General features: G+C 35.6%; 1 protein-coding gene across 1 annotated transcript; it reads right to left on the bottom strand.

The window, feature by feature from the left end:
• Positions 1 to 117,464: 117,464 nt before the first annotated feature.
• LOC150108903 (CDP-diacylglycerol--inositol 3-phosphatidyltransferase-like) lies at positions 117,465 to 262,074 on the bottom strand. The gene is made up of 6 exons (XM_090404204.1): positions 261,857 to 262,074; positions 222,115 to 222,249; positions 204,297 to 204,450; positions 191,792 to 191,873; positions 155,863 to 155,944; positions 117,465 to 117,628 (listed from the first exon to the last, which is right to left on the bottom strand). The coding sequence occupies exons 1-6, from the start codon at positions 261,894 to 261,896 to the stop codon at positions 117,465 to 117,467; spliced, it is 657 nt and encodes a 218-aa protein (XP_090260330.1). The 5' UTR covers positions 261,897 to 262,074.
• Between the last annotated feature and the right edge of the window lie 26,284 nt (positions 262,075 to 288,358).

Here is a 288,358-nt window from a genome sequence, read left to right as displayed (position 1 = left end):
AAGTTCAAAAAGGTTCAAAGTGTCGCCCAGGGCGGACTGCCCCCTCCTCTAGCTACGCTCTTTTGACTGCAATCATCTCTTTTAAACAAATTTTCTGCTGATAAGTGACTGGTACGTTCTTATTTTACTTCTCTGTACATAATAGAAAAACTAGATTTTGGCATTAGCGAAACGATTTTTCAGATACTCCACTACTAAGAAATAAGTCATTGTGAAGAGAAATTATTTCTTGAGAATCAGAGAACTATTTTCTAAGGGCATGTACCACAAGCTATATATTACAACTGACTGACTTTTTCCCTTGAAAATATTTACAGGGTGTTCGGGATAAATTTGACATATTTATAATTAATTATATTTTTCCGTAAGTTACATGTATTAACACACACTTCTCTTCATTTAAAAGTTTGGACCCTTCTTCATTCATATACAAGATGTCAGAAAGGATGGATAGCTGGAACCCACCTGAATCATGGAAGAGAATAACTTGTATCATGATGATTCGTGCCCGCCATCAAAATAAGGATATTACGACTGCTGCCCAATGCTCCCTGAATACAGTAAAAACAATCAGGCATGAACTGAGAGACTTGCAATGGTGACTACGAGGATGTAGCAAGAAGAAAGATCCCTAGCAGACGATCTGATTGCGTTCGTACAGCAGAATTCCTCGCAAATCTGCAGGAACAGGTGTTGAAGAACCCTGGCATTGGAATTCGGGCTTTGTTCGTGGAGTTGCTAACTGTAGTCAAGCCCTGGATAACAAGGGTAGCCAATGGTAGGCCGTATGTATGGCAGCAGGATTCGGCCCCTTGCCACACCTCTGGGAAAAGTCAAAAATGGTTGTCTGAAAATTTCTACGACTTCACCAGTCCAAATGTTTGGCCTCCAAACTCCCCAGACCTTAACCCCATGGATTATTTTGTATGGGGCGCAGTTGAAAAAGACACCAATCGCACTTCCAGTAATACAAAAGCCCAGTTAATGGATAAAATTAAAACAGTTTTTGCGGCCTTTCCCAGGGAGACTGTAGCATCAGCTTGTTCGAGGTTCCGAAGCAGAATTGAAGCTGTGATCGATGCTAATGGTGGTTATTTTGAGTAAATCTTGTTGATAGTATTGTAATTAACTCTGCCTGTAATGTTTTTTTGTCAATTCATTAAATTTAATAGATACAAAGAAGATTTTCTTTTTCCTTACGAAACTGTCAAATTTATCCCGAACACCCTGTATTTAATCTTGGATATGTAAATTTTGAAACAATGTAAATTTAATGAAGGCTGAATAAAGGCAGTTGAAATAGCTTAACTAGGAAACTGTGTGAGACTTGAATAGCGAATAAGTCCCACTCGTCTTGTTCTTTGCGCTATTTCATTTGTCTGTTTAATCTTCCACTTCCTTCATAGTATAATTAAATCTACCTTATCTGAAATTGATTTTGTTGCATATGGCTAGTTTCAGTATGTAGCGCGTAGTAATGAAGAGTAATAGACTTAAATCCTTAAAGAGATGTAAGAGGAACAGGCCACTAGGCCTCTCGAGAAAGGAAGATGATGATTACAAGTAAACGGTTCTTTTAAAGGTTGTGGTTCTTTTAAAGCTCGTTGCAACAGTCTCTCTCTCGAAATTCTGGATATCATAAATGGCTATGCAATATACACTAATAACGGATTTCCATGAGGCCAAGATGATTCGTCAGGGCGAACTTTTTTACATAAGAAATTACATCTTAAACAGACATATCCGTAACAAGACTCAAATGACTATTTTATAAGTCAGACGATGCATTTTGGTCAAAGTCCTAGATTCACTTGGTTAATATGATAGGAACATTTTTAAATAAAAGTGCTTGATTAGTGAGGTGTTATCCATTGTATGAAGGTAGTAGAGTTTTTTCTCCCGTCCCAGAATGTAATTTTCATATGCGTATATGTATGCAAATCGGCCATAGAACAGACTTAATTTACAAACATCCTAAACCCGCCTTAGGATATGAAGATATCCTAAGAGAAATGGCAAAGCTGATTGCATTAAATACCAGTAATTTAATAAATTTAGTAAAATAGTAAATTAATATAAATTACATTAAATACCCTAGATGGGGAATTCAGCTCTTCTACCTGAAGAAAATTGCAAATCCTCACAAATAAGTCGGCATTTTATCTTAAAGTTGTGCAGCCACAACACAATATGCATCACGTTTTATCGCTGTGGATCATGAGAAACTTCGACTCCGATGTTTTTTAATGTCTGATCAAATAGAACTGGCTGATTCAATTAGAACTGAAAGTTCTTTGCTTCATTTCCTCGAATCAGATTTTTGAAGATTCAGAATTTAAGTTCTGAGCTACTTATGGAAATAACTTATCGAAAAAGAACTCCTTTTAATATTTTCTCGACATTTTACTTTGATGGATTCACTCAAATGCCTTGAAGTAACTCACACCACTTGAGACTAATTGTAATACTCAATCTACGAAAGCTTCTGTGTTGTTCATAGTACTAAAGAATTCACTCTCCATCACCAAAGTTCTCTTTGAACTATGGAGGGTGAATTTCATACATCGTGTACGAAAACGCTCATTTTCGTACACGATGTCTGAACGACGAACCGTTCTGAAATAGACTTACAAAATATTTGGAGGCTTTAATCGCCTCGACAGTAAACACTTTCCCTTTGCCCCTTTTGAATATTGATTCTTATTTTGTCTGTGAACTTGCATGCACTAGTGAAGGAAACGCACCCGCCCCCTCCCACGCCACTTGATTGGCGCGTTAGCGAGTATAAACAGCATTTTCGTGCGCATGGTGTCATTCGTGTTTCCTAGTTGGATTTAAACCCTTGTAAAAATCAAATCGTTTTAAAATCTATGAAATCTGTGGGATCTTATTTATACAGTAATCCCTCGATTAATGCGCCCCCGATTAGTGCGTCATTTTTTTTTCAATACCCAAATTCGATTAGTGCGCCTATATACATTTAAAAACAAATGTTACAAATTTTAAAAATTTTCTATCTATACATTTTTATGGCTAACTATTTTAAAAAATCACTCATCAGAATGAAATAATTTAGTTACCGATTTAAAATTTCACAAAGATATTTTTAATGGCATACTACACTATTTCCATGTACACTATGCTCCAAATTTTTACCGCCAAAATTTATGTCGTCTGCTATAGTACGCATACAGATTCGAGACCCTTCGACACTTCTGCGCATGTCACAAAAAGGAGAATCCATTCCGATAATAGGTTAATCAATCCGCCTTCTGGGATGAGTTGTTTATTATTATACGTCGGAAAATTAACTTCTCTTTTATGATCATTGTAATTTTTAAAGTGGTAACTATTTTGCTTGTATAACAGTTGGAAAATTTTATCTATAAAGCACGTGATTTCGCGTGTTGGCGATCAATTCATACGTCCTTCATTTCTTTCTCCGCTTCAATGATAACGTCCAAGAGTTAATTAAATCTCATTCTGAAGAATTGAGTGATTCCGACCTGTTAAATTTAGATGCACAGCGGGAAGATCCCGAAGAATATGAAGAAAATTTAACCACTGATAATCAGCTCAAAGAGATTTCACAGAAGCAATTTGAAAATATTTTTCGTACAATCGAAGTTTTTAAGCAGTAATGCTGAGAGGCTGACCCTGATGAAGAGAGAAGCAGTAAAATTTGCAGAAGAGTAGAAGAGGCAGTAGGGCCATGCCGTCGGTTGTATGAAAAAAAAAAAAGAAACAAAATGCCCGCCAAACTACGTTAGCTCAGTTCTTTTGTTAAGAAGTAGAATAATAAAATTTATATTCTGAATATGTTTTATTGTCTTTCAGCTTCATTGTTTTCCTTTAACTAGGCCCTGAGACATACCTTAATTCTTTTATAAAAAAATTAAGGTTCAGAAAAGAAATTTGAGGAACGAATTATACTTTTTCCCATATATTCGATTAGTGCGTTTTCGATTAATGTGCCTGTTTTAAAGAACGCATTAGGCGCACTAATCGAGGGATTGCTGTATTTTACATTCTACTTAATTAAAAAATGCTGATCTGAACCCACTAAATTTGATTTCATGACCCAGTAATGGGTCGCTGCCCGCAGTTTGAATAATGCTGATCTAGAGAGTTTTTGATTCTCCCCGTACATTTTTCGCGAAATCTTCTGAGCGCTTCCTTTGCATCTCTGTAATGCGGGGACCATGCATGAGCTGTATGGCCCCCGCAGGTTAATTAAGAATGCGAATGAATGATTCAGATATTCTGAATCATTCATTCGCATTCTTAAAATAATCATTTACATGCTAAGTTAATAATATAACCACGAAAAAGGCATGGGGAAAAAAGATAAGAATAATCAAAACGTAGAAAGCTTTGATTTGAAACCTACTGAACTAAAATTCAATTGCAAATGCGCATCTTCATCCCCCCCCCCACCACCACACAAACACAAGTAGGCATTATCCTACCCCTATCCACACAAAATATAATTTCCAGCTTTCTTACCAGCAACGTATGTGGAATCGACGTATATGGACGTGATATATATATATATATATATATATCTATATCATCAACTAAATATCAACGTGATATATATATATATATATATATATATATATCAACTAAATATATATATATATATATATATTTAGAAAATTAATATATATTACGTCCATATACGTCGACTGTGTTCACGGCCCCTGGGAGCGGGAAATCCTGCTTGCGGGATGAAAAACCCCAGATAAACTGGTGGAAAAAATCCTGCTGTCCACTCCCAAGACCGGCTAACTTGGCTATGACTGAGGAAGATCCACGTCGTCGACGGGAATCGAACCTAGGACACTCCTTCCCCAGGCATATGGTTGCAAAGCCACTAGGCTAACCGCGCTGACCATGAGGAATATAACATCCTTTAAGTATATACACGGAAAGAATTATGTACGGGCTTCATATTCTTTAGGATGTGAAACCGTACTCCGCATATAATTCTGTCCGTGTCTTATTAGTGGTTCAAGTTGAGTGATAAAGAAACATGAATAGCTGTTGTGCCAGCGTGATTAAAGGCTTCAGCTTTCCATGCAAAAGCTTTTTCAGAGGTGAAACGGATTGCTAAGGGTGGGGGGGGGGAATCTATTTTTGAAGAATATAATTTATCTTTTGTGTGTGTCAGACACATGCGATAACTTTTGTATATTTTGCTTGATGTTTGTCTGTATGCACTCATTGGTATACAATATAAGGTAATGTCAAAAATGCGGACCATCTGTTTCCTCAACAGTTTCTGAACTAACTTCAGCTATTACTCATTCTTCTCCTCACCCTTTTTGTTTTGGTTGTTGTTCGTTTGAGAGACAGCATTTCTTTATTGCTTATCGATGGCTCATAGTGATCCATCAAATTTGTTTACAGTAGTTTCATCATTACATCCTTTCGTGTGGATGTTTAGATGTCCTTTGAGATTTGCAGTACACAATCCGATATCCTTTAACTATAAATACATTAGTAGTAATGTAAACGTCTGCGGCTACAACTACTCTTGAATTAATAAAGATCGATTTTTGTGAATTTGGCATATGTTTCCAGGTGTTGGAGGGGTGGGGGTTCATTCTGTATATTTGTATCCCTTTGCCGATAATCTTTGAAAAGAAAATTTTTTTTTTTTCCTTACATAAGAATATACTATCCCTTTTATGTAGCCTTGGCCTATGTCTCTGGATGATAAGGGCCCTATTCTGGGTATGTCCTTGCCTTCTGGTGAATAATCTTCAGAAAAATAACGAACTCTTTTATGGAATGGGTGCATAGCTTGTTTCTAATGCAAAACACTTATACCTTCTCGACCTTTTCTTGATTTTAGGAAATGTCACGACTTTTGCTAATACTTAAATTTATAAGCGTAATTCTGTTCCCATTGACGCTAACAGATACATATAACTTAGAAAAATATGTAATTTGCTTCATTTATACGTTTTCCATGATTTCATGGTTTGTTTTGTTAGTGATACCGAAAATAATGGCGCGTCTTAGAATCGAAGAAGTATGGTAATGAAAATGAAACACAAATACGCCCTGGTTAATATAGCCTTAATCCTCTTAATTAAACTTTAATTTCTTAAACTTCGCAGATTTATATCTGCGTATACCGCAGTATATCCGCGGTTGCATTTCTGTCTCATTGTTGCTGAAAAAGTATTTCCTCAGCCGGACCAGGCCTTTTTATTGACTCTGCATTTATGTATATAATACACAGTCAATAAATGTTTCTAGAACGTCGTTCTGATTATTACGATATAACGCTATCTTCTCTGAAAAGGAAGATTTAGTTCCAATGTTCTGAATACTGCTAACTCTCCTAGTTTCAAAGCAATCGTGGTTATATTATCAAACCTTGAGATTAACTACGTTAACTGCATGAGTTTCGTATCCAGTTCCACACTTGGTGCTCTATAATTTTCTTGAAATTATTAATTGGACCGAATGCATTTTAATGAATAACGTTATTCAATGCAAAATATAAAATAAATAAAACCTATCTACTTAGTCACCAGATTTGGAATAGTGACTTGAAGAACTAAATGCCGTATAGCATCGGCATGCATGCAAAGCAAACCTAAGAGCACATCTAGCAAAATGAAGGAATGCGCACACACACACACGCTAACCACCATCTAGTTGACTAAGTGGATAGTGTGTGTGTGTGTGTGGATATATGTGTAATATATACTATATACACCACACACTAATTACTCGGCCTGGTTGTCCGAGTGGTTAGCGTGTCCGCTGTCTAGCCAATAACCTGTGGGTTCGAATCCTCCATTGACATAGATGTTTGTTATTCTCATTTATAGTCATACAGACAAATGGATACTCTCCCTAGATTGATTGGGTCACCATGGGAGAAGTAGATCCATCCCGTCCGCAGATGAGAGAGGCCTTCACACATCAGTAGAGATTTATACTCGTAGATTGAATATCATCACACACCCAGTATATGAACGATGTTGGCTTTCCTTACAATGCATATACATCATATATAGAAAAGTGTATGTAAAAATATATGCATACTGTATGTAAAAAAAAAAAAAAAAAAAAAAAAAAAAAAAAACTGACTTCATATCATTTGTTCTATCTTCTTGGCTATCTTTTTATTATGTCCTCTACTAGACCCTAGTAACGCTAGTTGCATCAACAGACCCCTGCAATTTATAAATCTCCACTCTTAGCTAATTTCAACGAATTACAGCTCCCATTGATTCTCTATTATTACAATGGTTATGAGGAAATGGACACTTTGGACATCTTGGATTTGACAATTTGACATCCATTAAAATCCTGGCTGGGCAAAGTTGTAATCTAATATTGATTTGACCAGAGACTGTATAAGTTTATAAATTCCTGTTTTCCTACAAGTGAAACTTGTAATAAAACCAACATTTTGCTGATCTTTACTAGTTGTGTTACCAGTATGATTCTTGAACTTAAACTCTCTGTTTAAGTTCAAGAATGTTTAACTCATATTACACCCACGGTACTGAGGTACGATGGGTTGTGACAACCTTTCATTGTTAGTATTCACTTAAAAACATTAAAATACTAAAATATTTCCATCTAAAATGTGTTTTTGGGACCGGTTTGTTTGGGCGAAAAAACCTAGTTTCTTGATGAAAAACCCTCTACTTCCGTATGAGACCGGCTGATTCACCTTTAGCCGAAAGAGACCAGATAAAAGTTCCTCACGTCATAGACGGGAATCGAACCCAGGTTTTTCCAACCGAAGGGTTTCGACTATACCGACTGAGCTACGGCGGCTCCTATGAATACTATAATATTTGTCAATCGAAAATCAGAAATGAATGCCATTGTGCAAAACTGGATAGGACTTCAATCATCGAGAGATCATTTTGGATGAGGAGGGTAAGTAGAAAAAAACAACCCCGACTTCTTTTTTTCTCAAATTTCTTTGAGAAAAAGATGATTTCCACCATAGCACTCAGTGAATGGCTGAAAACAAAAATGCAATTACAAAGGGACAGAAGAAAGACTATTATGATGGGAGTTTGCTGAGGCTTCTATCAGACCCTGTCGAATGCCCCAGAAAGGAGGTAAAGATAGACTTCATGGGTTTCTATGCACTTTGCATGGTATGTTGAGAAAATAAAACTATTGTTATCTAGCATATATGTCTATCTATTCTAATATTTCTTTAAAATGTATGCTGTCTGGTCATCAAACATTTATTTCTGTTGAAATGGGATATTAATCAATCAAAACAAAGCCTTTCTGCTGCTAAATAAAAGGTATGGAAAAGAAAATCTTTCAATATATATATATCTACTCTATAATATAAAATGATAAGCTTTTTTTTGTAACGTTTTTGTGTCACGTTTTTTTTTTTAAGTTATTTGAAACTTTTTGAAACTCAGGGACTACCCTGAGTGTTGAGTCTTCAGAATTCAAGGAGAACTGGCCTACCGTTCGCAACTCAGAAGGTTGGGCGCCGCAGGCGCCAGGGGGGGGGGGGGGTGGTACCCCCCCCCCCCTTCGAGTTTTCAAAATTCGAATCATCAGAATTAAGGAGAACCGGCCTACCAGTCCGAAACTCGAGGGGTTGGGCGCCGTAGGCGGAACCCCCTTTCGAGTCTTCAAAATTCGAGTCATCAGAATTCAAGGAGAACCGTCCTACCAGTCCGGAACTCGGGGGGGGGGGGGGGGGGACCGCCCTTTCGCGTCTTCAAAATTCGAGTCATCAGAATTCAAGGAGAACCAGCCTACCAGTCCGGAACTCGAGGGGTTGGGCGCCGTAGGCGGAACCCCCTTTCGAGTCTTCAAAATTCGAGTCATCAGAATTCAAGGAGAACCGTCCTACCAGTCCGGAACTCGGGGGGGGGGGGGGACCGCCCTTTCGCGTCTTCAAAATTCGAGTCATCAGAATTCAAGGAGAACCAGCCTACCAGTCCGGAACTCGGGGGGATTGGACGCCGTAGTCTTCAGGGGGAGGAGCCCCCCCCCTAGTATATATATATATATAAACTTTTCGTTTGATGAAAAATGAATATATTATATTCGTCTTTCATGAATTCATGTTTTGTCAACTTGGTTCCTAATTTAGTAGCTCATTGGTAAGATGCACTCTATTTCCAAATGTCTGCGTTAAGCCATCTTACGTCGCAAACATTGTTTTAAAAAAAAATAGCACGAAGAGGCAATATTTTAAAGGCCTTGACTCCTTGAGGATAATATATAAAGACGTGATTGACAATAATAATAGCCTGATTCAAATATATATTAATTTAGAATTCTTATTATACTCTACAGCTTGCAACTGAAAAGATGTATGCATACACGAGGTTTGATTCAAGAAGACTACACTAAAACATTAAAATCCCGGGTCCCTTCATCTTTCCTTAGTAATTTTAATTGCAAAAAAGAGTAATAAGAAAACAACAAAATTAGTGGTAAATTTTGATATTATTTATTTGATGAAAAACGTCATTAATTGCTTTGTTTTCACTGTAAGCTTTGAGGTTTCTTCACTTGTCGCAAACTTCTGTGTATTGAGAAAGAAAGAGTACAAGGTAATCTCTTCCAAAAAAGCAGCAGCTTTTTTTTAATCCATTTCCAAAGGCAAAATGATAATTCTGATTTTTATTTATTTTTTATTTTTTTTCAAACTACTTATTTCTCCTTCAAGATTTTGATATTCTCTCCTCCTAAAGAACACTCCTCATCGGGGTTGGACCAGTGTTCTATATAATAAAAACGTAGAAAATCGAGGGGTGATGGCACGGAGTACGAACGGTGCATGCACCTGAAACGGAACGAAATGTAGCAAAGCGGAGTCGAGCGCTAACCCGCTCGTCCCTATCTTGCTGCGTGGGGGTGACTGTATGGAGGTTATCGTGAATATATATACTCATTTTTTGATTTTATAAAATGAGATCAAAGCTTTCCCTTTCGACTGGAAGTGTGGTAGCCACTTAATTAAATATCCGAAACCGACCGGTCTTTTTAAATGCAATTCTTAGTTATCTTACGCGAAACTTCGAAAATAAATAAATACAACTGTGTTATATAGAAGAGATATAACCTTCAAACATCAACTACTTAGTCACGTTTTTGAACTGTTACATCTATTTTATCTATTTTCCCTGCGGACAAACCTTGATGTTTGGTGATTTGCTTGCATAGTTCATCCTTGCATTTTGATTGAGGAGAGCCGAACTGTCTGCAATAAACTTTTGCACATAAATACTGTTTATTCAAGTATAATTTTAATAAGGAGAGATTTAAACAATTGCGCCAGGAAAACAGTTAATATTCATCCCATGGTGTTAACTTAGGTTGTAAATTAGGTTATTGAAAACGCAGCGTTTTAAATTGGATAGCGTCACCCTTCTCCAAGCAGTGAGCTGAGATCGAATCTGTTGTATGGATTTGTGAGTCGTGCTTCAATTGTAGTTAACAGGGGAATTTCATATCGCTTAATATTGAGGTCGAGGGTGTAGCAGTTTGTGACTGGGGGTCTTAAAATCCGGAAATAACATTACGTAATTAATGAACGAGCCAAAAACATTACTCATGCGTTAAATCCTTGTGCTTTCTATAACTGTACGGAAAAAAAACAAATCCACCTTACAAAAATTTCCTTATTTCCTTTACAAAAATTTCCTTATTTGTTTTAATTGTGAATTATGACTGCTTAGTTTATATCATGATAATGATACAAACTAAGCAGTCAACTACGCTTCTAAAACAAATGATGTTAATTTTTGCTTTAAGTTAAAATTAAAACAGTTAATGCTAGTAAACTCTTTATAAAATAATAATGTTGATATATTATTAACGATAGGTAGAGTCGATCTGGGTTGAAGTGCTATTAATACTACAAGAGTTCAACAAACGTATCGTAAAAAAAAGTTCAGTCAACTGCCAGCAAATACCGTACACCTGAACCGGTTCAGGTCACATTCGGGAACGACTTTCCTTTACTTTGTAATTCACTCTATTCGTCCCTCCCCGTTCGACTGAGGAAATGCCCTCGAGAGTGGGCATTTCCCCAGTTCAAAACGAGAGTGGGTAGTGCATTGACGCTGGATAAGATTTACTATTCATGGAATGCATAGAATTGCACATGTCTAGCACTACAAAACAGCAATTTAGAATTTGGCGTTGCTCTAAGTTTTAAAATAATGGCTATCATAGTTCAATTTAGGCTTACTTCGCCGATAATTTATAAATTTCCTTCCCTAGAGATGTTTTTCTGTAAATTGTAAAATTGGATGAGAATATTATTCTCATTCACTATTTGAATGAAATGGAGTAATTATATGTTGCATTTGTCACAATTAGCACAAAAGAACTACAACAAATCCTTTTTTTAAAGCTACAGCCTTCGCTTTCTGTTGTTTTTTTCGCTTACATTTGAAAGTTGTGCTTTTCCAATAGTGCTAAGCATCTTCATATTTCATCGAAACAAGCGGCCGCGATGGCGTGAAGTGGTTCAAATATGTGATGAAGTAATCGAATAAGAAATTGGAGAACGCATCACTAACGATATGTTTCTGACTACAGAATATCCCCCATCCCATCCCCTACAATACACACGTATTCAGAAACGAAACATCTGTAAAAAAGGTTAAATTAAGGTTTAGTGTTAGTTTAAGCTAACACTTGGAGGTGTCACGAATAATAATAATAAAGCTCTTGATATTTCGTTACGTACAAACAATATTCCGATTACGCGAACCGTTACTTCTATGTTATGATGAACGCGTGGAATATTATACTCTATAACTTGCTTCAGACTTTCTGTCAAAAATTGTGGCGAGAGGGTTTGCTTGGTGGAAAAAATTACACCTTACTATGACTACTTTTTATCTCTTCGCGACTTATTTAAAATACCCTGTCTACGAGAACTCATAAGAAATTCCCTTTCTGCTGAAAGAAAATCGCTGCAATCATGCAGCATGTCAAGTTTGTCCTATAAAGTTAAAATCCGTAAAATGAGTGCAGTCGCAAGAACGTCGGGATATTTGCCCGACGGGAAAATGTCTCGACAGCAACAAGGCTTTGCCGCGACAATTGTAAGGACTTTTCAACTGAGGCTAAGTTAGCTGCGCTCATATGATGTGAGAGTAGCTCACAGGCCAGGGTTTTCATCCCATATAACAGACAGATTAATCGGAAAAATACACGCAGTTAGCCGTTGTCATATATTGGCCTAAGTTGCATTGATCGTAATTCAAAACATCCCAAACCATCAAGTTCATTTCGATCGCGAATGCTGTGCGACAGATTCACAGAAATAGTTAACATAGATGGATGGTAATCGGATCATTTAGGGAACCTGAGATGCGACTTGAGAAAGCTGGTTATGTCGTCTCAATGTCAGTTCCTTTATAAAATAAATAAATAAATAAAGGAGTGTGGAGGTGTGTGTGTTCGTAGGCAAGAGCAACTATATTCAGTGTTGTTTGGCAATGAATTTTGATGATATTGAAGCTTACGAGCTTTATTTAACAGCATGGAATGCATATCGTCGATTGGCATGGACAAAAAGTAATGAAAATTTATTAAAGCTTCGAAGGACTGGGATACAGAATGACCAACATTCTCCTAGAAATTAGTAGTATTGCAACGTTGACATTGAAGTGGTTATTACAACCAGTTATAAGTGACGACGTGTTACTGGAAGGCGCCATATGTTATTAATTTCTGTCTAAAAAGATTTTTACATACGCCCGTGGTCGATGACTTGTGATGGAAAAGGGAAATTTGATTATGCTTGAGTTACGCTGGTTACATATGAGTAAAGAAACGGCTTATTTCTGTCTTCGTTTGACTCATTTTCTCTTTTATTTAGTGTGGATTTACTATTAAAGACTGCTATCTTTATTTCTAAGGGGACGATTTCCTTTTCATACTATCATTAGAACTTAAGCAAAACAGTTGTCTTCTACCAACAGATTGGCTGAGATACAGAGAAGCGTCTATATTACGGTCACTTAAATTGTAGCCATGCTTGAGTAACCGTAAATATAAACAATATATGGTTATATAACTAATTATAATTGAGGAAAATATTCCAGACAGGGGATAATCCCAATTATAAATCGAGGGAAGTGTCTGAAAAAAAAATATTGCAGGTACAGTATGCATTTTCCGTACATATTCCATTTATTTGTAAGAAATATTTCTTAGTTAATTAACTTAATTGTTGTAACTCCTGAATAGTGTGAATTTTGAAGCGCTGTTTTCTGGATTTTTACTCCCTTGTTATCGGAACCATTACAAATTATATATTCCCCTAAAACACTAAACAAATTGCAATATTTCCCACAGCGAACCATAAACAGTTTGCTATTTTAATATTTTGAAAGTTTATTTTTCACTTGGTTGGAGTATAATAAATTTAGTTTAATCCTTTATCCAAGTGTGAGCAAACAAAGTTTGCGCCTGAAAGTATCTTCAGGACTGGGGTAAGGTGGTTGCTCACACGTGGATAAAGGATTAAACTAAATTTATTATACTCTAACCAAGTGAAAAATAGACTTTCAACATCTTTCTCTAAATCCAGAGTAATTTATTAAAAAAGGGTGGCACACCATTTGGAAGCATTAGTAGAGATGACCTGCTAATGCTTCTGTATCTCCACTTGAGCCTGGCTCCCACTGAAGAGACCTCAATAAAGGTCGAAACTAGTCTGGGTTGTGGCCCTTCCCTTAATGCATAACATTAGACATATCCGCAAGGAGATGTGTTTTGCATTATGGGAGATACCGAGATAGGAGTGTTGGTAGCTTGCTCCACCTTTGCAAGGAGTGCCCTGGTGTTGTACCACCTTACTCCAGTCCTGAAGATACTTTCAGGCGCAAACTTTGTTTGCTCACACTTGGATAAAGGATTAAACTAAATTTATTATATATTTTAATATTTAGCGACACAAAATAAGATATTATTTAACAATAAAAGTATTCACTATCATTTAATTATCATAATAGGATTGCAGCAATTTATTTATTTTAATATCTTCACTTTATTATACCTTGTTGCTTTCTGTACAACGTTAAATCGATAGTACTTGGACTCAAAATACTGACTTGGTCTGGATGGCCGTTGCGAAATCCCTAAATAATCAAGCAAACTTGACTAGCAAAAATCACTTCATTTCATTTCAAAATGTATGTGTATGCAGTTTTTTGTTCAGCTTATCCAACCCTATTATGGACAGTGAAATTGGAAGACATTGAGACAGTTGTATCTGCATTTCTCTCCAAATGTGTTCTTTATATTCCTCCATCCAAAATATTTTGGATCTTGGACAAAAGTTTAGAAACCGCCGGTTTAACTCTTCATCCAATAATTTACTGCTCATAAAAAAAAATCAAAGCCATCCTGATGACGCAATTCTACATTTTCATTCTGAGCGGTACTTGAGCCATAATTACTTTACCTTTCCTGAAACAGCATGCTGGGCTCAATCGTAAGATTTTCAGGTTATTTATTGGTTCTTTTGATATTATCATGCACTTTGTTTTCTTCAGGTTAATAATCAATCCCATGTCTAAGCTTCTGTTGTCAATTTCTGTGACTAAGTTTTGCAGATCAAGATTCAGCAATACGAATGACCTCGTGATGACCGTGTCATCTGCATACCTGAAGTTGATGAATTCCTACCCCCCGACTTTTACACCTTTCAATTCTGCAATATCTTTAAAAACTTGTTCACTATATATATATATACAGTAAGGGTGATAAGACACATCCTTGATTTCAAAGCTGTCAGAATATGCATTTTTGTTTCTTATTGAGGTCATATGATTCTAGTAGATATTTGTAATTATACGTACATCTTTTCCTTTTAACCCATTATTCTGTAGGAGACGTATTAATTTCTTGTGATCTATTGAATCAAATGCTTTGGTGTAATCAATAAAACAAAGATGTATGCATTTCTGGTTATCGAGGCTTTATTCGCATAATGTTTTTAAATGTTGTGAAGGATCATTCCTTGGTTTCTATTTGGTTAGCGGCTGTAGAACAACGTTGATGCAAATCTATTCGTAGTGAATCGCATACAAATTTATTTGATTTCACAATGAACCTGCTCACACTGCTCATGAAACCCAACAGACGATGCTCAACTTGGGCTTTCAATGTCTGCCTCAGCCACCCTGTTCCCCACCCTGGCACGACATATTTCCTACTCCCATATTTAAAGAAACACTTGAAAGGAACAAAATTTACCACAGATGATGAAGTCATATCTTCAGCTGATGACTGGTTTGTGCAACAAGGGAAAGAGTTTCTTTCTCAGAGGATTGCAAATGACGCAGCAGCGTTGTAAACAAGTGTATAGCATCTCGTGGGGAATATTAGAATAATGTGTAAGTTACATGGTTCTAGCTCAATTCCTTAATGGTAATTATCACACCTTTTCAGCATACATTCATAAAGTTGATATTGAACATTTCCTTATTGCGAAACACACTCATGTTTAGGTTCGTTTTTTTTTTTTTTTTTTTTGCAAAATGCGTCCTTTGTCCATACGCACTTAAGATATCCTTGAATCCCAGTTGGATAGAGTTCATTCGAATTTAATATTTAGAATCTATATAAAAATCAATTTGTCAGGCCATTCCCTTTGTTGCAATAGAATTATTTGTAGGGACACAATGGAACAAACATGTATAATTGATATATTGAATTGAATAAAATTTGGGATTTAATGATGCAAAGATAGGTAGGGTAACCAGGAACGCTGCTGATATGCAGTACTTGCAGAATGATTTGAATAGGCTGGAATTGTGGGGATGGGAAAACGGGTGTCAGTTCAATGTCAGTAAATATAGTCATTCACTTCGGTGATTAGATATCCAATGTCGTATTATATTGGTGGGATTACGTTAGAAGAAACTGATGAGGCAAGGGATCTTGGAGTGTTAATAGATAGGAAGTTGGAGTTCAGGGGTCATGTGGCAAAGATTACAAATTCAACTCAAAAGATAATTGCAATGCTGAAACGAACGTTCACATGTTAAGATAAGGATGTTATTTTGCCTCTTTACAAGGCCTTGATAAGACCTCACTTGGACTATTGTTCGCAGGTCTGGTCTCCTGGTTTCCATTGTGATTCTGATATATTGAAGAGAGTACAAAGGAGGGTATTAAAAATGATATCAGGATTGTGGAAATACTGATTATGAAGACAGATTGAGAATTTGTAGACTGCAGACACTACTAGCAAACAGGAGAAAGAGGGGAGATATGATTGAGACTTACAAACTTCTGAAAGGGTCATACAGGATTTCAATTGATGAAATTTTTCAATTTATGGAGGGTGAGGAAAGGACGAGAGGGGCATCCTTGGAAGCTGAGAATGAAGGCCGCTAAGTAGGGGGGTTAGGACTAGATTTTTCTCTCAGAGGGTGGTGCGTGATTGGAATGGATTGCCATTGGATGTTGTGAGTGCAAGCAGTGTGAATGAATTCAAGAATAAGTATGATAGCTGTTGTGTGTAGTATGTGGCCTCCCTCAATGAGTCTATGACTCCCTGGAGGTCTCTCTTAATAATAATAAAATATGCACAAGATTTCTGTTTGGTTTAATTTTGCATTCGAACTATTGCAATCGTAAAAATTTTAAAACAAATGAGATGCCTAAAATATACCAAACCATGAATCAAAAATTTCTCGAAGTTAATTCCTTTAATGTCTTTTGCACACTCTTCTGATTTTCGTAAAATCAACATGACTAGATAGAGGGTTTTAATTAAGGTAGCTTTATTACAGCTTCACGATAGTTCTCATATACAAACAACTGAAATATCGACAATCGAAAATTCCACTTTGAATGGTCAAACTATTGGTTTGATGCTTTTATCGGTAATGCTCATCCAGTTTAATGCGTCGAGTTCAAGACAGAAGTTTCCGTTATTAAATTAGTCCTGGATGTTTAATGCTGCTTGATAAGATTCTTTCTTTTCCCCTCTTGTCGTATAACTCCATTTTATTTAAACGTTTTTTATTCTTTTCCAATAATTGACCATTTTTATTAGCAGAACGATTGAAATAATAATTCAGTAATATGTGTGTGTGTGTCATATTGTCATTTTTTGTCATAGAAAAAAAATGACATTGTAAAAGTTAAAGCAAGTTTTATTAAATTCTGATTCCTTTTTGGCTTATGTACGCGAAAGTTAATTTTGTTTTGCCTATTTTTTCCACCAAAATGCACTGATTTGATTCAAAAATTTAAATTCTAAATTTTATTCACTTCCATCTTGCCAGAGCACTTTATTGTAACATAAAATTTCGAAACGGTTTGTTGTTTGTGTAGATAATCCGATTGAAACAAAAACCAGAAATGGTTCAGCAAATTCTTGTAAGAATTCCAGATACCAAATTTAAGTAAAATCCATTCATCCAGAGTCATCGATGGTTGCTTACGCCTCCATACTTCCCTGCATCTGCATTTTACCAACTGCATTTAAAATGATAGATATTCAGGCTTATTAAAAGTTACTCGTTCTAGACGAGGACTGAGTTTAATATCACACTAACCAATCCACGCGAAAAGACTTGTTTACCTCCGCTGTTCAACTTTATGCTCTCGTTTAAGTAGTTGACGTCTAGGTCATGCAAGTTAATATATTAGCTCAATAACCTGTTGTTTTTGGCATGCATCGCAGACGAGAATAGCCAGAATTCATTTGTATGTAGCGACATCATCTGATTACTCATTACATAAAAATAGGGATGAATAAAATTATCACTTGTTTCAGTACTACCCAGTGTGTGTGTATTTCTCGTGCAGGCTTGAGCAATGGATAATTTCTTAGAGTAATGAGAAAAAATTTTGGAAGTCTCCCAAAATCTTTTTTATAAACTAAAGAAGCCCTCTGTGAAAGTTTATTCTAATTGAATTGAATTTCACATCCTATCATTATTATTATTCTCGTGATGAGTCCGGAGACTCATCACGGGAGACCCACATCAACCATCATGCACACACAAATCCTATCATAACCCACCCACCGTCACGGAACTCACAACCAACTCTAGAAATCCACTCCATCCACTCGCCACCTTTCACTCAAAAAATCCGGTCTGCACACCCCTACTAACCACACAACCTCCACTGATGGCCCAGCTCTATTTGTCATATATTGAAAATTTTCACTTGCATCAAACCCCACAAAACCCGTTTAATATCCCAAAAGGCTCTATCATGTCCCCTTCGCCCATTAGCCAAAACCCCACAACCCATCCCCGCAGGAAGCATCCCACATACCCGTCACCACCCCGGTCTCGTCTCCGAATCCTCTCTATCACCCTCCGGTCCCCAAGAAATCCAGGCGATCAAACCTGCGCGCAGCAGTCAAGATGCGGCCAAATCACAGCCAGCGCGCCCCAAACAACCAAGCAACCCTACCAACTTCTGCAATACTTCCTCCGAACCCCAACTTCCCGTCCACCACTATCCCCCCCAAGTCCCTAGCCTCATCAACCTCCTATAAACCAATGTCATTGATATTCAAATTAAAGAGTAGTTGCACTAGTACCGAAACCTGAGGTACTCCACTAGTCACTATTATTCTCCTAGACCACGCTCCATCTTATACTAGTTTCTGTTGTCTGTCCTTCAGCCAACCCCTATCCATGCTGCTAGCTTCATATCCATTCCCATCCTCTCCAGTCTTTGTAATAGAGTTTTCAAGTTACAGTGGTTATCCAATTTATTTAGTGTCCCGAAGAGATGTACTGAATTTATTTAGAAGTATAACGTCCGTATTATAAATAAAGCCAAGTTGAATATTTCCGATTTTGATAAGGTAAATTTTTGATTATAAATGCGCGAACAGTTTGAAAATTAATAACTCCTGGTAAAATCCTTTTAAAGTTCGTAAAAAATTTAACATTGAAACAGAAATCAGAAATAATGGTCTTAACGTCTAATTCCGCACATACATCATTTACAATAGCTATTAACGCCATACTTGTAGGTTTTAACATACTTTTTTTTTAACATGTGACATACTTGTAGGTTTTAATCAATTTCAACTTGGAAAAGGAACGTTCACCGCTCGCTACACTAACAGGTAAGGTTAATAGTATTCTTAAAGCAATTGAAAAGTTAGGGAAAGATAAATTATTGGACACAATAAAATTAAGAATATCGAAAGGGTTTTGAATATTTAAATTATCCTTTCGAAAAATATCCCGGAAAGCACATAACTCGTCATATAGTTCTATTGCATTTACGTCTTTATTGTCGCCATCCATCAAGAGAATCTCTAGATCGTCAGAATTTTTTCTAAATCTTCGTTATTAATTTGTAGTAATCTATACAATAAATTGAAATTATATGTTTTTAGTTGTTCAAAACGTTCTATTAACGAACACATTGCAACATCTATAAGTGTATAAAACACATTCACTCTAAATTTATCTTCTAGCGATTGTGGCGTTTCGTCATGAAGCTCGTAGTCAAATTGTTGTCTTCTTTTGTCGTCGAACTTCCGTACCAGTTTTAAATTCTTGTTCTCCATCCACCTCTTCACTCAGTTCTTTTGCAGTTTTTAGAACTTCTTTAAAATTTGTATCTGATTGATACTCTTGTAAGAATATTTTTAAGTTTTCGATAGATTCTAAAGCAAGTGTAATGTTCATATTTTTGTCTTGAAGCATTTTACTCGTAGGGTTTATTCTATTAAGTAAATCATGCCAAGTTATAAGAGAGCAAATAAATTTGTAGTCCTTATTTTAGCACATAATGATTGTGCTTCATGCTGAGTTTTTTTATTAAAATTTTCATTATTTAAAATTTCAAAAAGTGCATCGTAAATTTCTCCTAACTGATATCGTAGAGGACGGATTGCATTAATTTTACTTTCCCATCGCGTTTCTGATGGCTGTTTCAATGTTAAATTTTTTACGAACTTTAAAAGGATTGCCCAACGTTTGTAAGAGAATGAAAAGAAATTATATATTTCTTGAATAATTGCAAAGAAACTAATTGTATCTACATTCACTTTGGCTGCATCGTTAATGATTAAATTTAGAGTATGAGAAGCGCATGGCACGTAAAAAGCTCAAGGATTTTTGTTCAAAAGCAAATTTCGGAGCCCGTATTTTTTTCCTTTCATATTTGCCCCATTGTCATACCCTTGATCACGCATGTCTTTAATGGGAATGTTCTATTTTTTCAGTTGTTCCATTATTGTTGCACATAAACCACGTCCTGTGGAATCTGATATATCTGTAAAACCTAAAAAGTTTTCCCTGATCTTGACAATTCCATTGTCATAGGAAAAAAAGCGAATAATAATGGTCATTTGTTCTGTTTTACTTGCATCAGGCGTGCAGTCTAAAATTATGGAATATTATTTATATTTTCGAATTGATAATAAAATTGTATCCCTGATTGCATTACTTAAAGTTTCCAATATTTCATTTTGACTGTCTTTACTCAAATAGTGCACTCTATTGTTTCCCTCTAGGGCCCTTTCAACATGATTTTCCATAACGGGATCAAACTTCGCAAACAGTTCGACTAATTTTAAAAAACTGCCGTTATTCCTTTCATATAATTTATCAGATGATCCGCGAAAAGCTAAATTTTGGCTACCAAGGAATTTTATAATTTCAATCATGCGTTCTAAAACACTCGTCCAATGTTTCTTTTCCATTTCATACATGCTTTGAGTCTGGCAATCAATAGTAGTTTTGTTTTTTAAATTTTTATCAAGTTCCTTCCATTTTAAGAAATTTTTCATGTGAGTTAAACTAGTCTCATGTCTATGCAAAGTTATTATTATTATTATTATTATTATTATTATTACGGGCAACTCCAGGGAGTCATTAGACTCATCGAGGGAGGCCCCAAATCATTTTCATCACAACTATTCGACATTCATACAGTATCTATCATACCTCGCCTTAAACTCATTCACTGTCACAGCATCCACCACAGACTCAGGGAGCGCATTCCACTCATTCACTACTCTAAAAGTAAAGAACCCAGCTCTAACACCTTTACTAACCACACTTTTGCCCAGTTTCCATGGATGTCCCCTAGTCCTCCCACAACCAGCCCTGTTCTCAAAAATATCTTCTGAATTAATTTTATAGAAACCCTTCAGTAATTTGAATGTCTCAATCATATCTCCCCTCCTCCGCCTATCAACCAATTTTTGCAACCCACAAATCCTCAACCTGTTCTCATACGGTTCATTCCACAGACCTGCTATCATCTTGGTCACTCGCCTCTGGATCCTCTCCACCTCCTCCCCATCAAGAAGAAACCTAGGTGACCAAATCTGAGCACAGTAGTCGAGATGAGGTCTTATCAAGGCTCGATACAGAGGAACAATAACCTGCTTGTCTCTGCTTGTCAACGTATTCTTCAGCAACCAAGTGATTTGATGAGCTGATTTGGCCACTTTTGCAATGTGTCCCCTAAATTTCAATTCCTTATCCACCAACACTCCTAAATCTCGTGCCTCATCAATTTCCTGGAGCACGGTTCCACCAATGCAGTAAACTGCCTCCCATCTTTTCACCCCAAAATGCATAACCTTACATTTTGCCACATTAAATTGACATCCATTCTCCCTAGCCCAGACCTCCAATCTATCCAAATCATCCTGCAAAATTTTGACGTCATCTGCATTCACTATTGCCCTACCCAACTTCGCATCATCCGCAAACAAATGAACTGTTCCTCTCAGATCCTTTCCTATATCATTTATGAACAAATTAAACAGCAGTGGTCCAAGAACAGATCCTTGTGGTACACCACTAGTCACAGGCCGTCTAGTGGACTCTACTCCTGAGTAAACCACTCTCTGATATCTCTCCATCAACCACCCTCCTATCCATCTCACCAACCCTATGTCCATTCCCATATGCTGCAATTTACTGATTAGAATTCCATGTGGTATCTGTCAAAGGCCTTAGCAAGGTCCAGCAGAATCACTGTAAACCCATTACCCTTATCCAGTTCAGCCGTCACTGTGTTATAATACGTGAGCAAGTTACTGAGGCATGACCTACCCTTCACAAAACCATGCTGTCCCCGATACAGTATGCCATTTTCTTCTATCCAATCTTGTATTTTCCTCTTGACTATTTTCTCTAAGACCTTGATAATGATTCCTGTTATGCTGATTGGCCGGTAATTTTCAACAGCAGCCTTGGAACCACCTTTGTGCAGTGGAACTATTTTCCCCTCTTTCCACCCCCTTGGGACTGACCCAGTCCTGAGGCTCAAATTAAACATAATGGTCAAGGGCACTGACAATTCTTTGGCCGCTTCACGTACGACACGAGCTGGTATACCATCCAATCCCACAGATGTATTGACATTGAGGTTCTGTAATAGACTAGTTACCTCTACCTCATTCATCACAATTCCAGTATAAGCTGTTGGTTCCTCCATTTCCGCAAAGCCACCACCTGGATGATATACTCTTGCAAAGTGCTCGCTCAGTAATTCCACAACATCGACTGATTCAGTTACCTCCCTACCCTCAGCATTTTTTAAGATCATTCTACCATGAGCATTTTTCCTTTTACTTGCAACATATTGAAAAAACTGTTTGGGATTCTCTTTAGCCTGCATGGCCAATTTCCTTTCGTAATCTGCTTTTGCTTTTCTTACCACCCTTGTTACCATCCTGGCCTGAGCTTTATACTGTTCATGCACCTGATGGTCACCCTTCTCCTTAAATTCCCTCCACAATTGTTTCTTTTTTTGCAGCTCAAGCTTAATAGTGTTATTCATCCATTTAACCCCTACCTGTTTTATTATTCGGACTCTTGGTATACAGTCAACCATTGCCTCCTGCAAACAGTTCTTAACCACCTCCCATGCACCATCAACATCCAGCCCTTGCAGTTTTACATGCCATGGCATTGAGCCAAGCACACACCTAAGCTTGTCATACTTACCAGCCCGGTAATTCCACATATACCCTGTCTTAATTGTAAATTCGACTCCTTTAGCCACCTCCCAAGTCATGACCTTATGGTCACTCTCACCAATTGGTGGCAACATGGTCATGTTCGTTACAGCTACATTCTCAGTTGCAATTACTAGGTCCAGCACTCTCTGCCCCCTGGTATTTTCCAATACATGTTGCCGTAGATAGTTGTCCCTTAATAACTGCATAAAATCCAATTCCTTCCTCCCATGTGCCCTCTCCTCTTTCCAGTCAATGTTACCATAATTGAAATCACCCATAATAATTACCCTCCTTCCATTCATTTCTTCTATTTGCTTATGCATACTATTCCCACCATCCACTCCATCACCCGGTCTATAGCAGCACCCAATTGTATATTTTGTTCTGCTAGATTGTATCTCACACCAAACAGCCTCAAATGTGCTTTTTTCCCCATCCTGCAGTTCAACTTCTATACTCCTTGGCTGAAGCTCATCAGCTATCATCAATAACACTCCTCCCCCCTTTTTATTCACCCTGTCACTCTTGAACACGCTATACCCATCGCATTCAATCCCACTAGCTTTATCATCTTCTGTCAGCCATGTTTCACCAATACCGACAACCTGTGGCCTGGAAGTGCCAACCATGGCCAAAAACTCTTCCTTCTTGTTCCTAATACTCCTGGCATTAGTGTACATGAATCGCAGAAGCCCATTTGTCCCATCCCTACTTTGATTCCTTATACTAATTATCCCATTCTGATTTGTTGTCCGTCGTACTCGCCCGGGCGTAATATACTCATTCATACACTTAACTTCCCCCCCTAAAGTCTGCATATCTACTCCCCCCCCTCTTAATAAATCTAGTTTCCCTGAGTCTGTACATCCACTTCCACATCATTCATCAACACTCTTTCAAGTCTCCGTACACCAACTCCATTCAAATGTAACCCATCCATCTTATATAAGTCCTTTCGCCCATCGAACTCATTCCACACATCCACAAATTCCACACCACTCTCCATGCATAACCCACGCATAAAGTCATTGGCAATTATGGCCCTCCTTCTAAACACTTCGCTGTCATACCGCGGTAAGATACTCACCATCCTAACTCTCTCACTCTTCTCTTTTGCTACCTCAAACAACTCCCTCACATCCTCTATCATTTCCATTTTGTCCTCTTTCAAATCATTCGTTCCTGCCACTATTATCATCTCTTTCACCCTCTGTTTTTGCAGTCGAATAGATTCGCTGACGTCCTTTATGTTCGCACCCGGCTGGTACGACTTCGTTAAACTCTCAATTATTACGCCTCTTAATAGCGAATCCCCATAAGTTGTACTTACATTTCTCCAATCGTTATACCCTTCTACAAGACTACTTGATTCAGTAGGTGCGAAATGTTTGCAACAAAAGCAAAAAACAGAATTTAAAGTTTCGGAATAAATGAGCCATGTTCTTGGCACAAGCTCCCTGTTTTCCATTTTTCTATTATAATACGTATCGCCAAATTTACGACCATGTGTATCTCTGGGATATATTATATTTTTCTTTTAAACAGGCCCCATTTCAATTAAAACAACTCGTAATTTTTCATCAATATTTCCCCATTCACCTGGATCTTCTAAATTTACAGAGACTAACATTGTGTTAGTTTCGTAGATAACTACTACTAAATCTTCTCCTAACTGTTTTTCACTTAAATCCTGCGTCTTGTTATCTTGTTCAATAGTTGTAATAGTAACTTCCATTCAAACTGGATGATGTGCACGGTTCGTCAACTCTGATTTCTGATGTATCGAGTTGGTTACAATCTACACCAGAATATTTTAATATTTTAACAAATTTATTAATAGCCCCAGTTTGTTTCTTAATATCTGCTTCTTTTGCAGCATGACGCTTACGATTTTGTGCACCAGATAACTTTTTTTAATTTTTGATTCTATTTCTATTTTATATCCACAAGAAATTATTACACAACATGACACAGAGACGAAACAATAGTCCGCACTGCGCTACTGTCAGTAGCCTATTGAGTACTGTTATAAATCTACTGTTGCTATCCTGTCATTACTGCGACATTGTAAAATTTCATTATTATTTTAACTTTGTATACTTGTAATTTCTATTAATTACTTGTGATGTCTTATACTTTATTCTCCGTTATTCTAATGTAGCTGTGCGCGCTTTCTCCCTCTCAGAATCTCTCTTGTTTATATTATTACGTGCTATGTTTACAAGAAAGTCAAATAACATTTATTTACATTACTATGAAATGTACACGAATTTAAACATTAGGGAGATTGCTTTCTCTATCCTTCTATAAAAACTCTTTAGCAAACTTTAGAACCTTTTTTCTTCAACTTAAAAATACTTTCTTTAACACAAAACGTTATCTACTCTCCGTTTACAAATTTTACTTATTAAACTCGAAGCTTACTCGAAAAGAGGTTACCTAAATCTCTCTGTTAAGTTATCTTTACAAATTTGATCAACTTCTAACATGCCAATTGATTCTCTTAAGGACACTTCTTAACCTTATTAAACATTAAACATATATCTTAAAAGTCTTTCTAATACAACTATAAGTGGAATTATATAAAAGTTTTGAACTTACAAAAGCTCTGTATCTCACAATTAGTCAAAAGTCTTTCACTGAAAGTTCTATGGCAATTCTTTCATCTCAGATCTTCATCTGGAATTTTGGCTTCGGCTATATCAATTGGGAATGTAGCGGAACTCGTACAGTTCCGGAAAAATGCTATTCTCCCACGGCGAAAAGAAAAACTTACGAGCGAAGGTACTTCGGGAAATTTGCCTTGCCTTTTCTCCTCTACTTGGGCTCGCCAAAAATGCCTGGACGACTGCCGTCTCAAGTAGCTTGAATTGCCGCCTCTAAGAAACTGAAAATACCGCCTCCAAGAAAAATGAAACTGTTATCAACTGTCAATCAGGATCCCTCTGGACTAGAAACGTTTCTCTTCTATGGCGTTTGGGACTTCTCCCTTCGGCAATTTGAAAGCCCAAGGCTGTGGCCTAGAAGTCGTTTCTCTCTAGCGACGTCTCGAACCGAGAAGCTCCTTTCTGGAAGCGGAAAACTCCTCTCTCAACCAATGTCTGGATCTGGGATGCTCTCTGACGATGTCTGGAACCGAGCAGCTCTGTTTCTCTTCGGCAACGTCTGGGACCGGGCAGCTTTGGCAATGTCTGGAACTGAGCTGCCTCCTCTTTGACAGCGTCTGGAACCGGGCAGCCTCTCCTGTCTCTCTGTGGACATCTCTGGAACCGCCCCCCCCTCTACTTCTGCAGCAATCTCTGGATCCGTGCAGCCCCTTCTGTTTGCTTCAGTCCCTTTTTATTATACCTCCTCTGAGACTTTGCATGAAGTTTGGCAACCCCCAAAGAATCAGTATGATTCTTTCATCTTAAGTTTCAAGTTCGGCACGCCTTTTGTTCTCCTCCGCTTTCTTTTAATTGTAAGTTGCGGGCCATCGCAAAGTTGTTTGAACCTTTCTGATTGACTTAGCAGATGTTTACACTTAGAGCCTGCAAGCCTTTCTCATACAAACAAATTTTAATAACAATCTTTCTAATGCTGCCATGTAGATCTATTACATGCAGCTTCGGCGATATAAACATTGCCTTTGTTTTTAACACTCTAACATATTCTTATTAAAGCAGTATATACAGTTAACTTCCAGAGTGTTATTTACAATAACATCTAAAACAAACTATACAGAGACAAACAAAGTTTATTTTTACAATATTCACATAGGACTTAACCTAAGTAAACAGTCGAATGTAATGTGCTTTGGAATATTTAAGCTACAATCGAGTTTTTACAGCACCGTATGACTGGTTACTTAGCAACAAATATTTTGTACGAAAATTCGTTTCTGCCCATAAAAACCTTTCACCGTTTCACTTTAGATTCTGGAGGCAAACATTTAGCCTGCTCTCGCTGCAAAATTGTAAACAGCTGGCAATATACAATTTTTTAAAATTTTTATTCGGCGTATCCGGCCTTATTTATTTTAATATTGATCATTCTAAGAATTTTTTTGTTTTTATGATAAAAATTTTGTTTCTTAAAAATGAACTTATGACCCGAGCCCCGGCGCCCCCTCCACCCGCATGCCCGCTTCCGCTGCCCCTGAGAATAAGCAAACATGGTGAAGAGTTAATCGAATAAATTTATAATAGTAGAAATTAGCCAAAACACTAAACCTGTAGTATACAAGGCAATGTTTACAAGCTGATTTTAATTTATGGATAGGTTAGGAATAGGATAGGTTATGGAGCGTTAGGTTAGGAATAAAACAGCTTATCAACGACTAGAGACCACAGATAAGATTAGAGACTACACGTTATTAGATTAGCTCTGCTACACATTCAGGAATGTGTGAGCAGAGTTAATATAGTGTAATTAACTCTGCTCACACCACTTAAACAGAATAGGAGATGAAAGGTTATTCAATAGATGTTTGATCAGGAAAAAAAAAAGACCCAGAAGAAGACCAAGATTTCTGAATGCAATTAGAAGTGTCTTAGAAGACTGGAATTTAAGATCTGACAGATAATATATTAAATTGTAGGAAAACTGTCGATAAGAAGCTAGCAATGATGTGAACTATATTATGTAGTAAATACCTCATGTAATATCTTGTACATCCCTTGAAAGTACACAGAAATAATTGACAATGATGAGGAAATTTAACAATTTTGCAGGATCAGTATTATCAAGTTAATATTGCACTTTTTTACGCCACCTTCTGGGTATTTTTAAGTGTGTCTCGCAAAATTTGAAACTAATTAGGGATTCTACGAATTTTAGTAAAATTTGGTATTTGGAATCCTTAAAAAATTTCTTGAGTCATCTCAATTTTCGTGCCAATCAGAAAAAATAAATATTGCAGTAACTCCACTCTGGCTTGATGGCATTTTTTAAAAAAAACTGGAATTTACGATGTACACAAGATTCCCACGTTGTTGAAAGTCAATCGATTTTATTGGCCAAGCGATTCGAACTAATCTTTATAATTCTGCACAGGCTAGGTGAAGTTTCAATAAAATGTGATATTTAGGATCTCTCTTAAAATTTGTAGAGACATTTCAAATCGGAAATGAACAGACAAATTTTATAGCGAAAAATGGGGCGAAACAAAATATGTCTAGAGCACATAAACCAAAAACTTGTTTTCATAAATTACGCTCCCCAACGTTAGGCAAAACCTACTACAAGTTGATGGCAAAAACTATGGAAATATTGATAATCTAAAAGTCATATGAACAATTTAAAAAAATCCTAACTGTATTCATTTCTGATCATAAGCGTATTGCAGTAATTTTTTTCGTTCTTGAACCAGTCTTAGTTTTAAAAAGGGAAGATTTTTTTCAGTAATTGGATCATTTTTATTGGAAAAAATTATTTGAATGGTGTGATTTCATTAAACTTGGTATTTACGGTAACTGTTCTTTTATAAAAACTGATATCAGGGGTATCATAGTGTCGCTATACAAGAATGCTATTACGTAACACTTCTTTTTTATCATTGCAATCCTTTCCTTATATGTTGAACTGGTACACAAAATGAGACTATTTGTAAGTAAAAAGCGACAAGGTTATTCTGAGCTGACGCGATATTTCGGTTGAATTAATGATACATTACTGTGATACAAAAAAACCTTCAAGCTAGTGGGCACATAATCACGACAGTCTTTGAATATATTGATTTAAAAAGAGAAAAAAAAAAAGAAAATATTTTTCGCTTTTGAAAAGTTCCCACCCCTCAAAAAAAAAAGAATTCTGTAAAAGTATTGTCAGTAATAATAGCTTCAAGAAATGTTTTCAGAAAAGTTCGCTCAATTTCGTCATCACGGTAATAAAACGATACACATCTCTGCATGTTACAAAAGTGAAGGTTAGACGTATAAAAGAAAAGAAATATATCATTTATGCAATATGGGTTATTTGGATATGGGTATATACATCATCTGGAAAGCAGTGTGTTACTGTTCTCAGATTTTGAAATACGGTTCTAAAAAAAGCAACATTAACTTTGCATGTAAGGTTATCTCCTTACATGCAAAGTTAAAAGCTACGCCTATAACGAAAGGTTCGTAATCTCTACTGTCTATGATGGAAGTATTTTATTACTTATATATCTACTGAGGGATGGCGAGTAGCATACTTAACGCTCCAGAATATTATCAACTTATGGGGACATAGACTTCTTGAAGTGTCAAAAACAATGATGCTGATAACACCTCATTCGGAAGAGGTACCTTTGGATAGAAATCTCTGAATGAACAGACTAATGAAGTGCACTCAAGTCGCTTTCATGCTCCTAGAATCATTCTAGAACGAATGGAGCGGGTGGCCATGTTCAAATAGACAGTTGTGCCGTTCAAACGTCACTTTCCCGATATCAGAGGATCTAACCGTATGCAATCTTGCCAGTGCACGATGGATTTTGATTTATAGTTCCAAAATGGTAGGAATGAGGATAGTAGAACGAATCAGTAGAATCGGCGTGGCAAGACTGCAGTTTGCAGACCAGTAGCACCCTTTTTTCATTTCTCTGTTGTCCGTAACGCATGCATAGCGACTTCTCAAGGCTGTTGTAACATTTGTTCTTCGCTTGGACCTGGCTGGCTCAAAATTCTATAGGACTCGAGGAAACTTTAGAACTAAGCTTGTGAACCAAAACATTATCACCATCCAGCCTGTTATATCGGGATATCACCAGCCAACAGGCTGGTGATATCCCGATATATGGATTGTTCTCATGAACATCACTGAGTCCCGTATTCTCATTGAACACGCTTTGCTAATTCTCACCTGAGAATTGCTTAGGACCAGAGTATTGTCCTAAAGGGCGCCAGTGTGGCTCGATGGACTTTGGATTCCTCCAGCAAAACAGCGCCCCATATTGCATTGAAATTGTGCAAGCATGGTTCGAAAAGCTTATCCATGCATTTCATATGCTCTCCTGGCCGCCTGATTCTCCTGATTTGAACCCATCGAACACTTGTGGGATCATGTGGAAAGCATTATCAATTGGCGGACACCAGCGCCTCTCTGTCGCTGATCTATGCCTAGTTGATCCAGAATACCTCTTGAACAACTGTGGTCTAGTGGAGTCACTGCCAAGACCGATGCAAGTGTTCTTCTCAATCCAAAGCGGCCCAACACACTATTAAGTAGATAGTGCTTTTCAGATGAAGATAAATTATGCGGAGATAAAGATTTTGGAATCTCGGAATTTTCTTCTGAAACAGATACACCGGTCGGAGACACGCTCAATTAACAGACGTACTGGGCTCAACCAGCTCAGTGTCTGGTCTCACACTCCTGTGTTAATTTCGATTACAAGGATGAAAGTACTTGAAGTTGCCTGCTGTTACTGCGACCTCATCGGCAAAAGTATATCGACGCCTTGTGCATTCCTGTATAGCTCTTGCAGATCACTATCATATTATACTGAAATTTGATCAATGTAGATTCACTAGATTGTGATACAATCGTCTGTTGGCCTCTTACATCAAGAAGCTCTTTAAGGTAATGAGGGTAATGCGAGTGCCACTGACTAGTTTTCTCGTTTTTGAACCATAAATTCAAGACAGTATTGCGTTAATATCCTAGCGTGGCAGGAATTTCTGTGATATTTGCGTCGGCACTTCTGGAGCGAACTATCATACCGGCATCCAACTCGTTTTGCACTGTTGATCTAATTATTTCACTGAATTCTGCGCATTCACATACATCATCTCTTGATAACTATCAGTCTGCTTTATATAGCCAGGTTGACAGGTAAAACAGTCTCTGAAGAAGCAGAGGATTTCGTGGCGATATCATATGATCACACAGTGTAAATGTTTTATAGTGTACAGATAAAGTCAAGTTTGAATAGAACATACTCGTAGTTGCTGCATAAAAACCGTTCGTCAGAATCTGCAAGACTTTAAATCTCTCAATTGTTAGTGTCAGTGTTAAAAGTTTGGCCTCTTAGTGGCATGAGTTGCGAATTTAGTAAAACCTCTAGAAAATTGATTTCTTTCAAATATCTAGAAAATGAAGTTTTTGGTTTGAATGTGTGACATATCGAAAGAATAATTAAATATCATACTTCACCCTATGATGTATTAATTTAGTAATTTCCTTTAAATGTTATTTCAGTGGACAAGTCCTACCGAATTATACTTAATCATGTAAAGGAAATATATATCCCAAGCATTATTGCTTGCAAAAAATAACTGCCTCATGACTCTCTACAGAGTAAACATTTCTGCCAATAGTCATTAATATTTATGTTCGCTTTTGGCACTTTTGCATAATATGAAAACACACACAAATTATTTTATATCATGAATACATAGCATGGTTAACTTCCAAGAACAGTAAATAATAATATAGAACATAGTGGCTTAATTTAGATAAGCAGTATATGGCTAATTTTGCTGCTCTTTTGATAAACAAATTCGTTTATTTGCTTAGTGTTTAAGCTGTTTTTCCCATCCCATAAAAACTGCCTTTCTAACTCTACTGTTAGTAAGTGGTTGATCCTTTTTGCCATATTCTATAACATTGCGATGCTAGAATCCATAGTGTATTAATACCGCTAGCAAATGCCTTCCTCTGGCTTTGAAATACAACACTGTACAAATCATTCGAGTATTTGTTCAACTCTGCATAGAGCTGCAAAATGGCACGCACTTGCTATCATTTTCTGGTACTTTTAATTTAAGTACTCATCTCAGCATGAATACGATACGTTTTGCATCTATTATAATGAGTCAACCATAATTTGATTATTTCAACTGCGCTTCTTCAGGATCCGAGGTAAATTCTTGATCCTACTGTATTTTCAAATTAACTTCTATTTAAACGCACGGTATGTTCTTGTTATGTTAAAACGAAATCCCGTTGCTGCGAAAAGTCACGTCTTCATTTGCTGACGGCATTCACAATGTTATTCACAGTAATAAAAACGATATTCTTTATTTGGTAGTTTTTTTATTAATAGGACGCACATCCAACTTTTTTTTTTTGCGTTAGCATCGGTATGTGAAAAAATGTTCATTAATTATCACCATCATAAATTATTAATTGGATAGTTGTTGTTCAGGGAATTCTAATTTCATTTCGATAACAAACATATAATAAATTGAATGCAGATTATGAAAAATTGAGAGGACTTTTAACCTTAAAATTGATGAATTCTCCTACCTCTCCACAAGAAAAAAAAATGCACTGTACGAGTAACAAGCTGTCAGAAGTAAACTCTGACAGCTTCCTCATAAGGTGGTTGAGTTAATTTGATGCATTGAATTAAAACGAGTTTTAAAGACGTTTGGTAATCAGTGAAATCGAGTTCCAGTTCACAGAAAATATCGAGAATGAAGATGCATTGCAAAAAATAAATAAACATTTAAAAAAGATAAAATTCAAAAACGATACGAATATTTACATGCTGATTTAAAAAAAAAATGGTAGCTATTCAGATTTCTTGTATAAACTTTTTCACCAGACGCGAAGAACCTTTTACCATGGCTTATCAGCTAAAGGTGAGTTATTCCAGTCTCATATGGCGGTGGAAGAGTTTTCATCCCGCAAAACATCCAAGCCAGCCAGAAGAACCCATGCAGGAAGATATAACACACTGGCCTCATAGCCTTAATTGTTTCGACTGTAAATTCCAAATAAGAACGTTTTTTCTCCATTCTGTTATTTCAAGTGTTTCCCGGATTCGGTCAGAGGCTTTTAATTTTTTTAATTTCCTTATGTCACTAAAGTTTAATTTAAAAAATTTGAACATTTAGTGTAAGTAAATTTATTTAAAAATTAAGCATAGAAGTAATAGACCTTCTATTATCGAGTCGATATAACTCAAAGCTGGCTTCGATGTGTTTTGAAATTACAAGAATTGCATCTTCAGAGGACATCGTAAAATCAGTGTACTGTATTCACTTTAGTTTAATCCTCATTTTGGTTTCATCCCGCGAAAATAGACAAACCGGCCTAAGAATACACGCAGTTAATTAAAAGATATAATACACGGACCTCCTAGCCTGAATTGCTTCGGCCGTACATCCAAAAAATACCTAATCTTATTTTGGAAGCGTTTGTTTAATCCTGATTTTTCTCTTTATATTATTATTCTAGATATTTTACATTTGTGCTTTCCAATTTGTCGACTGAGGTGCCCTTCATAACTTTTTATATATTATGATGCTATGTAACCACTCGGCCAGACTGGCTGGCGGAGTGGTTAGCGTATTCACTCTCTAGACAAAAGGCTGCGGGTTCGAATCCCGCCGTAGGCATGGATTCGAATTGTCTTTGGAAATACCAGTGGTGGTCGGCGATAGATGGCGTTGGTGTAGTTGCGGTCAGTTGGCGGAGACAGGAGTTATAGAGAAGGTGCCCTCCCTCGATGAGTCTTTGGATTCCCTGGAGGTGTCTAATAATAATAATGTGGTCTATTGCAGAATTATGTTCCCTAGTTTCTTAAAACTGTCGTCTTATTTGTTTCAAATATTAAACGTTAAGAGCTCTTTCTGATATTTGCCTCGATATAAACATGAGTAGCAGTGTTTGAATGCTGTAATGAATGCACGTGACTTACTTAAAATTTGTTTGGATAATTAGCTGTAAGACTTTGCCAATATCAGCTGCACATGTTTTATAGCTGGGAAGATTTTTTTGACACAGAGGTTTGCATCACACCACGCAGCTTCCTAATAGGAGTACCAGAAATCAGTAAATTTCTAACTTCTGAATAGTTCGACACCAGTCTTGATATCAGCCAGTTTCTGTTGTTACGTATCACGTTACTTTAATCACAGCGAAACTCTTGCCTTCAATATAACGGTGAGCTTATATTTTTGCAGTCTTCTTCTCTTCTTCTTCAACCTTCTGGTTCTGTCCACTGCTGGACGAAGGTCTCCCCCATGATTTTCCAGATCACTCGATTTTCTGCTTCTCCCATCCATCTCACTCCTGCAATTTGTTCCGGTTCATCTCACCACCTTCTTCTCGGTCTTCCTATTTGTCTTGCTCCATCCATTAGTCTCCACTCCGTTGTTTTTCTAGTCCATCTCCTGTCACTGCATCTGGCAATATGGCCAGCCCATCTCCACTTAGCCTGTTTAATGTATTTTACAATATCCATGACACCTGTTTGAAATCTTATCCAGATATTTGTCTTCCTATCTCTTAATGTTATTTTTAGCATACTTCTTTCCATGCGATGTTGTGTTGTTCTCAGCTTTTTCTTTAGGACTTCTGTTAAAGTCCATGTTTCTTCTCCATATGTTAGGACAGGAAGTATGCAGTGATTTTTGATATTTTTGCAGTGATTCATTCTAAAATAATTCGAATTCACAAGGCTTTTGCTGATTTCTAACCAGGTCTTACTTTACTTTACCATAATTATGCAATTCACAAAAACTAAGTGAACTAAAAAGGGAGCTGTAAAATTTCTTTGTGATCGGGAACGGTGAACTCCCCCCCCCCCCATACTCTTTCTGGTGGGCGAAAGTACCTGCTGTGTATACTGGAGATTTTGCGTAGTTTGTATTGTCTTTCGTGTTTGTTATTTATATAGAAACATTGGTGATTAAGGCGATATGATATTGGCATTTTCTTTTTCTGCGCACACATTTTTTTTCGTAGCCTAATTTTTATGATTTTGTTGGCTTGTGCTAATCCTAATCATTTTAAGTTCTAGTGAACTCTAACATATTTACCAGTTTTCTCTAACCGTTGAACTTTCCTTATGAAAATCATCAGTTTCAATTTTTGCCGCCCACTTCGTGATGGTTGTTTTCAGTTCTTTCATCGCTGTTTTTTGTTCTTCGTATCCAGCAGTATATTTGACACTACAGCTTAAAAGCTTTGTAATCGACAGTGAATTTCAAAAACACTTGCACTTTCGTAATTCAAAAATTCGTCTTCTATAATTTTTACAAACTTGTAAAAGACTCGTCCATTGTGTACAGTGTATGAGAAATGCAAATTTCGATCGTATATCACGGTATGTTAAATTATAGGGAAGGAATGAATGAACAAAACTTTTCAAGGCTATTCACACTAATTAGCGCTCTGCACGCCCAAGCATTATTTTCCAGACACCCTTTGTAAATTTCTTACTAAATTCTGTATTATAGCAGATGATAAAGCATCAAATAAATATTGGGTTCGAATCCCACTATGGGCGAATGTTCATGGCCCACAAAAAAAAAAAAAATGTTCATGGTAAAGCAAATTGAGTCTTAATGTCATCCAGAAGTGTTCATATCCTCCTGTTGAATGTCGGTGTGATTTTCTAAACGTGATGCTGAAGGTCTCAGCGAAGGAATGTATGTATTTGAATGAAATAGGATTCCCTGCTCTTAATAACCAAGAGTCATGGAATATAATCTTAACCTGATTATATTCCATCGTTAAAAATTCCGGAATTAATTTTGTGGTATCTTGATATGTCCCCCCCCCCCATCTCAACTGCTAAGAGAGAGACATATTGCTTTATATTTTGTTGTTAGTTTCATTGTATCTTCCCCCCCCCCTCATTAATAATTAATATCATTGTTAACAAGTATCTTCTTGTCCTGTAACCGATTATTTAAAACTTGAGGGAGTTTCTGCTATTTAAATCTGCGTTTTGGCTGATATTCGGCATAAGTTTCATTGGCCTTGTGATTAAAGTAACGTGATATGTAACAAGCTACTTCATGTGAAGTGCAGTGTGTTTTCTCTTGGAACACAGTTGTAGTTTCCTTTCCCCCCCCCCCCATTCTAGATTGGCAGATCTGTGCCTGGAGAGCAAAAAAAAAAAAAAAAAAAGTTATGTCCCAGGTAAATTTTACAAACTACTGTTTTCGCATAGTTCTCTGAATACATGTATAGTTTCTATAAAATAGCACTTTGCCGTACGAACAGTCTAAATATACCATGGGTTTATGTCATGGATAAAAATATACACAGCAAAAAAGTCACTTCACTACAGCATATAAAAAAAGAACCGTATTAGAGACGCATACTTAGTTATTCCGGAAATGTTATGAGCTGAGTTACCATGAAGCTTATCTCTGAGAAAATAAAAACTTCAAGATGCCATCCACAATATTTGTTACTGCTGTGTCTTAATGTTTTTTTTTTTTTTCAAAACAATATTTACATTCAAAATATCGTCCTTTTGTGAAGACCCAGTATATGTGAGATTGCATTGTCCTTTCTCATTACTTCCTTTTCAGTGGATTAGAAATCTGAAGTGAATTGTCTTCTTTGTACAGATATCTGCGCACTATTCCTGTACATCATAAAACAAAGATGCTAATGATTTTAAGCACTTGAAGATTTGAAATGTTATAATGAGGAGAATAAGTTGTTCATCATTGCTCCTGAAGTCGACACTCATCGAGGTTCTGCCAATAGCTCATTTGGCAGAGTAACTATACTAGAGCTTACATCCATAGGTGAGTGGTTCAACAAGCAAACAAAAAATTCAACATAAAATCAGCAGACTTGTTCATATAAAGATTCTTCTCATGACGATGATTTGAACTGAACTGAAATCTTTTCTTATGAAAAAACACAATCTCCTGTCCTTCTCCAACTACGCATTGTATATGTGTTTTTGTAATAATATAATACATTTGTACCGTAAACTTTCCGTCTTATCCGACCATCGCCTAACTATGACTATATATAATTTTCCTGCGTGAGGGGAGCGGTCAAAATAAATTACCGTAATAACATTAAATAAAATTATAAAAACACGATTCTAGTTTAACATTGGTGTCTTGTATGATAATAAGTGATATTTGAGTATCAGTGTAAGACTGCATAACAGATAAGGGATAAATATGATTGAGAGGAATTGACTTGCGAACTGATTCTTCATCCTAAATAGAGCTTGCAGTTATTATATATATATATATATATATATATATATATATATATATATAGCGCGCAAAACAAAGGATTCCCCCCCCCCCACACACACACCTTTTGGCAATCCATACACACAATGCATGACGTATCGCCTTCAGTTGTTTGCAGTATTAAAAATATCCCAACCCAAAGAGTATGCAAATAACTATGATTATAATGATTCATTAAAGTGGGTGTCGTTGACATAGTAAATCGGCATGAACGAATGTGTATTGATAAAATAACCAACTGACTTAATCCCGTAATGCTACAAAATACACTTTCACGATAAACACAAAGATTTGTTTCCACCGAATTAATGTTACGAATGCCATTTTATAATGAAAGCGAAATGAGTCTGCTATAGAAGTAGCCTCACTTCTGTAAATGTTCTTTAACAATGCACGAATTAGTAGTTACATAAGTGCATTGGCAGGTTTAGCTTAACTTAAATAAACACTGACTTACCTTATGCGTTCCCCAGAATCCCATATTCGTTTTTCCCCGGGAGTAGCACACTCCTTGGCACTGTATACAAGACTGCGCGGCTGAGAAATGTGAACAGGTAAAAGTCCAAGATACCTTCATGGTCTCTGAGCCAGATATAGGTCAGGGTGTAGGTCTTTTCCCGCCAGTGGATGGCGTTTAGTGGGTCAACGGGAAAGATGAACTACTGCAACAGCTGAGTGTTTTTTTCCACATGCACGCACTCCGCAACAATCAAAAAAAAACTTTCTGCCTGAGGTAAAAAGCTAGGTCATCGACTGAAACCAGTTTTGATCTCTCTCTCTCTCTTTGTGTCCGCTGAGAAGGTTTACGGAAGCAACGAAACTTATATGAGAGTTGGGATCTCATTTCCTTTGTTAGCGGCTGGGAATTCTTTTCGCTCTCGGTTGCTTTATATTCTTCATTTTATGCATTACTAGAGATGAGGACATTAATTTTCTTCTGCAGATGAATTTGACATAAAGTTAGAAATTATTTTCATCGTGCATCGCTTGTAATGGCACTTAAATTTAATATCTGATATATTTGCATTATTACATTTAGTAACTAATAATCTTTCCTTTTTGGCATCTTCAAGAATAACGTACAATTTACTTTCAAATCAAGTGTTCCCTGCATGCAACTTATTTGTGTGCTCCTGCGCAGGTAAGTTTTCAGAAGAGAAATTCAATGTAAATATAATAATTAGTAGATTTGTTGCGTATTTATTCCATTAGACGTTTTCGTTCTTCAGTTTAGAGAAATAAAATTTCAACGGGAAATTTTTTTCGCTGTCTAAATAACTCCTTGTGAATTCCACCCACCGGCATTATGTTGTCAGCAAAAAGAGAATTCGTTTTTATCTTAAGATTAGAATATTTGTGCAAATCGCTATCACTTTACTTAGTTCTTTTTTGAATTTTTCTTCTATAGGACTACCGGTAGCGCACAGTTACGCAATGGATTGTATTCTTTCTCCTATTTTGGAAGATATACATCCACTAGTTCAATATGTGAATACAGTAAGGAGAAGGGCGATGCAAATCTCTCTATCATGACTTATGCCCTTGGAGAAAAGTCCTAAGAATGTAAATCTATTCGTTATTCAGAAAGGACAGCATGTTTAGTCAACCAATAAACAGAAGGTGAGCTAATATTTGCAATACCTAAAAATGCCTTAGCATCGTACATGCTAATCAGTAAGAGTATGAAGACCAATGTGTATTTAATTTTTATTAACACAGATCATCCCTAAACACATGTCCTTTCATAATACTGTAAATGTATTTTAATGAAAAGGCTAGCACTGCTTAAGTGAAATTGTTTAGCCACCAATCTCTGTGATACAAAGCAAAGACTGAATGTAATAACTTCTGCGGTAAAGCAAGATAACAAAAACAAATCCGTCAAGTAAATTAACTGGAGATGACATGTTGCAGTACAAAAAAAATGAAATTTTTTTTTCTTATATTTTTTTGCCATGCCGGTCCTTGTTGGAGATTAAACTTTTCAAAAGTTAATATCTGATATACAACTTTTACAACAAGGAAAAGACCATCGAACCCGTTCGTCCCATTTTGTTAGCACAAGTGTACATAGTCCACTTTTCCTCCCAAGCTCTAATCTGACAACAATCAGAAATAAAAATGAGTAACTGAAAAGGCCAATGCAAAGAAAGTTGTTGCGGTTAACTAAATTAAACAACGAAAATTGCTCGTCTAGTTGTTATATAATAGAAAATCGATATCTCTGTTATATATTAGAGAGAGAGAGGGGGGGGAGCAGTGCTGGATTTACGTATAAGCTAAAAAAGCTACAGCTTAGGGCCTCAAATAAAAAAACAAAAAGACCAGCTGATGTAATTTAAAACAGTAGGGGGCCTCGGAGTTTTGTATAGCTTAGGGCCTCAGCAAGTCCAAATCTGGCCCTTGGGGGGGGGAGGAATTCCCACCATCCTGCTTTATTGAGAGCACTTCCGTAACAGTTCTAGGACGTCGTGACATTTGCCATTCAACCGGTGAGACTTGAATTCAAATCCCATGTGAGACGCGAACAATCTCTAAGGTCTCTCTCAGGTGATAGTGAGTTAGTTACTTCATGAGAACTAGGAAGGGTTTTTCTCATTCCTCAAGAGGCGAGACAAATACACACATTTAACAGATATAATACACTGACCTCATACTTCAGCCATAATTCAAACCAAACCTGCTTTATTGGAGGCCTAAAGTGACTTGAAAATATTCCATGTTTAGTCTCTAGAGAAGAGTTTGCGGATTACCTAACTTGTGGATGGTACTAATAGACTGTAGGTTTGCACTTTTCGTGAGCAAAATTAATATAAATAAGATTATCTGAAATAGTCACAAGATTTTTATCTCCCACTTAGTCATGGAAGGGAAAAAAAGAGAATTGGTGAAAAATGGACAGTGAATGAGCTAACTGATCTGGAACACGTCACTCTTCCCCCACCCATCAAAAGGGAAGACCATTGTAGTCTGCACATACTAGTGAGTGTACTTCGATTGGTTGGTGGTTTTAGATTACAAATGCCGGCTGAGTAGTCAACATATCCGCTTTTCAACCAACAGGCTGCGGGTTCGAATAACTGTGTGTGCATGAATGCGATTGTCTTTAAGTGGTAGATAAATTTCATCGTCCGGGTGTGAGATCGCCGCTCGCCTGTTGGAGGTATGAAGCGGCTTGAAAAAAGTTCCGTGTTTGTATCTAGAAAAGGGTTTTCCGACTATGTAAAAAATACAAAAAAAATAATAATAAAATTAGAAAAATATCCTTACTTCACTCACGGTATTAATATACTATAAGCTTACAACCTGTGATTAGAAGTCACTTAAAACATCAGCTAAACCTATGACGCAAGTGTATTATCTGTAGTAAATTGCATGTTTGCATGAGGGAAATTCCAGGAGGATAAACCACCTCGTTTCTGTATGAGGCCAACTCACTGTTTTTTTTTATTTTATTTTTAATTATATTCCTTTCGCACTACGAACGGAAATCGAACCCAAATTTAAAAAAAAAAAATGTCATCGCTACTTACGCAGTGGTGCTGACGTTGAGTCCATTAATGCAATGGAGAAACTACCAGAGCGGTATGTCGGAACAAAGGGTCGAGGAGATATACTAACTCTCGAAGGTTTGGCATTTAAATTTATAAATAGTTTCACTCGTACAGTAGAAACTATTCAATGTACAGTCTTTGTTCCAAGTAGCTCTATTCCCTCATCCACTTGTAGCGTTTCTACAGCCTACCATCCCTGAAAATACATCTTGAACTCCGATTGAAGATTGTCATTCAGTACCTCTCATTCCCATTGACTCTTCTGTGTCGTTACAACTTTTTTTTTTTTTTTTTTTTTTTTTTTTTGCTCTTTCAACTCGGCTTTCATTTATGAGGGGAGGAAGGAATCCGTCGATGTTAAATGGGCACATAGAGAGAGAGAGTAGGTGATCATCAAACCATCTGTTTTCTGCAAGCGACTGGTGTGCAGGGGTGCATTTCCGTAGTGAAAAAACTACTTGCTGTAATCGCTTCCATAGGAGAGATGTTCGACCACCCAAATCTAGAACATTCTTCTATCCCTGCGGTTTCCAAACTTTGTCGCGGCGTCGTTCGTATCTTAGGAATATTTTCATGGCGTCCTCATTCTTTTCAGTAAATAATTGTTACACATAAAGAAAACACTTAATTACCCTTATCTAAAATATATTCATGATACTCATTCCTAACTGTATTATTTATGATATGTAAAGAAGATGAATGTATAAATATTGATATCACGTATTTCGAATAACTAAGTGATGAAAACAGACAAGGTAGTATTATTATAATATTAGATATAATACACTGCCCTTCTAGCGTTAGTTCCTTTGACAACTCAACCTAACGTTTGCTAACTGAGTGCATTCAAAAATGTGTTTCATCCTCCTCTTTTTAAACCATGGTGTTCTTAAGTCACACAACAGTTGGGAGGTAACGTACATAACCAAAATTGTAATTGTCAGTAAATTTACGTTGAAAATAACAGATGCCACATTTTATTAATGCTTGGAACTTGAATATTGCTCATCTCGTATGTGTGCCTTAAAATTTATGAAATAATTATTTCTTCATATCTAACAACTGCGTCTGAAGTAATGTTTATAACTCGTATTAAGCGCAATTTATTGCGCTTAATACAGGTGGCCCATAAGTCACGAAGGGGTTTAAAATGTGAATAACTAATAGGAAAAAAATCTCCAGGTTCTGTATTTCATTATAAAAAAAAAAAATTGATAAATAAAGTTATGAAATGTTTAAACCCCTTCGTGGTTAATGGGCTACCTTGTATGTAAAATTTTCAGTTTGAAATTAAAATTTGAGATTCCTGCTGATATATTCTATGTCACAGGGAAATTTTAACTTAGATTTTTATTTAAGTGACGCTCTTAAATAAATATAATAAGTTCTCAATATACTTAGTACTGTGCAGTATAGCGTGACGGAAATCAATCTTTATTTGAGAAGAGAACACGAGGACATCCATGGAAGTTAAGTTTGTCAGTCAAGAAAGGGGTAAAAGCTATGTTTTTCTCCCAGAGAGTAATGAGTGAGTGGAATAGTTTGCTTTTAGGGGTATCTAGTGTGAATGAATTTAAGGGAAGGTATGCCAGCTGGTTTGGGTGATTTGTAGCCTTCCTCGATGAGTCCTTCACTCCCTGGAGGTCTTAGATAGTAATAATAATAATAATTATTATTATTTACATATGCACAGATTCAACCCTCCTTAAAGGGGTACCCTACAGTTTGAATTAAACATCGATTTATTCAAACGGATAACGTTCACCCTTATCTACATGTATGAATTTTTTTTCTTGCGTTTGTAATTAAAAAAAAAAAAAATGAAAAACTGGGACAACATAAAACATCTTAGTTTATACGAGAAATATGCAGTAAAAATATTCTTCATAATGCCGTTACAGTAAGCCATTATCGGATGATGGGTTATATTACAATACGAGCTCCCTCCCCCCTCCTGTAAATAAGATGAAATTGATTTCTCATCTAGGAATACCCATAAACTTATCTAGCTATCCCAGTTTTTTGTTTTCAGTTGAACCATTTTAAAGGGAATACAGTTTGTGAGAAAACACTGCCAAAATCACATATTGCAATAACTCTGCTCTGGCTAGATGAAAGAATTCAATAAAGTTTGGGATATAAAATATCTACACTCGAGTTGTTCATGTGGCTTAAATCTGGCAAGATAGTCCTGATATTAAAAATTGCACACTGGCTGGATGGAAATTAATGAAATTCAGTATTTAGAATCTCCATTAAAAGTTGTCGAGTTATTTCAATTTTGATTCCAGTGGGATTATTTATAGCGGCAAAATTAAGCAAAAAAATTATATCTAAAAGAGAGTATAGGTCGAAATTGAATGCGTTATAACGTTTGACATATTCTTCGCATTTTTAAGCTACCACTATTTGATCGAAAGCAAATAACCTCGTATTTCGGTTAAGAAATCCAAGCATGCTTGGAAGGTTGTGGGCCTTAAAAGCCTGTTAAAGCCATTGGGATAGATAGATCGACTATTTGATCGAGCTCTTTGAAGGTACATTTTCCTCAGAGAAATCAAAAATTAGTGTAAGTACTGGCAAGCGAATATTCAACCTTATGTATCCAAGCGTTATAAGAATGTTCGATGTCCTCATTGCTTAATTTGGCATAATGTCAAGATGACTTTTTATGAACTTATGAAGATGACATTTTATTGTTAAAGTCATCTTCATAATTTTTTTTGTCTACTTTTATTAGCAAAACGATGCGAAATTATAATTATGTCTTGATTTCAGAGAAGTGATTTTCATCATTATTCCGGTCAAGTAGTTAAGAGTGATCAATGAAAAAAAAATCTGTTGTCATTTCATTTTTATTCCAAAACAATTCGAAGTCTTTTTAGGCTTGGGTGGCCGAGCGGATGGCCTTCCCACTTTTCAGCCATCATACTGGGTACAAATCCCATTGGTGTAGAGATATTTTGGAATGCCTTTATCTCGTAGACGATTTTCCTTGACGGGTGTTAAACCCCTAATTACTAAACTTATCATGTTGGATCTCTAAAACATAGTTCCGGGATTATATAACCCATAGTCCTCTATGTAGTTCATTACCACCAACGGTTCCAGGTTCATCTGTTATGATAAATGGTGTCATCGATTGTATAATTATGTAATTACGAAACGCATCTTATTATTTGCGACAATTTCCTTACTTGTTATGAATTTCAAATATCAAAACAGCGTGCGAACTCAGCGGAACTACATTCAAATAACTGACTGTAAAAGCTTATAAATAATAAGCATCTGTTAATTCAAAGTTTCTGGGAGGTGAGATATCAATTTTGGTTCTTGTGGCTAACGCCGGAGTAAACTGTAACTGCGAAATTAACTATGCCCGTCTATCAGAGCCATTGAATTAAATATATGAAGAAGGAAACAGTCAGAGAAATGTTTATGTATTACAAATGCTGTCATCGTTATGACAGCATTTGTATTAATAATAAGTTGGAAATACTGTTCACAAGTGTTTGTACATCTGTAAACATTTGTAATCTAGGGTTTACGTATCTGTCCTTTTAGTACTTTTGAAAGGAATTCAATGCTGCAGTACTTCTGTGGCACTGCGGCACGAATAGTTAGCCAATTGTTGTACTCGTACTTCATAGTTTGTTTCTAGCTGTGAATGAGTCCTTCATTACGAAATAGTTGTTTCAAGTTTATGAATAAACAAGTGCATGTTTACTGTGCTTACAATGAATACTTTACCATATTTTGATTTGGAGTATCTTTCAGAATGCATTACTACGCAAAAAAACTATTCTATAGATTCTGGCATCAGCGAGTTCAGGTACTTGGTTTTGATTATGCTTTAGCCAAATCATAGCTCTGTGTTTTAATTACAACTATTAGGATGCGCATAATTTTGTTAAATATGTCTTTCGGTCTCGTGATGGCATCGCTTTATGATTCGGATGGGTTCCGCCTAACTATGTACTTGTAATCTGCGCATGTTCGGCTATAGCCGGTAATATCTCTAAATTTACTCTACAGAAATTTCTGTTTGTCCGTAGGGAACTTTGTAATCACATCAAAGGTACTGTTGAGGCCTCGTTTGTCTGTACAAAAGATCGTTATTTGGGTAGAGATGTGAAGGTGGGATGATTTTTGAAATGTCTTAAGCATTTTTGCTAATTTAGTTATAATGGAGTTTCAAACTTTGTAGTAAAAGAGCTAAGCTCATGCTGTTAGGTTACTCATAAAACGTTTTTTCTTTAGTTTTGAATTTGAAATACATTTAAAAATACCCATTCCGCTAGACACCAGAGTGCTCTTAGCATGCTAAAATGTTTTTATTCATTTTTTACAATGGTTATGTAAGTTTATACGCGCACTCAACACTCCCGCTGATCACAGCGTGCTTCTCATATTCTTGAGAAGCACAAACTGATCGGCACGATTGAATTGCGATGGTGTTTACATCATCGTAGTATTGATGTTTACCGACTCTGAACTCCTGGTTAATCGTTTTCAGAAAGGACTGATGATATTTCTTAGTTTTGTTTTGATTTTTAACCCGGCTCTGGATTTTCCTGTGTTGGCTAATAATATTGCATGTAACTGAGTATGGGTGAAGCAATAATTTTCCACTCTCGAATGGGTAGGCTCCTGTTACAGCATTCTCTGAATAACCACTTTCAAAGTCCAAGTTCTAACCGTGCCATTTTCGGTAAAATACAGATGCACAATCAACTCTGAGGAGTAGAGATATCTATTTGTCATATACAACAGTTTCTGAAACAGAGGATATCGAAACTGATTTCAGCATGATATCAGTGATATACACGGATAGGGCCCATGATATTGGGTCTTTTTCTTAAGGTTGAACACCTTTTTGTTGAATGATCAACACTCTGACGATACGATTTCTCGCTGTCATGTTAGCGAATTTTTTGTTAGTTTTTTTTTTTCAATACTTCAAAGTATATCGGTAGATTAAAAAAAAAAAAGTTAATTTGAAGTACACATCCCTGTTAGGAAAATCGCATTCCAACGTACGTTAGTAGAAAATCTGCATTTGCTGAAAATCTAAATTTTTCTCTTTCTTCTGTTATGAAAGTTTTCTAAACTTCCGAACGGCAAACTGTTTTCCTTATTTTTAGGAGTCTGAAACCTTGGCACGTCATCAATCACTGATGTGTCGCCCTGTGAAGGATGGCTAGACTTTTATTTTTATGTACAGCGCAACTTTGGAGCCAATTCAACACAACTGCATTACATTAAGTCATTACGAGAGTAATAACCAATTACAGTCTTTTACACTTCTCTGAAACGAGATGTGACCTTCCCAGTACAAACAGTGTGGACATTCAAGATCCTGTTGTTGTGGTGAGCTAAACCATCGTGTAATGTTTAACATGCCTCATTTTTTGTATGTTGTTAGTGGAGTTGCCAAAAACTGGTACCGAGGTGATGTTAATCAGGCGCATTTTAAGGTATTCTCTTGAACTGCTCTCCTTGAAATGGTGATAATTCCGAACAACCCAGCCCACTCTCTCCTTGAAGAAATTGTTTTTAGGGGATTGAGATTATTTAGTTTCTGTTTAAGAAGTGATAGCAGCTGAGTAACATAGGGATAAACTTCAATATTGTACTAGCTCAATCCCAGTATTAGTTCAAATATAATAAACGAGTTCGGTGATCATTTGTCTCTATTTGAGAGTACTTTAGAATGAACTATGGTGTCATCCACTTGAAAGTATAAACTACACCTTTTGGATTTTATAGCGACATCGGCCATTCATTTTTCTCGCTTGACTTTTCTGACTTTTTGGTTTTAAAAATAAATTTTGGCACAAACAGTGCCAAAATTTATCATTTTTAAAACTACTTTTCTCGTCACACTGATAAATTCGTACTCCTATCCGTACTAAGTAAAATATTTTGCCTTGTCAAGGACTGGGTGCGGAGAGTGGACTCCACTACATCCTCCGTGTGTCTAAAATGAAAGGGATCTAACCTGTTTGTCCCCTACAGAGGTTAACGAGTTTTTTTGTTGTGTGCTGCTAACAAACAAATTGTAAGCCGTCTTATTTTTCATCTTGAAACCTTAAGAATATTTAAAGGACCCTAAAAGGAAACCGGAATATGGAAATCCGTCAAACATGTAGTTCAGATAATTATGGTGATTAGCGACCACAGAGAAGACATTTTAAAAATAATAAATAGATAAAATGCTATTGAATATAGTCATTTCTTTGGAAATTCGGCTGTTTGTTTAGCATTTCAAATTGCCAATTTGTCAAAATTAAAATTAAAAAATATATTCAAAAATTTTTACCGTAAAAAAACAAACTATTTTTAAATTAGTCTTCACTTACATTGCATTTTGTAAAACAAAATCATTCTATATTTTATATTCACTATTAAAAATAGTGAATATAAATATATATTTTGTTAGCAGCTTGTTTTGTCTTTTAATTCTTACTCTTATTGATAGGCAAGTTAAATAGAAGGAAAAGTCAGCTAAGACAGTATTATAGTAAAAGTCATCTTCGTAGCACAGTCGGTAAAGGCGATGCGTTTTGCCTGGAAAGATGCAGATTAGAATCCTGTTTAGGACACGAAGAACCCTTGTAGTGTTTTAGACAGGTCTCACACGAAGAGAAGTATGGTTTCCCTCCCACACACACACACACACACACACACACTCCTTTTTTCATACACAGAACAGACAAAATAGCTTGAGAATACACACAGGTGACAGCCATAACAGATTATGCAGATCCGATTGACCATCGGATCAAAGCATTTATTAGGTTTATATGAAACTTAATTACTTGTGATAATCTACTGAGCCTAACACATCGGGCGAAGGTGAGATAGTTACACGTTTTAGATATGCTAAAAGTGATATGGTTTCTCGGTCCATAACTGTTTTAGGGCTAGTAGCAGTGCTCTGGTCAGTATCTTAAGTACTGACCCGAATACCTACCTAGCTATCGCCCGAGGCGCTAGATTTTGTATTGGGAGAGCTCTCAATACGTTATGACGTCATTACTTAAAGGTATCACCAATTGACATGGATCATTAATAAGATGAAGAAAAAAAAATCATCGCTGATGATTGAAGTTGTTGCAGAGGGAGAAATAAAGGAATCTTGAGTGATGGCAAAGCCCGAATTATCGCCTAGGTCAGAGGTTCGTATACTTTCTCGGTGCCCTGTAAAGCTTTTCACAATTCCCGATTTTTATTGCCACCTTGTAGGATGCTAACAAAGCATTGCATGGCATTGATGCTTGTTTAAAAAATGTTGCTTTAAAAAAAAAAATTAAAAATGTACCTAGGTCAGTGGTTCCCAAACACAGTTAACTGTGTTTGCGAATCACTGGGTCACGGTTTGGTCGAAAGTCCGTTCTAGTACAACGGCCTATTAACAGTACAGTTCCTCTCTCTCTCTCTCTCTCTCTCACACACACACCTATCCTGTCCTTTAAAACTATCTCATAAGAATTTAAGTTGATTTCAGACTGCTTCCCATATTGAAGTGACCTTCCCTCTTCTTCATTTGATGACCAAAGCTGCTCCGGCATTACCCAACGACTTCTTTACACGAAATAGTTTTGGGAGGATATTCTTTCTGTTCTGCTTCTTACTGTTGCACTTCTGTTACACACTTAAGATTAGGTCATCCTATAATTAACGTTTATTTCTCGAGTCACCACACCTATTTGTGCACATCATATGAATATGTTTATATAAAGTCTAGAAACGTTCATTCTATGGGTAGGTTACGAGTTGACCTACCCGTAGTGATGCGGGCAGCAGGGTGTGAATTATTTAAAGAGCCAAAAGGTATTATTAAAATTTGAAATGCTGAAAAAAAAGTTAGCCAATTATGAAGCTTCACCAAAATATGAACTACACATACATACAGAAAAAGAAGTTATTATAGATAAACAAGAATCCTTATTAATGAAACAACCAGACAAATCCGTCAATATTAGACCAGTAAATATCTTGGATATCAGCTAGAGCTCTGCAAGTTACTCCTCCAAATTTTCAGAGGAGTAACTTTCTGGGAGGCGATAACTTTAATCTCTCCCTATATATTAATCGCGCATAAACAATGCATCATTGATATCCTTGTTGTCTTAACTTTATTAAGTAACAATTTAATATCACACACTTCCTAGCGTACCTATTTTATTTTATTTCTTGTGTTAGGTTAATGAAGTATAAAGAAGATAGATCAAACACCTGTCCAATCCATCTTATTCAATATTTCAGTTGAGGATTCCGGTTTCCAGTTAAAGAATGTCAATTAATTGGAGCAACGATAATGAGCTGTAAATCAGGAAATGGTGATTTGTAATAGGATGAAAATTATCGACGTGTTAGCAAAAGGTATGCTATCTTTCAATCTTTTATGGGTTAATTTAATTATAAGAGCGAAATTTCAATGTTAGTTTAATCCGTTTAGAAGGGTAAGCCACAGAAGACATAAAGATCGGAATACAGACTGCACATTAACTTTTTTGACTGGTATATAATGGTCCTTTTCCTCTCTGAGTACTTATTATCTTCGATACACTGTTCACCATCCCATTCTTTTTCACCCTCACTTTTGTTTCCTTTGGCAGCATTATTTATGTCTCATTCGTTATGATGTTTAAGATACTAGAATTCTGGAACAAATATTTTAACTGAAATATCATTCCCACATTTATGATATCATAAACGTGAGAATCTATGACATTACGCTAAAATGTTTGGTACTGTTTTCGCAATAAATAAAGTTTCTCCAATGTTCACCAATTCGCGAAACTAGACACAGAGTACATGATACTCGTGCTTGCATCATTCACGCTATGTGAATGACGCAAGCACGAATCTGACAACATCCAGTAACAATGTGTTATATTTAAGAAATAAAATGAATTTTAAGAAATTTAACATTTCTTAAATTTGTATAAGGCAGTTCTACTTCCTTATACATCGCGAATCTAGGTTAGATTTTAAAGGAGGTCGTTAAAAACATAAGTTTTAATTGTTGATGTAACGCATCATTTTTATTACTAGAAGTTATAAAAATACGTTTAAAAATAATTAAAAAATAGCAATGCTAGAAGCAGTGCTACTTTTTTTTTTAAGCGAAGCTGTTCATAAACAGCCGCTAGATCTCCGGATCATTCTGATAAGGAAATGCTTTTAGAGGTAAGCTAAACTGCCATAACAGATGTTATCGCGAAGTTTGAAATGAATTCCAGGTTTTGAATATGTAGATTCACAGCTGTAACATCGTGGGCATCATCATTAGTGTTGCGTAAGAAGAGGATATAAAAGTAATGAGTTTTCTATGACATCATTTTCTTAAATGTAAGTTGTACTAAGTAAATCCTGATGTTTCACTCAAGATAAATCTTAGTTGCACGCAGCTGGCGCTGTCCCTTATGGGACGTGACATATCCTATGTCAACGTGTAGAAATGGAATGTCTGATGCGTTTTTTCTGACAATGTAAACGAAGACTCACTAGAACTGGTGGACCGCATTTCTTGTCTTGCAGATGTCTGTGAATCGCATTCGTAATTTGCTACGAAAATGTTGGAATGGGGAGGGGGTGCAAAAATAACACCGAAATTCTGTGGATGCTAAGAAATCATGCATATCGATGAGAATGTGTAATTTTATATATTTTTGTAGAGCATAAAAATTGGAGAAATTTAAAAATGCCTATTCTGATTTATTAATTACATTTTTTTCTCCTCTGTTTCATTGAATGTTATTGCAATATTTGGCTTTGTTATTATTTTCAATATTTTCCCTTTTTGTTTATAAATTGCTTTAATTTGATACTGATGCAAAAACATCAGTATCAAATTAAAGCAATTTAATTTGTCAGTATGTGGGATACGAATTACAGCAGAATAATAAACAAGGAATGTGCGTGTAAATGAACTGAAAACAGTGTTAATCATTCATAGTATGAGATACCTCGGCTTACATTTTATGTGGCCCTAATCAAGAAAAAAGTACGATGCCCTATTTTTTTTTCAAAAAAACTTATCTACTACTGTATACATACTATTAAAGCAATCTGCTGTGAAACTGTTTGAAGTGGTATAAAACTGTCTAAAGTATAACAAAAAATTATGTATTAATACATTTTTTCTAGATTTGACATTTGCAATTTCATTAATCATATCGTCAAATAATAATTTACTATACTACGAAAGGAAAAAAAGGGGGAAGTGTAATTGTAGCGCATGTTATTGTTCTACATTGTACTTTTTTTTTTTTTTTTGGCTAGATGGGTGAAGCGCAAGAATGCTTTTCACATTCCCCGTTATCTTTAGAAGAAAATATATGGATGAGGTGTTATTGAGCTATAAGCTCTGATCACGGCAGGAAGATAACAGCAATAACCGAGCATCAGTTAAAACTTCATTAGCTACAGCATTGCCATCTATTACCTTCCCTGGGTACCCATTTTAGCCTCCTCGTACGACTTACATGGGCTACAGTGGGGCTATTCTTATCCCGGTCACCACACGGGGACATTGTACTTTTTTTGGCGTAGCTCACATAAGTGACTGGACATGCGTAAATGACAGGCACTAGTAGGTGATGGCATAATAAACGGGTGGATTAGCTAGTGCAGTCAGGGCCTCTTATCCATTGGGCTAAATGGGCTATATAGCCCAGGGGCGCCATTGATCCAAGGGCGCTTAAGAACCCCGTATGTTGAATTTTAATTCAACAATATTATAAATATTGTTGAATTAAATAAAAATATGCAATGTCGATATATTTCAAAATAAAATTTTTTGCAATGAAAGTTAATTAATTAATTATATATATTATTTAATTATTGCTCAATCCAATGTGATTAAGACGCCAAATTGTTTTAGCCCAGGGCGCTCAACTTGTTAAAACGGCCACGTTTTGTCTTGATGTGTGTATGGGAGAAATAAATTATATGAATTTGTAAGAAATGTGTATAAAAATATAAATACATAAATAAATAAAGGAAAAACATACACACTCCACCATCGTAACACTGACGTGTAAGATTATATTTTGGGGTCTCTCGGTCTTATCTAATGCTCAAAATTTATGAAGTTTAAAAATTATGAAATTAAAAAATAACTAAAAAATTATCAAGTGCAAAAAATAAAATTTCAGGTCCTTAAATCATGACATGCACAAAAATTGACCAGAGAAGTCGCAGTTATAATTATACCAGTGAGAATAATTAGTATTGCTAGTACCCATGAAAAATGGCCTTATGGTATAATAATAAGGCCCGTTAAGCTATGACTGAGATAAGCTGAAACATATTTGTGTGTTAGGCCAGATTATTGCAGATCGAGCTTCCAGTAAACAGTAATAGTGTTATAAAAATCATAGTTTTCTTTCTTGTTCTAGACAACTCTAATAAAATTTCAAAGCAGGAATGTTTAAAGAACATCCATCATCCCATAGCAGGATTTGAATACAGGAAAACCGCGTTTAACGCGAATTCGATATGAGCGATAATCAGTTAGCGCGATCGAATGAAATGATACTATTTCCCGCTTTAAGCGAGTGATTAAACAGGATGCACAAAGAGGTTTCTCTGTGCATCCTGTTTGATAGGAAAAACGGAAGATTTTGAACTCTATTATTTTAATGGCTAATATAGCGTACTTTCGTTTAGGAGTGCCCCTTTTTTTAAATGTCATTGGCTCTTTAACCAAAAACTTAGGGCGTTACTGAAGTGTTATAAAACTAATATACGAAGAATGAGAGAGGAGGAAAAATTTGGACATACCTTTTTTGGGTGTTGTTTTCTGTCTCCTTATCCTGGCAATGTGCCTTAATCTGTTAAAGGAAGGGTTTTTTTTGGGGGGGGGGGAGTTGGGAAAAAGTAATGTGGAGGAATTATTTGAAAAAACCCGGGTTTTTTATATGTATAATATTATTATTAAGGTTTGGTAGAGAACTTTTGGGAGGGGGAGTGAAAGAAGGATCTGAAGATAGAAATTATTTTTTTTTGGGGGGGGGGGGAAGAGGAAGGATTTAAGGCAGTGTTTCCCAACGTTTTTTTGGATCATGCCCCACCTCAAAGATTTTGATGCCCCCCCCCAGCATAATAGTCAGCCAAGTTCTGAAAAAATATAATATAAATATGTACTTTAAATAAAAAAGGAACATAGGTAAAACTATTTTTAATTTGACTTTCTTCAATGAATATAAGTTTTATATTACACTTTGTATATTATAAAACATAAATCGAACCTAACTCGGGAAAATAAAATCCAAGTTAATGCGATCCTTGAGCTTGAGTTTTTGCTGCAAAGAGTTTTTATTTGAGGTAATAATTTAATCATTTTCAATCTCAAATCCCCATGGTTTGTGATTTCCAGATGATTTTTTTTTTCAGTAGCAAGTCATTTACAGCACTAAAACCACATTCAATTAAATATGACGACTGGAAGGGCAACAGTATTTTTTTTTTGCAAAACTAGGTGAATTTCGGTATTTCGTTTCTGTCTCGTCAGAAAGCCATGCCATTGTTCCTTTTATGTTGAATAAAGTTCCAATAGACTCATCATTTTGCTTTTCTGAGAGTTCTTGATACTGTATTTATGTTGACTGCTGTACTAGTAATGTCAGCTTTTTTTCTCGGAAAGTCAGGGTTGCAACATCGACAATTTATCGCCGAATGGTGTGTTTTTTGAGTATATCGGGGATGAGATGACGAATGCAACATCATTTTCTAATTGCTCCCCAAAATATTCAAATTGCCCACGTTGGGAAAGACTAGTTTAAGGGAAAAAGTCAGGGATGGGAGTTTGCTACTGTTGCGGTTTGATCAAATTTGAAATCGACGAGACGCGTTCCAAATTCAGTCTTTCATTTTTTGATTAATATGCTTTTAATTTTCATTGACAAGTATACATCACTGATTTTCTGTTATCAAATGCTACTCAGATTTACTGATACAATACACTGTTTATTCTCTTATGACCTTGCGGCGCTCATCGAACTCAGTGCCTCCGAAACACGATGCTGTCTTGTTTATAAATCCTCCCACCAGTGACCCCCCCCCCCTCGAACCTACTGTAATACTCAGATAACGTACATCACCGCGATTAACACACTTAACTGTAGCCTTTACACGTGCATCGCTTTCATTATCTTCAACCTTCATAAGCTTGACTTACTATCCATTCAGGCGTGGTCCCTTAAATAACCTTTACTGTACAAATCCAAATTTATTGCGCTGTTCCCGCATTTCGGACTTAAACTTTAGGCTGTTTCCACATTTAGGATGGCGCACTAAAACATTCTTAAATCATTGTTTCTATTCGGTCAATTCGCGACTTCCCTTCTCTTTACTAAACTCACTGCACTCAGTCATACAGATGATCTATTTCTGCCTTATAGTTTTTCTGTTGGATACTTCCATGTGAAAACTCTAATTCAGTTGGCAGTCATAATCTCCAGTTTTCTCAGACTATTAATAACAATAATGTATCATAAAATATCATGAAATACTCACTTCTCATCTTCTATGGGAAACATTTTTAGCCATGTTTGTTTACTTAAGAAAAATAAAAGTCACTGATTTTTGTATGGAAGTGGCAGGGCTTTTCATCCCGCAAAGCAGCCAATCCGGCCATTAGAACAGACAATGCACTGTCTCATAATCCGAGTTGCTTCGGCCCCAAATCCAAATAAACCAAACTATTAATATTTGAATGCCCAGGGCAGCATGACATCTTATCAGGAACATGTCATCTTCCTTGGATGCGGTTGGTGAAGCTTTTTTTATATTATTTTATTATGTATTTATCCAAAAAATCCAGAAAATTCTCGTAATTAGATAAATCGACTCAGGAAAGGCGACGCCACTACGAAGTAGAAGGCGGTACCAAGAAATATTTGGCTGTAAACAAATTGCAAGAAATAGTTCATTGCAATTTATTTTGTGAAATTAAACTGCGCCATTTGATTTTAAAAATGAATTTCAAGATTTCATTAGCGTGCTAAATGCTTCTTATATTTTGAGTTATCTTATGCATAGCATACTTCCAATTAAATTCGAGTGGTAGCAGAGCTATATGATTTCTTTGAGGGTTTACATCAAGTTCCCAAATCCCACATGCATTCAATAGAACAGTAGCTGTTTATTAAGTAGAGCGTAATGAAGGCGGCATCTGTAATTTTGTCTCTAGCAGAGATCGAAGTTTTCCCATTTGCAGAGAAGCAAACAGTAAATAGGACACAATGAGTTTATAAACTGTATTTGACTATTATAATCGTGTAGAAAAATTATAACGACAGAGACGGTTCCTTAGAATGATCGCGATGATGATCATCAATAAATATCATCTATGGTATACTGTGTGGTTTTTATTATGATATTATTGATCCTGCTCCATTTATCCCTAAAACAGGGGGGGGGGGGGGAACTATACTGCTTGAACCTACTTTTTGAAAGTGAGAAAACACACAAACAGAAAGTTCATTGCACGTCACTCCCGATGAAAGCAGCGGAGTTTTCTCTCTGTGAAGAAGAAAGTATCGTTCGTTGACTAGCTTAACAAGGTTAGTGACTGATCTAACAATGCAGCATGCCATAACATTGCATGCGAATAAACAATTCTTAACGAAGCCATGATAAAAATAAGTGCGCTTAAAATCAGAAGGATCAAGGGTCATTGCCTTATAGAACGTTCTACGAAACACCCTCAGATATTTTCAGTGTTAGTTTATTTTCCCTGTTTTGATGAATAGAAACTCCACTCCTTGTATGAATATGTTGCATACAAGGCGTTGTAGTGCCACTCTTCAGAATAATGAGAAAATACATTCCTCTTCTATTTTTAACCAAATAGGAGTACGTACAGATGATGTATAGGGAAAACCGCGCTATTTTATTGATATGAGAGACGCGTATTAAAGGATTTACTTGATATAAGACGAGATTTTATTTATTTTTTTTTATCTTGTTAATCCGTGCCATTGCTGTTTTTGCGACTTGTTTTCTTTTCCACTTACGTCTCTTAGCTTATCTGAATTACTTCCAATAGTAAATGAAATGCTTCTTAAACTGACCAAGGTGGCATCATGAGAGTTTTCACCTAGATACAGAAAGTAGCAAATTTTAGCAGGTTTCGGTGTGTGTGTGAGTGAAACCCCAGATTTCTTTCAACATTTCGTGCCACAATGCTGTTTGCGGTAAACTGGTGGCTAGATTTGACCCAACATTTAAAAGCAGTCAAGGAGTGCATTAGTAGACTGAGCTGTCCGTAGCTTATTTGTCATTTGTGTATTTTCTATCAAGGCAAATGAAACCCGAAGGTTTCAATGTTGAGGTCGTGCAGCATTCATCTTCTCATATAATCGCGCTATATGCTGCTAGATGAAATTTTAGTGATGTGTGGTATTTGGGATCTTCATAAAATTTTCTTTAGCCACCTTGGCCTGATTGGATATCGTTCTTGCTTTTTAACTAAGTTCGAATCCCATTATGGCATGGATATTTGTAAAAATTATGGGGTGGTAGATTTGCACTACCCTCATTATTGGAGACCTGAAGTAGACATCCCGTGTTTGAACTCCATAGTAGGGTTCTCGAGTCATCTAATCTTTCGCCCACTCACTGTGCTGATGTATTATAGGTTTCCAATCTGTCCTTGGTAGGATTAACATAAAAATTATCAATTTTGTTTTAAATCGGGTCATTGCAGCACCAAATTTAGAAATATACGAAATGATGTGAAATTACAGTAATAGTCTAATGATATGGAAATTTGAGACAGTAAGGTGAGTGTATGTTTGTTAACTGCATATGTCCGTCGTTCAATTTCCGTTTACCATATTAAAACTGTGCACTTTCCGTCTACATCCGAACTGTCCTTCGGCTATTGAGAATTTTCCTCCCGTCCTTGACAGGAGTTGAATATAGGTTCTTCCAACTGTGCTACAGAGTTGTCAGCTTCTATAGACATTATTTCTTACACGGCTTTAATTAATGTATAAAGTAGCACACGTAGCATTGTTTTATAAAAAATAAATTTAAAAAAAATTAAGAAAGTTATAACTTTCTCTAAACATTTTCTGGTATTATGTCAGATAACACAAATTCAGTACAGGGATGAAATTCGTCACAATGACATCCAGCAGTGAGAAATGTCTTGTTACGGAGCTAAAGCAGCTTGGATCAGGTTTGGTCTCTAAAGAAGAATTTCGGATCTAACCCTTACTCCCATACACAGTACTGAATGTACGATATCTATACTTCATTGGATGGGATTCACCTAAAGAAAAAATAGTCCTGAGCATTGCTTTCACAAACCTTTAAATGCACGACTCGCTATTTTTTACTTTTCAGTTCCTTTTTTTAGGACCTAGCCCATGTCTCTTGTAATGCAATCATAATGAATTGATTGCATTAGACTGTGACATCATGATTTGCACATGAAATGTCCATATTGTTATTCTTCCACTCATAATTTGCATTTGCGCGTAGGTTCACTATGATACATGCCATAGTTTATAACTTAGAATCTCCGCTTTTTGATCTTCTTTGATTGAAAATCTCTTTATCAGGCAGTTAAATTATTTTGCCGTGTCTAATGCCAACAGCCATTCTGAACTTGTTAATTTCTTTTCTGTTAATGTTCATTGTCTTTAATCCAATTTTCCTAATATTGAAGTCATCTTTCTTGGAGATTTTAATATTCAAACACAAACTCGTTTCTTTATCCATCTACACAAATCAAGCAGGTGGAGCTGCTGAGTTGCTGTCGCTAATGATTCTACACAAATGGTTCAAGTATCTGGTAATATTCTTTCCTTTTTTTTTTCCCCCCTCTTGAATTGTTCCAGTTTCAGTATTATTTTTATATTTTATTTTCTAGTGTTCTGTTTTAGGATGTCTTTGTTAATTCTTTTATATACAGTCTTGCTCTTTTTATTGGCTCATTTACACATTTTTGCATTTTCTTCCAACTAAGCATCTTTGGCAGATCTGCATATTTTGTTTTTCAGTCTTTTATAATGTTGCTTATTTTCCTCTCTATTTTCTCTGTTCAAAGCGCTTTTGAATTCTAAAGTTTCCAAAATTTAGAATCTGCAACAGATTTAAAAACCAACCCAATCTTAATAAATGTAGTTGTATTAAGCTTCCAAAGATTTTGAAAACTTTAATTTATAGGCCTCCTGCCCAACATCTAAGGCTAGCCAACTACACCAATAGAGGGCGCCCCTCATAGGACTTTAGGCTTCAGTCTATCTTTTCCGCTTACTGTGCTGCGCAATTTTGTGTGTTTTTGCAATTTTAATATCGTTTCCCTGATGATGTCTCAGTGACTGATACGAAATCTAGAATTGATTAAACGTGTTGTTTAATTATTTATATGTGCTGAATTTATTCCATTAAACCTCATGAGTGGGATGGTGGAAGTGTTTAGATTTATGAGAGAGATTTATAGAACTGTTGAATAACTGTATTATTTTAGACGATAAACGAAAGAAGAGATATGGGACGAAACAAGGGGGGAAGTTGACAGAGGATGCACAACTGTGTTATACACGAGAATGCATTGGGGTCTGCTAAGTCATCCACAAGTCTATATGAGCAACCGTTTGAAAATAATACGTTTGGTATAGAGAAACATTAGACTTTATGCTAAACGTCTTACAGAGTTTATATAATAGTCAACGTATGAACGTAATTTCTGGCCTTATTGAGGTGATGTTCATCCCACAGAGCATACATAACTAGTCTTTAAAAAACATGCATTTTACAGATATATATATATATATACACACACACACACACACACACACACACGCTTGCCGATTAGCCTAGATTGCTTTAGCTGAACATAGACTAGCATAATTTAACCACAACAATTAAAATGGCTCTACAAAATTGGATAAATATCCCAAATACAGAAAGTTAAGTCATTTGTGCAGCCAGAATTGCGTTATTATATACAGTACGGCAGAAACGCATAAGTTTATAAATATATACTAAATCCATCTCATAGCTGTAACACATGTACTAACATCTAGTTAAATGTCTACATTAGTTGATTAATCGTAATAGGACTGCGAAACCTGTATGAAAATTTTCATAAGAAATTATCTGAAAGGACTTATGACAATGAACCATTACATTACTGAAAAGTTTAATTAGAAAACATATGACAAATAAATTAACCACACTGTTTTGAAAATAATTTAATAAAAATTAGTATATCCTCTCATTCACTGAATTATTTTTTCCACACTAATTTAATACAACTTATAAATGGCTATATTTGGTGAACCACTACAAGTTTTCGCAAAACCCTAGGGTTCCTTGGAACACAGTTTAAGAAACGCGATCTAGCGGATAATATCTACCATAATAGTTCCTCTCGAAGCCACGTATAATTTGCAAATCGCCGAATCAGAGTTAGATAAATAACGCTTCTCTTATACATATAATTTTATGTTACTCTCACTCACGAAAGGGTCATTTGCAAACCTATAGTACATTTTGTACCGGGCTGATATATATATATATGTACAAAAAAAGAAACATATTTGAAAAAAAGTTAATGTTTTTCTTTGCGATTATCTTAATATGAAGTACCCTCTATCCATACTAATTAGAAATTGTATTACTCTGAATATTGTCGGAGGAAAGTGTTATTTCTTCCTTGATTTTACAGTTTTTGTCTGGTGTAATAACCCAATGTCAGGAACTGAAGGAAGCAGGGTGTCAGCTGCAAGTTAGAAGCGACTGCTTAGTGACTTAAGAAACAACTAAACAACTTAGCAGAACATAAATTAAGAAACAACTGTATTCCAAATTTGGATCGAAACGAAGAGCTTGAAAAGGGAGCGACCATTCCCCTTCTTTTAACACACGATCTCTCCGCATCTTAATCTGACTTCACTAATTCTTCAGATGACCTCTTCGAAGATTTTTGCTTAATTACATGAAAGCCACTCCAGCAACTAAGAAATAACCGTACCGAAATTTAATCGAAATAATTGAACTCGGGAAGTGCCAAAATACGAGAAAAACTGCACCTTCCCCCCCCCCCCGCTTTTTTCACTATTCTTTTTCATTACGTGGATTCAACGCTTCATATTTGTAGGTTGTGTTGAGTAAAACGGGAAGATCCATTATTATGGACCTGTCCGTTTTATTCAACTTAGATCATAAGTTTTATAGCTTGTCGGATTTTGGTCTTAACGATTCTGATAGTAGTTATTCGCTGGAGTACACGTAATGTACGTAGCACTGGCAAGACTTTTCAGAAAGGCTCTTCTTTGAAAGCGTCCTGCATCAAATTTTCTCTATTCTGGATGCCTCAGTTAATATAATTTTAATTAAAACCTGGTCTGCATATTAAGAAATACTGTGTTCATATTAAATTAAGATTTCATAAATTAAATAAAAATCGAATACAAATCGAACTTTCAGTAAGAAATGCATGCTTTTTTTTTCTTTTTTTTTTTTTTTTTTTCCATATTACAATAAACTACATTTGATGCATTACAGGTCAAAAGAACAATAGTATCCATTAATCGAGTAAAACCTCCGATTGAACCCTTTTTTAAAATAAAAAATACAGACTTTTTTCAGCTGAAACAAAACAGACAACCTGCCCAGAATTTAAACATTGTAAGTATTTTACATTAAAGATGAAATCGCATGAGCCCAAGCAAAACTTCTCTGATTCGAAACTAATATTGCAATAAACTGTTTTGAAGAAATTATTGAAAAGTCCGAGTTTCTGAAGAAAATTTCCCCACCTCCGTATAACACTAATTTTGCTTCAGTTGAAAAAGCCTTATAAAGATGGTTCTTCGCGTTCTGGTTTTTCCGGCCAAAGAACATTGATGCCAATTGAGCTACGGAGTTAATATGTGAGATACCACATATTCATTAGCAAATATTCAGTCGATTTGTTGCCAAAATGTTTAGAGCACGTTTTGAAAAGCGAGAATGGTGCAAGGTTTGCAGGCTAAAAATATGATATGCGCTTCTTTAAGCTTCGCTTACACAAGCGTATCTCCCAATATTTGGGAACTACTGCCCCAGATGATCAGTATTTTTATTTTTATTTTTTATTTTACATTTTGAGCTGCACTTATTCGCTATTTTTTCCCACAAAACTCGTTTAAAAACAGACTGAATCGCTTAAAAATTTAACGGATTTGTACATCTAACCACAAGTACCATCCTTCCGTTTGGGGTTACTTGATTCATCTCCTTCCCCACAGGCATCGTTTTCAGGATATCCGATTCCTGCTTTCTTCCTTTTTAATGTAAAAAAAACAAATATTTCCATGATGAGAAATGAACTACATACCCTTCTGGGAATATTGGGTAATGTGGTTATTTTATATTACGATCAGTTAAATATTTGTGTTAAAATATCTTGCTTTGAGATTTTATAAATATTCACTTTGTTTTAATCATTCTTGCCATATATTTAATATACGAAATACGGTTAGAATAAAGTGATGAAAATTTTCATTTATTTGATATTGGCCATCGTGGAAACATGCGCTGCTAAAATACGGTAAATCATATATCTTTGCTTTTATTATTATACGGGCAACTCCATGGAGTCCGAAGACTCATCGCAGGACGCCTAAACTATCCGCACACTATCTATCTATCATGCCTCTCATTCACAGACAGAGCACTTGCAACTACTGTAAGTCAGGCAACGCATTCCACTCTTTCATCACTCTCAAACCAAAAAATCCAGTCTTCACACTCAGAGCCAGACCAAGATAATTTCGCTCCCCGGGCAGACTCCATGTGGATGGAGTCTGCCCGGGGAGCTTTTTTTTTTTTTGTTTTGTTTTTTAATACTTAAGTACTATCTAATTGTAAATATAAGTATTTTTTTTCAAATTATTAATGATTTCATAACTTCATTATTTCTACTTATCATTCTTATTCACTCAGATAAACTACATAAAAAAGAAACAAATAAAAATTATTACAAATGAAAATTATTGATTTTATACTCTAATTTTAATTTAATCAATTAATGTTTTTATTGATTTTTAAATCTGCAAAAGCTTTTATTCTTTCACTGATGTCTATTTTCTGAGCAGCAGCATTTTCAATAGATAACAAGGCTAAAGAATTTAATCTTTCACTCTCCATTGTCGATCGCAAATATGTTTTGATAAGTTTTAATTTGCTAAAAACTTCTTTCAGCTTTGCTACCGTTATAGGAATTGTCAGCAAAATCTCAGTGCGACCTACTTATTTGAAGGTATATTTTGCAAATTGCTTGCTTTTAAAAATTGTAAATTTCTTCAAAGAGTTCGTTCCCGTCAATGTCACTGCTAATTTAGATAAGAACTATTGGCCTTTTACAAAAAAAAATAAGATATTTAGTTTAGATAACCGTAGTTTGGCGCCTGGGTGGATGCCTGGTCAACCCGCCCCTTAATCCGGCACTGCTCACACACTTGTTAACCACACTCTTACTTAATTTTAGGGATAACCTCATGTTCTTCCAAAACTGTTTCTGTCATATCTTCTCTTCTCCGCTTATCAACGAACTTCTACAATCCACAAACTCTTTTAAAAATTGTAAATTTCAAAGAGTTCGTTCCCGTCAATGTCACTGCTATTCTAAGGAATGCTCCCTACATCTGTCAATGTAGAGAGCATTCCTTAGACCACTCACCATCTTGGTCACTCGCCTCTGAATCTTTTCCGCAACTTCCTCATCTCCAAGAAATCCAGGCGACCAGAGCTGAGCACAGTAATCCAAATGTGGGCGTATCAACGCCTTATAAAGAGGAATAATAACTTCTTTATCTAAGCATGTTAGTGTTCTTCAATAACCAACTAATCCTATGAAACTTCCTTGGACCTCTTAGTAATATGTCCTCTGAACTTCAACTCCCTCTCCGCCAATACTCCACAAGGTCCCAGCCTCATCAATTTCCTGGAGTACAGTTCCGTCAATGTGGTACACAGCTTATATTCCTTTTAATCCCAAAATGCATAACTTGTCCACATTAAACTGACATCCATTATCTTTTTACCCATACTGCAAGCTTATTTAAATCATCCTGATTAATATTAATTATTAATATTATATCCTAATAATGATTAATCATTATGCTATCCAACTTTGTATCATCAGCACACAACCGAATATCTCTCTTCAAATAATTTCCTATATTACTTATGTACAAATCAAACAATAATGGTCCAAGCACAGAGCCTTGCAGCACACCACTGGTCACCTGCTTCATCCTGAACTCTACTACTCCATACAACCACGTGAGAGAAATCAACTGGGAACTTACTTTCGATATTGCTTAAATTATGTTAAAATATGTAAGTAGGTTATAGTAACACATTTTCATTTGCCTATTTCGATACGCTGTTGCTGAATAACTCATAGCTACTAGCCTTTGGATTGATGAACAAATCAAATTAGAAATTGGATCAGTTAATTCAATAGCTGCATTTATTTTTTAATATAAAAGAAGAAAATGAGATCTCAGGAATGCTTTAAAAAATTGTAACACTATTTAATTTTTCATATTAAGTTATTACAGATTAGTAGTCACATTACTATGTGTAAATTTCAAAAAATTAAGTTAAAATAAAAATTCCTATAACATAGTTCTTTTATGTTAAAAAAAAAAAAAAAAACGTTTAATTTTCTTGACCATAAAAGCTCTGGAATGACTTCTAATGGGACTATATTGATCAAGTACATATAATAAACAACTATGTTATACCAACTAAGGCTATTGGCATCTTCAGGGTACATAACTGATGTAAGGCACTAAAAAGTAAAAAAACTGTTACAAACTATAATCAACCGATTCTAATTATATTAGACAAAGAACAAGAGCGTACAATACATGCATAGAGCGTGCATGATCTCACTTGTTATTTAGGAACGTTCTATAGTTGGCACTGTAATTCAGTTCTGGCGAGTTAAGAGATCTATTAATCTTGCCTGTGACCTGGCAAGATTAGTCATTGGTTCCTGTTAAGGTTTTGTATACTACGGGCAACGACTATGGCTTCTTTAAAAATTCAGGAGCGGAAGTCCTCCTCTATGTTAGGAATTGTGCTTCTATCTTTGGTAAAATAGACGCACAATTCCTTACATAGAGGAGGACTTCCCCTCCTGAATTTTTAAAGAAGCCACAGCCCTCCTCTATGTAAGGAATTGTGCTAATATTTTACCAAAGATAGAAGCACAATTCCTTACATAGAGGAGGACTTCCGCTCCTGAATTTTTAAAGAAGCCATAGTCGTTGCCCGTAGTATACAAAACCTTAACAGGAACCAAAGACTAATCTTGCCCGTGATCTGGAAGACCCTTATTAGATCTCTTAACCCACCAGAACTGAACTACAGCGGCAACTATAGAACGTTCCTAAATAACAAGTGAGATCATGCACGCTCTATACATGTATTGTACGCGCTCTGTTCTTTGTCTAATATAATTGGAATCTGTTGATTATAGTTTGTCACAGTTTTTTACTTTTTAGTGCCTTACATCAGTTATGTACCCTGAAGATGCCAACAGCCTTAGTTGGTGAAACTAGTTGGTATAACATAGTTGTTTATTATATGTACTTGATCAATATAGTCCCATTAGAAGTCATTCCGTAGTTCTTTTATGTTTTTACTATTTCAAAATCCATCAAAAATGTCCAGTGTTATGCATTTAAAAGCATTGTTAATTACAAGAATGTTGAATAAAATAAAGTAACAAGTACCCGTTATGTAAAATACTCGTACTGTTTGCATAACATACGGCGTTTGCATACCACGGCGCTTGGCCTCACGAAGGAAGACTTGGTTTCGAGTCTAGTCGGCGACTAGAGGAAATTTTTCTAAGCTTTTTTTCGACCGGTTCCCGAGTTAGTCGATCTCTGGCACGGGCAAGCGGGTTTTTCCTCCCGGAAACTCGGGTTTTTCGTGCTGTAAACTCAAGAAAATCGACCGTAGAACCCACATTATTTCAGACATTAAATATATTGTGTTAGGATTAGGGACCACGAGATGGCGGCACATTTGAGCCGTCTCTCTTCACTGTGTACCGCTTAATTAGTGATAGCCTTGGGCCATCTATCTCTGATTGGTACCAGTGGAGATTGAACTGCCCACTCAGTCTCCAAAAGTTAGATAGGGCTAAATGGCCTCGCCTTACTCCCCGTATACGGGAATAAAAAGGCGTTAGCTGTTTGTTTTTTTTTTTACATAAATGCACGTGGGACATAAGTTGACTGAGATACACATTTTCCACATAGCATTCATGCATTTATCCCACATTAATACCAAGGCATCTGTACAGCTCAATGTAGAAAATCGGTGTAAAAATATAGGTTAGGCTACATTGTGAGTGGTCGGTGTATTTGGCACTCATGTAAAATTGGTGATTTTTTTTCTGTTTTATTGTGCGTTTTCCTTTAGACAATTTTTATAGTATATATATTAGTGCAAATTTTCGTATTTTTATAATATTTAGGATCATCATAACATTTTAATTCAGATATTGCAATATTAAAAACAGCTAAAATGGCACAAAAAACGGAACTAACAAGAACAGCGAAGTGGAGAACAATATAGCTTACCCTGCTTAAGAGGATATTGAGGAGAATATTGAAAATGATTGAACCTCCGACATAAAGTTAAAACAGATTATTAGACAGACGGCGCGGGAATTTCAGAAAAACGAGCAGCGTTTAAAGAAGCATAGGGATAAGAAATTAAGCAGCAAAATGACAAAGAAAATGAGATAGTTAAAATCGATTGTAAAAAAGAATATTATTTGATATGGTTACGCTATCATAAAACACTGAATTAAACACCGGCCACTGAATTAGAAACGTTTATTAATACCGTCTTGGGCCTTTTTTAGCCCGAATATGACAAACCGCTGTGGTTTGTCACAGATTCCACAAAGTGTTGAATTGTATCTACGTCTACAACATACCAAGCGTTCACCAGACAGTCCTTTAACTGATTCAGATTTGACGGAAGGGGACTTTGCTCCCTGATCTGTTTTTCTAACATGTTCCATACATTCTCAAGAAGATTCATATCTGGGGGTTTGTGGTGGCTAAGGAAGATGGTGGAAGTCGCATTCAGCATCGGTACAGAACAAGATGTCATGACTGGTTGGACAACATCACTTTTTTTTCACTCTTCGTTCCTAACACCACTATAGACGAACTTTCCTCGCAGAAATCAGCAGTTTCCATATATGGAAACTGCTGATTTCTGCGAGGAAATTGAAACAAACTATGCACAAGGAATTGAAGAGGATCTGTATTGGCACTCGCATGCCTATAGGCATGCGACTGCCAATACAGATCCTCTTCAATTCCTTGTGCATAGTTTGGTGAGATATGGGTAGAGAACAGCCTTCATTATATGCTTCGGTCAGTTTCTGCATACAGGAAGTTCAGTTTGTCCGTACAAGCCTTATCAGACGATAGAAATCTTGTTCCTAACAGACTATCTTAGGATAAGGATACGCCTCTTAGACAAGCAATGTGATTTATTTTTCCACTGATTAAACATCCAGGATATCTCATCTTTTGAGAAACCAGTCAGCTCTGCTGTTTTCACAATCGTGGCTCCAGCCAGAGACGGGCATCCACAATAAGCCATTTATCGAACTTCGAAAGATATTTTGTTTTTCCCATTATGAACAACACAATTGACGATTACTGGCCAACATTCTTAAATAAATCGTAAGTGACGTTTACGTACATCTGCATAAAGGTTTCAAATTCGGTAGCCGGTATATATATCATAGAAATGAATGGATGCGAGTTCCTGGATATATGGGGCGAGTTTGAGAGAAGAATGGAATTGTATAAGAGGAATAGCCTACACTTAAATGCGTCTGGTATCAGGAGTCTTGAGAAATTAATTGGTATGATACCTAACACAAAGTCAGAGAAACTAGATTATGATGAGGGGAATTGTGAGAATCTGTGAGTGAGAGCGACAACGTAATGTAACTGTGTTAATGATGGGAATGAGCATTATCATAGAAATGATTATGCGGAAAAACAGTTGCGTGTTCAGCCAGTAAGGACTTATCAAGGATGTCTGCGTAAATAAGGCACCAGATAAGAACAGAAAGGCATGCAGGTAAATTATGGTTTAAGGAAGGATAGATAGGAGACGAGGAAGTGTGCTGTTAATGATATTGGATGACTTAAATAAATCTATCTACCCAGAGTTGAGACCTAGGACTGCAATACAAGTAACAGTTTTCCATTTGACAGTGAGTCTGAAGCCATCTAGTGTGAGGTGGAGTCTAACAAGATCAAATACATAGTGGGGTGTTGTTATAGACCAAATGGATCGGTTGCTAGAGAAGGAGAAATGCATTATAAAATAAAGATGATGGGTCCAAAACGAGCAATCATAATGGAGGACTTCAATTATCCGAACATTGTTTGGGTACCAGTGAAATCTCACGGGAATAAAATTGAATTTATTGAGCTCTTGTGAGAACTTCCTCAAGCAGTATGCGACAGAAAAAACTCGAGGTCAAAGAGTGGTGGATCTAGTGTCAGAGGGGAGGGGAATTCAGTTAAAGACGTGACTACTCTGCCTCTGGTTGGTAACAGTGATCATGTGGTGATGACGTATGAAGGTTACATGCGGAACTGCAAAGCAGGAAATTATGACAAGCTGAAGAGTATGCTGAGTCCAAATATCAGTTACCATGGTATCAGTTGTTGGATGGGAAGGATACTGACAGAACGTATGGCGCGTTTAAAAAAAATACTTAAGTGATGTAATATCAGTATGTGACCTAGAGTTCGAAGAATAAATAGAGTAGGAGTGAATGAAATGGATGTGTAATCTTATTAAGTAAGGGATTCATAAAAAGAAGATTATGTGGAAGTAATACCATGTACATAAGGATGATGTCGGTTAAGAAAATCATAAGGAACAGCCAGAAGAGTTACAACTGCAGTCGGGAAAGCCAAGTCTGAGTACGGAAAGAAATTGGCTGTGCAAGCTAAAGATAAAAAGAATTCTATCGTTATGTTGCAAATAAAAGAAAGGATGAATCAAAGCTATTGAATGCAGATGGTATGTGGGTAATAAATGCAAAAGTGATCGTTCAGATAATGAGTTCCCATTTTGTTAAAAGCTATCAACCTGGTGTTTGCAAAATCGAGCCCACTGCTACCTCTTCATTGTATGAAGAAACTCATGTGTTTGAGGTACTGAGTTCTTGCACAAACTGAATAAGAATTCTACAGTATTCTAATTGGATATCAGCACTTTTGCTAAGTGTTCAGCTGAACTAACACTTTCTCTAACCAGGCTATATAATTTGAGTCTAGGAACAGGGAAGATTCCTCAGGGATGGAAAGAATAAATGGGTTCACATAGTATCTATATCTTGCAATGAACAGCATGGGCTTACTAAGGGAAGGTCATGTTTGAGCAACTTGCTGACATTGTATAATGATATTACCATTGAATTAAACAAGGGGAAATGAATACACGATACTTGTGGATTTTGTTAAGGCTTTTGACAGAAAAAAAAGCATGAATCACTGTTGTATAAATCGGAGAATATGGGATTGGATTATAAACTAGGTTGGATAAGAAGATGCTTGACTGACATATAACAAACAATATTATATATGGGGATGTTAGTCCGTACGAGTTAAGGTAACCAGGTGTACCACAAGGATCAGTCCGTACGTTGTTATTTAATCTATACATTAATAATATTGTTAAGGATTTGACAGAAGATATACAGCTATTTGCTGATGATGCAAAGATGGGCAGGATAATCAGGAATGCAGCTATGCAGCACTTGTAATTTGAATAGGCTAGAACTGTGGGCGTGTGATAATGGCCATCTAAATGTTAGTTCAATGTTAGTAAATGTAAAGTCATGCACTTTGTGATTAGATATCCTATGTCATATTATATTGGTGGGATTATGCTAGAAGAAACTGACTAGGCTAGGGAACTTGAAGTTTTGGTAGATAGAATGATAATTCATGGGCCATATAGCAAAGGTTGCTGAAATGAACTTTGACATGTGAGGATAAGGAAATCATTTTGCTTCTTTACAAGGCCTTTATAAGACCACACTTCGACTGTTGATACAGGTATGGTCTCCGTGGTGATTCTGATAGTCGATAGAGTGCAAAGGAGAAGGAGGGTCTTAAAATTATATAAGGATGATGGAATGCTGATTATGAAGACTGCATTGTACAATGAAGTTATCATTATACAATTAAGACTGATTATGAAGATTGTAGACTGCAGCCATTAGAAAACACGAGGAGAGAGTGATATGATTGAGACTTAAACTTCTGAAAGGGTTATACAGGATACCAGATGAAAATTTTTATTTTATGGAGGGTGGGGAAAGGACGTGAGGAAAATCTTTTAAGTTGCCCTCATGTCTACTCCAGTCCATTCCAATCACACGTGGTGTGTGATTGGAATGGACTGCCAATGGATGGATGGATGTGGTGAGTACAGGTAGTGTGAATGAATTCAAAAATAGGTATGAGTGAAATGTGATCTCCCTTGATGAATCTTTGACTTCCTGGAATTCTCTTTCTCTTAATACCTCTAACTAGGAAACGACTCAGCGTTACACATTACCATTGTTTACAAATTTCTTGCCAGTTTTGCTCCTTCAGAGATCACCTCCCAGTCCTACTTAGCTACTCACTTTTGCATTTGACATGGAAGTGATATAGCTTTATTTTGTAGCGATGTGGCCTTCATGTAGCAACTCAGTATGTTTATAACAAACGAATAGTCATAATTGAAACTGTTACATTAATCATCCTGGCTTAAGAAATTCAAGAAATATTCTTATCACTGTTGCCCCGATCTTCTTTGAAGTTGGCATTACTCGTATCGGGAAGAAAAATGGGTGTCACTTCATAATATGTTATTCTCATTACCACCGTCACATAATGCACCCAACTTGTTTCAATAAGAGCTGTAAGAACATTTCTTTATGACAATGCATTGTAAATGTCTCATTCAAGAGCAAATCTGAATTGCTTTGGCATCCAGTATTACAACCCGCCAAGATGGTCGTAAAGAATGCTATACACATTATGGGCTGGTGATCGAGCAATATAAATTGCACCGTTATTATTTTCTGCTCCATTTAAGGATACAGCAGTAAAACACTTTTCCGCAGGCTGGCACGGGACAGAACCTAATGTATCAAATCTGTCGGAGATGTCCCAATCTGCTGGCAAATAATCCTGCTCCTGCCAGGTTGTGCCTGGAGGGAGACCACGTCAGTGGTAGGCAGGGGACTCTGTCCGAGGCCCCCCCCAGTTGACCTGGAGTCTGGGAGGACATTCTCTATGTGTGAGTTACGCGTCCCTCACCCCAGCTTCATTTCCCTTCTCTTTGTTTTCTGAATCAACCATCTTAACAAATGAAAGTCAGTCATAAAAATACTAGTTTTAACTATGGATACAAAAAACTCCCATAAAAAAAATCTAAAAATATGAAAAGTATAACAAAAAAAATTGGAACAAATAATAAAAATGCACCCCAACTCCACCCTAAATAATATCAAAAATTTTTTTTTCAATGAATAAAAAAAAAACACTTCCGTATTCATTTGACCAACATTAGTGACATACATCACCGCTTTCAGCAGGCATCAAAATCTGATCTCTTTTACCTAACAAAACCTTATTTGGCATCCTCCACGCCCATAATTCACATCAACTGTCCCAACTACATCCTACGCGATGCATTTCGCAAAAAAGGACGGAACGAGTTTTTATGAAATCTGATACCCCTGTCAAACGCTATCCAATTTGGAATTCCTCTTTGATCTGCTCTTGCTCAAGATTTCCTTACCTCACTTTACAGCCTTCAATTGCTGCCGTTATTACGGTTCTCCTGTGCCCATCCTGCTGCCTCTTTTTGACTTCCTATCAAGAAAAAATTGATTTCTTACAAACTAGTTACCCAAATTGTGATATTGTCCTCCTTGGGACTGTAACACCCATAGCAGAAGTTGGCTTCCCTACTCCAACTTTGCTGATCAATCTGGAAAGAAAGCTGAATCACTTGTGATCAGTTATGACTTAACACAAATAGTCAAATATACCCGCCAGATACCAGCAATCCTCATCATTCTATCAACATTCTTGACTTTTTCTTAACCAGTTCTTCCTTTCAAATACACCATGGATGTCTGCTCTCCCCTTGGCAATTCTGAATACAATCTTATTTAAGTCTCCTTCTCTACAGTTGGTCCTCCTCCTCCCAACCAATCTCAGCCTGGTACCCTATGGCTCGATAATTGTGCATACCGGGATGACCTCCAGAATTTTTATGCTGCTTTTTCATGGTCAACTTACTACTTTCGCTCTCATGATTCAAACACTTGCACAGAACTAGTAATCTAAATAGTCCTCACTGGTACAAGAGCCTTCATTCTCCATTTAACTATGTCCAAGCCCTGGTTCTCAAAAAAAAAATATGCCTCTGCCGCCCACGATAAAAATTCAGCTTTTGTTCAGTAACATAAAAAAAAAAAAAAAAAAAAAGAAAGAAACTCCAGCTTCTCAATCAGCTTACCCAACGGCCAGAAACGTGTAAAAAAAAGTCATCAAGGATTCCAAAGCAGACTTCATAGGAATGAAATTTACTAAACTTTCCTCCTGCTCAGCCAGTCACACTTGCAGGTTGTTGGGCATAACTTCTGCCTTTCTTGCATCCTGATAGCACTAAAGAAAAGGTGGACTTTTTAGTATGTTTTTTCCCCTCCTTCCTGGATGACAGAAGCAAATCATCTCCCATACTTCCACAAATTGCCTGCTGCATGCCTCCTCTGAACTTTTGCCAAAAGGACATCAGAAAATCGCTCATTAATCTTGATACTAATAAGGCTCCTGGTTCAGGTGATATTCCTCTGGTTGTGCTCTAGAATTGACACCCATCCTGTATCATTTACATAACCTTTCATATTCTACTGGCATCTACTCAACATCATGGAAGCAAGCCCACATCCAGCCTGTACCCAAAAAGGAAGACAAAGGCGGCCATCTATTGTCATCACCTCAGTACTTACAAAATTAATGGAGGTTGTCAACAACCAGCTCCTTCATTACCTGGAGACTGATCAGTTCATTAGCGATCACCAATATGGATTCCACCATTCTGGTTCTACAGCTCACCTCCTAGCTAATCTTACCCACCTTTGGACTCAGGCCATGGAAAGATTTCGAGAAACTCATGTTATTGCTCTCGCTTTCTAAGGAATTTAATTGTGTCTCGATTACTAGATGAAATTCGGCAGAAATGTTTAAAGATGGAGGTATAAAAGTTTTACAGTGGCTGCCTTGCATAATTCAGAAGGCCTGATCAGAGGATCGAATTCCAGATGATTGGAACAGAGCTCTCATAATGAATGTGAGAATTGCAGCTATTTCCCTATTGAGTGCACCTAGTAAGATTTATGCAAGTATACTTGAGAAACAGTTAAAAAAATTTGTGGAAGGGAAGCTTGGTGAAGAACAAGCTGAATTCAGGCCAAATAGAGGTTGTCAGGATCAAATTTTTGCTTTAAGACAAATAGTTGAGAAATCTTAGGAATGCAATAAGGATTTATATTTAAGTTTTGTTGATCTGTACAAGGCATATGACAAGGTGCCAAGAGGAAAGCTTTTCAAAACGCGTTGTATGGTGTGAATGGGACATTATATATCAAGCAATACTTAAATAATATTTAAGCTGTAAGTCATCATCAAATTGATATGTACTCTCAAGGGATGTACAGGATCTGATAGTACTACATGAAAAACTTACATCATTACTAACTTCCTATCTACAATTTTCCTCAAATCTGTTACCTGTCAAGACTCCAACATTATCAGATCTTATAATCTGATATCAAAATTGGCAATACTGATCTTAGCTCTTTACCTTATGCAGATGATGTTAAACTTCTGAATAAATCAAATACAAGTCTACAAGATTCCCTTACTAAATTAAATAACTGTTGTAATAAACTTTGGTATGAAAATAGGCAGAAATATTAAAAATATCAACTGTATCCTGGATGGTGAACCTATAGAACAAATAAAACATTTCAGCTATTTAGGCACAATCTTTAGTGAAGATGGTAAATTAAATATGGAAATAAGACAGCAGAATTAGTCAAGCTGGTATGGTAGGAAGTCACTCGAGTAACTTTATATGGAATAAAAAAGAGACTAGTCAAAACAGTAAATTAGTTGTATACAAGGCAGTGTTCAAATCAATTTTAACTTTATGGATCCGAGAGCTGGTTTAGAAATAGAACACACTTCAGACTGGAGACCTCTGAAAAAGATTAGTGGAGTGAACATCAGTAGCAGTAATCACATTCAAAATTAGTATATTAGGAAAGAACTTGTCAATGTTAGCATTCAAGAATGTGTCAGTAGAGCTAATCTCGGATGGTATGGTCACTTAAACAGAATGGGAGAGGAAAATTAGCAAAACAAGTGTTCTTTGCAAAGTTGGCAGGAAAAGATCTAGAGCTAAGAGCTGATAATATTGGAATCTTGACAGATAATAGATTCATTTGGAGGAAAATTGATCAGAAGTTAGTAAGGGCATGATTTTTTCATGTAGTAGTATTATAATTAACCTGTGCACTCCCTCAGGGTACATATCAGGAATTTGATGGGTCGTGCTGGCACCAAGACCTTTCAAACAGGCTGCCATCTTATGGCCTCCCTTCTACTCTGTGATTGGATTTCTAGCTTCCTTCAATGGTCGTTCATTGTGTGTCATGGTGGATGGCTTCTTCTCATCAGTGCTGGAGTGCCTGAGGGTTCTGTGCTTTCACTCATACTTTTCCTCCTTTACATGAATGACCTCCTTTTCTGACTTCAAATCCTCTTCACAGCTTTGCTGATGACAATACTTTTCATTTCTCTTCCTCATTTGATAAACCCTGCAGTATCCTAGTGCAGAGTTTATCAAACCTTGCAGCACCCTAATGTTGTATTCCTCAAAGTTATCCATAACCATTACTGACTTCAACCTCCTGAAATGGAGTAAAGAAAACGTAGTAAATTTCAATGCTAAAAAAGATCAAGCCTGCCTTATTACTTTCAAGAAAAATCCCACCTCATCCCCTCATTTTTGATAATGTTCCAGTTTCTTTTCAAGATCAACTTTCTCTCCTTGGGTTTGACTGTCACATTCAGTTTATCCTGGCACAAACATATTACTTTACATAATCTCCTAAGCCTCAAAAAAGCTTGGTGCTCTTTTCTGTTCTAAAGACTTCCTACTGTTCCCATATTTGGAGTGGAGTGCTCCAAAGTTGGACGGATCTGGGATTCAATTCCTAACACTTTATAAATCTCAGATCTATGGGACATTATATATCAAGCAATACTTTGCAGTACTGTTCCCACATTTGGGATGGAGCACCCACGACCTCTCTAAGAAATCTTGATATTCAGAAGAGGGCAATCTGCTTAATAGATGACCCTTTGCCTTACAGATTTCCTTCAGTCACTTTATCATGTGTTCTGTTTCATTGCTGTGCTATTTCTATAGGTGCTTTCATGGGCATTCCTGCACTTTCTTCTAACCATAGAAGAACTAGAGCAGCTACGGACTAACACTCATACACTCGCAGCATCAAAAACACCAAACTAACTTCTCATCAGCTTCCTTCGTTCCATCCACCTCTATTCTTTGGAACAATTTCCCCATACTGTTTTTGCTCCTTAATCACGTACCTACACATGGCACTGTAGAGTTATAGGTGTTGTAATTTTATGTATGGGATCAAGAAAAAAAAAATACATATATATACAGGGTGTCCCAAAATTCACGCAAGAAGTAATTTTGATAGAAAACACAGGTTTTTAATTAAAAATTGTAATTTCTTATTAAAGTATACAGTATAGCGGTTTGCATGGAATAGCATATCGGGTAAATGGCCTCCACGGCTTTGCTGGCACATACGCACTCTTTTGTCGAAATTTTCCATGACCGTTTTGCATAAATGTGACTGAATTTCGTTGATACAGCGCTCAATTTCCTCCTTCAAGGCGTGGGTGGTCGTGGACTTGTTGGCATAAACCTTAGACTTCAAAAAAACCCAAAGAAAAAAGTCCGACGGCGTTAAGTCACATGATCTGGGCGGCCAATTCTGATCACCAAAACAGGAAATTACACGACCAGGAAATGACTCATGCAGTAATCGAATTGTTTCTCAGGCTGTGTGGCATGTGGCACCGTCTTGTTGAAACCACATGTCATCCATATCTTGCAATTTAGGCACAAAAAACTGGATTATCATGTCGCGATAACGAGAACCATTAACTGTTATTGCCTTACCAGCCGCATTTTCGAAGAAGAATGGACCGATGATGCCTCCAGCCCAAAATCCGCACCAAACAGTGACACGTGGATGCATTTGTTTCTCAACAATCACTCGTGGATTTTCTGAACCCCAAATGCGACAATTTTGTCGATTAACGAAGCCATCAAGATGAAAATGAGCCTCATCGCTGAAGATGATTTTGTTCGAAAAATAAGCATCCACTTGTTGTTCCATAATCCAACGAACTTTCTTCGCTGTGTGTGGTCAGTAGGCTTCAGTTCTTGAGTCAATTGGACTTTGTAAGCATAAAAATGCAAATCTTTCGTGAGAATACGCTGTAGATAGCTTCTCGAAATGCCCAATTCATGACCACGGTGCCGAATTGATGTTCCTGAACTCTCAGCAACACTCTCACGAACTGCTTCGATGTTTTCTGTTGAAGGACGGCCAGAGTGTATAAGATGACTAATTGATCCAGTTTCATTGAATTTTTTAATTAATCTTTTCACAGTTGAAGTTAAATCACTATTCCGACCATATTTTGTACGAAAATTGCGAACTGTAGCTGCCGAACCTTCATTATTTTTAAAATATATTGCTCAACAATAAAAATGCGTTGTTCTTTCGTGTAGCGCTCCATTTTTAATAACCCTGAACTGTCAGCTGTCACGCTGTCGTTTTTTTTTCTCGTTGGCAACACTTTACCGCACAAATGGCGCTAAATTGAAATCTTGCGCGAATTTTGGGACACCCTTTATAAAATTTACTGAGTTAGGAGTGAAACTTTTGGACAGCTATTGAGTTTATTAGCATCTGTATGACATACCAATAATGCCATTATACCAGACCTGTATGTGACACGATGTTTGTCCCAATATATACTTCTGCCAGTGCCTGACCTCTTCATATGCAGATGTTAAGGGGACAGACACTGGTATATCGCATACCTCTCCATATAACCATGTTCCAGTCATTCTATGTACTGCTGTAACCTTCAGAATGGTATATGACCTTTTCTGTCCTTGTACCAACAGATCACCCATCAATCCTGTCATCTTGTGGAACAATAGAGGAAATGGAAGCAATTTTGCTTCTCTGCAGAGGCAGAAAATGCTATACTTTTCTAATGGGGATGTATTGCTACCTTACTCTTTGATATACCCTAGTACACTGCAAAAACTAAAAAATACCTAAGCATTTTCTTCGGAAACGAATGCCTGTTTTTGACTACCATCGTGTATTTTAAAGCCCTTAGAGTATGGTGAAAACAGGTTACAGTGCAGAAGAAAGTTGCTCTGTATGATTTGGTCCAATTCTAAAATAATTGCACCTAATCATATTCTATCAAGAAAGGTCATTTTAAAGAATAGTTTTTGTCAAACCTTAGACAATTCTTACTTCCAGAGGAATTGCAATGTCTTATTAATTAGTGTTTTGTACGATAATTGCTTTAAGGAAGCATTTCCCAAACTTAAAGAAACTGGTCCCCAGCTGTTTTATGGAGATCCATCAGGCAGTTTGCAGAATTACATAAGCAGACTAATAATACCAGTGATTTTTTTTATTGGTAAATATGATGATTAGGCCAGACTAAGTGGTATTTTCTGTGGATGTAAGTTATTAAACTTGTTTAATAGTTTATCTAAGGGCTTTATTCTTCTTTGTCAATAGTATGTCATATTTAAATTTTTATATTTTCTGAAGGGAAGGGGAGAGTAGATGAAAGGCTAAACAATGAGCACATTCTTAGCTGGTACAAATGGTTATCATACAGTATATCCAACCATTTTAGTTCTTAGTGTGATGCTCATCTCAACATTTAGCAATGTAGCATCAGTCTTTCTATTTCAAGTTCATCATTGTTCATCGTGTCACCTTTCTTTCCCATTGCCAGCCTGGTTGGCCAAGTAGTCAGAGTATCCGCTCTCCAGCCAAAATGCTGCCGTGAGCATGGATGTTTGATTGTCTGTGAAAATACTAGTGGTGGTGGTGGACAGTAAATGGCGTTGGTGTAGATGATGTGGTTCGATGTAGTTAGAGGATTGAGTGTTGAAGACAGAGTTGTAGAGCAAGTGACCTCCCTCGATGAGTCTGGGACTGCCTGGAGGTGTCAAGTAATAATAAACAAGCTGGATAATAAGTCTGAAATTCAAAATATAATTGATTCGGTGCAGGAAGAGGAGTGTGCCAAACATTAAGCAGAAAACTATCAATTAATGAGTCATCTCTGGATACAATCATTTCCAAGTTTCACCACTAGTAGCTGCTACACCTGCCTGACTGTGCATATATACACATCTAATTAAATATAACCTCATTCTTGTAGGTATTCTCAAAGCTTGTGAACAGTGTTTCATTTGCACAGTTAAACTGGGATTGACCCTGCTTAACTGTGTCCTTTTCCAAAAAAAGATGCTGGCAAAGTTTAAGAGGCATATGCCAATATCCACTTCATTTATACCTTTTGTAAAAGTAATGTGAGAACCCACTATCTAGGATCACTGATAGAATAAATGATAATACTGACCCTACTTTACCAAGTTTTATTGATGTACATTGCTTTTGGAAAACTAGATCACTTGATTTTCTGTGTGAAATATGACATTAATCATCGTGTTCATAATACCATGTTATGAGCGGTGCGCTATAGTCTGATCTTGGATTTCTAAAATACTATTTTGAAGGCATGAGGGAATAGCTTTACATATCTGTACTGGTACTTGAAGCCAGATGTTTTGGCATTGCATACTCATCAATCTTGATGTGTGCAGGGTCACATTATTTTTGAACAGTGATGTTGACTTGTGATAGTGTGATTAACTCATAGGCATTTATCATCTAAATTCTGTATGTACTCTCAAGGAGTGAAGAGGATACTATGATAGGAATGATGTCAACTTTTCATGTTATACTAACTTCCTATTGACAGTGTTCCTCGAAATTAGTCTATCAGTACTCTTAGCATTGTCAGATCTTATACTACAGTCTTCAAAGTCATTTCTAAGTGCATCAATCCACCTAGATTTTGGTCTTCCTCTCGGTCTTTAACCTAGCATCAAACTCCTGTTTTAACTAACCCTTTCTTTTTAATTAACCACTATCACCCAAGATGAGCTCTTCACATATTCCTAAATGCTAATGGTATCAAGTTCCTTCCAAATATCTTCATTTTTTATATGATTCTGCCACTGATGCTATCTGTTCACTCTTAATTTTTCTCAAAAGGCTTATTTCTGTAGTCTCCAGTCTTTAAGCATAAGCAACTTCTTGGATCCCTAAGTTAAAATTAGTTTGAACACTCTTGTATACAGTTACTTTAACATTTTGACTAATTTCTCTTTTATTCCATATAAAAGTATTCACAGTTTTGGCTCCCTATACAGCTGCTGTGCTTATTTTGTTGTCTATTTTCATATTTAATTTGCCATCTTCAATAAAAATTGTGCCAAAATAGCTGAAATGTTTTTCTTGTTCTATAGCAGGAGTGTTCAACCCGACGATCGCGGAGCGATTTTTGGTCGATCTCTTGTGTATTCCTCCTTACTTACAAATTTAATTAAAACTGAAAACATAATATTTTGTATTATTTTTAATCCGCTTTCAGTGTATTGCTATTGTTTATTTATTTTTCGTTAAAATTGTCAAATTAGTCATTTTCTTATATGCCCGGGTAAATGAATTCATTTGGATCAGTGGAAGCCAAACTGCGAGCCGAGTGAATACGATTATAAGCAAAGTGTAAAAACTCGATTGTAGCTTAAATATTCCAAAGCACATTACATCGAATTTTTACTTAGGTTAAGTCCCATATGAATATTGTAAAAAATATTATTTAGTATTGAGTGTATTAGATGTTTTTGTAGATAACTCTTGAAGCTAACAGTATATACTACTTTAATAAGAATATGTTAGTGTTAAAAACAAAGGCAATGTTTTTGTCGCCGAAGCTGTACATGGCGGCATTAGAAAGATTGTTATTGAAACTTGTATGTATGAGAAAGGCTTGCAGGCTCTAAGTGTAAACATCTCCGAAGTCAGTCAGAAAGAGTTTAAACAACTTTCCGATGGACAGCAACTTACAATCAAAAGAAAGCGGAGGAGAACAAAAGGCGTGCAGAACTTGAAACTTAAGATGAAAGACTCATACTGATTCTTTGGGGGTTGCCAAACTTCATGCGAGGTCTCAGAGGAGGCCTAATAAAAAGGGACTGAAGCAAGCAGAAGGGGTCCCGGTTCCATAATTGCTGTCAGAGAGGAGGCCGCCCGGATCCACGTTGCTTGAGAGAGGAGTTTCTCGCTTCCAGAAAGGAGCTTCTCGGTTCGAGACGTCGCTAGAGAGAGACTACTTCTAGGCCGCAGACGTTTCAAATTGTCCAATTGGCGGAGAAACGTTTCCAAGCCAGGTTAATGTCAGACATTCACCCAGTGTGTTGCGTTTTCATTACAATTTGATGACTCAAACGACTATACTGATATTGCTCAGTTAATGGTATTTCAAGATTATTCAAGTAAAGAAGAACTTTTGAAAATTATACCATCATTGGGAAGGACTAGGGGAGAAGACATTTTTTCGGCATTTGATGAATGTGAAACAACATGAACTTCCGCCTATTACTACTGATGGTGCTCCTGCAATGAAAGGTAATAAGTCAGGCTTCATTTCATTATGTAAAAACGATGACAAATATCCAGATTTTTTTAACGTACCACTGTATTATTCACTAACAAGTACTGTGTAGTAAAAGATTAAATACAAAAGATGTTTTGGATATTACATTTAAAATTGTAAATGCTCTTCGAGGAAAAGCCCTACAACGGCGGTTATTTAAATTACAGGGAACTTCTGTTGTACAATAATGTTCGCTGGCTCAGCAGAAGTCAATTTTTAGAAAGATTTCTTGTATTAATTAACGATATAAAAATTTTTCTTGATGAAAAAGGAGATATTTATCTACAATTGAGTGATAAAAGATGGTTGTTACACTTATCATTTTTAGTAGAGTTACAAGTTAGAGATAAAAATTTAATTGACATGTTAAGTTCAATAAAAAATTTCCAACAATACTTACTTTTATTAAAGAAAAATATAAATGACTGCGAATTTTGACATCTCCCATATTCATTAAAATTTTTTGAACAAAATCAAGAAATGCTTCGCTATGATTTAAAAGAATTTATTCGTGAAATAGAATTAGTTAAGGAAGAAATAAATTCAAGATTTAAAGATTTTAATAAAACTGAAATGATTGTATCTTTTATCAATAATCCATTTCAAGAAAACTTGAACATCACAGAAATTTCAAATAAAGTTAGTGGGCTGTTTGATATAAATCAAACTGAAGCAGAAGTAGAGAAAATAAACATTCAGAATAGTTTACATTTAAAATCAATAAACAATGAAGTCATTTGGAAGTATGCACATGAAAAATTCCCAATATTAATTCATATTGCGCGAAAAATTTTGTCGTGTTTCGGATCGACATACTTGTCAGAATCTGCTTTTTCAAATATATGACCGTAATAAATAATCAATTAAGAAACCAAATTACAAATGATCACTTGGATGTTGTCTGCAATTGGCCACTTCATATCAACTTGACTATTAAAATATTGTGAGGTCCAAACAATGCCAAATTTCACATTAACCTTTTTTTTTTAATCAACCAGCATTTCCTGTAACTTGTGAGTTTGTAATCAATCTGTTGTTTTTTCTAACTTTGGTTTTCAAAAATAGAGAAATAAATATTTTATTCCAATATTTTTTTTTGTTGTATTAAAATAATTAAAAGTGATAAATTTTTAAATACACTAATAAAGTTTTTAGTTGTTTATTTGTGAGTAATCATATATCAAGTTGGAGGAACGTGATCTATATAAGAGAGTAGATCGCCGAATAACGTTTTATAGAAAAGTAGCTCGCGTAGTAAAAAAGGTTGAACACCACTGTTCTATAGGTTCTCAGAGGCTGTTGATATATGAGGGTGGTCTGAAAAGTTCTCGGCCTCGACCATAGGTGGCAACACTATCAGCAAGATTTTTTTTCTAAGTTGGTACATCTGTCATAAGCATCCATGTGAAACTGCAAGTCATTCTATCAAGTAGTTTGTTTTATACAGCTGTCTGAAGCAAAAGTGTTGTCTGTATCCTTGAAATGGATAAAATTGAGTATCGTGTGGTTATAAAATTCTCTGTAAAAGAAGGTTTAACGCAAAAGAAATTCATTCAAAGGTTATGGGCACATCCTTCGTTTTTGAGATTAAGAAATGGGCTACCGAGTTTAAATGTGGCCGTACCAGCCTTGAAGATGATCCATGTGAAGGACGTCCAAAAAATGTAACAACACCAGAAATCATTGATCAAGTGCATGATATGGTATTGGATGACTGGCGAGTCAAAGTGCATGAAATTACTGAGACTATAGGCATTTCAAATTTTCATTACTATGCATGAGAGTTGGATTCACCAGTACACACCAAAATCCAAACCAGTTATTCATCGCCAATGAAGACAAAGTTGGTTCCACCAGCAGGAAATGTCATGGCATCGGTGTTTTGGGATGCTAAAGGCATTTTGATTATTATCTTGAAAAGGGTAAAACAATAACTGGGGAATATTATTCTGCTCTTTGAACCAGACTAGACGAAAAAATTCATCACAAAAGACCCGGTTTGCAGAAAAAAAAAATCATCTTTCATCAGGACAATGCACCTATCCACAAAGGTGTTTTGGTAATGGGAAAATTAAGGGATCTGCACTATGAATTGTTGGAACACCCAGATTTGGCTCCCTCTGACTTCTGTCTCTTCTCAAAACTAAACCTCTTCCTCTGAATCAAGAGGTGATTGCAGCTGTAGAGGGTATTTTGCAGATCTTATTGAGAATCACTATAGGGATGGGATAATGGCACTGGAGCATTGCTGGAATAAATGTATTAGTCTTGAGGGAGATTATGTTGAAAAATAAAAATAATTTTGAAATTATAAATTCGTTTTTAAATTATTAGGCTGAAAACTTTTCAGACCATCCTTGTAGATGATCCCTTTGGTTGGAAAGATCTCGGTTTGAATGCCATTTACATGAGGAACCTTTGTCAGATGTTGAGTTAGCCAGAAGTTTTTTTCTCTCCTCAAAACAGGCAAACTAGTTCCATGAACAAGCAGATCTATAGGTGTAAATGCTTGCCCTTAAGGCAGCCCAAATTATGATATGCAAAAGGTCTTTAGGGGATATGAAGTGCTTTAAAAAAAATGTTTATTACTTTTTCAGTTTTGTCATTGTATTGTTGCTAATGTGCTCTATAATTTTTTGATAACTAAAAAAATTTATATAAAGCATGTCTCCTGGCACATTCATTTTCCAACTGTTTGTATTCAACTAAATGTGGCCAGAATTACACTAATATCATTCTGGTTACACGTTCTTATTGAAAATTTAAATTTCATAAATATGTATGTATACTGGATTCATTATTAATAATTAAAAGTTGTAAGTTTGTAATTTGATAATACAAATGTTAAAAAATAAACACCTTCATAATCATTCATTGATAGCTAAAAAAATTTATATAAAGCATGTCTCCTGGCACATTCATTTTCCAACTGTTTGTATTCAACTAAATGTGGCCAGAATGTGGTAATCATATGAAACAGTATGGTCTTTTTCCTGGGAACCAACACTAAGTGAATGGTGAGGACAAAGTTCTTAAATCATATTTGAGTCTATTCTGAAAGCTGCTCATCTTTGATTCTTTTTAAAACTTTTTTTATGCTTTCTTTTCATCATGATATTCAATTTCATCCTAGTGATAACGTCACATTTCAAATCTACTGTATACTCATGTCCTGAGTATGAAGATATTACTATCAACAACGAAGTAGTCCACATTTTCTTATTTCTTGTATCCTTTCTCCACATCTTCATATTGGATCATGGTGCTATTAAATATTAATATGTCCTGAACAGAAATCTGGCAGATATTTTCTCAAAACATTTGTGTGTGGTATTCCTATCCTGCTGTCTAGATATCCAATCAGGAGTAGATCTTTAGATAGAACCTAGTATGGAACCACAGGCACAAATAAGTCCCATTGTCCAATTCCCAAGCGTGACAATGCTTGCCATTCAAAAAGGTTATCTTCGTGTTTAGTGTTCAATACTGTAACTACTCCTTCCCTGATCATTACTGGTGAAAATATATCTTGAAATTACTACTTGGTGCTGATCTTATTCTATTGATGTTGAGTTAGTTTGTTCCAGCAGCTGACCTTTTCACAGTTTTGCCAAACCAACAACATTATCTTGTACTGTGACTGTCTTTTGGTTTAAGCCAATAAATAGTAAAATGTGGTTGGCTAATCCAAAATTACCAACCAACCCATCCTCGTTCATTCAGTACCTAGGTAGGTACCTACTAACAGGGTGTATCACATGAAGGCAAGGACTGGACATTATGTCAGAAGCCCTGGTTGGTCCTTTGGAGATCTCCTCATAGTTAACTGGCTTTGATCCTTAATGTGCATTTATGGGCTGTGAACATCCTCGTTTATCAGATGTATTCAATTTCCATTTCTGGTAAATGTACAGTTCATTTCTTCTTCAATGTTCCGTAGTCAATATTTTTTAAAATTAATAATTATCACTTGTTTCAATTCATGCGGTTAAGACCTTAGTGTATTGTAGACTATGCCACTTTGTCATATCTATTCTACTTGTTTGAAAGGGTACAAATTGTATGCTAAGCATTTCACGAGTTGTTCTATATTCCAGGTTAGGCTTGTCCCACTAGATTGGATGTCAAAGTAATCCCTAGTGGGTTCACAGAAGAAACATCAACACAGGTGGATAATCTTTTGAAGACTAGTTAGGAGAACTCATCTTAAACTCCCTGAGAAGGAGTCAAGGTTATAATAGAGGATACAACCAAGAAGTATTCGGGTCCAATTAGAAGACCAAGAGACCCATTGATCTTGGATTCAAGATGGGATCTGAATGGTGATTCTGATTAGTGAAACAGAGATACAAGGACTGAAGAATATAAATTTCATAGAAAAGTCAGAAAAGTCATCAGCAGGACAAAGAAAAAATGTATGCTAATAAATGTGAGAAGATAAGAGTACGATATGAAGAGCCACAATTATAAAAGGACGTTTCACTTAGTTTGTGACCTAAAGCCCAAACTGAATGCCATCAAAGACAGGAACAGAGCAGTAATAACAGAAGAACTATTGAGAAATGTATTGAAGAATGTATTGAGGAAGTCAGCAGAGAGGATAAGGAAAATTTCAGTTTGGAACCTCCTCTACTTAGGCATGAAGTTGAACAGCTTAACAACAATAAGGCCCCAGGGGATGTAGGGATGAGTGTTTTATAGATTGATTCCAAGGATATGGGAGACAGGAGCCTAGAGATTGGAAGAAATTAGGTTTCATACCACTGCACAAGGAAGATATGAAGGATTGCAAGAACTATTAGTTTAATATCTCATGCAAGTAAAATTGTATTAAAGATCATTCTAAATAGGATTGGCCAAAGTTGAGGCAGAGATGCCAGAGGAACAAGCTTGTTTTAGGAAAGGCAAGGGTACCCTTTGCTTTAGACAGATCATTGAAAAAGTATAAAGAATTTAGATTCCCTATGGTAATGTTTTTCATAGACTACTCCAAAGCTTTTGACTGTGTTCAGCATATGAAATTGTGGGAGATAATGAAAATAATGGGTTTTCCTCAACAAGTTATTAGATTGATAGCTAACTTGTACAGTAAGCAAGTAGCCACGGTTTGGATTGACTATTTGGCTTCAGGTTGGCAAGGTTGCCTGCTCTATCTGCACCTGTTTAGTATCTATGCAGAGGATATCATCTGTGTAGCATTGGATGAACTTAACAGAGGAATTAGGACAGATGCGAGATTGATCAGTAATGTGAGGTATGCTGATGATACAGTATTCCTTTCTAATGATAAGGAAGAACTCTTGAAAAAGTTAATAAGATCAGTAAGAACAGAGGACTTCATCTCAATCCTAGCAAGACGATAATTATTCTTTTCAAAGGAAATATGGACACAGAAGCTCCTAAGAAACAAGTGTACCTTAACAGAGAAAGAATTGAGGAAGTCAGCAAGTTCAAGTACCTAGGATTCATTATTATTGTGAAGGGCTAAAACAACAGCCTGAGATCTATCTCCACAGTAACAAAGTTGAGGATTCTGGATGCAGCTGTTTTTCAAACAGTGACTTATGGATGTGAGACTTGGAACCTAAAGTCATATTGAAATATGAATGAAATATGATACTGAAAGGTGGTCAAAGAATGGGTGCTAGAAAGGATCCTCTATTATAATCTTGACTCCTTCTCAAGGCATTTCAGATGAGTTCTACTCACTAGTTTCCAAAAGATTATCCAACTGTGACCCCACTAGGGATTTCTCTGACATCCAATAATGAAATCTCAACAGTTGGCATCATGGCATGTTATATTTTGTTTAAAGGAAAAACATATCAAGAAATGATTATTTCTTTTAGTGGATGTTCATACAATTAATATCTACCTTGATTTTGTTTTACTTTATATTTCGAAAGTAAAGTAGAACATCATGAACTGAATAAATATAATATTCACAAATACACACAATAATTCAATAACTATTCACAACAGCACAGCTGAACAACTAAATGCAACCTATAATAAAATTCTGACTAGTTTTATTTTAAATTCAAATAGCATAATAAGACAGAAAATAATTCCAGGTATATGAAACTGAGAAAAATCATAATGATACAGCATAGCTCTATTTGACTGGTAGGCAGTCAAATGTCAGGAATGATTTTTCCATAAGGTTACATGTTATAATGGAGAAAGTCAATTTTTAATGCAAGAAAAAAATAAGTTAACCCTGAAAATTAATAAATAGGTTACCTGCCAACTGTCTCCAGAATTATAGTTAGAAAAGGAGGGGGGGGTGTACAAATGACTTAATGACTGGCTAGCAACAGTAGTCAATGATGTAACTTGCAATACATGCAAAATATACCAGTTCAAAAAATTACATCTGTGCAACATCACTGGCAATTTATATCTACTTAGGTTGAGAATATTACTTTGTAGCATGTATCTTAAATACACCTAACTAGTTTTGAATCAGAGGCCTACTGTTTAACTGCTCATCATAGAATGTGGTTAAAAATAAAATGATATTTCAGCATCTTTGTTTGAAAGTATTATAGCATACTCATGAGCAGTACAAAATGCAAACAAGAAGGGTGACTAGTATGGTAAGAAAGGCCAAATCAGACTATGAGATAGAATTGGCCAAAGAAAAAGCCAAAAGGCTTTTTAAAGTCAACCCAAAAGATTTTTTTTTTTTTTTTTTTGTAGCAAGTAAGAGGAAAAATTACTTTAAACAATACTCATGGTAGTAAGGTGACTAAACCAAAAGAAATAGTTGAGTTTCTGAATGATCATTTTGCAAAGGTGTATCATCCAAGTGGTGATTTTACAGAGATGCATATGAACAGGAGGTGGCCAGTATATTAAAAAATATGAATGTGAATACAGTAGTGGGACTGGATGGCATACCAGCCCATGTACTACGTGAGTGTGCAATGCAAGAGAATTGACATTGCTTCTGACGAAGTTGTTCAATCGACATCTGCTCTGGCAGGGTTCCAAGGGATGGAAAGAGGGTAAAATAGTACCAGTGCATAAAGGTGGCTCCAAGACAGAGGTAGCAAACTACAGCCCAATTAATACATTGGGAGTGTATTAATTGCTACAATGGGTGGATAGGGATGTGATATTCCATAGTGGGCAACATGGCTTTGTAAAAGGAGGTCCTATCCTAGTAATTATTCACATTTTATAATAAAGTGACAGCAGAATTTGATAAAGGTAATGGCTACACCATGATACTGCTTGACTTTGCAAAGGCATTTGACAGAATACCACATGGTAAAACTATTACAAAAACTGGAGAGGATATGAATGGATATGAGGCCAGTAGTATGGACAGACACCAGAGAGTAGCATACGGTGGAGTCTACGAGAATGATGGTAACTAGTGGACTGCCTCAGGGTTTGGTACTAGGCCACTACTCTTTAATTTGTATATCAATGATATTGGAAATGATTTAAGAGGGGATATTCAGTTGTTTGCTGATGATGCAAAACTGGGAAGAGCAATAGTTGATAATGGTGATGTAGATATCCTGCAGAATGATTTAAATAAATTGGCATTGTGGGCAAAGGATAATGATTGTCAATTTAATGTTGCACTTCTGGTTGAAAAGGTTGCATGTAGTGTATCACATTGATGGTACTGGTTTGCAGGAAATTGATGAGGCTAGGGACTTAGAGATAATGGGACAAAGAGTTAAAGTGCAGAGGGCGTGTTGGTAAAATAGCTCAACAAATTACTCAGATATTGAAAAACACGAATAAAGATAAGTTATTATCCCTCTTTATAAAGGTATGATTTGACCACATCTTTATTACTGTGCACAGTCTTGGGGACCAGGAGTTGATCGAAAAGATTCAGAGATGAGTGACCAAGATGGTGACAGGTCTCTGGAATACTCCCTACAAGGATAAGTCAAAGGTTTGTGGGTTACAAAGTTTAGTTGAATAGAAACTAGGTGTATCATCCACCTGGATGATACACCTAGTTTCTATTTTTATTAAAGGGGTTTGATGAAGAAAAATTATGCTTTTATTTTAAGTCATACTGTTTGAGCCACCCACTCTACTGGAAACAGAATAAGTAGCTCAAACAGTTGTCTGGACATGTAACGAGAATAGATTTAGAAAGAATACCGAGAAGAGCATATTACGATTTGATGAGGAAATGACCAGGAGGGAACCAATGGAACAGGTGGGATAGATCAGATAAGATTTAGTAAAAAGCACTTGAGCTGAAACAGTTTCATGAAGAATGAATATGAAGACAAAAAAGAAATGGAGACGTTGAAGCATTGTTGATAAAGAAGTTCAGAGGAAGATTGAAGAGCAGTTAGTAATCTATGGTATGAAATGAACAGCTATTTTTGAAGAGTTTGAGATCTCATCATTTATACCTTCAAAGGACTTGCAAGTCTGGTTTTCCATTGACTTTTTTATTGTGCAGTTTAAAATGCTTCGTTCTTATATATATATTAGCATGTGACATTTGTAAGGTTCATTTGTTAGTCTGAAATTAATTATGCGAGTCAGTGTATAAACAACAGTTCCTGTATATTTTTGTGTGTGTGTGTACTATTTATTTTACATCTGAGGTGTAATGAAACATTAGGCTCATAATCTTGAACCACTGAAAATATGCAATTTGCAGAGATTAATGAGTTGTGAAATGAAAATTAAAAAGTATACCGATTCATATTTTTGAAATAATATCTTGGCTTAAGCTGACATTGGTTTAACAAAACATATGTGGATACAAGGCTGTGTATTTTAAATGCATATAAAAAAGTCAATGCTGAAGTTTGACAGTTCCTTCAACCAAAACAAAATGAGATTGCAAACTTCTCTAACTTCTGTTCACTGCATACAAAAGATTATTAGCAGCATTTAGATCTTCCTACTAAATTTGGAGAATCCACACAAAATAAGTGTTCATTAATAACAGCTCATAAAAGTTCTTGAAAATAATCACAGGTTGCTAAGTCTGAGTTAACTGCTTTCACAATAATATCTTAAGTATTCCTTTCTTGCACATAGTTTCAATCTGTTCTGAGACTATGCAAACTTTTTTTTTTAATTCAAGGAATATAATAATCACTGTCAAATTCACAACATGAAACGCAGCCTTTTCATCTTTAACCACCAACCAGACCTTATGGATGAAATATATCAAACATTTAATGCTTCATATGGGATCATCCCATAAGGTGTTGAAAGTTGACTTCCACGTTACTTCAACCTTACTTCTTCTGAGTCCGACTCCCACTGATGAGACATCAATAAAGCTCAAAACCAGTCTAAGCAGTGCCCTTCTCATAATGTGGCATTATGTAACAAAGGATGTGTGCTTTGCATTATGGGATACTAAAGCAATTAATGTGAAGGCATTAGCATCTTTCTACAAGAAGCCTAGTAATGAAGATACTTCATGTGCAAACTTTGTTTGCTTACACTTGGATAAAGGATTAAACAAGAATATAATTTCTTGGCATTTTTAATGGGTCATAAGAGTCAAAAATATCATCCCTCGATTAACTGTCAACCCTGCCTTCATGTGGTATGACCTGTTGTTGTAGAAAGGCTATGGCAACTGAGTACTGCCATATCTTAAAGTTGGAGGAAATGTCAACTAAATTTCTGTAAGGTTGGTGTCAGGAAGAGTATGCAGCCATAAAACTTTGCTAGATCATATAAATGCAGACAAACCTCTAGGAAGTACATGGACTATGGCATACCCTAGAAGAGATATCTGTGGGCTTTGAATGGCCCTCACCAAGAATGGGCAAGGGTCCCCTATACCAAGAGCAGGAGGAATGAGAAACCAATATCTAAAAGGGCTTTACACATCAAAATAGGAAACCTGAATATGGGTTCCTTCACTGGAAGAAGCTGACAGATTGCAGATGATACTGTGTGCATGCAAGAAACAACAAAGAGCACAAGAGATTGGAGAGGAGGATATTTTATTGGGACACAGTGGAATGGATTGGACATTGTACTCAATTAGAAAATTAAAGAAAATTTATTAGAAATGAATAGGATCTGAGATAGAATAACTGCAATACATCTTGGTGAGTATATACACACTTCACGTAAAGAAAATGAAAATTTTTGGAGACCTATAGTGCATAGAAAAGTTTTTCCCTTGGTTATAAATTATGTTAAAGTTGCTAATAAAGTATATTCTTTTGTACTGAAGTGCAAGGAAACAAAGTTTGTGTGTGAAGTTTCTTCATAACCAGACTACTTGTATATAGAAGCCAATGACTTACAATAATGCAAAGCACACATCCTTTCAGACATGTATAATGGGAAGGGCACTTGGATAAAGGATTAAACAAGAATATAAGTTACTGGTAACTTAAACCTAATTTATAACCAAACTAAAAACTTCTGTAACTATCTCTAATCCAGTGTGTTTTAATAATCACCTTTTCTGGGTTTGGCTCCCATTGATGAGACCTCAATCAAGATTGAAAACCAGTCTAGGTATTCCCATAATGCACAGCATAGACATGTCTGAAAGGATGTGTGCTTTGCATTATGGGATACTAAGGCAATTAATGTAAAGTCACATACAACTAGCTTAGTTGTGAAGAAACTTCATGTGCAAACTCTGTATGTCTATACTTGAATAAAGGATTAAACAAGAATATAAAATCTTGGCAACTTAGCCTATAATGCATAATAAGCAGATTACAATGTAGAGAATGGATCTTTGTGTGTGGTGACCTTAATGGTCATATTAGCAAAAGTAATGAAGATAGAAAGTCAGTACAAGGAACAATGAGGGTGACAGGATTGCTGATTTTGCAATGGCAGAATCTTGCTATACTGAACAGCTTCTACCGCATGCATACAATAGTGTGTGGGGGGGGTATCGCAGGCGGACTATATACTTTGCAGAAGAGAACATATGGAGGAGTAAACATTATCTCCAGTAATACCAGGAGAGGCAGTGGCAGAGCAGCACACGCTCCTAGGAAATAAAAGGAGTAAAAACAGAAGCAAGTGAAAGGGACCACTGAAACAAGATGGTGAAAGCTGAGAGAAAAGTTTGTCATAAAGGTGCAAGCAATGATTACTGAAAATGAAAAATATCGATAATATGGGCCAGACAACAAGAAATAATTAAGGTTGACGGAGAAATGGTGGTGGTGGTGGAATGAAAAGGTATATCAGGGAAAAGAAAATGGTCAAGCAGAAATGGGACAGAGTAGGTGATGAAAATAACAGAATAGAATAACTCAGAGAAAAAGGCAAGGAGAGCAGTAGCTGAAGCCAATGCTGACATGTAAGAAATTCTGAATAATGAGGAAGAGGTTGAAAGGGCCCTCGGAATAACAATACAAAAGGAGTGGAAAAGGAAAGATATATACATCACATATATAATAGGACCAATTCCTAATATAACAAAAATGGAACTGGAAGAAGTACTGAGAAAAATGAAAATTGGGAAGGCAATTGGATCTGATAACATCCCCATAGAAGTATAGAAATGTCTAAATGAATTGGGTGTAACTAAGATGACTTTAACTGTCACTGAAATTAAGAAAACAACAGAGGAATGGAGACAGTATACTGGTTTCAATATATAAAAACAAAGGTGTTATCCAGTCTTGTAGTAACTACAGAGGAATTAAACTCATTAGAAAGGGTAATTGAGAAGAGATTGCAAGACTTGATGTCAATTAGCAAAGAGAAATTTGAATTTATGCCTGGCCGATGCCATCTTCACTCAGGCAGTAAGATAGAACTTTTTTTGGTCTTGATTGATTTGGAAAAGGCCTTTTGATAGAGTCCTAAGAAAAGAATGTGGAGAACCATGATGAAGAAAATGATCCCAGAAAAGTATGCACATTTTGTACAAGGTGCTACCCAGTTCGGAGAATTTGAAAAATGTGCACAAACTGGCTATAGTATGCTCTTTCGTCACAATATTTGCACTCAGAACTCAAAAGTGTCTAATAAGCTAAAAGGAAAGTTCTACAAAGAGAAGAAAATGGATGTAGCTGAAATAGGAACTTGCAAGTGATATAACAAGATTGAATAAGATTAAAAACTCACTGATCCAGGGGACAATGAAGGTAACCCAAGTATCTAGGAATATTAGGGAATCAAGACTGAGGTAGTTTGGTCATGCTATGGAGGTTGCTGGTCTGCAGCAGCAACCCCACTTGAGTGGGAATAAAGCTGAAAAATATTTAATATTTCATATTCATGTTACTTCGATAATATCAGAAAGTCATTTTAGTTTCATTGGCCACTTTGCATCCATGTTTGACTGATGTACAAATGGCTGGTACAGTAGTAAACCTATGTTGGAAGTTTTTTCACTTGGTTATATTATAAATTAAAGATACCAAGAAATTATTTACTTGGTTGAATCCTTTATCCAAGTGTAAGCAAACAAAGTTTGTGCCTGAAGTATTTTCAGGACTGGTGTCTTAGCTTCCTTATACTTGCTAGTATAAGGAAGCTAAGACTTCACATCACTTGCCTTAGTATCCCATAATGCAAAGCACATCTCTTTGCAGACATGTATAATGTTATGCATTATGGGAAGGTCACTACCTAGACCAGTTTCGACCTTTATTGAGGCCTCTTCGGTGGGAGCCAGAGGTGTGGGTCTGGCAATCATACAGTCAAATTGATGTGAATTTTGTAGCGTGGGTTGCATAAACCACATGACAGCACATTAAACCGAAATGGGTATTTCGGTTTGGTTTGATGTGCAATGCCACTGGCGGATTCATAGTTCCAAGATTGTGATACTTAGAGTAACAAGGTCCGCTATCAAGTTAATGCACAGCTTATAAGTATCATTGTAATGTTGTTTGTTGAACACAAAGCTCTGTCTGAGAAACAAAAGTGATGGAAATCTTGTATTCAGAGTGGTAAGAAAGGAGCATTATAACTATAGAGACTAAACTAGATATTATTAAATGACATGAAAAAGGTGATAAGTGCACATGCTTATAAAATGAATGGATCAAACTATTATAAAAGATAGTCCACATTATACAACATGAAAGTTCAGCCAATACAATCCATATTATTGATGTTGAAAGTTTATTTTTCACTTGGTCAGACTATAATAAATTTAATTTAATCCTTTATCCAAGTGTGTGCAAACAAAGTTTGCACCTGAAAGTATCTTCAGGACTGGGGTAAAGTGGTACAACACCAGGCAACTCCTTGCAAAGGTGGAGCAAGTTACCAACACTCCCATCTCAGTATCTCCCATAATGCAAAACATCTCCTTGCAGATATGTATAATGTTATGCATTAAGGGAAGAGCCACTACCCAGACTAGTTTCGACCTTTATTGAGGTCTCTTTAGTGGGAGCCAGGCCCAAGCGAAGATACTAGGCAGAAGCATTAGCAAGGTCATCTCCTCCTATAGGAGCTGCCAAACGGTGTGCCACCTTTTTATTAAATTAAAAAGGTGGCACACCGTTTGGCAGCTCCTATAGGAGGAGATGACCTTGCTAATGCTTCTGCCTAGTATCTTCGCTTGGGCCTGGCTCCCACTAAAGAGACCTCAATAAAGGTCGAAACTAGTCTGGGTAGTGGCCCTTCCCTTAATGCATAACATTATACATATCTGCAAGGAGATGTTTTGCATTATGGGAGATACTGAGATGGGAGTGTTGGTATCTTGCTCCACCTTTGCAAGGAGTTGCCTGGTGTTGTACCACTTTACCCCAGTCCTGAAGATACTTTCAGGTGCAAGCTTTGTTTGCACACACTTGGATAAAGGATTAAATTAAATTTATTACAATCCACCATTACTTTCAAGAAAAGAGACATGTTAATAGAAGAAATGGAAACATTACTGACAATTTGGACTGAAGATATATAACAGTGAATGCTGATTCAAGAGAAAACCCAACATACTACTATAAACAAGTTTATAGCATGCAGTAGCATAAAAAAAAGAGTTGCAGTAGTATGGACTGCACATATAAAACACAGTATTATATATTCATCATGAATATGTAATACATTTGTATTAATTTTCTTACAATTACATATGCTTTTATATTTATATAATCAGTAGGATACTGAGTAAACTTTCATTTTCTCAAAGATTTCTTTTTGTAAGCATAACACCTGTTTATTTTTATTTATGTTTTGAAACAAATTTTATTCCTACACAAGAATAAAATTTCAAAAAGTTCTAACGCTGCAAACACTAAGATTGATTAAATAGAAAAATATTCTTGTTCTATCATCATCATCATGAAATTCCTGCCATGTACCCTCAAGGGGTGTACAGGATATGATAGTACTACATGAAAAAAATTACATCATTATTAATTTCCTATCTACAATTTTCCTCCAAATCAGTCTGTTACTTGTCAAGACTCCAACATTATCAGATCTTATATGTTTATCGTCTAAAGCATTTTGTACCGTATCAATCCACCTATATCTTGGTCTTCCTCTGGGTCGTTTTGCTGCCAACCTGGCATAGAACACTTGTTTTGCTAATCTTTCCTTGCCTATTCTGTTTAAGTGACCATACCACCTAAGATTAGCTCTGCTAACGCATTCCTGGATGCTGACAATGTCAAGTTCTTTCCTAATATCCTCGTTTTTAATATGATATTGCCATTGATGCCTATAATCTTTCTCAGGACTCTCATATCTGTGGTCAAGTGTTTTACTTCTGACCCAGCTCTCAGATCCATAAGTTAAAACTGGTTTGAACACTGTCTTGTACACAGCTAATTTAGTATTCCGACTGATTTCTCTCTTATTCCATATGAATTTATTCAATTGACTTCCCACCATACCAGCTTTGCTGATTCTGTTGTCTATTTCTATATTTAATTTACCATCTTCAGTAAAAATCGTGCCTAAATAGCTGAAATGTTTTACTTGTTCCACAGGTTCTCCATTCACAACGATTCTGCCTATTTTCATTGTCTTTGTCTTTTTATTGCTGACCTTCATACCATATCTATTACAACAGCTATTCAATTTAGTCAGAGAATCTTGCAGAATTGTAGCGGATTTATTTAGAAGTATAACATCATCCGCATAAAGCAAAGAGCTGACATTAACATCTCCAATTTTGATATCATGTTTAATACCACTTTCCTTCATAATGTGATCCATATAGATAATGAATAACAGAGGGGATAATGTACATCCTTGTCTCACACCAGATTTAACATTAAACCATCTTCCTGTACTTCCTTCAATTCTAACTGTTGACTTACAACTCAAATAAAGACTAAGTATTGCTTGATATAATGCCCCCCATTGACACCATATAACTGAAGCATATTGAATAGCTTCTCTCTTGGCACCTTGTCATATGCCTTTTCCAGATCTTTGTTATATTCCCATGCTTTCTCGACTATTTGTCGTAAAGTGAAGATCTGATCCTGACAGCCTGTATTTGGCCTGAATCCAGCTTGTTCTTCACCAAGCTTTTCTTCCACAATTCTTCTCAACCGTTTCTCAAGTATACTTGCATATTACTTGAGGAACCAAAATATAGAATTCTTGTTCTAAACAATATATAATCTGTAAATATCTTAAAAGTTATATAAATGTCTGTACTTTATGAAAGCAATTTTAATTCATCTAAATTTGTTAAAAGTGTAATACAGTGTAAGATTACAATATTTTTCCAAGGATATTTTCTTCTACATTAATTTAGAAAGAAAAGCATATAGTGTAATTTATATATCAGATTATTATTACTTTTTTTTTAAAAAAAAGCATCCAAATTACTTCAGCAAGGTCTTGAACATATGGAATTACTATTATTTAATTTCAAAAAGGTTCTCCTTACCCCACAAAAATTTTCATTAAGACTGATTAAATAGAAACCATTTGTGTTCTAAACAATATATAATCTGTAAACATTTTAAAAATATATACAAATATCTGTAATATATGAAAGCAATTTAATTCATCTATGATACACCTACTGATATAACCATATGAAAAAAAAAAAAAAAAAACTAATCATTTCAAAATTTATGATGATGACATCAAGTCAAAAAAAGCAAATGCAAAATTAGCTGTAAACAAACAATACAATCACAAAATGGTCCCAATAATTTCAACCATGAATCAAAATAATTGTTTTTCACTGTTATTTTTGGCATTAAAACATTTTAAGGATCAGTTTTATTTACAACACAAATATATCATTTATGTTACTATACTTTTCTCTATAACTATTTTTCTTCACAAAGACAACAGTCAAAGCACTTTAAAATGGGGAGACACAACACTTATTTCTATATAAATATTACAGACTGTTTTGTATAAAACAGTTTATTTACAAATTGAATGAAGAAACTAACTTTAGTCAACATTTAAACAGTGCATATGTAATGTTTGTTATTCAAGCACTATAGTGAAATATGAAATTTCATATTCCATATCAACTGTTTTGATATTAGTTATTCCTATGTGACTGATATTCTACCAGAAAGAAACGCACTAGTTGACAATAGTGCATCGATGGCAAAACCAGAAGTGTCAAGCTTTATATGATACACCCTACCTTGTTTCTGATGTTCATAAGAACTGACTTTAATATGTATTTAAATACATTAAGAGTCAGTTTATGTAAAACAATATGTTAGAGTACAAGCATTCTTTCATATATATATGACCAAACTTGATTCTATGCATTACACCGAATGCATTTTTTTTTTTTAATAATATTGTTATACATAAACATTTGCATTCCTAATTCTAAGATCATGTGTCAGAAAGCCTATCTGCTGATTTTGGTAGTGTCTCACATTTTCAGAATGTTGATAATGTTTGACTTTGATTACACTGCAATGACTACATTTTTTTTAGAACTTAAATCTTTCATTATGTAAATTTAAGAAATGATTTTTGCACAGTTGCTCTCAAAATGGTGTTTGTTACACCAGTTGGGACTTGTGCATCAAATATCTATAAATGAAAGGTAGTTCACATTTCAGTCTTGGAAATGTAAGCTCATCAAAGTTGAAGGTAAAAATAAAATACGCAGTTGAACTTGGTTATAACAAGCAGCAGTGGAATGACAAAATTTCCTCATTATAACCACTCACTATATCAGTGATGAGTTAAATCTACCTCCTATTTTTTAATTTCTCAATAACTTGGGGGGGGGAGGGGGAGCTTTAGAAAAAAATAATATAATTACATACCTAGATATTATTTGTATGAATATACTTACTATCAGACACACTTTATTTGTCCATAATTTTAAAACACTTCACTTAATATTTAACGGCTTATTTCTTTGTAATTAAAAAAAAACAATGCTAATTAATGACATGATTTCAATTTGTTAGTTATGAATATTAAATCAGGAAAGATTTCACTTTCGAAGTCATTGAAATCTTTCCTGATATCTGCCCAAACAACTTAATCCATTCATTTGCCATTAGCGGATCTGTAGATTGAGATTCTCCACTAATTTTTGCATAAACGATGTTATGTCAGTTTTTAAATCGATCCAGATAACTTTTGTTACATACAAAATCATCTGTTATTATTATTCGTGACACCTCCAAGGAGTCGGAAGACTCATCGTGGGAGGACACCTATTGTACAACTCTCAGTCTTCACCACTACACCGAACCTCTACATCAGCGCCATCTACTGTCTAACACTACCACCATTCAGTTATGTTATTAAACACATGTATTCACAAGTGATTTTATTACTTCAAATATTTTGATCAGAAACTAACTGGTATCATCAGGTGAAGCTACAACACAGAGTGTTAATCCTATTTACAGAGCTGAGCCACATGGGTAGTTACAATATTACAATTAATGTCAAATTTAAAATTAAGTGATTTGAAATAAAAATAAATTTTAAAAAAAATTAAATCTGGGAGGGGGGGGGCACACTAATGCTTGCCATTTATGAGGATAACTTTCTCCCAAATCTTGGCAATAGAGAGAGTCATCCTAATTTAAACTTAGGCAGTGTAGAAGTGCTTCAGCACTCTCTTTAAATAACTGCTCAAACCTAAACCTGCATTGATGTATGGTTCAATACTTCCTTTTTACATCAGTGCAGATTTAGGTCTAAGTTACTTTAAAGAGTGCTGCCCAAATTTAAATTGGAATAACTGTCTCTACATTGCCAAGATTTGGAAGAGTTTCATCATAAATGGCAAGCAAAAGTGTCCCCCCCCCCCTTATTTATTTTCTGAATTTAATATAATGCTGTGTCATTTCATTATCTAATTAATTTTATTTCAAATCACTTAAATTTGGGCCTTAATTATAATCTTATTTTAACAGTAACCATCCACTATGTGGTATCCAGCACGTGACTCAGCTCTGTAAATAGGATTAACATTTTTTTGTAGTAGCTTCACCTTGTAATTATGCTGATGATGACCAGTTAGTTTCTTATTGAAATATGTGCAGTAATAAAATTACTATATTCTTATAAATATGTGTCTAATAAATGTTATGACACAAGTTCCATAAAAATTCATCTAAAATTATTGCATCCAAAGTGTTTAGTAAATTTTTCTGCTTGCGACTTCAAGATGACTATCTGTTCAGAATCAAGCAACTTTTTGTGTAGTGAAAATTTGAGCCCGTCATTGACGGGCTCAAACTTTCTAATTTTTTTGTTTCATTTATGTTGTTTGTTTTCCAGTGCTGATATATAAACACAGTTCAACTTTGTTCGCACCATGTTCTAATGCTTGAATATTTTTTTTTTTACCCTGCAAACTGAGAGACACTTTCTTTTAGTTGATATTTTGATGGAAGGGTTCATTTTTAACTGATTCTCGAGTCTTGCCAATGTTTGGGTAGACATTAGAGAGGTAGGGAGATGGTTTCGAAGGACAAGATTAGGTTATAAACTGGCCTGCACTCCCATGCATGTGGTCATAAAAGCTAAGTTGCTCCTTTCATTTTTGTCTATTCCAACAACTAAGAATGTTTGCATAGTTATCGAAATTTGTATTGATTATACATGTAGCATGCTCACTGTAAAAGTGAGCAACTGTAAGGAAATATGCATAAATTAAAATCATTAGGCTTTTTGCTCATTACAGCTATGATCTCGTTATATCAAAGTTTGTACTCATTAATTGAAAGCCTGAGTATATGATTCAGGTAAATTACTTACTGAAATAAGTTTACCATAAGGATGTTGTGCAGCAATTTGCTCTAAGTACAAAACTGTTCTTATAGTATTATTTGTCTGTATAACACAAATATTTAAAACATCCTGCAAATACAACTGGGATTTAACTTATAGTATGCATACTTTAGCACTCATGTATTATGTAGATTTGTGTAGCTAATGCCTTTTGATTATTAAAATCAGTGCCTGAAGTCTAGATTACACTATTTTAAGGGCTAATTAAGTCATTTTATAGATATAATTAGTCTTAGGGCTTTCTCACAAAGTTTAGCATTTTCTTCTTTTTGACTCCTTGTTAACAGATTATAAGAACAAAACAAACCACAAACAATTATAAGAATGAATACCATTGTTTTCAAGGAATTGAGCTTTAAATAATGGCTTAAAAAATGTAAACAAAGTAAATATAAAATAATTAACAACTATTTGTAAATGAAAATCTATACATTATCAGGGTTTCATGGAATTCATTGAAAATAGTTCTTTTCATAATTCATCAAAACAGTGTTCTTGCTAAATATTTTTTTTATTAACGTGACCTAAGATAAACATGGTGCAGATAACATAAGTGATTATCAAGACTTATTTTATTGTATTTTAGAAAATAATTCTATATGTACATACTACTTCATAAGGGAGATGTGTGAAAACACACAACTTATTTTTGGTTATATACTTTACACATAAAATTTTGTTTTGCTTAATTTTCCACAATAGTCTGATCAAAACCAAATTTGACAAATTTTAATTGAGATCCTGACCATTCAATTCTGTCTAACCGGAGAAAAAAAAATAACAGCTTGAATTTTTTTTGCAAATTTTTCCAAAAATAAATAAATAAATAAATAACCAAAACTGAACTGCATGTTTTGCTAATCTCAGATTATTAAATTTCACAAATTCAGGCCGAATTATTGCAATATATATTTATTTGACATGTTGTCCCACTGTAGCTCTAGAACTAGTCATATTGAAAAGAACAGCTTGACAAATTTTTCGAAAGCAAAATCTGAGTAAAATATACCTTGTGATAACTTGCTTATAGCTGAATGGACAAAATGAATTTTAAAGGTGCTTTGCATTTTGCAAAACATCTAATAAATTATCATTATTATGTGTCTTTGATTAGGAATGTAAGGATCCCATCCATAAGAGGATGTCTGGTCAATATTTTGTTGACAGTGAACCATCTAGATGTATTAACCCATTAACTTCCATGATCTCCCATTTGGGGAACAGCAATATTTTTTATGTTGGCACCACTAATTTTAAACTTTTTGAGTATTTTTAAGGTTATTATGTGTGTACATCAAAGTCTGCTCTCAATGGATGTAGTGAAAGTTTTTAGTTTGATTAAAAAATATGTGTAATAAATGATATTGATTCAAAGTTTTGCCGATAAGTGACACTTTTTTCACACGACTATTCAATAATTGAAAATCTCATATTTTATGTCGAAATAAATCATTTTCCATCATGGAGGTTATGTGCATATGTGTTCTGAAATTTTCTGTACGAAAACTGAGCAAGTTTCAAATTTCATTACTTGATAAGCTGAAAAATATGATCCCCATTTGGGGCCCACGGCTAGTGTAATGTAAAATGATTTATCATTTCAACTTATATCAAATATTATCTTATGAATACCGAGATTGTGATTTTTTATTACTTGTATGACAATTATTACTCTTAAGAATATTTTTATAGTTAGTCATTTTATTTTTCAGCATAATCATGAGTAGAAAAAAGTTTTTAACGCTAAAAGAACTTGAAGAATATTGGGACGATGAAGACCTTGATGGTACTATTGATATAGTGGAACTACCACCGGATAGAGTGGATGATATTTCAGATTTGGAAGATACCGTTCCAAATGACGTTCCAGGTTCAATAGAAATTCATGGCGCAAGATGTAACGAAGAGAGTGTAGTTCCAAGAAATAAGAAACCTAAAAAGGAAAAACCTGAATCGAGAAAGAGCATCATTCAATATTTCTACTGATGATGAAGAAGAATGCAAACAACATAAAATAAACATGATAGGAAGAGTAAAAGATAAAACCCTAGTAGAAGTTTTTGAAATGTTCTTTACAGATAATCTAGTAGACTGTATCGTACAACATAGTATATTTTGTTCTAATATACTATGTTGTATATTACATAGTACTAATTTATGTTCTCAGCAGACTGCTTCAAGAAATTCTTGGGAATATTACTTTTAACTGGATATCACTCTCTATCCCCAAGAGCAGATATATTGGTCAGAAAAAGAAGACATAAATATAGGAATTGTATGAAAATGTATGCCGAAAAATCGGTACATTGAAATAAAGAGAAACATGCATTTTAGTGACAATACAGATATACCAATAATAAATGGAAACAGGCACAAATTATTCAAAATTCGACCAATTGTTGATGAGCTGAATAAGAATTTCATGCAATTTGGAGTATTTTCCCATATTAGCATTGATGAACAAATGGTGCGTTATTATGGTCACCATTATCTAAAGCAATTTATTAGGGGCAAGCCCATTCATTTCGGTTTCAAGCAATGGGCTATGTGTTGCGCGGAGACCGGGTATTGATAGAAGGTGGCAACTATAGACAAACCAGAAGAACACTGCTTTTACTTCGATAACTTTTTCACAAGTTTTGATTTGATAAAAAATTTAAAAGAGAAAAATATACCTGCGACACGAACAGTGAGATATAATAGGATGAATAAATGCCCAATAAAAACGGACGGGGAAATGAAAAAAGAATTCTGTGGGTCTTTTGATTATAGGCTTGACAAAAGAAATGAAATATTTGGTCTTGTTTGGAAAGATAACAACACTGTTAAAATTTTATCAAATCATTTGGAAGTTCTACCGTTGGGACGAGTGTCAAGATGGTCTAGAGCTGAGAAGAAACAAGTGATAATTCTGCAGCCTAGTGCTATTGCAAATTACAATAAGTACATGGGCGGTGTTGATAAACTTGACTGGAACATACAAAAGTATCAAATAAAAATTAGAGGCAAGAAATGGTATTTTCCAATTTTCACTAATGCAGTGGATATGGCTATAGTCAATGCTTATGTCATATACTGCTTTTAGATCTTGAAAGAGTCCTCATTCAAGATCTAACAAAGCCCCCCCCCACCTCTTTTTAAAAATTTTCCTTTTAGTTTTCCCTCTTTTCTCTGGGGATGACTCTTCCATTTTGTCTGGGCCATAACACGTATCTTGATAGGGGTGGACGCAGTGTTTCTTTGAAACTTAATTCTCCCTTTTCCCTTAGACACCTCTGAACTTGCTCATCCCCGCGATATAGGTCCGAGGGTTCTCTGTACCTGATATATCTGGGAAGATATTCATTTGAGGAGGGGTTGTTCCTCCTCTTCCCTGATGCTTCCTCTCCTGAGTGAGTGTGCCCTGGACCGACCTTGTTCTCTTGACAACTTCTCCCGTTGCTGACTAACACAAGTCGGACAAGGATACATGCGAGATGACGGCAGTTCTCCAAACTGGGCCATCGGTAAAGCTTTTGCCAATGTGAGACAACAAATGATTCCTTTTGATGGAGGTCGAGCTAGCGACAGCAACCCATGAGATGAGTGAGTGTCCAGCAAAGAAAAGTGGCCATTTTGTAACGAACACACGACTTTCACGTGGCAGCAATCTACCATAGCAGAAAGATATCCCCTCACAAAGGACGCACGAAAGAACCACGACATCTTCACGTCAAGGTGGTAAAGTACCAAAACCTTTTTACCTATGTAATAATTAACTTTAGAGGAAAGAAGGAACAAGATTCTGACTAGGAAGAAAAAGAACTTTAAAGTAACTTTTTGCTCAGTGATTTAGTGACTGTGTTGGACTGAGAACTTAAGATTGTGCAGTTCCTAATTTAATGTAAAGGGGTTAAAATGACAGAAAGTTTAGTTTAGAAATTGATCTTATATTTTGTGCTATGTGTGAACTTAATTCACCCATGGAATGTGAATAGTATACTTGTCAGTTTGAATATTTCTTATTTGCTTAACTAGTGATTTAGTAATGATTTGCCTTTGACATGTTAAACTTAATTGTAATCTCTTTAGCCATTTAATAAATATGTTTTTCTATGTAAGCCTGAGTTTGTCTGACCATGAGACTGATTTTACCACTCATAAATCCACGGACCTATGCATAAGGGGAATATAAAGGACGTTAAGAGTATTTAGGCCATGACTGTATGCTAAGATTACTTTAAGCTACTTAATTCTTTTAATAAGGTTAGGTAACACTTGACCTCCGGGAAGGTTTCTTTGGACAAGAATTTTCTGTCCTAAAGCTCTGACTGGCACAGCTAAAACAAACAAATATCGTTAAAGCTTGAAAAGGGAAACAGGTCCCAGAGAGATAGTTTAGAGATTTATTCTTAGTTGGCACAGGAAAGATAATAATAGTAAATTTATAGAAAACCAACGACGTAACACTGCAGTGCTAACGGAAAAATGCCACTATTGGATTTCAGAAGAATGGTTGTGAGGTCCTACTTGAATATACACTCTCAATCTGATCCCAAAAATAGTGGAAGGCCATCCTACAGTGTGAATTTACAGAAGCGTGTACCATAAAACGTGAGAAAAAAATCCTGTAGGGCATTATTTAGAGAGAACATTAGATGGAAAACAAAGAAAATGTTAGGAAACAATGTGTAAAGTGTGATGTCAGGTTACACGTAGACTGTGTTGTTCAATGGCATTTATAAAATAATGATATAATTATTTACATGACCGTGATCCCCAAATGAGGATTTTTTTTTTAAATAAATAAAAATCATATTTTTACTTTCTATATTATAAAATTAGATATCCCATGTTTGTTTACATGCAGAAAACATTACTTCATTCAAGAAAATAATTAAAAAAAAAAAATTTGGCAGGAAATGGGTTAATTTAGCAAAATGCTAATATTCTGATGTGATATAAAACTGGAAAACATACCATGTTCCTTTTGGGGGGGGAGGGGGGGGGGAATAGCTGGTTATTCAACACTATTCACAAGAGGAAAACTTATTTCACTTTGGGAGCATGTACTTATACCACCACTGTTAGTAAAATAATAAAAATTAGTTATTTCAAAAAATTACACATATCAAAACCAGCAGTTTTGTTTTTTTTTTTTAGTTATTTTTGCTAAACAAACATCAAAAATAATTATAAAGACTGTTGTTTTTATTTAGTAAAATACTTTTTTTACAGTACTTCTCACTTTAGCTCTCAGATCAATCCTGTTTTCATAAGGATGTCTTATAATTAATTTTTTGGTGAACTCTTCATCTGATGACTTGTCTTTCAGTGAATTGTTGAGTGATATTGTTTTTTCAGTTAACTATTGATTGATGAATTGTTAAGTTAGTAAACTGCCTTTGATGATTTGTCATGCATTGAATTTTCTGCCTACCCATTATCAGAATATTTTTTAAAAAAATAAACAAACAAACAAACAAGGCAGAATTACCACAATTCAGTTAAACAATAAATGGCAAGTGCTATCTACAATAAGGGTGGTGATAATGGAATACCTATAAAAAAAAATAAATGCATTTACAAGTCTCCCAAACATTAGAAATGGATAGGCCATCATTCTGACTTAAATTAGGATGATACAACAGCTTCTTTGAACAGAACAATCATGTTTAAAACTAGTGCTATGAATTTTGGGATTCTTCCAAAAGATTCTGTATTCAGTTTTGACACACACACCATGCTGTGCAAGCCAAGATTTGCATCTGTTGCTGAAAATATGACAGACAATATTACCTGATGTTTATCAAGTTTTATGTTAAAGATAGAGTTTAGCCTTATGATAAGCAGGAAATGAGAAATGTTTTTAGGAACAAATATTAGTATAAGGTGATAGACTGGACATGCCTGAAATATAAGGAATAGGAACTCTACATTATCATAGTAACTTGTGGGATATATAGTTCTGTAAGAAATTATTTTAACTCTGCTGGATAAGTGGCAGAAGGTACAGGTATGCAGGTCATCCACACTTTGCTTTTTCACAGTGACTTTTTTTCTCCCTTAAATTTATTCAACTGTATGATGTAGCCCTTCTAGTTCATGATATTTTGTCTTTACCAGTTAATCAACTGGTAAAGACAAAATGAAGAAAACAAGAATGTGGCTTATTTACTTGTTACAGTTAGATTTTATTAGTCATTATTTTACACCAGAGAAAATTATACTGACTAGCTTTGCAATACCCATATATTCTGGTGGTTTCTTCAGGAAGAAAAGCCAATATGCCCTATTTAGAAGAAATGTTTCTTGATTTTTTGATGTAGTTTGAGCTAGAAAAAGTTGTCAAAATTTTCCATAGAGAGAGATCAGCAGAAGTGATAGAGGAGAGACTGTCCACTGCTAATACAAACAATTGTCTATAAAGACTTCTGTTCCATCCAAAGAGGCTAGATTGGAGGAAATGTTAGTCTAGTGACATCTGGTGAGAAGAAAAACTATATCCAGACTAGCAAGGATGTCTCATGGCAAGATATAATTTGACAATTTCTAAATCAAATGGACAGAATTCTTGATGTGAGTTAGAGTTCCTAATGTGATCTTGCAATTGTCCAGCAAGATGTATGGTTAATAAATAACTCAGCAAGCAGACACCATCAACTACTGAAATAAGAGAGCCAAAAGGCTTCACTTCGGCGATGCGCAATTATTCAAATTAAGTGGATATTGAATCCAACATTATTTCAAAGCCGAGTAGAGAAACTATAAGAGCTTCGTGCCGAATAGAGAAACTATAAAAGTTTCGGCAGATCCAAGCGTAAGCAAACCTTTCATAACAGGGGCAACTCGTAGTAAAGGTGAAGTAAGCTCCGATCACTATCCTTAGTATTTCCCATAATGTAAAACACAACGCCTAGCGGACATGTATGATGTTACTTGTAGTAACATTTGTAGTTTCTCTTGTAGTTTAAAGAGTAGAATAAACTCTTGTAGTTTCTCTATTCGGCTTTGAAATAATGTTGGATTCAATATCCACTTAATTTGAAAGACACCATCAACAATTGGTCTTAAAGGAATGCCATGTTTATGGATCTTAGGAAAATCATATAATCTTGGAGTTTGGGGTGAAAAGACTAAGTTTCTCTTTCAAGTGAGGTGACCAGGTTGCAGAGTAATTCATTTGTAGTCCAGGTAGGATTATGGTCAAGAAGTAAGTAGGTGGGTGGAGAAGTTATGAAAGCATAAGTTATTTTTGAATTATAAGCAGTGATGTTTATAACAATTGTTGCATCTCTCTTGCCAGCATTAAGGATAATGATATTTTGGTTTCTTCTTAAAGCATAAACAGCCTTTTTCTCCAAACTGGTAATGCTGATCTTAGGTAGTGAAGAAGAGCAGCAGAAGTTAATGAATGGCTTTTTCCATACTACGCAATATCAATTTCTGAATAAAACTAGGAGTGATTGCAAAGTTGAAGCCATTTAAAAAAAAAAAATTGAAACTTAGAGAACAATCTGACATTAATTACAACTTTTTCAGTGGAAGAGACATTTCTTCTTTAGAAGTAATTTTTTTTTTGTTAGCTGGCAAAAGAGAATAGTGCAGTTGAAAGAATGGTAAATTATACTGTTAACAACACAGTTCCATAATTCAGCATTAACCCTACTGGCAACAATATGATCCTGAAGTAGACCCAAGGAAGCTTTTTGATATATTTGATTTCTATATATATATATATATATATATATATATATATATCTTTTTTCAAAAAAATAGTCATTGATTATTCTTGAAAAGATGCAGAGACAACCATATAAATCTCTAAGATCTTAATTTCTTCTATTATAATCTTGAAGAAGCCACCAGAATATAAATGTTGCAAAACCATTTGGTATAATTTTCTCTAGTGAATAAAGTAACTAATAAAATTTTGCTATTATAAGATTCACTATGAAAGGTTGCAAACCTATTGTATGTTAATATAATTAATGTTTGAGTACAATGGATGGATTAAGGGTTAAATAATCTGGAAACAATGCTCAAAAGACCAATATATTTCAGGCTACCTATAAACAAGAGTTGTCCCACACTGGACTATAAAATTCAAAGAAAGACATTCACAAACATCTATACCTATGGGATTTGAGATATCTGGAGAATTCATTGAAAAGGCAATTAATCGAATGAACAATTCATCGAATGATAATTCATGGAATTCATTTTTGATGAACTGTCGTTCATCAAATTTTCATTTCATTTTTGATGAATCACCATGCAGAGTGAGAAAGCAATGCTACTTTAATAGGGAATTTGATTTTTTAACGATACTTGTGACATAATAATTAGAAATATATACATGTTAGCACAAGAATAATGTTTAATTGGTCAAATATTTCGGTCTGAATATTTACAGACCATCTTCAGTGGCTACATAGGAATAGTTTTTAAAAAAAAAAAACAAAGTGGAATACAAACAATTGATCATTCATACATAGAACGAGCTGTGTGATGTCATATCGCTAAGTATTAGAAGAGTAAACATTTTTAAAACATAATTAAAGATATTAATTCAAAAATTCATATAATGATCTTAAATAACATTAGACTGATTTAAAAAAAAAAAAAATGTAATGTGTTATCCTGATTAAATTTTCCCAAATTTTTGATATAGATATACAGTCATTATGATTCAAGTTAGGACGTTGAAGTAAGACCTCTACACTTTCTTTAAATAAACGTTCAAATTTGTAGTGAGATCTGTGTAGGAGGAGAGTCTTAGACCAAATGATGTTGTGGTTTGTTTCTAATCCAGATTTCTCATGTTGAATTGATGACTGATGCTCTTGAATTATTTTTCTATGGAACGTCCAGTTTGTCCAAATAAGAAAGATTACAATTACAAGGAACTTGATACACACCAGGTAGAGACAAGGTTGAGCATTTATCTTTAGATGAAGGAAAATGGTTGGATAATTTGTTAATAGGTGTAAGTGGCTGTTAGATCATATTTCTTTAAAATTCTCGAAATTGGTTCTGAAATCCTGGAAATGTAAGGAATTGGAACTCAATGTATTGAATCTTGGTTGTTCTGTGTTGGTTTGTAAAAACCGAAAAGATGTTGTGTACTCTTTTCGGAGAAGCCATTTAGTTTCATGTAATGTTTGATAGTCGAAAGTTCCTTCTGTAATAAATGAGAAGTTGAACAGTTAGTTTTGGCTCGTCATAGTAAACATTTTGTGACTCCTGTTTTTTGACGAGGGTGATGAGCAGATTCTTTGAGAATATAACGACCCGTAAAAGTTGGTTTTCTGTAAACTGTTGTTGTAAGAATACCAGAAGGTGAACGGATGAGGATGTCTAAAAAGGATAACTTGTCATCTTTTTCAATTTCCATGGTAAACTTTATACGAGGATGTAAGGAATTGATACTGCTTAAAAAGGAAGGTAAGGAGTCTGTCGTGAGGCCATACACGGTAAATTAGGCAAACTATCAGTAACTCAAGGTAAGTTACGAGCAAGGATCATCTTTTTAGAAAAATGCCGCGACAACAAGATAATTCCAAATTTTGCTAAGATTAAAGAAACCATTAAATCTCCTGATATTTACAGGAACACCAGTTTATCTTTAATCCATAATCAACTCAAAGCAGCTAAACATGATCTGGCTATTAACATTCAGCTAATTTCTGATCGCCGTATCTATTTCCACAAACTTAGAACCACATCTTTCAAGCATAGTTCTGGATGTAGCTAAACGCTCTTTACAACGTTCTTATAAAAAACAGAATCAATATCTGATTCTGAATCAACAAGAATCATCAATATCTGATGATTCTTGTTTCTAAACAAATCAAGCCATTCCAGATAATTGGATAATCAACATATCTGGTCGGCCTTTAACCGATACTGAAACACTCATCCTCTCAAAAGGACATGATTTCTCTATTGTCCCTAAAAAGATTCCATATCTAGATTTTCTAGTTAACATCGAACGGAACCTCATTCATCTGTCAAGTGAAAAAGCTAATGCTCTCCGTCTAGAAGTTGCTTCCTCCTTCGAACATATCTTCTTCTGAAAAGAAAGTTATACATTCCTTAAGAAACAACAGTCACCCTATCATTACCAAAGCTGACAAGGGAAAAGCGACAGTAATTATGAACTCTTCAACTTATAAAAGAAAACTTTCCCTTTTACTTCGAGATCACTCAACATACCAGGAACTCAATTACGATCCAACCAACAGACAACTGAAGAAATTAAATTCCCTTCTAGATGAGGTCATAAGTTTAAATATAGACACTATTGAAAGACAAACTCATTTTGCAAGGCCTCCCAGGTTTTATGGTCTACCAAAAATACATAAGACAGATATTCCTCTTTGCTCTATAGCGGATTGTATTGATTCTCCTACCTATCGCATAGCCAAATATCTAAATTATTGAAGTCACACATTGGCAACTCACGTTCTTTTTTGAAAAACTCTTCTGATTTCTTAAATAAATTAAAAAAACTTCTCTTTACAACCTACAGATCTTATGGTTGCCTTTCATATAGAATCTTTATATACAAATGTCAGCTAGTAATTCCAAAGTCTCTCAAAGAGACTGTGGAATTACTAGCTGACATCTTCCCACAAGATATTATAAAACTATTTGATTTCGTAATGCACTCTGGATATTTCTTATGTCAAATTAAATTTTATAACCAAGTGGAAGGAACAGCTATGGGAAGTCCACTCTCTCCTGCTCTTGCAAACTTTTATTTTGAACATCTAGAAGAAGTCCTGTTCTCATCTATATTCCCTCAACCATCCTTTTGGGTTAGATATATAGACGACACCTTTGCTGTATGGCCTCATGACAGACTCCTTACCTTCCTTTTTAAGCAGTATCGATTCCTTACATCCTTGTATAAAGTATATACCATGGAAATTGAAAAAGATGACAACTTATCCTTTTTAGACATCCTTCTCATCCGTTCACCTTCTGGTATTCTTACAACAGTTTACAGAAAACCAACTTTTACGGGTCGTTATATTCTCAAAGAATCTGCTCATCACCCTCGTCAAAAAACAGGAGTCACAAAATGTTTACTCCGACGAGCCAAAACTAACTATTCAACTTCTCATTTATTACAGAAGGAACTTTCAACTATCAAACAACACATGAAACTAAATGGCTTCTCCGAAAAGAGTACACAACATCTTTTCGATTCTTACAAACCAACACAGAACAACCAAGATTCAATACGTCGAGTTCCAATTCCTTACATTCCCGGAATTTCAGAACCAATTTTGAGAATTTTAAAGAAATATGATCTAACAGCCACTTATACACCTATTAACAAATTATCCAACCATTTTCCTTCATCTAAAGATAAACGCTCAACCTTGTCTCTACCTGGTGTGTATCAAGTTCCTTGTAATTGTAATCTTTCTTACTTTGGACAAACTGGGCATTCCATAGAAAAAAGAATTCAAGAGCATCAGTCATCAATTCAACAAACAAACCTGAGAAATCTGGATTAGAAACAAACCACAACATCCTTTGGTCCAAGACTCTCCTCTCCTCCTACACAGATGTCACTACAAATTTGAACGTTTATTTAAAGAAAGTGTAGAGGCTTTACTTCAACGTCCTAACTTGAATCGTAATGACTGTATATCTATATATCAAAAATTTGGGAATCAGGATAACACATTTTTTTTTTTTTTTTTAAATCAGCCTAATGTTATTTAAGATCATTATGAATTTTTGAATTAATATCTTTAATTATGTTTTAAAAATGTTTACTCTTCTAATACTTAGCGATATGACATCACGCAGCTCGTTCTATGTATGAATGATCAATTGTTTGTATTCCACTTTGTTTTCTTTTAAAAAAACTATTCCTATGTAGCCACTGAAGATGGTCTGTAATATTCAGACCGAAATATTTGGCAAATTAAACATTATTCTTGTGCTAACGTGTATATATTTCTAATTAATAGGGAATAATTATAGAACAATATGGTTTCTTTTTGTCTTTCTTGTCCAATAACTGTTTCATGTCTGTTTATGGGACTGATTTGCCTGTTTCTGGGAGGAAATTCCAGCCTACACAGGCTCCATTATTATTATTGTAACAATAATAACAACAACAATAGTAGTAAAGTAATATGTGACTTCAATATTGCAATTATTATGGAATGAATAAAAGATTCAAATAGTGAATCTGAATAAGATTCGCTGTTTGAAAAATATTTACAAGAAAATGTCGAACCGTTCCAGTTCAGCTATATTCAGGGCAACAAAGAAATAACATCTCCAAATTATGTATTACAATAACTCTCTGACTTAGCAGAATTAGTAGAAGTTGTCAGCACAAGAAGCTGTCTGCATGGTTCAGTTTTTGTTCTAAATGGATCACTTTATCATAACATTTTCAAAAAAAAAGTTTTGAAATGATATTAGCAATTCCGCTTTGGCTGGATCAATTTAATGAAATTTTGGTTAAAATTTTTGGTGAACTGTTTTTTCAATGAATTTTCATGGAACCGGGATTTGAATCCACAAATCATTGATTAGAAAATGGCTATGTTAGACAAACTAGCAACTGGCTTCTTTCCTTGTCATACATTTGCAGTGCAAGAGCTAAAAGTAAAATTTAAGATGGAAGTATAATTTTAGTTACACTTCCGGTGCTCATCCATCAGTATCGTTCAATGTATTGTCGAATGAGTCCGTAGACAATGTTTGTTATCATTTAACTCTTTTTTAAGTGCTCAGAAATGTTGCATAAAAAACATAAATATGAAGAGAAACACGGAAGTTTTAGGCCAGAGTGGGAAGACGAGTTTCTTTTTGTGAAATGACAAAGTAAACCAATGTGTGCCATATGCCAAATAACAATTCAAAGCCAGCAATCTTAAGTATCATTATGACATGCATCACAGTAATTTTAGTAAGGAATTTCCTCTTGGCTCTGATCTGAGAAGAACTAAACTTTTAACTTTGAAAGAATAACTCCATGGTCAGAGTAAATTTATGTCCATGTTTATTAAAGAGGCTGATGTTACTACCAAGACTGGTTTTATTTTAGTGTTTAATATTGAACAGGCAAAACATCCGTACACAGAAGGAGAATTTGTCAAGAAGAATACTGCAAAATAATTTCAGTTTTAGACTCATATAATAAAAAACTACTCATACTGATTGAATGGATGCCAGTCTCCAAGTATACAACTGAAAGGAGAATTTCCGTTATCAGTGCTGACATGGTAAATAACTTGAAAAAAGTTTTCTTTCTTATGCTAACTAGAAAAAACCTGCACATGCTAATAGACTTCACACAGAATTACACATTTGCATCATTGACATCATATACCCCCTAATAAGAAACCAACATTCACCAAGGTAATGCATGAAAAATAGAAGTACCAATACTTAAAGTGGCCATCCTTCCTTATTCACTCTCCTTATAAAGAAGAAATTCATCCATTATCAGTACCAAGAATATGCAGAATACTGTCAACTGAGCAGATCCACAGCTAAACCAAAAGAGCACCAAAACTACATATTTATGATTCAATGTGGAAATAGACTTAGTAGGCCATATGCTTGAGAAAAAATAGATGATTAAAATGATAGACTATTACTCCTAATTTAAATAAATCTGGCTGCAAAAAACAGCCAAACATTTCGAAGACATCTCTGCCCAAAACACCACCTCTGACTGCACCCAAAGGTGCAGTCAGAGGTGGTGTTTTGGACACATAATCTTGAACATTTTGTTGGAAGTTCTTCCACTTGGTTATGCTATAAATTAAATATTCCAAGAAATTATATACAGTAAAATCCCGAAGTTACGCGGTAGGTGGGACCAACAAAAAGCATGCAAGTCGAATTCGCGTAACTCGCGGTATAATTTTGCACGTAATTTATATATACAAACATACAATTGGGACCAAAGGTTTACAAAAACACCTATTTTTTTAAGAAATATAATCATAATTGTAGTTTTTCGTACATAAAAAAAAAGAAAGTTATTTCGATGTCGATGTTTTCATAAAATCTAATAGATTTGTCTGATGGTATAATGTCTTTTACTTGTCATACAAAATTTCTTCATAGCAAGCTAATGATTTTTTTATTCCTTGCCTTGTGGCTACAATTCGTTCCTCGTTAGAATCTATGTCCTCCAAAATCTGTAAACCTTTCTTTTATGATTGTTCTTACTGTGGATTCCTGTAGATCGAACTTCTTTGCTAGCTCACAAATTTTCATTCCGCCTTCAAAATCCTTAATAATGTTGAGTTTTGTTTCCAAAGTCAATGTTTTTCTTTTCTTGCTAGCTGTAGAAGAATCGGACTTGCTTCTTTTGGATGACATTATTATTTTTTATGTGATAAAATTTTTATCAAGAACATAACATTAAACAATCGCAAGGTTTGTAGATTATAAAAATCGTGTATGAATGGAGACTGCGCGAAACACGTCAGTGCTTGTTCACAGCATGTGCGACACTGGTGAATGCGGCCAGCACCTGAAAGATACGACTAGTGGTGAGGCATGAAGCGGAACGGGAATACGTACATATAAGAAACCACGTAACTCCGGATTCATGTAAGGCGGGGTATGACTGTACTTGGTTTAATCCTTTGTCCAAGTGTAAGCAAACAAAGTTTGCACCTGAAGTATTTTCAGGACTGGGGCAACTCATATAGAAGATAATGACGTCATATCACTTGCCTTGGTATTCCATAATGCAAAGCACATATCCTTGCAGACATGTATAATGCTATGCATTATGATAGGGGTCACTACCCAGACCAGTTTTGACCTTGACTGAAAGCTCATTAGTGGGAGATAGACTCAGAGGTAATACTAAGGTTGATGTAACGCAGAAGTCATGTTTTTGCTTCTATATACGAGTCGCCCCACTCCTGAAAATACTTCAGGTGCAAACTTTGTTTGCTTACACTTGGATAAAGGATTAAACCAAGTATATAATTTCTTAGTATCTTTAATTTATAGTATAATCAAGTGGAAAAACTTCTACCAATTATAAGACTATTACACTTTTTTTATATAATCTTTGTCAAGTAGCTTCATTTTATCCTCCTACATGTTTGAATAATTGTCAAGAAAAAATTCAACATAATTCTACCAATTATCTCTAATCCAGAGTATTTTAATAATAAGGTGTGACACCTTTTGGCTACTTGTAAATGAAAATATGACTTCTTCATTACTTCAACCTTAATATCACTTCTGGGTCTAGTGTTCACTGATGCATTTGCAAATTTGATATATCAGAAAGATACAAGAGAAAACATGAAAATAAATTCAAGAAACTCTGGTGCAGCTTCAAAACATGGAAATAGCAATACTGAGAAATGGTAAACACGATTTTTACTTTCCAAGTAAAAAAAAAGGGGAAAAAATTATGTTTACTATAAGTGTTATGTTACTGTCCCAAAGAAAATTCTGAGAATCAAACTTAAAAAAAAAAAAAAAAAACGCTGAGCATGCTTAATTTTCTTCCAAACTGTGCCTTATAGCTATAATGAAAAATATGAGGAATCTTTTAATTGATTCATATGTAAATATATATGCACATTTTAGTATGAATTTTGATTTTTTTTTTTTTTTTTCACAGACCAAAAATCACTGACATGGTGACTCCTGATAACTCTAAACTTTTCATCAGAGACTAAATTAATTGTTAATTCCTGGTTACCACCCTTTGTAACAAAAAATACTATGCTAATATGATTTTATACTAACACAATCTAATGATAGCTGGAAATTAATTATTAAGATCTCTCCCACCTACATCCCCTTTTTTCACTAGTAAAGAATGGGAATCTTGATGACTATCACAAGCAGGAGCATATATTCCTAGTGTGTGCTGTACACAGAAAACCCATATAAAAATAATTATATAGCAGTTATAATTATTCATTTAAACTGACATCTATTTTTATCCTTCTCGACAACTCAAAACAGCGTTAAAGATAGTTTACATACACTGTTTTTAAACTGAGAATATGAGGTCAAGTGAAAAATTGTTAAAGACAATAAAAAAAAAAAAAAGTCTGCCTCTTTCAAATTTGCATAGCATTTACATTTTGGAAATGAATGAAGTGATTTATAAGTGGAATGTTTTTTTTTTACTAAAGTAAATTTTTAATATAAATTTAAAATTTTAAATCATGATGCCCTACCACAGCATATCTGCCGAAATACCCCACCGTACACCACTGATCACTAGGCTGGGGGAAGAAAACAAGCATCCACTCTTGGCACCTGGTCCAACAACACCTAACACTATCTAATATCTTGCACATAGATTGTGAAGCACACTATGGTTTTATAATGAGCATTCCCTGCAGAATATCATGGGTTGGTTGGTTTCTGGTTTAGTGGGCTGCAAAGGTCATACAGCACCATTGTTACAGCAGTGTAAACAAATGATCTTCATTATTTAAATAAAGAACTAGTATTCAAACAAACAAAAGAAAATAAGGACTTAAACTTAGCCTAATAACAGCATAATCGGTCAATGACTGTCACTATTCATCAACCAATGAGAGATAAAATACACATGCTTAATTTTATCTTCAGAGAACACTCGGTCACACTGCAAGGTGACCAATTAATCGAGACATAACCTAAAATAGATATGCATCAGACAGTAGTAATTAGCTTATTTCTTACCCAATAACAAAATGTACATAATGTGACTATTAACAGTGCATATCAAAACTTGAAAAAAAGCTACGAAAGAATTATTCATTTTACCAACATATTTATATGGATTCTAACCTAAATGTTTTTTGATTGTTTTCTGAGTTGCAACCATATCAATGGCCCTATCGATCTGGTGATATTTCTGAGCCAATGAGAACTCAGAAATGCAGTTATGTGGAGCCCAAGCTTTTTATTTTACTTTTTTATTTTAAATTAAGTTTCTATGATATCGAATATTTTAATGTTTTCAACATTTGTTTCTCAGATAAGAAATTATTTGATTTTCTTCCATGGCCCTTTTGAAATATCATACGGGCCAGAAGTGAAAAATAGTATCATTAATAAAAAAAAAAAAAAATGAATGGTCACGTATCACCTATAAAATGCATAATTTTTTTCTTCATAGAATGATAAACACTAAGATAAGTAGTTAATATATCTGCTTCAACACAGGTTAAAAATTAGCCATAGTATTAATAAGTTTAAAAATAAACCAGATCCAAGATTAAACATGCAATTGTGATAATGTCAGCCATAGTAGAATGCATGCAGATTGACATCTGATTTTTTTTTTTTTTTTTTTTTGAGAGATTTGCCTAACTGGTGAGCCAGCATAAAATGTTTCAAGCCCTGATTACAAAGGTGATATATGTAAATATCTAGAACTGTTCTGTTGTGGGTAATTATCAGAAAATCACATGATACTTTGTTACACATCAGTATGCTGGGCACAGATTCGATATATTTCTAGCCTACAAACTTAGAAAAATTTTGGCTAAACCAAAGTAATTTGGGAATTATGATCTATATGTTCATTTGACAAGGCATTAGCTACACAAGTTTAACAAGGAATAAAAACCAAATCAAGAATAATAACTCTTTGTATACTAAAGCTAATTCAGTAACTTGAAAACAAACCAAAAAAGAAAGTTCCAATAGAATTCAAACTTTAGTTGGACTATGATATGAATAATAAACACTCAAAGACATTAAATATTCCTTGTAGTAATTTTAGTGTCTCTTGAACATCCATGTGGGATATAATAAGCTGAATACTAGAAGTACTAGCAAAAAAAAAAAAAACTAGGTTGTTTTGTTTTAGGCAAAGGGATAGTAAGTTAGATGTCCTGTTTCAAGTTTTCCCATTATGATCCTCCCTAAAAAAGGCAAATAAAATAACTCATCAGCTTAATCTTTCCATTTCAGGGTAATAAACAACTTATATGACATTGTTAAGCTGTGGTTTTAGATTTCTAAAAAAGGATTCTTATTACATTTGTTATTTCTGTAATAGAAAAAGGGAATAATGAAGTTGCAGAAATCATGTGCTCTGGAGAACTTACATAAAATTTACTTGATGCTATAACTAAGTCAGTTTCTGATGAGAGAGAGAAGTGGATGTAATCTGCACTTAAAGTTTACAAACTTGCAGATTAGAAAAAAAAGCTGTGATCTTGTATAAGTCAGGGAAAAAAAAGGAAGAAAATCTTGTAATTAACAAAATGTGATTTAAAAAAAAAAAAAACTTAAATGGCAGCTATATGTGTATGCCAGGAACAAAAGTACCAAAGTTCAAAGCTGGAGAAATTTCTAAAACATTACAACTGCATACTATTAAGACCTTCATTGTACAGACTACAACAACAAATATAAACTGACTTCACAAAAATAAAATATGGCATAACATTAACTTTTTTTGTTTAAAGAATATCAACATTTATGATATCAATAACTATAGAGTAAAGCTGGATTAAAACTCTTTACTATTTTAAATTATTCCAAGATTGCAACAAAATGCAGAAAAAAATAAACTTTTTTTTAACTGACAAAATAAGAATCCCTGACACTTGAAGTATGACTGAAAATCATCACAGTACATCTTTTTCTATTGAAAAACAAGGAACAGCATTATAATAAAATAAAAAAATATACCAATGTTCAATTTAAATTACTAATTAATATTAATATACAAAAACTAGAAAAACCGTATAAAATAAACAGTCGTGAAAACCATATATACAAAACCTGCCAGATAAAAGTTCACATAAGTAATCTTTACAAAAGGAAGAGGAAAGAAATGCTATTATTTTTATTCTTTCTTTGCTATTTCTTGATTTCGATCAGCAACATCAATGATGCCCAAATTCTGACAAGCTGTTATCATTTGTAATAAGCTAATCAGTGACTTTGCAACAGCAATTGGTGCAGTAAGTATCGTTACAATCCGGATAATCCCTAAATTCAGAAGAGGAACTATTGCAAGAGAGAAGAGAGAAAAAAAAAAATAATAATCAAGGTAATGATATAAGATAATAGAGGAAGTTAAACAAGAATATAATAGAATGTGAAGGCAAAGAAAAGCTATTTGTCAATTTTATATCAAGAATATGATATACATATATATATATATACTTACACATAAATCAAAACAGTATGAGAATGTAAGCACTTAATACTTCAGAAATTCAACCAAGTTATCAAATCTCAATGTAATTTCAAGAGAGAGAGGAAGTTTTTAAAAAAATGTGTATTCTTTCATGTAGTAAAGTCTGTCGTGGTTAAGTAATTTTTATTTAACCAACAATATCATAAATTACACAGTTTGTCAGTTAAGTAATGAGACAACAATTATTATATCAAAACAAGGAACTATATTTGGAACTGTCAATTACTAAGATTCAAAATAATCTCCCTCCAACACTGCACAACGCTTACATCTGTCATACATGTATTCGAAGATACGTTGGAAGCCCTGAAAGTGTCTGGGTTACACTGAGTTGTATGTCCTCAATGTTGCTGAAGCACTCCCCCTTTCAAGTTATACTTCATCTTTGGGAAGAGAATGTGGGAGCCAAATCTGGTGAATGGGGGGGGGGGGGGGATTCGATCACACAGATTGAAGCTAGAAATTGCTTCACAGGCAGCGCACTGTGTGTGTGCGTATGGGCAAGTTGTCATGCAACAGAAACCAACTGTTGTTGTGGAACAGGTCTTTCCTGACATGTATGTGGGCCTACAGATATTGCATTACTCCTAAATAACACTGACCATTCACTGTGGTGCCCTCAGGAACAAATTCGCAGTGAATAATTCCAGCAGCATCGAAAAAAAAAAAAAAAAAAATGACCATTGTCTTGACACATGATTTTCGCAACCTGACTTTATTCTGCCAGGGCAAAGATGTTCCATGCCATTCCATGTGCTGGCGTTTCATTTCTGGATCAAACTAAAACACCAACTTTCATCCTTGTGACAATTCTTTGCCACGCATCATCTTGATCAACTGCATGGATGAAATTTTGACAGCATGCAACCCAGGGCTCTCGATGTTTGTGTGTCAACATGTGCAACACAAACCTTGAGCAACAAATCTTCCTCTTGTGCAAATCTCTTTCTAAGATTAATCTGGTCGTTTACTTACCAAACCAAGCTGTACAGCGAATAGGCTGTACAGCGAATAGACTGTACAGCTTGGTTTGGTAAGTAAAAGACAATTGTTGTCCATGACAGGTGAATAACAGTGGTTATTCACCTGTCAAGGACAACAATTGCCCTAGCTTTCACCACATTTTCATTTGTCCATGCAAAAACTGGCCATACAAAGCGTGGTTTATCCTCCAGGGATTCCCTTACCTGGAGGATGAACAGGTGCTCTGCTGAAAACCAGCAGAACACCTGTGCATGGATCACTATGTGATCCATGCACAGGTCATAAACTTTTTAGATCTTGGTACACTTCTGTAGCAGTTTTTCCTACTTTACAGTAAAATTTTATTACAGCTCTTTGCTCCATGACACAACTTCTGACATGCTCCACTCACACATTCTTGCTTCAATGGATGCCACATGAAAACTGCTGATTCACCCAACTTGAAAGTTGTACCTGTGATTACAACATACTCTAGCAGTCAAAACTATAAACATGTTTCTTTCTTTTAAGGTTACACGGTGATTAGCATTCATATTTATGAATTTAGGGATACAAAACACACGTGTCGAAAATATTATTTTACTGATTAAAAATAAAATAATAACTTGATCTTATGACCCCTGTATTGAGGTCATCATCAGAAGGATACATGTATATAAGAACCAAGCTACATGCTGTTGCACTCTATACAGGTAAATTACATCTACGTTGTTAACTAATCTTTTTTCTTAGCATGCCCTCTAGTGAACTACAATAAACTCTGCTAAAGTCCTCGCGTACTAGGTTTCTTCTGGAATTATACAGTTTATATTGTTATATTACGAATTACGATTATCTTCTGGATTTGTACAGTATAGGTTGCTATTGAATGGTCAGTAAAAAAAAAAAAAAAATACTTAGTCTTCTTGTATTGAGATTTTTCTTTGTGGTTGCTATGAAGGTTGCAGATGTGTCCTCCACATTCTTGGAATGGTTAGACCATCATTTTTATTCAAATTATGTTTGAGCATTTCACATGCTTCCTTGAATTTCCGCTCGAACCAGGTTTTGGTGCAGTGTAGGAATTTGGTACCTTTCCAATCAATTCTATGGTATGTTTGGAGTGCGTGGTCAGAAAGGTCGGTTTTTCCAAAATAGAGGTATATTGTGTCATTTGTGTTCGTTTTTCCTAATTGGGATGGTTCACCCTGTTTCCCCTATGTATGGTATGTTACATGTGCAATGTATTTTGTTAACCCCTGGGTGGACTAGGTGTGGCAGAGGATCCTTGGAAGAACTGAGTAGGTGTCTTAATTTTGTCGGGGGTTTAAAGGTGGTTTTGATGTTGCATTTGTGTAGTGTTCTATTTTTTCTGAAATGCCTCTAACATATGATATAGCAATAGCATTCCTGAAATCTTTTTTGTTATTAGTGGTATCTTTGTGGAGGATCTTGTAAATGGTTTTTATACTGTATCCATTTTTTATAAAGGTATGTTTGATGGTCTCATATTCATGGTAAAGAGCTTGTTCATTTGAACAAATAGGTAGAGCTCTGTGTTTGAGGGTGCTTATGACCCCTAGTTTTTTGTGTTGGGTGGTGATAAGAAGTTTTGTGCATGTACTGGCTTGTGTGTGTAGGTTTGCGGTAAACTGAGAAGGAGAGACAGCCTGAAGGAAGACGTGTGACAAGTGTGTCTAGGAACAGAAGAGAGTTGTTTTTTTCTATTTCAATGGTGAATTGGATGCGTTTGTGTTGTTTGTTCAGGAGGCTAAGGAATGTATTTAGTGTTTCGCGGCCATGGGGCCAAATGGCGAAAATATCGTTGACGTATCTGAGCCAAATTTTGGGCTTTAGGCATGCTGACTTTAGAGCTCGTTGCTCAAAGTCTTCCATATAAAAGTTCACTATTGGGGGGCGAGCCCATGACTGTACCCTCTTTTTGAAGGTAAAAATTGTTTTGCCACACGAAATATCCGGAGCGGAGTACGTGGGCAAAGAGGGCTGTGATGTCGTGTGGAAATATGTTCTGTAAGAGTAAGATAGTATCACTGATTGGGACATTGGTGAAAAAGGAAGTTATGTCAAAGCTGACTAATAGATCTTGGTTGTTGAGTGTAATGTTTTTAATTTTGTTTATGAAATGTTGTGTATTTTTTATGTAGGAAGGAGAACGACCAACCAATTCCTTGAGTGTGGCCGCTAATTTTTTGGCTAAGTGGTAATTCGGGCTGTCGATTACTTCCACAATTGGACGTAATGGTGTGTCTGTTTTGTGTCCTTTTGACAGGCCATAAATTCTGGACGCGCAGGCATACTGCGGTATTAATTTTTTAATTGTTTCTTCCGGCCACGTGTTAACTGATTTAAGTAGTTCAGTAGTTTTCTTTTTGTTGCGTTGCGTGGGGTTGTAATTTACCATTTGGTAGGTGTTGTGGTCCGATACCAAATCGTTCATTTTTTCTATGTAGGTTGTCTGATTTAAAACAACAGTGGCATTCCCTTTATCTGCTTTTGTGAAAATAATGTCACGGTTATTTTTTTAGGGATTTGAGGGTCAGTTTTTCTGCTTTGTTTAGGTTGCTGCTTAATTTTTTGGTTGCATTTAGTAAACAGGCAGTTTCCATCTAATTTCATCCATACATACAAAAAACCTTTTATCACCACCCAACACAAAAACTAGGGGTCATAAGCACCCTCAAACACAGAGCTCTACCTATTTGTTATATAAAAAATGGATACAGTATAAAAACTATTCACAAGATCCTCCACAAACATACCACTAACAACAGAAAAGATTTCAAGAATGCTATTGCTATACCATATGTTAGAGGCATTTCAGAAAAAATAGACAGAACACTACACAAATACAACATCAAAACCACCTTTAAACCCCTGACAAAATTAAGACACCTACTCAGTTCTTCCAAGGATCCTCTGCCACACCTAGCCCACCCAGGGGTTTACAAAATACATTGCACATGTAACATACCATACATAGGGGAAACAGGGTGAAACTTCCCAATCAGGAAGGATGAACACAAATGACACATAATATACCTCTATTTTGGAAAAACTGGCCTTTATGACCACGCACTCCAAACATACCACAGAATCAATTGGAAAGGTACGAAGTCCCTACACCGCACCAAAACCTGGTTCGAGCGGAAATTCAAGGAAGCATGTGAAATGCTGAAACATGATCCGAATCTGAATAAAAATGATGGTCTAACCATTCCAAGAATGTGGAGGACCCATCTGCAACCTTCATAGCAACCACAAAGAAAAATCTCAATACAAGATGACTTGGTGAAGTGTTTTTTTTTTTTTTTTCCCCTGAACATTCAATAGCAACCTGTACTGTACAAATCCAGAAGATAATCATAATATAACAATATGAACTGTATAATTCCAGAAGAATCCTAGTACGTGAGGACTTTAGCAGAGTTTATTGTAGTTTTTATTGTTGTTGTTTTTTTTAATCACTAGAGGGCAGGCTAAGAAAAAAGATTAGTTAACAACGTAGATGTAATTTACCTGTATAGAGTGCAACAGCATGTAGCTTGGTTCTTATATACATGTATCCTTCTGATGATGACCTCAATACAGGGGTCATAAGATCAAGTTATTATTTTATTATTAATCAGTAAAATAATCTTTTCAACACGTGTTTTGTGTCCCTAAATTAATAAATATGTATAAACATGTTTGTTACTTTTATTCAAAGGCTGTGCTGTGTAAAAAATCAATCTCATTACTTAATGGGGACACTGTGTATGTGTGCTGACTTTGGGATGTCAAGTCATCTTAATGGTTCACAATTGCATACTAAATTCCCCCCATCCCTCTACTTTTTCAGACATTTGTAAATGCATATCATTAAAAACATCTACATGAGTTATTGTAGTCTCCTACAGCCAGATCCAAAGCACATCAGGCTTATATATAAACTGTTGCAGCAGCAGTAACTTCATTTCCCTCAACTTTGAAATCTATGGAGGTACAAATGCTTCCATACATTCTCTTTAGGTAAAACTAAATGTTAGTCATGAGAAAATACAATTAATGATTTTACCTGAAGGTGATGTGCTAATGAAGCATCTGTGTTCCTAAGCCTAGCATCACATGACTTGAAAACTATCATCAAATTCCTGATGATGGTTTTCCTGTATATGATACTATGACAGTACTTACATAAATTTACAATCACTATCAGATCTTATATTTCAGACTTTTAAGGCACTTTACCATTCATATTCCATTAAGTGACAGTACCACCCTAAATAAGTTCTATTCACACGAACTCTAGAATGTTAAAAAATATCAAGTTACTGCATTCTTTTAATGCTTATGCCATCTGTTTACTCCCTAATTTTTCTTAACTCTCATATCTGTGGTCTCTAGTCTTTGATCAAAGGTCTTATTTCTAACCTAACTCATTTTAACTTATCCACAAGTTAAAACTAGTTTGAATGCTGCATACTGCTAATTTAGTGTTTTTACTAATTTCTCATGATTCTGAAACTAGCTAATCTTGACAGCTCCTCTTTGATCTAAGTTTTATATTCTCCTTTCTTAGCCTCTTTGAGGCTAGAAATGGAAATATATCGAGGATCTATATTTAAGTTTTTTCAATCTAGAAAAAGTATATAAGGTGGTGCCAAGAGAAAAGCTTCAAACCATTAGTTACATGGGATAAATGGAACATTATACAGAGCAATTTGTAGCCTACATTCAAACCGTGAAAAAAGGTACAGGGAGATGATGAAATCGCATAATTATGCTTATACTTTTTCCCTTTTTATTGAAAGGTACTCAGCAGTGGCATTGTGTGCCCATTTAAATTGGGTGTGCTGTTATGTGGCTTATGCAACCTGCACTATAAAATTCATGCCAATTTGACTGTATGATTGCACTTTTACTGATGTATGAAAGTATGAAGTGCATAGTGCATCAGCACTCATCTTAATTGATTGTAGGATAACTTTGAATACTTTAATTTATCAATTAATATAATTTTAAACATGGAAAGCATAAAGGTCAAACAAACAATGGCTATGCTTCATGGTGAGATTAGGTTATCATTGGCAAATACTAGAGTGAGACATGGATAATTTGAATTTTGATACAATTTTTAACACAGCCAATATAATACACACAGAAATCATAAAAAATAATCACTTGAGAAATTATTTTTCCAGACTAAACCAAAGAAAGACTGAAATAACTTGTTTTACTTATTTATACACAAGTTCCAACCTCCTTCAACTATAATCAGTTATACAATCCGTGAAAGCTCTGGCAAAAAACGGGATCTTCAGGATATCATCAATATTGTTTCACATTGTAAATATGGGGAAAAAAGTTATAAATTATTTATAGAAAATTACTTGTTTACATCAGTGTCCTAAACATGTTAGTTCATGTTTTCTGAATCTCATTTGTTTTGCATACATGAACTAACATGTTTAGGACAAAACATCAACTCATGACAAAGGACAACATTCTGGATTGGTTGACAATAATCAATCACAGCCAATGATTTCTGGGTGCTATTGTCTCCACACACACCCTGCATCACCTTCTGGATGGTTTAAAACTACTGCAATGTTAAAAATTTGACCCACTGCACAATCTGTATGTCTGTTGAAAGGAGTCCTAGGTGTCTGTAATTGTGACAACACACCTTGGCTATTAATGCAAAAGTGGTACAATGTTTACACATGAAGTATTAGTATATTGTGTTTATTTTTAACACAGGAAGCTAGGAAACAATTACGGGAGTCTTTAACAGGAATAAATGCAAAAATATAATAGCGGTGATGTTATTCCGTGGGTGTACCTCGCACACCCTGAATATACAACCCCGGTACTCAGCAAACTCTACTCCTCCAGTCATCCAGAATTCCATCTTCTGAATTATGCAGTATACCACTGTAAAACTTATACAGTACCCTCCAGAGTTGAGTATTTCTAATAATATCTAATCCTTTCCACATTTCAAATTATTGTTGCTCCCTTCCACCTGAAATAATAATACATACACCTTCTTGGCAGCACCCATCTTGAATATTTTCTACCACTGTTCTGGTATACACACACACAAAATTAAGACATAACACACCAACCTCTGCCTTAATTGCTTTGACCATAATTCCAAACCACCACTGTTCTATATTTGAATTTAACAATCTTTTAAAGTAATTATTTCAGATATCCAGAAAATGTTTGTCTAGAAGGTGATAAAGAAAAATCTTCACCACCTTCGTCATGACCAATTCCTTTTCTGATAATGATTTCTTCCATTTCTAAACTTTCTTCAATGGCCTCCAAAATATTTTACACCTTTGCAATATTTATCTATATATTCTTATCAAAAACTTCACATGATTTTACTTAGACACTTTTTACGCATAGCTTTCTTACATTGCTCTATATTCTCTCATCTGCTGGCTTACTTCTAGATACCTTCTAGTATGCTTTCTTCTTTTACACGACTGCCTTTAACTTTTTGAGCCTACCACAATTTACATTTTTCTATCATTGAAATCATATTTACCACATGCCTCCTTGGCTGAATCAATGATTTTCTTAAATAAAACTTATATACTCAAGTCCATAGTTCATTTCTAAATGCCACTTGACTGATTTTTTTTAAAACATTTGTACATATTTTTTATGGCATACTTCCTATTTCAAATCCCCTGTATACTAGTGTCCTTAGCCAGTGTGAAGATATTGGTCTCAACAATTGCAGTAGTCAAAGGGATTTTATTTGTGTCTTCTCTCCATATGTACCTGTGCACATCTTTATATTAAAACATTGTGTTTAATAATGACCAGCCCATGTGCAGCATAGAAATCCAGCAGGCACTTACTATTAGTATTAGTTCTGTTCCTTTCTTCAAATTTTCAGAACATTTCTATATATATGGTATTCACTTCTAACCCTGCAGTTTAGATCTCCAAACAAACCCAGCTGTTCCTTTATGAGTCACTTTCTATGATGACTCAAAACACTACTTCAGCAGTGTCATGGCATAAGAATTTGGAGGGGAGTTGGTGGTTCGTAGGAAGTTCGAAGAAAGCAGTATCAGACCGTATACTAAGAGTCGGAAGGATAAATCAGGTAGGAGTTAGACTGATGAACAGCTTCATTAAACAGAAGTTGCAGAAAAAGAAAAAGATGTGGATGGAATATTATTATTATTATTATCTAAGATCTCCAGGGGAGTTAAGGATTCATCAAGGGAGGCTATAAATCATCAAAACTAGCTGCCATACCTTCCCTTAAATTCATTCTTGCCAGATGCAATCACCACCCATAAAGGCAAACTATTCCACTCACTCACTACTCTGTGAGAGAAAAATCTAGCTCTTACTTTAATTTCCATGGATGATTCCATGTTCTTTCCCTATCATCCATATAAAGAAAAATTTCATCAGACAATATCCTATAACATCCATTCAAAAGTTTATAGCCCTCTATCATATCACCCCCTCTTTCTCCTATTAACCAGAGCCTGTAATCCACATGCTTGCAATCTGTCCTCATAATCTAAATCCCATAATCCAGATATAATCTTTGTAACTCTTCTTTGCACCCTCATCACAGCTTCTTTATCCCCTTGGAATCCGGGAGACCAAATCTGCGCACAATAATCCAGGTGTGGTCTTATCAAAGCCTTATAAAGAGGCAAAATGATTTCCTTAATCTTACGTGTCAAGGTTTGCTTCGACATCGCAATTATCCTCTGAGTTGTATTTGCAACTTTTGCTATGTGACCTTGGAACTTCAAATTCCTATCCACCAACATGCCAAGATCCTTTGCCTCCTCAGTTTCTTATAGCATAACCCCACTAATATAATATGCTGCTAGAAATCTAATCATACCAAAGTGCATAACCTTTCACTTTTCACTTACTAACATTAAACTGACTGCCATTTTCGTTTGCCTAAATTTCCACCTATTAAAATAATTTTGTAAGTGCTGGATATCAGCAGCATCCCTGATTGCCCTGCCTATCTTTGCATCATTGGCAAACAATTGCACATCTCCTGCTATATCCCTTCTAATGTCATTAACATATAGATTGAACAACAATGGCCAAGGACTGAACCCTGAAGTACACCACTGACCACCTTAAATCTGGCAACCACCATACACAACTTTCTGATATCTCTGTCAATCATCCATCGATCCAAGTCAAGAGTTTATATTCCAATTCCATATTCTCCAGTTTATGCAACAACCTTTTGTGTGGAATCCTGTCAAATGCCTTAGCAAAATCTAACATTATGATAGTGTATCCATTCCCTTTATCTCATGACATTGTTATAAAATATGAGCAAATTGCTAAAACATGACCTTCCTTTAGTAAACCGATGCTGCTGCTTGCAGAGTAGATTCTTTGTCCATCCATTTCTGTATGCGAGTCCTTAACTTCTCTAAAATCTTCACTACCACACCAGAGATACTAATAAGTAAGTAGTTAGACAAATCAATTTTTTTTGCCATCATACATTTCTTCCATTCCTGTGGTATCATTCCAGAGCTGAGACTCAAGTTATACAAACATGTTAAAGGCCTAGCCAATTCTGCTGAACATTCCATCTGTCCCTATTGAGAAATTCTTATGCTGGTTATGCAACAACTCTTCAACCAATATAAAGAAAAAGGTGATCAGCAGTATAAGGCACAAAAGAAGGGAAACTTGTATGGTAAGGAAGGCCAAAACTAATTGTGAGAGAAAGCTGCCTGATAATTACAAAAGAAATCCTAAGGCATTCTTTCACTATGTGTCAATTAAAAGGAAGAATGACTTTAAAAAAGTGCGATGGTAGGGAGATAACAGAAACAAACCAAACAGTGGAGTTACTGAGCGATCATTTTGCAAGGGTGTACCATCTGCCAGATGTGACACTAACTTATGAGAGAACAAAAGTTGAAGAATTTGAGGTGCTTAGGATATTGCAGAACCTTAATGTAAACATAACCATGGGAATAGATGGCATATTGACCCATGATTTACAAGAATTTGCAAAGGAATTATCAGCTCCTCTGACAAGGCTGTTTAATTTAAGCCTTAGTATTGGGAAAATGCCAATAGAGTGAAAAGAAGACAAAATAGTCACACTGCATAAACAAGGCTCTAAGAGAGAAGTAGCAAATGATAGGCCAATCAGTATCTCAGGAGTAGTAGTTAAAGTATTGGAGATGGTAAAAGACAGAATTCAGGACTTAGTGGATAGGAATATGAGACAGCATAAAGGAAAATATGGTTTTGTGAAGGGTAGGTCTTGCCTTAGTAATTTGCTTACTTTTTTATAATATAGTGACAATAGAGTTGGATAAAGGAAATGGCTACTTGTGATACTGCTAAACTTTGCAAAGGTATTTGACAGGAATCCACATAGAACTCTGTTACATATTACATAGCGTATGAAGGAGCTGTCTCCAGAAAGCCATGTGGTACACTAGTGGTGTACTACATGGTTCAGTACTTGGTCCTCTGCTTAATTCAAACATCAATAATACAGGAAATGATTTGAAATAAAATGCTCAGTTGTTTGCTCATGGTGCAAAACTGGGGAGAGCGATATTAAATGATGTATAGAGCTTGTAGGATGACAAATAGACACACTGCCATACTGACAGTACAAGACAAAAGTAAATGGCTGCCAATTTAATGTGGCTAAGTGTAAGGTAACACATTTTGGGAAGAAGAGATCACATACTGTGTACTATATTAAAGGACCTGAAAAGCAAGAAACTGATGAGGACAGGAACCTGGAGCTGATTGTAGACAGGGAGTTAAAGTTTAGATGGCATATCACAAAAAAAGGCAGCCAAAACAGCACATCAGATTACAAGATTGTCGAAGAACAAACTAACCAGCAGGGTATTGTTTACCTTTTATAATGTTTGAATAATACCACGTGCAAGTTAATGCGCACAGATCTGGTCACCAGAAGATGAGGAAGTGGTGCAGTAGATCCAGAGGTGAGTAACAAAGATTATAACAGGTCTACGGAATGCTCCTTATGAGAACAAACTGGTCTTTAGTTTAAAAAAAAATAAAAAAACTAATAGATAGGTGAAAAAGAGAAAACATGATAGAAGCATATATTAGCTATTCAAGTAGTTTTATAGCATTGATACTGAAGACTTTTTTCTTTCAGTACATGGCAGGGAAAGAATGAGAGGTCTCCCATGAAAATTGTGTAAGAGTGGGTTAGCAAGAGTGTCAGGACTAGATTTTTTGCTTGGAGATGGAAGGCAGTTGTGGTTCATCAGTGAATGAGTTTAAGGCAAGGTATGAGAGGCATTGTGTAAATAATGGCTAGTGCGTGAAAAATGGGTCTCCATGATGAGTTTTCTGACTCCATGGAGATACCTGTACAATATTTAGTGATAAGAAAAATCATTAGCCCACCAACAGAGAACTAAAGATTTTTATTATTTCACTATTACAACTATTTTTTTTTTTTTTGGTGACACACAAAAGAATAAAATTAAAAAGAATTTATATAAAAGAAAAGAAAAATCAGCTCAAATATCAGTATTACAATAAATAAATATACCAAGTTCTGATAAACACCTAGAACAAAAATCATAATAAAGCAACTGATGTAACCACAAGAAAGAACATATCTCATCATCATCATCAAATTCCTGCCATGTACCCTCAAGGGGTGTACAGGATATGACAGTACTACATGAAAAAATTACATTATTACTAACTTCCTATCTACAATTTTCCTCCAAATCAGTCTGTTACTTGTCGAGACTCCAACATTATCAGATCTTATATTTCTATCGTCTAAGGCACTTTGTACCGTATCAATCCACCTATATCTTGGTCTTCCTCTGGGTCGTTTTCCTGCCAACCTGGCAGAGAACACTTGTTTTGCTAATCTTTCCTCTCCCATTCTATTTAAGTGACCATACCATCTGAGATTAGCTCTGCTAACGCATTCCTGGATGCTGACAATGTCAAGTTCTTTCCTAATAACCTCATTTTTAATATGATATTGCCATTGATGCCATCTGTTCACGCCTCTAATCTTTCTCAGGACTCTCATATCTGCGGTCTCTAGTCTTTGGTCAAGTGTTTTACTTCTGACCCAGCTCTCAGATCCATAAGTTAAAATTGGTTTGAACACAGTCTTGTATACAGCTAATTTAGTGTTCCGACTAATTTCTTTCTTATTCCATATGAATTTATTCAATTGACTTCCCACGATACCAGCTTTGCTGATTCTGTTGTCTATTTCTATATTTAGTTTACCATCTTCAGTAAAAATTGTCCCTAAGTAGCTGAAATGTTTTACTTGTTCCACAGGTTCTCCATTCACAACACAGTTGACATTTTCAATGATTCTGCCTATTTTCATTGTCTTTGTCTTTTTATTGCTGACCTTCATACCATATCTATTACAACAGCTATTCAATTTAGTCAGAGAATCTTGCAGACTTGTAGCGGATTTATTTAGAAGTATAACATCATCCGCATAAAGCAAAGAGCTGACATTAACATCTCCAATTTTGATATCAGGTTTAATACCACATTCCTTCATAATGTGATCCATATAGATAATGAATAACAGAGGGGATAATGTACATCCTTGTCTCACACCAGATTTAACATTAAACCATCTTCCTGTACTTCCTTCAATTCTAACTGCTGACTCACAACTCAAATAAAGACTAAGTATTGCTTGATATAATGCCCCATTGACACCATATAACTGCAGCATATTGAATAGCTTCTCTCTTGGCACCTTGTCACATGCCTTTTCCAAATCGACAAAACTTAAATACAGATCTTTGTTATATTCCCATGCTTTTTCGACTATTTGTCGTAAAGTGAAGATCTGATCCTGACAGCCTCTATTTGGCCTGAATCCAGCTTGTTCTTCACCAAGCTTTTCTTCCACAATTCTTCTCAACCGTTTCTCAAGTATACTTGCATAGATCTTGCCAGGAACACTCAGTAGGGAAATACCTCTGTAATTCTCACATTCAGTTTTATTTCCCTTTTTATATATGGGTACTATGAGAGCTCTACTCCAATCATCGGGAATTCGTCCCTCTGTCCAGGCTTTCTGAACTATGCAGTGCTGCCACTGTAAGACTCTTATACCACCATACTTCAGCATTTCTGGTCGAATATCATCTACTCCTGCTGCCTTTCCACATTTCAAGCCTTTGATGGCTTTTTCTACTTCAAGTATGGATATGTATTCCTGACTGCATGCCTGGTCAGTGTTTTTTATCACTGTGCTGTCATCACTGCTTGTTTCATTCAGCAGTTTTTCAAAGTAATTACTCCATACTTCAAGGATATCTTTTTCTCCTGTTTTCATTTCACCTTTATCATCTCTAATTCCTTTTACAGCACTCTTTCCTCCATTCCTAAGCTTCTTCAACAACCTCCAGAATATTTTGCCACCTTCTTGATATTTATTTTCTATATTCTTGCCAAAGTCCTCCCGTGACTTTTGTTTAGCTAGTTTTACACACTGTTTAGCTTTCTTACATTTGTCTCTATATTCTGTAAGAGTAAAAGCTGACTTATTTGCCAGGAACTTTTGATATGCTTTCTTCTTTTCCTTCACTGCCTCTTTAACTTCCTGTGTCCACCAGGGAGTTCTGATTTTTTTTATCTTTGCACACAACCTCACCACATGCCTCTCTGGCAGAATCAATCACTGTTTCCTTCAGAGTTTGCCACTGAATCTCCAAGGTTTGATTCCTGTTCTCAAACTCTTTCATTTTCTTTTCAATAATATTTCTGTATTTTAGTCTACAGTTTACATCTGAGAGCTGCTCAACTCTTATTCACTTTAAAACTTTCTTACATGTTATTCTTTTCAATATGAAATTCAATTTTATCCTGCTCAAGACTAAATAGTGATCACTTCCAATTTCAAATCCTCTGTACACTCTGGTGTCCTGCACCAGGGAGAAAACATCACTATCAACAATAACATAGTCAATGAGACTTTTCTTATTCCTAGCCTCTTCTCTCCATGTGAATTTGTGCACATTTTTATGTTGGAACATGGTGTTAGTAATAACCAGTCCATGTCCTGAGCAGAAATCCAACAAGTATTTGCCATTATTATTAGCTTTGCTCTTTTCTCCAAATTTTCCCAAAATATTTTTGTATGTCTCACAATCATTTCCTACTCTACTATTTAGATCCCCAACAAGGACCAACTTTTCCTTTTTCATTGTGTCAGTTGCTTTTTCTAAAGCCTCAAAAAATTCCTCCACTTCTACCTTAGTAGAACCTTCTGTGGGACCATAGGCACAAATAAGTCTCATTGTCCAGTTCCCCATTCTCATATTTGCCGACATTACTCTACTTGAGACTGACTGCCATTCAAGAAGATTAGCCTCGTATTTTGTGTTGAATACTATGGCTACTCCTTCTTTTCCTTGATTGTTATTGCCTGAATATAACATTTTGTATTTATTGCTCAGAAAGATCTCACCAGTTTTGGTCTTTTTTGTTTCAGTCACCCCTATTATGTCGATCTGGTACTTATCTAATTCCTCAGCTAGCTCCATTTCTTTGCCATTCAGGCTTCTTACGTTGATAGTACCGATCTTTAACTCTGGTGATGTTGAGTTGGGGTTTGTTTTCAGATTTGTTCCAGTAGCTGACTTTTCGCTGTTCGCCCTGGTTCCCTGGCAAAAACAACGGGGGCCTTGTTTAACCGGGCGACGCCCCAGCCGGCATGAAATTTTGTCATGTTGTACCATCATTTTTTATTTTGGTTTAACCAATAAGAATACAATTTGGTCGGCTAAATCCCAAATTGCCAGCCCATCCTCGTTCGTTCAGTATCAAAGTAGATACCCAACAGGGTGCACCACGAGAAGGTGAGGATTGGACATTAGGTCAGAAGCCCTGGTTGGTTCTCCGCATTCCTTTAAAGGCTATGTGGAGGTCTCCTCTCAGTTATACAGCTTTGACCCTTAAGCACCCCAAGAACATATCTTAAACCCTTTAACCCCATGTTTCATCAAATTGTAATAATTGTTTTTTTTTTTCTTTTAGAATATAAGAAGACAAAATATAAAAGACAATATATAAGAAGACAAAATTAATTTTTGTTCCAGGTGTTTATCAGTACTTTCCAGCCCTCCTTGTATATAATAAAAAAAATAAATAAATAAATAAATATAAAAAAAAAAATATATATATATATATATATATACATACACACAGCTGACCCTTGAACAATGCCATAAAATATGTTTATGTTAGGGGCACTCCCCCCCACCTCTCGTGTTGTTCAAAAATGCATGTATAACTTTTGATGCCCCCAAAACTTAACTACTAAATAGCCCACTGTTGACTAGAAGTTTTACCGATAACATAAACAGTCGATTAACATGTATTTTGTATGGTATGTATATATTACATACTATATTCTTACAATAAAGTAAGATAGAGAAAAGAAAATCATAAGGAAGTGAAAATACATTTACAGCACTGTACTATATTTATTGATACCGTAAGTTTATGTCGTCTGTTTACAAGATGAATCGTATGTCTGTCAGTACCTACATCAATATTGTCTTATATGATACAAAACACTGTAGATGTTATACATCTACAGTTTGATGTATAGACATCAAAAATGAAAAGATGATGTAAACAAGAAATTCATATTTATTTACAGGTATAACAATTCATGCATTCATAATGAAGCAGCAGCAATATGATTGCTTTACAGTAGCCTAGTGCAATTGATAAGCTTGCTTCGCGGTAGTTTAGCCTATACACTAATGAATCGTTATAAAATTTTTATTTTATGCTAATTAATTCATTTAACTAAATAACATTTGAATTTATGCAGTTATGGTTTAACTGCATCTTTACTTTTCTGCATAAATTTAAATAACATTTAAATTTATGCAGTTATGATTTAACTGCATCTTTACTTTTCTTTACATCTCTCTCTCGACTGCAAATGGCCATATACGGTCTGTAAACATTTGTGTGCATAAGTTTTGATAAATCTTAACTTTTTATAATAGATTTGTGTATACTTTATGGCAGTAAATAATAAAATAGACTAGTGTCTACATATATTTTATGCATTCATGATATACCTAACTTTTTCTTCATTTTTTTCAATATTTCTAGGCTACAGAGTTCACTTAAATTGTCACAAATCTCCAAAAAATTTTCCAATATATTTATTCAAAAAAAAAAAAAAAAAAAAAAAGCATATAAGTGGAACCGTGCAGTTCAAACCCTCATTCTTCACGGGTCAACTATATATATATATATATATATATATATCAGGGGCAAATATTCCTGTTGTGCGGTGCACATCCACAGAATAGGAATGATACCGATATTATATTTTTGCATTTATTTCTGTTAAAGACTCAACTAATTGTTTCCTGGCTTCAAGTGATTCCTAAATTTAAACACAATATACTAATGCTTCACGAAGAGGACACTTAAACGTTGCATCACATTCGTGTTAATATCCCAGGTGTGCTGTCACAAATACCTTTGAGCCATTTGAACAGATGGTCAAATGCTTAGCATTCCAGTGGTTTTAAAACGTCCAGAAGGTGAGGCAGGGTGAACGCTGAGACAACTGCACCTAAAAATCAGTGGCTGTAATTGGTTATTGTGTCATCCAATCCAATTGAACATTATCATTCGGCATGAGTGAGTTGCTGTTTATGTTTTCTGAGTTTCATCTGTTTTACATGAGTGAAGTGTGAACTGATGTGTTTAGGACACCAACATAGACAAGTAATTTTCTATAAATAATTCATAACTTTTTTGCCCATATTTACAATGGGAAACAATGTTAATGATCTCCTGAATGTTCCATTTTCTGCTAGAGCTTTCACAGATTGCATAATTATAGTTGGAGGTATAAATAAGTAAAACAAGTCATTTCAGCCTATCTTTGGTTTAGTCAGGAAAAATAATAATTTCCCAAGTGATTACTTTTTCCAATTTCTGTGCATATTATATAGTGTATTTAAAAATCATATCAAAATTCAAATGATCTCACTCTAGTATTCGCATGATAATCCGATCTCACCATTAAGCGTAAACCCTTTGTGCTTCCCACATAAACGGCATGTATGAAGCATAGCTATTGTTCATTTGAACTTGATGCTTTCCATATTTAAAATTATATTAATTGATAAATTAAAGTATTCAAAGTTATCCTACAATCAATTGCAGAAGACCAATTAAGATAAGCACTAATGTGCTATGCACTCTTAAAACTTTCATAAATCAATAACAATGATCATACGGTCAAATTGACGTGAATTTTGTAGCATAGCTTATGAGTTGCATAAGCCACCCGACAGCACATCTAACCTAAATGGGCACATGACGCCACTATATCATCATCAGCCATTGTCAATCCTGCTGGATGAAGGCCTTTTCAAGATTACTTCAAAACTGTCTGTCCATGGCTCTCCTTTCCCATGTCATTCCTGCAAATATGATGATATCATCAATCCACCATGATTTAGGTCGGCATCATGGTCATTTCCTCTTGTGGAATCCAATCCAGTACTTCTTTTATCCATTGTTGATCTTGTCCTCGAGCAATATCCCCAGTCCATTGTCACTTCAGATGTTTCACTTTTCCCATGATGTCAGAGACCTTGGTTTGATTCTTATCCACATATTGCTTTGTATCAGTCTTGTGATACCAAGCACTCCATACTAAATTGTGTTGTTCTTAATTTCTGAATTTCCTTTGCATTTAGTGTCCATGTTTCACAGCCATATTGTCAATATAAGAAGAATACATTGGTTAAAAACTTTTCTCTTAAGGCATATATATGTTGGCTTTTGAATATCGAATGAAATTTTCCAAATGCTTTCCACCCAAGCATCGTGTGTATTTTAATTTCGTCCATGATATTTTGTTCCATTGATATCTGTTGTCCTAAGTTATAGAACATAACTTTGGTCTTCTTCAGGCCAGCTATTTTGCTAGCAAATTGGAGTTCATGGATACGAGTCTGTAATTCATGCACAGTTGAAGTACAAATAACTATGTCATCTGCAAAGCATAAATGGCCTAAATATCTTCCATTTATCTTCAGACCTTTCCCTTCCCAATCAAGAAGTTTGAATATTTCTTCTAGGCATGCTATGAATCATTTTGAAGATAATGTGTCACCCTGTCTTATACCTCTCTGAATTTCCACAGTAGAGATGTTTCCATTGAAATGAATTGCTGCTGTGGTATTGGTGTATGCTGATTTGATGGTCCTGATGTATGGCTCCTCCACTTGTTGGTTTTGTAATGCTTTAAGTATTGCACAAGTTTTTACTGAATCAAAGGCTTTCTCATAATCAATAAAACTAAGACATAATGGTAACCATTGCACCATTCAATAATCTATTGTACAACTTGAATATGGGCCATTGTACTAAAGACACTTTGAAAGCCTGCCTGTTCTTTTTGTTGTGCTAGGTCTAGAGTCGTACAAAGCCTATGAGCCAAGACTTTTGTAACCACTGATAGTAAGACTGATGGGTCGTAGGTCATTAAGTCTTCTAACTCACTTTTTTTACGTATCAGAATTAGGGTAGTCTTCTTCCATGTTCTTAACACAGTAAACCCTCAATTTAACAGACAAAATTTCCAGTCCGTACATCACATGCGAAAATTAACACCCTCTATTTAAAATGCTTTTAACCAAGATTTGCTTATAATTAAATTAACAGGTTATTTTTTGTTATTAATTTCCTGTTATTTTTAACAAATTTTGGTGAATAGGCCATCATATGTTGGGAAAACACTGTAGTAATTTAGTCGACATAAATGAGTTACTGCTCATAAAACATGTTTGGCGAATGATTAGGACGTGATCACATCAATCGCACTGTAATTGGTTCTTTTGTCGCATGGCGTGACTTTCTACGGAAGTTTTATTACACACATTTTCATAATTTTAGGGAGTTAATTATAAAAAAAGGGCAGAATTCAAAAGTTCATCCAAAAGTTGGATCCAAAAAAAAAAATTGATAGTTTTTTTCAAAGCAGGATTACCTAAACCAAGTGCCTCAACATCGAATATTAACTTATCTAAAAGTGTGAAAATTATGTTAAAAATTGTAAAACAATTTTTTTTTGTTATTACAGTGTTAATAATGATAAAATTGCAGTATATATAGTATATAGAGCGGATAAGGGATTTCTGATATTTGTTGTTCTGCCTGTTTGTTCTGCCTCTACCAAAGACCAACCACTTCCCCTAGACCTACCTGGTGTATACCAGGTCCCTTGCAGCTGCAAATTGTCCTACTTTGGCCAAACAGGTAGAACAACAAATATCAGGATTTCAGAACACCAAGACTACATCCGGTTTCACCAGTACAGCCGCTCTGGGCTGGCAGACCATGCCTTAGATACCCACCATAAAATTCGTTGGAAGAAAACAAAAATAATCCACCGCAGCAAGTTTAAATACAAAAGATTATTCAAAGAATCTTCAGCAGCTCTAAAAAACGTTCCTAACCTCAACAAATTTGGGTGCATGAAACTGCCCCAAATTTGGGAGACTTTCATTATGAGAACTTCAGCCCAACTGCCAAAACTACCAAATTAGCCCGCAAGAGGGCACCATTAGGACTTTAGGAACAAAATTAGTTTCTTACTTTCTTCCTCATTTGCTTTGTTAGTTCCTTAGTGCACATACCATATCTTTATGTTCCTGAAGATGGCAATGTGACATTGCTGAAATATAGAAGTGATTCATTAAAGTTATCTTTAATTAATATACTTTATATGCGTTGTTAATTCCATAAATTAATTACCAGTTATGAATGGGTTGAAGAATCAAAGAGTAATTTCATTTTATAATCCGTTGTATTCATGATAAACTTGACTCTCATTGTTGTCTTTCAAAGTAATTTTATCTTTATTTCTAAGTTTGCAAAGAGATTTTTCTTGAAAAAGAGATTCTTTTTCAAGGCTGTTATATTACTTTTCTGAATTTCTCCTGATAACTGTTGGAATGTTATAACAAACAAACCTATATAACCTTTTACTAGAACAGATGTTTCATTAAGGCTTAACAGAAAATTTGAAACATCGATAATTATTTCACTAATGGAAGTATAATTTCCTTAATTTCCAGAATGCAGTTATTTGATTATTTATTTTTATTTTCTTTTTTCAAAAAAAAAAAAAAAAAAGTTGTAATATGAACTGCAAGTGATCAATCAAACTGCCCATAATCCCAATGCTTGTTTCATTAGTACCGGCTAGAGAGCAGCACAAATTGTACCTAATCTGTTCTATTTAGTTCCTATCTGGTTGAATGGATCCTTTCTGGTAAAAGAGAGAAATTGGCCTACATTTTGCACTTGAAGAATTAATGTGTTACTTCTTGAAACGATGGCACAACATGACAAAATTTCATGCTGCCTGTGGCGTCGCCCGGTTAAACAAGGGCCCCCGTTGTTTTCACCAGGGAACAGTGAACAGTCAGCTACTGGAACAAATTTGAAAGCACACACACTCAACATCACCAGAATTAAAGATCAGCACTATCAACATAAGAAGCCTGAATGGCAAAGAAATGGAGCTAGCTGAGGAATTAGATAAGTACCAAATTGTCATAATAGGGGTGACTGAAAGAAAAAAGACGGTGAGATCTTTCTGGGCATCATCATCATCATCAAATTCCTGCCATGTACCCTCAAGGGGTGTACAGGATATGATAGTACTACACGACAAAAATTACATCATTACTAACTTTCTATCAACAATTTTCCTCCAAATCAGTCTGTTACTTGCCAAGACTCCAACATTATCAGATCCTACATTTCTATGGTCTAAGGCACCTTGTACCGCATCAATCCACCTATATCTTGGTCTTCCTCTAGGTCGTTTTGCTGCCAATCTGGCAGACAGCACTTGTTTTGCTAATCTTTCCTCGCCCATTCTGTTTAAGTGACCATACCACCTGAGATTAGCTCTGCTAATGCATTCCTGAATGCTGACAATGTCAAGTTCTTTCCTAATAGCCTCGTTTTTAATATGATATTGCCATTGATGCCATCTGTTCACGCCTCTAATCTTTCTCAGGACTCTCATATCTGCAGTCACTAGTCTTTGGTCAAGTGTTTTACTTCTGACCCAGCTCTCAGATCCATAAGTTAAAACTGGTCTGAACACTGTCTTGTATACAGCTAATTTAGTGTTCCGACTAATTTCTCTCTTATTCCATAAGAATTTATTCAATTGACTTCCCACCATACCAGCTTTGCTGATTCTGTTGTCTATTTCTATATTTAATTTACCATCTTCAGTAAAAATCGTGCCTAAGTAGCTGAAATGTTTTTCTAAGTAGCATACAAAATGTTATATTCAGGGAATGACAATCAAGGAAAAGAAGGAGTAGCCATAGTATTCAACACAAAATACAAAGCTAATCTTCTTGAATAGCATGCAGTCTCAAGTAGAGTGATTTGGGCAAATATGAGAATGGGGAATTGGACAATGAGACTTATTTGAGCCTATGGCCCCACAGAAGGTTCTACTAAGGTAGAAGTGGAGGAATTTTTTCATGCTTTAGAGAAAGCATCTGACACAATGAAAAAGGAAAAGTTGGTCCTTGTTGGGGATCTAAATAGCAGAGTAGGAAATGATTATGAGACATACAAAAATATTTTGGGAAAATTTGGAGAAAAGAGCAAAGCTAATAATAATGGCAAATATTTGTTGGATTTCTGCTCAGGACATGGACTGGTTATTACTAACACCATGTTCCAACATAAAAATGTGCACAAATTCACATGGAGAGAAGAGGCAAGAAATAAGAAAAGTCTCATTGACTATGTTATTGTTGATAGTGATTTTTTTTTCCTTGTGCAGGACACCAGAGTGTACAGAGGATTTGAAATTGGAAGTGGATCACTATTTAGTCTTGAGCAGGATAAAATTGAATTTCATATTGAAAAGAATAACATGTAAGAAAGTTTTAAAGCAAATAAAAGTTGAGCAACTCTCAGATTATTGAAGAAAAAATGAAAGAGTTTGAGGAACCAAACTTCAGAGATTCGGTGGCAAGCCTTGAAGAAAACCTTGACTGATTCAGCCAGAGAGGCATGTGGTGAGGTTGTCTGCAAGGATAGAAAAATCAGAACTCCATGGTGGACACAGGAAGTTGAAGAGGCAGTGAAGGAAAAGAAGAAAGCATATCAAAAGTTCCTGGCAAATAAGTCAGCTTGTGCTCTTAGAGAATACAGAGAAAAAAGTAAGAAAGCAAAGCACTGTGAAAAACTAGCTAAACAAGTCATGGGAGGACTTCGGCAAGAACACAGAAAATAAATATCAAGAAGGTGGTAAGATATTCTGGAGATTGTTGAAAAAGCTTACAAATGGAGGAAAGAATGCTGTTGAAGGAGTTAGAGATGATAAAGGTGACATGAAAACAGGAGAAAAAGATATCCTTGAAATATGGAATAATAACTTCGAAAAATTGCCAAATGAAACAAGCAGTGATAACACAGTGGTAAAAAAACACTCAACAGGCATATAGTCAGGAATACATATCCATACTTGAAGTAGAAAAAGGCATCAAAGGCTTGAAATGTTGAAAGGCAGCAGGAGTAGATGATATTCCACCAGAAATGCTGAAGTATGGTGGTATAAAGTCTTACAGGGGCTGCACTGCATAGTTCAGAAAGCCTGGACAGAGGGACGAATTCCCGATGATTGGAGTAGAGCTCTCATAGTACCTATATATAAAAAGGGAAATAAAACTGACTATGAAAATTACAGAGGTATTTCCCTACTGAGTGTTCCTGGCAAGATTTATGCAAGTATACGTGAGAAACATTTGAGAAGAATTGTGGAAGAAAAGCTTGGTGAAGAACAAGGTGGATTCAGGCCAAATAGAGGCTGTCAGGGTCAGATCTTCACTTTACGACAAATAGTTGAGAAAGCATGGGAATATAACAAAGATCTTTCCAGTTTTGTCGATCTGGAAAAGGCATATGACAAGGTACCAAGAGAGAAGCTATTCAATATGCTACAGTTATATGGTGTCAATATGGCATTATTTCAAACAATACTTAGTCTTTATTTGAGTTGTAAATCAGCAGTTAGAATTGAAGTACAGGAAGATGGTTTAATGTTAAATCTGGTGTGAGACAAGGATGTACATTATCCCCTCTGTTATTCATTATCTATATGGATCACATTATGAAGGAAAGTGGTATTAAAAATGATATCAGAATTGGAGATGATAATGTCAGCTCTTTGCTTTATGCGGACGATGTTATACTTCTAAATAAATTCGCTACAAGTTTGCAAGATTCCCTGACTAAATTGAATAACTGTTGTAATAGATATGGTAAGAAGGTCAGCCATGAAAAGACAAAGACAATGAAAATAGGCAGAATTGTTGAAAATGTCAACTGCGTTGTGAACGGAGAACCTGTGGAACAAGTAAAACATTTCAACTACTAGGCACGATTTTTAGTGAAGATGGTAAATTAAATATGGAAACAGACAACAGAATCAACAAAGCTGGTAGGGTAGGAAGTCAACTGAATAAATTTATATGGAATAAGAGAGAAATTGGTCAGAACACTAAATTAGCTGTATATAAGACAGTGTTCAAACCAGTTTTAACTTATGGATCTGAGAGCTGGTATAAAACACTTGACCAAAGACTAGAGACCGCAGATATGAGCGTCCTGAGAAAGATATAGGCATGAACAGATGGCATCAATGGCAATATGCTATTAAAAACGAGGATCTTATTCTTAGCCGAATAAGAAACTCAAAGAGTTTCATGCCGAATATAGAAACTATATAAAGTTTGGCGATTCCAAGTGTAAGCAAATACCTCGATACTGCAGCAACTGACCCTTTAGGTAGTGCAAGCTGAGGCAACTCATATCAAAGGTGGAGCAAGCTCCGATCACTATTCTTGATATTTACCCATAATGTGAACTTAGCTCCAAGGAGCTGTATTATTGTGATGAACAGATGGCATCAATGGCAATATTCTATTAAAAACGAGGATATTAGGAAAGAACTTGACATTGTCAGCATCCAGGAATGCATTAGCAGAGCTAATCTCAGGTGGTATGGTCACTTAAACAGAATGGGCGAGGAAAGATTAGCAAAACAAGTGTTTCTTTGCCAGGGAGGCAGGAAAACGACCGAGAGGAAGACCAAGATATAGGTGGATTGATACGGTACAAACTATGGTTCCACAGAAGATTCTACTAAGGTAAAAAAGAAGGAATTTTTTTGAGGCTTTAGAAAAAGCAACTGACACAATGAAAAAGGAAAAGTTGGTCCTTTTGGGGATTTGAACAGCAGAGTGAGACATAGAAAAATATTTTGGGAAAATTTATTTAAGTTAAAGGGATATTACATCCCATGTTTCTTAGCCGAATAAGAAACTCAAAGAGCTTCATGCCGAATATAGAAACTATATAAAGTTTGGCGATTCCAAGCGTAAGCAAATACCAGGATACTGCAGCAACTGACCCTTTAGGTAGTCCAAGCTGAGGCAACTCATATCAAAGGTGGAGCAAGCTCCGATCACTATTCTTGATATTTACCAATAATGTGAACTTAGCTCCTTGGAGCTGTATTATTGTTCGGCATGAAACTCTTTGAGTTTCTTATTCGGCTAAGAAACAATATGGGATGTAATATCCCTTTAACTTAAATAAGTTATGTCGCCAAATTGAAGCCTTTGGCTCTTCATGTAATTAGTAATTTATTAGGACACCTGTTGGCAATTCTCATAGAAGGGATGGAAGTTCTGTTCGCTACAAACTTGGTATTATTAACTAGGTCTACCTACTCACTGATGAGACCTCAATAAAGCTTGAAACCGGTCTGGGTAGTGACCTTCTCTCATAATGTAGAACAATAATACAGCTCCTAGGAGCTAAGTTCACATTATGGGTAAATATCAAGAATAGTGATCAGAGCTTGCTCTGCCTTTGATATGAGTTGCCTCAGCTTGCACTACCTAAAGGGTCAGTTGCTGCAGTATCCAGGTATTTGCTTATGCTTGGAATCGCCAAACTTTAAATAGTTTCTATATTCGGCATGAAACTCTTTGAGTTTCTTATTCGGCTAAGAAACAATATGGGATGTAATATCCCTTTAACTTAAATAAGTTATGTTGCCGAATTGAAGCCTTTGGCTCTTCATATAATTTGTAATTTTGGGAAAATTTCGAAGAAAGTGCAAAGCTACTAATATTGGCAAATACCTTTTGGATTTCTGCTCAGGACATGGATTGCTTATTACTAACACCATGTTCCAACATAAAAATGTGCACAAATTCACATGGAGAGAAGTTCTCACTGGTGCAAGACAATAGTGTACAGAGGATTTGGAACTGGAAGTGATCACCATTTAGAGTCTTGAGCAAGATAAAACTGAATTTCATATTGAAAAGAAGAACATGTAAGAAAGTTTTAAAGCGAATAAAGGTTGAGCAGCTCTCAGATGTGAACTGTAGACTAAAATATGCAAACATTATTCAAGAAAAAATGAAAGAGTTTGAGAACAGGAACCAAACCTTGGAGATTCAGTGGCAAGCCCTGAAGAAAACATTGATTGATTCAGCCAGAGAGGCATGTGGTGAGGTTGTCTGCAAGGATAGAAAAATCAGAACTCAGTGGTGGACACAAGAAGTTAAAGAGGCGTGAAGGAAAAGAAAAAAGCATATCAAAATATCCTGGCGAATAAGTAATAAGTCAACTTGTGCTCTTAGAGAGTACAGCGACAAATGTAAGAAAGCTAAACACTGTGTAAAACTAGCTACACAAAAGTCATGGGAAGACTTTGGTATGAACATAGAAAATAAATATCAGGAAGGGGGCAAGATGGAGGTTGTTGAAAAAACTCAGAAATGGAGGAAAGAGTGTTGTAAAAGGAATTAGAGATGATAAATGTGACATGAAAACTGGAGAAAAAGATATCCTTGATGTATGGAGTAATTACTTTGAAAAATTACTAAATGAAACAAACAGTAATAAGATCAAAGTGGTAAAAAACACTGACCAGGTATACAATCAGGAATGCATATCCATACTTGAAGTAGAAAAAGCCATCAAAAGCCTGAAATGTGGAAAGGCAGCTGGAGTAGATGATATTATACCAGAAATGCTCAAGTATGGAGGTATAAAAAGTATTACAGTGCAGCCACTGTAATACTTTTAATACTGTAATATTTGTAATTACAGTATTACAACTTTGTCCAGTCCTTCATAGTTCAGAAGGCCTGGACAAAGGGACGAATTCCAGATGATTGTAGTAGAGTTCTCATAGTACCCATATAGAAAAAGGGAAATAAAACTGAATGTGAGAATTACAGAGGCATTTCTAATTCCTGGTAAGATTTATGCAAATATACTTGAAAAAGATTGAGAAGGATTATGGAAGGGAAGCTTAGTGAAGAACAAGCTGGAATCCAGATAGAGGCTGTCAGGATTCAGATTTTCACTTTACGACAACTAGTTGAGAAATCGTGGAAATATAACAAAGATCTGTATTTAAGTTTTGTAGACTTGCAGGCATAGGACAGGGTGCCAAGAGGAAAGCTATTCAAAACACTACAGCTGCATGCTGTCAATGGGGCATTTTATCAAGCAATACTTAGTCTTTATTTGAGTTGTAAGTCAGCAGTTAGAAATGAAGGATGTACAGGAAGATGGTCTCATGTTAAGTCAGGTGTGCAACATGGGTTTACATTATCTCTACTGTTATTTATTTATCATCTATGTGGATCACAATATGAAAGGAAGTGGTTTTAAACCAGATATCAAAATTGGAAATGTTAATCTCAGCTCTTTACTTTATGCAGATGGTATACTTCTAAATAAATCCAGTATAAGTCTGCAAGATTCACTGACTAAATTGAATAACTGTTGTAATAGATATGGTATTGTTATTTGAATGAAAATATTTTTACTAAGAAATATCCCATTCAGAATTTAACAAGAAAAAAAAACTAAAAGGGGGAATGCTTGTAAATAAGTGAAAATACCAATTTTGTTTAAAGAATTATACTAATACAAATTTTGTAATATTAATTAAAGGTGAAAGATGTCATTTATTTGTAAAAAATTATAATGTAAGAAGTTTCTCTATAAGATATATGTTAGTGTTGAATTCTGATTATGTAGAAATTAGAATAAATGTTATTTGATTCAGAATCCAACATGATTTTCCGTCACAAGAACTATATTTGTAAATATTATTTAATGTAAATAACATAAATTATAATTGATATCATATAACTGCCCTAATTATATCAAGTTTTTAATTATTTAGTCAAAAGAAAGTGTTAATGATAAAGAAGTTCTGTATTAAATATTAATAAGCTGTTTTATTTATTGTTATGTCAATATTGTAAGAACTTATATTTGTAATTTAACTACGCATTTATTGAAACGCAAATATTCTATTTATTCCTTTTGTGAAAGCTTAATGTTATGTAATAACTCAATGTAGTTGTATAGCCTAATGTAACATTCGCGAGAATGTTTACGTTTATCGGTTGTCATAGAGACGCGTGAAATAAACGAGCGCGAGTGAAGGGAGCGTGACGAGAATAAGAAGAGAAAAGAGATACGTAGTAAAGGGAGTCGGAACGGAACTTTGGAACTAAAAGGTAGCAAGGAAGAAAACTAGAGAAGTAAAAGTAAATAAAAGGTTCTTAAGGATAGGAGTTGAGTAGATATTTTTTTTTAAGTGAATCTTATAGTTGGCTGAAACCAAAAATCAGCCATGGTAATAAAAGGAAATTAATGCCGTAGTCGGATAATTTAGAGAACTGGACATTCAAAGAAGAAATTTTGAATAAATCCAGTCAGTCTAGAATTACGACTTATTTCTATGCTACCATAAAAGGAATTGTACTGAGTTTAACTAGTTGATGAGTGATAAACAAGAATAATTAATGTTCCCTATGGATGTTGTCTGGAGTTATAAAGCGCGATTAGTAATGCGCTTAGCGATTAGCAATAACCTTGGAGAATTCTTATAAATGTGTTTCGCAAGTGTAATAGATATAATTTGAAAGTGTGCTCACAAAATATTGAAAGTACTGAAGATTATTTCTGGTAAGGACAGTCATATTAGTTTATTTCAGTGTATGAAGATTTAAGTATTAGTTCTGTTGCGCTGTTTCTAACATTAACTGTAGTATATCATCGAGGCTGAGAGTTGAAAATATAGTCACATTGAAATAATATCTGCCGTGGTTAGTGCCTGTTATGAGTTAATCATAGAGTGTAGCTGAGAGATACATGGAAACTGATTAAATAAGAAATTCTATTGTAATAAATTGAGTAAAGAAACTTTGTGATTCTGAAACTGTGAATTTGTATGTGAAAGTTTGGAAGATTGATTTATTGTGAATGACTTGACCTAATGTACTAACTTGACTGAGTTGTCATATTTAGAAGTAAAATTCATGTATTTGTTATATAACCATATATTAAATGTTTTGTTTGTTAATTTAAATATTGTGTTTGCCTGAATTTATTTTTACTGCACCGTTCACAAAAATTCGAATCTTGCGGGAATCCCAAGTGGAAAATAAAATACCTCGGCCAGAATGAATGAAAAGACTGCTAACTAATTTTGAATTGATCCTACTAATTCATATAGACTTATCTAAGGATAGAGTGGCGCAGTATAATAGAAATTTCTCTACCCTTAGATCAGTGATTAATTTGCAATTAGTTTTCCTTTATTTTATGTAAGTGACTTTTAGCAAGATGGCGGATTCGAACGTTAAGAGAACACGTCACGACATTAGAGCATGCATAATAACGAAGGATCAAAGTCCATTAACGACAACTTCAGATAAATTGTGTAGCCGACGGCACATGCACAGTGTTTTTCCGGGAAGACGTGGCTATAGTATGGAGTATTCCAGGAAGATAGGAATGAAATAGGAGCCCGGCGCAAAAAAAAAAAACAGGAAAGTTTTGGGTGAAAGAGGGCGCTAGAGATACGAGGTATAAAAACAGGGAAAAGAAGAGATAGCTATAGCATTAAATGCTAAATATGAGGATAATCTTGAATGACAGGCAATATCGAGTAGAGTGATATTAGCAAACATCAAAATAGAGAACTGGACAATGAAACTTATTTGCACCTATGGTCCCACTAAGGAAGAAATTTTTGAAAAATTAGAGAAGACAGTTGATATAATGAAAAGATGGTTCTCGTCTGAGATCTAAACAGCAAAATAGGAAATGATTACCAAATAAATAGAAGTATTTTGGGAAAATTTGCAGAAATAAGCAAAGCACCTGCTGGATTTCTGTTCAGGACACAGACTAGTTATTAGTAACACCATGTTACAACACAAAAAGGTGCATAAATTCACATGAGAGAAGATGCAAAAAATAAGAAGTCTCACTGACTCTGTTATTGCTGATAGTGATGTGTTCCCACTGGTTCAGGACACAAGTATTACACAGGATCTGAAATTAGAAGCAATCACCATTTAGTTTTTAGCAGGATAAAACTGAATTTCATACTAAAAAGAAGTGTATAAAAATTTTTTAAAAGGAATGAAACTTCAGACAAATACTCAAACATTATTCAAGAAAAAATGAAAGAGTTTGAAAACAAGAATCAAATCTTGGAAATTCAGTGGCAATCCCTGAAGAAAACATTGATTCAGTCAGAGAGGCATGTGGTGAGGTTGTCTACAAGGATAGAAACATCAGAACTATGGTGGACTCAGAAAGTTAATGAGCCAATCAAAGAAAAGAAGAAAGCATATTGCAAGTTCCTGGCAAGTAAGTTAGTTTGTACTCTGAGAGCATACAGAGAAAAATGTAAGAAAGCAAAGCATTGTATGAAATTAGCTAACCAAAAAGTCATAGCAAGACTTTGGCAAGAACATAGAAAATAAAACCAGGAAAGTAGTAAAATATTCTGGAGGCTACTGTAAAAGGAATTAGAGATGATAAAGGGGGACATGAAAATAAGATATTCTAGATGTATTGATTAATTACTTTGAAAGATTGCTAAATGAAACAAGCAGTAACAACATCATGGTAGAAAACAAGAAAGCAATCAGGAATATATACCAATGGTCTCACAGAGGGTTCTACAATACTTAAGTATAAAAAAAAAAGTCAAAAACACAAAATGCGGCAAGGCAGCTGGAGTAGATGATATTCGTCTAGAAATGCCTAAATGGAGGATAAAATGGAATGGAATGTCAATTGTAAAATAAAAATTTTACAGTTATCCTGCATAATTCAGAAAACCTGGTTCAGATGGTCAAATTCCTGATGACTGGAGTAGAGTTCTAATAGTGCCTAACTATAAAAAAAAAAGCAAAATAAAACAATGTGAGAATTAGAGATGAATTTCTCCACAGAGTGTTCCTGGTATACTTGTGAAGTGGCTAAGAAAAATTGTGAGAGGTATTGTGTGGAGGAAAACAAGCTAGATTCAGGCCAAATAGAGGTTGTTTTGATCAGATTTTCACTTTAAGACAAATGTTTGAGAAATCATGGGAATATAACATGGGTCAGTATTTAAGTCTGGTGGATCTGGAAAAGGAATAACAAGGTGTCAAGATAAAAGCAGTTCAAAATGCAGAAGTGATATGGTGTAAAAGGGACATTATCTCAAGCATGAAAGGGTGCATGCTATCTCCACTGTTATTCATCGTTCATAAAGATTACATTGTGAAGAAAAGTGGCATTGATATCAAAATTGGAGATGTTAATCTCAGCTCTTTACTTTATGTAGATGTTATACCCTTAAATAAATCAAGTATATGTCTGCATGATTCCTTAACTGAATTGAATAATTGCTATAATAAATTTGGTATTTAATAGACTTAATCTCCAGAAGTTGTTATATTCAGTATATGTTTCCTTATCCATTCCTGCAAACCATAAATGAATGAATAAAATTGAATACTTTTACAGAAGCTGGAGATTAATGGATGTCAAATGTAAGAATAATATTCTTGATTGGGATTCAAGATTACCACCTGCTAGTATAAGAAATCATTTTATGACTACTCAAAAGAAATCAAATCTCGCCTGGAACATTAAGCAGGCCCCACTATGTATCACTCTTCTTGAACAATTTAAGGTTTTTAGAACTATTTTTTTTCTGGTATAAAACCACAAACAAAGATGTCAAATAGAAACTGTTTTTATTTTGACTAGTTTCTTGAAATACTTTGTTTTACTTCATGAGGAAATAATATAAATAAACTAAAAACTAGAAAGCAAATACAGTTGACCCATGAACAATGCAGGGGTTAGGTGTGCCGACCCGCCACAGTCAGAAATCCATGTATAACTTTTGACTCCCCCAAACACTAAACTACTAATAGCCTACTGTTGACTGGAAGCCTTACCGATAACATAAATAGTCGATTAACACATATTTTGTATGTTATATGTATTATATAAAACCACAAACAAAGATGTCAAATAGAAACTGTTTTTATTTTGGCTAGTTTCTTGAAATACTTTGTTTTACTTCATGAGGAAATAATATAAACAAACTAGAAAGCAAATACAGTTTCCTTGAACAATGCAGGGGTTAGGGGTGCCAACCTCGCGCAGTCAGAAATCCACGTATAACTCTTGACTCCCCAAACACTAAACTACTAATAGCCTACTGATGACTGGAAGTCTTACCGATAACATAAATAGTCGATTAACACATATTTTGTATGTTATATGTATTATATACTGTATTCTTACAATAAACTATGCTAAAGAAAAGAAAATGTTATTAAGAAAATCGTAAGGAAGAGAAAATACATTTACAATACTGTACTGTATTTATCAATACCATAAGTTCACATCATCTGTTTACAAAGATGAATCATCTGCATGTCAGTGCTTACATCAATATTGTCTTATATGATGCAAAACACTGCAGATGTTATACATATTACTAACACTAGACATCAAAAATGAAAAGATAATGTGAAAAAGAAATTCATATTTATTTATTTATTTACAGGTATTACAGGACAAGCCATTAAATCAAACAGATGGGATTGGATAACAGACTTCTGGGTTCAATCAATGACTGGCTGTCAGATAGGTATCAGAAAGTTGTATGTGGGAGTGCAGTATCTCGAAAGACGAAGATCACTAGTGTTGCATCGCAGGGGTCAGTTTTGGGACCATTGTTGTTCAAAATTTGTTCAATATCTTAATGATATTGGGATGGTTTAGTGATATGCAGCTGTTTGCAGATGATAGAAAATTGGGGCGAGCAATACAGAGTCAAGCAGATGTTATGGCCTTACAGGAGGACTTCAATAGATTGCATGAATGGACAGGTAAGTGGAACTGTCAGTTCAATGTTGCAAAGCGTAAGGCTTTAAGATTTGGTAAGCAACAATGGGATGCAAAGTATACACTTGGTGGGGAAACTTTAAAGAAAGTCAAGGAGATGAGAGATCTAGGGATGTTGGTGGACACTGCACAAGTTGTGAAAACATCACATCAGATAATGGCAATGATACGGAGGACTCTGACATGCAGAAATAGAGAGGTTATGATGCCATTATATAAGGCCTTAATCAGGCCTTATACAGATTATTGTGCACAGATTTGGTCATCAGGTTTTCATGGTGACAATATGTTGGAAAGGGTGAAGAGAAGATTCACAAAGGTGGTCAGTGGTCTTTGGAATGTGGAGTATGAGAACAGATGGAGAGAATATAAGTTGCAAAGCTTTGTAAGTAGGAGGAAGGGGGGGGGGGTATGATTGAGACATATAAACTAGTCAGGGGTTGTTATCCGGTTGACATGGAAGAGTTTATTCATAGAATGGGAGATGGGGGAGTAGAACAAGAGGCCATCACTAGAAACTGTAAAAGGAGGTTGTGATCAGAGGAGTGAGGAGAAGGTTCTTTGCATGGAGAGTGATTGGTGAATGGAATGCATTGCCTGAGTGTGTTGTGAATGTAGACACATTGAATCAGTTTAAGACATGATTGGATGAGCAACAGTGTGTACCTCCCACGATAAGTCTCTGACTTCACGGAAGTCAGATGATGATAATAATAATGATTCATACATTGAATTGTTATACCTACGTGTGATAACGATTACACTATCATTATCATGCATGATAATGATAGTGTAATCGATATCATTGCTTCACAGTAGCCTAGCCTATACACTAATGAATGGTTATAAAATTTTTATTTATGCTAATTAAATATAACTAATTAATAACAGTTAATTTCATTAAGTTATGATTTAATATTGCATCTTTATGTTTGTTTACATTTCTCTCAACTGTGAATGGTGTAACATACAATCTGTAAGTGTTTGTGTGCAAAATTTTGATAAATTTTAACTTTTTATAATAGATTTGAGTATATTTTATGTTAGTATATGATAAAATAGGCTAGTATTTGCATATATTTTATGCATACATGACTTAAGTAAAATCGTTCCTTGTTTTTCCTTACACTGTAGAGCAGTGTTTCCCAAACTGTGGTCCGTGGACCCCTGGGATAGTTTATTTTCATTAAACTTTATCTTATCATGTTGCTCACACCTGGGCTAATTGATATATTCATATTCTTCCAAACATCTCCATTTATAACAGTATTGCATTGTCATAAATGACACATTTAGTGTTGTAAAATTATAATTTATTACTTCATTTTTATGATATGTAAAATATAAAAAATTTCCATTTTGGATTTTATGAGGGCCATGGTGAATTACCATTTGCTACAGGGGATCCGCGACATCAAAAAGGTTGGGAAACACTGCTGTAGAGGATGCTTCATCATTTCAGCTGATTCTTCGAATGCTCGAGGAAAAATGGTAATCAATGTGGAGCATTTCAGTTTGTTGCCATTCTATGTGCTGCAAGTCCTGATTTGCTTTCTTTCATTCATTCTCAATGTCACATCATGGCAGACTTCTGAGCCTTGTACAGTCTGTACTTCTTTCTTACATTCACTAAAAGACAAGATAGATCCACTGTCCTATGCTGGAAATTACTATGTGACTTGCTCATGTGGCATACTGTGCTCTAATCAAATGGAAAATATGCCATTTGTCAACCAAGAAGAGAACCAAAACTTAGGATACCAAAATGACCAGATCTACCAGTCTGTCCTATGTAGTGCAGATCACAATTGCAACTGATCTTGAAGACACCTAAATTTTTGAATGGCAGATGTGGAGGTTTCAGATGTTCAGAGATTTTGTTGATTGGATAGAACTGTGACTTTTAAGTTTTGTTGGTGAAGCAATCTTGCTATTTTATCTGATTGATTGTGTATATGGAAAAATCACTACTCCTTTGAATTCTTGATTTTTTTTTTTTTTTTCTGATCGTTTTGGAGTTTGAAATAGAATTTTTTTGACTAATGTTCTGTTGTAGCCATTTTTTTTGGAAGGAGAGAATTAAGAAACTGTAGCTCTTGGTTTCTTTTATCTATGTTGATGGAAATTCTGTACACTCTATCAAGTAAGGAATGAATGATGCCCATTCTTTTTTTGCGCTGGGTTATGATGAGAAGTTACATATAGGTAACGTCCTTTGTGAGCTGGTTTCCTGTAAACAGAGTGTGCGTTGTTTTGGTATCTCAACTAGCATATCCAAAATGGTAAAGACCTATTTTTCTTTTTAATCCAACTGTGAATTTAATCTGAGGATGAATGTTGCTCAGGAAAGTGATGAAATCTTCTAATTGTGTAACAGTACCAGGCCAGATAATAAAAATATCAACATATCTTTGCTAAATTTTTTTTTGATGTTGGAGGACTATTTTTTCAAACCAATCCATGAATAAGTAAGCTACATAGGAGAAAGGGGAATAGCCAATTACTTGTCCTTCTAAACTTTTTTTGAACAAAACTAGGAGGTTTTGTTCAAAAAATCCTCTTCAAATTTGAAAAAAAAAAGTACTGTTGATACAGTATTTAAGGAGGTCCACTGTCTGACTTGACAATCACTTCAAGATTGTATAGTTTCTATTCTTGGAACATCAGTGAAAGATATCTACATCCAGGCTTGCAATTATATCAGTAGGAGCCAATGTCATGTTCTGATATTTTTTATATAGTATATGGTGTTTTTTTTTACATAAGATGTTTGCCTGATGCAATGTTTCAGTAGGTTTGCTATATGATTGATAGTAAAGAAGTTGGAGAGTATCTTGCATCAAACAATTGGTCTTAATGACAAGTCTTGTTTATGGAGCTTAGAGATTCCATATATTCTTGGAACAAGAGGATGTCTAGATTAGAGGCTTTTTATTATTATTAAGCTATTGCTAAGATAGTTTAATAATATCTTAATAGCTTAATAATCGCTTACGGAAAATACACCTCTCTGACTCGAAGAGTCAGAGAGGTGTATTTTCCGTACACCTCTATAAAAATACACCTCTCTGACTCTTCGAGTTCCTTAGTACTGAGAGTTTTTGCTCTCTTAGGTTTATGCCTGGTCTCTGACGGAAACCAATGAGTTTGAAACAGATGTCTGGCCAGTGAAACCTTATTAAAATGAACCAATAGGAGACGAGTAAATGGATGCCAGCATTCATGTCACCTATAAGGTTCAGCTAGGGAAACTCGAGTATGGTGGAGAGTGTATTCCTGTTAAGCTCTCTGGTCAAATTTCACACAAAGCTTTTATAGTTTCTGTATTCGGCTTTGAAATAATGTTGGATTTAATATCCACTTAATTTGTATAATTAAGCTTTATTATGTTTTATTTTATTAAGTTTTATTATGGACATATCCTGTGAGATCTCATTCCAACTTTTCATAAGTGTTGTTTTTCTAGAAGTGTTTTAATTTTTTCTATGTATTCTGTAAAGTTCAAAATGACTGTTGAGTTGCCTTTGTTAGCTTTCAATATTATGATGCTTCAGTCCTTTTTAATGTTTTTTTAAGGCCTTTAATTCCATATTTGGGATATTATTTGTAGGAGGTTTTGCTTGTAAAAGTAAGAAGGCTGTTTGAATGGGAAGAAATCTGCAGCACTTCTTGGAATTCTTTGTAGACCTTTTTCCACATTTGCCATAGTGTCTAACTTTGGACTCTTCCTGGGAGATAAGATTTTGTCATCTTCCTAAACAACATTCATCCTCAGATTAAATTCATTGTTGAATTAGAAGGAAATAGGTCTTTACCATTTTTGGATACACTAGTTGAGATATCAGAACAAAACACATTCAACTTCTCAGTTTACAGAAAACCCAATTAACACAGGATGTGATCTACACCACATAGGAGAGACTGGTAGATCTGGTGAGATATGCTGATGATCGTAACACTTCAAGGAACGTTGAGAATGAAAGAAAGCAGAAATCAGGACTGGCAGCACATAAAATGGAAATAAAACACCAAATGGAACAGCAACAAACTGAAATACTCCACACTGATTACCATTTTTACTTGAATGTTCAAAAGAATCAGTTGAAATGATGAAGCATCCTCTACAGTGTAACAAAAAAAAACAAGGGATGATTTTACATAGGTCTGGTCTTCCTTAATTCATCACAACACACTCGTATCTACCAGTAGCATGTTACAGCAACCCACAAACCAGCAGTCGGCATAATAGCGAATGCACAATTTTCATTGTTTAAATGTTTTCAAATTTTTTTCACTAGAAATGGTAACTGTTATTACTTGATTTTTAGTTTTTTTATGTTATTTCCTGATGAAGTGAAACGAAGTATTTCAAGAAATTAGTAAATAAAAACAGTTTCTATTTGATATCTTTGTTTGTGGTTTTATACCAAAAAAAATAGTTCTACAAATGTCTTATCTCCCACAGAAGCCTATGCAACAAAATTTAAGGTTTTATGAGGGGTTAAAATTAATTGTGTTCTTCCCAATAAATGCTGAATGTTTTTATTATTGTTATTTTATTTTATTCAAGATATCATAGTGGAATTTCTTTAAAGATTTTGGGAATCCTGCCAAATTCTGAATAAAAAAATATTGACATTTTCCCAAATGTATGTTCACCTGTTGAGTGTGTAATTAAGAGCTGGATTGGGTTTGCTTTGAAAATTACAGATGAAGTGACTAAGACTATAAGGCCAATGTATTATGTCTGTTAATTGCATATATGTTGTTCCAGCTTGTTCAGGATGGGGAAAAAAAAAATTACAGGTGAGGAAAGAAATCTTTCCACCTGTGTATGAGATCAGATAACTCACCTTCAGCTGAAAAGCCCTTATAAAAGTTCTTCATGCCTTAAAAAGAATTCAAACCCAGATCTTTTCAACCAATGAGCATTGTTGTTATTGATAGAACTATAGAAGTTAGAATAATTAAGAACGTGTATCTGATATTTTTCAATGTTTTCTGAACATGAGTGGAGCCTTATGAAGGTCCTGATAAAACTCAAAAGGGAGACTTTTTCAGCACCAGAGCTCCCCATCCACCAGAGAATGATATGGATGTCCACTAGCCAGCATTACTGCACTTAGAAGAGGAATGCCATACCAACTACAGCAATCAGACTATCCCTAGACAGCCTAGTCCACTGAGCACTGCCTAACCTGCCCAGTGCATGCACACCACCAGGATTCCTTCCCTCCCTTTCTGAATGTACATTGGCTGCATCATATGAAAACAAGGCACCGTATCTCAGTGATGGCGAGTCTTGAAAGCAGGCAAGTTAAAAGAAGAAACTCAGAAGATGTAAAGTTAAAATATGGGAAACAAAGACTAAAAACCAAATAATGAAAAAGGGCAAGAACCATCACTAGGAGGTTCTTGCCCTTCCACTGTGATCAGATGCCTCACATGTCCTATCCCCAAGGAAGCAATATGAGAAAACTGATGGCAAAGAAATAGTATCTTCTTTGCATTTGATAAATACAAAGATGACAGAATTTTGATGAAGCATCTAAAAGTAGGGGTTAAAAAATAATTTAATTTGTGTGTTGGTTTATTAAATTTATTACTTTATTATAGTAATTCTGTCAGATATGTTGTACATACAAGATATGGGCTGTATTAAAGATTCTATTAGTAATAATAAATTATTATTGCTCACCTATAGGACCTTCAGTGAAATATAAAAGGTACAACATACTATAGAAAAGTTCATTACCGGCACACATACAGAAAAGTATGGGCTGCAAAATAGAAACATATTAAATAAAAAAAAACTGTTCTTTATTACATTAAATGATGTTTCAAGTGAAAATAAATAATTAGTTTTGGATATTATGATCATTTACTGATATCAAAATTATGTACTCTCTGACCACACATGCGAGAAACCCTGGCTGGAAGAAGCCAATTCATGTTGAAGGGGAGAAAGTAATAAGGCAATGTGTGAATTTGTCACCAACATATGAAATCATGTACTTCCTATGTAAAATTTTGTTGTACAAGCAAAATTTAACATTCCAATTTTACAAGTTGTACAAACAAAATAGTTACCACTTTAAAAACTAGAATTTTCATAAAAGAAAAGCTAATTTTCCGACGTATGGTAATAAACGTTCATTATTGATTACCCTATTATTGGAATGAATTTGCCTTCTTCTGCCATGCGCAGAAGTGTCGAGGGGCCTCATAACTGTGGTCAGACAGTAATTCCTCTATTGACTTAATATATGAATTTCTGACACCGTGTAACTGAAAATCACATAAGAATATCAACAGATTTCTCCATTTAAATGTATATAAAGTGGGTTTATCATACAACTTTTCTGGTCTATTTAATTATATTATACATGTAATAACTATGCATGTCAGCATATAAGACAATATTTTAAGTTTAAAAAACACTGCTGAAACTGGGGGGGAGGAGTAATCATTTTATACTATGAGTATAAAATCTGAACCTTAGAATTCAGCAATGGAAAACATCATCAAGCAACTGTCTAGCTCCTGCAGTAATGTACTGTGTTCTAATAGGTTTTTGGCATGTTAATATACTGATATATTAACATAATATATTTTGTGGGGTAGGTAGGGTCTAGGCTGAATAACAGGGAAGAGACCTCTATATTGCCATTTGGGGAATGAAGAGACCTGACCAGGGCTTCCAATCTGATGTCTAATCCTCATTTTCTCATGGTGCACCTTGTTGGATATCTAGCTGGATACTGAATTTGGGATTTAGCTGGCTAAATTGTATTCTTATTGGCTCAAACCATAACTCAAAATGATGATATAACATGATGGAATTTCATGTCAGCTGGGGCTTTGCCCAGTTAAACAAGGCCCCCACCCCTGTTGTTTTTATCAGGGATCCAAGGTGAACAGTGAAAAGTCAGCTACTGGAACAAACCCCAACTTGGCATTAGCAGAGATCAAGATAGGCACCATCAACAAAAGAAGATTAATGGAACCAGCAGCAGAATTGGATAAGTACCAGATCAACATAATAGGCTTTGCCAAAACAAAGAAGACAAAAAACAGGCAAGATCTTTCTAAGCACAAGATGTTATATTCAGGCAATAACAATCAGGGAAAAGGAGTAGTTTTAATATTAAATACTAAATATAAGGATAATCTTCTTGAATGGCAGTTAATATCAAGTACAATGATGTGAGCTAACATCAGAATGGGGAACTGGACAATTAGACTTATTTGTGCTTATGGTCTCACAGAAGGTTCTACTAAGGAAGAGGTGGAGGAATTATTTGAGGCATTAGAGAAGGCAGTTGACACAACAAAAAAGTTGGTCCTTGATGGAGATCTAAACAGCAGAATAGAAAATGATTATCAGACATAAGAATGTTTGGGGAAAATCTGGAGAATTTTAATAATAATAATGGTAAGTACCTGCTAGATTTCTGCTCAGGACATGGACTAGTTATTTCTAATACCATGTTCCACAATAAAAATGTGCACAAATTCACACAGAGAGAGGATCTAAGGAATAAGAAAGTCTCATTGACTATGTATTTGTCGACAGTGATGTTTTCTGACTGGTTCAGGACACAAGAGTACACAGAGGATTTGAAAAATAGGAAGTGATCCCCATTTACTGTTGAGCAAGATAAAATTGAACTTCATATTAAAAAGAAAGGTGTGAAAGAAAGTCAAACTAATCAAAGTTAAATAGCTATCAGATGTAAACTGTAGACTCAAATGCACAAACATTATTCAAGAAAAACTAAGAGTTTGAAAACAAGAACCAAACCTTGGAGATACAATGGCAAACCCTAAAGAAAACTTTGAGTGATTCAGCCAGAGAGGCATGTAGTGAGGTAATCTGAAAGGATAGAAAAATCAGAACTCAATGGTGGACTTAGGAAGTTAAAGAGGCAGTCAAGGAAAAGAAGAAAGCATATTACCTGGGAAGTAAGTCAGCTTCTGCTCTTAGAGAATACAGAGAAAAATGTAAGAAAGCAAAGCACTGTGTAAAATTAGCTAAACAAAAGGCATGGCAAGACTATGGGAAGAATATAGAAAATAAATATCAGGAAGGTGGTAAAATATTTGGGAGGCTATTGAAAAAGCTCAGAAATGAAGAAAAGAGTACAGTAACAGAAATTAGAGATGATAAAGCGGACAGTGGTCCAAACACTCAACAGGAATGCCATCTGAAATATATATCTATACTTGAAGTAGAAACAGCTATCACAAACCTGTAAAATGTGGAAAGGCAGCTGGAGATGATATTTGAACAGAAGTACTAAAATATGGAGGTATAAAAGCTTTATAGTGGTTACTGGATAATTCAGAAGTACTCATCAGTGGGTCAAATTCCAGATGATTGAAGTAGAGCACTCATAGTACCCATTTATAAAAAAAAATGGGGGGGGGGGGGAAGCAGAATGTGAGAATTACAGAGGAATTCCTCTAAGATGTTCCTGTAAGATTTATGCAAATATGCTTGAAAAATGGCTAAGAAAAATTGTGGAGAGCTTAGAGAAGAACAAGCTGGGTTGTCAAGATCAGATTTTCACCATGAGATAAACAGTCGAGAAATCATGGGATATATAACGAGGCTCTGTATCTTATTTCCTCTTAGCACCTTTCCATAATGAATTTTTCCATAATGCACCTTTCCATAATGCTCTTAGCACCTTTCCATATGGCAAGGTGCTAAGAGCAGAGCTTTTCAAAATGCTCCAGTTATATAGTGTAAATTCGACATTATATCAAGCAACACATAGTCTCTATTTTAATTGTTAATCAGCAGTTAAAATTGAAGGAGTTACAGGAAGATGGTTTGATGTTAAGTCAGGAGTGCAACAAAGGTATACATTAATGAATAACTAACTCTTATTTAGAAGTATTGGTCAAGTGTTAATAAACTATTTAATCACCAACTAGTTTTGCCAACTATTGCTGTTGGCTTCTTCAGGGTACAATAAGGTAGGCAAAGTAAATTACAAGCTAGATGTTACCTCATCATCAAATTCCTACCATGTACCCTCAAGGTGTGTACAGGATATGATAGTACTACATGAAAAATTTATATCATTATTAACTTCCTATTTACAATTTTCCTCCAGATCAGTCTATTTCTTGTCAAGACTCCAATATATTTCTGTCATCTAAGGCACTGTACCGTATCAATCCACCTATATCTTGGTCTTCTTCTGGGTCGTTTTCCTGCCAACCTGGCAGAGAACACTTGTTTTGACAATCTTTCCTTGCCCATTCTGTTTAAATAACCATACCACCTGAGATTAGGTCTTGCTAACGCATTACTGGATGCTGACAATGTCAAGTTCTTTCCAAATATCCTCATTTTTAATATGATATTGCAATTGATGCCATCTGTTCATGCCTCTAATCTTTCTCAGGATTCTCATATCTGTGGTCTCTAGTCTTTCGTCAAGTGTTTTACTTCTGACCCAGCTCTCAGATCCATAAGTTAAAACTGGTTTGAACACTGTCTTGTATACAGCTAATTTAGTGTTCTGACTAATTTCAATCTAATTCCATATGAATTTATTCAATTGACTTCCTACTATACCAGGTTTATTGATTCTGTTGTCTATTTCATTATTTAATTTATCATCTTCACTAAAAATCGTGCATAAGTAGGTGAAATGTTATACTTGTTCCACAGGTTCTCCATTCACAACACAGTTGACATTTTCAATGATTCTACCTATTTTCATTGTCTTTGTCTTTTCATGGCTGACCTTCTTACCGTATCTATTACAACAGTTATTCAATTTAGTCAGGGAATCTTGCAAACTTCTAGCGGATTTATTTAGAAGTATAACATTATCCACATAAAGCAAAGGGCTAACATTATTATCGCCAATTCTGATATCATTTTTAATACCACTTTCCTTCATAATGTGATCCATATAGATAATGAATAACAGAGGGGATAATGTAGATCCTTGTCTCAACCAGATTTAACATTAAACCATCTTCCTGTACTTCCTTCAATTCTAACTGCTGACATACAACTCAAATAAAGACTAAGTATTGCCCGATTGACACCATATAACTGTAGCATATTGAATAGCTTCTCTCTAGGCACCTTATCATACACCTCTTCCAGATCTACAAAACTCAAATAGAGATCTTTGTTATATTCCCATGATTTCTCCACTATTTGTCGTAAAGTGAAGACCTGATTCTGACAGCCTTTATTTGGCCTGAATCCAGCTTGTTCTTCACCAAGCTTTTCTTCTACAATTCTTCTCAACAGTTTCTCAAGTACACTTGCATATATCTAACCAGGAACACTCAGTAGGTACTATGAGAGCTCTACTCCAATCATCAAGAATTCGTCCCTCTGTCCAGGCTTTCTGAACTATACAGTGCAACCACTAAGACTTTTATACCACCATACTTCAGCATTTCTGGTGGAATATGATCTACTCCTGCTGCCTTTCCACATTTCAAACCTTTGATGGCTTTTTCTACTTCAAGTATGGATATGTATTCCTGACTGCATGCCTGGTCAGTGTTTTTTATCACTGTGCTGTCATCACTGCTTGTTTCATTTAACAGTTTTTCAAAGTAATTACTCCATACTTCAAGGATATCTTTTTCTCCCGTTTTCATGTCACCTTTATCATCTCTAATTCTTTTTACAGCACTCTTTCCTCCATTCCTAAGCTTCTTCAACAACCTCCAGAATATTTTGCTCCCTTCTTGATATTTATTTTTCTATGTTCTTGCCAAAGTCCTCCCATAACTTCAGTTTAGCTAGTTTTACACAGTGTTTAGCTTTCTTACATTTGTCTCTGTATTCTCTAAGAGCACAAGCTGACTTATTTGCCAGGGACTTTTGAAATGCGTTCTTCTTTTCCTTCACTGCCTCTATAACTTCCTTTGTCCACTATGGAGTTCTGATTTTTCTATCCTTGCAGACAACCTCACCACACATCTCTCTGGCTGAATCAATCAAGGTTTTCTTCAAGGCTTGCCACTGAATCTCTAAAGTTTGGTTCCTCAAACTCTTTCTTTTTATCTTCAATAATCTTTGTGTATTTTAGTCTACAGTCCACATCTGAGAGCTGCTCAACTTTTATTTGCTTTAAAACTTTCTTACATGTTATTCTTTTCAATGTGAAATTCAATTTTATCCTGCTCAAGACTAAATAGTGATCCACTTCCAATTTCAAATCCTCTGAACAGTCTGGTGTCCTGCACAAGGAAAAAAAAATCACTATCAACAATAACGTAGTCAATGAGACTTTTCTTATTTCTTGCCTCTTCTCTCCATGTGAATTTGTGCACATTTTTATGTTGGAACATGGTGTTAGTAATAACCAGTCCATGTGCTGAGCAGAAATCCAACAAATATTTGCCATTATTATTAGCTTTGCTCTTTTCTCCAAATTTTCCCAAAATATTTTTGTATGTCTGACAATCATTTCCTACTCTGCTATTTAGGTCCCCAACAAGGACCAACTTTTCCTTTTTCATTGTGTCAGTTGCTTTTTCTAAAGCCTCAAAAAATTCCTCCACTTCTACCTTAGTAGAACCTTCTGTGGGACCATAGGCACAAATAAGTCTCATTGTCCAGTTCCCCATTCTCAAATTTGCCCACATTACTCTACTTGAGATTGCCTGCCATTCAAGAAGATTAGCCTCATATTTTGTGTTGAATACTATGGCTACTCCTTTTCCTTGATTGTCATTGCCTGAATATAACATTTTGTATTTATTGCTCAGAAAGATCTCACCAGTTTTTGTCTTTTTTGTTTCAGTCACTCCTATTATGTCGATCTGGTACTTATCTAATTCCTCAGCTAGCTCCATTTCTTTGCCATTCAGTCTTCTTATGTTGATAGTACTGATCTTTAACCCTGGTGATGTTAAGTTGGGGTGTTTTTTCAGATTTGTTTCAGTATACTTTGCCCACAGATTAGAGACCCTTTGACACTTCTGCGCATGTCAGAAAAAAGAGAATTCATTCCGATAATAGGGTAATCAATCCGTATTGCGGGATGAGTTGTTTATTATTATACTCTGGAAAATTAACTTCTGTTTTATGATCATTGTAGTTAACTATGTTGCTTATAGCAGTTGGAAAAATTTACCTATAAAGCACGTGATTTCGCATGTTGGCAACCAATTCGTACGTCCTTCATGAATCGACTATTCTTGGCAAGTTTCCAAGTCGAGATCTCAAAAGCTTTGCTATACTATAGCTTACTTGTCGCTGTTTGCCCTAGTTCCATGACGAAAATAATGGGGGTCTTGTTTAACCGGCGACGCCCTAGCTGGCATGAAATTTTGTCATGTTGTATCATCATTTTGTAATTTGGTTTAAGCCAATAAGAATTACAATTTGGTCGGCAAAATCGCAAATTGCCAGCCCATCCTTGTTCGTTCAGTATCCAGGTAGATACCCAACAGGGTGCACCACGAGAAGGTGAGGATTGGACATTAGGTCAGAAGCCCTGGTCGGTTCGGCGCATTCCTTTAAAGGCTATGTGGAGGTCTCCTCTCAGTTATACAGCTTTGACCCTTAAGCACCCCAGACGTTAACTGACAATTCTAATTCAATAACAAAATAGTACTGAGCGTGAAACAATACACGTGTCGCAGATACATGATTTACTTGTTGAGAAACATTTGGTAGTTGGCACTGATGTTCATTTCATGTGTGTTTAGTGATCTGATTAAGGTCTTCCATATATCAGGTAGGATTAAACCTTGGTTCCTGTTGAGGTTTTTTGTAGAACGAGCAACTGTAGCTGCTTCTTTGAAGATTCTAGAACAGTAGTTTTCTTTTATATAAGGCATATAACTTTCATTCCATTCAATAATGTGGTTGATTGTAGAGAAGTGGGAAGTCCAGATATATCTTATCTGTTGTTTCTTACATAACCAATGTGTTCCCTTTGTCTCGTTTTGAAGCTTCTAGATATCTGACCAATGTAACTAAGACCACAGGAACAAGGGATGTTGTAAACTCCTGCATACTTGTAGAAAGGATTGAAGTCTTTCGGTGATCTTAGAAATTTCTGAATACTTTCAACTGGCTTGAAGGTCACTCTAATATTGTGTGGTTTTAGGAGGAGAGCCAGTTTTTTGGAAATGGTACCAACGTATGGAATAGTTATAGTGGTGATATATTGGGTGACATCACATTGTTTTTGTGGTATGTCAGAGAAGAGAATCTTGTTGATGAGTCTTCTAGGGCAGCCATTTAAGAGTAGATCGTTGGATATTGTGGTCAATTCTTCTTGTAGATCATTTTGGTCCGTAGTAAACTGTATAGCTCTTTCCTTTAGCATATGAATAATGCTGAGTTTTTGGGAGATGTGGTGTGATGAGCTGAAGTGTAGATAACATCCAGTATTTGTAGGTTTTCTATAAACAGATAAGTTGAGACTGTTATTTTTTTGTTTCTTTATTAGGATGTCTAGTGTTGGATCATAAATTCTTCTCAATCACGTTTTATCATCATATAGTTCTATCTCATTAGTATTTAACTAGTTGTAGGCTGATATATCATCCGAACATAAAGAAAATGTATATTATACTGCGCCACTCCATGTTCTGAATTGCATGAGCAACTTTTATAAATCAACCTTCAACTGTATCAGGTTATTATAAAACTGATTTTAGGCCGAGGTTCTCTATTTTTACTACATAGGGTTTCCGCTGAGATTTGAATTATTTTAATGAGCAGCGCAATGAAACAATCAGGCAAATACAAGATTCAATTTAAACAAAATTATTTAATGCAGTGTCACAGAAATTACATTATAACACAGTATTCCAACAGGGACATTACAATTAAACGAATACAAAGTTCTCATTACGATCCCACTCAGCTGAGCTCAAACTTTATAATTAAAGATTATATTTAACAGATCTTATCCTTCTTGTTACAAAGGACTTCTATCACATCTTTACTCTGATCAAGATTATATTTCAAAACATTTAAATATCAAATCAGTTCAAGATATTCAGATTGAATACAACTCATGAACCATCAGACATTCATTTGTATTTCTCTAAACTCAGTCAATCAATTTTAGTTTTTGTAAGTTCGAGATTCCTAAATTACAACAAATAGGCTTCTCAGTATTCTCGTTCAGTCAATGAACACCTAATTCAATAATATAGCATTTATCACTTGAAGAGGGAAAAGTCTTAGCACATCACACATTAAATCTTGACTCGCTGAATACAGCAACTAGGAACAATATACTATTGGCGGAATTAATTTTCGTTACTTCTCACTAAGTATAGCAAAGGTAATCATACCAGTATATAGCTTCATCACATCATAGGGAGATCGAACAACATTTTTAAAGTCCTTGCTGACTTTTACTTTGTAATAACATAGACTTAAAAGAATCTTCCACTTCCGCGACTGATTTATAGACTCGGAAGAATATAACCTTTATGCGCTTGGTTTAAATTATCTACCTATTTCTTCTTTTTCTTATACGTATTATCCTATTTCCTGCACTATTCCACTAGGAAGGTGTTAGGAAGTTTTGGTATAAATCCAACTCAGAAAAAGGTAAGTTAAAATAACAAGCAATTCCCGGTCCTTTAAATTCCATTTTCAGCACGTCAAAATTCCCCTCCAGTCTCCAGCTACCGTTCTCTATACTCCCCTACTCGATTCTCTTCTTTACTTTCGTTTTCGTATCCACTCCTTCCTTTTTCCCGCCAGAAACTGGTTCTCACCGGTTAGGCTCACATCAAACTTGTTTTTCCCTTCGTTCACACTCCAACATGCGCTAGGAGAAATTTGCATGTTTTCTCACAACAACCAATCAAATGATATCATAAAGAATCTTCTGGATATATTAAAAATTACATACATTACAGTTTCTTATATTATTATTAAAGGAATAAAGCAAATAAAATAAATGACACTTTAATATAGAGCCTTTTCATGTCTATAATATATTTTACAATTACATAAATAAAATTAACTAAGAAAACTCAAAAGGAATTACATGAATAACATTTTATAAGCAAGAGACTAATGAAATAGATTTAAATAAGTCCTGCTCATGATATGGTAGGTCATGTTAATTATGAATGAAGTATTATTATTTACAAATATCTTCATTCACAATTTAACAAAGGCTCACTCTCTCTCTGAAAAATTTTTCCTTAAGGAAAAATTTTTCAGAGAGAGAGTGAGCCTTTGTTAAATTGAGCCATCATATTTCTAGCTCTGATGTGTAAAGGAGTTATTTTAGCAAAATTAATTTTAACTGACAGTTGATTTCCAGCACCAATTTCTTGTTCAGGATTGGACACTTGATGTTTTGATGATAAGTCAGTGTTAAGTTGTGTTACAGGCTGATCAAGCACAGTGTTTGTATCACTATCTTTCACAGTTGGTTTATCTACAGATGACTGCACTCTATTAGGAGTTTCTTCTTCATTAGGCATACAAAATCTTCCTGTTAGTTGCTTCTTTTCTGTGCATACAGACTTATTGTTTCTTCTGACATTTATTTTTCTATTCATTAGGGACATTTCACCTCTTGAAAAGTCACAAGAGAAATGATACTTCTCCATAAAATTTGTTCCTAATATTATGTGAGAATCCGAGCTAGGAGTGAAAGGGACAATAAGTAAGTCTTGGTATACATAGTCTAATATCCGGTAGATAAATTTTTGTGCAAACTTTTTCATATGCTGTAGAGTTCGAGTCAGAGAGAGTGGTAATTCTCACAGGTCTCCTTAAATTGGTAACGTTTTTTCATAACGAATCTCTTATTTTTAGCAAATATTGCTTACTGATGGTTGAGGCATTATAACCTGTGTCAAACAGAATATTACATTTATGACCTTGGGCATTTCCTGTAATCCTCATCACTGATTCTCTCAATCTAGGAAAATTACGAAACTTATTATACTCTCTGTGAGGAATGTGTCCAAAATTAGAATTCCATTTGTTGTTAGAGTAATTTCTTCTATTTAAGGAGCAATTTCAGGCAATGTGTCCAACTTTATCACAACTAAAGCACTTAGGAGGATCTCTATAATCAGTGACATATTCTCTCCTTATCTGAGGTTGAGAAACAATGGACATCTGTTGGTTAACATTCTCTACAGCTTGCACTACCTTGTCCAGATTAGACTAAATGGGTTTATTTTGTCTTTCCACTTCCGGTTTGATCATCTCACTAATTTTATCTGCTGTGGGGTTGTAGTCTCACATCAAACTTGTTTTTCCCTTCGTATATGGTAGTTCAAGCTCCAACACGCGCAAGGAGAAATTTGCATGTTTTCTCACAACAACCGATCAAATGATATCACAAAGAATCTTCTGGATATATTAAAATTACATACATTACAGTTTTTTATATTATTATTAAAGGAATAAAGCAAATAAAATAAATGACACTTTAATATAGAGCCTTTTCATATCTATAATATATTTTAAAATTACAAAAATAAAATTAACTAACAAAACTCAAAAGGAATTACATGAATAACATTTTATAAGCAAGAAACTAACGAAATAGATTTAAATAAGTCCTGCTCATGATATGGTAGGTCATGTTAATTATGAATGAAGTATTATTATTTACAAATATCTTCATTCACAATTTAACACCAGGAATGGTAGGTGTTTGTCCTTTTCAAGATATAGTGTGAATTTGATAGTATGGTGGAACGAATTGATTTTGTTTAAGTAATCCAGTAGCTCTTCCTTGTTGTGGTCCCATATGATAAAGATGTCATCTACATATCAAAACCATGCTGTAGGTTTTGGGCTAATCTGAGATAAGATTTTAGTTTCAAGATCTTCCATAAATAAGTCAGCACAAGAGGGTGAGAGGGGACTACCCAATGCCAATCCGGTTAATTGTTTGTAAATGGTTTTCTTCCATACGAAATAGTTAGAAGATAAACGGTGACTAAACAACGAAGTGATGTCTTGTGAGAACAAATTGTCTAAGATGTTGATAACTTCAACTACTGGAATGTTGGTAAACAGGGAAGTAACATCAAGGCTAGAAAGTATATCTGCAGAGATAGGGACATTTTTTAATTTTTCAATAAAATGTTGAGAGTTTTTAATATAAGTATCTGAGTTATGGATGTGTTGTTGTAGAATTTTAGCTAGATGTTCAGACAGTAAATAAGTTGGAGAGTTGATTCCATCTACTATGGGAAGTAATGGGGAGCCATCCTTGTGCACTTTTGGAACGCCCTACAGTCTAGGTTAGAGGATGCATAGATTTTAACTTTTTAATTAAATCTGTATTAAGGACATTATAGATGGACGTATCTGATAACAGATTGTTGAGTTTATCTTCATAGTCTTTTGTGTTTAAGATGACAGTACTGTTCCCTTTATCTGCTTTAAGTATGATGATGTCTTTGTTATTCTTTAAGTTGAGTAGGGTTCTTTTTTCCATGGGGTGAAATGGGTGTGTGGAGATCTGGAAGGAGACGAGAGGATTATGCTGCTTTTCAATCTAAGGTCATTAGCTGTAAGTTGTGGTAGTAATGAGATGGCTTTCTCTAAATGGCGCATGAAATCTACTTTGGGTATTACAACAGGCGTTAAGGCAAAATTGACGCTTTTTTTGAGAATGGTGATCTCAGGTTTTGTTAGTATGTGCTTTGATTGATTAACGATGATTTGGTTATCCAGTAGAGAAGGTTTAGACTCAATATGATTATTATACAGATAATTGAATTTCTCAATTTGTGTCCGTTTGCTATTTCTGAAGGTTTTATCATAACTTGTATAAATCATATTATTTAGAAGTTGCCAAATATTTTCATCAAAGGTATTAGAGATGTCTGTAAAGAACTCATAGCATTTTGAGTCTATTTGGCTTAGTGTCAATCTTGTACGATGTATTCTTACACGTAGAAGGGAGACTGATGTTTTATGATAATTACTTTTAGCTTGTCTAGAATTAAAAAGTTGTCTCAGATGTAGGAATTTGGGGTTAACGTTGTTGTCTTGACATCTTTTTAAGAAAGTTAGAATTTTTAAAAACTTAGCCTTTTTACACTTTAAAAGTTCCAGATGGCATAGCTACCATTTAGTAATCTCATCCATTCTGTTCATATTTGAAATTGTTATAATTCTTGACCACTGAGATTAATGAATAACTAACACTTATTCAGAAGTATTGGTCAAGTGTTAATAAACTATTTAATCACCAACTAGTTTTGCTGGCTATTGCTGTCGGCTTCTTCAGGATACAATAAGGTAGGCAAAGTAAATTACAAGCTAGATGTTAACTGACAATTCTAATTCAGATAACAAACTGGCCTACAGATTTAATTAAAAAGTTAAAATCTATGCATCCTCTAACTCCTAGACTATGGCATTTCAAAAGTGCACAAGGATGGCTCCCCATTATGCCCCATAGTAGATGGAATCAACTCTCCAACTTATTTACTGTCTAAACATCTAGCCAAAAGTCTACAACAACACATCCATAACCCAGATACTTATATTAAAAACTCGCAACATTTTATTGAAAAATTAAAAAACGCCCCTATCTCTGAAGATGATATACTTGCTAGCCTTGACGTTACTTCCCTGTTTACCAACATTCCAATAGTTGAAGTCATCAACATCTTAGACAATTTGTTCTCACAAGACATCACTTCGTTGTTTGGTCACTGTTTATCTTCTAACTATTTCGTATGGAAGAAAACCATTTACAAACAATTAACCGGATTGGCCATGGGTAGTCCCCTCTCACCTTCTTGTGCTGACTTATTTATGGAAGATCTTGAAACTAAAATCTTATCTCAGATTAACCCAAAACCTACAGCATGGTTTAGCTATGTAGATGACATCTTTATCATATGGAACCACAAAAAGGAAGAGCTATTGGATTACCTAAACAAAATCAATTCATTCTACCATACTATCAAATTCACACTAGATCTTGAAAAGGACAACTTTTTCACACTATTCACAATTCACACTAGATCTTGAAAAGTCTCAACTTATCTGTTTATAAAAAACCTACAAATACTGGACGTTATCTACATACACTTCAGCTCATCACACCACATCTCCCAAAAACTCAGCATTATTCATATGCTAAAGAAAAGAGCTATACAGTTTACTATGGACCAAAATGATCTACAAGAAGAATTGACTACAATATCCAACAACCTACTCTTAAATGGCTAAGCTAGAAGACTTTTCAACAAAGATTCTCTTCTCTGACATACCACAAAAACAACGTGATGTCACCCAATATATCACCACTATAACTATTTCATACGTTGGTACCATTCCCAAAAAACTGGCTCTCCTCCTAAAACCACACAATATTAGAATGACTTTCAAGCCAGTTGAAAGTATTCAGAAATTTCTAAGATCACCGAAAGACTTCAATCCTTTCTACAAGTATGCAGGTGTTTACAAAATTCCTTGTTCCTGTGGTCTTAGTTACATTGGTCAGACGTCTAGAAGCTTTGAAAGGAGACAAAGGGAACACATCGGTTATGTAAGAAACAACAGACAAGATATATCTGGCCTTTCTTCCCACTTCTCTACAACCAACCACATTATTGAATGGAATAAAAGTTATATGCCTTATATAGAAGAAAAGTACCGTTCCAGAATCTTCAAAGAAGCAGCTACAGTTGCTTGTTCCACAAGAAACCTCAACAGGAATCAATTTTTAATCCTACCTAATGTCTGGCCGACTCACACTTGCTATTACGTCATGGCGCCCATTCTCTGCCCCAACAAGTTCCCAACGGAAATTCCAACAAAAGCTTTCCTGGAAACTTCTGTATCAGGACTGCCAGAATCGTCCAAGCAGCTATACCCAGGAACAGGACTCAATGTATGTAGGCACCATGGAAGACCTTAATCAGATCACTAAACACACATGAAATGAACTTCAGTGCCAATTACAAAATGTTTCTCAACAAGTAAATCATGTATCTGCGACACGTGTATTGTTTCACACTCAGTCCTATTTTGTTATTGAATTAGAATTGTCAGTTAACGTCTAGCTTGTAATTTACTTTGCCTACCTTATTGTACCCTGAAGAAGCTGACAGCAATAGCCGGCGAAACTAGTTGGTGATTAAATGGTTTATTAACACTTGACTTGATCAATACTTCTAAACAAGAGTTAGTTATTCATTAATCTCAGTGGTCAAGAATTATAACAATTTCAAGGTTTACATTATCTCCACTTTATTTATCGTCTATATGGATCACAATATGAAGGGAAGAGAGGTGGTTTTATAAACCTGATATCAAAATTGGAAATGTTAATCTCAGCTCTTTACTTTATGAAATGATGTTTAATGACTCTCTTTCTCTCTGTCATAAAATTATACTTTCAACTAAAATATGCATCTTCCTACCGTTTGTTGATAGTCATCAATCCAATCCAATGCCAGTCTAGTGGGCTGAGTGGATAGCGTAAAAATTCTCAACCCAACGAATCCCACTCTGCATAGATGATTGTGAATGTCTTAATCCTGTGCCAATTCTTCCCACAAAGCCTTCAATCCTAAAACTCTGAAGTATGGGAGTGACCGTAAGTATATAGATTTTATACTTCTGAATAAATCCAGTACAAGTCTGCAAGATTCCCTGACTAAATTGAATACGTTTTAATAAATTTGGTATGAAAATCAGCAATAAAAACACATTCTTTTCATAAAAATTGTCTTTGTCTTGGTATGATATTGAAAACATCAACTGCATCCTGAATGGAGAACCTACAGAACAAGTAAAACATTTCACCTGTTTAGACTCAATTTTTAGTGAAGATGGCAAATTAAATTTCTAAATAGACAGCAGAGGGATGCTTAATGGTCAAAGCAGTATAACTGAGAGAAGACCTCCACATAGCCGTTAAAGGAATACAGAATATTAGCTTAAACCACAATGTAAAATGATGGAAGAACATGACAGAATTTCATGGTGGCTGGGGCATCGCACAGTCAAGGCCCCTGTTATGAACTAGGGTGAAAAGCAAAAAGTCATCTACTGGAACAAATCCTGAAACATATCCCAACTGAACATTACCAGAGTTCAAGATTGGTACTATCAACATAAGAAGCCTGATTGGCAAAGAAATGGAGCTGGCTGAGGAATCGGATAAGTACCAAGGCAACATAATAGGGGTGATTGTAACAAAAAAGACAAAAACTGGTGAGATCTTTCTAAGCAATAAATACAAAATGAAGAAAGCATATTGAAAGTTCCTGGCAAATAAGTCAGCTTGTGCTCTTAGAAAATACAGAGACAAATGTAAGAAAGGTAAATACTGTGTAAAACTACTTAAACAAAAGTCATGGGAAGATTTTGCCAAAAGGGGTGTCACACCTTATTATTAAATTACTCTAGATTAGAGACAGGTTGTTGGAAGTTTGTTGCAAACCAACCTGTCTCTAATCCACAGTAATTTAATAATAATCACCTCTGGGTCTGACTCCCAATGAAGAGACCTCAATAAAGGTAGAAACTGGTCTGGGTAGTGACCCTTCCCATAATGCAGAGCATTATACATGTCCACAAGGAGATGTGGTTTGCATTATGGGATACTTAGGCAAGTGATGTGAAGTCATACCACCTTTACCAAGAGTTGCCCCAGTCCTGAAAATACTTCAGGCACAAACTGTTTGCTTACACTTGGATAAAGGATTAAACCAAGTACATAATTTCTTGGTATCTTTAATTTATAGTATAACCAAGTGCTATACTATATGCTATACTTCCTACATGCTAAAGGCATTTTGTTTATTAATTATCTTGAAAAGGGTAAAATAATAAGAGGGGAATATTATTCCGATCTTTTAACCAGACTAGACGAAAAAATTTGTGAGAAAAGACCCAGTTTGCAGAAGAAAAAATTCATCTTTCATCAGGACAATGCACCTGCCCACAAAGGTGTTTTGGCAATGGGAAAATTAAGGGATCTGCACTATGAATTGTTGGAACATCCACCTATTCCCAGATTTGGTTTCTCTCTGACTTCCATCTCTTCCCAAAAGTAAAACTATTCCTTGCTAGTCAGCATTTTTCTTCAAATCAGTGATTGCAGCTGTAGAGGAGTATTTTGCAGATCTTACTGAGAACCACTATAGGGACGGGATAAAGGTGCTGGAGCATCACTGGAATAAATGTATTAGTCTTAAGGGAGTTTATGTTGAAAAATAAAAATAATTTTGAAATTATAAATTCGTTTATTTATTGTTAGGCTGAGAACTTTTCAGACCACCCTTGTATGGTGTTAATGGAGCATTATATTAAGAAATACTTAGTCTTTATTTGAGTTGTAAGTCAGCAGTTAGAAATGAAAGAAGTACAGGAAGGTGGTTTAATGTTAAATCTGGTGCCAGACAAGGATGTACATTAGGAAGACTCTCTCTTATTCATTAGTATGGATCACATTATGAAGGAAAGTGGTATTAAACCTGACATCAAAATTGAAGGTGTTAATCTCAGCTCTTCACTTTATGCAGATGATGTTATACTTTTAAAAAAATCAAATACAAGCCTGCAAGATTCCCTGAATAAATTGAATAACTGTTAATAAATTTGGTATGAAAATCGGCAATAACATGACATGATTTTTAGTGAAGATGGTAAATTAAATATGGTACTAGACAATAGAATCAACAAAGCTGGTATGGTAGGAAGTCAACTGAATAAATTTATATGGAATAAGAGAGAAATTAGTCAAAACAAAACATTAAATGAATTGGTTTGAACACTGTCTTGTATACAAGACAGTGCTCAAACCAATTTTAACTTATGGATCTGAGAGCTGGGTCAGAAGTAAAACACTTGACCAAAGACTAGAGATCGCAGATATGAGAGTCCTGAAAAAGACTAGGAGCGTGAACAGATGGCATAAATGGCAAATCATATTAAAAACGTGGATATTAGGAAAGAACTTCATTTTGTTAGCATCCAGTAATGCATTAGCAGAGCTAATCTCAGGTAGAATGGGTCACTTAAACAGAATGGGAGAGGTTAGATTAGCAAAAGAAATGTTCTCTGCCAGGTTGGCAGGAAAAAGACTCAGAAGAAGACCACGATATAGGTAAGTGATAGAGTAAAAAGTGCCTTAGAAGACAGAAATATAAGATTTGATAATGTTGGAGTCTTGACAGATAACAGATTGATTTGGAGGAAAATTGTTGATTAGAAGTAAGTAATGATGTAAGTTCTTCATGTAGTACTATCATAATATACTGTACACCCCTTGAGGGTACATGTCAGGAATTTGATGATGATGATGGACAACAGAATTAGTGAAGCTGGTATGGTAGAAAGTGAACCAAAGAAATTTATATATAATATGAGAGAGATTAGTAAAAATACTAAACTAGATGTATACAAGACAGTGTTCAAACCAACTTTAATTTATAGTTCTGAGAGGTGGGTTAGAGATAAAACTATTGATCAAAGACTGGAGACCACAGATATGAGAGTCCTGCGAAAGATTAGGGGACTTGACATCAATGGCAGTATTTTATTGAAAACAAGGATATTAGGTAAAAACTTTTGTTAACATTCAGGAATGTGTTATTAGAGTTAATCTCAAGTGGTATGACAACTTAAACAGAATGGGAAAGGAAATATTAGCTCAACAAGTGCTCTTTGCCAGGAGGGCAGGAAAAAGGATCAGAGGAAGACCAAGATGTCGATGGATTGATACAATAAAAAAAAGCACCTTAGAAGATCGAATTCAGCATGAGATTTAACATCAAAGAAACTGAACACTGGGAAGATCATGTAGGAATCATGTCGAGAATAAGTCACTGGCTCTGCTCATGCTTGCTCAATATTTCTCAAATGTTTCAAAGCTTGTAAGTTAAAGTTGAGCACATAAATAAAATAAAAATGCTAAATATCAGGTTAATTGCTTGTATCAGTGCAGGAATTCCTGCACTGATATACCAAAGAAATCAGGATATAATGCCATTTGATAATATCAGGTCATCCCAAAAGTAATGTCATTTTTAGCATTAAGTTTTGAAAGGATATAAAAGATAAATCACTTTGGCTTCTGACCTAATGTCCAATCCTCACCTGCTTGTGGTGCACTCTGTTGGGTATCTACTTGGATAATGAACAAACGAGGATGGGCTGGCAATTTTGGATTTAGACGACCAAATTGTATTCCTCTCGGTCAAACCAAAATAAAAAATGACGGCACATGACAAAATTTCATGCCGGCTGGAGCGTCACCCGGTTAAACAAGGCCCCCTGTTGTTTTCGGCAGGGAATCAGGGCGAACAACGAAAAGTCAGCTACTAGAACAAATCTGAAAACACACACCCCAACAACTATCAACAGAAGCCTGAATGGCAAAGAAATAGAGCTAGCGGAGGAATTAGATAAGTACCAGATTGACATAATAGGGGTGACTGAAACAAAAAAGACAAAAACTGGTGAGATCTTTCTGAGCGATAAATGCAAAACGTTATATTCAGCAATAACAATCAAGGAAAAGGAGTAGTCATAGTATTCAACACTAAATATGAGGCTAATCTTCTTGAATGGCAGTCAATCTCAAGTAGCGTAATGTGGGCAAATATGAGAATGCGGAACTGGACAATAAGACTTATTTGTGCCTATGGTCAGAAGGTTCTACTAAGGTAGAAGTGGAGGAATTTTTTGAGGCTTTAGAAAACGCAACTGAGACAATGAAAAACGAAAAGTTGGTCCTTGTTGGGGATCTAAATAGCAGAGTAGGAAATGAATGTGAGACATACAAAAATATTTTGGGAAATTTTCGAGAAAAGAGCAAAGCTAATAATAATGGCAAATACTTGTTGGATTTCTGCTCAGGACATGGACTGGTTATTACTAACACCATGTTCTAACATAAAAATGTGCACAAATTCACATGGAGAGAAGAGGCAGGGAATAAGAAAAGTCTCATTGACTATGTTATTGTTGATAGTGATGTTTTCTCCCTGGTGCAGGACACCAGAGTGTAGAGAGGATTTGAAAATGGAAGTGATCACTATTTAGTCTTGAGCAGGATAAAATTGAATTTCATATTGAAAAGAATAACAGGTAAGAAAGTTTTAAAGCGAATAAAAGTTGAGCAGCTCTCAGATGTGAACTGAAGACTAAAATACACAAAGATTATTGAAGAAAAAATGAAAGAGTTTGAGAACAGGAATCAAACCTTGGAGATTCAGTGGCAAGCCTTGAAGAAAGCCCTGATTGATTCAGCTAGAGAGGCATGTGGTGAAATTGTCTGCAAGGATAGAAAAATTAGAACTCCATGGTGGACACAGGAAGTTAAAGAGGCAGTGAAGGAAAAGAAGAAAGCATTTTATGAAATGTTGCAAACTTTGAAATAAGTGGTAATCTGAAGGTGCAAGATCAGGAGAATACGGAGGATGTGGAAGCTTTTTATAGCTGAGGTCCTCAATCTTGGAACAGATGATTCTTGCACTATGAGGGTGTGCATTATGATGGTGAAAAAAAAACACCCTTTTGATTGACCAGAGAACGCTTCTTTCAGTTTTTCATCCTAGCAAATAAGTCAGCTTGTGCTCTTAGAGAATACAGAAACAAATGCAAGAATGCAAAACACTGTGTAAAACTAGCTAAACAAAAAGTCATGGGAGGACTTTGGCAAGAATATAGAAAATAAATATCAAGAAGGTGGCAAAATATTCTAGAGGTTGCTGAAGAAGTTTAAAAATGGAGGAAAGAGCTGTAAAAGGAGTTAGAGATGATAAAGGTGACATGAAAACAGGAGAAAAAGATATCCTTGAAGTATGGAGTAATTACTTTGAAAAACTGCTAAATGAAACAAGCAGTGATGACAGCACAGTGGTAAAAAACACTGACCACGCATGCAGTCAGGAATAAACAACCATGCTTGAAGTAGAAAAAGCCATCAAAGTCTTAAAACGTGGAAGGGCAGCAGGAGTAGATGATATTCAACCAGAAATGCTGAAGTATGGTGGTATAAGAGTCTTACAGTGGCTGCACTGCATAGTTCAGAAAGCCTGGACAGAGGGACGAATTCCCGATGATTGGAGTAGAGCTCTCATAGTACCCATATATAAAAAGGGAAATAAAACTGAATGTGAGAATTACAGAGGTATTTTCCTACGGAGTGTTCCTGGCAAGATCTATGCAAGTATACTTGAGAAACGGTTGAGAAGAATTGTGGAAGAAAAGCTTGGTGAAGAACAAGTTGGATTCAGGCCAAATAGAGGCTGTCAGGATCAGATCTTCACTTTACGACAAATAGTTGAGAAAGCATGGAAATATAACAAAGATCTGTATTTAAGTTTTGTCAATTTTGAAAAGGCATATGACAAGGTGCCAAGAGAGAAGCTATTCAATACGCTACAGTTATATAGTGTCAATGGGGCATTATATCAAGTAATACTTAATCTTTATTTGAATTGTAAGTCGGCAGTTAGAATTGAAGGAAGTACAGGAAGACAGTTTAAGGTGTGAGACAAGGATGTACATTATCCCCTCTGTTATTCATTATCTATATGGATCACATTATGAAGGAAAGTGGTATAAAACCTGATATTAAAATTGGAGATGTTAATGTCAGCTCTTTGCTTTATGTGGATGATGTTATACTTCTAAATAAATCTGCTACAAGTCTGCAAGATTCTCTGACTAAATTGAATAGCTGTTGTAATAGATATGGTATGAAGGTCAGCAATAAAAAGACAAAGACAATGAAAATAGGCAGAATCATTGAAAATGTCAACTGTGTTGTGAATGGAGAACCTGTGGAACAAGTAAACATTTCGGCTACTTAGGCACGATTTTTAGTGGAAATGGTAAATTAAATATAGAAATAGCCAACAGAATCAGCAAAGCTGGTGTGGTGGGAAGTCAATCGAATAAATTCATATGGAATAAGAGAGAAATTAGTCAGAACACTAAATTAGCTGTATACAAGACAGTGTGCAAACCAGTTTTAACTTATGGATCTGAGAGCTGGGTCAGAAGTAAAACACTTGATCAAAGAGACTAGAGACCGCAGATATGAGAGTCCTGAGAAAGATTAGAGGCGTGAACAGATGGCATCAATGGCAATATCATATTAAAAACAAGGATATTAGGAAAGAACTTGACATTGTCAGCATCCAGGAATGTGTTAGCAGAGCTAATCTCAGGTGGTATGGTCACTTAAATAGAATGGGTGAGGAAAGATTAGCAAAACAAGTGTTCTCTGCCAGGTTGGCAGGAAAACGACCCAGAGGAAGACCAAGATATAGGTGGATTGATACGGTACAGTGCCTTAGATGACTGAAATATAAGATCTTATAATATTGGAGTCTTGACAAGAAATAGACTGATCTTTAGGAAAATTGTAGATAGGAAGTTAATAATGATGTAAATTTTTCATGTAGTACTATCATATCCTGTACACTCCTTGAGGGTATATGGCAGGAATTTGATGATGATGATGATGGTAATAAGATATCCAACCCATATTTGAAAAGCTCTGCAGGCACTTCATCTGGTCCTGGACACTTATTGCGTTTCATTTCATTGATAGCAGTATTGTTTTCTATCAAAACTTTCTCTGGATCACCTGCCACATGCCTATTGTTTGTTGAGTTTAATGCAAAATCTGTGTTTTATGTATGTGTTCTGATCCAAAACACAGATATAATTAATTTAAATGGAGATATCACACTGTTTTATTTCCATTATTGTAGCCTCTCATGCCTCTTCCCACCAGGTATAAGTCTCAAAATATTCAGCAATGCAATTTTAACCAAAATGGCTCTTTAGCAAAAAAAAAAAAAAAGTTGCCAGTTCCTGGGCTATATAATCCAGAAATTGCTCTAGAGATCAAACATGGAATTCTTCAAGTCACTTCCAGCCTCAAACCAGAACCATTCACCAAGCATAACCAATAGCCCATTGATTGGAGAGCAGGCATGCTCTCCACACAGTCAACCAGATTATTGAGTCCTTGAATGGAAATCCTGAAAAAAATCATACTGAAAATTTCTAGTGAGTAAGTCAGCAGGTGTCCTAAAAGAATACAGAGAAAAATATACAAAAGTTAGGTTGTGTAAAAAGATAAATAAATTACGGAAAGACTTTGTTAAGAAGCTAGGCAGCCATTAAAAAAAATAATAATAATAAAAAAAAAGAAGAAAAAGAGTACTACAAAAGTAATATCATTCAAACATAAAGGTGACAAAAGTGTACTTAAAGATATTCTAGATCATCATCATCAAATTTCCTGATACGCCCCCCCCCCAAGGGGGTTCAAGGTTACTATGACATTGTTGTGATGCTTTTTCTTATCCACACTTATTTTAAACCTTTGTTGCTTTATCTCCGTAATACGCTATCGGGTAGCACGTGGTACCTCTGAGTGACAATGGAATTTCCTCGAGATAGAGGCATTACCAGAGTATCAAAGTGTCCGAGATTTACCTCTCGTAAAACGCCATGAAATTTATTTGTTTCGCTGCGCCACTTAGCGCTATTAGATTAATTAATATTAACAACCAAGAGGTAATCTCAGGACAGTACTTAATGATACCTATCAACTCTGCAGATGTGGCCAAAATATATCCTTTTCACATATCCCTTTTAATATCCTGCATAGGTTCGCATTAATATTTTATAAGCGGTGCATCAGATTCCAGAAATCACAGAAAGTCTTTGTTAGAATCAAAAGCAAGGTTTATTGTACTCAAAGGTTGATACACATAATAACACTAAATCAAATCCCATCTTAAGGGAGTTTCAGACAAGGTATATAAAATTCAAACACTACTATTACACTTATAAAATATTATACAGTAGCTTCCTAAAGTAAGAATTATATTAACCTTCGCTAATGCATTAATCATGTACTATTATCACAATCAATCTAAGACTCCGTAGCTCTGTCAGACTACACAAGATAACATCCATATCTTTCACAATCTCTTAATATTATGCCAATTCTTTACTCTAAACATATCCTTGATTTCATTGAATATAATGGCAAACTTCAACACAACGACAGATAATAAACATAAATTCAATATCCTTCTAAAGTCCTAGCAATACAACCTTATCCTATATCATTAATATTCCCTTTTATAACATTAACGTAGCACAAATCTTTCATTCATATTCAGTGAAACACAAACAAAGTCCTTATTTTCCTTTATGGTTCTTTATGGCATCACAAGTTCGCAGGAAACTGGCCTTCTGTGGACAGCCGGACTTTTCCGCGGAGATACAGTCGCCGAAACCCGCGACTGCCGGTACCGGGCACTGGCACCCTTCCTCCACTATGAAGGGGGGGGGGGGGGAACACACCAGAGATCCAGGAGAAAAAAAAAGCCTTGCGACAGGACCGCATGACCCTTATATTACCCCTCTTTTTCTCGGCGTTTCTCGCCCCTTTCGATGTCCAGCGAACTATTACGTAACGGCATCCATCGTCTCCGCCGCTAATCGCACGTACGCTGACGTCATTGTTTACTCGGGCGAGCCGCTCTCTCACGTTACAACTCCATAACCTTTGGACTTGACCCCCCCCCCCAACTGTTGAATATGTGCTTACATTCAATAATTCTTTTATACATGAACTTTTCTAATGCTCTGTTACTGTTTTGTACCTTCAATATTAATTTAATCACATTCGTGAATGGCACAGAATACATACTTATTTAACCTTTTCATAACAGAACACACTTGATTTATATATACATAATACTTATTCTACACTTAAGAGGCAATTTATTGTATTTATCTCATTCTCTTGTTTGGAAAAGCATGTTAGACTGTGATAAGATAGGAATACATAATTTCCACTATATCACAATCTAACATCACTACACGATTAAGTTTACTTTATTATTAATCTCCTATCAACAATTTTCCTCCGAATCAATCTATTACTTGTGAGCACTGCAATATTGTCATATCCTAATATTTCGTGCTTCTAAGGCACTTCTTACCAAATCAATCCACCTAGACCTCGGTCTTCCTCTGGATCTCTTTCCTGCCATATTGGCATCGAATACCTGTTTTGCTAACCACAAATTCTATTAATTCTATTTGAATGCTAATAATGTCAAGTTCTTTTCTAATATCTTCATTTTTAATATCATTCTGTCATTGATTCTCTCTGATTTTTCTCAGAACTCTTATATCTGTAGTCTACTTTGATCAAGTGTTTTATTTCTAACCCAACTCTCAGATCCTTGATTTTAATTCCCTGAATATAACATTTTGTATTTATTGCTCAGAAAGATCTCACCAGTTTTTGTCTTTTTTGTTTCAGTCACCCCTATTATGTCGATCTGGTACTTATCTAATTCTTCAGCTAGCTACATTTCTTTGCTATTCAGGCTTCTTATGTTGATAGTACCAATCTTTAACTCTGGTAATGTTGAGTTGGGGTGTGCTTTCAGATGACAATCAAGGAAAAGAAGGGGTAGCCATAATATTCACCATTAAATATGAGGCTAATCTTCTTGAATGGCAGGCAATCTCAAGTAGAGTGATGTAGGCAAATATCAGAATGGGAAACTGGACAATGAGATTTATTTGTGCCTATGGTCCCACAGAAGATTCTACTAAGGTAGAAGTGGAGGAATTTTTTGAGGCACTAGAGAAAGCTACTGACACAATGAAAAAAGATAAGTTGGTCCTTGTTGGGGATCTAAATAGCAGAGTAGGAAGTGACTGTCAGACATACAAAAATATTTTGGGAAAATTTGGAGAGAAGAGCGAAGCTAATAATAATGACAAATACCTGTTGGATTTCTGCTCAGGACATGGACTGGTTAATAAGTGCCTTAGACGATCGAAATATAAGATCTGATAATGTTGATGTCTTGAGAAGTAACAGACTGATTTGGAGGAAAATTGTAGATAGGAAGTTAGTAATGATGTAAATTTTTCATGTAGTACTATCATATCCTGTATACCCCTTGAGGGTACATGTCAGGAATTTGATGATGAACTCTCAGATCTATAACTTAGACCAGCAAAGGTTGATCAATTGGTAGAGCCTCTGCTACTAATGGCTCATGCAAAAAGTTTGAGCATGGTTAATAGTTGGAAGGGGATCAATTGTTCGATGCTTTTGGCGCACTCTCCCTCCATGAGTCTTTGGGACAACCTCCCTGGAGGTATCACATAATAATAATAATAACTTAAAACTGGTTTAAACACTGTCTTGTATACTGCTAGTTTGGTGTTTCAGCTAATTTCTCTCTTTTATGATATAAATTTATTCAGCTGGCTACCCACCATACCAGATTTGCTTATTCTGTTGTCTATTTCTAGATTTAACCTGCCATCTTCACTAAAAAATGTGGCTAAATAGCTGAAATAGTTTACTTGTTCTATTGGATCTCCATTCAGAATGCAGCTGAAGTTTTCTATGCTCCTGCCTATTTTCACAGTTTTGGTCTTTTATAGATGCTGATTTGATGCTAAATTTGTTACAGCTGTTATTCAATTTGGCTATTGAATCCTGAAACATGCACAAACAGAGATATGTTTAGGAGTACATCATCTGCATAAAGCAAAGAGCTTAGTTTGACATCTCCAATTCTAATATCGGACTTGATGCCTCTTTCATAATGTGATCCATATAAATGATAAATAAGAGTGGAGATAATGTGCATACTTGTCTTACCCCTGATTTTACAACAAACCATCTTCTTGTATTTCCTTCAATTCTAACTGCTGACTGACAACTTAAATATAGACTATGGAGTAATATCACTGAAAAATTATATAAGCAGTGACAGAACAGTGACAAAGGAATGCAATCAGCAGTAATATTAATACTTTAGGGAGAGGGGAAAAAAGTAATCAGAAATCTAGTATGTGAAAAAGTTAGCTGGAGTACATAATAATTAGAAATACTCAAATATGATATATAACATTTTGCAAAATGGTTACAGATTATCTGGAATTCAGCTTTCTGAATTATGAAAATGTGACAATTACACTGGAATATCCCTATTGAATGTTCCATTTTTTAGCTCTTCTTAGGTATGTTTGTGTTAAATTGTGAATGAAACTATGTAGTGTAATTTATTTTTTTTCATTCACATTTAACATTGCTTATTATGTATTAATCATGATTTGTATAAAAATTATTTATTATTCCTTAATTAAGGATTACTATTTAAATATTTATTCTAAACTTAACCTACTATTAATTTATTAAACAATAATATGTGTAGAATTTATGATAACTAAAATATATTTATAATGTAACGAAAGGTATTATTATAATTAATTGTATACGTAATGAAAAAGCTGATTAAGTAGCTCAAATATTCTATTTATTCTTAATTGTGAAAATTTAACATTATGTAATCACTCATGTAGTAGTAGAACATTATATTACATTAGCGAAATGTTTGCGTTCATTTTGTTGTCATGGAGACGCATGAAGTAAACAAGCACGAGTCGAAGAGAGCGTGACCTTCGGACTGAAAGGAGAGGAAAAATAAATAGAAGATTATTAATTAGAGAGAAGAGAGGAAGTTTTTGCAGAGCGGGAAGGAAGGTAGGAAACAAGTAAAAGAAATTTATAAATTCTCTAGGGCAGAAATTTATGAGAACAGTGTTTAGAAGTGAGCCAAAACGTAGTGAATCATATACTTAGCTGCAAGTGAAGTCAGCTGTGTTGTAAAGGAAAATAATGCCGTAACCAGATAAATAAAGAACTGGACATTCAATGGAAAATTCTGATTAGTTCCAGTTAGTCTAGGATTACATCTTAATTCTATGTTGCCCTGAGAAGAATTATATCGAATTAAACTAGTTGGAGAAAAGTAAACAAGGAAAGATATCAGTGCCTTATTGATGTGTTTTTTAGAGTAGTGAAACGCAATTAACAGTAGTTCAGTTAAATCATTGGAGAATTTTTATTAATGTGTTCCGCTAACGTAAATAAGTTAATTCATAAGTGTGCTCACAATTAATTGATGTATTGAAGATTGTATCTAGTAAGAGTAGTCATACTTGTTTGTTTATTCTAACATTAACATATCTTCGAAGTTCAAAGTCCGAAATAAGATTGCTTGGAATATTGTCTACCTTGATTAGTGCTTGCTGTGAATTTAAACATTAAGTACAGCTGATAGATATGTGGAGACTGATTAAATAAAAAGTTTTGTTTTATTAACTTGAGTTAAGAAAGCTTGTGATTTTGAAGCTGTGAATTGTATGTGAAAGTTTAGAACATTGAATTGCCATGAGTGACTTAGCAAGATGTATTAAGTTGATTGTGTTGTTTCATTTTAAAGTAGAATTCTTGTACTTGTTATATATTATATATTAAATGTTTTATTTTGTTAATCTAAATATTGTGTTTGCCTGAATTCCTTTTTATTGCACCGTTCATAAATATTCGAATCTTGCGAGAACCCCAAGTAGAGTAGTAAATAATTCGGCCTAAATAAATGAAGAGACTGCTAACTTAATTAACAATTGATCCTACTATTTTATATAGACTAATCTAAAAATAGGGTGGCGCAGTATAATTATAAATTTCCCTACTTTTGGATCGGTGATCAATTTGCATTTAGTTGTTATTGATAAGAGTGACTTGAACCAAGATGGCGGATTTAGAACATAACATGAAAATAGAACGTCACGACATCTGCATACTTGAAGAGTAAAGAAATGGAACACCCAATGAAGGATGTATTGGAAAATAGTTGCAAGTAAAATCAAATAAAAAAACAATGGCAGACTTTATATACGCTGCTCATCATCTGCATAGATTACAATATGGAGAAAAGTGCCATGAAACTTATCAAAATAAACAATATTCAACTCAGCTCTTAACTTAAATTTTCTAATCCTAAATAAATCCAGCACAAGTCTTTACAATTCCTTAGCTAAACTGAACAATTTTTTACAAATTTGATAGTACAGAAATCAAATAATAAAAAAAAAAAAGGAAACTATAAAAATAGGCAGTATTATGGAGAACTGACTGCATTCTCAATTGAGAACTTATAAGACAAGTAAAGTATTTCAATTATTTAGGTACATTTTTTTTTGTGAAGACAGCAAATTATATACAGAAATAGATAACAGAATATTGTGTACCAACAACCTTATGAACACTTCGAGAATACTTGACACATCCAGAAGAGGGTAATCTACTTAACAGAGGACCCACCTTCAGTAAGATGTTTCAGTGAATAAGTATAAATGGTTTATTCATACAAGAAGCAGTTTGTTTCTAAAGAAAATGAGCATATAAAGAAACAAAAAGTGAAAGACCTCCTTTGGCTTTTAGGACTCAGACTATAAAAAGCTGGTATGGTGAAAAGCCAGTTATTTATTTGGAATAATAGAAAAAAATTAGCCAAAACATTAAACTAGCAGTACATAACAGTGTTCACACCAATTTTAACTTATGAATCTAAGAGTTGAGTTAGAAATAAAACAGTCAAAAATAATCAAAGATAAGAGACCACAGATATGAGAGTTGTAAGAAAAATTAGTGAACAGATAGAATCATATTAAAAATGAAGATATTAGAAACAACTTGACAGGTATTTGATCCAGGATGGTAGGAAAAAAGAATCAGATATGGGTGGACTGAAACAGTTGCCAGTGCAACAGAAGACCACTAACAATACTACAAATATGATAAATAACAGATTAATTTAGAAGAATATGTTGATAGGAAGCTAGTAGCAGTGTACCCTACCTGTACATCATGGGCGTCAAACTGGCGGCCTGCGATGAATATTTTTGCGTCCCAGCCAAACGTTTGCAAATGAAAGTGATTACTACATACAGCTGTGTTACATGCATTTCCTTTACACGGAGGCAAACCATTGCCCCTACTATTTCTACCAGCTGACTATATACCTACTATCACGTACCAGTGCCACGCCCATGTCTAGTCATCAGTCTGTTTGAACAGACTTGTTTGGTGTGTTAACAGGAAATATTTCGCTTTCGGTGAACTAGAAAAATAAGTTTATTTACGTTCATCATCATCATCAAATTCCTGCCATGTACCCTCAAGGGGTGTACAGGATATGATAGTACTACATGAAAAATTTACATCATTACTAACTTCCTATCTACAATATTCCTCCAAATCAGTCTGCTACTTGTCAAGACTCCAACATTATCAGATCTTATATTTCTATCGTCTAAGGCACTTTGTACCTTATCAATCCACCCATATCTTGGACTTCCTCTGGGTCGTTTTCCTGCAAACCTGGCTGAGAACACTTGTTTTGCTATTCTTTCTTCACCCATTCTGTTTAAGTGACCATACCACCTGAGATTAGCACTGCTAACGTATTCCTGGATGTTGACAATGTCAAGTTCTTTCCTAATATCCTCGTTTTTAATATATTGCCATTGATGCCATCTGTTCAGCCTATAATCTTTTTCAGGACTCTGATATCTGGGTATCTAGTCTTAGATCAAGTGTTTTACTTCTGACCCAGCTCTCATATCCATAAGTTAAAACTGGTTTGAACACTGTCTTGTATACAGCTAATTTAGTGTTCCATATGAATTTATTCAATTGACTTCCCACCATACCAGCTTTGCTGATTCTGTTGTCTATTTCTATATTTAATTTACCATCTTCATTAAAAAAAATCATGCCTAAGTAGCTGAAATGTTTTACTTGTTCCATAGGTTTTCCATTCACAACACAGTTGACATTTTCAATGATTCTGCCTATTTTCATTGTCTTTGCCTTTTTATTGCTGACCTTCATACCATATCTATTACAACAGCTATTCAATTTAGTCAGAGAATCTAGCAGACTTGTAGCGGATTTATTTAGAAGTATAACATCATCCGCATAAAGCAAAGAGCTGACAATAACATCTCCAATTTTGATAACATGTTTAATACCACTTTTCTTCATAATGTGATCCATATAGATAATGAATAACAGAGGGGATAATGTACATCCTTGTCTCACACCAGATTTAACATTAAACCATCTTCCTGTACTTCCTTCAATTCTAACTGCTGACTTACAACTCAAATAAAGACTAAGTATTGCTTGATATAATGCCCCATTGACACCATATAACTGTAACATATTGAATAGCTTCTCTCTTGGCACCTTGTCATATGCTTTTTCCAAATCGACAAAACTTAAATACAGATCTTTGTTATATTCCCATGCTTTCTCGACTATTTGTCGTAAAGTGAAGATCTGATCCTGACAGCCTCTATTTGGCCTGAATCCAGCTTGTTCTTCACCAAGCTTTTCTTCCACAATTCTTCTCAACCGTTTCTTAAGTATACTTGCATAGATCTTGCCAGGAACACTCAGTAGGGAAATACCTCTGTAATTCTCACATTCAGTTTTATTTCCCTTTTTATATATGGGTACTATGAGAGCTCTACTCCAATCATCGGGAATTCGTCCCTCTGTCCAGGCTTTCTGAACTATGCGGTACAGCAACTGTAAGATTCTTATACCACCATACTTCAGCATTTCTGGTCGAATATCATCTACTCCTGCTGCCTTTCCACATTTCAAGCCTTTGATGGCTTTTTCTACTTCAAGTATGGATATGTATTCTGACTGCATGCCTGATCAGTGTTTTTTACCACTGTGCTGTCACCACTGCTTGTTTCATTTAGCAGTTTTTCAAAGTAATTACTCCATACTTCAAGGATATATTTTTCTCCCGTTTTCATGTCATCTTTATCATCTCTAACTCCTTTTACAGCACTCTTTCCCCCATTCCTAAGCTTCTTCAACAACCTCCAGAATATTTTGTCACCTTGTTGATATTTATTTTCTATATTTTGCCAAAGTCCTCCCATGACTTTTGTTTAGCTAGTTTTACACAGTGTTTAGCATTCTTGCATTTGTCTCTGTATTCTCTAAGAGCACAAGTTGACTTATTTGACAGGAACTTTTGATATGCTTTCTTGTTTTCCTACACTGCCTCTTTAACTTGCTGTGTCCACCATGAAGTTCTGATTTTTTTATCCTTGCAGACAACTTCACCATATGCCTCTCTGGCTGAATCAATCAGGGTTTTCTTCAAGGCTTGCCACTGAATCTCCAAAGTTTGGTGCCAGTTCTCAAACTCTTTCATTTTTTCTTCAATAATCTTTGTGTATTTTAGTCTACAGTTCGCATCTGAGAGCTGCTCAACTTTTATTCGCTTTAAAACTTTCTTACATGTTATTCTTTTCGATATGAAATTCAATTTTATCCTGCTCAAGACTAAATAGTGATCACTTCCAATTTCAAATCCTCTGTACACTCTTGTGTCCTGCACAAGGGAGAAAACATCACTATTGACAATAACATAGTCAATGAGACTTCTTATTCCCTGCCTCTTCTCTCCATGTGAATTTGTGCACATTTTTATGTTAGAACATGGTGTTAGTAATAACCAGTCCATGTCCTGTGCAGAAATCCAACAGATATTTGCTATTATTATTAGCTTTGTTTTTTTCACCAAATTTTCCCAAAATATTTTTGTATGTCTCACAATCATTTCCTACTCTGCTATTTAGATGCCTAATAAGGACCAACTTTTCCTTTTTCATTGTGTCAGTTGTTTTTTCTAAAGCCTCAAAAAATTCCTCTACTTCTACCATAGTAGAACCTTCTTTGGGACCATAGGCACAAATAAGTCTCATTGTCCAGTTCCCCATTCTCATATTTGCCCACATTACTCTACTTGAGACTGACTGCCATTCAAGAAGATTAGCCTCGTATTTTGTGTTGAATACTATGGCTACTCCTTCTTTTCCTTGATTATCATTGCCTGAATATAGCACTCTGTATTTATTGCTCAGAAAGATCTCACCAGTTTTTGTCTTTTTTGTTTCAGTCACCCCTATTATGTCGATCTGGTACTTATCTAATTCCTCAGCTAGCTCCATTTCTTTGCAATTCAGGCTTCTTATGTTGATAGTCCCGATCTTTAACTCTGGTGATGTTAAGTTGGGGTGTGTTTTTAGATTTGTTCCAGTAGCTGACTTTTTGCTGTTCGCCCTGGTTCTCTGGCAAAAACAATGGTTTCAGTATATCAGTTTATATGAAGTAAAGTAGAAATACTGTTTTTTATTGCATGTTCAACATGTTTTGACTTGTACCAGAAATAGAGCAATGTCTCAATTATCCAAATGCAATGGGAAATCAATTTGCTCGCCAGATATTTGAAGACAGTTACAAAGTGCCATACCAGGTGTGTTTTTAGATTTGTTCCAGAAGCTGACTTTTCGCTGTTCGCCCTGGTTCTCTGGTAAAAACAACAGTGGCCTTGTTTAACCGGGCAACGCTCCAGCCGGCATGAAATTTTGTCATGTCGTACCATCATTTTTTATTTTGGTTTAACCAATAAGAATACAATTTGGTCGGCTAAATCCCAAATTGCCAGCCCATCCTCGTTCGTTCAGTATCCAAGTAGATACCCAACTGGGTGCACCACGAGAAGGTGAGGATTGGACATTTGGTCAGAAGCTCTAGTCGGTTCTCCGCATGTTGAGTTTAAGGATTTTACAGAGATTATTAAGACATTGAGTTTGGTAATAGAGTAAGTGTCCACTTGCTGTGATATTTGCATCACCATAATTTTTTTTCTTTTGGACCACTAAAAAATTCAGGATGAAATCTGTTTGAGTGATTTTTGAGGCATGCCAGCCTTGCTGGCTGAGCGGCTAAATGCAATAAACAGTTATGTTTAAAGTTAGTTTTTCCTTAAATGTTTCATTTTTTTAATGAAAGTATAATTTATAACAGTGCTTATTTTTATATGTGTATTTTCCAAAAAAAAAAAAAAAAAAAAATGAAAGCAGTTCCCATTGCTCACCGATTGTGAAATTCTCATTTTTATGGTCCAAAACAATGTACTTAAAAAGTGACATAAAAGCAATCGCTAAATTAGGATAGAAATTGCAGATGTAAGCCATTCAATTTTGATCACCAGAAAAAAAAAAAGAAAAGAAAAAAAAACTTGATAAATGAGGATTTGAGAATAAAACTAAGCAGCAACAACAAGCAGAAAAGAATGGATATTTGCTAAACACTTACTTGACATTCTGATATTTCTGAATGTAGGAACAATAGTGAAGGCTTAATGACAGGTACCAAAGAAACTTACCACTACATGACTCATACTAGTGTTGCTCAGTATTTACGTTACACTTATTAATTTGTGCAGTTATTTAGTGTCTGGTAAATTAATGTTCAAGAAAACATATCAGTTTTTATTAAAATATTCAGCATGTCTCTATCGAAACCAAGTGATAGTAATAAACGAAAAATTACTGACGAACATCGAAATTTCCAAGAAAAGTAGGAATTGGAGTATTTTTGCTGTGAAGTAAAAAAATAAAATAATCTGCTTAATATGTAATAATGTTATCAGTGTACCAAAGTTATACAACATTAATCATCACTATGAACAACATAAATCAAATATGATAATTACGAGGGATTAATGAGACAAGAATAGTTGAAAGAGCTCAAGTCAGGACTGAAAAAAACAACAGTTCATGTTTACTAAAGTACTACCATCAGAAAGTGAAGCGGCGGTGCATGCAAGCTACATCTTGTCGGAGTTGATAGCTAAACACTCGAAACCTTTAACTGAAGGTGATTTCATTAAGGAATATCTAATTAAAGCTGCAGAAATTATTTATCCTGAAAATATGAAGGCTTTTCAAACAATCTCTTTGTCTCGAAATACAGTTGCGGAAAGAATTACTGATTTGGCCGACAATTTAAGTGTTCAGATCAAAGCAAAATTCTAGTTTTGAAGCTTTTTCCATTCCCTGTGACGAGAGTATGGACATTGGGGGGGGTGTAGCTCAATTACCTGTGTTTCTTCGTGCTTGCGACACAGATTCTAACATTTTTGAGGAATTATTGGAACTAGTACCAATGCATAACACTAGTACAAGACAAGATATATTTAATTGTGTTTTTGAACTTCTGCAAAAATACAATCTACCTCTGTCAAAATTAACTTCTGTAGCTACAGATGGAGCTCCTATGAGCTCCATCTGTAGCTACAGAAAAAACAAATGGTTTTGTGACATTACTGCAAAAAAAACAAAGTGAAATTTATGACAGATCCAAGATTCATCATACGCATTGCATTATGCATCAAAAAGTATTATGCGCAAAAGTAATAAACATGAAAAATGTGTTGACATCTATCAAAAAAATCATTAATTTCATAAAATCTCGAGGCTTAAATCAGCGACAGTTCTCTGCTTTCTTAAGTGATTTAGACAGCGAATATTCCGATTTGTCCTACTATACCGAGATACGTTGGCTATCCTGCTCCAAGATTCTTAAATAATTCTGGGACTTGAAGAAATATGTCAGTTCTTAATAACTAAAAATCAAGACACAAGCCTATTTTTTGACACAGTGTAGTTGCAAGATTTACCCTTCATGATTGATATATCAAAACACTTATATGATTTAAATTTAAAACTGCAAGGAAAAGATCAGATCATTACGAACATGTGTGACCAAGTTAAGCTATTCAAATGTAAACTAGTTCTTTGGGAAAAGCAGTTGAAAAATGAAGATTTAACACACTTTCCGACATGGAACATGAACAAATCAAGTTTAAGTGAAACTGCATTGTATCAAAAATACGCAGAAAAAATTGTAAGGAACTGAATTTGAAACAAGGTTTGCAGATGTTAAATTTTTGGAAGGCAAGTTTTCTTCAATTTTTTCAATAAATATTGAATCAGTACCTAATCAAATGCAAATGGAGGTAATTGAGATCCAGTGCGATTCAGATTTGAAGGCAAAATTCAGTGAAGCTGGCGTGCCTGGATTTTACAAATATTTACCTGCCAGGTTTAAAAATACTCGAAAATTCGCATATGAAATTATATTCATGTTTGGAAGTACTTATTGGTGTGAGCAGTTATTTACAATTATGAAGGGAAATAAGTCTCCTGTCAGATCCAGAATTACTGACATTCACCTTGGATCAGTTTTGAAAGTAATCAATGCAAACAAGATTTCCCCTGAAGTAGGAAAGATAGTAGCAGAGAAGAGATGCCAAGTGTCAGGGAGAAAACATTAATTTTATCATTGTTCTTGTTCTTTTTTTTATACTGTACTTTTCAAAATAAACCTGCGTTTTTATGAAAATTGAAGTTTTTGTTTTTTGCAGCCCACATAAACTTATAAACCTCGTTTATTTGGCCCGTGTTAGCCTTTGAGTTTGACATGCTTGCTGTACATATATTAGGAATTGATAATGACCCATTTATTATGCCAAATATTAATAATGGAAAAAATTTTAACTTCATCACACATCTGATGATTTATCATTTCTCATCCTGAATGTGTTTACTCTTAGTAGTTATAATCATTATAGTTCAAGCAATTCTTTATATAGAAACACCATTGCAGCAAACTCTCTATAAACTACTAAATGCTGTTTTTAAGGAAATTACATACAGCACACTTTCCATTATAGAAAATTTGTAGGAAAATTCTTCATCTCTTACATGTTAGAATTATGTCAATTGATACAAATTGACATAACCAGATTAACTGGAATATCTCAATTTACATACAGAAATTGTTTTTCAAAATATAAGGAAAGGATAATATTAAGTTAACTTAGAAATTTTATTTAACACTCACCCTTGAAGTATAATACATTTTCATGATGAGATTTTCTGAAGGATCTATAAACTTATGACTTGTTTTTCCTTGCATTAAAGACCTGGAAATTTTAATTCAGTAGTACAAAAAATTAATTATATTGATAAAGAAACAAGTTTACTTACAAATAAAACTAATGTTTAGTTTAATATTTGAGCTTACTGAATAACTTTTATGCAAAATTTTATGTTACATGAAATTTTTTGTCACCAATCTGCATGGAGCGAAAAAGCTGGGCTGATTTTAAGCATTATGGAAATTTATGAAAAACCACAGTCAATCTTATTCTTACCCTTACTTTGCAGCTAGATCAAGGTTAGACAGGCGTTTATGCTTCAGTATAATAGTTTTATATATGTATACATTATTATTATTAAGAGAGACCTCCAGGGAATCATCGCGGGATGAATTGCTGACTCCCAATACATAACAGATTAAAGGATGATATACAGATAATTCTGGCCTGGAATGTATGGTACTCCTAATATGGGTGGGAGGGTTTTTTTTTATTTAACATAATCCAGAAATCCTGCTCTTGAGACAAAACATGGAAGTCTTAAGGAAAGGATGATTCTTGTTCTTCCTTTAAAACTGTCCATATGGCTGCACTGCATTTACAACATTTGACAATCTGTAAAACTACAATACCCACACATACCAATATATAAACATTAATTCAGGTATCCATTAGTGTGTGCTAGAGGATGTATTATCACCAAACAAACACTGATGGCACAGTACAAACACTAAGAGTTAGAGTAGTTTGCTCCAATAATTCAATACTCTAAAATAAACTACATAATAGTTTAAACAGTTTTATTGTAAAGCTAAAATCCTACAAAAATAAAAAGGCTAACTGCTTCCCCAAAAAATCACATCATACATTTACCAAAAACCAGTAACAGAAATCTGTTTCGATCACATTAAGATGTCACTAGCCCAGAAAAGCATACTGCAACTAGTGTTCAGTCCTTCTCAAGTGTTGCCTCATAAATTGAAGCAACACTTAAGATGGACTAATTCAGGCATGTTGTGAATAAACATGCCTGAAAGAGAACACCTTCCACCATTACATGGTGGAAGGTGTTCTCTCTTCAGTTTTCCTATCAATGCAGGTAACATATGAAGAGGCTTAGATGCCATTGGTTATGCAGCCAATTGAAAAAAAACAGTGACATACTTCTATCAAACTACTGACTTATTGCTTTCACTTCATTGTTTAAAGTAATGGAGAAGGTCATTAACAGTCAACTAATCAATTACCACCAATACAGATTTCACCAATCAAGATCCATAGCAGATCTCCTGGCCTGGATCAACCACCTCTGGACATGTGCCATAGAAAAGTTTGGGAGGAACCTATACTGTAGTACTTGACATTTCCAAAGACATAGTAGCATTTGGCATTGAGGGCCTCTCAGCAAACTGCCATCTGCCTTCCTCTCTTTGCAATTGGATGACCAGTTTTTGTGTCAAGTAGTTCACTACATGTAATGGTGGAAGGTGTTCTCTCTTCAGTTTTCCTACCAATGCAGGTAACATATGAGGAGGCTAAGGTGCCGTTGATTATTCATGAGAGCTTCACAGTATAAACAATGCCAAAAGAGGAAGGGAAAAAGACATTCATTAAAATTACTAATATTTTGCTAGTTTCGTATCCAGCATCTTCAGAACTCAGTCAGTATAGACGAAGCCCTTTGGTTGAAAAGACCTGGGTGCGATTCCCATCCATGACATGAAGAATCCTTTTCTGGTCTCTTGAGACTAGTGTTTCTCAAACTTCAGATACCCCTTCTTAAATTTTCATTATTACCAAGTACCTCTAATTAATTAATTACAAATAAATAAATTAATTAAAAATATTAATTAATTACATCCCCTCTCCAGCAGTTTCTGTTGGAGAGGGGATGTGATTCATTAGTTAGTGCCGTTTTATCCCGGTTGTCTCTAATCGTACTGTTTGTTGAAAAATATAATGACTCCTTTAATCATGCATAGCCAAAAATTGCCACATACTCCCTAACAACCTTTCGCGTACGTGTACCACACTTTGAGAAACACTGCTTTAGACTAAAGGTAAGTTAACCAGTCTCATACCAAGGTAGAGGGTTTTTTCCCACTTGGAAACTCTGGTTTTTCATCCCTCAGAATAGGCAAACTGGCCCGTGAATACACACACTGATCTACAGTCATAAAATACATACTTAATCTGTCATTAGGAGGACTCAACCCATCCTAAGGGATAGAGAGGAAAGTGGGAAACCATATATGTAATAAAACAATAAGAGCACAATTACAACTGTTGACAAGCACACAGCACTGAGCTAAATAAATATGGGAAACAATTCAAACTGTAACTGAAATGAAACTATGCCGTTACATGCACCCTTATGGGCCAGATATAATAATGCTGCTTCTCTTCATCACCAATGTCAAAATATGGTGTGATTAAAACCTTAGTTCACAGTATGCATAAGCTATATTTGACTGAATCTTTTAAATAATGAACTGGCATTTATCAGAACTAATTTCATCTCTAATGATTATAATACAGAAATAAAATAAAATTAATAATTATGCCTTAATCCTAATCTTCTTTGAGGATTAGGATTAAGGAATTTTCCAGAATTTCAATACCATATGTTAAAGGACTATCAGAGAAAATTGCAAGATTTCTTCACCAGAATGATCAACAAGTTTCTTTCCATCCGGTTCATAAACTTAATTCCTTCCTAGCTTCTCTGAAAGACAAATATCCTCCTCTCTCTCTCTCTCTCTCTCTCTCTTATCCTGGAGTTCCAAGATCTCTTGTTAATGCAGCCTTTGCTATTATGAACACAGACTAGTCATTCTGCTCAGATTCGTCTAACGTGTCTAGAAAAACATCAAGAGTATATTTTGCTTCAAGAGGCTGATAAGTCAGGTTTAGCTAGCCACACCTTATCTACTAGACACAGGATTCGTTGGAACAAAACTTCTACATAAGTTATGTTCTTCTTGAAAGATTACATAAAGAAAGTTATGACGCTCACATTCACAGTTCAAACCTCAACAAAAATGATTGCCTTAAACTTTTCCAATTTTGAAAAGTTATCCTAAGCAATGCTGATCTCTGTGTTTCTTAATATTATAATTATTTAAATTTATTTCTCTGAATTCTAATAGTCTGTAGATGGAGTTATCCACTTGTAATTGGTAGCACAAATTGTCAGGTGCTTGCAATTTTAAGTATTGTTCTTATTGCATTTATCTCTTTTCAAATGTATTGACAATGGCTAGGAAACTAGCCAAAAATTCTACAAATAATAAATATTTTCCTAACATAAGTGCTAATCCATTCTCTCTTCATGTAGCTTCCTCAGTCAGTGAGAGGGTGCAGCACCATGTCTTTCCAGTTCTCTCTCTGTTGGTGGCTTTCCTTTTTGTTTCCGCAAAGCCATGTGATCCTGTCCATGATCTTATATCTTCAAACCATGTCCGTTTTTTACCTCTTGATCTTTTTCCCATAATTTTTCCTTCTAAAGCTGTTAGTATCCTCTGTCCTGCTGAACCTCTCAGTACATGTCCTGCCAGTCTCATCTTTTTCTGGATCATTTCCTGTAATAAAGATCTCTGTGTTCTCATTCTCTATAGGATATCTTCTTTTTCATGTAATCTGTCCATGAGATTTTCAGAGCTCTCCTATAGCACCACATTTCAGAGGCCATTATCTGTTGTCTTACTCTTTTCTTGAATACAGAGGTCTCACTTCCATATGTGAAAACTGGCCACACTAATGTTCTTATCTGTCTTTTCTTTGTTTCAATACCCACAGAACTTCTGAGCAGATCTTTATTTTTCCAGAAGGCATCTTTAGCTATGGCTGTTCTTATTTTTATTTCTTTATCTTGCTTTCCATCTGCAGTAAAGTAGGTGCCTAAATATTTGTATATTGTTGCTAATCCATTATCGTACAATAATAACTTTCATTATGACCGCTGCATATGTTTCGATATTTAGATCTATTCATATTATAAAGGAACCTGGTATTGTGAAAATATTATAAGCGATCTTGATCTCAGCTCTTTATTCCATGTAGATGCATTTTATGATAAACCTAGACACCTTTAAGAATCTTTAGCCAAATTAAATAATTTGTGTTTGATGTCCATTAAAAATAAATTAAAGAAAAGAAAAGAAACAAAACCATGAAAATAAGGAGAAAACAGAAAACCTACTTCATTCTCAGCAGTGAATCTATAGAACAAGCAACAAAGCTTAGCTATTTATGCACAAATTTTAGTGAAAATGAAATCAAGGTTGAAGGTAAAAACAGAATAATGAAGGCTAGTATTAGGAGCCTGTTAGGTTAAATTTATATAGAACAGAAGGGCAATTCAAAACACCATTAAGATTCTTGGTATCAAAGTAACAGTTTTTTTCAAACTGATTTTTTTAATATGGATCTGAGGAAAATTATGAAAGCTAACAGGTAGCATCAATAGTAGAACCAGGACTAGACAAATTATGCAAAATCCTACTTGCCATGCAAAAAAATGTACTCATCCAAGACACTTTTTAATGGTATGTCTCAATAATCAGTCTAGTAGGCGTTCCATAAAGTGATCAGTGGTGCTGTAGTTGTGTTTTTTAAAGATAGAAAGATTTCATTTAAAAACTTTATTTTTTTATTACATACAAAAATTTTTATTTTGTCCAGTCTGCAGCTACTTGCCAGCTGGCAAAATGTGCTCACCACACACAAGGAGGTGAAAGTATTTGTAAAATTCTGGGCAAAACCATATTAAAAATAAAGATAATTGAAAACAATAAGATTAGTAATATTCAAGAATGCAAGCACAACTAATTTAAAATGGTATGTTCACTCAAACAGAATGGAAGTTGAAAGAAAATTAATTTTACTATATTATATACAAGGTGATCAAAATTAAACTATTCCTGTTTAAATTCACCACTTGGGGGTAGGGGGGTTGTAAAACACCAAATGCATGAAATTTACATATTACTCCTCAGCAAGTGCCAGGAGGGTTTTAAAAAAAAGATGGACACAGGATTTTTCACTTCATTCTGGTTGTTAATACCATCCACAGTGATGGTACCAACCTTGCCCCAGCATGCTTTGCTCATGAAGCTGCACTACCTAAACAAATGCAATACGGTTGCTATATTCTGTGAATTTCATCAGCTGAACAAATGTCAGTGAGGTCCATTAACTATTTCCATGTGCTCTGTAATGAATGATTAGTCATTTTGAAGAAATGGGACTTTTGGGAGTTAGACCTGGCAGAGGTTGCAACCAATCAGTTCACAACAAGTGAATAAAGTTGCTATTGCAGTTGTGGAGCAGGCCATGAATAGCAGAGTTGGTTCCTTCATTGCACGTGCTGAATCAAGACTCATGGATGTGTCTTACACAACCGTATGAAAAATTCTGCATTTCTACCCATTCAAGATAACCCTGACATAGGAGTTGCACCCTCAGGACTTTGCAAGTTGATTGACATTCACTTTAACAATCCTTGCTCGAATGGAATTGGGCGCTGTGTGGCCATGGATGATTTTGTGGGGGAGATAAAGCTCACTTTCACCAGAATGGAGCTGTGAATACCCTCAACTGCCAGGTATGGGCTAGGCAAAACCTGCATGCAATCCAACAAACTCCTTTGCATTTGCCCAAAGTTACTGTCTGGTATAGGATTACAGCTTCATTTATCATTGGACCATTCTTCAAAGACATTCACCAGTTAGGTCCTTTGACCTGCTCAGTTACTGCCGACAGATATCATGATACGATAAACAATTTCATTGCACAACAGCTACAGCAGCAGCACCTGTGCATGGATTCAGTACAGGATTGGACCCCTCCACACATCAGTCAATCCTTACAGGGGGTTCTTTGAGAACATTTCATGGAAGCCAGAGTGAACAGCCATGTATTTCTCCCTGCATGACTGCCTCATTCACCTGATCAGACCCCTGTGACTTCTGGCTCTGGGGATTTCTCAAAGGCAGGATTTATCAGAATCAACCTGATAACTTGTCAGTGCTGAAAGACAGCCTAAGGCAGCATGTGCACAACATCAATCATGACCACATGCATTCTGACGTTGAACACACTGTGCAAAGGATGTAATTGCAGCATATTAGAAAAGGCAGCACACTGAACAGCAGGGCCCATGAATGCATAACAGAAGTGAATATATATATATTTTTAATTATTATTATCCTTGTGTCGCTTTTCTTCTTCTTACACACAGAAAAATTACATCTACAATCGGTACATCATACAGCACCACTGGTGGAGAATTTTGGAAATACTTTATTTCTGATTACCCTGTGTATGTGTGTGTATATACACACAGTCTTGCTATAAATACTGTTACAACTTCTGTGCTGTAACAATGTGCACAGCTAACATTTGCATGTTTATCAGTAGAGATAGCGTTGTCTAGCTGTACAGATTAACATGCAGAGGGGAGATTATGAAAACCGTGTAGCTGTAATAGCACTTCACAAGGTTGGAATGCAGCCATCTGTTATTTTAAAATGCTAAAAACACTCAGGATCAGTAGGATGTTTGTGTATCGGACTATTAACCACTATAACAATACAGAAGACATATATCACCACCAATGAACAGGTTGATCATACCGCATTAGGACACAACAGTTTGTGAGGGCTGTGAAGGCAAGCCTCCACTGTAATCCTGTGAGAACGCAGAAAGTGATGTCACAAGAGATGAACATTTGGTTCATATGATGACCTGGGAGTGAGAGCCTATTGTTCTACTGGACACTTCCTGACCACAGCTCATGCAGCAGAGGGTGATAAAATCAAATGCCTTCTCTTGCAGTACATGAACAACAGATACGAAGATATCCTCTTCACAGATGAGAAGATTTTCACCAATGAAGAGTCGTTTAACTGCCAAAAAGATCCAGTATGTGCCCTGGATGGTTGCACAGCACATGCCATAGCACCCAGGATTCAGAGGTCATCACTCTGCATGAGTGATGATTTGATTAGGTGATGTATCCAAAAGGGTATCCAAGTTGCATTTCTGCGAGAAAGGGATCAAAATCTCTGCAAAGTGTATCAAGACAGCATACAACCCCTAAACAACATGTTTCATCGTAGGCAGAAGACCATGCAACAGGACTCAGCCCCTGCACACAAGGTGAGCACCACACAACAGTAGTTAAAGACAAATTTGCACAACCACATATCACTAGCTGATGGGCCATCTGGAAGTCCTGATCTGAATCCATTAGACTTCAAATTATGATCAGAGCTTGAGGAAGGAGCCTGCAAGAAACCATCCTGAAGTAAGTATCACCAGTATCACCATCCTGAAGTAAGATTTGGAGTAAACAGTGGCAGCATTTCCGTTGGATGTTGTGCATGCCGCCTTCGATATGTGGCCTCACAGATTTCAGGCATGCGTGAAGGCAAAAGGAGGATATTTCAAACATTGAGCACTGCTATATGCATGTTATACATGTAGTTTGCATGTTCTGAAAGATGTAAATGATTTACTGATTAAATAAATGTTTATGTCCTGTTCAAACTGTAACAGTATTTATGGCTAGACTAGGTATATGCATTTGTGATGGTATGGCCACTTAAATAGAATGGGTGAGGAAAGCTGTTTGATGCCAAGATGAAGAGAGACTCAGAGGAAGACCAAGATCTAGATGGAGTGATTCAGTCAGAAGTGCTTTATTAGAAGCACAAAATGTTAGATATGACAATACTGGAGTGCTAGAATAATTGAAGGAAAATTGTTCAGGAGATTAATAATAATGTAAACTTAATAATATAGTGCTGTCATAGTAACCTGAACACCCGTTGAGGGCACATATCAGGAAATTATTGATGATGATATATATATATATATATATATATATATATATATATATGGGGTGCTTAAGGGTCAAAGCTGTATAACTGAGAGGAGACCTCCACATAGCCTTTAAAGGAATGCGGAGAACCGACCAGGGCTTCTGACCTAATGTCCAATCCTCACCTTCTCGTGGTGCACCCTGTTGGGTATCTACTTTGATATTGAACGAACGAGGATGGGCTGGCAATTTGGGATTTAGCCGACCAAATTGTATTCTTATTGGTTAAACCAAAATAAAAAATGATGGTACAACATGACAAAATTTCATGCCGGCTGGGGCGTCGCCCGGTTAAACAAGGCCCCCGTTGTTTTCGCCAGGGAACCAGGGCGAACAGCGAAAAGTCAGCTACTGGAACAAATCTGAAAACAAACCCCAACTCAACATCACCAGAGTTAAAGATCGGTACTATCAATGTAAGAAGCCTGAATGGCAAAGAAATGGAGCTAGCTGAGGAATTAGATAAGTACCAGATCGACATAATAGGGGTGACTGAAACAAAAAAGACCAAAACTGGTGAGATCTTTCTGAGCAATAAATACAAAATGTTATATTCAGGCAATGACAATCAAGGAAAAGAAGGAGTAGCCATAGTATTCAACACAAAATACAAGGCTAATCTTCTTGAATGGCAGTCAGTCTCAAGTAGAGTAATGTGGGCAAATATGAGAATGGGGAACTGGACAATGAAACTTATTTGTGCCTATGGTCCCACAGAAGGTTCTACTAAGATAGAAGTGGAGGAATTTTTTGAGGCTTTAGAAAAAGCAACTGACACAATGAAAAAGGAAAAGTTGGTCCTTGTTGGGGATCTAAATAGTAGAGTAGGAAATGATTGTGAGACATACAAAAATATTTTGGGAAAATTTGGAGAAAAGAGCAAAGCTAATAATAATGGCAAATATCTGTTGGATTTCTGCTCAGGACATGGACTGGTTATTACTAACACCATGTTCCAACATAAAAATGTGCACAAATTCACATGGAGAGAAGAGGCTAGGAATAAGAAAAGTCTCATTGACTATGTTATTGTTGATAGTGATGTTTTCTCCCTGGTGCAGGACACCAGAGTGTACAGAGGATTTGAAATTGGAAGTGATCACTATTTAGTCTTGAGCAGGATAAAATTGAATTTCATATTGAAAAGAATAACATGTAAGAAAGTTTTAAAGCGAATAAAAGTTGAGCAGCTCTCAGATGTGAACTGTAGACTAAAATACAGAAATATTATTGAAAAGAAAATGAAAGAGTTTGAGAACAGGAATCAAGCCTTGGAGATTCAGTGGCAAACTCTGAAGGAAACATTGATTGATTCTGCCAGAGAGGCATGTGGTGAGGTTATGTGCAAGGATAAAAAAATCAGAACTCCCAGGTGGACACAGGAAGTTAAAGAGGCAGTGAAGGAAAAGAAGAAAGCATATCTAAAGTTCCTGGCAAATAAGTCAGCTTTTACTCTTACAGAATACAGAGACAAATGTAAGAAAGCTAAACAGTGTGTAAAACTAGCTAAACAAAAGTCATAGAAGGACTTTGGCAAGAATATAGAAAATAAATATCAAGAAGGTGGCAAAATATTCTGGAGGTTGTTGAAGAAGCTTAGGAATGGAGGAAAGAGTGCTGTAAAAGGAATTAGAGATGATAAAGGTGAAATGAAAACAGGAGAAAAAGATATCCTTGAAGTATGGAGTAATTACTTTGAAAAACTGCTAAATGAAACAAGTAGTGATGACAGCACAGTGATAAAAAACACTGACCAGGCATGCAGTCAGGAATACATATCCATACTTGAAGTAGAAAAAGCCATCAAGGCTTGAAATGTGGAAAGGCAGCAGGAGTAGATGATATTCGACCAGAAATGCTGAAGTATGGTGGTATAAGAGTCTTACAGTGGCTGCACTGCATAGTTCAGAAAGCCTGGACAGAGGGACGAATTCCCGATGATTGGAGTAGAGCTCTCATAGTACCCATATATAAAAAGGGAAATAAAACTGAATGTGAGAATTACAGAGGTATTTCCCTACTGAGTGTTCCTGGCAAGATCTATGCAAGTATACTTGAGAAACGGTTGAGAAGAATTGTGGAAGAAAAGCTTGGTGAAGAACAAGCTGGATTCAGGCCAAATAGAGGCTGTCAGGATCAGATCTTCACTTTATGACAAATAGTCGAGAAAGCATGGGAATATAACAAAGATCTGTATTTAAGTTTTGGCGATTTGGAAAAGGCATATGACAAGGTGCCAAGAGAGAAGCTATTCAATACGCTGCAGTTATATGGTGTCAATGGGGCATTATATCAAGCAATACTTAGTCTTTATTTGAGTTGTGAGTCAGCAGTTAGAATTGAAGGAAGTACAGGAAGATGGTTTAATGTTAAATCTGGTGTGAGACAAGGATGTACATTATCCCCTCTGTTATTCATTATCTATATGGATCACATTATGAAGAAACCTGATATCAAAATTGGAGATGTTAATGTCAGCTCTTTGCTTTATGCGGATGATGTTATACTTCTAAATAAATCTGCTACAAGTCTGCAAGATTCTCTGACTAAATTGAATAGCTGTTGTAATAGATATGGTATGAAGGTCAGCAATAAAAAGACAAAGACAATGAAAATAGGCAGAATCATTGAAAATGTCAACTGTGTTGTGAATGGAGAACCAGTGGAACAAGTAAAACATTTCAGCTACTTAGGCACAATTTTTACTGAAGATGGTAAACTAAATATAGAAATAGACAACAGAATCAGCAAAGCTGGTATCGTGGGAAGTCAATTGAATAAATTCATATGGAATAACAAAGAAATTAGTCGGAACACTAAATTAGCTGTATACAAGACTGTGTTCAAACCAATTTTAACTTATGGATCTGAGAGCTGGGTCAGAAGTAAAACACTTGACCAAAGACTAGAGACCGCAGATATGAGAGAAGATAAGAGATAAGAGAAAGATTAGAGGCGTGAACAGATGGCATCAATGGCAATATCATATTAAAAATGAGGATATTAGGAAAGAACTTGACATTGTCAGCATCCAGGAATGCGTTAGCAGAGCTAATCTCAGATGGTATGGTCACTTAAATAGAATGGGAGAGGAAAGATTAGCAAAACAAGTGTTCTCTGCCAGGTTGGCAGGAAAACGACCCAGAGGAAGACCAAGATATAGGTGGATTGATACGGTACAAAGTGCCTTAGACGATAGAAATATAAGATCTGATAATGTTGGAGTCTTGACAAGTAACAGACTGATTTGGAGGAAAATTGTAGATAGGAAGTTAGTGATGATGTAATTTTTTCATGTAGTACTGTCATATCCTGTACACCCCTTGAGGGTACATGGCAGGAATTTGATGATGATGATGATATATATATATATATATATGTAGAAAATTTTATACCTTGGGTATATATTATGTTAAAGATACCAAGCAATTTTATAAGCTAGGTTTTTGAAGGAAAATTGTTCAGGAGATTAATAATAATATAAACTTAATAATATAGTGCTGTCATAGTAACCTGAACACCCGTTGAGGGCACATATCAGGAAATTGTTGATGATGATATATATATATATATATATATATTTAGAAAATTTTATACCTTGGGTATGTTTAAAAATCTTTGGCATTTTTTAGGTCTGGCTGCCACTGACGAGACCTCAATAAAGTTCGAAACCAGTCTGGGTAGTGACCATTACCTTGATGCATAGCATCATACATCTCCACAAGGAAATGTGCTTTGCATTAGAGGAAAATTCTAAGGAAAGCGATCGAAACTTACTCCACCTTTACCACAAGTTGCACTACATGCAGTCGCAAACTTCAATTACTTGTCTGTTTGCTTACTTGGGAAAAAGGATTGAAAAACCTAGCTTATAAAATTGCTTGGTATCTTTAAAATATATATATCATATGCTATAAATATTATCAATACAGGGCAATAAAGACCTTCCTTCAAAAACTTCATACATCATCCACTTGGACATTAATTTTTCTCTCAAACTTGAGCCAATATGTAAACAGCATGAATCAAATAAAGTTTTGTAAGATGAAATTTCTATGGTTTATCTGATAGTTTATACATAATTTGCCTCACCTCCATTGGGAACCTTGTTGACTGCTGTTTGTATTTGGAAAAAAAAATTTAAAAAAAAAACTGTCTCCTTTTATAAGACAAGCCTTATAAATCAAGGTGCTGACAATCTTGTCTAGAGGACTGTTACAAACATCATTCATGTCTTATTTAGGATTTACACGCATGCCCTATGTAGTAACCAGTGACTTTTACTAAATGTGCTACACAGGCTTTTTTCTTTCTTTTTTCTTTTTTTTTAAATAAAAGCTTTAGATTCATTCCTGAATTTTGAAAATGGTTTATACTGTGGAATTTTTAAAATGCTTATTATGCAAAGATTGTAGGAGAAATATTTCAAATAAATAAATTGTCTACAACAGAATAGTTTTTAGAGATAAAAGAGACTAACTTAACAGTAAATCTCACTGTAACAAAAACCACATATATTTTTTAATAATTGCCTTATTTTAGAAATTTTCTGAAAAAAAAAAAATTTTTTTTTCCTTACTTACGTATGCAGGTGTATCCAATGACTAGCAATATCAAGTGTGATACTCAATTGAAAAAAAAACATATATTGAGGATAGAAGTAGGACAGAGTAACTAACAAACACATGGTAGCACATCTATCAGTCAGTTGATCTAGCATAGCTCCAAATTTGGTCCCTGAAAGACAAATAATTCATTCAAAAATAATTATTCATGATAGCCTAATTAGACTAAATATTTAAATTGAGAACACACAGACAAAAACATGTTGGAAATGGACGAAATTATGGCCTAAACTATGAGGCCAGTATATTAAGTTTGTTAGTCACATGTGGCCCGTATCCATTTTTGCAAGGTAGAGAGAGCATAAAAACAAAGGTAGCATGGTTCAAAATGAAAGAAAATATATCTAAAGCAGCAAAATGATTTTAAAAAAGGGAAGTACAGGTAGATAGTTCAGCTAGGATTGGTTTTGAAGATAGAAGAGTATAGATTGATCAAGTGGGAGGAAGCCTAACAAATGACAATTACTTGAAATTATCAATACAAAATTAATAATAAAATCTCGTGATTTGTCCAAAGTGGTATACCCTGACCCTTAAGGATACATTCCAGAAAAGTTCTGATAATGATCATTATGATATTTTTCATTTTTATACACTGACTACTTGCTTTATTTAACCTGCCAACTAATAATGCAGAGCAAGTTAAGTTGGGCAGACAGCATAACATGACTTTACATTACTAATGGTCAAGGATCATTCATCAAGTTTTTTTGTGCTTGGCCTTATGCAATACCACACATTCCTTGTGTTTAGTTTCTAGAGCAGCATTTATGTTTCCACTATGTATGTTGAGCATTTATTTTATCCTTTGATATATATATACACATATATCAGCCTCCATAGTTCAGTCAGTATAGACGAAGCCCTTTGATCAGAAAGACCTAGGTTCGATTTGTGTCAGTAATGTGAGGAACCTTTATCGGTCTCTTTCAACTAAAGGTGAGTTAGCCGGTCTCATACAGAAGTAGGGGGAGGGTTCACCTGGAAACTCTAGTTTTTCGTACCCCAGAACATGCAAACCAGCCCATGAACACAAGCATCTACAGACATAGGACACACTGGTAGGCACAAGGCCAACCACCTTATTCTCGATATGGTAGCAGCTAAATATAGAAAAATCCTCGACACCGCAAGGCAAAAGAGGAGGGAAAGAATAAGAAGGAAAAAAAAAAAAATATATATATATATATATATATATATATATATATTTGGCTTGTATGACTCTAAAATTACAAATTAACTCAGAGATCTCAGAAGTTAGAGATCATGATTCAAATGAACCAAGATCAGACTTGCCTGACCTGGATAGTAATATTATTATTATAATTATTAGACACGTGGTTGTAGATCTATCTTTTTAAGCAGTTTGATAAATTGCTTTTAAATATAATACTGTAACAGTTAAAAGCTTTCCATCCTGTCTTTTTTCTAGTTGAAATTTTATTATCACGTTTGTGGTTATTTGGAATGAGTTGTCTTGATGTATGAGCCTACCATTTCAATCTGTCTTTAATTTATTTTTGTTCTGGAGTATTTTTACTATGCATTATATTTGATTTATCCATTTTTATTTCTAGGCCCATCTGCAAACTTACTTCATTTAATTCAATAAACATGTGTTCTAGTTATTTTGATGATGTTGCTCCTTAGTATGATATCATCAGTAATTTGTAGATTGCTTAAGTATCCTCCATCTCATCCAGCAGTGGACTGAAGAAATCTGTTGATAATGATTCTTACCAAAGTCTTCCCATGACTTTTCACTTAAATTTTTCTTTATACTCTGTTAGGTGTATCTGCCAACTTCGTAGGAACTTTCTGAGTGCTTTTTTTCTTTTCTGTGACTGTGTCTTTCACATCTTTCATTCAATATGGAATTCTAATTTTTCTGTGCTTGCAGAAAACTTCACTACATACCCTCTTTGGCTAAATTAATCAATGTTTTCTTCAGGGTGCCAGTGAATTACTGATGTTTGGTTCTTGTTTTTAACTCTTTCATCCTTTCCCAAATATTTGCATATTTGAGTCTACAACCATGTGGAAAGGCTTATGTGTTCGTCGTACATGTTGACTGGATTGTAATTGTATAGATGCGAACACAGGTTGATAAGAAAATAACTATTTATTGACTTAATTGCTAATATTTCACTGTTATTCTATCCAGCATCTTCAGAGCACACAAACAAAGTTTGTTACAGTAGCAAGACAACTACAATCCAGTATAACAATGGGACTAGTATGAGCAATTGTAGCATGCAACACAAAGACTAAAGTCCTAATTAGGCGTCATCTAAGTTGGGGGGAAAAAAAAAAAATGAGAGAGAAAGCAGGTATTAATTTGATCTTAGGATGACTGTCTCCCAAATCTTTGGTATATTTATACAGTCATACTTGTTGAGGTTTGGAGTTGTTCCTTGTAGATTCCAGGAACAACTCTCTGACTTGTAAAAGCTTCTGTTCAGCATTTTTGTTTTTTTCCAATCAATCCTGTGTGCGGGGGTATCCAAAGCGTGGTCTGCTAGATCTGACTTGCAATAGCGAAAGTGTTGGATATATTTTTTGTGTTCAAAATCAAAATCAATGTGGACATCCTCCTCACTGAGGAGGATGTCCACAGTTCTTACTGTCTGTGCATAGTAGGCTCGATGACATGAACAGGGCACTTCATAGACTCCTGGATGGGATAAAGGAGATAATCTGTCCTTAGGTGAATAGATGAGAGTTGCCAATTTCACATAAGGTTTAAATATGGTGCGTAGTTGTTGTTTGTTAAGCACTCTAGATATCTTTTCAGATGTGCCTTTACTGTATGGGATGGTGACAGTTTTGTTTTTTGTTGTAATCTTCTGTGGTAGACAGTGGGGGGGGGGGGGGATTTCTGGGGAGCATCCATTGGTCAGGAGGTGTGACGTAGGTGAGAAAGTTCAGCAGTGAGAGCAATGTCACTGGAACAAATTGCTCTAGCCCTATGGGTTAGTGTTTTTAGAATACCATACCATATTGTTGAGATTTGTGATGGTATGATTGTTTGTGTAAATATCTCCCTGTATGTGTAGATTTTCTATAAACTGATATTAAAATATCATATTTGAGTCTACAGTTCATCTTTGACATCTGCTCAATTTTCGTTCTTTTTCTAAAATATTTCTTACCCACATTCTTTTCAACATGATGTTCAATTTTATCCTGTTCAAAACTGAATGGGAATAATTTCCTATTTCAAATCCTCCATATATTCTTGTCTTCTGAGCCAGTGTGAAGATATGATTATTAGTAACATAGGCATTTAGATTTTTTTTCTTTCTTGTATCTCTCCCAAATTGCTAGCCCAATCGGTCCTCCACATTTTCCGAAAGCAACTTCTATTTGCATTGAGTGATCTCCATTTGTATGGGCTAGTATTCCAAATTGCTAGCCCATACTGAATAAATCAGCATTTGTTAGTAATTTGGAATTGAGCCAAGCAAATATTATTCTTATTGCTTAAACCAAAATAAAATTTTGGTTTTAGCAATAGCAGGGTATGACACAATGGAATTACATACTGGCTGCTGTTTTCATCAGGAATCCGGGTCAAAGAGATTAGTTGAGAAATATAAATAACCATAAATATGAGTTGGGGATGCTTATCAATCGAACTGCTAATATTTGATCAGATGATTCATCTGGGTATGGCATGAATAGAGTGTGTGTGTGTGCACATGCGTGCATTAGAATACTGAGTGAGCAAATCAACTTGTCCTGCATTTGCTAATATTTTATTAGACATCTCCAGATGTATTCTCTTTTTTGTGAAACATAAAGAATTCATTTTTATTCTCTTGAGAATAAATGGATTTTTAGACATTACATCTATGTTTGAGAGGAATGGAAATGTTCCTGCACAGGTGATCCTCCTCCTACCATTAAGATTATAGTGCACAGACACAAGCAGAATAAAGTAGAATTTTATTGCGGCACTAAATACAGTACAATATCCTCACAACCTATTTCAAATTAATTGACAAAGAAAATTTAAAAATAATGTGTAATCATCTCACATCCTTCTTCACTTTCACTTAGTTCTCCCTCCCCCTGGATCTGAGAGCTGGGTCAGAAGGAAAACACTGGACCAAAGATTAGAGATGTGAACAGATAGCATCAATGGCAATATCATATTAAAAATGAGGATATTAGGAAAGAACTTGACATTGTCAGCATCCAGGAATGCATTAGCAGAGCTAATCTCAGGTGGTATGGCCATTTAAACAGAATGGGCGAGGAAAGATTGGCAAAACAAGTGTTCTCTGCTAGGTTTGCAGGAAAACGACCCAGAGGAAGACCAAGGTATAGGTGGTTTGATAGGGTACAAAGTGCCTTAGACAATAGAAATATAAGATCTGATAATGTTGGAGTTTTGACAAGTAACAGACTGATTTGTAGGAAAATTGTAGATAGGAAGTTAGTAATAATGTAAATTTTTCATGTAGTACTATCATATCCTGTACACTCCTTGAGGGCACATGGTAGGAATATGATGATGATGATTATTATTAGACACTTTCAGGGTGTCCAAAGGCTCATCGAGGGAGGGCACCTGCTCTACAACTCTAACTCTGCCACTCATTCCACCAACTGACCACAACTACACCACCACCATTAGTATTTCAAAAAACATCCACAAACATCCATGCCTACAGCAGGATTCGAACCCATAGCCTTTTGGCTGGAGAGTGGATACACTAACCACTCAGCCAGCCAGGCTGGCATACTGTCACATCAGGAAAGAAATTGTTTTAGGATGCACTTGATCAACAACAAAGCTCAGTTTACTTTATATTCCATTTTGTTCAAGAAAGATTATTAATACAGTACAGCATACTCAAAATCATTGTCTTTCCAACAGCAGCCTTTATTTCAGGTTGAAATAAACTACTTCATCTGATCAATTTTACACTCTAGCATCATTACCTTCAGCTCAGTCACAACACTTGCATTTCTTTAGCAAACCACCTTTTGGTTTACATTTGATATTTGCAAAATTGTTTAATTATTTCTTTGTAAGAGATAGAGTGCTAATGGATTAAGGCTGCTGTTTTCAAAGTCGGGATTTGCAAGAGCATACACGGGGATTTGTGAATCACTTCAGAATTTCATGAAAGTAATACAAACAGTTTAGAGGATATTTTTATAATGACTTACAATGACATTTTTAACTGAAAATATATTTATGATTATGGTTTAATAAATAATAGCAAAATAAGAGTAGTGGTGCATTCCTTTATAAATAGAAAATTAAGACTTATTTTTCATTAATACGTTTCATTAATACAGATTTTTCTTCCTTAAATGTAAAACAAACTGCCTGGCTTAGGAGTCAACAAAAAATTAACTAAAGAAATAAGCAAATATTTGGGAGAGAGTCATTATGTTGCTAATGATTGAAGGTTGAAGAGTGTGAAGGATGCTTATACTTTGCTGAAAAATGAACTGATCTGTCATCTAGCAGATGACAGATCAATTGATTGACAATCAGAATCCACTTTAACCTCCTAATGGCTGAAGTGGATTGAATACATACACCACCTTATGATTTTTCAAGGATAAAACATGAGGAGACAACACTTATTAAAAAAATATGATTTGAATCATCCTTTTTTTCTTGAAAAATGCTTATCACTTTTACTTACAATTTTGTTTCAATTTTATGAATGCCAAACATTAAATGGCATTATTTTCTTACCAATTTTTAAATTATCACATATTTATATAGAGTAATAAGTCAAAAGAACCTTAGTTTAAAACAGATGATTTATTATTATGATTTTTTGTTGCATGCTCACTGCAATAATAACATTCAGTACTTAACCATTGCAAACATGTATCATGAAAATATCTGGAATATATACAGACTGATTGATAATTTGCATTTTGAAGTATTCCAAATTACACTACATCTCACCTCCCTGCCCACAGGAACTGAATTATATAACTATGATTCTTGTAGAGAGGCTTATACACTGGTTAAACATGATAACTAATAATTAAGGAATTGACAGCGTACGCTAGAAATATAAATTAAATAAACTTTAATATATACTTTCCGATATTTCGGCAAATCACGTTGCCATCTTCTTGGGAACTTAATACAAAGACACGTGCACACAGTTACTAACTTAACAGCAAATGAGAATCGAAGCTAGGAAGCTAACATTTTCCTAAAGTCCTGATGGTGCCCCCCTGGCGGGCTATATTGGTAGTTCTTGGCCTTTGGGCTGAAGTTCTTTTGATAAATGTTTCCCAAATTTGGGGCAGTCTCATGCATTCAAATTTGTTGAGGTTTGGCATGTTCCTAAGGGCTGAGGTTGATTCCATGAATAGTCTTTCATATTTGAACTTGCTGCAGTGTATTACTGTGGCTTTCTTCCATCTTATTCTGTGGCGAGTATCTAGAGCATGGTCTGCAAGCCCAGAGTGGCTGTACTGGTGAAATCTGATGTAATCCTTGTGTTCTGGGATTCTGATATTTGCTGTCCTGCCTGTTTGGCCAAAGTAGGACAATTTACAGCTGCAAGGGACCTGGTATACACCAGGTAGGTCTAGGGGAAGTGGTTGGTCTTTAGTGGAGCGGATAAGAGATGCCAATTTTCTGTGTGGTCTGTAACAAGTGGTCAAGTCATGTTTTAAGATTTTGTTGATTTTTTCCGAAGTGTCTCGAACGTAGGGGATGGTGATGGATTTAGAGTAATCTTTTTTGTGAAGGGGGGGGGGGGGGTTGTGGATAACTGGTTTAAGTATTTTTTGGATTCTTTTTTTTTTGGGGGGGGGGGGGGTAGCCATTGGCTGAGAAAGTGTCACGGATGTGATTAAGTTCAGTGGTTAGGTCTTGATCATTTGAACAGATTATTTTTGCCCTGTTGAATAGTGTCTTCATAACTCCATATTGTTGGGAGGGGGCGGTGATGGGATTGTTGGTGAATGTATCTGCCTGTATGGGTGGGTTTTCGATAAACTGAGAAAACCAAGGTTCCATCAGCTTGGCGGGTGACTAGTGTGTCTAGGAAGGGGAGGTTATTGTTTCCCTCTTTTTCCAGGGTGAACTTGATTCTAGGGTGTTGGTTGTTTAAATGTGTTAGGAAGGAGAGGAGTGAATCCGGGCCATGTGGCCAAATAGCGAACACATCATTAACGTAGCAAAGCCATATGGTAGGTTTTTGTGGGGCTGAGTTTAAGGCTTTCTCTTCAAAAGTCTCAATAAAGAAGTTGGCCAAGGGTGGGGAAAGTGGTGAACCCATGGCTGTCCCCTCTATCTGTTTATAGAATTTTTCCTGCCAAACGAAATAGCCTGAGTTCATTGTAAACTGAAATAGCGCTGAGATATTGGGAGGAAATTTAGCTTGGATTAGCTCTAAGATTTCTTTGAGGGGGACATTCATGAATAAGGCGGAGACGTCAAAACTGACCATTATTTCATTATGTTGGAGTGTAAGGTTTTTTATACTGGCTTTGAAGTGGGCTGAGTTTTTTTGTGTGTGAAGGTGTGTTGCCAGTATAGTGTGAGAGCACTTTTGGCTAAATGCTTGGCTAGTTTGTAAGTGGGGGAATCAATGCCATCCACTATGGGACGTAATGGCACATTTTCTTTATGTATTTTTGGGAGCCCATATATGCGGGGAGTCTAGAGTTATATGGTTTCAGTCTGTTGGTAATCTCCACAGGCCAAGAAGTGACCTTCTTAAGGAGCCTATGGAGTTTTCTAATTTGAGAGTTGGTGGGATTGTATTCAATAGGGAGGTAAGTAGATCGATCTAATAGTAAAGCCTTGAGCTTACCTGTGTAGTCATTAAATCAGTGGCGTTCCCCTTATCCGCTTTGGTGATCACTATTTCTTTGTTTTTCTTCAATTCTTGTAGTTACTTGTATTCACTAATGGATAAGTTGGATTTTGGAGGTTTTGCTTTTGTGAGAACACAGGCTACATCCAATCTAATATCGTTGGCGATGTGGTTTGGAAGGTGGCGAATCCCGCGTTCAATTTGGATCATTAATTCCTCGGCCGGTAATTTCTTAGGAGCAATGGCAAAGTTATGACCACGTGACAGCGCGTTGAGTGCTTCAAGCTTCAAGATAACTGAAGAAAGGTTAACTACTGTGTTGGTTTGTAGTTTAGGTTTGGACGCCGAGTTCTTTATTAATTTTTCAAACTTGTTGATATGTTGGCTCAACAAATTTAGATGCATGAGACTGCCCCAAATTTGGGAAACATTTATCAGAAGAACTTCAGCCTAAAGGCCAAGAACTACCAATATAGCCAAGCCAGGGGGCACCATCAGGACTTTAGGAAAACGTTAGCTTCCTAGCTTCGGTTCTCATTTGCTGTTAAGTTAGTAACTGTGTGCACGTGTCTTTGTATTAAGTTCCCAAGAAGATGGCAACATGACGTTTGCCGAAATATCAGAAAGTATATATTAAAGTTTATTTAATTTATATTTCTAGTGTACACTGTCAATTCCTTAATTATTAGTTATTATTATTATATAACTATGAGGGTTGTTCGATAAGTCTATGCAAAAATGAAGAAAAAATAAATTTTTTAACATTTTTTATTTTTCAACATAGTCTCCTCTGAGTTCTATACACTTAGTCCAACAATGCTGAAGTTTTTTGATCCCGTCCATATAGCATGATTTGTCCAACTCTTCAAAATAGGTAGTTGTTTTGGCAATCACTTCGTTTGATGAAAATCTCTTTCCTGCCAGCAATTTTTTCATGTTTGGAAACAGATAGTAGTCTGAGGGAGTCAAATCTGAAGAGTGGGGGGGGGGGGGGGGGGGTGCAAAAGGACATCATAGCATAAATCGAACAATTTTGCGGTCACAACTGCAGAAGAGTGAGCGGGTGCGTTGTTGTGGTAAAAAAGAATCTTTTTTGCCAAGTGTGGTCGTTTTCACCTTATTTCATTATTTAAATGATCCAGCAAAGACGCATAATACACTCTGGTAATTGTTTTGCCCTTTTCCAAGAAGTCCATGAAGATTATGCCACGAGTAACCAAGAAGGCAGTGGCCATAATCTTTCCTGCTGAAGGAACAGTTTTCATTTTCTTTGGTGCAGATTCCCCGCTTGCAACTCATTGTTGACTGTTCCTTGGTCTCAGGCTGGTAGTGATCAATCCATGTTTCGTTCACTGTTACGAAACGACACAAAAATTCCTCTGGATTCCGTTGAAACAGCTTCAAGCTGTCCTTGCAACAGTTCACATGTTGATGCTTTTGATTCAGTGTGAGCAAACGAGGCACCCCTCTTGCAGATAGTTTTCTCATATGTAAATGTTCATGTAAAATATTATGTACGTGGTCATTTGAGATGCCCAAAGCCTTAGCAATTTCACGCACCTTGACTCTTCTATCATCCATCACCATATCATGGATTTTTTCAATAATTTCTGGAGTAGTAACTTCAATAGGGCATCCAGAACGTTCAACGTCACTTGTGCTCATATGCCACTTCAAAAGTTACTAAACCACTTATAAACCGTTCTAATCGAAGGTGCAGACTCACCATAATGTTTACCTTTTTTGGAATATGCATGCCAGACTGCCTATTACATCAAATATTCCATTCAGAGACAATGATAAAAATAAAGTATTCATTTTGTTCTGTTAATTTTGTTGGGCAGTATAGTATGTGTTTTTTTAACTTGTGTGAGTGGAATTCACTTAAAAACTTGTCTATTCTGAAAGATAATCTATTTTCCATCTATTACATATCAAACCCAGTGATCACATAGGATCATGTAACCTGACTTGGATAGATAATCTGTTTCCACAGTGTCTGCTATCAATTATGTTTTGAGACAGCTTCTTTGGCAGGATAGAGTTAATTAGTAGATAAAATTTTGAATCATCCATCAAACTGGCTCTCTCTATTAGCTTCTAGGTGCTTTAAATTGTTCTTCACATCCTGCTGGGGTCTCAACTCAAATCCTTATGACCTAAAGGGTATGTATTATTCTTTTGAATATATCATAGAGAAGCTAAGATTTCTAGTTGATTCATTTAAGAATAAATATATAAAACTTAAAAACAGATCAAGGGCACATTGGTAGTATAAATATGAGGTCAAATATTAAAAAAAAAAAAATCAGAACTCCATGGTGGACTCAAAAGGAAGTTAAAGAGGCAGACAAAGGGAAAGAAGAAAGCATATCGAAAGTTCCTCACAAGTAAGTCAGCTTATGCTCTTAGAAAATACACAGAAAAATGTAAGAAGAGTGATGCACTGTGTAAACCTAGCTAAACAAGTCATGGCAAGACTTTGGTAAGAACATAGGAAATAAATATCAGGAATTCTTGTAGATAGGCTTATACATTGGTAACACATTGCTATTAAATCATTTACGGAATTTAGAATGTATATTGGAATATTAATTAAAAGAAATGAATAATTACCTCCTATATTTCGGCAACGTCACATTGCCATCTTCATGGGAACATACAACTATGACACATGCACACAGACACTACAAAAAGCAAATGAAGCAGAAAGAGAGAAACCTACTGTTGTTCCTAGTCCTAAAGGTGGGCAGTCTCATGCACCCAAATTTGTTGAGGTTCAGAAAATTTTTAGAGCTGAGGCTGATTCCATGAATAATCTTTCATGTTTAAATTTGATGCAGTGTATTAACATGGCTTTCTTCCAACATATTCTGTGGCAGGTATCCAGAGCATGGTCTGAAAGTCCAGAGTGGCTGTACTGGTGAAACCGGATGTAGTCTTTGTGTTCCGAAATCCTGACATTTGCTGTCCTGCCTGTTTGGCTAAAGTAAGACAGTTTACAGCTGCAAGGGAACCTGGTATATCCCAGGTAGGTCTAGGGGAAGTGGTTGGCCTTTGGTGGAGCGGATAAGGGATGCCAATTTTTTATATGGTTTGTAACAAGAAATCAAGTCATACTTTTTAAGATTTTGGTTAACTTTTCAGAGGTGCCCCAGATATAGGGAATGGTGATGGATTTAGTGTAATCTTTGTTATGAAGGAGGGGGGGGGTAATTGGTTTTAATATTTTTTTGGATTTTGGGGGGAGTTGTAGCCATTGGCTAAGAAAGTGTTAAGGATGTGGTTTAGTTCAGTGGTTAGGGCATTGTCATCTGAAGAGATTAATTTTGCCAGTTATATAGTGTTTTTATAACCCCATATTGTTGTAAGGGCATGGGATTGCTGGTGAATGTATCTGCCTGTATGGGTGGGTTTCCTGTAAATAGAGAAAACCAAGGATCCATCAGGCTGGCGAGTGATTAGAGTGTCTAGGAAAGGGAGACTGTTGTTTTTCTCTTTTTCCAAGGTGAACTGGATTCTGGATGTGGAGTGGAGTGTTTCTGAGCCAAATAGCAAACACATCATCAATGTAGCGAAGCCAAACAGTGGGTTTTTGTGGGGCTGAGTTTAAGACTTTTTCTTCAAAAGTCTCCATAAAGAAGTTGGCCAGGGGTGGGGACCCATGGCTGTCCCCTCTATCTGTTTGTAGAATTTTCCTTTCCAAACAAAATAGCCTGAGTTCATTGTGAACTGAAATAGGGCTGAGATATCGGGAGGAAATTTGGCTTCGATGAGCTCTAAGGTTTCCTTGAGCGAGACATTTGTGAATAGGGAGGAGACGTCAAAACTGATCATTATGTCAGTATGTTGGAGTGAGAGGTTTTCTATACTGGCTTTGAAGTGGGCTGAGTTTTTTATGTGTGATGGTGTATTGCCAGTATAGTGTGTGAGAGCTTTGACTAAATGTTTGGCTAATTTGTATGTGGGGGAATCAATGCCATCCACTATGGGATGTAATGGCACATTTGTTTATGTATTTTTTGAAGTCAATATATTCGGGGGGGGGGGGGGGTCTAGAGTTAAAAGGTTTTATTTTGTTGGTAACTTTCACAGGCCAAGAAGTGACCTTAAGAAGCCTTTGCTTTCCAAACCTCAAAAAATTTGGGTGCATGAGACTGCCCCAAATTTGGGAAGCTTGCATCCTGAGAACTTCAGCGCAATAGCCAAGACAATCCAATATAGCCCGCTAGGGGCACCTTCAGGACTCTAGGAACAACAGTAGTTTTCTCTCTTTCTGCTTCATTTGCTTTTTGTAGTGCCTGCGTGCACGTGTCATAGTTGTATGAAGATGGTTTTATTAAAGTTTCTTTTAATTAATATTCCAGTATACGCTGTAAATTCCTTAAATAATTTAAATATCAGGAAGGTGGCAAAATATGCTGGAGGCTATTGAAAAAGCTCAGAAATGGAGGAAAAGTACTATAAAAGGAATTAGAGATGATAACGGTGACATGAAAAACAAAAGATAAAGATATTCTAGATGTTTTGAACTTGGAAAGACTTCTAAATGAAACAAGCAGTGTCGGCATGATGATAGAAAACTCCCAATAGGAATGCAGTCCAGAATGCATATCCATACTTGAAGTAGAAAACATCATCAAAAACCTGAAATGTATCTATAGATTGAATTTGACCAGAAATGCTCAAATATGGAGGTATAAAAGTTTAGCAGTGGCTGCATTGCATAATTCAGAAGGCCTGGTCAGAGGGTTGAATTCCAGATGATTGCAGCAGAGATCTCATAGTACCTGTCTATAAAAAAGGGAAATAAAACTGAATGTGATAATGACATGTATTTCCCTACTGAGTGTACCTGGCAAGATTTATGCAAGTATACTTGAAAAATGGCTACAAAAAATTGTGGAAGGGATGTTTGGTGAAGAACAAGTGCTGGATTCAGGCCAATCAGAGGTTGTTAGGATCAGATTTTCACTTTTAAGACCAACAGTTGAGAAATTTTGGGAATATAAGAAGAATTTGTATTTTCATTTTGTAGATCTGTAAAGCATATGATAAGGTGCAAAGAAGAAAGCTATTCAAAATGATAATACAGTTATATGGTGTAAATGGGATATTATACAAGTAATACATAATCTCTATTTAGGCTGTAAGTCAGCAATTTGAATTGAAAGAGGTATAGGAAGACAATTTGATGTAAAATCAGGTGTGCAACAAGGGCACACATTATCTCCACTGTTATTATATATATGTATCACATTATGAAGGAGAGTGGTATTAAATCTGATATCAAAATTCGTGATGTTAATCTTAGCTCTTTACTTTATGAAGATGACGTTATTATTACTATTATTACATAACACTTCCAGGGAGTCCAAAGACTCATCAAGGGAGGGCACCAAATCTACAACTCTCCATTTCCACCAACGTCATCTACTGCCCACCACCACTAGTATTTTCACAGACAATCACAAGCATCCATGTGCACGGCAGGATTTGAACCCACAACCTTTTGGCTGGAAAGTTATACTTCTGAATAAATCCAGCACAAGACTGTAAGATTCCCTGACTAAATTGAATAACTGTTGTAATAAATTTGATATGAAAATGAGCAATAAAAAGACAAAGACTATAAAAATAGGCAAAAACATTGAAACATCAACTAAACAAGTAAAACATTTCAACTATTTAGGCACAATTTTTAGTGAAGATTGTAAATTAAATATAGAAATAAACAACAGAATTAGTACAGCTGATATGGTAGTAAGTTAGCTAATTAAATTTGTATGGAATAAGAAAGAAATTAGTCAAAACACTAAATTAGCTGCATACAAGACAGTGTTTAACTTATAGATCTGAGAGCTGGGTTAGAAATGAAACACTTCATCAAAGACTGGAGACCTCTCATAGAGAAAGATTTGTGGAGTGAACAGATTGCATCAATTGCAGTATCACATTAAAAATGGGGGATAGTCACTTAAATGTTAGTCACTTAAACAGAATGGGAGAGGAAAAATAAGCAAAACAAGTGTTCTTTGCCCAGTGGTGTAGCTAGAGCTTTTGCCGCCCCTCTCAATACATACCAAAAATACTACAAAAAGTCAAAACTACGTATAGAGAAATAAATTAAAACACTATGTTTATTTTTGAAATAAAACTTTAATTCCAACATAATAAAATGTTATTTTTCTTGTTTTCTGTTAGCAAAATCGATGACATTGGCAAAGTCTATTTCATAATAATGTAGGTAATTCTAATCAATTTTATTTAGAAAAACTCCTCTCACAACTATCAACAGTTACAGCAATTGCGAGGAAAATTTGCAGTAGTATTACAATATTTGGAACTCAGTTCTCGAGACTGTATTTTAGAATTAACTGCAAAAGTTCAAAAAGGTTCAAAGTGCCACCCGGGTCAGACCCCCCTGCCAGCTACGCCACTGTCTTTGCCTGTTTGGCAGGAAAAAGACCCAGAAGAAGACCAATTTGTAGATGAATTGATACAGTAAAAAGTGCCTTAAAAGACAGAAATATAACATCTATTATAAATTAAAGATGCCAAGAAATTGTATTCTTGGTTTCATCCTTTATTCAAGTATAAGCAAACATAGTTTGCATGTGAAGTCACTTCACGACTGGGTTCCTTGTATACAGAGGCTAATGACTTTACATTAATTGCCTTAGTATCCCATAACGCATACCATTATACACATTCTTTCAGACCTATAACAATGCTATGCATTGTGGAAAGGGCCACTATCCAGACCAGTTTCAACCTTTATTGAGGTTTCATCAGTGGGAGCCAGATCCAGAAGTGATACCAAGGTTGAAGTAATGCAGAGGTTATATTTCCATATAGAAGTAAGTAGCCAAAAGATCTCACACCTTATTACTACAATACTCGGGATTAGAGATAGATGTTGAATGGTTTTTCATTTAGTTAATATATAAATTAAAGCTGCCAAGAAATTATATTCTTGATTTAATCTTTTATCCAAGTAAGCAAACAAAGTTTGCATGAGAAGTCGCTTCACGACTGGGTTACTTGTATATAGAGGCTAATGACTTCATATCAATTGCCTTAGTATCCCATAATGCAAAGCACAGATCCTTACAGACATGTATAATGCTATGCATTATGGGAAGGGCCATTAACCCACTACTTTGCTTACATTTGTATAAAGGATGAAACCAAGAATATAATTTCTTGGCATCTTTAATTTATAGTATAACCAATTGAAAAAACTTTTCACTTGGTACATATCAGGAATTTGATGATGAAATATGAGGCATTTTGCCTACTTACAACCAACTACAGAGTAGTGTCGACTTTCATTTCAGGCTAAAAATTACTAAGTGCAAGGTTTATAACACTAAATATCAATAAATAACTTTTATTATTAAAAAGACCAGAAGATAAATGATAAAATATACAAAGAGCCAACAAATTTCACTAGCCACTGTCTAGCATTTTCAAGGCTGAACTGGTGTGAAAACAAATGCATTGAGTTACATTTCAAAAAACATACACTTTAGTAACTGTTAGGCCATTACATTTGATCATTCTGTTTGAAGGCGTGCATGTGTTCGAAAGCTTCAGTTAGATACCGGTACATGGCCACGTGTTTTGTAGTTGTTTGCATATTGTAATTCTGTTGAACTGAGAGAGATGATGAGATTTTTCCATATGTCTTTAAGAACAATGCCCTGATTTCTATTTAAATTATTGTCTGTGCATAATACCACAGCTGCTTCTTTTAAAGTTCTGTATCTGTAGTCATTCTCGATGTAAGGCACAGAACTGTTTTTCCAATCTATAACGTGATTTGATGTTGAGAAATGATGTGCTAAACCAGATGTGATGATTCTATTATGATTGACATCCCCCACATGTTCCTTCTGTCTTATTTCAAAACTTCTGGAAGTCTGACCAATGTAGGAAAGGCCACATGTGCATGGAATTTCATATACTCCAGGACATTTGAAGAAAGGTACCTCATCTTTAGGTGATCCTAAGATTTGTCTGATCATGGTAGTTGGTTTAAAAACCACTCGGATGTTATGAGCTTTTAACATTCTTGCCAATTTTGTGGAAACTGAATTAATATATGGAATGACAGCTGTGGACACATATTGGGCTACTGTAACACGTTGTTGGTGGTTGTCTTTAAATAGCCATTTGTTTAAAATGTTAGAAGGGTATCCATTAAGAGATAGAGTGTTAGATATTAGTGACAGTTCTCTCTGTACCTCTGTTTCTTTTGAAATCGACCTTAAGGCTCTATTATGGAGCATGTGAATGATGCTGTTTCATCATTGCCTGAATTCAAATTTCTTCAAATTCAACAACACTGTATACAAACAATTGGAAGGACTAGCCATGGGTAGCCCTCTGTCACCACCATGCGCAGACCTTTTTATGGAAAAACTTGAAAAGGATATTCTTTCCACCATTGTACCAAAACCATCAATTTTGTGGAGATATGTCGATGACGTGTTCATCATCTGGAGAGACACCATGGAAAACCTTCTCGTATTTCTGAACAAAATCAACTCACTACACAATACGATCAAATTCACTATAGAACTAGAGAAGAACAAAGCACTTCCTTTTCTTGACATCCTAGTGAAGAAAGAAGATAACAATTTCTAACTGTCCATTTACACGAAACCCACAGATACTGGCAGATATCTACATTATTCGTCCAACCATCATAGATCACAAAAACACAGCATCATTCACATGCTCCGTAATAGAGCCTTAAGGTCGATTTCAAAAGAAACAGAGGTACAGAGAGAACTGTCACTAATATCTAACACTCTATCTCTTAATGGATACCCTTCTAACATTTTAAACAAATGGCTATTTAAAGACAACCACCAACAACGTGTTACAGTACCCCAATATGTGTCCACAGCTGTCATTCCATATATTAATTCAGTTTCCACAAAATTGGCAAGAATGTTAAAAGCTCATAACATCCGAGTGGTTTTTAAACCAACTACCATGATCAGACAAATCTTAGGATCACCTAAAGATGAGGTACCTTTCTTCAAATGTCCTGGAGTATATGAAATTCCATGCACGTGTGGCCTTTCTTACATTGGTCAGACTTCCAGAAGTTTTGAAATAAGACAGAAGGAACATGTGGGGGATGTCAATCATAATAGAATCATCACATCTGGTTTAGCACATCATTTCTCAACATCAAATCACGTTATAGATTGGAAAAACAGTTCTATGCCTTACATCGAGAATGACTACAGATACAGAACTTTAAAAGAAGCAGCTGTGGTATTACGCACAGACAATAATTTAAATAGAAATCAGGGCATTGTTCTTAAAGACATATGGAAAAATCTCATCATCTCTCTCAGTTCAACAGAATTACAATATGCAAACAACTACAAAACACGTGGCCATGTACCGGTATCTAACTGAAGCTTTCGAACACATGCACGCCTTCAAACAGAATGATCAAATGTAACGGCCTAACAGTTACTAAAGTGTATGTTTTTTTTAAATGTAACTCGATGCATTTGTTTTCACACCAGTTCAGCCTTGAAAATGCTAGACAGTGGCTAGTGAAACTTGTTGGCTCTTTGTATATTTTATCATTTATCTTCTGTTCTTTTTAATAATAAAAGTTATTTATTGTAATACATCAGACCAAATATGTACAATTTAAACACTAAATATCCCCATTTTTAATGTGATACTGCAATTGATGCAATCTGTTCACTCCACAAATCTTTCTCTATCAGAGGTCTCCTCTAAAAATCTAAAAATTACTAAGTGCAAGGTTTATAACACTAAATATCCAAGTTACTGAATTCAAAGATGAACTCTTGGATGTTAAAATATGGATGTAATTAAAAAAGAATTGTACTAAAATAGTTTAAAATATCAAAGTAATAACATACTTTTTCATTAAGATATGGTTTTAGTAGGTATATACTCACCTTGGTTAAGCCATCTCGCTGCATATCCATCAACAGCATCTAAAAATCCACTCAATAAATAACAGATACATGCCTTGATGTGATCAAATGGCATATAGTAAAATGAAAGAAATGCCAGGATAATTCTAGCATAACCTAAAAAGAATAAAACAGACAAGAACAGATATATTTAATATTTTCATGAATAAACTTGTATTTATATAAATTAAGTGGATATTAAATCCAACATCATTTCAAAGCCGAATACAGAAACTATAAAAATTTTGTGTGAAAATTAACCAGAGAGCTTGCAGGAATACATCGCTGCCATACTACGAATTGCCCTAGTTGAACCTAATAGGAAAAGCACAAACACTAAAAGCGCCCGTATATTGCCTTCTATTGGTCCATTTTGATAGGTTTCACTAGTCTGACAGCTGTTTCAAACTCATTGGTTTTCGTCAGAGACACTGTTTAAGTAAAGGTCTCTCTAAAAATTAGGCAATCCCCTGGACCACTCCCTACAAGTGAGCGAAAAGATCATCCAACTCAGTGTTGGTTCCACTCAGTGACAGGCTCACCCCACCACTGAACAGAACAGCTCATATTCCAGGGAACAGCATCCACTGACAAGGTCCCACGCCAGAAAACACTTCCGCCGGAGACTCAAAATGCTCTTCCGAAATTTTAAGCCCTCTCAGCTAGGCAAGATTCGGCAGAAATCTAAGAGAGCAAAAACTCTCAGTACTAGGGAACTTTGAAGCGTCGGAGAGGTGTATTTTCTGTAAGTGAACTTTCAGTCGGTGCATAAAGTATTTACTAAAATAAAGAGCCAAAGGCTTCATTTCGGCAATGTAAAATTATATAAATTAAGTGGATATTAAATCCAAAATCATTTCAAAGCTGAATACAGAAACTATAAAAGTTTCATGCAGAAACTATATAATTTATATAATTTTGTATCGCCAAAATGAAGCCTTTGGCTCTTTATTTTAGTAAATAAACTTGTATTTTTTTTAAACACCTATCTAGATTAAAATATTTCCTTTTTTTTCATTAACTCCACACATTAGATCATAAAATATAACACAATGTCATGGGCAAATGATTAGAGAAAGAAGGAATCTGTTAACATGTTTCTTGATGAGCTGGAGTTATACTCATAGGGGAAAATTGGTATGGGAAATGCTGTTCAAAAAAGAACAATACAAGATGGAATAAAAAAAGAGAATAAGAAGTCAATAAGTTTGGAATTAAATTTGTATGGATGTATGGAGGAATGGTGGTGGGCAATTTGGTGAAATAAAATATAAAAGAAACAGAGCATCTATGAGAGCATATGGGGGGGGGGGGGGTAGAGAAGATCATCTATTAAGATGATTGCCCTCTTCTGGACAATCATGAAAGCGGATATCGAGTTTTTGGAGGCTGAAGAGGCTATGGATATGATGTGTTTATGCTAGGATAGGCTAGATGTGAAAGTCAATCAAAGAAGAGAAAACCAATCTTCACTAACAATCAGAATATTTATCAGAAGGATGAGGAAATAAGAGCTTTTTTCTGAGAAATAAGATAATCATGTTTTCATAGCAATGAAATTCACTAGATGAGCTTTGAGTTAATCTTTGGGATCTTTACAAAAGATCTTGAAGATTAAATCAAACACTACAAGGTTTTTCAAATAAAGAAGAGGAATGGAATGTACAGTCATCAGCAAAACTATGGATAGGATTTGAGGTTAGCAAAAAGGTTACTAATGTATAGGAGAATGTGTAAGTAAAAGCACACAGCCCCTGGGATACTTTCATACTAATAAAAGAATGATATGTGGACACATGCCACCCACCATTACAAGCAATAAACAAACCAAAGAATTAAAAAAACTTTATTGAGGTCTCATTATCAGTGGGAGCCAGACCCAGAAGTGATATCAAGGTTGAAGTAATGCAGAAGTCATATATTCATATACAAGTGGTCAAAAGGTGTCACACCTTATTACTAAAATTCTCAGGATAAGAGATAGATGAAAGTTTTTTCACTTGGTTTACTTGGTATATGGAAATATAACTTCTGCATTACTTCAACCATGGTTCACTTCTGGGTTTAGTTCCCACTGAGGAGACCTCAATAAAAGTCGAAACTGGTCTGGGTAGTGACCCTTCCATAATACTATGCATTATGGGAAGGGCCATAAGGATATGTGCATTGCATTATGGGATGCTAAGGCAATTGATGTGAAGTCATTAGCCTCTATATACAAGTAGCCAAGTCGTGAAGTGATTTCACGCACAAACTTTGTTTGTTAACACTTATAAAGTGTTAACAAACAATAAACAAACAATTAATAAAGATTCATTCTTTGATAAAGAATGAATCCAAGAATATAATTTCTTGGCATCTTTAATTTTGAGTGTATAGGATTTCGATAGATTATGTGGACAGATTAAAATAGTAACTGTACTTACTGATAAAATGAGTGTTAGTCCAGTATCAACTCAAGCATGTCATCACCCCTCAATAGGAAGGAGTGTGTAAGATAACTATGAACTATGCAAAGCCAAGCAAGAACAACTTCCTCTTTACTGCTCTCGGCATTAGACTAGACTGCCACAATTTTATTACAGGCTTAATTTGATACAGTTCGTTATTGGTCTCTCTATTCCATGATGACTGCCACTAGGTTTCTAAGTTTCCACTAAGTTTCTGTCTGATGATCTACCTGTAATCAGTGTATGAGATAGGGAGATGGTGAAACTTGAGAAACAAGCTACCTAGCTGCAGTATCTGCAATTTCATTTCCCCTAATCCCAATATGACTTGGAATCCAACAGAAGCATACATCTGAATGTGGCTTCCAACAACTTCACTGCTGAGCTCAGCTCAGCAGTAAAGTTGTTGCCTTCTAGGAGAATTTGAGCAGACATTATTATGCTATCTGGGAAGACATCAGAAGACCCCAATACAGTTTCTGATTTTGAACCATCTGTACAGACAGGCACAAAATCAGAGTATTCTAGTCTGTGTGCTTGACAACAGTTGTTGGTAGAGAACAGGAAGGGTGGAATATTTGGGTAGCCTGCATATAGAAAAACTGTATGGTGGTATGTGTGAATGCCACAGCAGTAGAATATTTGATAGCACGTCTACCCTAACTTTTAGAGCTTCAAAGAGTGATTTTGTTTGCAAATAGAAGTTTCTAATGCAATCTGTTAAGTGTACAAAAAATAGTTGGCTATGTGGGATAGTCTGACAGAGTTTTTATTTTCATAATGTATAGTAGAGAGAGAGCTGTTGATGTCAAAGTGAGACTTGTGGTTTGTTTTCCTCAACATAAGAGGAGATACGATAGAGAACTACAAGTTAGTTAAGGGATTCTATCAGATTAATACAGAAGGAATTATAAAAGAGCCGATGTTAAAATGGGAAGAATGAGAGGATATCCCTGGGAGTTGTATAAAGATGTGGTAAAGAAGGGTGTGAGGAACAGATTTTTTTATGTGGAGAGTCGTTGGTGAGTGGAATGCACTGCCGGAGTGCATTGTGAATGTGAGGAGTGTAAATAACTTCCAAGTTCATTATGATAGACAAGTTGCTGGTTCAGTGGGCCTCCCATGATGAGTCCATTGATTCCATGGAAGTTATTATCTGAGACCTCCAGGGAGTCAAGGACTCATCAAGGGAGGCTGTAAATTACCCAACCCAGCTATCATACTTTTCCACTAGATGCACTCAATACCCGTAAGTTCAAATTATTCCACTCACTCACTGCTCTCTGAGAGAAAAACCTAGCTCTTAACCCTTTCTTGACTGAGAACAACCTTAACTTCCATGGATGCCCTTGTGTTCTCACCCCGCCTTCCATATAACAAAAAATTTCATCATTTGAAATGCTATAACACCCATTCATATCATCCCTCTTTCTCCTGTTAACCAGAATCTGTAATCCACATACTCGCAATCTGTCTTCATAATCTACATCCCATAAAACGGATATAATCTTTGTAACTCTTCTTTGCACATTTTCCACAGCTTCTTTATCCCCTTGGAACCCAGGAGACAAATCTGCGCACAGTAATCCAAATGTGGTCTTATCAAAGCCTTATAAAGAGGCAAAATTATTTCCTTATACTTACATGTCAAGGTTCACTTCAACATAGCATTTATCCTCTGAGTTGTATTTGCAACTTTTGCTATGTGACCTTTGAACTTTAAATTCTTATCCACCAATACACCAAGATCCCTTGTCTCTTCAGTTTCTTGTAGCATAACCCCGCTAATATAATATGCCGCTGGAACTCGAATCACGCCAAAGAGCATAACTTGACACTTACTAACATTAAACTGACAGCCATTTTCGTTTGCCCAGATTTCCAGTCTATTCAAATCATTTTGTAATTGCTGAATATCAGTAGCATCCCTGATTGCCCTATCTTCGCATCAGCAGCAAACAATTGCAAATCTGATGATAGACACTGCTTGATGTCATTAATGCATAGATTGAACAATAATGGCCCAAGGACTTACATCTGAGGTACACCACTGGTTACCTTAAATCTGGCAGATTCACACCCACTGTATACCACTTTTTGATATCTTTCAACCGTCCCCTGATCCAAGTCAATAGATTATGTTCCAACCCCATATTCTCCGGTTTACACAACAGCCTATCGTGTGGTATCCTATCAAATGCCTTAGAAAAATCTAACATTATCACAGTGTATCCATTCCCTTTATCCAACTCGGTCGTAACATTGTTATAAAATATGAGCAAATTGCTAAAACATGACCTTCCTCTAGTAAACCCATGCTGTTCCCTGCAGAGTATAGAATGCTTGTCTACCCATTTCTGTATGCGAGTTCTTACCAACGTCTCTAAAATCTTCACTACCACACCAGCGATACTAATAGGTTGGTTGTTAGACACATCAGTTTTTGCACCACCCTTGTGCAATGGAACTATCATATATTCCTTACATTCCTGTGGTATCATTCCTGAGCTGAGACTCAAGTTATACAAATGTGTGAAAGGCCTAGCCAATTCAGCTGAACATTCCTTTAACAAACAGGCAGATATTCCATCTGTCCCTATTGACAAATTCTTATCCAGGTTATGCAAGATCTCTTCAACCTCATTTTCATGAATCTCAAACTCTTCATCCAACATAGCAGTAGCAACATGCCCCATGCTCCATACACCTGGTTGATATATCTTAGCAAAGTGAGCACTCATTAACTGAACCTCCTTAGCTTCCGACACTCGTGTACCATCTGCATTCAATAAAGTTATTCTTCCACATTCACTGTTTCTTTTGCTTGCGGCATAATGATAAAATTCTTTTGGAGTGCCTTTAGCTTGCATGGCCAATTTCTTTTCATACTCCGTTTTAGCTTTTCTCACAATACTCGTTACTTTTCTGGCCTGAGCTTTATATATTTCATAACTCATCTCACTCTTATTCTCACGATATTCTTTCCACGTCTTCTTCTTGTGGATCTCTAGCTTAAGAAGGCTGCACATTCATTTCATCCCAACCTATTTATTCTTCGAACACTAGGGATACATTCAGATACTGCCTCATTCAAGCACTTTTTCAAAGATTCCCATGCATTGCTAACATTTTTTCCATTCAGTAACTGATACCATGGGACCAAAGATAGTATTCTTCTTAAGTTGATCATAATTTCCAGCTTTGTAGTTGAGGTTATCAAAAATAATAACAGAGACTAGGGATCAGTGAAGTATGAAATGCTCCAGCTGCAATTCTTATGGCTTAATGGTGAATAGAGTCTAGCCATCACAAGATACTCTCTCAGAAGTGACCTAATCAAACAATCCTGGTAAAAAAATTGATGCGAAGAACATCTGTCAGCACCTCAAGAAGTGGAGGATGGGATGTGAAAGATATCCATTGCTTTATGACACTTATCTCGAAACTGATAAAATGTGCAGGACAAAGCTGAGTTTCTTATCCAATATGGGCCCACAACTGGAATTAATATCCAGCCTGGTCTGAGATCTCATTTGGGATGAAGACCACACCTGCAGCAAAAATGCACACAAACTGTCTTCTGCTGGAACAATCTGAACCCACAAGCACCCATTTTGAAAAATGGTCAATGGCTTGCTGCAACTGTCTTTCTATGATCCCTACATTACATGAATGACAGAAGATAGTAAAGTCATCTCTATACATGGGGGGGGGGGGTAGAAAGTTCTGATAAACACCTAAAACAAAAATTAATTTTGTCTTCTTATATATCCTAAAAGAAAAAGAACAAATTATTACAATTTGATGACACATGGGGATTAAAGGGTTTTAAGATATGTCCTTTCTTGTGGTTATATCAGTTGCTTTAACATCATTTTTGTTCTAGGCGTTTATCAGAACTTTCAAGATCCACCTCATAGAGGGCATTACTTTCTGCTCATGCAGAAAAGTGGATATCATGGAAAAATGATTATTCCAAATATGTTCTCATCAATTTCTCACTTAAAGAGTGGGAAAAGGAAGGGTTAGCAGTCAGTTAAGTCGATGGCAGTGAAGGTTCAGGTTGGCATATTGAAGACGATATTGCTTCCTGTGTTTAAGAGGAAAAAGTTGTTGTCAAGCATACACTTCACAAATCTTTCTCTCATATTTGTTTGAGCAATACCCAGATCTATCCATTTAAATCTTTTATTGAAGATAAAGGGGTGGTAACTGCAATATGGAGTCATCAAGATCATCCTGCGAGATATCTGTACCAGAGAGCAAGTAGATGCAGCATACTCTTATAGGAGATCTGAGTCTGATGGCAACTGCCTCTATGTTTCTATGTAGTAGAACCTGCTGGAAGGAAGTATAGCTGTTAACAACGATTGCAACTCCTCATGTGCGGGTCCATCCCTGTTTTGTGCTTAAAATGAGGACTACATTTCGTAATGCCAAATTGTCACCAGGTTTGAAGTATGTTTTCTGCAGGAAAAAGCAGATTGGTTTATACTTCTGTAAGAAAGCCTTTATGTCATCAATGTTTTGACAGAATCCACAACTCCATTGTAGAAATGTTTTCATTTATTTATTTTATTTATTTTTTGGTAATATCATTTGTATTCCTATGTTGAGAAGTTTTATTTTCATTGGACTTGGATTTTTTTTTTTTTTTTTTGAGGATGGGGGAGGGGGGGGGGTTTGGACTGCCAGTATCGTTCACTACTTCTTCAGCAGGAAAAATATTCAAGATGTCATCGAATTGGATTTCCTCTATGTTTTATCTTCTTGTGAGGAACACAAGTACAGTCTGGATGCATGATGTTTTTGATCATCTGGGATGCACATTCCGCAATTTTTTTTAATCAGTGGATACTCATGTAGTGGGACCATTTCTGGCATACCATCAGAAGTGAGATTATCAATTTTTCTCTTATATGCTCTACAGAGATAGCAAGCAAATTATACCATTCAGGGATGTTTTGGTTATGAGCAGGTGAGAATAACATATTTGCCAATGTTCCTACTGACACTTTCTTTACAGATGACTCCTTGGTGTAAGAGGGTTTACTACTAAGAGCTGCTACATTTGTAGTATATTGCTTCCTCACCTTATAGGGGATGCTCTGCTTGGTTTTTATTTTTTGAATCATTTTTCAACCTTCCACATTTGACATGCTCGGAAATAGGCTGGGTGATCTCCCGCACAATTAGGGCATTTCAGTATTTTGCTCATATAGTCTTTGTTCATGTAATCTTTACAGCCACACTGAGATGGCAGAGCTACAATAGGCGGTTTCAGAATGACCATACTTCTGATATTTAAAGCAGTGCACAGGGTTTGGGATGTAGATCAGCCAACTTAGCAGTTTAGATATCCCACTTTCACAGATGGTGATAGTTTAGATGTGCTGAAAGCAAGGATGATATTCTGGTAGATCAAGGACATCCCACTCCAATATTACTCTTTGAGAGCAGTTCAAAGTTTTGTAGGAGTAACTGTGATTGGTATTCCCCCAATGGATGTTACACAAAGATGTTCTCATTGCACCTGCATTGTTGTTTCCATGAGAATATCCCTTGAACAGAATTTCTTAACTGGTTCTGGAGATAATGCCAACCCTTCTGGATGAAGATCGAGATTTTCCTGAGTGGAACATTCGTTCAGTCTCTAATATTTATTGCTTCTTTATTTTACTTTCAGTTGATGTTTCAATGGTTTCTGAATACAACTGAGGTTTGTAGATGTGATAAACTTGATGAAAAATTACTTATTCTCAATGGGAATTTGATTCACCACACATGAATACCCATTCAGTTCAGCAGCAAGCAATGACTCAGCATGGGAGTGAAATACCAGGGCTATCCAAGACACTATACCAGCATCACATCAAGCCTTGAGCCATGCTTTCAATGGGAAAAGGAGACTTCCTGCAACACTGCTAACCCTTGAAGGTATGCCCACCAGCTAACTGATCCTAGCCAGACTATCCTGGACTACCCCCATCATGATGAAGCAGAGATGGGATTCCTTATGGATCCCAGTGATGATGAACTGGAAGATAGTAAAAAAGACTCTAGAGAAGTACAGCAAAGAATATGGGAAGAAAAGCATAGAAATAGAATAAGGATGAAAAGGACCAGTATCATTAATGGAAGGTCTCTCCCACTACAAACAAGTGTCTCATGTGGAGGGGCCTAGGTCTCGATAAAGTTTGATATAAGGATACACTGAGGAAATACCATCTGCAGAGTTCAAGGACAGGATGGGGGTGGGATGATATAATTAAAATACAAGTTAAAGACTTTGTACTAGATTAATAATAATACAAAGCTAAAAACTGAAGTGGAAAATCATATTTTTTGTAAAATTTTCTCCTATTTCACAGGCATCTTCAGTATAGAGATGGAAAAGTAATTAAACAATTAACAGAATATTCTAAAAAAGTGCCACCATAGTGGCTAAAGTAAGGTCAACATTTTCCTAACTTTGCAGGGGGGGGGATATAAATATATAAATAATTAGTATTAGTATGTCTACTCACTGTATTCCAATTTTAAAACAAATTTATCTTTTATAAAAAAAGATAAATATGGCAAGCTTTTATTGACGAAGGCTAAATATATCAACAGAATAATACTTCTAAAACATTGTAAAGCAGCCCAGGTTATTCCTACCTGTTTTGGAGCTCTAAAAGCCCATCGGATTTACAGGATTAGTAGGTCACTTTTAATTTATTGAATGAAGCAAAAAAAAAAAAAAATCTTTGGCTCTCATAAACACAGAAATCAGCTCTATTAAGAATTCCTTAGAATCTGTTTAGCAGATTTTTTCAACATCATTCTTAGCATATGTTGAAGTCTTGATGAAACAACACTTTGTTTCATCGTGTTTTCAATTCAAGTTATGATAATTTATTATTATTATTATTATACAGGTACCTCTATGGAGTATGAAGATTTAGTGTGGGAGATCCAACCTATCTACACAATAACCATCATACCTCTCCTTGAGCTCATTAACAGAAAAAGCACTCAACTGACTCTGGCAAAGTAATCCATGCAATTCATTCGCCACTCTCCAAGTGAAAAATCTAATTCTCACAATCTTATTAATAACACAACACTCTTACGTTCACAAAATCCTAATCTATCCTTATAGAGCATTCCAAAGACCATTCACCATCTTCGTCACTTACTTCCGGATCCTCTCTACCACTTCCTCATCCCCAAGAAACCCAGGTGACCAGAACTGAGAACAGTGATCCAAATGTGATCAAGGCCTTATAAAGAGGAATGGCAATATCCTTATCTCTGCTTGCTAATGTGTTCTTCAACAGATAAGTAATTCTATGAACTACATTAGCAACCTTAGCAGTGTGCCCTCTAAAATTCAACTATTTACTACCATCCTCAAATCTCTAGCCTCATTTACTTCTAGGAGTACAATTTCATCAATGTGGTACACAGTTTGTAATCTGTTTATCCCAAAATGCATAAATTTACAATTCTCCCCATTCTTTTGTCCATACTGATAAGCCTATTTAAATCATCCTGCAAGCACTCCATATTGCCTTGATTAGGCAAAATGGAGTGTTCTGAATATAGAAACATTCAGCAAAGAACTGAATATTCCCTTTCAGATTATTCCTAGATCATTTATTTACAAATTGAACAGTAGGGTCCTAGCACAGAACCTTGCGGCACAGCACTAGTCACCTGCTTTCTGCTGGATTCTTCTCCTCCACATGCTACTTTTTGATATCCATCCATCAACCACCCTCTTGATCCATGTAACCAGTTTCCCATGCATCCCCATTTCTTTTAATTTGTATAACAGAGTTCTGCATGGTATTCTGTGAAAAGTCTCTGCAAAATTCAGCAGTATCATCAAGTAACCATTCCCTTTCAGCTGTCAAAAAGTTACTAAATTACGAAGGCTTTCACAAAGTCTGGCTACATGTCACAGATTATCACATTCTTCTCCACTCATTCCTGAATTCTCTCTTTGACAACTTTTTCAGTACTTTTAATGCTACTCCTAAGATAATGAAACTCAAACTACTGTCAACTCTTTTATGGAACACATTGCAAAATGTCTCCTTGATGATATTTAATCAAAACATTAGTCACTCTTCTTCTGACTGACAGCAATTTCTATACAAAATAAATGAATTCCAGAATTCAGTAAACCTTAGAAAATGACAATTAAATAGCCTTTTCAAATTTGTTAAATCTTCCTCAACCAGATGGAACCCTGCAGTTTTTAGTGTTTTAAAAGAAGACTAATACAGGCTACTATATTCATGCAGAATTGCACTTAGTTCAAAAAACTAAAGCTATCAAAACTTTAATAATACTATGCCCTTTACATTCTTCAGACAAGCTTCTACTGAAAGAATTACAACATATTAGGTTAATTTTCTTATCAATAAAGAATTCAGAAGCTGTAGGATTCCTTCTTCCTCTGCTCAAGAGGATATTCCACTCGTATTCCTGTCGCTTATGTGCAAGGAATTTCTTAATCTATTAAATGTTCCGAATGTCCTTGACAGAGCAAAGGACACATTTTTGTGGGCTTTTGTTCTGTCAGAAAAATCTCCGCTTTTCTCTTATCTCTCCTTTCTTCTCTTGGTTTCCCAGGTGTTGACCAGATTCCTTTACTTACATATATACAGTAAGCCCCCCCCCCCCCATATCTGCGGTTTCACTTATCCGCGGTTCAAAAAAAGCGTGCAAAACGGTTGAGCGCTGCACCAGTTGAAATATGCATACACACAGGCTAAAAACTTGTCGAAGCATGCTTGTTTTGCTAAGCACGTGGACTTAAATGTGCATATTTGTTATGTTTAGTTTTACTCGAATTGTCGAAGAAAGCAGTCAATTGTCTGCCATTGCAATTAAAAATAGCATTTAAATTCAAGCAAATAAATTGTGAAAATTTTAAAAATGGCTTCAAAACCGAAGAGAAGAATTGAAGTGCTCAGTATTAATGAAAAATCAACGATTATCAATATCATTGAAGTAGAAAAAAGTAAATTGCGACTGTTGCCAAGATCTATAATAAAAACGAATCTTTGAGGCGTGAAGTGTTGAAGAACAAAGAAAAAATTCCTGAGTCTTTCCATTGCACCAAAATCTGCAAAAATTACGGGTACAGTGCGTGATAAGGTGTTACTCAAGGAAGAGAAAGCTTTGAATTTGTGGGTCAATGTGGTACACAGTTTGTAATCTGTTTATCCCAAAATACATAACTTTACAATTCTCCCCATTCTTTTGTCCATACTGATAAGGACATGACAAGAAAAAGGATTCCTATTGACAGTAACACGTTACAACAAAATGCATTGATCCTATATGAAGACATGCAGTTGCAAGATGAAACATAAGAGGAAGAAAAGTCATTTACAGCAAGCAAAGGCTGGTTGCATAGATTCAAAACTAGGTTTAATCTAAAAAACATAAAAATTACGGGAGAACTTGCATCGGCTGATGAGAAAGCTGCTACATTGTTCCCAGCATAATTTAAAAAAATTATTGCAGAGAAAGGTTATCATCCTAAGCAAGTTTTTAATTGTGATGAAACCGGCCTCATTTGGAAGAAAATGCCCCAACGGACCTGCATCCATAAAACTGTGAAGCAAGCACCAGGCTTTAAAGCATTTAAGGACAGATTGATGCTGGTACTTTGTGGCAACACAGCTGGTCATATAATTAAACCTGGCCTTGTTTACCGAGCACAGAATCCACATGCCCTTAAAAACAAGTTGTCTGCCTGTTTTTTGGCAATCAAATCCGAAAAGCATAGGGTCATGGCCGTGTTATTTACAGAATGGTTCCATGGATGTTTTATTCCGGAGGTGAAAAAATACTTGGAGAGGGAAGGATTACATTTAAAGTTTTATTGATAATAGACAACGCTCCAGGGCACTCTGAGTCACTAGTCACCAAAGATGAAAATGTTCAAGTGGTTTTTTCCCACCTAATACCTCATTGCTTCAGCCATTCAATCAAGGTGTCATCAGATGCTTCAAAGTCTCATATGCTCAGCAGGTTTTCGATATGATTCGTGCAATGGTTGAGGATTCTGCTAATGTTGGAGTCATGGAAGCTGGAAGAATTTATGGAGTGATGCCATTCATAATTCCCAAGAGATCCTGATATTAACTCACAGATAACGATAATTAACACACAGCACAGAAAATAGGTGGAGAGGGATTTGACGATATGACAGAAGAATCGAATGATTACATAGATGGACATTGTGAGGTGCTCACTAACGAGGAGTTGAAAGATCTTGCCAAATCTTCTACAGAAGAAGATAACGATGAGGATGAAAGTGAACAAGAACCACCAGCGTGGACACTCGAAAAATTTGCCATGATATTTCGAACGGCTCAAACATTAAAGGAACAGACAATGGATTATGATTCAATGATGGAGCACAGCATAAAAATTACTTGCACAATAACAGAAGCTTTGGAACCTTTGCAGAACCTGTTTACTGAATTGAAGAGACAAAAATGGCAGCTTCCAATAACAATGTTTTTTTTAAAAAAGTCGACAAAGCTTCTACTATCGATGATCCTCAGCCGTCCACATCATTTGCTCAGCAGGCAAGCAAGCAGCCGACTTCCAAAGCTTCGGAAGATGAATAAATGTGTAGCTAAACACAACGAGGTGTTCTGATTCATGACTTATTTTTCACGGTATTAACAACGCCACACAATTTTATCAAAGAGATGTTTTATTAACTGCTTATATTTCGCTGATTTTCAACTCAGCATCATCAGAGCACAACACACTTGTACACGCGACAGTGAGTAAGTGAAACAATATAATTGCAAAGGACAAAAGATCTAAAGTCCATTTTTTTGGTGCCCTTGGGAACTGGCAGACCACGCTTTGGACACTCCTTCACACAGAATTAGATGGAAGAAAACGAATGTGCTATTTAGGAGTCATTACAGATCTGAAAGATTTTTTGAGTCAGCAATGGCTTTGAAGAATTCTCCCAACCTTAACAAATATGGTTGCATTAATTTGCCAAAAATTTGGGAGACTGTTATCCTAAGACAGTGTTAGATCCTGAATGGAAGAATTTTTAGAAATTATTCATTCAGAATCTAACATAAGAATTTGGCTAACTCACATAAAACCTGGTTAACAGCACACAGTTCTGAATTTATGTTGTATAGGAAGTTGTGTAATAACATGTAAATTGCCCTAGAAAAATCTTGTAGTTGAAAACTAAACTCAAGGATTATCGGATTAATGAATTTGTAATAAGGAAATAGTAGTATAATCTTGTCCCATTAAGCTGTATTAAACTTAATAAGTCACCAAAGAAGTTAAGAGTACGAGTGCAAAGGTCGAGTTACATACGCACGTATCAGCCGTGATGCCACAAGCTACAACGTACGAGGAAGATGACGCATGCGGGATTCCCTAGAATACAGCACCTAACAGCAGCTAGGACTTTGAGGATCATCTTGAGGGCATGAAAACTAAGGGTTGTGTGGAAAAGAAGGGACAAAATATATGCGCGCAATAATGCGAGGCTTTTTTTCTGGTTGTTCCTGACTTCACCTCGAGGATTCCTGACTAGCGGATGGAGTAGGGACGAATGAGAGGGGTCCCATAATGCCGGATAGTGGACAGGCATTCTGTGTATGCTGAACAAGATTCCAGGATGAGCAGCATGTGAATCATCAGCCTACGCAGAAATTGTGCCAGTTGCCGGATGTCCCACTCAAGCAGGAGCAGAGACAACACTGTATCGAGGCAGCCAGAAGTTCAAGTCCGGAAGAATATGAAACGGACGGCATAGTCTTAAGCCTGTTGCAGAAGCGACCGATCGAAGGAGGACCCGAACAACACGTGGCCGTTAACAGACCTTCGGAAAAAGATTGGATAACGTAAAGACCTTTACTATGTGTTTGAATGAGACAGAATTTAATGTTAGATTATATTAAGTGGACAATTCATAGTGGACTATAATAAGGATTTGTATTTTGAGATAGAGTAATTCTTCTGAACAAAGGAATGTCAGGAGTGAAATTTTAGCTGCATATGACTGAGATTATATGTGAATTTGTAATTTTGTAGATGATCTATACCAGAATAGTAACGGGCTGTGAAAATGTTTTTTTTTTGTAGCATGCAATAAGAGTTTGATTTAGAATAACATAGTTGGCTAGTTTTAATGTTTTATAGTTTGTGTGTGATTAGCAATTTGATCTGCGAGTGTTTTGATGAATTAGCATTGAGTAACTAACTTAGCAAGAGATTTTGAAAAGCTTCATATCCTATGCCAATTATAGTTGTAAAGTGTAATTTGTCAAATAAACATGTTTTGTTGTATATACCTGACTCATGCCTGATTTCGAGAATTCAAATTACCACTTGCAAAAATTTAGAACCATAGCGGGAGGGAACTGAATGAAAGTGTTTGAGTAATAGATTACACTGGCCAACACAATTTTTGCTGACTTTTATATGAGACTTGTTTTTTACTAATTTGGGTGCACTGATTTCAAATATCAAACCCATTTTTCTCTATCACATCAGGTTTTTCCTCTATGGCATTTTCTTTTTGCTAATTTGTAAGTTTTTGATAGTTTTAAGGAGGCAGTACTATTTAGAGGATCAAAAAAATCGATTTTTTAATATTATTTTCTGAAAGTACGTACTTTTAAAAATCTGTTCCTAACTTTTTATCAAGAAATTAGAAAAATTCACGAAGATATAGCCTATTATTCAAAGCAGTGCGCAGATCAGAATCGGAGCGCTCACCACTCTCGCTTGTTAGTAAACAAATAAATGCATAAGAACCTGCAACGGCACGTACTGGCGCTTTGAATGTGAGAGAGGTCGATAACCAACCTAATACATTTAGGTGATGAAAAGTAGGCGACAACTGCCTAAAACAAATGAATGCTATATGCGTCATAGCGGACAAAGAACGATCGAAATCAGTCAATCGTTAATCGATCGTGAAAGTATGATGAGTGCTTATAACATTTCGATAAAGTCTCTGGTTTTTTTTGTCTTGTTAATTGCATGTTAGTTGGCAGTGAAGAAAATACATCATGTCTACTACTCGAAATTGTGTCAATAGTGTAGATTCCTTCTGCTACATTTGTGGCAGCTTTACTGTTCCCAGTCAAAGGACAAATATCACTGATTTCGTTAAGAAAGTGTACTTTGCATACTTTGACGTAAAAATTGCAGATCAGGAATTTATATGTTCATGTAAACAAAAAATATGATTTAAATTAAGGGGATATTAAATCCCACATTGTTTTAAAACCGAATAAGAAATTCAGAGATAAATTAGAGAGTTTCAAGACGAATATAGTAAACTATAAAAATATCGGCGAATACTAGCGTGAGCTAACGCAAGTAGTCCTAGTACGTAGTACAATACCGGGCAACTTGTTGCAAAGGTGAGTTATTACATTATGGTAGCAGGTCACTACCCAGACCGGTTTCAGCCTTTTTGAGGCTTCATCAGTGAGTAGCTAGACCAAATTAATACCAAAGGGTATAGTGAAAAGAACTTATATACTCTGCTATATGAGTTGTCCAAAAGGTGCACCCATTAGTTGCTTACCAACAGGCTTCATTACGGCGATATAAAACTCTCTGAAATTCTCTATTGAAACTCTCTGAGTTTCTTATTCGGTTTTAAAACAATGTGGGATTTAATATCCCCTTAATTTAAATAGTGTTTATATCGCCGAAATGAAGCCTGTTGGCTTTTTATATTTAAGCAAAAAATATGATTTATTTTTTAATAGAACAAAATTTGGAATAGGTTCACTCTTCATTTCCCATCCATGAAAATCCACATTTCAAGTAATTCATATCATACGAAGATTTTTCATCTTCTTCCTAGTTGGTTTTCCAGAGATGTCAGACGACACACCCTTATCAATTTCATTTGTTCCAGATACAACATCAACGTAAAGAAATGCTTGAATTCAATCAAGAGCAATCTGAGGAATGTTAGGTGCACAACCCAAAATATGGGAACAGTATTCTAAGGTTGAGCAGATGTGAAAGTCAACCCAAAAAGAGAAAACAGATCCTGGATGGTGAGAAAATATTGTCAAAAGTAACAGAGCGAAGCCTTTCCTTCATGCTTACACGGTGATCAGAATACATCTTGAAAATTATGGAAACAACTACTGTGTTAGAGTAAAACTTTAGTTTAATATAAACCAAAATAAACACTCAATGTTTTGACCTTCACATTAAGGTCATCATCTGGCCTGACCTCTGGTGAAAAAAAAAAAAAAAACCTACATCAACATCAAAAATCCTTACTTACTGCTCTCAGCTTAATTTAATTTTGTAACCTAACTAACAATAATAGGACTCTAGCTTTGATGTAGTAAAAGTTTTTTTTCTGCCAGAGGCTAGGCCAATAGTTGTAACAGTTGGTCAGTAACTTGAACATACCATGCAGATTGTGGTGCAGCTTGTTTCTTTGGATATATGCGTATACTCCAGATAATGATCTTACTGTGAAGGTTGAAACGTCGAGTGTTTATTTTGGTTTATATTAAACTAAAGTTTTACTCTAACACGGTAGTTGTTTCCATAATTTTCAATATGTATCATGATGACAGAGTGAAGTATGGCCTTGCATCTGGGAAATGAGACAGAACTACATTAAAATTCAGTTTGGTTTCTCTTCCAGGTTGGTCTGTGAAGAAAAGAAGCTAGTCTGAAATTGTGGATGCTGAAATCACCAAGGATGTACGATAGAGACAGCAAAGGAATTTGATGAAACTGGAGAAAGAGAATTTTAGCCAAAGATTTAAAAAAATAAATAAAGAGGATATTTAAGAAAGAAGCTCTCTGGCATGAGAACCAGATTAAACCTGTGTTTAATGAATATATCACAGCGAACATATGCACAACTGTCACCTTTGGGACAAAAAGAGTCAAAGCGAGAGTACTAAAAATTGAGGCAAGTAGTACTTGAAGAAGCTGAAATGTGAATTTGTTATAAAAAAATATGCATTTTACATGCAGTTTTGCAGACATATTTTTTATATGAATGCACATATTTTTAAAAAATAAATATCCAGACAGTTTTTATGTTCAGTTTTGTACGCTCAAGATGAAAACATCAAATTGGCACTGTGCAAGTGTTTGTGAAGTGAAGCTAAGAGGTTTGCTTTTATGCAGTGTAATTTATTTTTCTTTGCCGCACTTTTCTTGGCTGTTTTAAGCTGAGTTGAAACTGGGATAATTATCTTCAGACCTCCATGGAGTCAAAGACTCGTTGTGAGAGGTCCCCGTCTCACACACAGAATTCATCATACTGTGCCTTAAATACATTCACATTCTTTGCAGAAACCACATTCAGGCACTGCATTCCAATCATTCCACCAGAATGAATTGGAATGCAATACTACACACAAAACACCTGCTTTCATTTCTTTGCTCACATCCTCCTTACACAGCTTCCAGGGATGACCTCATGTTTTCTTCCCCCCCCCCCCCAAACATTCTATGAAAAACCTCTTCAATGCTAATCTGATAAAAACCCTTACCAACTCATAGGTCTATCACCCCTCCCTCCCCCCATCCATTAGTCTCTAAATTGCACCTTCTCAACCTTTCTTCATACACAGCATTTCAAAGACCAGAAACCACCTTAGTCCATCACCTCTGGACCCTTTACAATACACCTTCATCCTTTTAAAGACTAGGTGACAAAATCTGTGCACAATAATTCCATATGTGACCTAATCTGGTTTCATTGTGTAAGACCAAGGTCTTACGCAATGAAACCAGAACCTCCTTACAAGTTAATATCCTCTGAATCATTGCCAGAATTCATTATGCTGTCCTCACAATTTTAGCAATGTGTGCTCTAAATGTTAGATCCCTATCCACCATCGCCCCACCTCTCATTTCATTCGCCTCCTCCAATATATCCCCACAAAGTGTTTACTCTACATCAGTGCTTCCCAAACTTATGTGAAGGCCCCCTGGAAAAATTAAAATATTTCACGTCCCCACCGAGAAAAAAAAAATCTTAATACAAAAATATTATTATAATATTTATTGTATTTATATCCAGTACAAAATATACACAGCGAATATTGCAAAAATCAAATGCAAATATTACATTTTTAGCATCTCACATACACATTTGACATGGCATACTTAGTCTTAAAACATTTTAAATTTGTTTTCATTATTTCACGGTCCCCAAGGTGGCCACAGCACACAGTTTGGGAAGCACTGCTCTACATCATATTTTTGTTTTCTGAATTTTAAAACCTTACAATTGCAACAGTGAACTGACACAACCCCATTTTTGTGTAATGACCTTCTTCCACTCTGATGGTTTAATGCTTGTTAACTGAAGGATATATCCAGGGCTACTAACGGATCCATCAATCTGCATTAGCAGAATCTTTTTTTTTTTGCTGCAGACAGACTGGACATCTATCAGTCTTTCAAACTTCTGAGATTTAGCCCTAAACACTGCAATCATAACTTACTATGCTATTTCAAGATGAACATTTTCAAGCCCCTTTTAAAACAAAAAGTGAAACTTTAAAACTTGGTTATATATAATTAGTCCATAACTGTTTTATGCAAGAACAAAGAAAGTACCTTCAACTTTTTTTTTTTATATATATAATATCTTTCCCTTTTATTTACGTATAGTAGGTTTATTCCTAAAATTTAACTGATCATCAGCAAAGCTTTCGTAATGAGGATGTTTGGGTTGTGTGTGTTCACACTGCAGCTGATCGACTGTTTTATGGCAGGAAGCAATCTCGTATTTCATTCTCGTATCTAAATCTCATATCTCGTATTGGACATAATATATTACGAGAGAGAGAGAGACGAAAACTCTCTATGAAAAAAATATATATATATATATGATTTTTAAACTTATAGAACTGTATTTGGCCTTCATGAAAACAGGAATCTTATCTTAAACTTGTAGAACAGTTTTTGAATGTTCATAATGTTAAAAACGATAAAATAATTTAAATAAATTATTTAAATAATTTAATAATTTAAATAAATTATTTAATAATAAACTTTACTTCTGGTGATAATTTTTTTTACAGTCAGTTACCCATTATTTTGCAAAAGAAAATGAGCAGAAGAAAAGCAGAAGGTGATAGCAAGCGCCAGTTTAATGAACTGTGGGGAAATGAGTTTTTATTTATTGTGGGTTCTTCAGGAAAACCGTTGTGCATTGTTTGTGAAAGCACTTGCTCAGATAATAGAAAACATGATCTTAACAGACACTATAAAAAACATCAAGCTGAATTAGAAGAAAAACTGAAGTTAGTTCCTGGGTCTGAGTTGCAGAAAGAATATGTGGTTAAGAAAACGAAAGAAATAAAAAAAGAGAAAATATATTTGTGAAACGAAGTTGTGAAAGTATGGCAATGCTGGAGGAGTCATGTGAAATTTCCTTTGTGTTGGCTAAAAAGCACAAGCCTTTCTCTGATGGAGAGGAAGTTGTTAAGCCCTATCTCAAAAAATTTGCAAAATGTCTTGGTGATAAGAACGTTGAAAGAAAAGTAAACCAAATTGCTCTGTCCAAGCAAACAATTACAAGACGCGTCGAAGAATTTTCCGATGATGTTAATGAGCAATTGAAAGTCCATGTTCATGCTTGTTCTTTCTTTTCTTTAGCCTTGGATGAATCAGCTGACATATGTGATGTAGCCCAATTAAGCATTTTTATAAGAGTAATTGATGGTAATTTTAACATCTTTGAAGAACTTATCGGTCTTGAGTCACTTCATGGAAAAACAAGAGGGTCAGACATATTTGACAAAGTAAAGTTATGTCTAGAAAATCAACATCTAGATTCTATTAAGCTCATCAGTGTTTGCACTGATGGAGCACCGTCAATGGTAGGTAGAGTTTCTGGGACTTTAACTTTTACTGAAAGGTTTTTAGGTCGTTCTCTACTAAAGTATCACTGTATTATACATGAAGAATCTCTGTGTGGGAAAACTCTAAATTTGAAGCATGTTATGATACCAGTTGTAAAGTGTGTGAATAAAATTAGAGCAAGAGGGTTAAACAGAAGAGAATTCCGAGAATATTGTGAACTGCTAGATATGGAATATGGTGAACTCATCCTTCATTGTGAAGTGTGCTTGCTTTCTAAAGGACAAGTTCTCAGTAGATTTTGGAAGCTGAAAGAAAGTGTTCGTAATTTTCTGGAAGAGAAGGATGAGCTGCATGAGGAAAAAGCCCTGTTGTGTGATGAGAAATGGCTATTTGATGTGGCATTTTTAGTTGATGTTACCAGCCACATCAATGATCTAAATTTGAAATTGCAGGGCAAGAACAAATTGTTTCCTAGCTTAGTAAATGACATCAGTGCATTCAAAATGAAATTAAAACTGTTCATCTCCCAGTTAGAAAACGGGGGTTTAAGTCAATTTCCACATTTAAAAGAACATAGTGAATCTGTTGAAGATAATGGCAACTTTACAGAATATACTGAGAAACTCAGATTATTGCAAGAGTTCTTTAAGAGTCGTTTTAGTGATTTGGGCGAAGAAGAAGACTGCATACTTGCATTTATAAATCCCTTTTCACTTACTGAACAAAAAATCTTGACGCAGTTTTTCAAAGTAATTACTCCATACTTCAAGGATATCTTTTTCTCCTATTTTCATGTCACCTTTATCATCTCTAATTCCTTTTACAGCACTCTTTCCTCCATTTCTGAGCTTCTTCTACAACACTATATAGCTTTGAAACCTTAAGACTTTTTTTATCACATAATTAATACAGAAAAAAGTTGATATTGCTTTTCTAAACTAATATAATATTTCATCATCATCATCATCAAATTCCTGCAATGTACCCTCAAGGGAGTGTGCAGGATATGATAGTACCACATAAAAAATTTACATCATTACTAACTTCCTATCTACAATTTTCCTCCATATCAGTCTGTTACCAGTCAAGACTCCAACGTTATCGGATCTTATATTTCTATTGGGTTAGCTATTAAACCCAATTAAACGCCTGTAAACCCAATTTCTATTGGGTTTACAGGCGTACTAACGCATAAACTGAACGAAATTATTTGGCTAACACAACAGAAATATAACATCTGATAACGTTGGAGTCTTGACAGGTAACAGGCTGATTTGGAGGAAAATTGTAGATAGGAAGTTAGTAATGATGTAATTGTTTTATGCAGTACTATCATATCCTCAACACTCCCTTGAGAGTACAAGAAAAACGACACATTTTTGAAGCAGATGATTACGGGAAATGAAAAATGGTTTGTGTACAATAATATGCTATGTAAAAGATCATAGGGGTACAAGAGCGAACCGCTGCAAACAACCTCGAAAGCGGGACTGCACATAAAGAAGATCATGCTCTCTGTGTGGTGGGATTATAAAGGTGTTGCCCACTACAAGATGTTACCATCAGGAAGAACGATTGATTCAATTGTCTATTGCTCACAGTTAACACGACTGGCCCATGCAATTAGCACAAAACATCCTGAATTGGTAAATCGAGAAGGAGTTGTCTTTCAACATGACAATGCCAGACCCCACACATCGTTAACAACCCAGAGTAAATTGTGGCTGGGATGTTTTGCCGCATCCTCCGTATTCACTGGACCTGGCACTTTCTGATTATCACTTATTCCGATTGTTGTAGAATTCTCTGAACGGGAAAACATTCGCTAATGAGGAGGCTGTCAAAAGACACCTGGATCAGTTTTTTGCCAGTAAACATCAGGAGTTTTATGAACGCGGCATAATGAAGTTGGCAAACAGATGGCAAGTCATTGATCAAGGAAAAGAGGGAGTAGCCATAGTATTCAACACAAAATACGAGGCTAATCTTCTTGAATGGCAGTCTGTCTCAAGTAGAGTAATGTGGGCAAATATGAGAATGGGGAACTGGACAATGAGACTTATTTGTGCCTATTATGATTATTATAATTATTCTGGGCAACTTCAAGGAGTCGACAGAATCATCGAGGGAGGCCCTAACATCATGTCAAGAACAACTATTTAACATTCACACAGTATCTATCACACCTTGCCTTGAACTCATTCACGGTCTTAGCACCCACCACAGACTCTGGCAGCTTATTCCATTCATTCACCACTCTCCAAGTAAAAAACCTAGCTCTAACACCCTTGTTAACCACATTCTTGTCCAGCTTCCATGCATAGCCCCTAGTCCTCCCCCCACCAGTCCTATTTTCAAAAATATCTTCTGGATTAATCTTATAGTAACTCTTCAGTAATTTGAATGTCTCAATCATATCACCCCTTTTCTGCCTATCGACCAATTTTTGCAACCCAAATCTTCAACCTATTCTCATAAGGTTCATTCCACAGACCTGCTACCATCTTGGTCACTCGTCTCTGGATCCTCTCCAATTCCTCCCCATCACGAAGAAACCCAGGCGTCCATAATTGGGCACAGTAGTCCAGATGGAGTCTTATCAAGGCTTGATACAGAGGAACAATAACTTATTTGTCTCTGCATGCTAAAGTATTTTTCAGAAGCCAAGTGATTTGATGAGCTGATTTAGCCACTTTTGCAATGTGTTCCCTAAACTTCAATTCCCTATCCACCAACACTCCCAAATCCCTGGCCTCATCAATCTCCTGGAGTACGGTTCCACCAATGTGATATACTGCTGCTATTCTTTTCATCCCAAATTGCATAACATTACACTTTGCGACATTAAATTGACATCCATTTTTCCTAGCACAGTCCTCCGAGCTATCCAAATCATCCAGTAAAATTTTGACATCCTGTGCACTCACAATTGCTCTACCCAACTTTGCATCATCAGCAAACAAGTGAACACTTCCTCTCAGATTCTTTCCTATATCATTGATGAACAAATTGATAAGTAGTGGTCCAAGAACAGAGCCCTGCGGCACACCACTAGTCACAAGCCGTCTTTGAGACTCAACTCCTGAATAAACCACTCTCTGGTATCTCTCCATCAACCACCCTCCTATCCATCTCACCAACTCTATATCCATCCCCATCTGCTCCAGTTTACTGATTAGAGTTCCATGTGGTATCCTGTCAAAGGCCTAAGCAAGGTCCAGTAGAATCACTATAAACCCATTACCCTTATCCAGTTCAGCCGTCACTGTGTTATAAAATGTGAGCAAGTTACCGAGGCATGATCTACCCTTCACAAAACCATGTTGTCCCCCATACAATATCCCATTTTCATTTATCCAATCCTGTATTATTTTCTTGACTAATTTCTCTAAGACCTTGACAACGATTCCTGAAATGCTAATCCGTCGGTAATTTACAACAGCAGTCTTGGAACCACCTTTATGCAGTGGAACTATTTGCCCCTCTTTCCACCCCCTCAGGACTAACCCAGACCCCGAGACTCAAATTAAACAAAATGGTCAATTGTACTGACAATTCTTTAGCTGCTACACGTACGACATGAGCTGTTATACCATCCAATCCCACAGATGTATTGACATTGAGGTTATGCAATAGACTACTAACCTCCACTTCATTCACCACAATTCCCGTATAATCTACTGGTTCATTCATTTCTGCAATGTCACCACCTGGATGATATATTCTTGCAAAGTGCTCACTCAGTATATCAACTGATTCAGTTACTTCCCTACCATCGGTATTCTTTAAAATCATTCTGCCATATACATTTTCCCTTTTACTTGCAACATATCAAAAAAACTGTTTAGGATTCTCTTTAGCCTGCATGGCCAATGTTCTTTCGTAATCCTTTTTTTGCTTTTCTTACCACACTCATTACCCTTCTGGCCTGCGCTTTATACCGTTCATGTGCCTGCCAGTCACCTTTCTCCTTAAATTCCCTCCATAGTTGTTTATTTTTTTGCAGCTCAAGCTTAATGGTGTTATTCATCCATTTAACCCCTACTTGATTTATTATTCAGACTCTAGGTATACAGTCAGCCATTGCTTCATGCAAACACTTCTTAACTGCCTCCCATGCACTATCAACTTCTAGTCCTTGCAGTTGTACTTGCCATGGCACTGAACCAATCAAACTCCTAAGCTTGTCATACTTTCCAGCCAGATAATTCCACATGTACCCTGTCTTAATTGTAAATTCCACACCTTTAGCCACCTCCTAAGTCAAGACCCTATGATCACTCTCACCAATTGGTGGCAATGTGCTCATATTTGTTACAGCCAAATCCTCAGATGCAATTACTAGGTCAAGCACTCTCTGACCCCCTAGTATTTTCCATTACATGCTGTCACAGATTGTTATCTCTTAATAACCGCATAAAATCCAATTCCTTCCTTCTGTGTGTCCTCTCCTCACTCCAATCAATGCGACCATAGTTGAAATCTCCCATAATAATTACCCTCCTTTCACTCGTTTCTTCTATTTGCTTGTGCATACTATCTCCACCATCTTTTCCATCACCTGGTCTATAACAACACCGAATTGTATATTTTGTTCTGCTAGCCACAATCTCACACCAAATGGTCTCAAATGTGCTCTTTTCTCTATCCTGCAATTCAACTTCTATTCTCCTTGGCTGCAGCTCATCGGCTATCAACAACAAATACTCCTCCCCCCCATTTTATTCTCCCTGTCATTCCTGAACACACTATACACATCACATTTAATCCCACTAGCTATATCATCTACAGTTAGCCATGATTCACTAATGCCAATAACCTGTGGTCTGGAAGTGCCAACCATGGCCAAAAATGTACATGAATTTAAGACCCACATTAGCCCCATCCCTACCTTGATGCCTTATATTAACTATCCCATTCTGATTTGTTGTCCTTATTCATTCGGGCATATTATACTCATTCATACATTCAACTGCCTCCCTAAGGTCTGTATACCTACTCCACCTCCCCCTTAATAAATCTAGTTTCCCTGATTTTGCACATCCACTACATTCAGCAACACTTTTTCAAGTCTCCTTACACCATAACCTTTCAAATGCAAACCATCCATCATATATAGATCCTTTCGCCCATCGAACTCACTCCACACGTCCACAAATTCCACACCACTCGTCATACATAACCCATGCATAAAGTCATTTGCAATTATGGCCCTCCTTTTAATGGGGACCCTTCACTGTCATACTGCAGCAAAAGACTAATCATCCTAACTCTCTCACTCTTTTCTTTTGCTACCTCAAACAATTCATTCAGGTCCTCTATCATTTCATCTCCATTCAAATCATTCATACCTGCCACAACAATCATTTCTTTCACCCTTTCCTTTTGCTCTCTAATAGACTCAGTTACATCCCTTATGGTCGCACCAGGTTGGTAGGATTTTGTCAAATCCTCTACTAACACACCTCATACTAACGCATCTCCATACAGCACTCTCTCCTTCATTTTGTTTACGTTCACACTACTGCGCTTATTTTTCCTATTATACTTTTTATTATTGGCTGGTACACTCAGTTGACTTTTGTTCATACGCTCTAGCTGCCGCTTTGCACTTTGTATCGCTCCGCTCAACAACGCGATCTCACTCATTGCATCTATCTCATCTTTTTTATTCTCTGTAAAACCATTAATATGCTCTGAATTAATACCATCATTCACACTTTCTCCTTACAGTTTCTTTCCTGTACACCTCTTGTGGGTACATGGCAGGAATTTGATGATGATGATGATGATGATTCACACTTTCTCTACATTCATGCCCTCACAGTTCTCTGGTACAACCTTGCCATTTCTAGTAATATCATTATTTTCTTCATTCTGAAATTTGACAAAAATATCACACTCACTACCTGAAATACACTTTAATTCATCATTCTCCTTACATTTTCTACACACATTCACTCCTTTATTATCATCTAACCATACTCCGACCGCACTCCGTGCATTTCACAGATAGTACACTGAATCATCTCCTTTATATTACCGTTATTGAATAAAGATGGCGAACCATCACTACTGGCCGCCATTTTCCTTCGTACGGGAGCCATACTCACTTCTAACCTATTTTATCAAATTATAAAATGAAACACCAAAAACACACAAACAGACACACTAAGATACGCAAGGCAAACAAAACTAAGTAATATTTAAGTAAATTTATCAATGATAACTTAAAATAACACTTATTTTATCAGGAGCTCTCAACAAACACAAATGACTATGAATCCCTCTAGCCAACATGATCCCACAGAAGGTTCTACTAAGGTAGAAGTGGAGGAATTTTTTGAGGCTTTGGAAAAAGTAACTGACACAATGAAAAAGGAAAAGTTGGTCAGTCCTTATTGGAGATCTAAATAGCAGAATAGGAAATGACTGTGAGACATACAGAAATATTTTGGGAAAATTTGGAGAAAAGAGCAAAGCTAATAATCATGGCAAATATCTGTAGGATTTCTGCTCAGGACATGGACTGGTTATTACTAACACCATGTTCCAACATAAAAATCAGCACAAATTCACATGGAGAGAAGAGGCAAGGAATAAGAAAAGTCTCATTGACTATGTTATTGTTGATAGTGATGTTTTCTTCCTGGTGCAGGACACCAGAGTGTACAGAAGATTTGAAATTGGAAGTGATCACTATTTAGTCTTAAGCAGGATAAAATTGAATTTCATATTGAAAAGAATAACATGTAAGAAAGTTTTAAACCGAATAAAAGTTGAGCAGCTCTCAGATGTGAACTGTACACTAAAATACACAAAGATTATTGAAGAAAAAATCAAAGAGTTTGAGAACAGGAATCAAACCTTGATGATTCAGTGGCAATCCTTGAAGACTGATTGATTGCCATTCTAGCTGAATCAAACTGATTGATTCAGCTAGAGAGGCATGTGGTGAGGTTCTCTGCAAGGATAGAAAAATCAGAACTCCATGGTGGATACAAGAAGTTAAAAAAGCAGTGAAGGAAAAGAAGAAAGCATATCAAAAGTTCCTGGCAAATAAGTCAGCTTGTGCTCTTAGAGAATACAAAGACAAATGTAAGAAAGCTAAACACTGTGTAAAACTAGCTACACAAAAGTCATGGGAGGACTTTGGCAAGAATATAGAAAATAAATATCAAGAAGGTGGCAAAATATTCTGGAGGTTGTTGAAGAAGCTTAAAAATGGAGGAAAGAGTTCTGTAAAAGGGGTTAGAGATGATAAAGATGACATGAAAACAGGAGAAAAAGATATCCTTGAAGTATGGAGTAATTACTTTGAAAAACTGATAAATGAAACAAGCAGTGATGACAGCAGAGTGGCAAAAAACACTTACCAGGCATGCAGTCAGGAATACATATTCATACTTGAAATAGAAAAAGCCATCAAAGGCTTGAAATGTGGAAAGGCAGCATGAGTAGATGATATTCGACCAGAAATGCTGAAGTATGGTGATATAAGAGTCTTACAGTGGCTGCACTGCATAGTTCAGAAAGCCTGGACAGAGGGACGAATTCCCGATGATTGGAGTAGAGCTCTCATAGTACCCATATATAAAAAGGGGAATAAAACTGAATGTGAGAAAAAGAGAGGTATTTCCCTACGGAGTGTTCCTGGCAAGATCTATGCAAGTATACTTGAGAAACGGTTGAAAGAATTGTGGAAGAAAAGCTTGGTGAAGAACAAGCTGGATTCAGGCCAAATAGAGGCTGTCAGGTTCAGATCTTCACTTTACGACAAATAGTCGAGAAAGCATGGGAATATAACAAAGATCTGTATTTAAGTTTTGTCGATTTGGAAAAGGCATATGACAAGGTGCCAAGAGAGAAGCTATTCAATACGCTACAGTTATATGGTGTTAATAGGGCATTATATCAAGCAATACTTAGTCTTTATTTGATTTGTAAGTCAGCAGTTAGAATTGAAGTACAGGAAGATGGTTTAATGTTAAATCTGGTGTGAGACAAGGATGTACATTATCCCCTCTGTTATTCATTATCTATATGGTTCACATTATGAAGGAAAGTGGTATTAAACATGATATCAAATTTGGAGATGTTAATGTCAGCTCTTTGCTTTATGCAGATGATGTTATACTTCTAAATAAATCCGCTACAAGTCTGCTAGATTCTCTGACTAAATTGAACAGCTGTTGTAATAGATATGGTATGAAGGTCAGCAATAAAAAGGCAAAGACAATGAAAATAGGCAGAATCGTTGAAGATGTCAACTGCGTTGTGAATCGAAAACCTGTGGAACAAGTAAAACATTTCAGCTATTTAGGCACGATTTTTAGTGAAGATAGTAAATTAAAAATAGAAATAGATAACAGAATCAGCAAAGCTGGTATGGTGGGAAGTCAATTGAATAAATTCACATGGAATAAGAGAGAAATTAGTTAGAACACTAAATTAGCTGTATACAAGACAGTGTTGAAACCAGTTTTAACTCATGGATCTGAGAGCTGGGTCAGAAGTAAAATACTTGACCAAAGACTAGAGACCAAAACGCAGATATGACAGTCCTGAGAAAGATTACAGGTGTGAACAGATGGCATCAATGGCAATATCATATTAAAAACGAGGATATTAGGAAAGAACTTGACATTGTCAGCATCCAGGAATGCATTAGCAGAGCTAATCTCAGGTGATATGGTCACTTAAACAGAATGGGCGAAAAAAGATTAGTTAAACAAGTGTTCTCTGCCAGGTTGATAGCAAAATGACCCAGAGGAAGACTAAGATATAGGTGGATTGATACAGTACAAAGTGCCTTAGACGATAGAAATATAAGATCTGATAATGTTGGAGTTTTGACAAGTAACAGACTGATTTGGAGGAAAATTGTAGATCGGAAGTTAGTAATGATGTAATTTTTTTCATATAGTACTATCATATCCTGTACACCCCTTGAGGGTACATGGCAGAAATTTGATGATGATGATGATATATAACTGACTAGTATGTATTATATATATTAAATAAAATGTGTTTCATTCCACTCTGAAAAACCGAACGAACTTATTTGCCAACCCAATATATTCTAAGGTACTTTTTACCATATCAATCCACCTAGATCTTGGTCTTCCTCTGGATCTTTTTCCTGTCAACCTGGCAGAGAACACTTGTTCTACTAATCATTCCTTGCCCATTCTGTTTAAGTGACAATACCACCTGAGATTAGATAATAGATGCTGACAATGTCATGTCAAGTTCTTTTCTAATATCCTCATTTTTAATGTAATATTGCCATTGATGCCATCCGTTCATATCCCAAATCTTTCTCAGGAATCTCATATCTGTGGTCTCTAGTCTTTGGTCAAGTGTTTTACTTCTGACCCAGCACTCAGATCCATAAGTTAAAATTGGTTTGAACACTGTCTTGTATATAGCTAATTTAGTGTTTTGCTTCTCTCTTATTCCACATAAATTTATTCAATTGACTTCCTACCTTACCAACTTTGTTCATTCTGTTGTCTATTTACATAATTAATTTACCATCTTCACTAAAAATCATGCCTAAGTAGCTGAAATGTTTCACTTGTTCTATAGGTTCTCCATTCACAATGCAGTTTATATTTTTGCTTCTGCCTACTTTCTTTGTCTTATTGCTGACCTTCATACCATATCTATTACAACAGTTATTCAATGTAGTCAGGGAGTCTTGCAGATTTGTAGCAGATTTATGTCGAAGTATAACATTGTCTGCATAAAGAAAAGAGATGACAACATCTCCAATTTTGACATCAAAATTGGAGATGTTGTCATCTGTATGATAATAATAATCTATGTGGATCATATAATATGATCCACATAGATTATTATTATTATTATTTGACACCTCCACGGAGTCTAAAGACTCATCAAGGAAGTGTGTGCCAACAGCATCGAACGATTGATACCCTTCCAACTACTAACCGTGCATAAAGATAATGAATAATAGAGGTAAAATATTGCTTGATATAATGCCCCATTGACACCATATAACCGTAACATATTGAATAGCTTCTCTCTTGCCACCTTGTCATATGCCTTTTCCAGATCTACAAAACTTAAATACAGATCTCTGTAATATTCACATGATTTTTCAACTATTTGTCATAAAGTGAAGATCTGATCCTAGCAGCCTCTATTTGGCCTGAATCCAGCTTGTTCTTCACCAAGCTTTTCTTCCACAATCCTTCTCAACCATTTCTCAACTATACTTGCAAATATCTTACCAGGAACACTCAATAGTGAAATACCTCTGTAATTCTCACATTCTATCAACTATCAACTTTACTGACATAAGTGGGTGAAGCAAAAGCTTTTCATATTCCCCGCTATCTTAAGAGAAACTGTGAGTGGAGAAAGTTTATGAGCTAATTGCTCGCCCTGAGTGGGCTAGGAGATTAGTCCTCAGCGTTTAAGTTTAGGATGGCTTTAGGTCTTTTATGTTTGAAATAATCAATTGCATCATAATCTGCACCCAGTTGGATCAGTTTGTTAGGGTGCCAGATGCTTTTGAAAAGAATTTGATTGGTATAGTCTGCATAAAAGTGTAAATATAGGGGATATTTGTGTCCCGGTGAAGCTGGACAGTTCTCACATTCAGTTTTATTTCCCTTTTTATATATGGGTACTATGATAGCTCTATTGCATTCATCCAGAATTCATCCCTCTGTCGAGGCCATCTGAATTATGTAGTGCAGCCACTGTAAGACTTTTATACCTCCATACTTCAGTATTTATGGTCAAATATCATCTATTCCTGCAGCCTTTCCACATTTCAGGCCTTTGATGGCTTTTTCTACTTTCGTTTTTCTACTAACTATGGATATTTTGGCTGACTGCATACTTGTTGAGTGTTTTTTTACGACTGTGCTATCACTGCTTGTTTCATTTAGTAATTTTTTGAAGTAATTACTCCATACTTCAAGGATATCTTTTTCTCCAGTTTTCATGTCACCTTTATCATCTCTAATTCCTCCATTTTTGAACTTCTAATCTGACATTGCCTGAATATCTTGCCAACTTCTTGATATTTATTTTCTATGTTCTTACCAAAGTCTTCCCATGACTTTTGTTTAGCTAGTTTTACACGATGTTTAGCTTTCTTACATTTGGCTCTGTATTCTCTAAGAGCACAAGCCGACTTATTTGCTAGGAACTTATATGTTTTCTTCTTTTCCTTCACTGCCTCTTTAACTTTCTGTGTCCAGCATAGAGTTCGATTTTTCTATCCTTGCAGACAATTTCACCATATGCCTCTCTGGCTGAATCAATCAGTATTTTCTTCAGGACTTGTCACTGAATCTTCACGATTTGGTTCCTGTTCTCAAACTCTTTCATTTTTTTGAAATGAAAGAATTTCAAATTGAATTAATGTTTGTGTATTTTATTCTACAGTTCATATCTGAGAGCTGCTCAACTTTTATTCACTTTAAAACTTTCTTACATGTTTTTCTTTTCAGTATGAAATTCAATTTTGTCCTGCTCAAGACTAAATAGTGATCACTTCCAATTTCAAACCCTATGTACACTCTGGTGTCCTGCACTACATAGAAAACATCACTATCAACAATAACATAGTCAATGAGACTTTTCTTATTCCTTGCCCCTTTTCTCCATGTGAATTTGTGTACATTTTTTGTTGGAACATTGTGTTAGTAATAACCAGTCCATGTCCTGAGAAGAAATGTAACAGGTATTTTTTTCCGTTATTATTATTAGCTTTGCTCTTTTCTCCAAATTTTCCCAAAATATTTCTGTATGTCTGACAATCACTTCCTATTCTGCTATTTAGATCCCCAACAAGGACTGACCAACTTTTCCTTTTTCGTTGTGTCAGTTGCTTTCTCTAAAGCCTCAAAACATTCCGCCACTTCTACCTTAATAGAACTTTCTGTGGGACCATAGGCACAAATAAATCTCATTGTCCAGTTTCCCATCCTGATAAATTTCCCACATCACTCCATTTCTCTTGGCCTTGAGATTGCCTGCATTCAAGAAGATTAGCCTCGTATTTAGTGCTGAATACTATGGCTACTCCTTTTCCTTGATTGTTATTGCTGAATATAACATTTTGCATTTATCGCTCAGAAAGATCTCACCAGCTTTTGTCTTTTTTGTTTCAGTCACCCCTATTATGTCAATCTGGTACTTATCCAATTCCTCCGCTAGCTCTATTTCTTTGCCATTCAGGCTTCTGTTGATAGTACAGATCTTGAACTCTGGTGATGTTGAGTTGAGGTGTGTTTTAGGATTTGTTCCAGTAGCTGACTTTTCGCTGTTGACCCTAGTTCCTTGGCAAAAACAACGGGGGGGGGGTCTTGTTTAATTGGGCAACGCATGGAATTCTGTCATGTTGTACCATTATTTTATATTTTGTTTTAAGCCAATAAGAATACAATTTGGTCAGCTAAATCCCAAATTGCCAGCCCATCCCATTAGCTCAGTATCCAGGTAGATACCTAACAGGATGCACCATGAGAAGATGAGGATTGGACATTAGTTCAGAAGCCCTGGTCAGTTCTCAGCATTCCTTTAAAGGCTATGTGGAGGTCTCCTCTTAGTTATACAACTTTGACCCTTAAGCACCCCAATATAATATTTATCTATAGCAAATTATTATAACTACTTCACTTATCCATCGATCTTTGCTTGAGAGTTAACCTTTATCACTTTTATTTCTGCTGGTCACGTAATGAAAGAAATTAAATTAAAATTAAATTTAAAAAAAGAAGAATTAAAAAATTTAAAAGAATTAAGAATTAATTTTAAAAAATTTAATTGAAATTAAATTAAAAAAGAAGTTAAATTAAAATTAAATTAAAAAAAGAATTAAACTTGTGTTTGATTATTTCATTGTGCTGGTTTCATTCCATTAAACCTAATTATGAGTGCTCTGAATTTCTCTTGGCCTAGTTAGTCTTCTTTCAAATAATTTCTGTTTCCTTATTAGTCAAATGCTTACTTCATGCATCTCATGTAACTGTTCCTTTCCTTATGCTTTTATATGATGGTTTAATGGTTTTGCAAATATAAAAGGTAAAAACAACATTATTTTATTAATAATATTTCACCTGCAGTTACTAAAGCAGTCTCAATTCAGTAGCAATCACAATGCTACTGCTCTAGCCTTGAGGTAGATAATGCAGAACTGAAAGAGTGCGGAAAGAGAAGTAGCATTCTCATCTCCTGACTTTGGAATGTAGTCAGGACATTAGGTTCATGGCCAGTTTCTTCCATAATTGTTTTCCAGCATTCTTGGGATCATTATTCTTTCTACCCTACTTTCCTTTCTGACTCTTGAACATTACTGAAAATTGCTTCCAAGAATATTATTTTCTTTCCTAGCTTCTCAAATGGTAATCAAATGAAGAACATTCCACCCAGAACACTTCATTACGAAGATTACAAACTCCCAAATTGCAATACCACTCTAGCTATAAGAGATTAAATACTTTTGTTAGCCTTTTTTTTTTTTATTTGTTTTTTTGTTAATACATGAATATTTATATATACTGTGTGCCCACAGTTGAGAGAACCATATTGGCAGTGCCAAGAAGAGTCAATTCATGTTGAAGGGAGAAAAGAATAAGGGATTAATGAATTCATCACCAACATGCAAAATCATATGCTTTATACATAAAATTTTCCAACTGTTATACAAGTAAAATAGTTACCACTTTAAAAACTAGAATGTTCACAAAAGAAAAACTCATTTTCTGACGTTTAACAATAAACACTCATCCCATGAAACGAATTGATTACCCTATTATCGGAATAGATTCGCCTTCTGCCATGCACAGAAGTGTCAAGGGTTCTCTCATCTGTGGTCAAACAGTATAACACTTTAATAGCGATTTCTTGAAAACTACAATATGCTACTTTAAAATTTGTTTAATGTGTCAAGTAAAAAACATTTGTAAGAAAAAAAATTAGTGTAAAAGCTATTTGTAACAGAGGAAAACAATTAGCCAAATTTGACAAAAAAAAAAGAAAAAGAAATCAGAGGGTATGACAGAACAAGTCCAAAAAAAATTATAAAAAGCATAGTTTTGATGAACTGTTTGGGTTTCTATTACATGCATGCACACACACACACACACAATGATGTCTAATGAGGTAAAATATAAGCAGCTTTTTTAAAAAAATTATATTCAATCAAATACTGCAGAATCTATGTATTTTTTATGTCATATCCCTCTCATGCATAAGGGCCTCATATGAGGACACACAAAAATGATGTCCTCAGATGAGGACATCATTTTTAACATATACTGGGCACAAATTTAGCAAAATTAATGAATTCATGGTAATACAATAAGATTAAATGGTACTGTATCATCATTATAATTTTTTATAAATGAATATAAAAATTCATGCATGAGAGGGATATACATTTAATTCAGTTAAGTTACCTTGCCATCAGAGATCTGTATAAAACAATTCAATAAGCAAATCATTGCTGCTTGATTTGGTTACCATTGTTTCACATCGTTTAAATATAATACTGCTAAAATTGATTCGAGGTAATTTTTTTTTGCTTTGTTTTTTATAATAGTAATCCTCTTTGGAGGGAGGGGGGGATTTAAAGCAATTTAAGGGTTGGGCAGAATGTTAATCCTATTCTGAAGAACAAACAGTCATTTTTCAAGACAAAGTAGCTATTCTACACCAGACAATGAAAGCTCAAAAAAGTCCACATCTATGCCAAAGCAATATGTTATTAAATCTCCTTAAGAGATTTAACACTTTAAAAGAGTTAGCGAGCTATTTTGATAATTTGTAGCATGCCACAGAATATAATCGAAAAATGGATATTATTCTCTGAGATCAAGCTAGATCACAATCCCACAAAAATGCAAGTTAAAAAATATAAAAAAATGTATTTAAAAAGTATCTTCCTGGTTGCAAAACATTACAAAAAATCTGAAACCCTTCAGTTCTCATCCCCCCCCATATATGGTTTATCCAAAATCCACAAACCTAATTCCTCCCTAAGACCTATAGTAGATGCCACTGATGCTCAATGCTATACTGTCAAAACAGCTCTCTTACCCCACCCCCCTCACTGGACTTATCATATCCTATATAAAAAACTCTACCCATTTTAAAACCTTGACTGACAATCTAACTTTAAATAATACAGATATACTGATAAACTTTGACATCACATCACTGTTTACCAATATTCCTTTAAATGACACTTTAACATTCTTAAAAAAGATGTATTTTCCTTCTGATATCTTAGATCTCTTTTCCTGTGCCTCAATTCCAGTTATTTTTCTTGGAAGAACAAAATTTACAAACAGATAGAGGGAACCTGCTATGGGTTCCCCCCCCTACCTTGCTAATTTTTACATGGAAAATTTTGAAAAATAAGCCATAGACTCAGCCCCTCTCAAACCTTCTATCTGGATAAGATATGTACATGATGTGTTCTCTATTTGGCCACATGGCCCAGACACATTAGACTCCTTCCTCAGTCACCTCCAGTTTATGATAGAAAAGGAAAATAACAATAGTTTACCATTCCTAGACACCTTAGTAACATGCCTTTATAAAGGTAACCTTTCCTTCACTGCATATAGAAAATCCACTCACACAGGCAGATACATTCACAAACTTTCCCACCACAACCACCCCTCTCAACAATATGGTATTATTAAAACTCTAACCCAGGGGTTGGCAACCGGCAACCCGCATGCGGCCCATAAAAGGTTGACTACACTTACATTGCATGTGGTCCTTTTAAATAATACATTTTATAATATGAATAATAAATTAAAAATAATTTTATACCTACTGTATACTTTGTGATATCACCGTGCAACTTGATGCGAGTCAACCGTGTAAGTCATCATGAGTAGGGATAACAAAGACGACTTCATCCGATGACAACCGAGATTTTGGCACACTTTCGCAGTCTCGTTCCCTGGTCCCTCTTTTAATATAATTCAATAACATCAACTATTATTTTCAGAGGATATATATTTGTTAAAAATAATTTCAAAACTGGGTTCAAGAAAACGTAAAATTGCAGATGAAGGAAGAAGGTTTAATGCTGAATGGAACAGCAAGTACTTCTTTATTGAAAATGGAGATAAGTCCCTTTGTCTTATTTGTCATAAAAGTGTTGCTATTATGAAAGAATATAATATTCAACGTCAGTACAAGAATGTCATACTTTAAATATTTCTGTGTTTTTTAAGATTGAGATAATAAAAATTGATAACTTAAGTATTTTTTTCACTCACTATTTTCTTTTTATTAAACGCTTGCGGTTATAAAAAATAAAAGTTGAATGTGGTTCTTGAGTCCGAAAAGGTTGCCAACCCCCTGCTCTAACCAATAGAGCCCATAATCTTTGTTCCAGCGGAACCTCTCTTTCAACCAAATTTACCTGCATACACAACACAAACAGAATTAAAAAAATAATCAATTCCTCCCCATTCCTCAGCCATCGCTTAAGAAAGATTTCAGAAATGCCATCACCATCACCTAATTCCAGGGCACATAACAAAAAATAACCAGGTCTTTAAAAAAGCACAACCTCTACACAGCTTTTAAGCCCCACTGGAAACTGGCTACCCTTATCCATTCTACCAAATATCAGCTCCCTCCTCTTTAAGTGCCTGAAGTATATAAAGTACCCTGTTCCTGTATTCTGGCTTACTACAGACAGACATGCAGTTCAGCGACCATCTGTTTAGATGAACACAAATCATACATCTGCAATCATGACTATTGTCAATCTGGACTTGCAGACCATGTATTGGATACACAGAATCTCTTGGAAGAAGACCACCATGCCCATACCATAATAAATTCAAAAAAGGAAAGATTGCTTTTAGAATCTGCAGTGGCACTCAGAAATCAACCAAATTTAAATAAATACAGGTGCATAAAACTTCCCAAAATTTGGGAGACAATTGTCAGAGGTCCCACTTTACATCCTAAGTCACTTACAAATACCCATAAAGGGCACGCCACCTAGATAGGACTTTAGAGTCACCAACATGTTTCATTGAGTATCATGTTGTTTTTGTATATGTGTGTTGTTACAAGAGTTATTTAGAATCCCTGAAGATGCCTCAGGAACTGAAATGAAATATTATAAGCATTAAAATTAGCTTTAATCCTTTCCTAGTCTTGTATATATTCCATTAAACCTCTAACATGATATTATTAAGAAAAGCTTTTGCTGTTAGTGAGAGAGAGAAAATCCTTAGACTTTTGGAAGGAACATAATATCTTGCAGATGCAGCATGGAATGAGATGACAGCAAAGTGTATAAATGATGTTTGGAAGATGCTGAAAATGTGTTAACACATACACAGGATTCAAAAAAAAAAAAAAAAAAAAAGACAAAACCTTACAAGAAATTGGTGAGAAGTGTGCTGTTAACAAAGCCAAGTGATTTGATGAGCTGATTTAGCCACTTTTGCAATGTGCCCCCTGAACTTCAACTCCCGATCCACCAACACCCCCAAATCCTTGGCTTCGTCATTCTCATGGCATATACAGTTCCACCAATGTGGTATAATGCTGCTAATCTTTTCACTCCAAAATGCATAACCTTATACTTTGCCACATTAAATTAACATCCATTCTCCTTAGCCCAGTCCCCCAATCTATCCAAATCATCTTGCAAAATTTTGACATCATATGCATTCACTATTGCTCTACCCAACTTTGCATCATCAGCAAACAAATGACTAGTTCCTCTGAGATCCTTTCCGACATTATTAATGAACAAATTTAAATAGTGGGCCAAGAACAGAACCCTGCAGCATACCACTAGTCACAGGCCTTTTGGACTACTCCTGAATAAACTACTCTCTGATATCTCTCCGTCAATTACCCTCCTATCTATCTCACCAACCCTATATCCATCCCCATATGCTGCAGTTTGCTGATTAGAATTCCATGTGGTATCCTGTCAAAGGCCTAAGCAAGGTCCAGCAGTATGACTGTAAACCCATTACCCTTATCCAGCTCAGCCATCATGGTGTTATAAAACGTGAGCAAGTTAGTGAAGCACGATCTACCCTTCACAAACTATGCTGTCCCCCATACAGTATCCCGTTAACATCTATCCATTCCTGTATTCTTCTCTTGACTACTTTCTCCAAAACCTTCACAACAACTCCTGATATGCTGATTGGTCGAAAATTTGCAACAGCAGTCTTGGAACCTCTCTTATGCAGTGGTACTATTTTCCCCTCTTTCCACCCCCCTCGGGACTAACTCAGACCCGAGACTCAAATTAACCAAAATGGTCAAGGGCAGTGACAATTCTTTCCGCTTCATGTAAGACCCGAGCTGGTATATATATATCCAAACCCACAGATGTATTCACATTCGGGTTGTGTAATATACTATTCACCTCCATTTCATTCACCTCAATTCCTGTATAACCTGTTGGATCTTTCATTTCTGCAATATCACCACCTGAATGATATACTCTTGCAAAGTACTCGCTCAGTAATTGCATTACATCAACTAATTCAGTTATCCCCTACCATTGGCATTCCTTAAAATCATTCTGCCATATACATTTTTTCTTTTACTTGCAGCATATCGAAAAAACTGTTTGAGATTCTCTTTAGCTTGCATGGCTAATTTTCTTTCATAATCAGCTTTTGCTTTCCTTACCACACTCGTTACCTTTCTGGCCTGTGCTTTATACTGCTTGTGTGCCTGCAGGTCACCTTTTTCCTTAAATTCCCTCCGCAGTTGTTTCTTGTTTTGCAGCTGAAGCTTAATGCTGTCATTCATCCATTTAACCCCTACTTGATTTACTATCCGAACTCTAGGTATACAGTCAGGCATTACCTCCTTCAAACACTCCTTTACCACTTCCCATGCACTATCAACCTCCAGCCCTTGCAGTTTTACATGCCATGGCACTGAACCAAGCAATCTCCTGAGCTTGTCATACTCACCAGCCCGGTACTTCCACATGTATCCTTTCTTAATTGAAAATTCCACGCATTTGTTTCGCTATAAACTATATTTTTTCACTATAAACAAAAAAATAAATAAAATTAGTTAAAATAATATAACAAAACAGACCTACACATTTTAGCAACAAATTGATCATTAACATGTCCTTATGGAGAAGTGGCTGACAGGGAAAATAGTAATCCCTGAAAATTGAATAATGGTGTAGTGAGTAGGGTTATGAAGCATATATATTTCCGCGATGAGTCCTTGGAGTTGTCACGTTGTAATAATAATAATATAGTGATTTCCGACTTACGACGGGTTCGTTGGAAATGAATCCCGTCGTAAGTCGATGACTGTATATATCACAAACAAGGAAATAAAAACTATTGGATTATTATAAATGTCTATTTCCTGCTTACCAATAATATTAGGTACAAAGAGGAAAATGTTTTCGGTCATCTTTATGAATGATGATCTAACTTGGCAAGGATATCAAAAATTAAAGAAACCTAAATACACTAATCTCGTTAAGAAAATCCTAGGATCCCTTGAAATCCGGTTAGCAGGTTCGCGCATTAAGTCGAGTTATAAAAATAAAAATCACGCATTTTGAGTACTATATACACAGACAACCTAATTAAAAATTCTGTCATCGATAGTTTCAAGATGCAATTACATCAACTTCGTATTTTTTTTTTTTTTTTAATAATAATGCGTTAAACGAAATCGTTTTACACTTTCTTAAGAAAACCTGCACATGCTCAAACGACACAACGCCCTCTCTCAGCAAAAAAGAGCGGGGAATTCCTGTGAAATATTAATACGGAATAAGATAAAAGCATTACTAGAGTAACTACAAACGTGATGCAATGTATGAATGTTTATTTTATAGCGCATTGGCGTTTGCAATATTTAGAAATAAAAACGTAGGTTTGGTTTCGGTATTCTGCAATAATAATCGTTTAGCCTATAGTATGAGATAAATGGAACAGCGTTACACAGAACTATGAATAACATACATTGGCTTGACCTGACAGTTTATGTTGGAACAGTCGTTGCTAAAGAAGAAGGAGAGTTTTGTATTGAAAAATACATAAACGTATTAATAGCAGATCCACATGATTTTTAATCGCAGCGGGAATATAAGAGTTAATAGCGTTAATCTCAATGAGCAAGATTTGAAGAGTTGTGAAAACTTCAAATATTCTGCGAAGTATACCTTCTAGTGGTGGAAATTTAGACCAAGGGATAATGAGGAGGATTTCACTGGCCAAGCCGTTTTAACAGTGTAAGTAGTCTCTATTTTTGGACAGTGACGTCCCACAGAACTGCAAGCTTTTGATTAATAAATGTTGCTTTTTGCCCATTTTGACTTATGCAGCAGAGACATGGAAACTAACAAACAAATGACATGAATTGAATACAAACAATAGAAATGAAAGTTCGAAGGACAACGTGGCAAAAACAAAAAAGAAAGACAATAAGAAATGGAGACAACAGGAATAGTTTAGGGCTAAAAGGTTTTGAAGAAATGCTTGTGAATTCCTGCTTGAAGTGATCAGGACATCTAATGAAAATGAATTTAAAAAGAATACCAAGAAGAATGCATGAAATTAAATTTGAGGGAAAGAGATCAAGAGGAAGATCACAGAAAAGGTGACGAGATCAGATAACAGAAAATCTAGAAAAAGAAACTTGCACTACTACAGTGTTTACGAAGGAAGAATTTGGGAAGTTAGAAAGAAATGGAGAGATCTGATTCGATTGGCCTGACAGTTTATGTTTAAACACTGTTGCTAAAGAAGGAAGCAGAGTTTTGTATAGAAAAATAAATAATTCTGCTAAGACCTTTTATTCTTCAATGAGAATAGGGCGACATCGTTTTAGCTATAACTAACTTTTCTGAAGATGTATGGCCAGTTAATCTCAAGCCCTTGCCCATAACTGGCCCAAGATTATAAACAAACTAGAGGAGTTCCGAAGGACACAACTGTTGTTATCTCATGGTCCGTGACTAGTAGCGTAGCCAGATTTTTGGTGCTCTGGCAAATTCATAATTATGCCTTTTCAGTGTTACAATTCCGATAACTGATAAAATATCCTGTCATTGTCGCCATTCTGATGCTAGTGCACATAGCAGCGAAAAGTGCATATTTCCTCTCGGACTTTTTATTGACAGAATTTATTTTTGACTGCTATATTATTCTCTGAAATATTTCAAGTACCACAGAATAAAAAATGTAAGTGGCAATGACAGCTAAGAGGAAGACAAAGCAGACATGGGATGAGTCAAGAGTGAAAGAGGACAGAGAGTTGTACAGAGAGAGAAAGCAAGAAGCCAAGAGAGTTGTGGCACAGGCGAAGACCATGGCATATCAAGATCTGTATGATCAATTAGAAACAAAGGAAGGACAGAGAAAAATTTACCAACTAGCAAAATGTAGAAATAAAGCAGTAAAGGACATCTTACATGTGAGGCAGATCAAAGATGCTGAAGGAAGAGTATTATGGAGGGATGTGGACATAAGAAACAGATGGAAAATATACTTTGAGGGACTTTCGAATGAGGAAAATGCAAGGACTCACAGAGAAGATGGGCAGCCTTCTGAGGGGATGGTGCAGAACATCAGTAGAGTGGAAGTGACAGAGGCCATGAAGTAAATGAGGAATAGAAAATCGGTGGGCCCCCGACAGAATTCCAGTGGAGGCATGGAAGGCACAGGGGGAAGAGGGAATTGATCTGCTGTGGGACCTGTTCATGAAAGTTTACCAACAGGAAAATATACCCGAGGAATGGAGGGAGAGTACTCTTGTCCCCATCTACAAGGGTAAAGGGGATGCACAAGACTGTAAAAATTACAGAGGAATAAAGTTGATGTCCCACACAAGGAAAATCCTAGAAAGGGTTCTTGATGGAAGATTGAGGGAGGAGGTGGAGATTGCAAAGGAACAATTTGGCTTCATGCCTGGTAGATCAACAACAGATGCTATCTTTGGGTTACGACAGATGATGGAAAAATATCGAGAGAAACAAAGGGAGCTACATCTGGTATTTATTGATCTGGAGAAAGCATACGATAGAGTGCCAAGGCAAGAAGTCTGGAGGTGTCTGAGGGAGAAGAAGGTGCCGAAGAAATATGTCAGGTTGGTGCAGGAAATGTACAGAAATGTGAAGACAAGTGTTCGGACCTGTTTGGGACAGACAGAAAGTTTTCAAGTAACAGTTGGCTTGCATCAAGGGTCAGCATTAAGTCCGTTTCTGTTTAATATTGTGATGGAGGTGGTAACAGAGGAGGTGAGAGAAGATGCGCCTTGGACAATGTTGTATGCAGATGACATCTTGCTGTGTGCAGATTCAAGAGAAGAAGCAGGAACTAAACTGGAAAGATGGAGAAAAGTACTGGAAGAGAGAGGTATGAGACTGAGCAAAAGTAAGACAGAGTATGTGTTGCACAGTGGGCGGCAGCCAGGAGACAGATCTGGAGCTGGAAGGAAATGTCATCAGGAAGGTGAGGGACTTTAGATACTTAGGTTCAACAGTGGAAGAAGATGAAAGAGCTGAGAAGGAAGTGGGATGCAGGATACAAGCAGGTTGGAGGAACTGGAGAGAGAGAGATGGCTGGAGTGTTATGCGATAAGAGGGTGCCGACAATCTGAAAGGCAAAATCTATAGGACAGTAATGAGGCCAGCTATGACGTATGCTATAGAAATTGTGGCCCTGAGGAAAAATACCATCAGCAGGATGGAAGTAGTAGAGATGAGAATGCTTAGGTGAATGTGCGGTGTGACCAGAAAGGATCATATGAGAAATGACCATGTGAGGGAAACAGTAAAAGTTACGAACTTAGGAGCGAAGATACAGGAGGCAAGGTTGAGATGGTTTGGTCATGTGATGAGGAGGGAGGACAAATATGTGGGAAGAAGGGCCATGCAGATGGATGTGCAAGGAAGGAGGAAGTGTGGGCGGCCAAAGAAGAGATGGAAGGAGCTGGTAGAAGAGGACTTGAGGATGAAGAACTTGGATGTGGTGACAGACCAAGACAGGAGGATGTGGAAGAGACTCATCATCAACAGTGACCCCACTTAAGTGGGGGAAGCTGCAGAAGAAGAAGAAGACAGAATAAAAAATACTATAAAATAAAAATGAAGCAAAAACATAAATTTCCAAGGGTAAAAAAATTTCTTTGCTGTAGGTTTTTTAAGCTAGTCTCCCACTCAGTTAATTTTTGACGCAATAAATAAAGATTTTCCTCCTGGAAACTCTTGTTTTTAATTATGCCTCAAAAAAAATCGATGGCGGAGCGCATGCTATTTTTAGGCTATAACACTACGGTAATAATGCTATATGCAATGTAATAATACAGTCAGGGCCGGCAGAAGCAGCCATTCAGAGCATGTGGTGCATGCGGGCGCCGCTACGAAGGGGGGCGCCGCCGCCGGGGAACACACACGCCCGGATCGTTACAGGGGCGCTTAGATAGAAATTGCATGCGAGGGTAAAGACCCTAGCACCGCCACTGATAATACTAATAATAAAGCGGTGTTAGAAGAGCATATTTTTCCATATCTCAGTGATAGCTTGGCATACCATATTATCCGTATTGTTGCTATTATTGAATCTCAAGCCAAATACTGTAGCAAGTCACCGACTACTTTTATTACATCAATCACTCGGATTGACATGTCATCTAAACTAACTCCAGTTACAAGTTAAATAATATTGATCCATTACTATTATTTCATAGAAGTATTCAACAGGACAGACATAGCTTGACAATTCTGAAGCATGAAATTTCATTAATAAAAGAAAAAGTTAGATCAGCTCACAACCAGTACCATATTTTTGTTTTCGTGTTTCTTTCTCTTCATTTTTTCTCCCCCTCCTCCTCCTCTTCCTCCTCTTCCTATACAGGCACTTACCTACCTACCCTACCATTGTTTACGGATTTCGGCATTTATAATTTAGCTGTTAATGAAACAGATTAAGATACTCTAATAATTTCTTCCCAGTGAGACTAAAATGAAGAGTTGAATTGTAGGTAGATGTTTTCTTAGATATCTTTACAAGTATCATTTTTAACATATTTTGGCGAAATCTGAAAAATAACTCTTTGGAATCTGATTCCTTATTTATTTTTGTTTTTACAGATACTTTGAGAAATTTAGCCTAATTAGTTTCAGAGTGGGAAATGAGGAAGATCCCTCTCTCTGCATCTTCCACAGATCTGCATTTCAACCGATTCAACTAAATTTGGAATATAATTGTCTCTCACATTACTTAAGATCTACAAATTCAACTCAATATGATTTAAAGGAAGGTTAGGTTTTCTTAGGCTGCTTTCACTTGAGGTCTCATTGGATCCCATTAGGAAGAGGCCTCGGGAACCGGAGGTCTCATTAAGAGGACATCACTCTTTAGGATACCTTAGCAGTTTCCAAACAATACGTGATAATAGGAACATGTTGCTGATTGAACGATATACCACGACTGGTGGTATCGTTCAAGAGATATTTTTCTGTTTTAACTTAAACAATAAGCGATATTAATTAAATATTTCGTATGCAAAAATATGAGCGTGAAGTAGAATGGGGGTTGGATGCAGTCTAAAAGCGGAGTCTAGACTGATGATATTACTGATTTCATTTGTTAAGAATGTAAATTTCCTCTAAAATTCGAACAATACCATAAACAGCGATAAGAGTAATATCAGTAAAGCAGCTGCTTCAAAATTGCATACATGATCCTGAAGAATAAAATTGGAAGAGTACATAACGAAAAGTATTTTCAGGAATGTCATTAATAAATTTGTTTCTATCTACAATCTGCAGGTTACAAATAAAGGGATATAACAGAATGTTCTGTGTTTCTCTGTTCTTTGTACATCAAAAACTATTATGTTTATATAAAAAAATAATAAATAATAATGCCGGCAAAGGTTGATCGATTGGTAGAGCCTCTGCTACTAATGGTTCAATTAAGTAAGTTTGAGCGCGGTTAGTAGTTGGGGGACCAATCGTTCGATGCTGTTGGCACACTCTCCTTCGATGAGTCTTTGGACTCCCTGGAGGTGTCAAATAATAATAATAAATTATTTATTTATGTACTATTTTCTAGTCATCTACTGAGTGATTAGTGAGAGTAAAAAAAAAGTATTGCTGTACTGCTCCAAAAAAGAAATATAATAAAAATAAATAAAATAAAATCATGCATTACCAAGGGTAAAAAATCTTCATTGCTGTGGTAAAGATGGACTAACTTGGAACAGACAAAAAAAAAAAAAAAAAAAAACTTATAACAATCTCGCACTCAATGATGATTAACAAATTTCTCCGGCAGTCCCTTCACTTAAACTACATTTTAAGAATGTAATCACGTTAGCTTACATCAATAATGTTTCAGACAAGGTTTAAAGTTGCTCTGTGAGTCCAACATTAAAGTGTCTTTTAAGTCATTGCATAAAATCTCCAGATTCATATATCCAGCAAAACCTGTACATCATCCCATGAAAAAAAAAAAAAAAGGCGTTTATAAGATTCATTGTTCTTGTGGCATTTGCTATGTACGCCAGACAGGAAGATCTGCATGCCCGAATACATAAGAGACGTCGAGGAAAAAAAGGCAGGATAAATCAGCTTTGGCATCCCATGAAACTACCACAAGCCATCAGGTACTCTGGCAACAAATAAAACTGCCTTATATTGATCATAATTGTTTTACAAGAAAGTTTAAGGAAGCCTCTGAAATGTTGCGTATACAATGTAACAAAAATCAAGGACTAATCCTTCACTAAGTTTGGTCTGCTTGCATTAAAAATCTTGGGATACGATACGAGCTGCTACAAGACGTGACAGCAGCAGCAAGCATTTTTCCAACACGTATACAGCAATTAATTTACCGTTTATTATTATTATTCTAGTGACTTATTTATATGTACTAGTTGTGAAGTTCTGATAGCATCTAATATCTGTACTTAATTGTTTTTAATCTCTTTTTGTATAACTGCTTTGTTTAGTTTCATTAAACTCGTTATCTTAAAATATATGATCTCAATACTGGAAGTTGTCTACGGAAAAAAAAAAAAAGTTCGGCTAAAAATGCTTCGAATGCTGCTTTGGAGAACAAAAGGTGTTAACACATTTAAGATTAAGTTTTTTTATTTTATTATTATTGTTTTTTATTGCACACAATTCAAGTATAAAAAAAAATCAGAAAAAAAAAAAAAATCAGCTAACGCCATTTCATTCCCGTATACGGGAGTAGGCGAGGCCATTTAGCCCTATCTAACTTTTTGGAGACTGAGTGGGCAGTTCAATCTCCACTGGTACCCAATCAGAGACAGATGGCCCAAGGCTATCACTAATTAAGCGGTACGCAGTGAAGAGAGACGGCTCAAATGTGCCGCCATCTCGTGGTTCCTAACCCTAACACAATATATTTAATGTCTGAAATAATGTGGGTTCTACGGTCGATTTTCTTGAGTTTACAGGACAAAAAACCCGAGTTTCCGGGAGGAAAAACCTGCTAGCCCGTGCCAGAGATCGACTAACTCGGGAACCGGTCGAAAAAAGGCTTAGAAAAATTTCCTCTAGTCGCCGACTAGACTCGAAACCAAGACTTGCTTCGTGCGGCCAAGCGCGGCGGTGTGCAAACGCCACATCCGCTGAGCTACACAGGCTAATATTTGCTATAAATGATTGCAGGACTACAGGGATTATTAACTGTTCCAAACATGAAAATGTGTTTTTTGTGTCTAAAAACCTAAATAAATAAATCTTTTAACGCCCTTTATTTCCAAAAGACAGTAGGCAGAACACTTTTACTCCTAACTAGATGTTGGAAATTGGTCGAGAGTCAAACTCTACTCTTAGCTGCCGCCGGTAGGAGAGGGACGATACTTTAAGTTATCTATAATAGTGTCTATGGGCGATTTTTTTCTGATATATATATATAGGATTAAAAATTCGAATTTCTGAAGGGAAAAAACCCTGCATGCCTGTAGCAGAGGTGGAGCAACTCGTGGATCCACAGGATCAGAAATGCGTAATATGGTTAATTCAAGTTTCTTCTTACATCTCCAAGGCCTCTGACAAGAAGAGTCTATTCAGGAAGCTCTGTCATTTGCTGTCCCGTGATTTCTGTAACTGGATTGCCAACTTTCTGAATGGGCACATACCATGCGTGATGATTTAAAGTTCGTAATCTTCTAACTACGCAATTAAACCTGGAACAGTTTCACAAGACTGTTCTCACACACACACACTATAGCTACTTTTTTATCATCAATCCAATAGTTTTGCTAATGACCACACTACCCTACACTACACTACTCATTTGATAAACCGTATAGAACACAAATCGCCACAAAATTTAAAGCATCAACCTCTACTACCATAAATTCAAATCTCTAAACCAAACGGCTGGTTCGAGGTAAAATCTTGAAAGGACGCGTGTTTAGATAGGTGCAGAAAGGTAAATAATTAAAAAAAATTGTTATAGTTTTTTTTGAGGGCATGATAGATTGATGTGTTTACATTTTATGAAAAACTTATACACTAATGTGTCAAAAGATAATGTACACCAAGCCTATATTCAGACTGCGTGGTTGACAAGAAATAGACAAGTACAGTGATGGTGCCATTTTAGTGTGGGAATTGTTCTCGTGAACATCACTGAGTTTTTCTCATCCCCACTAAACTAAAAAACTTGAACGCTAATTCTTAACTGGGGATTATTTTCAGCTATAAAATGGACGAGTTATTGGCAAGATGACAATGGGACCCAATGGATTTAGACTCTTTCCAGCAAGACAATATCATAATTCTCACATTCATAATAATGCTTCACAGCATAAATAACACAAAAAGAGGAAAAACACATTTATTAACCTCAATATTTCACTGGTATCCTACCCAACATCCTCAGAACACAATCATAACCATGATGGGCACACAACACTGAACTAAGTAATTATGGAAAAAAATTCAAATTGTAATTGAAAACAGAACTAATGTCCTTACATCGCCCTCTACGAGTCGGATAACCATGGTGTTAATTTACAGAAGTCAGGCTATCAGGTCTTAAAATGATAGTCTCCCAGGTCTTTGATAAATTAATGCAACCATACTTGTTGAGGCTGGGAGGGTGCTTCATAGCTGATGCCAATTCTAAGAATAGCCTCTCAGAACTGTAACGACTTTTATGTAATATAGATGTTTTCTTCCATCTGATCCTATGTGAAGGAGTATCCAGAGCATTATCTGCCCATTCCGCCTCGCCATACGCATGATCGCGGATGTAATTTTTGTGTTTCTTCAAGGCGTATGTTTACATGATCTACCAGTCTGCCCAGAATAGGAAAAACTATAGGCATAAGGAACTTTATACACTCCAGGATGTTCAAGAGGATGTAGTCGATCTTTAGGAGCACATATGTACCCAGCTGAATAAAACGTTTTAAAGTAGTTATAAAAATAAAAAAAATCAGCTAACGCCTTTTATTCCCGTATAGGGGGAAGGCGAGTCACTTTTAGTCCTAACTTTTGAAGTTAGGGCTAAAATTATGGGAAACAACTGAAATTGTAATTGAAAACAGAACTAATGTCTGTTTTCAATTACAATTTCAGTTGTTTCTCGATGGATCGGTTAATTTAATCGGCACATAGAGAAGAAACTGATAACAAGTGCAGCCATCTCGTGGTCTCTAACAGAATATTTTTAATGTCTGAAAATAGTGTGGGTTCGACGATTTTTTTGAGTTTATCGGACGAAAACCCCCTTTCCGTGCCAGAGATTGGCTAACTCGAGAACCGGTCGAAAAAACGCTTAGAAAATGTTCCTCTAGTCGGTGACTAGATTTCGTGCGGTCAGGCACCATGGACTACAAGTGCTGAGCTATATATATATATATATAGCTATATATATATAACTATATATATATATAGCTATATATATATAACTATATATATATATAGCTATATATATATATTCTCATAAAAATTCTTATATTTGCAGAGAATTTTTGCTATTTTTTTATTATTTTTATGTACCTTTAACATATGGGATCAGAAGTTTTGCTGTGAACCAGTGTGTTAGTTTAGGAGGGATGCATGCAATAATTTTATCTACATTATAAATGCTGTAGCCATTGGCTAAAAATGTGTTAAGGTCCCTGAACTGTTTCAAGGGGGGTATCATTTGAACAAATAGACCTGGGTTAGTAAGTGTTTTGAGAATGCCATACTGCTGGTAAGCATGGAGGTAGTGTGATTGCTTATGGAAATTCCTTTCTGTGGGCGTTCTATAAACGGAGAAGGATAATGTGAGCCATTAGAAAGTGGTGCCACTAGTGTACATAGAAAGGGAAGGCAATTGTTACTTTCTTTTTCTAGTGTGAAGTTTATTTTATTTTATTTTAGGATGTTGCTGTTAAGATGAGCCAAAAATGAATCTAATGTGTCTGGACATAAAGCCAAACTGCAAAAACGTCATCTACATAGCACAGCCAAATTATTGGTTTAAGTGTGGCTGTGTTGGATGCTTGGTTTTGAAAATGTTCCATATAGAAGTTAGCTGGGATGGGGACAAACCGATAGTAGTTCTATCCAGCTGTCTGTACATTTTTGTTTTCCATAATTAGTAACTGGAATAACCTGTGAATTTGAATAATTCAATTATATCATATCAGAGGGAAAGAAAAAGTTCCTCCTGGGAGGTTTGGATTTCGTTAGAATACCAGCCACATTTAAACGAATGTTATTAGCCATTGTGGGCACAAATTCATAGATACCACGTTCCACATTAGTCATATTTCAAAAGCTGGTGCTTTTTTTTTTTTTCGGGATACGATGACTAAATTATGCCCCCGACTAAGTGCGTTGATTGTATCTTCTGAAGGTGTCTGCGATGATAGATTTTGAAATATGACTACATTAGTCATATTTCAAAAGCTGGTACTTTTTTTTTCGGGGTACGATGACTAAATTATGTCCCTGACTAAGTGTGTTGATTGTATCTTCTGAAGGTGTCTGCGATGATAGATGTTCTTGTCAATGTTGCGTTGGGAACAGCTTCGCTGTTGAAGAGCTGAAAAATGTTTCAGATTGCGATTTTTAACTTTTTCAAATTCTTTACTAGTAGCATTTTCAGAGATGGTGAATAAAATAGACCACAGTTTTGGATTAAGTATTTGCAAAAGGTCTTCTTTTAATGCGGTGATATCGACATTGATTTTAGCCAAGTCGACGCGAGTACTGCCGATCTGTTCTCAAATTAGTGCTAAGCTTGTCCGAATATAAATATTTTTAGCTTTTGCAGAACTTCTGTAGCAATCTTAAGACAGTTTGGATTAGTGTGTATCCCGACTTTGTTTTAGGAAAGCCAGTCGATTGAGTTGTCGTGACAATTTTAGCTCGCTAGTACATACGTGTATCTTGATGGATCTGGGATTTCAGTCAGGATTTCTCCATGACCGCAGGTCATCAAAAGTACAGCTATTCCTGTCTTGAGCCTTTCTTCTCCATTTGTTTTCAACTTTCTTGATTATTGGGTCTTCCCAACTTAAGGCTGGTCTTACAGGTTTCTCTCGTATACCAATTTGTTACTCTGACTCTCCATCTGTTGTCTCTCATTTTGACGAGATGTCCTGCCCATCTACTTTTGCTGTGGTAGATTGCTTTTATTACACTGAGTCCAGACTTCTTCCTGATTTCTGTATGTCTTACATGGTCTATTCATGTTGCACATTCTTTCTGTTGCATGTTGAGTTGTTATCAAGCTTTGTTCTTTTTAAGTTGTGTTCCATGTTTCACTGCCATAAGTTGTTAATTCTGGTATGACTATTAAAAAAATGGGCTCTTATTTATACATCTATTTTTTTGGTTGGTAATTGTTTTTATTTTGTTGAAGGCCATCCAAGCAGCTCTTTTTCTCCTTGCCATCTTGTGGTCCATTATCCTAACACTATGTTTACTGTCTGAAAATAGCGTGGTTCTATGGTCGATTTTGAGTTTACAGAATGAAACCAGAGTTTACAAGAGAAAAAAATCTGCTTTCCCGTGCAAGAGATTGACTAACTCAGGGACGAGTCAAAAAAAGGCTTAGTAAAAGTTCCTCTAGTTGGCAACTGGAATTAGAACTTACGATGCCCTCTCTTTCAGCGATTTAGTGCCGTGGACAGCACATGCCACTTCCCCTGAGCTACATAGGTACCAGATGAACATTTTATTTTTCTTTGGATAGAGTAAGCAAGCGCATTCCCACATCTGAAATTGACCATGGAAGATATTACAATTTGAATTTCTGTGCACAGATCTGGTCACCTGGCTATATTGGTGATAGGGGAACATTGGGAGAGTGCTGAGGCGAATGGGTAAGACTCTCTCAGGACTTTGAAATATTGAGTACGATGATAGATTGAGGAATGTGATGTTCACAGGTTGGTGGATAGGAAGCAGAAGAGTGATATGACTAAGATGTGTAAGTTGATAAGAGGAACCTCATTTATTCATATTATAAAAATGTATTGTATATCCTGTATTAAAGTAGATTTCAGTATGACCCCCAATACGTAGTTGAACTATGACAGTTAAGACATCATTGTTGTAGGAGTGGAATACGAGTTGTTTTTTTCTGTTTCTGAGTGCGTATGAGGCATTCATTGAAAAAGCTAAAAGATTTATGGAAAGAAGGCAAGACAGTGAATACGAAGGAAGTGTTGTGAGAGTGAGTGCCAGTTGTGTGGAGGCAGTAAAATGGGAAGAATACAAAACACTGACAATAGTCCTGAATAATGTTGGTGATATTGCTGAAAGTACAATAAAGGAAGGTTAGGAGAATGAAGAATGAAAAGTATGCTATGAAAGAAATAACATTCCTAAGTGGAGTCCTCTGCAGGACAATACAAAGATTGAAAGATGCAGAAATTTCAGATGACTGGTTGAGCTGAATGAGAAAAAAAGCCAGAGGTGAAAGGTGAGAAAAATATGACAATCCAGAGAAGGAAAACAATTATTTGTGATTTTATAACAGGCATACTTAATGAATGTGACTAAATGTTTCTTTCATGGAAAAAAATTAATATTAGTAAAACTGTCAGGATGAAAAAAAAAAAAAGTAAATGTAAAAGAATGGATTGCTTGTCTTGGCTGGCACTAATAACTTGAAAGGTGAAAAATATTGTAAGAGAATGTGCAAAATTTATTGGAAGAAGCAAAGAAGCAAAGCAAGAGTGAGCATTGAAATTCTGCTGCCATGCTATGACAGAGGTGAGATGAGGGCAATGATCAATGTGCAGAAGGAATGCTATGTAGCTCGTAGACCTATAGACGAATTGAAAGACTTCCATTGGCTGATGGACTGCACTTATATAACTTTGGAAGTAGGAGTGGGGGGGGGGAGAGAGAGAGAGAGAAAAACTGTTTACTGAAAATGTGGAGGTGCAGAGTCAGGAAAGGTGGATGCAGGTATCTGTGAAGTGAGTGCATATGAGAATGACCGAAAAAATGCAGAACCTGGTCTCTTAAGCGACTAAATTGAATGAGATACTTGATACATGGTAGTCATAGGGGATGTTAATGTACATTAATGCTAGAACTATGAGGAATGAGAGGGAGGAGTTTCTGCATTAGTTGCTTCATCCACATCAAAAGTTAATAGATATTAGGGAGACTTCAGTGATAGCAGATGTAGTTACAGGGATGGAATGTGAGCTGTATTGGTAGTTTCAGGGAGGATAGAGAAAATAGGTCACGGAAGAGTACTGTTGATGATAGCAGATGAATTATAGCCAAAAAAGAGTAAGAGTGCAGGAAGATGTGTGTGTTGATCCTTAGTTCAATTGAAGCAATCTGGTGTAAGATAGGCCAATAGAACAAATTATAGTTGACTGCAGCTATAAAGCTGGGGGAGAGGAGGTGCAAGAGATGATGTGGAAGACATGCATCAACAAATTAGCATGAGTGCATTTCGAGTAACTATTATGAAGGACTTCAATTATGGAGCCATGGGTTGTAAGGAGGAAATAAAATTTATTTACCTACTAATTGGAAATTACTTGAAACGTGATGGAGGAAACACAGTGTATGAGTGTTGGATCTGGTCACAGGATCAGATCCATCCATAATCATAGTAACATTTCCGATTGGAGGAGATTGATCATGCAGTCTTGACCTAGGAGGGTGCAAAATGTGGAATTTCAGTTAATTAAGGGTATATGTGAAACTACCGGGCAGGTGATTGTGACAATCTTAGGAGGCAGTTTGAAGTAGTGACATGGTATAAGAATCTGCAAAGTAAGGATATTAGCAGTGCATGAAAGATGGTTATGTGGTACTTGTAGAAGGCAATATCAGACCATACATTCAAGGTCAGAAGAATAAATCATCTAAGAGTTGGATGAGTAATATCATTTATGTAGCAGCTACAAAAAGAAGAAAATGTGGAGGATATGCAAGATCAGAAGGCTCACAAGCAATTCAAGACTCAAGCACAAAATGTGATCAGCATGATAGGAGTAGAAAATCACACTATCAGAAGAAATCAGCTAAGCAGGTTAAAGTGAATCATAAAGGGTTCTTACACTATGTGAGAAGTAAAAGGAAGAATGACTAGGGAAGGATACCTTTAAAGAGTTCTGACGGTAGCAAGGCAAGAGAAGCAGGCAGAATAGTTGAGTTATTGAGGGACAGACACTTTGTAAGTGTATCACCCAAATGAGGATATTCTGTGACAGATATGACAGGAACTGATGTGAGAATGGAAGTACTTAAGATATTGCAGAAACTCCATGCAAATATGGCCACATGATCAGATGAGATATCTGCTCATGTTATGAGAGTGTACAAAGGAATTGGTTGTGCCTCTGACTAGGCTGTTTAACTTAAAGTCACAGCTCTAGTAAGGAGGAGAAAATGTTCTCTTGCATAAAGGAGGATCTAAGATTGCAGTAGCAAATTATAGACCAATCAGTATCTCTCAGGAGTAGTGGTGGTGACAAGTATTTTTATAACCTTTGACTTTTCCAATTTTCACCTAATTCTATCTTTCACCAGTTTTCTCAAGTACTGTTTTAGACATGCTCGTCAGAGAAAGAATTCAGGAGTGGAAAGAACATGATAATTTATGGGAGACAAGAGGGGAGGAGAGAGTGTGGATTTGTGAAGGGTAATTATGCCTATTTAGAAAAATAAATGATGTTATTGGGAAGTTTATTCCTAGATTAGGAATTGTAAAAAGTAATTTGGGAAAATGTCTGATGGAAGAAGAAGTGAAAACAAGATGGAATGAGTATTTACAGGATTTGTTCAAGAAAGATAATAATATTGAAGAATTTGAAATGAGAGAATTTGTTGAACACTGGCCTATTTGGCCGAGTGGTTAGCATATTCGCTCTTCAGCCAAAAGGATGCGGGTTCGAATCCTGCCGTGGGCATGGATGTTTGGGATTGTCTGTAAACATACCAGTGGTAGTGGTGGGTGGTAGATGGCATTGGTGTAGTTGCGATTCACTGTAGTTGGTGGATTGAGAGTTGTAGAGTAGAGGTACCTTCCCTTGATGAGTCTTTGGACTCCCTGGAGGTGTCACAAATAATAATAAAAAAAGCATCACTTTTCATTATTATGGGTTCCTCAACAAATTCCCTCAGTGAATATATTGACTGAAATTTGTTAACAGGTGGAAGAAAACATACTGGCCTAGAGAATGGAAAACATCAGTATTCATTCCAATTCCAAAAAAATCAAATCCCAGAGATTGTGAAAATTATAGAACCATCGCTTTAATTTTACATGCAAGTAAAGTTATACTGAAAGTGATCCAACAAAGGTTGGAGCCATATGTGAATAGAGAAATGCCACAAGAACAGGCAGGCTTTAGGAGCTAGAGACCAATAGCAAACATGAGCTGAAGTATGGAAAGAACAAGAGAATTTCATAAGCGAGTATTCATCTGTTTAATTGATTACAAGAAAGTTTTTGATTACGTGGATTACAACAGACTGTGGATTGTAATGAGATCAATGAGAATACCTGAACATCTAATTCTTTTAATAAGAGATATGACAACCAAGAAGCTTCAGTAAAAACAGTCTTAGAAGAAAGCGACAGTGAGTGGAAAAAAGGGTGTGGCAGGTTTGTATACTGTCACCCTACTTTTTTAATATTTATAGTGAATATGTTATGAGAATGGCTGATTTAAACAAAGATTCAGCTGAAATTAAGATTGGTGGCAGAAAAATAAATAATTTAAGATATGCAGATGATATATGCTCATAGCAGAAACTAAGGACGATTTGGAGCGGTTGATTCTATTGGTTAAGATAGAAAATAACAAAGCCAGACTTAATTTAAACATCAACAAAACAAAAGTTATGGCTTCTGGCAATTTAAACAAATTTATAATAGAAAGAGATAAAATAGAAATTGTTGAAAGTTATGATTTACTGGTGGGTCCAAAATCAGAAATGAAAGCAAGTGTGAAGATAAAAGAAGGATAGTCATGGGAAAAGAAAACAATGCTAAACCTGACAAAAATTATGAAAAAAAAAAAGGTGTGAGTAAGTCTACGAAAGTTAGAATTGTCAAAGAAATGGTATTTTCAGTAATGATGTGAATGCTGGATTATTAAGAAGAAAGACAAAGCAAATTGATTCATTTGAATTATGTGTATGGAGAAGAAGACTATTAAGAATACCATGAACTGAAAGAATGACCGATAAGAAGGTTTTAGAGAATATAAAGACAGAATGCTCCTTGAAGGTGGTGATTGCTAAACAGATATACTTTGGATATATTATGCAAGCTGATGAATCATTGGAAAAGGCAGTTATGTTGGGGAAGATTGAGAGAATGAGAAAGACCACAAAAGAGTTGGATAGACAACATAAAAGAACTTACCAACTTGAACTTACAATTACTGAAAGAAAGGAAAAGAGGCAGTGGGATGGAGAGCCTTTGTTCACAGGATCACCAAAAATCGAAAACAACTGGATGGCACATAACAACAGTTATGCCTTAGTAATTTTACTGTTTTTATAATTAATGTAGAGATGGCTGAAATTTACAAAATGATCCCACTGGATTTTGCAAAGTTGTCTGAGAGGATACCAACACGGAACTCTGCTATATAAATTAGAACAAATTCGCATGGACAGGAAATGGTGATATGGATACAAAGGTGGCTGATGGAACGATATCAAAGAGTAGTAGTTGAAGGAGCAAAATCCAGGAAAAAGCAGATGACTACAGTGGGGAACTAGGCTCTGTGCTTGCACCCCTTCTGTTTAATTTGTATATAAATGATATAAGAAATGATTTGAAGGGAAATATTCAGTTGTCTGATTATAGAAAATTGGACAGTATAATAGTTAATCAAGATGATGTTGAAAATTGATTTAAATAGGCTGAGAGTATGGACAAATGGTGAAGGTGTGAAGTTATGCATTTTGGGATGAAAAGATCACAAACTGTGTACTCCAGGAAATTGATAAAGCTAGAGATTTAAAGCTCACGCAGCATATTCCTAAGGCCACCAGGGTATAGAACACCCACACTTTGTAGAGCTTCACTTAGCTTGGCGCCAAGAATAGTCAATTCATGCTGAAGGGAAGAAAGAAACGAAGGACGTACGAATCGGTTGCCAACATGCAAAATCACGTACTTTATAGATAAAATTTTCAAACTGTTATACAAGCAAAATAGTTACCACTTTAAAATCAATGATCATAAAAGAGAAGTTAATTTTCCGACGTGTAATAATAAACAACTCATCCCAGAAGAAGGATTGATTACCCGATTATCGGAATGGATTCTCCTTTTTGTGACATGCACAGAAGTGTCTCAAATCTGTGGGCGTACTATAGCGCATAGAATTACTTGCTATTGAAGAACAAATTAACAAGCAAAGATAAAGAAGTTAAGTTTCATCTTTTTTATAAGGCCTTGACATGGCCACCATCTCAAGCAATTCCTTCTGGTTCTTTCCACCACTTCCTTACAACTGCACTCATATGTGGTCACTTGTGTTTCTTGGTTATGAGAAAGTGGCAGAAAGCGTACAGAGGGGAATGGCTGACATGGCGAGTGGTCTGTGGAGTTCTCCCTTTAATGATAGAATGAAGGTGTGGGGGCTGATAGGGGGAAAAGAGAGGATATCATAAAAACATTTAAGTTACTAAAAGGATTTTATAAGATTGATGCTGATGAAATATTTCAGCATTTGGCAAAGGAGGCAGGAGGGGTGGGTGCAGAACAAGAGGTCATCCTTGGAGATTTGAGAATAAATTTCTAGAATCTGCTGTAAGTGCTTTGTCACTCAGGGAGTTTAATGAGAGGTATGATAGTCTCTTGTCTTTTGACTACATGGATATACCCATGCAGTAACAACTGCAAGGAAAGCAAAACACAGTTCTGTCTTATTTCCAACAAAAACACGTTTTCTCTCAGTCTTACTTTTGACAACACCCAAATCTGTAGACAAGAGACTTCCCTTCTTGGAATTATGCTAACATCAAGCCTCTCATGGCATAAAGACATTACAGTTGTTGCCTTGTTAGCATTTAAAAAATTAGAATTTCTCTTTTGCACAAGTCGTTACTTCACCTTCGAACAGCTCTTGTACAAATCACAAACATGCCCAACCACTGAATACTACTCTCATATTACAAGTAGCAGCTCTAAGAACTCCCTAAAAATACTTGACTCAACATAGAAAAGAGAGAGAGAAATTAAATGGATTAATAGTCCATTTCGAACCAACCAATTCAATGCACCCATCTTGCATGTGCAATAGCTACTAACACCCCTTCACGGTTTTCAACTTTGAACTCAGAGCATTCTCTTCCTTTTCTTTCATGCCTTTCACTCTTGTCATTTTGGAACAGTCTTTCCACCCCCCATTTTATGTGCTTCCCAAGGAATATCTAGTAACAAGTTCCATGATTTTTCTATGAGAAATGTGAAGAAATTTCTTTCTTCTCAACTTTCTAACCATCCACAGTTCTTAAGGTGACCAACCAACATATGTATAGGATCAACCTACAACAACAACAACAACAACAACAAAAAAAAGTGTAGCTTTTAGCCTTCTGAAGTAATTTCAGATTTCTTTATCAATGCTACAATGCCCAAGGGTTCTGTACTCTTACCCATCATCTTCCTTATTTACATCAATGACCTGCTTTATCTGATTTCTAATCCTATTCGTAATTTTGCTGACTATACTACATTTATCTGCATTTGAGAAAACTTGTGTTCAAATGATTGAAACATCAAGATAAGCCATAACCAATGTCTTAAACACTGAACTCGCCACTCTCAAGTGGATGAAGAAAATTTACTGAATTTCAGTTTTATTAAAATAGTCATGTTATTAGTACTCCCAAGAAAGATCAATATCATTCGCGTCCTAGCATAAAAATATTACATCAATAACTCTCCTCATGATCAAACTTTGTATTCTTTTTTCCCCCTTCAAATTACTGCTCTCCACACAACTCATAACACTTCATAAATCTCAAATCCAACCCAACTTCTGAATATTATTCTTGCATCCATAACTAAGACTTGAAAAAACTAAAATTTGCATCCAAAATCTAAGAATTCTTGAATGTTCACAGAAGGCAATCCACCTAGTTAGTGTAATCCAACCGTTCTGTATCCGAGAGAAAAGATTTACCAGACACCATCAAATCACTTTCCCTATAAGATGCTCTGTTGTATAACTTATTACAGGTAGTTTCATTTGCATTTCTCCACTGAACTGGCCACTATTATTCCTCTGCTTTCCTCTAATGTAAGATCGGCCACTGGTGAACATCTGTATGCAGTCCAACTCCAAATATATAGATATAGAACCAACATTTCACTATTCAATATACTTCTGTTCTTTGGAACAGCCTTCCACATACTGTTTTTCCTAATGAATACAATCCCTAGCTTTTCAAGAAAGCTGTCAATAGATTACTTCTCCTTGATCACATGCTGTTGTTTTATATGACTTGCAACTTCTCATGTGCAAGAACAATAAAATTTACCTCCAGCATCTAGAATATTGTTATCTTTGGTTTTCATGTTGCTTTTAACATTATCTGATTGCTTTTCACAGCATATTCTTATCAGGTCCTATTCCATAGTTATCATGCAAAAGTTTATTTTCGGTCTTGCTTTCAAACTTACTTTCTTATTCTCAAGAACATTTGTATATCAGTTGGGGGGGGGGGGGGAGATTGTACTTGGCAACTAGAATTGAAATGAAAACGAGAAACCGTTACAAAAGCTACACTTCTGATTTTCCCTTTCAGTTGTTTCTGACCGTAGGTGACTTTGTAGGCATTGCCCACAAAGTATTCCTGGAGAGATTTTTCCAGGGTAGTTCACCATTGCTTCCCCCATCCCAATTTTATCTGGGCTCAGGACTGTAATCCATGTGTGTTCACAGGACCAGTTTGCCTTGCCTGTTCTGGGGGATGAAAAACCCCCTACCTCTGTATGAGACCAACTAACCTTTATTCAAAAGAGACCAGATAAAGGATGTCACTGATGGGAATCAAAACCAGGTCTTTACGACTGACTGAGCTATGGAGGCTCCAAAAGCTACACAGGCAACCAATTTTTATTCGCCATCTACTTAATATTCTCTATTACATTATATTATATCCTGAACCAGTTTGGAAACGTCTACAATAACAGCATCAATAAATCTCATTTCTTGCATTCTCTACTGATTAGTTATTAGTCCATGTCTTGTAGAGATACTATAGATACTATTTTTTTCACATTTCTGTGGGGGGATTAATTTCTTACTGTTGTTAATTTATAGTATAACCAAGTGGAAAAACTTCAAACTAACTCTAATCCAGAGTATTTTATTAATAAGGTGTGACACCTTTTGGCTACTCGTATATGAAAATTACTTCTGTATTACCTCTGGGTCTGGTTCCCACTGATGAGACCTCAATAAAGGTTGAAACCGGTCTGGGTAGTGACCCTTCCCATAATGCATAGCATTATACATATCCACAAGGATATGTGCTTTGCATTATGAGATACTAAGACAGGTGATGTGAAGTCATAAGCTTCTATCTATATATATACGAGTTGCCCGAGTCTTGAAAATACCTCAGGCACAAACTTTCTTTGCTTTCACTTGGATCAAGGATTAAACCAAGTACTGTATATAATTTCTTGGTATCTTTAATTTACTAAATGAATGTACTTTGATTTAAAGTCTTGTGTGTATTGGATTTACAATTGCCCCAAAACTTTGAAACTATCTGCCATTCCACAAGTTTATCTTTGTGTTTAGTGCTGAATATTATAGTTATTCAGTGCCTATCTTCAATTCTAGGGCTGTTGAAGCATCTAATTTTTCATAGTTTCCATTAATAAAAAGGGGCAGGGACTTTAATTGTACAACATCCAGTAAGCATGATATTTTTTCGAGTTGTGCATTCGTATCTACCTATGATTTCAGACAACACAGGAAACAATTTGGCTGACTAAAGTATCAAATGGAGACATTATCTGCTAAGGATATACAAGTAGGATTCAGAATTGGATGAGAAATCCTGTGCAGTTATTCATATTCTTACAGTCTATGTGGAGGTTTTCTCCCAGTTATTAAACTTTGACCTTCATTAGTATGTCTGGGGAGAGAAAAGAGAAAGTTCTACAAGGCCAATTAGATTGCATATCTAATTGAAGGATAGGCTAAGTGGCAATTCTGTACAAAAAGGCCAGGAGCATCAGAAACAAAAGGGGTTGAGTTCGTTGTTTTATTGAATACAATGTGGCCTAAGATTGTAGGCATTAGTGAAACCTGACTATCAGAATCAGATATGGTAACTGGGATTGAGTGTAATAGGTATACTATTTTTAGGAATGACAGAAGAGGGGAGGGAAGTACTACTAATGATATCAGATGACTTAGGTCCAGTTAGGGTAGAAATGCAAGAAAACAATGACCCATGTAGCAGTGAGTTTGAGGCTATCTGGTGTGAAGGGAAGGCTAACAGAATGAAATATATGGTGGTGTGTTGCTACAAACTTGGCTGCTGAGTTGCAGGGAACAAAGAAATTGCCACTTCAGCTTTCTGGGTGACTTCAATTATCCAAACATTGATTGGGTAGAATAGCAATCTCATGACAAGAATGAAGAGGAATTTATTGAATTGTTGCAAGACAACTTTCTCAAGCAGCATGTGAAAGAAGGAAGGAGCTCAGGGTCAGAGAGTGTTGGATTTGTTCATAGCTTTAGAAGGGGATTTTTGTTAAAAATATAACTATTTTACCACCAGTTGTGAGAGTGATCATATTACAGCTGGAAATTATGATCAACTTAGGAGAATACTATCTTTGGTCCCATAACATCAGTTACTGAATGGGAAAAATGTCAGAAATGCATGTGAATCTTTGAAAAATTGCTTAAATGAGACAGTATCTCATTTAAGCAATCAATTATCTGAATGTATCCCTAGTGTTTGAAGAATAAAATAGGTTGGGAGTGAAATAGATGTGCAACTTTAAGCAAGAGATCCACAAAAAGAAGATGATGTGGAAAGAACATCATGAGAAAAAGAGTGGGAGGAGTTATGAACTATACATAAAGCTCAGGCCAGAAAAGTAACAAGTATTGTGTGGAAAGCTAAATCGGAGTATGAAAAGAAATTGGCTATGCAAGCTAAAGGCAATCCAAAAAAATTTTATCGTTATGCTGCAAGCAAGAGATAGAATGAACGTGGAAGAATAACTTAGGTTGAAGAGCTGTTGCATAACCTGGATATGAATTTGTCAATAGGGAGAGATGGAATATCAGATCAGAACATTTGCAAAAAGGAATCTTTAGCAGAATTGGCTAGGTCTCTCACAGTTGTATAACTTGAGTCTCAGTTCACAAATGATCCCACAGGAATGTATGATAGTTCCATTACCAAGGTGGTGCAAAAACCGGTGTGTTTAACTACCGACCTATCAGTATCTCTGGTGTGGTAGTGAAGATTTTAGAGAAGTTGGTAAAAACACGCATACAGAAATGGGTAGACAAAAATGCCATACTCTGCAAGGAGCAGCATGGGTTTACTCAAGGAGGCATGTTTTAGCAATTTGCTCATATTTTATAACAATGTTACGGCCGAGTTGGATAAAGGGAATGGATACACTAATAATGCTGAATTTTGCTAAGGCATCTAATAGGATACCACATGAAAGGCTGTTGAATAAATTGGAGAATATGCTATTGGAAAGTAAAATCTCTCGACTTGGATCAGTGGATGGTTGACAGACTGATATAAAAAAAGTGGTATATGGTGGGTGTGAATCTGCCAGATTTAAGGTGACCAGTGGTGCACCTCAAAGTTCAGTCCTTGGCCTACTGTTGTTCAATCCGGCCTTGTTGGTGTATCTGCTCTCCAACCAAAAGGCCGCAGGTTCGAATCCAGCCATGAGCATGGATGTTTGTGATTGTCTGTGAAAATACTAGTGGTGGTCGGTGGTAGATGGCGTTCGTGTAGATAATGAAGGTAGTTGCGATTGGTGGAGACGGAGAGTAAGTGCCCTCCCTCGATGAGTCTTTGGACTCCCTGGAGGTGTTATGTAATAATAATCTATACCTTAATGACATAAAAGGGTCTAACAGGAGATGTGCAATTGTTTGCTGATGATGTGAAGAGGCAGGGCAATCAGGAATGCTACTGATATCAAGCACTTACAAAATGATTTGAATAGGCTAGAAGTTTGGGCAAAAGAAAATGACTATCAGTTTAATGTTAGTAAGTGTAAAGTTATGCACTTTGGCATGATGAGATTTCCAGTAGTATATCATATTAGCAGGGTTATGCTACAAGAAACTGATAAGGCTAGAGATCTTGGCATAATAGTGGATAGGAATTTGAAGTTCAATGGTCACATAGCAAAAGTTTCAAATACACTTCAGAGAATAATTGCGATATTGAAGCGAACCTTGACACGTAAAGATAAAGTCATTTTGCCTCTTTATAAGACCTTGATACAACCACACCTGGGTTATTCTGTGCAGATTTGGTCTCCTGGGTTCCAAGGAGATAAACAAGTTGTGGAAAGGGTGCAAAGAAGAGTTAAAGATTATATCTGGGTTATGGAATTTAAATTGAGGATAGATTGCACGTATTTGGATTACAAACTCTGGTTGACAAGAGAAAGAGGAGTGATATGATAGAGATTTTATAAACTTTTGAATGGATGTTATATGATATTGTCTGATGAAAAGTTTCATTATATGGAAGGTGGGGAGAGAATATGGGACATCCATGGAAGTTAAGTTTGTTCACACTTGAGAAAGGGGTAAGAGCTAGATTTTTTTTCTCACAGAACAGTGAGTGAGTGGAATAGTTACCTTTACAGGTAGTGAGTGCATCTAGTGCAAATGAATTTAACATTAGGGTACCCACAAAAAAATCATAGTTTTGAGGTAAAAATAAAAAAAAATTTTTTTTTTGATTTTATAAAGTTTATATACTAAAGAATATATTCCATAATTTTCGTACTCAAAAACTTCCTACATTTTGAGTTATCTTATATTATTTATCATTTAAATGCTCATTAAATATGCAAAAACTTTAAAATTGTTATAACTTTGCTTGTAATTGTCAGAATTAAAAAAATTTAAAAAGTAAATAATGTAGATTTAAAAGCTCTATAACATCAGTTTCATAAGTAAAATCAATTGTGAGAAGAAATTTTATTAGTTCTTGCTACCATTGCTATATTGTAAGCTACTTTGAAATAAGCCAATCAGAGCAAAGCTTACAACACCAAAACAGGAATCAATATGGCCGCCGCTGTCTGTTTAAGTAGGTTTTCAAAGATTTGTCTACAGTCTGAGATTTATTATGAAAAATTAAGTTTTAATATAACTTTTAGAAACATAAATATATATAAATATGCTTAAAAGAGAAGAAATAGCAGTATATGATGCACTGATAACTTTTAATGGTGGTGATCTAGGAAGATTACCAGTATTTGAAAAATTGGGACTGAAAATAGGTGAACAATGTTTACAAACATTTCAGATATTTGATAAACAGAGAAGCTTAAGGGCAAAAAAAGCTGCCTCAGAAGAAAAATGAAAAAGAAAGCAAAAATCTATGAATATGTTATTTAAAACACCTGTTGATAACACATATATCGCTGGTGGCTTTTAAATATTTATAGAATAATAATAAAGTATTGTTATAAACTTTAAATTGAATTTTCTCTGGTTTTTAAATTTTAACACATTGCAGTTGGTTTTGGCAAGATATCTTAAAAACTATTAGTCCTAGAATGTTCATTTTTTTTTCCTAACACAACTTAATATATGTAGACTATATTGAACTAAAATTATAATCATTGATATGTATTTTCATTTTTAAAGTTTATTTTTCAAACATGCAAAATTTGTGTAATAATCATTATATGGACAAATTAAATTTCATAGCTTTAAATGAACTGATATTTGCTCAATAAGTTTAGTTTATATTGTTTAATAGACATGATAGAATATCTGTAGCAAATTTGAACTATAAAAAATTATTTGTTTCATAAAAAAAGTGACACAAAAAATGCATACTTTTTTTAATAAAAATTTGATTTTTTAAAAATTTTCATTTTTTAAACATTTTTTCCAAGAAAGTTATTACTGATATTGCTCCCTAACAAAAACAATAAATAACATGACTGTTATTTGATTAATAATTTTTTTCCAATTCCATGGTACACTCTATCCTTAAGAAAATGTACGACAGTTGGTTTGGGTGATTTATGGCCTCCCTTGATGAGACCTCAACTCCCTGGAGGTCTCAGATAATAATTAGTGATCTCGCTAAACTACTATGATTTGTTATAGCACATATAGTAATGGATATTCAACATAGCAAGTGTCTTTCACTTGAACAATGTTATTTCATTGGCCCTTGCAAGTTCAGTCTATTCAGAGATGCCAACAAACATATTTTTCAGAATATTCATAAAGGGCTGGTCTGAAAGGCATGACTGCAAGGTGACTGTCCTATGCCAGAAGAAATCAAAATTGTAAGGTGAAATTAGTGATTACTTTTTGCTTTGGAGGAGGGGAATTGTGTTAAATATAGATGAAAAAGTTGATTTAAAAATGCAGAACATGATACTTATGTTTTGAGAACAAAATTAATAAATATTAATGAGGTTTCTAGTACCTTACTTTGCCTTTGCCACCAAAATGTGGCAGTTGAACTATGAATGTACACAGTGTGCATGTTAAGTAATGAGACAACAATTATTATATCAAAATAAAGATCTATATTTGGAAGTGTCAATTACACAAATTAAAAATAATCTCCCTCCAACTCCACACAACATTTACATCTGTTTGAACATGTATTCGAAGGCATGGTGGAAGTACTGAATGAGAACAGTCTTCAGTTTCTGGGTTACACAGCGCTGGATGACCTCAGTGTTAGCACTCCCTTTTCAAGGCACACTTCATCTTTGGGAAGAGGAAAGTCTGCAGAGCCAAATCTGACAAATGGGGGGGGGGGGGCGTTCGATCACACAGATAGACTTTGAAGCCAGAAACTGCTTCACAGGCAGTGCACAATACTCAGGTGCATTGTCGTGCAACAGAAATCAGTTGTTGTGGAACAGTTCTTTACTGACATGTCACATGTAGAAATACAAATGTTGCATTACTCTTAAATAATACTGACCATTCACTGTGGAACCCTCAGGTACAAATTCGCTGTGGATAATTCCAGCAATGTTGAAAAAAACAATGATCATTGTCTTATCACGTGATTTTTGCAACCTGACTTTCTTTTACTGCAGAGAAGACATTTTCTTTCTGGATCAAACTAAACACACCAACTTTCATCACATGACAATTCTTTGTAACACGTCATGATCAACTGCAGGGATGAAATTTTGATAACATGCAAC

The sequence above is a fragment of the Typopeltis vanoorti genome, chromosome 2 (assembly GCF_054136105.1).
Source record: "Typopeltis vanoorti isolate ZY-2024b chromosome 2, IOZ_Tvanoo_1.0, whole genome shotgun sequence".
Lineage (NCBI taxonomy): Eukaryota > Metazoa > Arthropoda > Arachnida > Uropygi > Thelyphonidae > Typopeltis > Typopeltis vanoorti.
This window is presented reverse-complemented; position numbering and strand designations above follow the sequence as displayed.

Coding starts and splice junctions, on each gene's coding strand:
- LOC150108903 (XM_090404204.1), bottom strand. CDS start 261,896: ATGACCGAAAACATTTTCCTCTTTGTACCTAATATTATTG. Junction 191,874..204,296: donor CATTGGATACACCTGCATAC/GTAAGTAAGGAA, acceptor TAAAATTTCCAG/GTCTTTAATGCAAGGAAAAA. Junction 117,629..155,862: donor TTTCACTGAAGGTCCTATAG/GTGAGCAATAAT, acceptor CTCTTGCAATAG/TTCCTCTTCTGAATTTAGGG.